Consider the following 286,284-nt stretch of genomic DNA (forward strand, 5'->3'; position numbering starts at 1 on the left):
CGGTATTCACGGAATTACACTGCTACATTTTTGAAATACGTGAGGCTCCTATGTCGTCAAGACTGTTCAGTGTAATTTTATGATTTTTCAGAGTACTGGTTTCTCTGCTCAAAGACCACAATAAATTCCAGAAATCTATACATGGAGCTCTCGATTTATGTACTACACGATGTGAAATGATAAAAATCGTATGGAATGACCCTTTAAAATTGATACGGCTCGAAGCTTCCTTCTTTTCCTAAACAATGCGCCTTGATTACTATAAACCGAGTTGCCAATTCACGGCTTCTGTCTTCCATTTTTCTGTAGTCATCATAAATCAAGCATTCAGTCGGCTCAAAAGAAACAAAAAAAAAATGTTTGCACAGAGAAAATTCGCAAGAGCTATTCGCCTAAATCTGCATTATAATTATTACAGAAGTTATATCATCATCATCGTCATCAATTTTGTTATTATCATTATTGTTATTATTATTACTACTACTGTTATTATTACTGTTTGATTTGATTTGATTTGATTTGATTTGATTTGATTTGATTGGTTATCATTATCATTATTCATTGTTATCATTATTATCATTAGTATTTATAATTATAATAATGATTATTATTACCATTATTATTATTATTATTATTATTATTATTATTATTATTATTATTATTATTATTATTATTATTATAGTTATTTTTATTATCGTTATTACTTAGCCTCAAGTTCACATGTCAGGACAAACTTTGACGTGGTCAGAGTTCAGAGGAGACCAAAAGGATACTGTTAATTCTCATTATGTACTCCGTCACCACTGAATTTAAGCCTTCCAATCCACTAGAATGATAAATTGCAATGCAATGCTATATTGTACATTTCAGTACGCGCTCACAAAGTTTTGTGAAAATTCTGTTAACTATCATGTCAACGTGTAAGGATGGATATTACGGTGTATGATAGGCAATCTGTCAGATCATGGAGCTAGGTTGTAGCTCCATGGTCTGATAGAGGAAAAGTCAGTTATTCCGTATAAAAACAACGGCGGAAGGTAATCCCCATTTTGAATGTGTATACCATCTGCAATTTTCTTGATGTCCTGTAGATATTACTCAGTTTTGATATTTTTTTTTTAGCTCGAAGTTTTAGCGTGCGTCCGAGTGAGTAGCTCACAAAGGCCGAAAGACTTAAAAAAAAGAAAAAAATGCTGGGACACGTCACCAGTGTCTTGTTTCCCAGGGTATAGCGGCCAATGACCAACGTGAGCATTGGTGACTGCGTTGACACGCAATGAACTTCCATTCGAACCAAGACTGAAAGTCTTCCTTTAAAGGGACTGTAACTTCACATAGATTTGATTCACACAACACACACACACGCAATCACAATCACACACACACACACACACACACACACACACACACACACACACACACACAATCACACACACAAAAATCTGATTTTATTGTAGATATTCCTTAGTAGTAGGTTGTCTGAAACTGATAATTTCTGTGCAATGTCGTGAATGACTGTGTACGTATCACTACAGGAATGTCAATAAAGAGGTTCCTATACATGCGGATGATGGAAAAAAAAAAGTATTTCGTTTTTTGGGTGTACTTTGTTCTGTTTCTGACGTAAAGGTGGAGTAATACTTTTTTCCAGATAAAGAAACTTTAGCTATACGTTTCCATTTTATTATGTGCAAATGAAAATGGAAATATGTATAGGAATGTGCATGTATATATATATATATATATATATATATATATATATATATATATATATATATATATGTATATATGTGTCTGTGTGTGTGTGTGTGTGTGTGTGTGTGTGTGTCTAATGCAATAAGAGTGCATTGATGTTTATGTAAGTATTTAATAATGTAATTGATAATAGAATATATATCCCGGAATGATACTAATTGTGTAGAGAATACACATTCATAAATTTTAAACTAAAGTTTCAGGAACACCCAGACAGCCGTCTTTAGGCATGTACGCACACAGGCACACATAATCACATTTAAACATACATATTTATATTTAGTGTTTAATGTTTATATTGTGTGTGTATATATATATATATATATATATATATATATATATATATATATTTAAACAAAGGGAAAACTGACCAGAAACGAATGATAAATAGTGAATACTTCGAGAAAAAAAAATGGTTTCCATCGGGATTTAATTATGTTACGTAATGTGTGTGTGGTGCACACATATAAGCTTGTGACACTAAGCTTCTGACCACACGAGCATTAAGCATGTTGAGAATAAAGGGTTATGGGACAAACACTGTACTTGGGCTTTCTATAGCTCAGTCGGTAGAGCACCGGGCTAGCAATCTGGAGGTCTTGGGTTCGTATCCCAATGGAATCCCATTTTCTTTGCTCAAACTTTGCACTATATATACAACAATTTGTACAATATATATATATATATATATATATATATATATATATATATAATTTTTGAAGGGATGGTACAGTATTGGTGGATATAAGAATTGGGCTTTCAACTTTTTGCGAGATACCAAGAAAACACTTATGAAATAGTACAGAGCATACCATTTTAAGAGGAATTCAAAGTTTATTTGATAAAAATCGGGTTTGGAATGACTGAAACATCCAAAAACAAAGTAAAACCAAGCGATCGTAATAAAATGTGGGTCCCACACTTTCTCAGAATATCTCAGCCATATTAAAACCAATTTTCATCAAATAAACGTTGAATTCCTCATGAAAATACATGCTCTTTCATATTTCATAAGAGGTCTCTCATTATCTCACCAAACCTGAAATTAGGTCTCAACCAGAACTACTCTAGTATACCATCCCTTTAAACTACTGTTATATTAAAGAGAGAGATAGTACAGCTGAACTGCATGACGAAGAACCCTCTTCCACATACCATGGTTGGGAAATACAATATCTCACATAATGTAGGAGCTGTTAGATGAAAAGCGATACAATACATTGTACGTGTATAATGCAGACGATGAGTGCACGAGTATAGCAGCAGGCATGAAAAAATAAAACATTAAAAAAAGAAACAGAAATCGCCTTGCAGTCCTGTTTCCATCAGCATGAAATTTTTACCAGTAGGAGACATGTGTACCGTAGAAAGTCACAATTGCCAAGAAGAATAATTCATATCTAACTGGAGGAGTTTTTGATGACATCCTTTTTTTTTTTTTTTACGTGACGATCGAGTACATTAGCGGTTGGTGATGCGAGGATTGAGGCAACTTCAAATCATGAATAATTTCAGAAGAGGATAACGAAAGAACTGTGCGGATTTATACAATACCTCGCCTGTTTCACTTCCTTCCTCTTGCTCATTTACAATGTACACGCACATACATACACACACACGCACACTTTTTTGTTTTGTTTTATGATATTCTCTATTTGAGTTTCATTCAATATCAGGTCCATGTTGACAATGAAATTACTAAGAACAACAACAAAAAAGCAGCTGTATTCTTCTTTCTTGTGCTGCTAAATAATTTTTTTTTTCAACATAAGAGTACAATATATTTTGGGGTTGTTGTTTTTTTTTTCGTCAACACACACGCACACACACACACACACACACACACACACACACACAGGGGCGGATCCAGGGATTACGCAAAGGGGGCGCAAAGCAATTTGTATTTCTGGTGCCACTTCTGGGTTTTAATCAGGTGACAAGCAAAAAGCAAAATTTTCTCGTTTTCTAGTGCCACTTCCGGGTTTAATCAGCTGATAAGCAAAGAAATAAAAATAAAAATAAAAAAGGCTTAAGCGCAATTTTCTGGTGCCACTACAATTGTTTGTTTGTTTGTTCATTTTCCATCTGAGAAGATGGCTGGATAGCCAGTATTCAGATATTTGGCTGATTTGGCTGGTCATCGTGCGATTTCATGCATTTATTCAAAAATATATATATTCAAAAAAGTAAATTTAAGGGGCGCGTGCTTTATTTATACACTTTATTACGATCGCTTTGTTTTACATTGTTTTTGGATGTTTCAGTCATTCCAAAACCGATTTTCATCCAATAAACTTTGAATTCGTCTCAAAATGGTATGCTCTCAATATCATAAGTGTTTTCTTGGCATCTCGCAAAAAGTTAAAAGTACAATTCTCATTTCCACCAATACTGTACCATCCCTTTAACATTCCGCTTTGCAAATCCACAATGAAGATAAATCAAACTGGCCTGAAGTTATGCTAATCTACCAAATATTACGACAATTGTGAAGCCACAGATAAAAAAGGAAAGAAATATTTATAAAATGTAAATATCGGGAATTGATATAACCAACAGCCTCAATTACAGCAATGAATGTTAGATTTCTACATGGAAAAATCGAGGGGATTTATTTCGTAGATTTCTAGGCTTACAACATAAAAATCAGTCAATTGAAATACTAATGAGGGTCTGTACAAATTTATTCAAACATATCCCAATCCTCGGCTTACTTTACTGTTTGAAATAAAAATCTTTTCCAAGCCAATCTCATGTCAGAAACTTGCGTGACTTTGTGTGAAGTAGCCAGAAATTCAGTCAATAAAGTTTTAGGGAACTTTTCTGAAAATCGGCTACTCTGAATTTGTCTGCACATCTTATATCGTAATACGAAACTGGTTAAAAGTAGTTAAATCTGCTCGAATCATATTATGAAGAAAAAATACAAATATCGTCAATTTGAGAGAAACAGAAGCTTTCATCTTATAAAAAAAGATACAAAGTTAAGAATTGGTCGTAAATCTAACCAAAAAAAAAAAAGAAGAAGAATATTTCATAAAGTTCTGCAACCGAAACAAGCAATCAACATCATAGACCATTTTCTCTTCCTCATGAAATTAAAAAAAAAATGAATAATAAAAGATATAATTAACAGATTAAGCACCGAAATGAAAGAAATGTATAATCGTATATTTGATGGGGTGAAACCACTATACCATATGCATGGAGCAGCATACAACATAAATGCTACAGCGGCTTTAAATGCTATATTCATCAGAATATTTAAATCTGTTCTTCCTTCTGTTCTCCCTTCTGTTGACCTGATCTCAAATCAATCTCTTCGTGTTTGCGAGATCCTTGAAAACACACCAACTAGATTACTATCATATACATAAATCAAACAGCAATTCAAACGTAAAAACGGTGAATGACACTCCCAGAACATCCCATTATCAGCTGATTACATATTTTCGTCGCCGTGCAGTCGACGGAGGGATTTCAATCCTACACCACGTCACATACACTCCTGATATTCTCTTCATTGTTCAATCTACTCCTCCCTAGGGCCCCGTTCACATTATTCAATAAGGATTGCCATTACCCACTTTCACACCTTTTCCAATAGCATCTATTGAGTTAGAGGACCTATGCAGAGCAAGTACATGTTGCTTGTGTTGATTCATGATACCTTCAACATCACTTATATTGTAAAACGAATAATTATCTTAATATTATGTGCCGTAAATTTTCATCAGATTACTTGGGTGTACTACCACCACCACCACCACAACAACAACAACAACAACAAAAGTCCAAGCCAAGATTCTGCAACACAAGTCAACATACATTTGCATTACATAGTTCCTTGGAAGGGATTGTGTAGTTTTAGTTGAGATGGGGGATTCAGAAAAAAGAAACCTCATCAAATACCAAAGAGCACGCAGTTCTAGGAGGAATTCAAAGTTTATTTGATGAAAATCGGTTTTGAAATGAAAATAATATTTTAGAAAAACAAAATAAAACAAAGTGGTCCTGACCAAAAGTGGGTTCCACCTTTTATCATGACATCATTGCTTCTGAATATCTCAGCCATTTCACAGCCAATTTTCATAACACACACTTTTAATCCGTTGAATTCTTCTAACAAGAGATTTTTCTTTGTCTCACAAAAAGTTGGAAATCCGAAGCCCCATCTAAACCAAAACTATATCATCCCTTTAAATCACGTCATTCAAGAACGTTCTCACCAGTCAGGACTCAGGAATCTAACATCTACTCATAAGGTATCTTGCTTGATATTGAGAGTACTCTCCACTGTACAAAACTCGATGTTCTCTTACCGCCGTTCTATATTTACATTAAGCTCAAGCTGTAAGGTATCTTCCTGACAAATGAGCAAAATAGGCTAGCCATCTGTAGGATTTACAATATAATGTGAATATTCAAGAAAAGGCAAAATACACGTCGACGATATCGCTACATCACAGTATCCATCTGTATAGTGCACTCCCGCTATAACCAAGTACTCGGGACTGGCTGTTATTTTGTGTGTTTGTTTGTTTGTTTGTTATTCGTTACATCGAAATTTCGTTGAAGCCAAATTTTATGGTGTATAATGATATAGATGATGATTTTGGGATCTGAATTTCGATGTCGTTGTACAGAAAACTTCATTTTAACCATGTTCGTTTACAAGGAGTGCACTGTACGATACAGGCATGTATAATTTATGATATAAAGGCACAATAAATACAAATGTAACATTCTCCAATTCATTTAAGGAACGTACAAAGAAAGAAATGAAAACAAAGTAAATGAAAAATGTCAAAATAGTGTGCTTTCTCTAACTACAATGTACGTGTGACACCAGTTAGAAAATGATTTGATTAAATCTCCCACAATTCAAGCAGGTGATTTGCTAATCGTAATACATTATGACCCACGCGTGACATTTACAAAGCATTCGACATCGCCATAAACCACTTGATATCTATTTAGGACACCGGATGAAGGTATGGACAATGAAGCATTCATCTGAATAAATCTAACTTTCTTGTGCCTCGCTTTATCTACGCTATCTAGCTCTTTCTTTCTATTTTTTTTTTCATCTGTTTCCTTTTTATCTCGCTGTAAATCTCTCACACCATGAACACTAAAAGGATCTTTGCTCACATTCAATATTCACACGTACCGTCTCACATCCTGTCTCTTTATTCATCCGTCACCATCTTCATTCTAGAAGACTTGCACGTGTTCATTAAATCGAGCGCTGATTATCATCTCTCGTTTGAATGGGGCACTTTGACTCTTTCCACGCGTTTGACAACCTAACGAATTTGTATGGGTCCACTTAAAGGCACTGCGAATCGGGACAAGGCAATGTAATAATCCTTCATCGTTCTCGCTTACCAAACTCGAGTCAATCTTCTCTTCAGCATGATTACATGCGATACAAAAGTGTGCCATATATACAAAAAGAGGTTGAAAGGTGTACAAGCACTTCATAACACCTCCCCTTCGTCAAACGTAAATACAGGTTTTAGCATGGTGACATCCAGATCTCCGAGAGCACCTTTTGCTTGATATCATAATAAGTAAACCGAAGAATGCATGCCATTCGTTTGGTTTTTCTTTTTTCAGGCACGGTGTATAATTTACTTGACATAATTATTATACAACACACCGCTTTATTCTTCAATCAAAGACCAGAAGGTGGTATATCAAGGCATGTATTGATAACTCCCTAGGCCTACAGTAAAACCGATTTTCGGTTGTAACTTGATCAACTTCAGGCGAGATCTACTGGAGATTGTGAAGACTTGCGACAGGGTCCTTTACAGTTTTCATGTATTAGGATTAGGAAAATGACCAAGGCCAATTTAGAACATATATATATATATATATATATGTATATATATATATATATATATATATATATATATATATATATATATATATATATATATGTATATAAAACATATATATATACAGGTATCTTGTCTGAGGAGCATCAGTTTCTCTCACTGAAGGCCCAGTAGCGTGGGGATTCATTGGCAAACCACGAATAGCACCAGTCGGCGAATGTGTGCATCAAATCGTAGGCCGAAGCTCATCGGTAACCATCGACTCCTGTCGAGATTCTTCGGCTGTGTGTGTAGGCCTACTTTAATACACAGAGATCAGTGATAAAACTGTACACACTTCGTTCCGAGAATTCTCGAATACATCCGAGCCGAGCCATGCCTTCCCACACCATGGTATCCCCACCCTAAATCGGGTTCTTATAAGTCTTCGCTTGTTTATCCGACGTGACATCATTAATTATTCTGATTATCGCCTGGTGATGTTGACAGATGGACGGCATGTTCCATTGCGATACAATGTAATGCAAATACCATACCCAAATCCTAAAAGCACTTGTAACCATATTCTTATCAATTATTCCCTTCTGTAATGCACTTATATCGTTTACAGTGAGGCACGTTCGCGACCATGGCTTACTTCCTCTCTTTGTCATTGGGTTGGTCAAATTGATAAGTTGTGCATGCCGTGACATCATCGCATCTTTAAAGACCAAGAGAGCTGCACGTGTCGCACAAGGGAAGAAAACAAAATATCCCGGCAACCATGATTATGATACAAACACTAAGCATCATAAAAACATTACTGAGTACAACTGGGTGCAAAAGTAGTAATGTGAGTGCCTCCTAAAGCATTCTATTCATTTTTACAATACACAAGAGAAAAATTCAGAACAATCGACGTAAGAAATCGTTTTTGCCACAAAACGTTACTTAAGAAAATGTGTAATAATTAGAAAATGTGACTTTAGAAAATTTGATCTTGGTATATAGGAAAGACAAGAAAGAGCATACACTGCAAGGCAATGAGAGAATATTGTTCTAGATTCTACATAGAATTCACAAGTGGTATTACATTCAACCCGTCAGCTTCTGTCGGATCCAGATATGGTATGTACCGATCTCTGTGGCAACCGTTCGTGGGTATTGCTCCCTACGACGCCCCGTCGACAGCACGGGGAAGATCGGTTGCAGAACAGACGACGGCAGCCCTCCTTGAATATCTTGTACTTGAGGGCATAGATGAAAGGGTTGATGCTCATGTTGAGGTAGGAGAGGATGAGGGTAAAGTAGTACCAGCCACCAGTTAGGTCCAGCGGTCCTCCGAGTCCAAATTGGAGGAACGTGACATGGTTGGGCATCCAGCAGATGCCGTACATGATGAACACTGCCAGGAGCGTAATGGTGACGTTGCGTCGCACTGTCTCACTGGGCGCGCGCGGTCGCCGCTGAGCTACGTTTCCTCGGGGATTCCCCTGACCACACCCCGCTGTGGGCCTGCTGGTAGAAAGGACATCATTCATGACGCTGGTGCTCGCTGCATCCTCCGTCTGCTCGAAGTGGATGCGAGACGGTGCGCTCGGATGCACTGCGGCGTCCGTGCCTGCATTCACGTGCGCAACTCGGACACGTCTCTGCTGTAGCCTTAGCAGATATACGATCCTGGTGTAGAGGACGGCCATGATGGTAAAAGGGATAAAGAACTCCCAGATGAAGAGCATGACCCCTACAGCGGCAACTACTACCGTTTTACCATGATTGGCGCACGTGCCCGCGTTGTTATAATCGAAGCCGATTGGATAATAGTAATGGAGGAGCGGCGCTACGATCCAGCTGAAGAGAATCATCACCATAGCCATGCGCTTGTTGAACCTGGTAGAATATAGCACGGGGTAGGCCACCGCGCAGTACCGCTCAAGGGACATAGTACAAAGGTTAAAGGTCGACACCACGAAGAGCATCCAGAGGAGGGTTTTAGGAACCCACATTCGGCAGATGAACTCGGCCCAGCTGCCACTGGCGGGCACATCCGGGTAAGGCAGGGTGTAGGTGAGAATGAGGATGAGCGAGGTGAGGGTGTCAACAGCGGCCTGGTTCAGGATGAGCAGATTGGTGGTGCCGCCTTTTGACCAGGCCAGCGTACTTGCGATGACCACGCACACCAGCGCATTCCCCACAGTACCGACCACTCCGATCACGAGGAAGATGACCGTCACGACGACAGGCTGCTCGTCGAAGTTCTGTCCTTCCACAAGTGCCCCGGACACATTCTCTGTAGTGGTCATTATTACCGACCTCTCACATTTGACACACAAAACAGTTGCTTACTCTTCCCTTGCCAACGTAGCCATTTTGTACCGTAATGTACACAAATCCCACAGAGTAGCAATTCGTCTGACATGTAAAGAGTTTATGTACGAAGTATCAAAATGTGACGACCCAGTTGAGCGTTGATGTGAGAATCAATGTCAGCTCACCGACCATCAGTCATATTTTGTAGGTAGGATGCTCCAGATCACCGATCGGAAAGCGCACACATCATTCTCGGTTTTGACGATGCCGTGGAGTACTTCGGTCAATTGGCGCTATCAGATAAAGGAGATAGCGATCAATAAGTAAATGGTACCAAGATTGTCATCTGAGCCTATTCAGGAAACTGGTGGCAACTTGACTCTCGACTGTAATTGCGAGCGTCCAATGAATGAGAAATGACTGGCGCTTCCTCATAATGGTCGTAAAGATGAGTGGGAAAAAAAGATAGGGAGAACACGGTCGAAGCGAGCTCAGAAACTCAGCGGCCAGTAATATTTACAGCGTCGTGTGCCAACCTCCCGCAGACTTCCAGTGCGGTGTACGCTTGTTTGAACAATACTATCTCGACAGAATTCCCGAACAAGCTTCCAAGAAGACTCACTTTTGATGCTATTAGGGATGGAATGACTGACTGACTGAAAATCGATGTGAAGTCACCGAGTCTGAATCTCAATAAGCCGATAGCTGAGATTCTTTCCTTACATAAGACTCTGAAGTTCTTACAATGCCTGAGAAGGCTTTTGTAATTTGTGCTTGCTTGAGTGTCATTCATTGCTTTTTCGTTGCAGTCTCGTAATTTGAAATTGTGCGCGTTTGAGGTATCGATCATAATTCCAGTGACGTTGACGGCCGCGGGCGGTGAAATAAAACAACATTTTCGGTACAGTCATGTCGAGAATCAAGAATCGATATAGCTAATCAGACGAGAAAACACACACACACACACACAGAAATAGCGCCGTTATTGTTCCGTCAATCACGTGACACGTGCTGTAGTGAGCGAGAGGGGGGTGGGGGGAGGGAGGGAGAAATGGAGGTAGAGTGAGGGAAGGATAGATGTGAGAGATGATTTAATCTTCTTCACAGTCACTCGTAATCAAGCAGCGTTGTGTCACACACATACCCACAGCCTGCAGCTTCATATCTTCATACGACATCAGCGTCCGGGTCAGCTCACCTCGCGCCACGATAATATTCAAATCTTTTGATTCGACCTCCGCAGAGGATCTGTCCGGTCAGGTGACGCACAATCCTCATTAACCCACCTAGACCTTCAGAATGGGAGATATCCCCCCATTTGTGCTGTGTGAGGGGGGATTCGCTGGGATACCTCACTTGTTATTCGCTCAGAATCGTAGATAATTAGATATAGCCAACTGGAGCAGGGATGCACGGCTGTCGCCGATGGCAGCTCGCGTTGTAAGTCGCTATCGCTGGCGTTGCGGTTGCAATAAAATTCATCAGCCAATTAAACACTCCGAGGTAAGAAAACCAGCCATTTTCCCCAGATCATCTGACGTCATTATGACGTATTTAGAGACCTTGCGTCAATCAGAATGATGATCTTTCTGTGTGCATAAAATAATCAGAAGAAAAAATAATGAAATCAAAATACTCAGCCATAAACAAATGCACTCAGAAAACCACACCCGCGACCACGCACAAAATTCCTTAATTAGCATAGGAAAGCAAAAACACGCACACGTGTAACACATTAATCCCCCAATATTCAATATTTTTGTAGTATATACTCTGTCATATATCAGATTGCAAAGAATGAACTGTTAGTGCGTGCTGAAGATAAATATATATCTAACTGCATAACTCTTTACTGCATAGAGTTATAACCGTAGCAAAAACAAAAAAACAAAAAAAAATCTTGGATATTTCACGTCTATCAAAACTTTTTAAAAATCACAGCACCTAGTTAGGACCAAAGATAGTAGAGAGTTAAGCGTCTTTGGTTAGGACACTATTAAAGGCGTGACGGATTTTTCTAGAATTTACTCTTTTTTTCATATTTCAAGTCTTGAAAACTGAATATGGTAAAGCCCATTATGAAGCATTCTTTCACACACTGATATGCAATGCTATATCAAAATAGAATGTGGTACATTGTATAAGCAAAGTACAGGGTATAGACATCTACAGGCATCATTATATATCGAATAAAAGCAATCCAATATGCAAATAAATACTTTCACAATAACATCTTTCATCATTCAAATTTACATGATAAAACTACTGGATAATGCCAGATTTTCAATGTTTACTCATTTATTGTATGCACACTTCTTCCTAGCATTAGGCTCTCTAATTCCTCTTTTTCCTCGTTGTCCTTTTACCCCTCCCCCTCCCCCCCCCCCCCCAAAAAAAGTAGGAAAACCAGGAATTTGAGTTTTTTCTCCATCCATCAAAATACTCCAAAACACAAGTTCAATACAGTACATTATACAAAAAAAAGAATAAAACAGCTTGAACAAGACTATCAAAAAGGAAAAAAAAATCAGAGAGTGTGTCGTATTAATAATGTAAAAGTTTACTAAAAAAAGATAACACCGAAGAGGGGATTTGTTTTGTTTTGTTTTTGTTTTTTGGTTTTTTTTTTTTTTGTTTTTTGGTGAGGTATTTTTTTTTTATTTTTAATTTTTTTTTTTTTTATAGAGAGAGAGAGCAGTCTTCACTTCACCTCCTCCCAGAATAAATGATTAGTCTAATGTCTAATCGACATGAGTAGTCTCTCTCTCTCTCTCTCTCTCTCTCTCTCTTTCTGGCGGTTGTGTGCCGTTACTAAGTACCCTGACAGTAACCCATGTAGGGCGGGAAAAAATTGCCGCAATCATTATTAATTTTACAAGCATGCGTTAGAGATACTTGAAGATTTGTTTGATTGTGAATTGTATAACATGTCTGTATTTCCGTGTGTGTGTGTGTGTCTTTGCGTGTGTGTTTCTATACAGTCACAAATGGATGAAATATCATTCATTCATGATTATCAGACAATCAAGGTAAACATGTTCTTGCCTGTGTGATGATACATGGATAATCTGAATGATGATGATAAACAACATAATATTAATTGCAATCTATTCACAGCTTTGATAACGATAATACGTTAAGAGAGGCTATCCTCAATACTAGTTGTTAATTAAGGCAAAACGAAACACCTATTACGTTGATGACAAACTTGATAGACGAATTTCCGTGTAATCTTGAAGGAAATTTTCCGATTTCATTAGAATGCCCTCCGATTAGACACTAAAATTCGGATTCAGCAGTGCTATATAATCAGGCTGTTAGTAAAATTGTACATAATCGTCACCCTAATTGTGATTGTATACAAATCTGTGACAGAACATCATCCTATCATCCTATATATATATACATATATATATATATATATATATATATATATATATATATATATCTTTCAAAACTGAATTTGCCATTATGATTTCTTTCCTTCTTTCAATCTCCACCGATTCTTCATATTCATTCACTCCCACTTACCTTTCGTCTTCTTCTTCTTCGTCTTCAGTTCTTCTCTTCTTTTTTCTCCTACTCATCTTTTTCTTATCTCACATTATTTTTTTTTCCTTTTAACTGATTCTATTCTCGATAATCTTGATTTTCTTTCATTCTGTTGTTTGTTTGTTTATTTTTTAATCCAGACTTCTTATCCACATGCCCATATTCTGGACTGTCCTTGGTTACTTTTTTTAAATTTTCATTTCATTTCAGTTTAGTTTGTTAATTTCATTTTCAACAAAGAGTGACAATGTAAAAACATGGAACGAAAAAAGAACAAACAATATCCTTTTTCTATGGATAACAATGATCCGTTGATGTGACGATTTGATTTGAATGTGTGTGTTATACGTGTTTGTGGTCGTGCATGTGTTTAGTGTTTATTAGGGGGGTTGTTTGTCGGTTATCTTGTTTTTCGTATGATTGCATGCATGGCATAATATTCAGTACAATCGAAGGCGTGTGTTATGGCCGGGGGAGGAATGTTATGTGATTGTGTTGGAGGTGGGAGTGTATTTTGCGACTATATAGACAGTGGAATGCACCCTTGGGCTGAAATGACTTGAACGAGGAAAAACAACAGAAAAATACGTAAGCACTAAATTCAAACAAATACTGAGTAGTTTGACTGCTATGTTGATTGATATGTCGATAAGTTGTAGAAATCGTGTGCAACTATTACAACACTTACTCCTTTCTCTCACGCGACTATATTGGTTATGCCTACGTTTTGCTTCCATGTCTTCGTGCATGAAGTTTAGTTTGATACCTTAGATGCTTAGGCTGTTTGGATTGTAAAATGCCACTCCCATTATCACAATCATCAGGAGGAGGTCGGGAAACAAATATATATTTTTCATGATAAGTTCGATATATCAATATAAGCCCTATCAATGTATTTTGTATTGTATACATAAGAGAGTTGAGTTCTTGACGCGTCTAAACGAAACACAAAATCACAAGGGACAAAAGCAACAAAAATCTCTTCTTTTCTTTTCTTTTTTTTTTTTTGGAGCTGACCAATTATGAATTCTGTATACATGTATTCAACGTCAGTGTTTGTGATTATGATCAAAACGGTTATTTTTTTTCTATGATTTTACTGATCCCTATCATTATTGATTCTTGTTTGTCATTTCACAATATTTCATTTTCGTTTTTCATAATTGTCTACTCACTGAGCTAGTAACCTTCAGTCATCTAGTCCCTAATATGTACATTTAAACCTACAGAAATGTAAAGACAAATCAGGGAAAACCCCCAACAAATAAAGAAATATACACTATGGATTATACACAACGTGTCCCGAAGATATCAAAAACTTACAGATTGTGCACTTGTATCAATATTCTGTTAACAAAATGAAAATACAGATTGAACTGAACTCTTTTATTTTTTACTGAGTTTAGGTCAGTATAATCTTTCGGTGAGAGCAAAGATAAATTTCTTATCGTCAGTACGGTGACTTTTTAGCAGTCAAGTAGATTTTCATCAAATCGTGTTTTAACAAAGTTTTCACTGTCTCTGACATTGTGTAAATAAAGAGAGATACGTTTGAAAATTAACTCTAAACGCTTCAAAAAATGTAATATTCGAGACATGACGTGATTAACCGTTTTTGATATTTCTCACAGTTGCTGTGTTAGAATAAAAACCTATAATAAACTGTTTATCAAGCGTTGTAATGTGCACATAGATTTTCTGATAGTGACAGCGTAAACCTCGGACCTTTTTATGGGGGAATGTTTTGATTTTTTTTTCGTATGTATTTTAACATCGTCGTGCTAGTGCTACTTAGACGATAGTGTTCGAGAAAATCTGAATTTGAGTCAGCATATTGGCAAGTGTCCTTCACATGCAACCATGACAACTGTACCGAGTAGTCCGCATTATTACTTAGACCTATCACCATGATCACTAATGCGTTAATTTCATTAATTTCACTTACTCCATTATACTTTTTTGAAGCTCTAGAGCGGTCAATATCTTTAATGAAAATCTTACAAAATAGAAGTTGTATGCATGTACGTTCAGGTCTACTATTTCCCCCTACGAAGATGTGACGGAAACGCAGAAGTCATCATTTTTCTTTTTGACTAAATTATGACGATTTTCTATCATGCCACTGGAGGGGCATTTGACACTCCGAACGAAAAGATGGACACATTTAAAGCAATCTATAAAAGCCTATCCTATAGTATAACAATTTATAGATCATGAACCCACAATTTCTTCTTTGATAGCTGTATGAAGAACGAATATTTATTGTAGACTAACAAGTTTTTCATTTTTGTCATTTATTCATGGAAGTTCATGGAAGAAAACTTCTTGGCGTGAAAGAGGACTTTAGTTAGGTACGTCAAAATCGTTAACAGACTCTGCGTAACCTATTTCGTGGCCTTTTTTTTTCATATACAAATATTAATACTAGTCTATGTCTCATCTGATGCACGTCACGAGACCGACACCCACGAGTCATACAGCCCATGACTTATACAGCCCACGAGTCATGCAGCCCATGAGTTCGACACTGAGCAAACAAGGTCCACGAGACGGACTTATCTGATCAAATCCCGTGTTGCATCTGTCGAACTCGGGGGCTGCTTTTGCCGAGTGTCGGTATCATGGGCTTTATTTGCCCAGTGTCGACTCGTGGACTGTATGACTCATGGGTGTCGGTCTTGTGGGATGACCCCGTCTTATCTAGTGTAATGCAGTCAATAACCTAGCTTGGAAAAAAATACAGAATCTGTCTAGATGCCGTAGTCACGGTACATTATGGTGGGAAAATTGACTAAAATGTCACGAAAATCTTGAGTATAGGCAACGAAATTACTTACTCAGATTGTGAACAACTCATAAAGCAGCAATAAGTCCACTTCTGTACAGCGCTCTCAGAGTACGCATCTCTGTATTTATATAATAATAAATTGTCTTTGCCATGCCAGGTGTCTCTGACACACCTATACGCCAACGTCAGACAGGGGGTCGAGGAGTAGGTTATTGGATGAATAATCGACATTTGCATTATGATATTTTCACACGAAATACGAGGAAAAACTCGCGGTCTTTGCTCTCTTATCGTGATGGTGATGAGGACAGCTGCCTTGATATAAAAAAAAGGCCTTTATGCCCCGGAATCGGTAATGCCGTGCAACACAAAAAAGGTTTTGACTCTGATGTGAAGGATTTACGCGGGAAAGCTTCCTGCTGCTATTTGACGTTACCATTAGTGGTAGGCCTACATGACCGCCCGCAATCGCCTACAATAAATGCCAATATACCCTCACAGATATAAACCTACTGGATATTGAATGGGCTACTTACGATTATTTCCCGTCGCAGCTGATTATCGAAGAGAAAAAGACGAAACATCATGATTCATTGACGAAGGCGTTGTTAACAATCCTCGTTAGTTCGCCTGGCGTAGCCTCGTTGATGGTGAGTGATCGACTTCGACAAGGCTTCCGCAGCCGCAGTGCACAGTACGGTACTAGACATCCTTTGACTGCTGTTTTTGAGCGAGGAAAGTTTCAAATTAAAAAAAAAAATGTTGTTTACCGAGACGGCTATAAGCGAGTACAATCGCTGGCTTAAGGTGGGCCGGAAACCCTATCCCCCGAATGTGTGGCAGAAAGTAATTTATATGCATGAGTTCGAAAGCCGATCCGGTTTGTAAAGTGCGGTAAATTACTGAACCTCCTCAGTCCCGTCCGTTTGAGTTCATGTCGGTCTACTCACAATGAATGCAGAGGGTTAATCTGTAGCCAAGGATCGCTCGGGTTTCGACGGTGGAAGGAAAAGGACCGAAGTACACGAAAACAATACAACACATGTTCACGAGTTGCACGTTTCAATTTCACAAACTGCCTCGTTGTCATGGCTACCCCGTTAACAGCGGCGTTCTAACTAAAACGCCCACTGCCTCGACAAGGGTTATACCGTGCGTATGAATAGAATAAGCCGTCACTTTGTGTAATGGATGTTTTATGTATACACTTAACGCGAAGGTAGATCATTAGTTTAAAGATCAATTTAGATGCAGAATAATTGTGGGATGCAAGCAAAAACAAACATTAAAATAGTACCGAGCAAGTACATTTCATACGATATATAGTGCTACTTTGTAGCTGATTATTTCCATACTGCGGCTAACAGGACTTGTAGATACGGAACAACTGTGAAGTATCAAACAGCAAAGATAAAAACGAGCACACTATAGCTTTAACAGTGATGATGTTAATGGAGAGGGTGTTAATCTGAATCTCAAATTGGCACTGAAGTTCATTTTATAGGATGTCTGTAATAGCCTAAGTGTTATGTAGCCATTCTGCTGTCCTTTGCGTGGTAGATGCCGTGTCTATACTATCCATTTATTTTCAGAGCCTTAGTTGTTTCGTCTCTTAATGGCTAAAGTTGATTGAAATTTCATACGTCAATAGGCCTACGTCGTTTTAAAACGGATATAATAGATCAGAGATTTCTCAAGATGAATTTATCAAGAATACTCACGTTTGAAAAGAAAAAACCCTCTAAATAACACGTTTTGTGACTTTTGCATGCAATTTAATCTAAACGTTGAATTAAAAACAAAATCTTGAGGCTTTTGTTTGTGAATGTATGTGTGTTTTTATATCTCCTCTTTTCTTCTCACAAAACAATCTAATTTCGAGGAATTCGTTTATTTTTAGCTAAATATTTTGAATCAGATTTTCTATTTGTCATATGATATGATAAATTTGATGTCACATATATGATGTGATATGATATGAGATGATATAATATGATATGGTATAATATAATATAATATGATACGATATGATTATTTTGAACATTAGTTTCGCATGTATACATTATTATGTATATATCTAGTATTGTTGTATATGTTGTACTTTCGCTTGAACTTGTATTAACAGGAATGTCCCAGTGGAAATAAAATTTCATATGAAACACTGAAACATATGATTTGCAATTGAATTGTAAAAAATTATTTTGTACTAAACGTATAGAAATATTGGGTGAAAGAATAACGCAGTTCGCGGTATTTCATGTAACATATAGACCTATACTATAACGCCAATTTGTGTTCCTGTGTGACAAACTTTTCTTATAGGATGTCTTGTTTACATCGATTACATTATGTGTTTTAAATAGAGTGGAATGGCAAAAGGATATCAGCAATTCCATATGATATGTCACTTTCTCGGTCGCTGTCTACACTTCTAATATGGCTAATAGTCTCTGTGGGCTTGATCTTTAATGTATCGATTGATCTAGGCTTTTTAGTTTTAGTTGTCTCGTCTCTTTACTTCTATTTCTGTTTCCTCTCTCTCTCTCTCTCTCTCTCCCTTTTTCTCCTTCTATTCTCATTTCCCGCACACTTGTAGTTAAGTTATTCACCTATTTTTTCCCCCTGTAAGGTGCCCACATAGTACAAGCACAGTCTTTTGAGTCACAGTGGGTACCTCCACTTTTTTTTCGCAGAATGTATAAATATGTTTGTATGAAAAATGACTCACTTTGTAATGACTTCTGACAAATGTTATTCTTTGCTATCTATGTATCATTCATTCAAACTCATGTCGAATTTACACTTTTTGTACATTCTGTTGAAAGAAGTGAAATTAAACCTTTGAATTAGATTAAATTGAAAAATCGTCAATCTAGTCAATATACATTTACAGCAAATGACAGTTAAATCTGAAAAATAATGTTAAAAATTTTGAATATATATGTATGAAAGTTAGCCAAAACATCTTCTGCTGCTTTATGATAGGTGTGATTTTCAATACTTTATTCATGTCATAAATTTCTCCAAATAAAACCAAACACGATTCTTCCTCATATCAAGTAATGATTTGAACACATATCCAGTAGATGAATGGATGGATGGATAGATAAATAGATACACAGATAGATAGATGAATAGATATATTTGCTTGTTAACTCCCGCACGACAGTAGAGATCAACTCGCCATTTTAAGTGTACATAAAGATACCCTGCATTACGTATTTGTCTGTTGCCATTGATGGAAGTATTTAATGTCAAAATTAATCCTAAATGTACTGAACAAAGGGCGTGCGAAACAGATTCAAGAAAATGCTTAATGTATACCTTTGCAGTATTTACATCGCATCTTCACCTGTTTCCTTACCTCGTACTACAGGAGTGACAGTATGAAGGACGTTTTATACTAGTTTTATTTTTTCGTTGTTGTTTATTTGCTTGTTTGTTTGACATTTTGCGATTGAGCATGACTATCAGTCAATAATCATACTGCCAATCATTGGAATATCAGTGTTTGTTGCACGGAAATGCAGTAAAACCACTCTGGCATTGAAATAGTGAGTAGAGGTTGTCGGAGAAGAAGTAAAAGTGAGTAACAAAAATGGTAATAAATGGTGATTAAGATAAATTGGCAACTTATTGAAGGATTATATTGATGTCTATGATTGAAATAAATTGATAATAACAACGATAACAATGAATAGGTATACACTCTTAAAACATCCGGGTCAGAACTGACCCGGAAAGGGTCCATTGGGGTCACAACCCGTTCCGGGTCAGAATTGACAAGGAATGGGGTCAGATATGACCCCATTCAGAGTCATGCATTGGGTCAGGGTGACCCCATACTTCCGGGTCTTCATGACCAAATTCCAAGTCATTTTTGACCCGGAACGGTGTATGACCCCAACGGACCCGGTTCCGGGTCAGTTCTGACCCAGATTTTTTTAGAGTGAAGGATGTAATGTTAGTAGTAGTTATGATGATGTTGATGATACCATGGAGCTACATAGCTCCATGATGATACTTAGAGGGGAGAAAAGGAGGAGGAGGAATAGGAAGGAGGGGAGCAGCAGGCCCTGGAGCAAGGTGGGTTTTTTTGTTTGTGTTTTTTTTCCATTTTCCATCTGAGAAGATGGCTAGATAGCCCATATTCAGCTACGTTAAGCTGGTCTTGGCATGGGGTCCAGTTGGATGTGAGGTGGGACCACTTCACCGGGTTAAACACCCTGCTCTTTGCGATGAATGAATGAAGCGGGATCTTTTACGTGCATGAGTTGTAACTCTCTCATACACGGGACCTCCATTTTATGTCCTATCCGAGGGACAGAGTGTTTTGCCTCTTGCTATAGAGGGGACGGTATGCTTACACACAACATTGCTCAGTCCAGACCCGGGTTCGAACCCGGGCCGTTCGAACCCAGACTGAGTCAACTCACCGCCCTTTAAAAATAATGATATAAGAATAAGAAATTGTGCTGCTTATAAATCATGATGGGTAGACTAATTAGTGACAGCACTATCATTATTATTATTATAATTATCATTATCATTATTTCATTTATCATTATCATTACTATTATCGTCATTGCTATTGTTGTTATTATCTATTTATCTATTTATGTATCTATTTATGTAGTTATTCATTTTGCCATAAATTTATTGCAATAAAGCATACATACAGGCATGACAGGAGTATACGTGCATAAATATAAGGGCGTGGTACATGGGCCACTCTTACAGAAGACCTTGCAGTTATTGTTCTTGGAGACGGGAGTATGAGAATTTATATAATGTACTTTGTTCTGGCGTCAAAGAGAGAGGAAAGGCCCGATTGTCGACCACACCCATCATATCATAATACTGTTCTCTTTTTTAATCCTTCCCAGAAACGGCGCCCTACAGAACGTTTCAACTCCTTTTGATTTACCAGACGCCTTCGCTATGGTAACCGTGACGTCAACTATCTGAATTATGAGATGGAGGTATTCTTTAGTAAGCAAGTAAGGTTGACCCCTTCTCGAAATTCATTTGCATTTTGCATTCACTCTTCGAATCCACCTTATACCTATTTAATGTCAATAGAGTGTATTAGTATTCTCGCTCTCATCGCTCCATTACCCCCTCCCCCCTCTCTCTCCATCTCTCCCTCCACCCCTCCCTCCCTATCTCTTCCTCTCTTTCACACACACACACACACACACACATCTTTTTTTTTTCTCTCTCTCTTTCTCCGTTACAGATACCCAACCACAACTGATACGCAGAAATCTGATTTTTCTATTGGCAGGCACTGAGGAAGATGGTAATGATGGTGATGATAATAAGCTTCAATTTCATTTTTTTTTTCAATTTCAATTCATTCTCATTTTCACATTGTAATAGAAGATATGCAATACAAAAACAATGAATAACAATTACCATTTTCAACTAATCAATCAATCGGTATATGCAAATAAATGATACGTATTATATCTAAAATGGCAATAACGTGATAAACAACTTAAGTCGTACACAGTGCACCTATTTGCATGCACATTAATTAAACTTATGTAATAGAAATTGAGCGTAATGGATAACAAGCATATATATCACGTTTATTCTTTCTTTAGTTCATTGACGGCATACTAAACAAAGTGAAAATATGGAGGAATATAATAAAAGTAAAACTTTTAGTTTATAGGTGCCAGGATTCAGAGATAGGTATCTCACCCTATCATGGTTGTCAACCTCCCCATAACTTGCAAAACGCTATTGGTCAAATTCCACCTGATTCGTATTCAGTGATCAGAACAGCATATGTGTCAAAATATCAGCCCTAAATTTCGACATAATTAGCACTGCTAAGGAAAGAATCTAGCAAAGATTGCTTTCAGGCTTGTTAGAACGCTTCAGTAGTCCTCCGGTCACCTAACCTATTGGCTTTGGGAATCGGTTGTGTCACATGGCGTCAATACAAGGAGGAAATTACCATGATTTCGGACGATCAGGCTTAAAATAAATGAAATTGAATCGAAGAAAGAAAATTGGAAACGTTGAAGGCATGAATATCTTGTTAACCGTGAAACAGACTTGGGAAGTGTCTATTCCGCTGACAGCTGCAAATTATCACTGAACCATGCTGAAGAGCGGTGTCAAATATTCTCACCATCGCCCAGTACGGTTCGTTGATGGTAACGATACTATTTTGGTTGGTCTCTCGATGTTGTAGCTGTTTTATTTTATTGTGTTTTTTCTTTGTTTTGCTAAATGTTTTAGGTCTTATCATGTCTCAAAGTTGGGAGCACAGATGTTAAGACAGCTACAGACTCAGATGATAAAATCAGAGAAGAGAAGAAAGAGGGAGACGGAGAGAGGTGAACGAATCAGAGTATTGATAGAAAGAGACACTTTTGAACAACAACAGAGAAACAGTCAGGAATATATCACCTGAATTATCTGAATTACCTACATTCTATGATGACGCCCAGTAACTCAAAGACTTATAGAGGGCCATTCAATGGATTCAATCCTGAGCCAGATGATTTCAATGTGATATATCCACTGGGTGGTAAATTAATTCAATGTGAATACAATTTATTAGGCTTCTGTTTCCAGTGACCTAAGAGCTTAGACTTTAAAGCGTTAACTGATGTTGCCTGGACAGTATCAGCACTAAGGCTTTTCCAAGAATTTACTCTCTGGCTGAAAGAGTTTAACCTCTTACTAGTTCGACAACTTCCTTTATGCAACTTAAACTTATGACCGCGTGTAACTTGATCAACGATAACAAAGAAAGCTGGATCAAAGTCTTCCATATCATGCAAAAATATTGAGGACTTGAATCATATCTCCGACGTCCATGTCTGTACTAGAGACACTTAGGAGATAAAGACTTTATAATAGAGATTGAGAGAGAAAAACAATAGAGAAAGAAAATCGGGAGCACAGAAGTATGGAAATAGAGACAGTGAACAGAGTGTGCGAGGTAAAAGAAAGCAGCTCAGGATGAAAAAATCGAGGGAAAAAAAGAGACACAGACATTAAAATATTTTATCACATGCTGTCTCTCTATATTACGTTTATGTCTATAACTGGGTAAACCCAAATCAATCAAACAACTGTATAAACTGAAGATTGAAAGCTGTGTAATCAATGACGCCAATCTGATGCTTGTGGGACTATATAATTCCATATTGTGGTTTTGCTGTGTTGTTGGGTTTTCTCAATATGCGGCAGACAAAGTTTTGACACGTTATTATAGTGATCACAACTGTAGTCGTATAGTGCACTTACTGCGTCATAAGGCTCGCACAAACCAATATTTGTATTCCCCGACACAGGAAACAGATTTAGTAACGTAATAGATAAAAAACGTGAAAAAAAAAAGCTTCAACAGATCGATAATGAGTAGAAAAATGCCGCCAGGCTTTTCGTGGTTGTGAGACATTGATGGAACTCGCATGCAAGTTACGAATCTGATGAATTTTCGAGGAGGCATCAGGGCGACATGTCTTTTTTCTTCCATTATTTTCAAAGCCAAGTCACATTCAACCAAAGTCCATCTCTAAAGATATGACTATGTATCAGAACAAAAAGTGCTCAGTGGGGGTAATACAACCCGTTGGTTTAAAGGCATAATTTACCATTTGCAGAAGAAATAAGAACTCATACAGCATTCCTGTTTTGAAATAGTTCTAAAATGTGAGTTACGGATAGAAACAACCAATGTAAAAAAAAAAAATGAATCCGTATAATCAAGTTAAGTATTGTTAAATATACAAAATGTGAACAATAGTTATAATAAAGATGTTTCCAGAATAAACCGTCTACAGTTACGGTTTAATGAGAAAATGGTGATATCTTTTTTTAAGGCTTTTTAGGCTTTACTGCAAAACTTTTATATGGTAGGATGTTTTGTGATACAACAGACTGAACTACACATGTGCATCAAAACATTTTTTTAAATCACTGCTCCCAAAGGTAAGCAGGACCTTTAATGGAGAGGAATGAAAGACGTAACGATCGATAACAAGGCGCCGAAATATAGCATCCCCCTATTTTATTGTTCCCTTTCTTTCCCCTCTCCCTTAATTTTCCCTCGCCCGTTTCCCTCTCTCCTTCCTCCCCATCATCCCCCCCCCTCCATCCCTCTCCCTCTCACTCAGTACTCTCTCTGATGATTCAGAATAAGAGACACAGTACAAACCTTGAAGACATAACGTCATTTCGACAGCCTACTACAAATACCTTTCAATTCAAATTCCTGAAATTACGTCGATGTAGGGCAATTTGTTCATCAGTTGCAATATAAACCTAAATTTCATTGCCTTACAAATTGGAAACTGTCTATTCGATTTGCATCATTATTACACAGAATCTTACTCCCTGAAATTATAACAAGCTCATTGCATTATCAGATATAAACACGTTCGCAGTTCTCGAGAAAAAACCCCCCACAAAAACAGGTCAGAAATTATCATTTGGGGGTCATTATATCAGTATACACTCTTTTTCCTCCTTTGGATTGTTGGACGTGATGGATACACAATGGTTATAATCGCCTGTCAGCCTGTAATGTAGATAGGCATAATAGATATTGCTTTATTATCGCTTTCATGAAAACAAGAACGGCACAAACCAGTCAAGAGGCTGAATTGTGTGCCATTGATGTAACATTGGTACAAACAAAACAATGGGATAATTCTTCACATGTAACATGGGGAAAAAAATACGAGCCTTATTACATTTACCAGAAATACAACTTTCTTCAAAAATACAATTTAACATTAAACATAAATATTCACAAGTGAAAATGAAATTAACTGATTTGGAATACGAAAACTACTATACATCAATTATCCAGCAGTAGCATGTGCCTTTTTCTTTTCAAATAAAATACTCAAAAACTGTGACAGGAGTTATCTTAATCAACAATATGTTTATTTACATTTCATTCAAAAAGATGGTGAACAAGACAACACATTGTTCAAACAATAAAAAACGATGTGCCTTTGTTACAGGTATGATGTTTGTTAGATGCCGGAAACAAAAGTAACAATCTGGAACTGGTGAATGAAATTTCGCATTAAAAAAAAAAAAAAAAAAATCGCCATCCAATTAAGTCATAACCACACTCATTTCGAAGTTTTGCGAATGAAGAATGCCTATCCGTATATGTGTCAAAACAATATATATATATATATATATATATATATATATATATATATATTATATATGTAGTGCATTATGATGTCATAGGCATTAACTTGTTTCATATATATATATATATATATATATATATATATATTATATATGTAGTGCATTATGATGTCATAGGCATTAACTTGTTTCATATATATATATATATATATATATATAATTTCATAACTTATCTTAATTGTCCTCTGTCATTCTTTCTCCTCACATTTTTCCTTTGATAAAGGAAGTCATCATTGGTGGGTGTAGTAGATGCATCATCTCGCCAACGAAATTTAAATCGAATATTAAGATGAAGGTCAAATCATGCTAGGTTGTATAGTGCAAATTGTAATGTCGGAATTTTCTATTCCTGTATTCCCGCGCCCGTGGTTGTGCAATTTATTACTTAATCAAACTTCAACTCATACATTTTTACCATGAACCACACCATTATCATGAAATACGCAAGGCGTACTGAATAATATCTTTTGTGTGGTCAATCCCGCAGCGTTATCATAACGACGGTATACCCGCAGACGGTGTTTCGATCATCGATTGTAAAGTGCTGATCACGATCGCCGATCGTCCTATAAAACGCGTTCCGAGAATTTCACCGTTGTGAAGTCAAGATATAGAGCGGTATGCAGTAATTAAAAGACAACGCTTACGATATTAGATTACAACTGAGTGGCAGTCACAAGTACAGCATGAAGCAGTCACCTCGATCCTGACAGCAATTAGTATATGAGTGACGAGTATGTATGAAATGACGAAACAAAGCAATATACAAGGCTTTGATTTTTCAGTTGACTGACTCTGGTGATCAAATTTTAACAGTAACGAGCGACTTCAAATTCGAACGTGCAGTAATGCCTTCTTTATCTGTGACAGACGGTCACATAAAATTTATATATTTACCCACTATGTGTGTGTAGCGTGTGTGTGGGTGTGTGTGCATGCTTTTTTCTTAATCATTATTCATCTGTAAAGCTGTAACCAAACGTTTATATTACTGCTGAACATTTGGAAACAGAAACATATTAAACTACATGCATGTCTTCTGGAGAGTCAGTGTGCGCCTTTAGCTTTTGGTTTTTCTTTTTGTTAATTTGTTTGTTTGTTTTCTGAAATGAACTTCGTTGGGGTATGGAAAGCTGTCTTTCAGAAGAAAAATATCGATCTATCTAGCTATCTATTTATCTATTTATCTATCTATCTATCTATCTATCTATCTACCTATCTATCTATTCATCTATTTATCTATTCATCTGTCTATCTATCTATCTGTTCATCTATTTTATATCTATTTATCTATCTGTCTATCTATCCGTGGACAAGTATTCACCTGCTGATGACTCTCTGCGGACAAGAATATGCGGACAAGAATTCGTATATAGCTCTGCATATCAATTATGAAACAATATTGAAGTTTCACAGTATCCTTTAATTGATCTGTCTCGAAGTTACGAGTTTAGCATGGGGTACATGTACTATAACGTGATGCAGGAACATTGATTTGTTTTGATGTCGACAAAAAGTCTTCAATCACCCTTTTTTTCCCCGAGGATTTAGCAAGAAGGATCCAACACGACCTGTCGCTCAACATTATATATACAAAGAAATGCGATGACGTGTATAATTCAAGTAAACTCTACCTGTAAGCCACTTAGATCACGAATGCGGGCTGGATGCATCCATTCAATAGGAGAGATCTGCTCAAATTATGATGTGACCACATATCTGCAAGGTGGCGAGTAACACGTTACATGGTAACGTCAAACCCTTCGAATAGGCTATTATGTATTGTATATCAGTTATAACTGCCCTTGAATAATGAATGCTCAATAAGGCTAGATGTTGTTGTTGCTGCAGCTGTTGTTGTTGTTGTTGTTGCTGTTGCTGCTGTTGTTGTTGTTGCTGTTGTTGTTGTTGTTATTGTTGTTGTTGTTGTTGTTGTTGTTGTTGCAGCTGTTGTTGTTTGTGCTGTCGTCGTCATCGTCGTCGTCGTTGTTGTTGTTGTTGTCGTTGTTGATGTTGTGGGGGTTGCTGTAGTAAGCCATAATGGCTGAGGATCTGATTTATTCAACCCTGTGCCATGCGTACTAAATTTTCCGTTGATAACGGGTCCACCGGACAAGTATCCCAGACTCTTCTCCTGATCACCCTAACTCTAGTCCTAATTCTGAACCTAATCCTAACCTTAACCCAATTAAACTCAAACCCTAAACCTAACCTTAACCCTAATTTTTACTCTAACCTCATCATTAACCAGTATTTAGCCGGGGATAATACTCGGTGGGTAACTGCCCTGATACGAGCGACATTATAAACATAACATAACATAACATAACAGTAACACACGTTAGTGTGCGCACATCAAAACAATGTACACAATAATACACACGAATAAAGGGCAACTGGTGGTGTCGGTGGAATTACTGCATTACATGCAATTATTATGTCAGTTCCACAGGAGACTGTGCGCGCGTTCCTTCTGAAGAATCAACGCTGTTGGTTTGCGTTGATCACCCGTCATATAATATGTACAATATAGCATTTAGGTGGCTGGTGAATTTATAGAACGCATAATCTGCGAATTCAAATGTAAACGTCAAAATCTATCACAACAAGCAGTCGGCGTTTGTTCCTTAAGTAATAATGATAATAATTGTCAGCGGGGCCGCGAAACATCAGTGGACCGCTTATTTGATCATCTCATTTCACCTGTCACTGTACGTTTCAAACACAGCTTGCGGCTGCATGATAAAGAAAAATCCCTGAAGTGGTCGTTCACCCGCACATAATGACTCTTACTTTATATTTCGCATCAAACAAAACGCCTAGCTTGAGACTTATAAATATGGAAACGAGTGATAACCAGCAAAAGGGAGGATCGATCGGAGATGGAGAAGGAATTATCTGGGGGAGGAATCCTAAGAAAAATGCACGAACACGTAGACGAATGATATGCAAACATTATTTGTTAAAGGGAGTGAGAGAAATACGGGAAGGAGAAGGAGAGAGAGAGACGAAAGCAGTATATAGAAACATATAATATTGAGCGAAGTATAGACAGGCACGATAGATGGACAGACAGAAATGGTAGGTAGATAAATATTAGTAGGACAGACAGATAGATGGATAGATAGAAAGATCGATTTATTGATAGATAAATCGATAGATAAATGGATAGATAAATCGATAGATAGATGGCTAGATATACATAGTTAAAGAGACAGATTGATTGACGGATTAATGGATATGAAAAGATAGAAAGATAGATAGATGGTTACATACTTATAGACGGAATATAGATAAACACATGGATACAGTGTATATTCATATGTATGTGTGATTATATATATATACATAACTATAGATTAATAAATAAATTAAGATTAGACAGAGAAAGAGAGATGGATGAAAAAATAGATAGATGGATAGATAGATATAGATAGATAAATAAATGAATAGATAGATAGATAGATAAAGATAGATGGATAGCTAGATGGATAGATAGATAGAGAGAGATAAAGATAGATAGAGATAGAGGGCTAGATAGATAGATAGATTGATAGATAGAAAATGGTATCGAGATTGATTGATTTATCCTTTTGTTGATTGGTTGATTGCACTGATTGACTGATTTACCTACAGAATGAAAGATGTGTCGGAGTGTTGCTATATAGATAACATGGGCATGCAGAGTGCATAGACAGACAGACAGACAGACACATTTGTACCAACTATTATTATACATTTACATAAGTAAACAGACATATAACCGGACATACTAACCACACACATAAATGGATCATTGCATTGATAGTAAAACTTAAATGATGAAATCATCATCAGCAGCAGTATTTTAACAGCATTGTTATTTAAATCATTATCATTGCTTGACCATGATACAGCACATTCTTAAAAGAAAAATACAGCATTATTGATAGCATTGTCATTACTACTTTTATTAATATCATTATAATCATGATTGTCGTTATCATCATCATCATTATTATTATTATTATCATTATTATTATTATTATTATTATTATTATTATTATTATTATTATTATTTTTTTTTTTTTATTATTATTATTATTATTATTATTATTATTATTATTATTATTATTATTATTATTATTATTATTATTATTATTATTATTATTATTGTTGTTATTATTATCATTATCCCTATCTTCACAAGATATCTCTTGGAGAAAGTATTATTATTAAAGCGTTTCATTAAATTAGTTTAGAAGAAAAACAAATCTTTTTACATTGGCGATGAATTTGAGAAGATTTAAGTGCCTGTCATGTAGATTAAGTAAATTTTAAGAATACCAGCAAATCTTTTTCCGCTATCAAACATAAAATACAGCGAAATCAGACGTACATGTACATATCATTTTAATGCTGCCAAATCCCCTGGGCTAGATGGGTGATAGAGATCAGCGACATGTAACACTTGTTGCATATCTTTGGGCCGCGGCAAAATTATGCACGCAGTTGTCTTGGCAGCTGAACTAGCATAAAGAGTTGGAGTAAAGAAAGCCAAGGCGAAAGGTCACTCTTTCACTGGGGTTCTGGGTAGGAACCTGGATTCAGCTCGTGTGCAATATTAAAACGTCGTCTGGATTGAATGCCACCTATCGATTAGGCCGACGGCGGGCTTGATTCCTGAAACCGCGGTTTATCGAAGACGTGTATACGATCATGTAGCATTATACTAAGGGTAATATGTACAGTGTAATCCCCTTATAACAAACACGGTTATAATGAAATTCTCGTGACCAAGTAAAAATTCAGGCGCTAGAATAATTGTCAATATACCTTTATATACTTTATTCAGTGGCGGATCCAAGGGGGATCCGGGCGCACCCCCCCCCCTTTTTTTTTTTTTTGCCAAAACAGAAGAAATAAAAAGGAAAAAAATGGGGGCGTGGGCCCCCTTAATTTTGCAAAGGCGCCCCCTCTTTATGGAATTCCTGGATCCGCCCCTGTTATTGTTTGACTACAACAAAGTATCAATATGACAAGAGAAAACTGCAGGTTCCCAGGACTCCAGAACGGGAGTCGCTCGTATATAAAAGCCCTTTCGATGCGTGTCTTGGGTATTGAGGGTCATTCATTCCAGGAAAACGTCCATACACTCGTACTTTGTCCACGGCTCTATAATTTTCACAAACGTGCACGCGCTCTAACACACACATATTCACACACTGGCGGTTACAGTTCATTATTCCGAAGGTTCGTTAATCCGAAAATGTGATAAGGTTTGTTATTCCCAAGGTTCATTAATCCGAACATGAAATAAGGTTCGTTATTCCGAATGTTCGTCAATCCGAAAATGAAACAAAGCTCGTTATTCCGAAGGTTCTTTACGAACCCTATTTCATTGTCGGATTAACGAACATTCGGAATAACAAGCCCTATTTCATTTTTGGATAAACGAGCCTTCGGAATAGGAACGCTTTTTCATTTTCGGATTAACGAACCTTCGGAATAGAACCTTCGGAATAACGCCACAAATCTTTGGATTAACGAACCCTTCTTCATTTTCGGATTAACGAACCTCTAGGTATAGGGAATTTGTGTGTTTCAGATTAACGAACCTTCGGAATAACGAACAGCATCCCGCACTGGCATACCATCACACTGTACACACATAATTATGCACACAAGTGCAACGGCATGCACGGATTTTATACAAATACCCCACAGGCCTACAAAGCTTTATCATAATAATGGAATGCACGTTGGAAGGTCGGCAAAGCTGCAGGCATTACAGTTGTTGGAATACAAATACTGTAGTATCATGGCCTGTGAAATACAGTACAAACGTGAATCTTTGCAGTTTTCCTATCATAAAGATCAAGTGCATGACTGATTTACGTATTATAGGTCCATACTTGTTTAATCATGGATTGTTAATGTAGGCCCTAAAGTTGATAACATATTGCTCACCTGCTGGGGACTTTTGTTTACATTGCTCTCAAGCACAAGTGGATTTTTTTTATTCAATAGAAACTAGCAATGAATGAACTTTTGTGACTTTTGTGAAGCACAGATTTTGTATCCCATTTGCTCTCATTCAGCCATGAAGTCAAGGAAATCTTTATTTTTCCCACTGCTATAGGACTGACTATAAATAGTTTTATTGGTAAAAAATATTTTGCCTAATAATGTTATGACAAACTGTTGGGAGTTGGACTTCTTTTTTTTAGCTGTGTTTAGTAATCCTATCAACCTCACACACACACACCCACAAGTCAAAAGGCGACCACACGGCTACATCAGACTGACTAGCTTTCTGTCAGTCTTGGACTTATGATATACATTGTATTGTACTTGTAATGCACACCTTTGGGATCTTTAAAGGACGAGTTCACCATCATATAAATGTGGATTTAAGAGAATGCAGCAATATTAATAGAACACATCAGTGGAAGTCTGTGGAAAATCAGACAATCCCTTAAAAACTTACGAATATTTGAAGTTTTGATGCCATCATCGTTGGATGAGAAGACTACCACAGCTTGTCATGTCGCATGCATGGAACGATATTAAGAAAATATGAAGAAAATAGAACACATTTTCACTTTTCTCGCTTCAATAGAAGAGCACTTGGCGTGCCTCTTCAGAAGGCAGGGGGAATGATACAACGTATTACCCTAACATATGTCACTAACAAGCCATGGGAATTTGTGCTTTTTTCAAAAAAATATGAAATTTTGTGTATTTTCCTATATCATTCTATGCATGAGGCATGACAAACTCTAGTAGTTTTATCTTCCAGCAGTGACTGCATAGAAACATTACAAATTTAAAAACGGATCATCTTGATTTTTTTTTTCTCACTTTCACTGATGTGTTTTACTAGTATTGCTGCATGTGAATGTCTATTATGGTGACCTTGACAAATGTCCTTTAAAAACTTTGATACCAATACTGTACAGTATAACTAAAAAATGAAATTTAAAAAATAAACAAGAGACCCGCGGGTCTAGCGCTCACCTGAGTATCGCAAGTTCACCTTTCACGCAGTCACTAATCTAAATTATTCACAGCTCTACCAAAATTTGACCAGGCATTCTCAAGTAGAAGATGAAACTGTACAATAAGGGCCCAAATTTTTCAAGATTCCTTAATTTGGGGGAATTGAGGCCCCCTGGGGCCCTCTGGGTGGGGCATGGTGCCCATTTTTATAAATTGAGATCCTGACCCCCTAGGGATGCTACCTGCCAAGTTTGACGAAAATACATCATGAGGTTTTCAGGAAGAAGATGAAAATGTACAATTCAGGTCCCCATTTGGACCTTCCCAACCAACCCCCCCCCCCCCCCCCCCCCCCCCCCCCCCCGCCCCCAAGAGGGGCACCCCTTGATCTCCTATGAACAAACTTGAAAATACACTTCTGGTTCTAGAGAAGAAGATTTTTACAGATTCCTTAATTTTGGGGGGTTGGGCCCCCCTGGGGGCCCCCTGGGTGGGGCATGGTGCCCATTTTAACAAATTGAGTTCCTAACCCCCTAGGGATGCTACCTGCCAAGTTTGATGAAAATCGGTCTTGGGGTTTTCAAGAAGAAGATGAAAATGTAAAAAGTTTACACACGACGCACGACGCACGACGCATGACGCACGACGGACGCCGGGACGAAGGGCGATCGCAATAGCTCACTTGAGCCTTTGGCTCAGGTGAGCTAAAAAGGTCAACTTGCTGATGTCCAAAGTCTAGAAAAAGGTATCTCCAGTGAAGATTCTGCAAACCGAACATTAACACATGATACAGTGTAGTTCATATCAGACATACATGTTTCTGCACCTGCGAACCACACAAAATCAAATACCACGACAACATTCTGTATGTGTTTGTCAACACAGCTCATTTCATTTATTACATGAAAATGTTCACATGTCCATGCACTGTGCGAAAGCCAAATTTTTGTACATCTTGCATGGTAGAACACAAAAATAACAAAGAAATATAAGTAGACTCACATAACAATTAACAGCAGAACATATTATGCTGAGATTAAATTTGCCTCTTTTTTTCAAACAAAGAGCTCATTCCCTCAACTGTGTGCATAACAATGACATCATAAACCTATGTTCAGAAGCCCTTTCTTACGTAAAGCAAAAACTAAATCATAAAAACAAAGTACAGTCAATCAAACTAGCAGTGTTCAACACTATCTTGCACAGAGTACTCATGTGCTGCTTGCATATTGCCAGACATGAAGTGTTAGTCTCTATATGACTCAGCTTCACTAGTTCTTGTCAAAAGAATATGTTTACCATAATAATAATTCTGAAAAATTGACCACTGTGTTATTGAAGTCTTTGCTTGCTCTTTAAGCCATTGCTATACCACAAAACTTGGCCGGGTACTCTTTCTCTATACCTACTTGTGCACACATAAAGCTAAGTACCTTGTCTTTGAACCACAACAGGGTGAGCATACCAGCTATTTTGAGGTGGATCTGGGGACACAGTTTGCTGAAAAGATTTCTTTTATACGAAGTGTAGAGAATTGAGCATTCACACGCTGCATTTCAAGCAGTTAACTGAAGGTGCCACGGTATCAGCCTCACCTGGACTGGCAGAAGGGATACTTGCTGCATTGAACGCACAGATGAAACCCACACACACAAAAAAAAAAAAGCACCAAAACAATCATCAACTGTACGAGCTGAAATTTTCCAGGTTGGTTTATATTTGCAAATTTTGCAAATTACCTTTCAAAAGCAAAATATCATGGTATGAATATAAAAACAACAACGCTTAAAAAAATCAAGGCATGCCGGCGCTGGATCGCATGCAACTAGGTTCTAATAGACTGAAGGTCTAGCACACTAGTACAGTACTCCCAATGCAGAATTACAACTCAGGAAACACCGAGTAGAAACATTCAGAATGCGTACTGTCACTTGTTACTCATTTTAATTTATTTCATGATAGGTAGAGTATAAATTATTAGACCCTTACAACTGCAAAATTAACAACATGTGAAAATGTTGGACAAGTACCTTGTAGCATATTCAAGAAATATAATGTGAAAATTTCAGCTCGTGCAGTACATGAACAACGGCATTTTTATTTCGCAAAGTCAGTGCACCAGCGTGAGAATTTGGAGTGGTCAGTCAAGTGCGACCGAAAGAATCCAGAGCATCGATGCGCCTGCAGGAAGAGTAGCCGTCTCATGCGAAGGCACGACCTCGAGTGAGACGAAAACCGTATGCAATTTTGGAAAGCAAGGCTCTCTGAACACAGAATCCAGTGTTATGGAAGGTGATAATGATGCCCCTTTTGGGGGTTGTTAAAGGGAAATTCCAGACGATTTTCATAATTTCACATCATATAGTCCGTAAATCAATAGTGCCATGTATAGATTTGTGGAATTTATTGTGTTCCTCGAGCAAACAAGCCAATACATGTACTCTGAAAACCTAAAGCAAATTACACTGAACAAGGATGACATAGGAGATTTGCATATTCAAGTAATGTAGGAATGTTATTCTATTACAATACCATTTGCTTCACAACTTCACCTGTGTAGAATTCATGCATGCTTTCTTCTTCCTTTGTTCTGCTTCCATGAAGATCCAATTCAGCATGCCTATGGTAAAGCTGCTATGTCATCATCCTTGTTCACAGTGATTTGTTATGAAATTTGAAATTATTCTTATTACTTATTCCAATCACTTCAAATTCTGAAACTCTGTACCCAGTATAACCAATGTATAGATGTTCAAAGGCAAAAGTCTGGAAGTCATCTGGAGTTCCCCTTTAATATCCTTTGAGGGTGGAGACTGGTGGAGGGAGGGGCGATGTGAAGCATCATCAGTCACAGAGTCCCTGGAATCCTAGGAGACAGGGATGGGAGAACACTGGCTCCGATGGATCTTGGAAGACAGAGTATGACAGAGGATTACAAACTTTCCTTACCCTATTTTTTCCTCCTTATTCTGCTTTGTTTTGTTTTATTTTTTTTTTATTTTTTTTATTTATTTTTTTTTTTTTTGGGGGGGGGGGGTGTGTGTTACAATACTCTCCTATTACCGAGGCTTTTCTTTCAATTAGAACAGGATCATTTTGGCACAATCAATCCATGAATATTTGGACACACTCTTACATCACAAATACTCACACACACATCATCACACTCACAGACACTAAAAAACTGGCATACGCCTTTCCCCGATTGTAAAAAGTTCTCAATTTCAGGAAGAAACTGTGCGTGAGGCTTTCTAGTCCTTACTAATGTCTTTCAGTCTTACATTCCAAAAATGGCAGAACACAAGAACAGCTTGACAGAAAGGACATACATCTATTCTGTTTGAATTCTGTCTGAATTAATGTCAAGGTAAAAAGCTTTAGCAAAATTACAAATTTGAGTGAATGAGAAATGTGTGAGACTATGATCTTCTTCTGCGTTCATCTATTATGCACAGTGAAAGAGGTTTAGATACTACTCTGCCTATAGAAGGCAGATGATGTAAAATTTTTGTGATCCCAAGGAAACGTAGACGAGCCCCCTTGATAGTGGAAGTCTTTGCTTTACCATGTGCTCAGCTCACTCACAGAACTCAAGTAGTACATTGTACTACATAATCTGTTTGAAAAGTGCACTGCCTGCCACGATCACAGAGCAAGACTGACACAATACAAAGTATGAGTAACCTGTTTGACACACTAAGGCCCGAATTCGCAAAGGTGGTACAAATGAAACCATGGTTTAAACCATGGACAAAAACCATGGAGCACCAAGTGTCGCACGGAATATTTCGTTAAGAAATCAGTCATTTCGTCAATGAAATGATTGTTTTGTAACGAAATGACAATATTTTGTAACTAAATGAACATTTCGTCCACGAAATGATAATTTCGTTAACGAAACTGCCATTTTGTCGACGAAATGACCAATTTCGTAAAGAAATATTCTGTGCGACACTTGGCGCTCCATGGTTTTTGTCCATGGTTTAAACCATGGTTTCTTTTGTACCATCTTCGTGAATTCGGGCCCTAGAGTTTGCCAGATGCAGGGACGCACACGTGCAGAATAGAATGAATACTGCGGTGAAATCGAGTCAAAACAATCTGCCCTCTAGTGATAATATGATGACATAAATGGTATCGCGGGGTACCAAATGAAAATCAGCCATTTTGTTGAATTCTTTATTTCTTGAAAAATGTAGTACCCTGGGTTGCCAAAAAGTGGAAATTATTTTGGTGCTGGAGCTAGCGGCGCTAGCCACTTCACTGCAGTGCACTGAAGCACACGCTATTGCTAGCACAGCATGCCATGCATGTATCGTATAACATGCAGTGGCATGAGAGCGACTATGTACACGCACACACAGTGCATGCATTTCTCTGTGGCTGTCCTCGAGTGGACGTGAGGTGGCACTACACAACGCGGTAACGCGTGATGCATCATATATATGTGACCGTGCATCGCAAAACGAACAAAAAGTCGCGTGCACTGAACTTGTGTGAAGACGGAAAATAGGTGAAATGGGTCAACCCAATCTTGACTTTTTCATATTTTCTGAAAGAGCAAGCCCTCTTCTCAAGCATACTATTATTTGGGATCATAAAACAAAAAGGAAAGTGTATTTTTAGCAGTTTTTTTCGAACACCTTTTGGTAGAATAGTGTGATTAGGTGTGTCTTAGAGTCCCCTCTTCATTTCTTAAAAACACTGTCCATACTCTTCACTTTCAACTCTAAGAACTTTAGGATGATGCTACTGCTTTGAAAGTTAGCCTTACTCATCTACAGAATGTGTTAATAAAGCAAGCTCAGTTTCAGCTTAATTTGATAATCCCTTCATTGTTGTTGCTCCAGTGGTTTACATCCTGTTTTTTTTTTGTTCCATTCATCATGCAGCTAGCATGGCTTGGTACAGATTAAGCGCCTGAATAGACCCTGTACTTCGGAGCCTCTTTTCTCAGTTCACACTTTCCAGAGTATGTGCTTTCTTCCCAATATTTAGATAGGTTAGGAGAGTCCATTTGAAAGGAGTTATATATCATTTTAACCCTAACTTACCTGGGCTATTTAGCGAGCTTGAATTCCTGCCCCCCCCCCCCTTCAGATCCAAAAATTTGCATTTTCTATTTTAAATTAATTAATTATGCAAATATATGCCAAAAAACCTCATTTTCATCTGTAATTGGCTTATAAAAGCTTATGGAATGCTGATTTTTGGTGTAAATACTCCTAGTGACATTCCATACATTTGTGCGTAAAAAAAAATTCAGTATCAAAACTAATTTCTTATGTTTTTATTGTTTTATCATTTTTTTATGTATTTCATTGTTTTTTCGAACTTTTGTTTTTGTTCTTTTTTTCAGCAGAATTTGTCATACACATTTTTTGAAGCATAATTATACTAAAATAAATTGATTTCAGCCATTAAGATTGAAAATATTAATCTTTATATGAATTAATTGAAAAAACACAATTTGTATTGACTTTGTACACAAAATCACGTTTTTGAGCAATTTTGGGGTTGACGAAAATTTTTTGAAGGGGCGTGGCTTCAGAACGGTATGCCCGGGCGTGACAAATTTGGTCTCAAAAGTTGCGCAAGACTTGAAAGTAAAAAGTCAGCGAGCGGCGCGGTCAAAAAATTTTGCGCGCCGGAATGGTCGCGGAATTCGTCAAGGGGGGCCATTATCCCCCCCCCCCCAGGTAAGTTGGGGTTAAAACTTGGAGTCTGCTCTTTCAGAATCTACCATTAGTTAAAAATCCATGCCTGGCGACTATTTGTTGCTTTTGTCATGAAGGATCACACAGGTCACCGCTTTGTGCCCCTCTTAGTAATGGCGGACATCGCTTTGCAGGCTCACAGAGCTATTGCACAGGGCGTATTGCGAGTGAGCACTTTAGCACCTACTAGTATGTTATCCCTTTGCATACATTATACCAATATCGGTCTCTGGGCAAAAAAAAAAAAATAATAATTATATATATATATATATATATATATATATAGTTATACACAGCTTTAAATTCTAGCAGTTGGTTTTCTTTTTTTCATTCTTCTGTCCAATTGGACTTCTGACAGACTCTCCATGTTCTGTTAACTTCAGAAAAGTTGACAAGAACACAAAGTCACTTTCTACTCTAGGCATACCTTCTCTGCTTTCCTGAGCTGTTTTCTGATGGCCATGTCCCTCCTGGCACAGAGGGCCTGCCGGCACGGTCCGATGTCTTGCAGCAACGTCTGGCGCTGCTTCCACTTTCTCCGTGCTAAGGCATTGAGGGCCCCAGTCTGATGCGGGAACAGTGGTGGTCCATCTAGGTGAATGGGAAGAGAAATCACAGTTACACATGGTAGAACCATGGGAGGAAAAGAAGCAATTCTTGGAAGTGATCCCTGCATGGATAGAGAATTCACTCACCCAACTTTAACTGTAACATAACAAAGTTAATGCTAAACTATAAATCAAGGAGGAAGATGAAGTAATTGGTCATGTAAGAGACACAAAGGCAATGGCTGAGAAAAGGTAAGAACAAAATGATGTTCACATAATTATGAATCTATGATAGTTTGATTTCACTCAAAGGGGTGGGGGTGGAGGCTTGAAGTAGCCATTTCTGTGGCAAGTCTATGAACGGTTACACGAGGTACAGATTGCTCAAACGCTCCAAATATGGCACGGTAAGATACTGAATGGTTTGGTTTGCTTTGCTTTGCTTTGCTTTGCTTTTGAGCACTTAAACATGGCCAGAAAGACACACTTGATCTGCCAATCTCACCTTCTTTAAGCTCCTCTTTGCACTTTTGTTCAATCTCTGACATCAGGGCGGGGCCGGCTAGAGCCCGGGACACGCCAATGCGCGCCAGGACCTGGCCTGGCGAGAACCGCTTGAGTACCGACATCTCTGCTGGGACCTCTGCCTTAGGTGGGGGCTGCCAGTATCTCGCGATGACCATCCAATCAACGTCCAGCACGTCGGGAGCTTGAAATGGATCGAAGAAAAAAGAGATTTTCTTTCCTTAGACAATCATCAAGAGCTTGAGAGGGACCAAAGAAAAAAAAGAAATTTTCCCTCCTTAGATAATCATATTCATCTGTCAAGACTTGCAACAAAAAGTGGTCACAAATAACAAGGCAAGTTCTTAGTAAAAACTGAACTCAATGAAGTTAGTACTGCCATATTTGAATGTCAAAGCGGGAAAGGTATTTTGAAGGGTGTCACAATCGGCCTAACATGATGCATTTTTCCAGAGGGGCTTTGTACCATAAAGGAATGAAATCTTAGTATCAACATTCTATGGATGGTAAGATCTTACATATAACTCATACAGGGACTATCAATACATGTGTCTGTGTGTGTGTGTGTATGGTACATAGAAGTAGAAGAAGCTGAAAAGGCGAGGTTAGAAAGAATTCTGACAAGCTACCTTTGGATTCATACTGGTCGCCATTCTTTCCTCTCTCCGAGCCTCTCCTCGATCGGTCAGATGGGTCATCAAACTCCTCATCGCTGATGTCCTCATACTCGTCATACAGACTGGGGAGGTTCTGGGACTCTTCTGGAGGGATCGTCTCTTGGGGCGTTTTCTCCATGTCTGCGTCCTGCTGTGTCGCAATGGGTTCTTCTTCTGCAGTGGGCTGTTCTGGAGGTTTGGACTCTAATGGGGGCTGCATGTCCATCTTCTCCTGGTTCTCCTCCTTCTTGTCACCATCATCCTGGACTGTAGCACTTTCTTTCGGAACATCCGCCATCTGATCACCCTTTGTCTTTGATGCGCTTTCCCTGGAAGACCCTTGGTTCCTCTGCTCCTGGCCACGGATGGACTCTGGAAGGCTCTCCTCCTGCTTTTCTCTGCCACTGACGATGGAGCTGCTACGGCTCCCGGTGCTTCCACGACTCACGCTGCGCCGCGACCTGTGACCCGAGCCACGGTCGGTCCTATCCATGCTGTTCCCTCTGCTGCTGAGGCTATCCTTCTGGGAAGCCTCCGGTTCTTTGCTCCTAGTCCGTTCTTGACGTGGCTCAGGATGCTCCTTGGAGCGTTCCTCCTGATTTTTCCCGTCCCTGCTGGACTCCCTTGAGGAATCCCGTTGCATGCGAGCCTTCGGCTCAGAAGGCTCCCTTCTGGATCCCTGACGATCTCGATCACGCACCGCAGGAGAACCTTTGTGGATGTCATCACTCCCACCCTCAGACAAATCGCTGTAGTTTTCTCCGTAACGTTCTGATCGTTTCCGGTGGTCACTCTCCTCTGTTCTGGGCTTTGAAGAAGCTCTGTTCTCTTCCGCCACTCTCTTTGCTCCACTTTTTTCTGGGGTTCTTGGGGGATCGCTATCCCTCCCTCGTTTTCTACCATACTTATACTGACTGCTCCCTCTTCCTCCTCCTCCCCCTCCTCCTCCTCCTCCTCCCCCTGTGGCAGGGTCTCTTCCACCTCCTCTTTCATCGGGGTACTTTCTCTCACCTCTGTCATCAAAACTTCTTCTACTAGGTTCTGGTTCATCCCTTCTACCACCTCTCCCATCACTAAACCTCTGGTCAGGAGCCCCTCTAAAGTCAAGACCTCTGGGATCGCCTCCTCGCCCACCACCATCCCTTCTACGGTCTCCGTAGCTTGCATCATCACGGTGTCTATGTGGGTCCCCGAGTCCTCGACTATCAGTCGATCCCTCCCTTGGTCTTCGCTCTTCTTCTCTAAGCATCTCCCGTCTGTCATCCCTGGGAAAATCCCTCCTTTCGTCTCTTGGGAAGTCCCTTCTGTCATCTCGAGGAAAGTCACGTCGGTCGTCACGGGGAGGAAAGTCTCTACGGTCGTCGCGGGGAGGAAAGTCCCTCCTGTCCTCTCGAGGGAGTTCCCTGCGTTCATCCCGAGGGAAGTTACCCCTATCGTCTCGAGGAAAATCCCTCCGGTCTTCTCGGGGAAAGTCACGTCGATCGTCGCGTGGGAAATCCCTCCTGTCATCTCGCGGGAAGTCCCTCCTTTCATCACGGGGAAAGTCCCTTCTTTCGTCTCGCGGAAAGTCCAGGTGGCTGTCCCTCGGGGGATAATCTCGGCGATCAAAGTCTTTCCTCTCGTCTGGTCTGCGATCCCTTTCAGGCCATTTGGCCCTATCAAAGTCTCTGCCTTCACTGCGGTCCCTCGGACTAGGACCTCGTTGGTACTCTGGCTGGTATCGAGTATCTCCTTGGGATCCTTGCCAGGTGCCTTTAGCAAGATCCTGCTGGTAAGGTGTCAGTTGGCGTCTCTTCCCTGGAGGAGACCTGGACCTGATCTCGTCAGCTGAGCGTTTCCTGTTAAATGCAAGTTGAGAAAATCACAGTTCCATTACTTACACTAATACAGTACATAGCTGCCAAAGTACATTCACAGTCAAGGAAAAATGTATTGCAAATTGTATTTCAGATGCCATTTTTCAAAATTTACAAAAGTTTCAACAACAAGTTAACAAAATAGCACATAAATTCACATTATTCCGCCAAAAGTAGTATACTATAAAGATAATGACTTGCAGAAAATTGAGCGCTCAGACTAATCTATCTTGAGGGTTTGAAATACAATTTGGGAAGTTATCCAAGCCCCAGGACAAAGTTGATGGATTTGTAGCCTGTATGGAGAGGCAAATTCAACCCTGAGATTAGGACATACTGCATGTTCTCAACATTAAAAAGTCATTATTTATTGTAATATATGATTTCACAAAGTACTATGAGAATGCATAAATTTCTGTAGTACTAAGTAGCCATTTTTGCACCATCGTCACACCACAGTATGCACTGCTTAGCTTTGCAGCAGATGCTCTCGGTTCAAGTCCAATTCTATTATGCTCTTCAACTTAGCGCTGCATCTGTAAATTACATTTCAATTCACCTAATATATCATCAGCTGCTACATTTTATCACTACATAGTAATAGCATACCTGGTACAGTAATCTATTGTATCAACTACAATAAAACTGTTGTTCTGATGTTCAGTATCGTTCGCCAATTGTTCTGCCCATGGGCTTTCATAACAAATGCTCCGCTATCACATGATCATGTTCATCACGTCATTACCTGGTATATGATGAACCCCAATCATACAACTTCATTCTGTATTTGCACACTTCTTCAACAGCTGCAGCTCTTTAATACTGTGTTAAAACATTGATATAAGACTGAAGTCCCCTCAATTTCTATACAGTTTCAGCGACAGACAGACGGAAATACTCACAGATAAAAATAAAAAATAAAACTCACCCATACGGTGGATCCAAACCACGGTCCATTTGACCTCTGGCAGGAGGGGGTTGCTCATAGCGCCCCCGGGATGGTCCCACCGAGCCCCGCTGCCGCTCCCACTCGTCGCGTCGGGATTCCCGCTCCAGTTTCTCAGGAGGCCTGGGTTCCCCTCCTCGACCACCCCGAGGTTCCCCACGGGAATCCCACTGCTGACCCCCTATAAGGTGAGGTAAGGAAAAGGGAAATTGATAACAAAAAAAAAAAAATTGTAAATTCACATTATTATTATTACTACATGTATTTCTTAATATCACTATCATACATTTGACAGCAACTTGATCCCTAAGAGCAGGGTTTCATTAGTTTCATCTTCTTTCACCTAAATCGATTTTGTTTCCAAGGCAAAAGATCTTTTCTTTGTCAGGTGACCAGATACATTCCTAGGACAGTCTAGAAACATTTAAGAACTGCTGAAGAGTCTGAGCCAGGTCTTACCCTGGGGAGGATATGCTCCATATCGCGGATCGCGGTCACTTGGGTAGTCATTTCTCCCACGGTCCAAGCTGCTGCCTCCTCTGGAATTTCCTCTGTCATCCCTAACTCTATCTCTCCCTCCATCCCTTCCTCCGTCCCTCCCTCCATCCCTCCTCGCATCTCTTCCTCCATCTCTTCCTCCGTCGCGTCCTCCGTCTCTTCCGATCTCTCGCCCACCGTCGCGTCCACCATCCCGACCACCATCACCCCGCCCTGCCGCAGGCCATCCCGGTCGATCTCCACCCCTTCCTCCGGAATAGGATTCCCCCCTTGGCTCTCGCCGGTCGTACTCGTATCCAGCCTGTGGGGCCCGTCCGGACTGACGGGGGGTGGACGTGTCCCGACTGCCGCTTCCCTGGCTCGGCCCACCTCCAAGAGATTTGCCTGTCAACAGAAGGATGCACATCACAATGATTAAATGAATATACTATAACAAAATGCTTGTCGCTCAAAATCTGCTATGTAGCGCATCAGGACAATGCCTACTTCACAGCACTGTCAAAAAGGTCTGAGTAATTGTGTCTCGTGTAAAGGTCTGAGTAATTGTGTCTCGTATAATCTATTGTCCGCTTTGGAGTTGCTTAATATGAATGTCTACATACAATAAGTAGGCCATCATCATTGTTCGAAATATTTCTTCAAGGTGCCACTACAGTGCATTTTCAAATCTTTATGTAAAATAATAAGCATATGACTTTCTCAGTACAAGGTATTTCAATTCATAATATACGTCATTATCACGACATGTTAAGTTCATCATTAATTTGTACACTCCCTACATTAATGGTTGCAGCAAACTGTACGAGTTAACAGCTTTAAAAGTTTAGGGTTGTTTCTTCTGGATGCAGTACTGGTTTGGCAAACATCCTGCACCCATTAAGCACCCTGAAGGTATTGGTACATACCTCCATATTTATCACCTCTGTCTCGGTCTCTCTCCCTATCCCGGTAGTCACCACTGGAGGACCTGGGTGGAGGGGGTGGCTCCTTACCCCTCAAGGGTTCCCCTCTCCTGGGGGACAGGGAATCCCTCTTACGCCTCCCCGGAGAAAAGGACTTCCGGGAACCGGTGGCTGACGGGGACCGTCCCTGCTTGGGGTAATACTGGGCATCCTTGGGAGGGTGGGGCTGCTGGCGAGAGGAGTAACTGCCACGATCCGGAGTAGGGTCTCGGCGGGGAGGGAGCTTCTCCTTTCTCCCACTCGGAGATGGAGAAGGGGGGTAGTGAGACGGCTGCTTGCTCTTTGATCGCATTCGCTTCTGCGGTGTCGGGGACCTGCGCCGGGGCGGCGCCTCCTGCCGGGTTTGGCGCATTCGTGGCGAGAGGGCTCGTTTTGGGGTGGGGGATCGATCCGAGGAGTCGGAGCGAGTGGGCGTGGACGGGGAGTAGCGCCTAAGTGTTTTGGGAGACAAGGGCTTTTGCTTAGATTTAACCGGAGGGGAACGGATTCGACTGTCCTTAGTAGGGGGGTGGGATTGTCGGTGGTGGCCGGAAGGCATTGGTTTCTTCTTGGACACACTCGCGGGTGACTTCTTCTTCTTGATGGTCTCCTCTTCAGACTCGCTGGAACTGCTGCTCCCGCTGGAACCGCTGCTGCTGTCGCTGTCGCTGTTGCTGCTACTGCTACTGCTCTCGCTCGAGGAAACCCTGATGTGGTGAAATAAGACACAGAAAACTGTTCATCCCTAACTCTTCCTTCTGTTTTCAATTCAATTTCAATTTCAATCCAAAGCAACAAAACATATAACGTTTGATGCTTGATACTCCTGACTTACTGATGAACATCTATTAAAGATAATATAAAGTTTTGGTACCTCAAAAGTTTCCCTGAATTTCCTTGTCTTAGTTTGTGTTTTAGGTTAAAATACCTTTCATATAACTAACACTGTGAGACTTATTCGCCCCAAAGTGCTCTCATGTCGTTGGAATCATGCAATTAACTGCGACCAGGAGCCCCATACGCATAGCGTAATGGGGCTTCGCATTGTAGTATTCAGGATCATGAAAGATATAGTATCGCAGGTAAATATCAACTTAAAATCCAAAAATTTCTTCAATTTGAAGACTTACCAATTAAGTTGAAGTATTGAAAACAGGCTTCGGGCAACGTTTGGTTCTGCCAATAGTCCCTTTCTGTTCGAATTGATGACTGAATTGACTCGGTCGAGAGGACCTTGGGAGAGCTACATACACTGAATACTATGGCCACACATCACATGCGCACAAATTTCAAATCCATGAACGGATAAGATGTTTGTGTGCGCATGCGCTGGCCGTCAATTCAGTGTAGCTCTCCCAAGGTCCTCTCGACCGAGTCACATTCAGTCATCAATTCGAACAGAAAGGGACTATTGGCAAAACCAAACGTTGCCCGAAGCCTGTTTTCAATACTTCAACTTAACTGATGAGTCTTCAAATTGAAGAAATTTTCGGATTTTAAGTTGATATTTACCTGCGATACTAAATCTGTCATGATGCTGGATGCTACAATGCGAAGCCCCATTTAGCTATGCGTATGGGGCTGCTGGTCACAGTTAGCTATGCGTATGGGGCTGCACGCTGCTGGTCGCAGTTGTCATGCGATACTGTACGAGTTGAAATTTTCGCGTACAGATATTTTCGCGAATTGCTACTTGGAGGACATTTTCGCGTGTTGTTAATTTCGCGGTTGCGAGGGTCTAACTGAACTTAGTTATTTGCGCATTGTTATTTTCACGTGTTGTTATTTTCACAGTTCAAAGGCGATTCACGAAATTCGCGAAAATAAAACCACCGCAAAAATTTCAGCTCGTACAGTAATGGATTCGTACAATACGTGTACTACCTCACCGCCGTACAGGGGCGGCTCTGGTACGAAACCATTATTGCATGATTACTAAGACATGAGAGCACTTTGGGGCGAGTAAGTCTCACAGTGTTAGTTATATGAAAGGTACTTTAACCTGAAACACAAACTAGGACAAGGAAATTCAGGGAAACTTTTGAGGTCCCAAAACTTTATATTATCTTTAAATGTCTCATTTACGTGTCACAAACTACAAGGAAAAGTAGAAATTATGCGGTGCGTAAAATATGTCCCCGCCGGAAGTAGCATTTAGTAGCAAAATGTACAATATCGGTAAAAAATCAAGGTCAAAGGTCAAAGAAGTCAAAGGTCAAAATTCTGTGAAGAAGTTTTGAAGCCCTCACCTAGTGCCATCACAAAAAGCAAACGGAATCGAAATCAGGTTAGAAATGGCGAAGGAGTAGCATTTTGTGGCCAATGTACAATGCAGGTCAAAAAATCAAGGTCAAAGGTCAAAGAAGTCAAAGGTCAAAATTCTGCGTAGAAGTGTTGAAGCCCTCACCTAGTGCCATCACATAAAGCAAACGGAATCGAAATCGGGTTAGAAATGGCAAAGGAGTAGCATTTTGTAGCAAACTGTACAATATAGGTCAAAAAATCAAGGTCAAAGGTCAAAGAAGTCAAAGGTCAAAATTCTGTGCACAAGTTTTGAAGCCCTCACCTAGTGCCATCACATAAAGCAAACGGAATCTAAATCGGGTTAGAAATGGCGAAGGAGTAGCATTTTGTAGCAAAATGTACAATACAGGTCAAAAATCAAGGTCAAAGGTCAAAGAAGTCAAAGGTCAAAATTCTGTGTAGAAGTTTTGAAGCCCTCACCTAGTGCCATCATGTAAAGCAAACGGAATCAAAATCGGGTTAGAAATGGCAAAGGAGTAGCATTTTGTAGCAAAATGTACAATATAGGTCAAGATCAAAGGTCACGACTGAAATTCTGTGTAGAAGTTTCAAAGCTCCCATGTAGTGCTATCATATAAAGCAAACAGAATCAAAATTGGCTCATAAATGACATAGAAGTAGCAAATTGAAGATTTTGATCACACACGGACGCACACACGGACGGACGGACGGACGGACACACGGACGGACACACACACGTACGGAGCCCGTTTCATAGTCCCCTGCTCGAACTCGTTCGGCGGGGACAAAAATACACCACGTTCAGACTGATCTGAGAGGTCTTGTGTTCATGCTGTTTTATCTGAGGAATGCCATTTTGAAAACAAATACTGCTTAATAGGATACTTTTGCAAGGGTTGGATTTTACTGGGACACTCTCAGTGAACTGTGCTTGTTTATATCTTCGCAGATGCAAGTTTTCTCTGTACATAACTCCAAAACTATTTGCAGATTATGATTTTTGCAACAATATTGTGGAGAGCAAAATTTGAAAAATACATACCATGAAATATTCTATGATTGCAGCATATTCAGCTATTTTAGAGCATCTAGACGTAATTTTTCTTATATTTTTCCACTTACTCATGGGTGTTTATTAATAACATTTCATGGCAATAATCCTCAGACAAAATTCACAAGATTTAATAAATAAAAGTTGTGTCGCAACAGTAACAACAAAAAGGCTAAATGATTCATCACAAATGATAAAGTGATCAGAGGAAAATTCAACAATCTGTCAGTCAGCATTTATTTACTCTACCTTTTCTTCTGTGGCTTGACGGGGATAACACCCTTCTTCTTCCGCAGATCTTTTGCCTTCAGCTTTCTCGTTGGCGGTGATGGGCTAGGGGTGCAAGGGCTTGGTCTAGCAGGAGAGGGACTGGCCTTTCTTTTGCGCTTTGGGGGTGGATGACTCTCCTTTTTCCTGCACAAGAGGAGAAGGGAATGGGGATGGCACTACCTATCACAAGAAAGACTTAAAGGACAAGTTCACCTTCATAAACATAAGGATTGAGAGAATGCAGAAATATTAGTAGAACACATTAGTGAAAGTTTGAGGAAAATTGGACAATCGATGCAAAAGTTATGAATTTTTAAAATTTTTGTGTTGGAACCGCTGGATGAGGAGACTACTAAGGCTCGTGATATGAGTACAACAGTATAAAGAAAATGTAAAGAAAATTCAACATATTTTCACTTTTTTCGCATAATAAAAGAGCACTTGACTTGCCTCTTTCTAAAGGCAATGGGAATAATATTACCCATAACAAATGTCAGTAACAAGTCAAGGGAATGTGTACTTTTTTCAAAATATGAAATTTTGTGAAATTCTTTTTATATTTTCCTTATATTGTTGTACGCATTTGTGACATCATACACCGCAGTAGTTTTCTCATCCAGCGGTGACTGCACAAAAACTTCAAATATTCATAACTTTTGAACGGATTGTCCGATTTTCCTCAAACTTCCAATGATGTGTTCTACAAATATTGCTACATTCTCTCAATCCTTATGTTAATGAAGGTGAACTTGTCCTTTAATTGAGTGCCTACACCATTAGAGTTGTTAAGATTGATGTAATGAGGAAATGCACTTGGTAATACATTTCTTAGCACACAGTTTCACCCACTGAGGACAGGCTGATTTAGCTACAACAAGCATTTCCTATAGACACCTGCCCGAGTGTACTCGGGACTCGCCGTCAACGGGTTAATGATGATCCTGACATTTGAGGCTGGAGATGGGTTTCATTTTCACATTTTGGACTGCGCCCTATCACTATCTATTTCCCCCCCCCCCCCCCCATGAAATGAGTCTTTGAGTTATTTTGGCATCTAAAATTTGTTGAAAGACTCGCCCCATAGCTTGTGACAATAAAAGTCTTTAACCTGAAAAACAAAACCCGATGAACTCGGGAAGCAATGCCCTAGTATTCCTAAAGCATGATTCAGAATCTGCAGTAAGTAGGATGCCTTTGTGTATCCTGCTCATGGTTCTACTTGAGTAAATGCCTTAACTTAGCATAACTATCTTAAAGGCATTATCTACCATTTGCATATGAAACAAACTCAGCTTTAGTGCTTCAAATATTTCTGAAATGTGAGTTAGGAATAGAAACAACCAATCCAAAAATGAAATCAGTACAGTAAATGTTCAGTAATGTTAATACAAATTGTGAACAATAGTTATAATAGAAATGTTTCTAGACTAAATCATCTAGTCCTGGTTTATTGAGAAAAATAGTGATATCTCCTTATATTTTAGGGTTTATTGCAAAATTTTTACATTGTAGGCAGTTTTGTGATACAACTGACCTGCACATATGCATCAAATGTGATATCCCTAACATTCTTTAAGTCACTGGTCCCAATGGTAAACAGTACCATTAAATATCTTAAATTATCATCTATATAGGACGTTTTAGCGGCACATTAAAAATGCGTATTGTAGTCCGCTCAATTTTTAATATTAATTCCCCATAGGCTAACATTGTTACTTGCCGTTCAAGAATACACCATATTTTGTCTCGTCTGTTGTGCGAGCGCTTGGCGAGTGCGCAGAATTTTGTTACAATGCACAAGCGCGCAAATACGCTGGGATGGGACTGCGGAGTCAACTTCAAAGACAAGCAGTGTGCAGTTTATGCTTTCTCTACATGATTGCAAATGATAATACTTATATTGGATGGCATTAATTCATGGAATACAAGGGAATATTGCACTTGTTAGGGTCAATATTGCACTCATCTTTGATTCATGCAATATTGGCCCTAACTCGTGCAATATTCCCTGGTATCTCATTCATAGTTAATCCAATATAATCATTAAAGTGGAATGTGGTATATAAAACAAATATCAACTGCTGTTTTTCAACTCACAGTTAAAGGGATCGTATAGTTTTGGTCGAGACCTAATTTCAGGTTTCTAACATTTTTCGGTGAGATAATGAGAAATCTCTTATGAAATATGAAAGAGCATGTAATTCTATGAGGAATTCAATGTTTATTTGATGAAAATTGGTTTTGAAATGGCTGAGATATCCAAAAACAAGCAATTCTAATAAAGTGTGGGACCCACACTTCATTACGATTGCTTTGTTTCACTTTGTTTTTGGATGTTTCAGTCATTCCAAACCCGATTTTCATCAAATAAACTTTGAATTCCGCTTAAAATGGTATGCTCTATACTATATCATAAGTGTTTTCTTGGTATCTCGCAAAAAGTTAAAAGCCCAATTCTCATCTCCACCAACACTGTACCATCCCTTTAAAACTATCTGCCCCTTTGATTTCTTTACAGTGCAACCATTCCCCTTGACTTCTCTTGGGGCATAGGCACAGTTGAGAAAATCACATCTGGCCAAATAGTTTTAGCAATGTCCCTTGAAGAAATTAATATTTGTATAATAGCCGACACTCACGCTGGGGAGATTTCAGCTGCCTTCTTCTTCTTGCCTCGCTTTTCCGGGACGGGGGACACTAGGTGCAAGGGGGGCGATCGGGATCTCGTCTTGCTCATCGACTGGTCGCGCTTCTTGGTCTTCTTGCCTGCGTGCTGCGGCTTTTTCTTGACGGGTGATGGGGAACGGGAGGAGAGCTGCCTGGGGTAGTCTGTGCCACTGTCTTCGCCAGTCTTCAGAAATGAAAAGGGAATGTAATATATCACTGTCTTGCTATTTCCTTTATGTGACCACAGAAATTAACATACTTTGTGGGAAATCCAAATCATTATTATTCAAGTATTATCATCTTGCTGTAATTTACCAATGCTGCACACTGGCACTGATATGATGGTATTTGACCAGTAAAAATCACTGTCAGACCAGTAACTTTTTCATGAATTTACCAGTAAAAAATGGAAAAACTTGGTGCTTACTTGTCCGACAGACAGGTTGTGAACTAGTAGAAAAAATGCATTAGTGTGCACTTGAATCAATGAGAAATATGAATTCCTTCTACAGAGATAATCATGCTGTGGTATATATGTGGTAACGGTTCCATAAAACTTTGTGGGAAAAAATGTGTGGGTCGGAATCCACACTGGTAGTTTACATGTACAATGGTCCATGGATAATGCAAATTTCCTTCCCGTTCATGCATTTAAAATGTACACAAAAAGAGGTCTACTAACAAATCAAAGCATGTGCATGGGCAAGATATGCCTACTTTGCATCTGTTTCAGTACAAAGGACTAAATTTCACCACGAATAAAAACTATCTTTTGTGAAATTGGGCCCAGATGTTTAGAAGCTGCTTTGTGTGCAGAAGAAGAGATAAGGGTGCCAGAGACTGAGCTCCCTACCTGCCCCTGGTCGATCTGGTCCATGCGAGCCAGCTCTCGCTGAAGTTCTCTGCGTTTTAGTTCAAGGCCGTACTCATCACTCAGCTGATCATCATCTGAAAACAGAAATGAAACAGCATTTCAGACAATCATGGTATGCACTGTGCATGCCTCGTTGTAGTGGCCAACTGTCCACAGTGGTCACTTACTCCAGAAGGCCATTTGCTACTTATGCTTTATACTGTGTATTGTCCCAATATCCTTGTCAAAACTCAACATTTGGCCAAGTGTCGCGTGGTCTCTTTTGTCAGGAAATGAAATTTTGTGACAAAACAGACCATGCGACACTCGGCAGTCCATACTTATCTATGAGCTTATCCTCGAAGTTAAAGGGGAAGGCTAGTAACCGATCAGTGGGAATCAGTGGAAATGCTGGGAGATGATTGTTCCAATCCTTATGGGATTCATTCAAGAGTTCATTGTATATCTATTGTTGTGTGAAAATGATTTGCTTCAGAATGGTCTCATATTCAAGTAATGTGCAGTTTAATGCTTCCAGATTAGCGTCCCTGGTCAGTGACGGAGCATTAATCTGCACATTACTTGAATATGAGACCGTTCTGAAGCAAATCATTTTCACACAACAATAGATATACAATGAACTCTTGAATGAATCCCATAAGGATTAGAACAATCATCTCCCAGCATTTCCACTGATTCCCACTGATCAGTTACTAGCCTTCCCCTTTAAGGATCCCCGTCTCAACATAACTACTGTCATGGACTGGTTTGAGATCAGTTCACAGAGGCCCTGTCTGGTAAGCAGGAAGTGACAGGTTCAAGTCCCAGCCTTGTTCCTTCTCTTTCACTTGCTCCATCATGTTAAAGAAAACACATGCAATCTCATGTACGGCAAGCAGCAACAAAAAATCAAACTATAGGTGCACATCCTCTGCATTATTTGTTGCTGCTGTTGTTTAATCTGCCTTGGTTCAAGTCCCAGTGACTGGTTCAAGTCCCAGCCTGGTTCCTTCTCTTTCACTTGCTCAATCATGTTAAAGAAAACACATGCAATCTCATGTATGGCAAGCAGCAACAAAAAATCAAACTATAGGTGCACATCCTCTGCATTATTTGTTGCTGCTGTTGTTTAATCTGCCTTATTTATCTGGCTTTGGTTGACTTTCCTGCACATTCATCACTTGAGGAATATTTGGACAAACACAACTGATAACTAAGTAAAACACATCAGGGTTCTACAAGGGAAGTAGACATTAGTTGATTGGTGGAAGAGAGAAGACTGTGTTAACTTTTTTTTTTTTTTTTGCTCACCATGGTTACTGTCTGGTGTTCGTCCGCCTCCTTTCACAACCATGGAGCTGGGCTCTCGGCTCTTCTTCCTGCGGTCCGAGCCCTCCCAGTCCTTGTGACTGGACCGGTGCTTGGACCTATCTCTCTATCAACCAGAAAAAACAAAACAAAACAACAAAGTTGCATTAAGATGCATTCACAATGAGTCTACAGTAGGCCTACTGGCATTTGTTGCTGGGGGGTTTCAGCTACTATCCGACTGATATCAGAACACATTGCATGAATCCGCTCAATGCTTTAACAATATTCACTACGCTAACTGTATCTGCATGCCTTCTCTGATCTTTCAATTACACTAGCTTACAAATTCTGAAATGATCCCAAGTGTCTTAAAGAGAACGAAACAATGGAAAAGCACTAAACAGAAAGGTATACGGAAGAAAGAGATTCTGCTAGTAAGAAACAACTCTACGAATTGATGGTTTTAAAGGGTATGGGATCAGATTGGTTAGTAAAACAGGCTTGAAGGACTTGAAAGGTTAGAGAAGTTTTGAAAGCAGAAGGTCCATACATTGGATTTGAAAGAATCCGCAGATTTAAAGCCATATAATAATTATGTACACTCCAACAACACCAGAAACAATAAAGCAAGTTGTTTAGGTCTTTTTCACTGTTTGGTTCATTTGAGGTCACTCTTCTTTTTTCTGTCTCTCTGTTTGTCTGTCCATATGGGTGTCTCTGTGTCTCCTACTGTATCTCAGCAGGTGAATAAAAAAAAAAATGTATCTCTGTTCTCTATGAGAATGAGCGATGAAAGAAGCCAACAACGTTTTTCCCTAACCTTGCCGCTGGAAGACGGGGATTGGGATCGGTCTCCTCGGCCACGATCACGGCTCACATCACGATCGCGCTCCTTCTCGGCGCGCTTGCTCTCCACGCGGTGCCTCAGATCCACAGCATCCGACCTTATAGAAACGAAACAAAGCAAACAAAGCAAGTGCATTCAATAAAACAAGCTAGGAGAATCTCCCCCCCCCCCCTTATTCCCTCTCCATGAAACATTCTGCTACAACATGCCTACAAGTGATTTGATGTGAAGTACACGCAAGTCTCTCAATTGATGAAATGAATGTACATATACCACACTGTTACATGAGCATACACAGACACATACATAGGTTTTTCATATTTCTATGGTTAGTTGTTTACCTCCCTCAAAGATACCTTTTGCAAACTTTGTTTGTCTGTTAGCATTAGCAATACTACTGCTGTACTCAAAATCTTATGTACGAGTCATGCAGATTTTGATGATAGGTTCATTGCGGTAAAAGGCATGGGCGGTAAGTTTTTGGTGGTGATCTGGATCACCAACAAATGATCACCATTGTTTCATCTAATGACCAGATGGTCTAATGGTGACCTGGATGTAGATCCAGGTTCTGGAAGGATGTGTGCACCATTCCGTGACATTAGTGACCCTACAGCCTTGGCAGAGAGGTTTGCGCTCTCTTAACGCTTTCCATTTCATTTGCTAGAGGTTTATTGCCACTTGGTCTTCTATCAGATGGTCTACTTCCCAGTTCATCCAACACCACTACGGCTAAACTCATTTGGTCTACTATCAATTTTGTCTAATGGCCGTTTGGTATAATCCTTACTTGGTCTAATGCCCAGTTTGGCTAATTATCATTTCGTCTAATGACCAGATGGTCTAATTGCAATTTTGTCTCCTTGGATTTTTCCCCCTTTGTCTAATAGCATGTGGGTATTAGACGAAATTGGCATAGCCCATCTGGAAGTAGACCAACTGGTAATAAGGCTAAGTGGCAATTGGACTAAACGGTCAATAGACGAACTGTTTGTAGACCAAACGGGATTAGGCCATGTGGGTTGAGAATAAATGGCTATTAGACGAAGAGGGAGTAGACCAAGTGATAGATCACCGGCTCTTCTTACCCTTCTCCCTGGCTGTAGTGGTCTCTGTAGGATCTGCTGCCCTCGCCTTCCCAGTTTCGGTAACGATCCTGCTTGGATCCCTGCAACAGAAGAATACAGACAATTTCTTTAATAGGGAACTGTAATTCTTGAAGACACCAGAACAGTACAAAGTGGTCTGGCAAGATTCAGCTGACCCCTCAAATACAATGGTACAATATTTACAAATATGAAAATGAAATGCACTGTTAATCACTACATTACATGTACACCTCAGCTGAGTTTTCTAGGACAATGCTATAATATCCTCATATACGAAAATGTTATGTTTCGTGAGTTCATCAATCACTACATAATATGTGACATCTTCAGTCTTTGGTCAATGGTGAAAATGATCATGTGACATTATGTATCATTAGTTCGGTTGAGGCCAACTGAGAGCATTTATTCCACAGAATAAAAGACAAAAATGCATCACACTGCAAAACAACATTTGACAAGTAAATTAAGCTTGCTTTTTCATTCTGTGCATACATGCCTGTATTTGTGCTTGGCACTCAAGAAGTACACCAGCCTATGGCATGCTGTATCTTGTCCTATTCAGCTATCAGTATTATAGATTCACTGTAAATTTAAATAAAGCTCTTCAATGAAAACTCATTTTAAATTCAATTGCTACAGCAAATAATCATTAGATATGCAAAGGGAAATGTGTCACAATTAGAAGAGTTCTCTTTCATTGAATTGATCAGAGTGTAAAGATTATATCAAACAAGACTATTACAGTGAGTCAAACAAAAGAAAAAAGTTCAAGCATACCAGCTACATTGTACATGTGCTGATTTATCACTGAAACTAGAATTACAAACGAATAACCTGAATGAACTATCACATGACAGAAAACAAAACTTGTTCAAAACACATGTGTTTTTGTTTGTTTGTTGTTGTATTTCCAGACTAATTAACATCCTGGCTGGGGACCAAAAAAGTGCAGTAGAGTGCTTACGTGCACACTGGACCCTCCTGGCCCAAGGCGCTCAAAGACGCTGGGGCGTCGGCTCTCAGACGATGAGTCTCGCACAGACTTGGAGCTGTCCACGGTCACTCTCCTCGGCATTCTGGTGAGCGTAGCCACCCAAAGCTCGTCCAGTTGACCACCACTGGGGACTGAACGAACAGGCAGACCAGTATTAAAGGGGAAAAGAAGAATTCCCTGTGAAACCCTCAATGAGGAAGAAATAATGTTAAACAAGGAATGTTTGCGTGCATTTTCATTTTGCGAATTTTGCGAGAGCCAAGTTTTGTGGAACTAAAAATGCAAAGATCTTGTCTATGCTATATGCATTGAATGTTAAAGGCAACTCACGAAAACTTATGCTGTGAATAAGGCCGTCGGCTCCCATTCGCGAAAAATTTCATTCTGGGAAATTATTGTGTTTTACAGTATTGTCTTCTACTTGTTGAAGATCTGATGAGACTTGAAGTGGTTCATTACTACTGTAAAACACAATATTTTCGTGGCATGAAATTTTCACAAATTGGAGCCGACAGCCTTTTATGCAGCATAAAATTTTCGTGAGTTGCCTCTAACATGCAATGCATATCGTATAGACAAGGACTTTTGCGTGCATTTTAATTTTGCAAATCTTGCCTCTCACGAAATTCGCAAATTTAAAATGCACACAAACACTTGTCGTTTTACAGTACACTACCTTGTATATGTCATCAATATTCATACTTACAGTCACTCACAGGTATTGTAAACCCATGTAACACTGGCTAGAATCAGGGCTTATTAGACCTCAGACAATTCCAGGGATCGTACAGTTTTGGGTGAGACCTAATTTCAGGTTTCTAACATTTTTTGGTGAGATAACGAGAAACATCTTATTGTATATGAAAGAGCATGCAATTCTATGAGGAATTCAACGTTTATTTGATGAAAATTGGTTTTGAAATGGCCGAGATATCCAAAAAAGAGCGATTCTTATAAAGTGTGGGACCCACACTTGATTACTATCGCTTTGTTTTACTTTGTTTTTGGATGTTTCAGTCATTCCAAACCCGATTTTCATCAAATAAATTTTGAATTCCTCTTAAAATGGTATGCTCTGTACTATATCATAAGTGTTTTTTTGGTATCGCGCAAGAAGTTAAAAGCCAAATTCTCATCTCCACCAATACTACTTTAAAGGAATGGTATAGGCTAGTATTGATGGAGATGAGGATTGGGCTTTTCTCGCAGAAAGTTGAACTTTCTGCGAGATACCAAGAAACCACTTATGAAATAGTACTGAGCATAAAAGTACCATTCTAAGAGGAATTCAAAGTTTATATGATTGAAATCAGTTTTGGAATATCTGAGGCATCAAAAAGTGAAGTTAATATTGATAAAATATGAAACATTGCTCTGTTTTGGATTATTGTCACTGAGGCATCCAAAAACAAAGTAAAACATTGCTCTGTTTTGGATATCTCAGCCATTTCAAAACCAATTTTCATCAAATAATCCCTCTTGGAATTGCATGCCATTTCATATTTCATAAGACTAGAGGTTTCGCATTATCTCACCAATACTAGAGTAAAACCACCAGTTTTGAGACACTCATGCTTCTGCAATATTTGTTCAACTCAAATAATATGATAAACTAGAAATGTCGCTACGGCGACTGGTGTATGCCTCCGCCATAATGCATGGTTCTCCTAATAGGTCTATAGTACAATGTCTTGACAATGTGTGATGACAGTTTCACACAATTGGCAAACTATTAAAATAACAGGTTTGCCACAAATGTGCTGAATGTTCACTTTCCTAGAACTAGGTTCAATTGGATGAATGATTTAAACGTCAGAGTGCAGGTATTTGGGGGAAATGATGATTTTTACTTGACTTTTGACCCTTTTATAAGTTTATGCATTGAGTACTTTTCAAGGTATTGAGAAAAAGTATAATTTCAGTATCAAAATTTGGTAAAATAGTGTTATCTAAACCTGGCCTTTGACCTTTGACCTCACAGTTCCAAAGAGAATCACTGTTAGGTAGAACATGCATAAATATGTAAGTTTCATGATAATACCTTGAGTTACTTTTGAGATATGGAGGAAGAAGTGCAATTTAGCACTTTCACTTGACCTTTGACCTTTTGACCTGTGACCTTTTGGCAAGAAACTTCCAACAGAATATATATTGGGTTATAAATACATACATCAAGTTAAAAAAAAATCCTTCAGGCATTGCATAAATATAAGGAAAGTAGTGATATTTTGAGGAGTTGACCTTGACCTTTGACCCCCCCTGACCTTTGACCCATGACCCCCAACTTCCCTAGATAATCACTGCCCATCGGTACATGCATATATACTAAGTTCCATGAAGATACCTTGAACCATTTGCGAGATATGGAGAAAAACATGAAATTTCAACCTTTTTTTCACAAAATAACCTGTGACCTTTGACCTTTGACCCCATGACCCTAAAATCCAAACAAAGTATCATCCCCCCAGGATATACCCTCATACCAAGTTTGATGCAAAACCACCTAACTGTTCTTGAGATATCGACAAAAACAAAACGGGACGGACGTACGGACGTACGGACTACCCGAAAACATAATGCCTCCGGCCACTTCGTTGGCGGAGGCATAAAAATGATATCCATAACAATGTATATTAAATATCACATTATTTTTTCTCAATATTGATTTTGTTAAATACATCATAGAATTTCACAAAATCCCCAAATATTATCATCACCTTGATAATCCCCCAGAATTTGGACAGTCTCTCCATAATTCGGACATGCGCTATGCGCGTTCAATGTCAATATGCATAAAAGGCCACTGAAAAATGAGGGCGCGCGTGTACCTTGTTGGCGCAAGGTTGCATTGGGGACGATGCAGCGCCCGTTCATGTCCAAATTCTGGTGACTCGGCACTTGCATTCAGCCCCTGTAGCTGTACATTTATTCACTGTATTGGCACGTACAGAGATTTTGTTTTTCTTTTGTGTTTTTGAGGATACCATCACACTCTGAGCTTGCAAAAAGCAAGTAGGCCCTACGCTACACGTGTAAACAGACCCACTTGTTACCTGGTTACTACACGCAACATAGTTCGCTTACTTGCAAGTTGCATATTTATATAGACCTATCCAGTTTTTGTGCAATGATTGTAACTCAATTGAACTAGTCTCTACGTCTGGAAAGAAGTGAATGTGAAATAAAAAACTTTATTGTATTGGCAAAAACAGCCACTAGTGCTAGCACTCGCACTCGTGCCTGTGCAACATGTGCAAACTGATGAGTGATAGAGGTACTTTGTAGGCCTATACATATTAGAGTCTATGCCAGTACCGCAGGAGACTGGCCCTAGAATGTGTCATAACAGTACAAACTAAACAGGGCAGAGGGCTACTTCAAGATTCTTCATAATCATAGATAGAGTCTAAGCGTGCGTGCGTTAGATGATGGACACAACCTCTCAGAGCTCCTGTAAAATCCGGAATAATCAGCAAACATCATCTTTTTTTTCTATCTCATATCGCAAAATCTGACTAATCATAGTCTCTTTTCATCATATTGAGCGAATTTGGATATTTTGTCATATGGAAGTGTATTTTATGACATAAAATTGTCACTTTTCTATCGCGTCGTCTGTACATTGGTCTACGTACGTTGGATTGGTACTTCGCGGGTGGATGCCCGATCAAGATCGCGTGACTGTCTCGCGCGAAATCATCATTGCTTTAGTCTCGTCATTGAGAATCTTTATACCATGATGGATGCTGACATCTCAAACGATCAGGATATTTCTACCCTGGAAAAAATATAAAAGACTCTTACTAAAATTTCCCCTTTTGGGAAGAAAGAAGAAAAAGGTGAAGGAATATCCTCGATCTCGGATAAAACAGATTCTTCATCGAGAGGGTCAAGCACCTGCACCCGAGCCTCAAGTTCATCAATAAGATCAGTTAAACGATCGCTTGACAAGTCAGAGGAAAACACCAGAAAAGGAAGAAGGAAGACAAGTGATCTCATCATATCGTCTGCTGAGAATGAGAAGGGCGTTAAGTTGTCTCGAACACTATGGGTTTTGTGACAACTTAACGCCTTTATCATTCTCAACCGACGATATATAACCTATCAGAACCTGTGTCAGTTACCTCTCCTGACCGTGAAAAGGAGGATTTCAATGCTGTAAAAGGAATTTTCAATTTCTTGAACATCTCTGGTATCAAAGTGGAAAGGGTGACAAGACTTGGTGGTCGTCGTCAGGATAGTAATATAAGCCAAGAGTTTTACCCGTAAAACTTCAGGATGATCTGCGCAAGGGTGAAATTTTTTCATCTGCTAGGAAACTACTGACTCAGATAAGTGGCGCAACACTTACATCTCACCGGACTTGACCAAGATTCAATGAAGAGAACGCAATGATCTGTAGAAAGAACTAAAAAGGCGCCGAGATGATCTTGGAGAAACTGATCTTTTCATCAAAAATGGAAAGATTGTGTCAAAGAAACGCACAAAAACAGAACTCAAGCTTGGAGACTTCATTCCACAGTCGCTGGATGCCCCCCCCCCCCCCCCCATTGAGAGAAGACAGTCTCGTGACGTATGTGATGACGATGTGGTGTCAAGTGATGGCGAAAGCAGTCAAAAGGATGTCACCCCACCCTCAAATGCTAATGGTGGAGGTGCTCCGTCAGGTCTTTTGACTACAAAATCTTGGAACTGTGAACAATACAAATTGCCATAGGAAGAAAGGTAATCGTTCTCGTGGTCTTAATGTACTGTATACAAACTGATTCATTGATTAACAAGTTTTCAGAATTTGAATTGCATGTTTCTTTACAACGGCCTGACTGTGTTGCAATACAAGTGTAACTGAAGCCTGTGCTAAAAACTCACTTTTTCCACTTCTTTCTCAATCAGTCAATATTAATGGATATGACATTATTTGCAATCTTGAAAAACCTGGAGTACGTGGAATTTTACATCAAGCAGTCACTTTCAGCGTCGATATCGGAAGTCCTGTTTGCTACAGACTTTACTGAATCTGTGTGGTGCTCTGTAACCTTTTCCAAAGATGTATCAATCCTGATCGGATGCATTTATCGAAGCCCCTCCTCTTCTGACTCAAACAATGAACATCTGTGTAAATTGATAAGAGACATCTCTTCAAGGAAGGAACATCATGTACTCTTAATTGGAGATTTTAATTACCCAGATATTGACTGGTCTAACTGTTATACAAAATTTGATGATGATCATCCGGCACAACAGTTCTTGACGGCAATGCAGGATGCTTTCCTCATCCAGCATATCCTTCAGCCAACAAGACATAGAGAAGGCCAGCAAGCAAATGTTCTTGATCTTGTATTTACAATCTGACGACATTGATATAATCAATAACATTGAATACCTTCCACCACTTGGCAAAAGTGATCACATCTGTCTTAGAATCGACTTAACTCTTGTGTATGAACATGAAGTGGAGGAAAGACAGTCTACCTTTGATTTCAACAAGGGAAATTATGATAATATGAGACATGACTTTGAAAATCAAAATTGGTCGAAACTATTTGCCAACGAGACATGTGAGCATGCATGGGAAATAATGGCAGAAAAATCAAAGAAATCAATGGATGACAATATCTCTAGGAAGATGTCAAAAAAAGACAGGAGAAAGAAAATCTATGTAACACATAGAGTTGACACACTTTCCAAGAAGAAACAAAGACTGTGGAAGAGATATTTGAGCACAAACAGCATCTGGGACTATGTTACCTATGCTCATGAAAGGGATAAATTGCGACAAATGACAAGAGATCTGTGCAGTGATTTTGAGACTCATAGTGCTTCAGAGGTTAAAACAAACCCCAAGGCTTTCTGGAGATATGTGAATAGCAAGACTAAAAGCAGATCAAAGATCGCAAACCTTTCAAAGCCTGATGGAACTTTAGCCACTTCTGCTCAGGAAAAAGCCAATCTCTTAAACTGCAAGTTCAGTGAAGTCTTCACAGATGAAAATGTATTTGATATGATACATCGTGTAGTCCTGAAGCACCTAAATCTTATGATGGCCAGAATATAGATTTTGTACTTTTTACACCGGATGTTGTCACAAAGAAACTTATAGCTTTGAAGAATTCTAAATCTGCAGGACCGGATTTTTTTCACCCTCGTGTTCTCAAAGAACTTGCGGACCACATTTGTACTCCGTTATCAATCATCTTTTCCTTATCACTGGACAAAGGTTTCTTGCCAAATGACTGGAGATGTGCTAATGTTACTGTTATATATAAAAAGGGCAGCAGGAAAGATCCCAGTAATTACCGACCGATCAGTCTCACTTCAGTGGTGGTGAAAATTATGGAGTCCATTATTCGAGATGCTGTCGTAAATCACACGAGTCAGAACCACCTTTTTTGTGAGGCTCAACATGGCTTCGTCCCTGGCAGATCATGCACGACTCAGCTTTTATGTCAACTGGAGGACTGGACCAGTTATATTGATCAAGGAGATTCCATTGATGTAATTTATTTGGATTTTAAAAGAGCCTTTGACTCTGTACCTCACATCTGATTATTAAAGAAAGTAGCATCATACGGAATTAGTGGTCATCTTCTTTCTTGGATACAAGCCTTCCTGTCACAAAGAGTGCAGCGAGTCGTGGTGGACGGATGCAACTCTGAGTAGACTAATGTGAAAAGCAGCACTCCCCAAGGAAGTGTGCTTGGCCCTACTCTCTTCGTTATGTTTATCAATGACATGCCGGATGTAACCTCAACTTGCCATGCTCAGTTATACAAATGTATGCTGATGATGCCAAACTTTATGCACCAATAACGAGCCAAATTTCCTGCCACCAACTCCAAGATGATTTAGATTGCATCTCAAATTGGTCAAGTACTTGGCAGTTACCATTGAACACACAAAAGTGCAAAACTCTCCATCTTGGAAACAATAACCCAAATTGGACATTATATGCTATGGATGACGGACTGCTGGAAAATGTCACGAATGAGAAAGATTTAGGAGTTATCATTGATGGTGAACTTTCCTTCCGGAAACACATTGCAGCCGCAATACACAAAGCAAACCAGATGCTTGGGCTTATCAAGCGCATTCATTAATGTCAACTCATACATTTATACCATTGTACAAAACTTTGGTGCGCCCCCATCTTGAATATTGTAACGTGTCATGGAGTCCCAGATGACCGTAAGATTGAGGCTGCACAGCGAAGAGCGACAAAGCTGATCCCTGGTATGAATGAGTTTCTTGCCATAGATCTATTCAGAACGACTACGACATCTTTATTCTGAATTTGTTTTCCCTCCACTTTCATCGAGAGAGGGGCGACTTGATCCAAGTTTATAAGATTCTCCATGGCATGGATAGATTAAATCCTGAACATTTTTTCAAGAAAGCAGAGTATCAGCATAGACAACTACCCGTGGACACTCTATGAAACTCTTCAGTAGGGCCTACTCGTCGCAGACTTAATCTTAGATTAGAAGCAGTTTTTTCAGCAAACGTACTATCATAATCTAGTATCAATGCTTGGAATAGTTTGCCAGAACAATTGGTTACTGCTTCAAGTTTGAATATCTTCAAAAATGGTCTTGACAAATTTTGGGCAGATAAGCAATTCAATTAGGCCAAAAAAAAAATTGTTGCATTGGCGTAACCCGCCCGACCCTAAAAATTCCGCCGACCCCATGTTTTTTTATTATTTTTTTTGCTATCGATATCAAATATCTTGTTGATTGCGATCGCAATCGCACAAACCCGGAAGTGGAAACGGCTCTGGGGATATCGGCTGTACGAGGGAGAGATCTAGCGCCTCGCATAAGCCTTCCTTGATCAGTACGTCATCTGTTTCCAACACGGACACATACTCTAACAAGATTTATTCAGTGTATACGAAGCATTCAGACTGCGATGTATTGTGCACAGTTTTGCCATAGGTTTCTTGTGTGGAGAACTTACACGAATCTGTATATATGGGACTGAGATAGAGATCGCAGTGTGCGATGAAAAGATCGTACATATGGGTCAATTTGCATCTATCTTATCTAAGTCAAAATAGTAAAATATGAAGTGAAAACATTCAGGATAGGGATTTCAACATCTTTAAATTCTGTGAAGGGGTATAATTCCAGTAATATCGGCCTCATAAATGATTTGTAGAATAGATGAACACAGCACATTCGGTGCAGCAGTTGTAACTGTTTACTGAGCTGAGCACGAGTTTTACACGTACAAGGAAAAGTAGAAATTACGCGGTGCGTAACATATGTCCCCGCCGGAAGTAGCATTTTGTAACAAAATGTGCAATATAGGTCAAAAAATCAAGGTCAAAGGTCAAAGAAGTCAAAGGTCAAAATTCTGTGTAGAAGTTTTGAAGCCCTCACCTAGTGCCATCACATAAAGCAAAAGGAATCGAAATCGGGTTAGAAATGGCGAAGGAGTAGCATTTTGTAGCCAATGTACAATATAGGTCAAAAATCAAGGTCAAAGGTCAAAGAAGACAAAGGTCAAAATTCTGTGTAGAAGTTTTGAAGCCCTCACCTAGTGCTATCACATAAAGCAAACGGAATCGAAATCGGGTTAGAAATGGCGAAGGAGTAGCATTCTGTAGCAAAATGCACAATATAGGTCAAAAATCAAGGTCAAAGGTCATAGAAGTCAAAGGTCAAAATTCTGTGTAGAAGTTTTGAAGCCCTCAACTAGTGCCATCATATAAAGCAAACGGAATTGAAATCGGGTTAAAAATGGCGAAGGAGTAGCATTTCGTAAGCAAAATGTACAATAATCAGGGATCTCGCCAGCGTATATCACCCTTGTCGGCCCCGACAAGCGTGCGGTTTGAAGAAGCAATTGCCGACAAGGGTAAAACTTGCCGACAAGGGTAACACCACGCGTGAACTTGCCGACAAGGGTAACTTGCTTGACGAGCTAAGTTCGGACCAATTTCTCGCCTTTGTCAGTCTTTATTATCTGGCTAGAAAAGAAGCTAGATGTTGAAAGCAGCAGCAGTTTACATACTTATACAAGCGCAAAAAATTTATCTACGCAGTCACCGCACCGATCACAACAACGCGGCTCAACAGAGCGACGTACTAGCTGATACACACCACATCACACACTTGCTCACTCGCACGCGCTCTGATTTGGGATCCACACACACATGCACAAGCACCCAGCGGGCCACTTACAGCTGCCTGCGTGTACAACGGTACAGTGTATTGTGAGAGGGAGAGAGAGGACGGAAAGAGAGGGTCGGAGGCCGAAGGAGGCTGAGGAAGGCTGACACGTGCTCGCTTGTTGTCACGCTTGTTGTCGGGTTACGCAAAAACAAACGATATGAAATGCATGCCCCCCTCCGCCAAAGGTTGTATTTTTTTTTTTTTTTGGCTGCTTTGGTTTGTTTGTTATTTTGTCTGCCTGTCTGTCTCTCTATTCGCAAAATAGGTCAAAATTTGGGAACAGATTAGGATGAAATTTTCAGGAACAGTTACAGTTGGTTGGTAAAATGGCGCAAGGAACAGATGATTAAATTTTGATAGTGAGCAGGATTTATAATACCATCGAAATTCACCGCCAGGATCCAGGATTTTTAGACTTTGTTTCGTATATTTGAAAGGATCCGTATCAATACTTTAGGAAGCTGGCCATCGGCAATGATGCAAAATTAGATGCGTTCAAAGCATTGCCGCAGAGAGAAAATTAACTCCATTTTTCGTTTAAAAAAAAAGAAAAGACAAAAGAACGTGCGATGGAGTAAGCAAATGCAAATTTTTATTTAGGTTTTGGTAGTTTCAGTGGGTTATTTTTTTTTTTAATCTAAAAAGCCATGCGTTCCATTTTAGCCTTTTCAATTTCCATGGATTTGTAAACGTCATTCGTGAATATTCCATTTTCCTTCTCCGGGCCGAAATTTATAGTAATTCTGTTATGATGGTCTTTCAAGTTCAACGTACGTAATGCTCCACGTGCTTCTGGGTTGGTTTGTAAAGGTGGGTTAGGGGGCCTTCATGGGCAGAAAATAAATGGCTGATCATTCATCAATATTCCCAGTTGGTTTACATGCTATGTACACGCTGTTTACGACTACTGAAGCAAGGTGGCAGTACGCGCGACATTCTTTACCTGACACCTGGCTTTCGTGGAAATTTCCACAAGCCATGATATCAAGTTTCCCCACTGCTTGAGGTCGTGCTTTTTTTTTATTCATCATTACGAACGTCAATTTTTTCAACTTGAAAAGTGTAGATAATTTGCTTCGAGGACGTGTTTCTTTCTTTTTTTTTCTTTTTTTTTCATTGCAGCGTCGGTAACATTTTGTTTTGTTCATCGTCCGTGCATGGCAGGGGTTCATGGGAGGAGAACGATAAGAATGACTGGGGAGAAAATAAACTGAAAGAAGGAAGCATCTTTTGAGCGAGCTGTCTTTGTTTTTCTCTACACCAGCATATCAGTTATCGCCACCAAGGTTCATTTTTTTTTTCGTTACTCCGACAGATTAATGATAAAATGATGCTAGATTCTTTATTCTGAAGGTTCGTTAATCCAAAAATGATTAAGAAAAAATGTCCGTTCATTTCACGACGAAATCAGTTTTGTTATTTCGAACGTTCTGCCAGTGAAATTTCGGAATAAAACGACGGCACAAAACAGCGTGTTTTCGTACTCTAAGAGTCTGTTATTCCGACAGAAGTAGTTATGATGAAATAATAAATTGTAGATTCTTTATTCTGAAGGTTCGTTAACCGAAAATTGAATAAAGAAAAATGTCCGTAAATTTCAAAACGAAATCAGTGCGTCATTTCAAACGTTTTGCCAGTGAAATTTGGAATAAAACGACTGCCCCCAAACAGTTGCAGTTTTCTTACTCTGAGGGTTCGTTACTCCGACAGATTAATGAAAAAATAATGCTAGATTCCTTCTTCTGAAGGTTCGTTAATCAAAAAAAAAAAAAAAAAATGATTAAGAAAAAATGTCCGTTCATTTCAAAACGAAATCAGTTTTGTTATTTCGAACGTTTTTGTCAGTGAAATTTCGGAATAAAACGACGGCACAAAACAGCGTGTTTTCGTACTCTATAAGGGTCTGTTATTCCGACAGAAGTAGTAATGATGAAATAATAAATTGTAGATTCTTTATTCTGAAGGTTCGTTAACCGAAAATTGAATAAAGAAAAATGTCCGTAAATTTCAAAACGAAATCAGTGCGTCATTTCGAACGTTTTGCCAGTGAAATTTGGAATAAAACAACTGCCCAAAAAAACAATTGCACTTTTCTTGCTCTTAGGGTTCGTTACTCCGACAGATTAATGATAAAACAATGCTATATTCCTTATTCTGAAGGTTCGTTAATCCAAAAATGATTTTAAAAAATGTCCGTTCATTTCACAACGAAATCACTTGAGTTTTGTTATTTAGAACGTTTCCGTCAGTGAAATTTCAGAATAAAACGACGGCCCCAAAACTGTTAGTTTTCTTTTACTCTGAAGGTTCGTTACTGCGAAAGAATAACGATAATACTTTAGATTCTTAATTCTGAACGATCGTTAATCGGAAAACGATAAAGAAGAAATTAAAACGGTTATAGTTTTCTTACCCTCAGGGTTCGTTACTCCGACAGAATAATGGCAAAATAATACTCTACATTCTTAATTCTGAATGATCGTTAATAGAAAAATTATAAAGGAGAAAATATTCGTTTATATCCAAACGAAATCAGTTTTGTTATTTCGAATGTTCTGCCAGTTTAATTTCGGAATACAACAACGGTGTTTTCTTATTCTGAAGGTTTTTTTTATTCTGAAACAATAACGATGATAGATGATAGATTCCTTTCTGAAGGTTCGTTGATCGGAAAATAATAAAGAAAAAATGCTTGTTAATCTTCGAACGAAATCAGTTTTATTTTGAACATTCATCTGTAGTACCGACCTTTGGTGTTGTTGTTGTTTTCGATCACAAACCTTCGAAGTACTCAGTAATGAATCGTTTCATTTTATGATTAAACAAACCTTCGGAATAATGACCACCATTACATTTAAAATTGTAGGATATCTCTTTGATGTCACGGCCAAACTACCGCAGTTTTCCCAGAAAGGAAAGTGCAACGATGTCCCGAAAGTTCTCGATCGCTTCTCGCGCATCTGCATGCAATAGGCCTACCACGTGGTCGAGCAGACGGCGAGAAAGCAACACGGCGCGCGTTGTTGCGATGCAGAGGCGGCTAATTATTGCAACAGTGAAACAGGAAAGGCCTAAAAGAAATCGGAACCTCCACCATCAGCACCTAAACTTCTCTTTCATTTACCGGTATTATTTAGGAACTGCCGCTAACATAAGGTATGGAGTTTCTGCATTGTTTCTGTGAGAATATGCCCCTCACAACGTTCATTACATCTCCGTGAGAATGTCGCATTTAGTGGCATTTTAGCGGCGATTTATCTGTGTTGTATTGAGCATTAGCGAAGGCTTCCGCGTACCCACCCCCAGAACAGCGCGCATAAATGCCGACAAGCGTGAAGAAAATCCTGGCGAGAACCCTGAATATAGGTCAAAAATCAAGGTCAAAGGTCAAAGAAGTCAAAGGTCAAAATTCTGTGTAGAAGTTTTGAAGCCCTCACCTAGTGCCATCACATAAAGCAAACGGAATCGAAATCGGGTTAGAAATGGCGAAGGAGTAGCATTTTGTAGCAAAATGTACAATATAGGTCAAAAAATCAAGGTCAAAGGTCAAAGAAGTCAAAGGTCAAAATTCTGTGTAGAAGTTTTGAAGCCCTCACCTAGTGCCATCACATAAAGCAAACGGAATCGAAATCGGGTTAGAAATGGCGAAGGAGTAGCATTTTGTAGCAAAATGTACAATATAGGTCAAAGGTCAAGGTCAAAGGTCACGACTGAAATTCTGTGTACAAGTTTCAAAGCTCCCATGTAGTGCTATCATATAAAGCAAACAGAATCAAAATTGGCTCATAAATGACAGAGAAGTAGCAAATTGAAGATTTTGATCACACACGGACGCACACACGGACACACGGACGGACGGACGGACGGACACACGGACGGACGGACGGACGGACGGACACACGGACACACACACGTACGGAGCCCGTTTCATAGTCCCCTGCTCGAACTCGTTTGGCGGGGACAAAAATGCAGGTAGCAAAAAAAAAAAAAAAAAAAAAAAAAATCCGCCCGACCGACCCTATTTGAAAATCTCATGTTACGCCAATGCAACAATTTTTTTTTTTTTTAGGCCTTTCCTTTAACGTCTGACATCCACGCACGCTGCATACAATCCACAATGTTTAAGTTCAGTTTTTTCGAGACATCTGCATCGAAGGTGTTTTCGACCGGGAGACCAGGACATCCTCGACTCCCGTACATCAACATCATTGTCAAAGGTGAAAGGTGAGAGTCTACAGTTCCTGTATACTGTAGAACAACTAGGTTCTATAGGACTAACTGTTAGGAGCTAGGAGTGAGTGTATTCAAGGACTCTTAACGTTACTCCGTTAATTCAAGTTTACACAGTAGCTGCAGTGATCTGTTTACGGAGGCCTGCGTGTATACCCAGTCATTGGGTGTCTGGACAGGTTGTGGGACCGGACGCGTACTGTAAAGTGCGTCTGGTTTGACAATGGCGCGCCTACCTAAACAGTTGTTTGTCAGTGAGGAGCTGTGCGTAAATGCGTATTCAAAGTAAAATAAGCAAGTCAGTACGCGAGAGTCTTAGGTGTCCGGACACCCAACCCCCCATCCTACGTGCGAGAATCGCACCTTACAACTATCCTACTACATAACCAATAACATACAACTGAACTAACGCGTTATACGTTAGGTCTACTATTAACTATTCACAGCCCAGTCGCTGTACATGGTACGTCGCGACAGGGCTGTACGCGCGCGACCACCAACCACTAGGAGAGCGACGTAATCGTATTACGATAGCTTTGAATTTTGATACTTAACATCATTTTTGTCACCTCAAACTCAACGAGTATACTTTTCAATATTTACTCTACATCTGATGCTTTCAGTATTCAAATGTACGCAATGAAACTTACCGAAATTGATCATCATATCCAGCATGTCCACACGGTACACAATCTTTCACGCCAGGCCTAACTATACACAGCCCAGTCGCTGTACATCAGTTCGGGAAACCCACTCACAAGGGGGGCCCCTCCTTATAAGTAACCCGTCCCCCTTATAAGTAACCCCGTCCCCCTTATAAGTAACCCCCGGGGCACCCCTTATAAGGAGTCTCCACGCTTTTTTGCAATGCAACGCGAAAATGAAAGGACTGCGGCAATTCGCTTGATTATGTCCATAAAGCTTCACAAGTTTCCTAGTTACTCACGAAATTTGAGCAAAATCGGTTTGAGGCATCATACCTAAAATCATGGATTTAAATGCGATGTCAAACGACCCATGCGAATGCTGAAATGCGAGCGATTACTGGCGTTCGTGTCGCCAGGCGCGGCGGCGCGGCAATGCTTGAGTGCAGACGTGGCGACTGAGTACGTCACTCAGTCGCCACGTCCGCACTCGAGCATTGCCGCGCCGCCGCGCCTGGCAATGCTTGAGTGCAGACGTGGCGACTGAGTACGTCACTCAGTCGCCACGTCCGCACTCGAGCATTGCCGCGCCGCCGCGCCTGGCGACACTCACGCCAGTAATCGCTCGCATTTCAGCATTCGCATGGGTCGTTTGACATCACATTTAAATCCATGATTTTTAGATATGATGCCTCAAACCGATTTTGCTCAAATTTCGTAACTAGGAAACTTGTGAAGCTTTATGGACATAATCAAGCGAATTGCCGCAGTCCTTTCATTTTCGCGTTGCATTGCAAAAAAGCGTGGAGACTCCTTGTAAGGGGTGCCCTGGGGGTTACTTATAAGGGGGACGGGGTTACTTATAAGGGGGATGGGTTACTTATAAGGAGGGGCCCCCCTTGTGAGTGGGTTTCCCGAACTGACATGGTACGTCGCGACGTACCGACGGTCAGGAATTGCGCCAGAAAGTGTCATTTATTTGTTCCACGGACTTATCGCAAGTGGTCTCCATGGACCCAGTGTGGCGAACTATTCTTCTGTAATAGACACATGCATTTAACGTGAGTAAAGTATTCTGTTTAAAGGAGAAAAGTATACATTTTCCTAAGTTTTGTAGTTGTGTTGAGGTTCCTCACTTTGAGGCTGCATGCCGCGCTCGTCAGACGCTGTTTTCGCATAGCGTAACAGCGTCTCGTCGGGCTAGTCTACTATAAACTAGATACAACGGCACGCCGAGGTACATGTAGCAGCTACTATATTGATGTTGAGAGAAAATTAAAATAGCAGATGAAGTGTATAAAAGCCGGTTCTACTCACTCTACGAAACACAATGCTATCTGAGCGAAGCATGTATCCTGATCCGGTATGGTTTCACATTTTTAGACAGGATCTCACTCTATCTTGGACGCAGCTAGCTAGCATCGGGATTAACATGCCTCTCTCTCACACACTAAACGGCGTGTACTGATACACGTAGAGGAGATAGCACTACTCCATAGCGCGAGCGTACAACACCAAATTGTTCATGAACAATAGGTATGGTAGCCTGCAAAACGAAAAGTCTGAGGAAAACATACCGCGGTGTTCGACTGAATATTGGCTGAGATGAGGATTCAGCTTTTACCTTTTTGCGAAATACTTTGAAACTACTTTATGAAATTATAAAGAACATATAAATTCTAAGAGGAATTCAAAGTTTATTAAATTAAAATGGGTTTTGGAATGACTGAGATATCAAAACACACACACACACACAACAAAGTAAAACAAAGCGATCCTAATGAGTGTAAAAGGTGGATCCTGTCTTTGACCAGGAATGATTTGTTTTGGGTATCTCAGCCATAAGGCAAATTTTCTTCAAATAAACATTGAATTCCTCGTAGAATTATTTGCTCTTTCATATTTCATAGAAGGTTTTTCATTATCTCAAAAATCATAAAAAACGTTGGAAACCTGAAGCTCCGTCTCAACCAAAACTGTAATCAGGGCCTTTAACGTTGCTTTATTGTTTGAAATGTTATGTATACGCATCTGTTTTGCATGTATAAATATGTTGGTTCTTTTTGCTCAGTTTTGCGCTAATTATATGTCACTCACGTCAGTATTAGTCATATTCTGTATGCGATTATTAGAGGTAGACTTTTGCCCATCGATCATCGACACTGCCGACTAATTTTTGATGAGTTTTTTTTTTCTTACTTTCACAATCTGTGGTAAGGAATCTCAAGTCACACAACCTCCAAATTGAATTGCAGCCTCATCTTTATATGAGATCATTGAACGGACATTCTTTCAAGTTTGTAAATGGTTTTACATAGTATGCTAATTCGTATTAACCCATCGGTCCCCAAACCTCATTTATTCATGAGTGGTTTCAGCGCTATTGATATCATGAAGGTGTGTTTATCAATAATTCAGTAAGGTAGGGCCAAGTAAAATATTCTCTCTTATTTGAACCCTTTCGTGTTTCTCTCTTATAATTTATTAGTTTCAGGATTTTCAGAAGCCTATTGAATGCTAAATTTACGAATGAATGTTAACTTGCCAGTTCGTACAGGGTCCTAATAGAAGTTTGAATTCCCCTCCCCATCCCCCTCTCTATCTCGGTTACAGCTCGTTATTCCGCGAAGGTTCGTTATTCCGAAGGCTCTTCAGTCCGAAGATTCCTTATTCCGAAGGTTCGTTTTCTCGAATTTCATTTTCGGATGAACAAATCTTCGGAATAACGAACCTTCGGAATAACGCCACAAAATGTTCGGATTAACGAACCCTTGTTCATTTTCGGATTAACGAACCTCTATGTACATAGGGAATTTGCGTGTTTCGGATTAACGAACCTTCGGAATAACGAACAGCACCCTCTATCTCTCTCCCTCTGTTACCTCTCCCTCTCTCACTCAAAATGGCAATTCTAACGGACCATTGTAGATTAGATTTCTTTCTAACTTGGTGCAGATTTAATATTTAACTCATGTAATCTGGTGTACTCTGATTTACCATCATCTGTCAACTGATAAAACATAGATACATATTGAGTGGCAATTGTGACACGTAGTACAAAATAGTTTGAAGAAGATTGCACAATTAATGAATTTCACCCAAAAAAGGGGCCAAGAAACGATTCTCAATATTGTCAATATTCTTCCCTTCTCCTTTTTCTTTCTTTTTTTCTGCCACTATGGGCAGTTTTCCCATATGTCTTTTTATGCCGATCAGCAGTGAAAAATAAAGTATTAAAATTATTATATAGATACATGAATACAAGAATGTAAAAACGGCATCGCTTTCCTAGGGTATATTATGACCTTCACAGGAAGGAATAGGCATGTTTTTACATACAGGCCAAATTAGGCCAAAAGACCTTTAAAAACTTGAAGGCGGTCAGATTGTGAGGTGATTACATCATCGACTTGAAAGTTGAAAGTTGCAAGTTTATTTTACTCAACAACCCATACTCTGGGTATCGGAGTCCAATGTAAAGACACAATATCACATTATTAATTCAATAATATATATTACAGAATTGCAAATAACTTTAAAAATAGTACAAAGCAACTAAAACAAAGTAAATAAGAATGAAATACGATTGATGAAAAGAAGAAAAAGAAAAATGTACAGAAATATACAATATATACGATCGACACTGACGATATATGGTGTGAAAAACCCAAATATACATACAAATACATGGAGCCTGCGTCTTGAACAGCACGAGTAACTTTTCATAGCGTGTTGAGTACAATATTGTTTCCTCTTTTTTTTTGTAGTTACCATCTAATTTCCATATGATGTCCTACTTATGTATTGGTAGAAGTTTCCTATATGAATTCGTAACAAATCTGAAAGCAAAATCTGTAGCTGTCAAGGGCCACGGAACATTTTTTTTCTTTCTTTATAAAGGTTGCTCAGGTGCACGGGGCTGCAGTCCAATGGAGTACTAGCATATACATCAAGGATCACTTCCCCTCCCCTATATAGCTCTTCGACGGAAAAAAATATCTTTCCAAGGCCTCACACTGCCCCCAAAAGAATTCGTTCATTCATTACTTTCTTTTTTTTTTAATTTATGACATTAACCTTGTAGTTTCTCTCACATAGTCCTCTGTAGGCCCTACACTGGAATAATATTCGGGAAGATTTGGTATCTTGTATTATTTTCAGTTTTCCGTTTTGTTTTGTTTTCTGTTTTTTTCCTTTTTATAGAGAGAAAAAGTGGGGACTGCAGTTCCACCCCAACCCTGCATGGTTCCTCATGATGCATCCCCTGTGAAACATAACGGTATAGGCCTATACCTATTAATGTTTTAACAAGCATAAATGGCATGGATTCTTCCTTTTTTTCTACGTTCTTTGTTTGTTTGTTTTTTGTTTGTTTGTTTGTTTGTTTGTTTGTTTGTTTGTTTGTTTGTTTGATTGATTGGTTGGTTGTTGTGGTTGTTGTTGTTTTGCCTTTATAATCACAGGTTAGCCCTATATGCTTTATGTGTTCATTATAGGTTTTCTCTTCGATTAAATTCACCAATCGAACAGACAGTAGATAGGAGTCGGGCCACAACGGAACTCGTGGAACTTTTGCTCTTGATAAAGATAAAAAGATAGAAACAAGAAAACTAATCTTAACCCGAGGGTGCCGGGTGTCGCCGCCCGAATTCTTACATCGGAAAAAAAAAAGGGGGGGGAGGGGTATACACCAAGGGCTAGGGAGTGTTGCTCCAGAGCCTCCGGCCCATTATCATAACGGCACCCCCAACCTATAGCAAACAGCCAACCCCAACCCCCCCCCCCCCACACACACACACACACACACACACGAATTCGCTCAGTTAACCCATACGAACAGGATGAACAAAGTATCCCAGCTTTTTCTTATCTCCTCATCTTTCTCCTTTTTTTCCTACGTAACCAGTGCATTCCATTAAGTTTATATTCTTGTTATTCTCATGTTAACTTATACATGTAATCAATCAAATATATTTTGTTGTACAGATGGAAGAAAGATGAATAAACCTGAACTTGAAACTTGTATCTTGAAGATGAAAGCAAATCAGCGTCTCGTCAATAGACTATGAAACCGCGCCGAGCAAGGCTCTGTCACGTGATCAGTTTCGCGCCAGCTTTGTATTGTACGTAATGTACGGATACGTGCCGTACGTACAATTTTGTACGTTCACTGTGTCATGTTATTCCTGTGATCACTGATCAAATGAATGCCTGTACCAATCGTAGATAATTCGTTCGACTGCACTCCTTTTCGCAATATTTTGGTGTCCTTTTACTCATAAATACGTTCTAACACTTCTTTATCGAATCAGGAATCAGTCAGGATGTCAGCCAGAGATTACATTGCTGAAAAAGGTAAGACTATATGACTGAATTTGAAGAGTTGATCGTGTTGATGAGTGCGTGTGTCAGTGCAGTGCAATGCAATGAGCGCGAGCGGGCACGGGAGCCGATGTTGTGCTGACATGCATGGCCATTTAAAATTTAAATGCCCCTTGTCATTTGCAGTGTCATCTCACGAAACTCAGACACTTTTACTCACAAGTTTGCTCATTTACTACCGTGGCCATATCCCTGCCCCCTTCCCCTTGTGTGTTATGATGTGGGTTGGATTTTCTTCATTTTCGTCGTTATTATTAAGATTAAAAAAGGCAAAGATTTAAGGCTAACTAACATTCAAGGTCAGGGTATTGCCATCGCACAGTCATTTCAGCATTTATGTTGTTGAGCTGTCAGTGTCACCCTTTCTTTATTATTTTCTCTCATTTTTCAAAGCACACCCAATTAGTCTAGAGTTTAAATGGCTCGACCCAAATGCTTAAAATCATTAAAATGCCAAAGTTCAAAATGATTGATATGTGCATGATTTAACTAACTTCTTGCAAAAAATCAAATATCGCCGTCCCCCTAACGTTAACTGTTAGGTTATGGTTATGGAAAAGTTGATGTGCCCGGCCCGGCCTGTCATGTTAACACACTCTAACGTTAGAAACTAAACACCCTTACAGTTAGATTCTAACTGTTACACATTATTGTTGTATCTTAATTGTGTGTGTGTCAAACACATCTGTACCTGTCCATAAAGTCCCTCACGTACGATCTCACGGCCATGGCCACACACAGATTTTTCACTGTGATGGAAGGACATATTTTTTTACCTGAAAAAAAAAAAGAGTCGTAGATGAGAGTCAACACGTGAAATAATAAAGCGCAAGAGGGACAAACATTGAGAAGTGTGCATAAACGAATGGCAACTTAATTAATGGTAGGTGATGTTTGAATACTCTTAACCATTATTAACGTTAGTCTTAATAACTTATCTGATTTTTTCTTTCCCCTTGGTCTCTTTTATGCAGAGAAGTGCAAGGGTTTTCTGACAGACTTCTATGTCAGTGGCGGACGGAAAGGAAAGAAGGAGTTTAGATATGCCCAACAGCTGGTAAGCATTCAGAGATCCAGCCATCTATACATACCCATGTAGAAAAATCTAGTCTTCTTACATTGCTAGTTCGGTACATCAGTCTATGTAGTATGTTACACTACTGTATGTGCATTTGCAATTCCTTTCATAAGAGCATTTTTTGTAGAGAGTCTGTATGTGCTCTTCACCCCACCAGATATTACACAGGAATGATTTAGATTGCAATGATAGGTTTTTACCCTGCTTTTTTTTTTTAAGAGTGTGGCAAAAAAAAAAAAAAAAGAAGTGCTATGTTAGAAACCGCCAGTTGTCAGCAAAAAACTTTTCACTGTATTTTAAAACACATGTCAGAAATAGATTACCCTCTTGAAAATCACACAAAGTTAAGTGGAGCATGGATTCTTTAATGTGATTGATCCCTACAAAAGAAACAAAGCTGACCACCTTCAGAATGCTTTAATAGCTGAGGTGCCCACCTCAACATTATATCTTTCCTAGAAAGCTCCCCCAAATGAGAGTTCTTATCATTAATCTTACAATCTCTCCACTCTTTGCAACAGGTCAAGATTGCCCACAGGGAACAGGTGGCTCTCACCATAGATCTAGACGATGTCGCTGAACACGATCCGGAGCTGGCGGAGGCCATCGTTGAAAATTGCCGCCGCTACGTGCAGCTGTTTGCTGATGCTGTCCAAGATATGCTCCCTGACTATCGCCAAAAGGATGTAAGTTCATATTTTTTGACACATTGATTATCTTGGGGAGTAAGTCTGTGATTTGTACTGATACAAAGTGCTGTTGATCAGATGCATTTTTTTGAACAGAAAAATGGTAACTTTAATGTGAGAACTTTTCAAATCACATTTGATCATCAACAGACCAAGAAGATTAGAAAATTCACATTATTTAGAAAGATCTTTTACAATTTGAATTTTTATTGGTCAGATGATAGCATTGCTTTCAATGTTTCACTTTCTCACAAAGTCTTTGACAGTAGAAAACTTTAAAAATCATTTTGCATTTCATTGATGATGTTGTAATCAAGATTAAAATATGATGTCATCACTTTATTTATACGAAGGTCATCCACAAAGATGCGCTGGATGTGTACATTGAACATCGTCTCCTCATGGAGCAGAGGCTACGAGGACCGAATGCTGAACAACCCCGTGATGCCAGGAACCAGTTTCCAGCTGAGCTGATGAGGAGATTGTAAGTGGATTTCCCATGTAAAAAATGGTTTACAGATTTGTTGTGATGGTTTGATAGCACATGTAGTTATTCTATCCAAGCTTACTCTTTAAAGATTGAAATCAAGTTCTGTAGATAATTCCTATATCTCTTCCATTCAGTCAGAAATGTGGTATTCAATGTCATACCGATTCGGGAATATAAGTGTTAAAGGAAAGAGCTGAAATTTGCACCAACATTTTATGCATTAATTTTTCGACAGTTCAGATTTGATGAGAGAAATCTTGCCATGTATCTGCTTCATTCACGAGCAAATGATCTAAAAACCGTCTTCAGAATGTTTTACAGGGTTTTTTTTTTGTGTGTGTGTGTGATTATATTTATATCCAAAACATTTATGTAGATCAAGATTTATCATTTGTACATGGAGAGGATGAGTCCTCATGTGAATTTTGTGTATTTTTCTAAGAAAATGCCTCTTCAGAAACATCAAATTTACATCACATCTTAATGGTATTCCTAAAATTTTTGCCCACTACAGCGAAGTATACTTCAAGACACCCTCGCAGCAGAAGGCAATGTCAGTGCGCGACATCAAGGCGGATCGCATCGGCAAATTGGTGCAGTGTCGTGGCATCGTCACTCGATCCACAGAGGTCAAACCTATGATGACTGTCGCTACCTACACCTGCGACCAGTGTGGTGCGGAAACCTACCAACCGGTGAGTGGAGGTGTCCTCTTTGGGAAGTGTAGAGGATTTGAACTCACTATGCTTTGCTTGCAAAATAAAGCCTATATCCAGATTCTTCAAGCTGATCAATCTGTCTCAAGCAAACATAATCTCAGACAAAGACTTTTCAAGGAAAACTTGTCTAGTTAGTACTTCAGTTGTTAGCTTCACAAAAACATTTTGAATAGAAAGGTTTTGACTTCATTTTATATTCCTTAATTTACTGCAAGTATCAACTAAGTGCACAAAATACAACTCACTGAAGGTGTTATTTAAAGAGTCACACAAAAAAATGCAAACTAGCAAATTGTGTACAGTCACTGTGTTAAATCTTATACAAGGTAAGTTAATTCATTTAGTTTTACTACAGCAGTGTATACTGCATGGCACTTGTTCTGTTGCTTTGCAGAGACTACTGTAAAACATGATGTATTCGCGGCATGAATTTTTCATGAATTGGAGCCGACGGCCTTTTTTGCGTCATGAAATTTTCGCGAACTGCCACTGGCATTCAATGCATACTGTAGAAAAGAACTTTCGTGTGCATTTTAATTTCGTGAAATTAAAATGCACGCGAACATTCCTCGTTTTACAGTATATGTTACTGATGATTTTTTTTTTTTTTTTCATGACTGCATTCAATCAGAAATATAGCTCAGGACATACTACTCTTGCTGGAGTTTGTGATATTTATCTATGATGATGTCTTTGATGTGTATGTCGATTGGGTCAATACTTTATGTCCTAATTTCACATTTCAGATAAATTCTCCAGCCTTCATGCCGCTTCTCATGTGCCCCAGCCAAGAGTGCACAACAAACAAGTAAGTCAACCTCATCCCCAGTGGATTTTTTCTGTGTGTTTCACAGCTGTATGGGATCTTCACTCAAAGCTCCCATGTAGATGTGGCCTCAGATGTCATGTTGGCAAAAATGTGACCCTGCATCACAAAACAAACAGAAAGTCGCCAGACATGAAATTTTAGTTAAGAGCATATTCTGAAAAAGCAGACTTTAAGCTTTAAAACGATGTATAACTCGAATCAAATGCACTCTCCTAACCTATATAAATATTGGAAAGAAAGCACACACTCGGGGAAAAGTGTGAACCGAGAAAAGAGGCTCTGAAGTACAGTGTCTATTCAAGCGCTTAATCTTGATCAAGCTGTGCTGGCTGTGCGATGAATGGGACAAAAATCAGGATATGAACCGCCGTGGTAGCAACAATGAAGGGATTATCAGATTAAACTGAAATTAAGCATGCCTTATCAACATATTCTGTCCTTAATTAATGCCAACTTTCAAAGCAGTAGCTTCATCCTTTGAAAAGTTATAGGAGTTGAAAGTGAAGAGTGTGTACAAGATTTTTTTAGAAATGGAAAGGGGACACACTTAATCACACTATTCTGCCAAAAAATGTTCGATATAAACTGCTAAAAAACACACTTTCCTGCCTGTTTTATGATTCCAAGTTTCAGCATATTGTAGAAGAAGATTTGCTCTTTCAAAAAGTATGAAAAAGTCAAGATCGGCTTGGTTGACCCATTTCACCTATTTTCAGTCCTCACACAAAATCAGTGTGTGCGACTTTTTGTTTGTTTCGTGATGCACGGTCACAAATAGTTATAGAACACGTATCTGCAGAAGTCCATACAAGCTTGCCTCTTATCATCCAGAAGGGACACAGACGCCCAGTGAGCAATGGCTGAGATGTAAAGACCTGTGTCATTCTTCTGAGGAGAATTTTGAATTTGATTTGACTTTGTCTCTTAGTCTATCTATTTGTCTATCTGTGCATAATTTTTCATGCCAAACTTTGAATACTGCTTTTTTGTACCTCAGAACTGTCATTTTAATTTGATTGAATTGACATGAACACGTGGGAGTATATAATGTGATAGAGTAATTTGTTCAGATGATGTTGACCTATTCTTGCACCAGTGACGAGTGACCAGGATCAAATTGTAAGAGAATTAGAACATTCAAATAGTTTGTAGAACACAGTGGTGCATTTTCAGAAAATGACAAGGTCATTGGCACCCCACTGTCATCTTAGGTGATTGTTGAGCTCCATTCATGTTTCACATTTCTTATCTATCGTTGAGCTCTGAGACGAGTGATGATTATGCAGCAATAGATTGAATGGTTGATCATAATGTTGGATGATTGGGAATATATAAGTAATTTACAAAGTATAATGGATGAATTGTAAAAGTTTCTCCAATCTGTGCAATGTACACTCCACCATTACTTTGGCTTTACACTTGTGCTGGAACGTTGATGGTTCTTACAGTTCACTTTGTACTTAAAATCTTTGCTACGGGTACTTGCTATAGCAGTGCAGATTTTAATAAGTGAATGCAATCAATTATTCACTTCTTCCATCTGCTCCTTCTACCTGTTACCAGGTCTGGTGGCCGACTCTACCTGCAGACCCGCGGCTCCAAGTTTGTCAAATTCCAGGAGGTGAAGATCCAGGAGCACAGTGATCAGGTCCCCGTCGGCAACATCCCGCGCAGCATGACGGTCTACGCCCGCGGCGAGACCACGCGGCAGTGCCAGCCCGGCGACCACGTCAGCGTCACCGGCGTGTTCCTTCCCATGCTGCGCACTGGATTCCGGCAGATGACGCAGGGTCTGCTCTCCGAGACATTCATGGATGCACATGTGAGTCATCTTGCGTAATCATCCTCAAGAGTTGCCTGTCAACCATAGCTTTCAAAATTTGCTATGATATATACTCATTTGACATATTAACTCTTACCCTAAATACCCCAAATTTGCGTATACATTTACTGTTACATTTTTACATGACTTGGTGTTTGACTTGCATTTTTTTCATCCTAACTTGTGTGAAGGTTAGTTCAGTAGGTGAAAATGGTCTCAGACAATGCCTAATATAATCAACCAGACTGAGCATGAACACACGCAGTCATTATGAGAACAGAAGAATAAAACATCTAAGCAAAATTCAATGAGATTAAACAGAAATGATTTTGTTCTTCAAACATGTAGGTTAGAGACATCTGTTTGATATTGTATTCATTTAGGATTGCTTGATTGATATTATGGGAGACAAGAACTGCCAGTTTGAACTGCAATTTGTGATATTCCTGGTTTAATACATTATAAGTTGATGTAATTTCCTCCTTCTTCTTTTTTTTTTTCAGAGCATAGTGAAGATGAACAAGGCAGCAGATGAAGAGATGTCCACAGAGGAGCTGTCTGAAGAAGAAGTCCAACAGATCGCAGGTCAGTGAACCTCATTGTAGGTCACTTGCTGATGTCACACTGGGACATTACTGTGAACATTAATGTAGAAAAACAAAACATAACATACAAGTGTATGCCCTCACTGCAACCCTACAATCTACTTGTCTCATATTGTTTAGTTAAACTTATCAAACACTTGTCCATGCTACTACTGTACACTATGAAGATTTTAACTACAGTTTGGCCTCGATTATCCGGCCTCCTTTTATCCGGAAATCTCAATTATCCGGACGCGTTCACGCAGCGAAGGACTTTTTTTTTCATCCTAAAATTGAGAAAAAACAGTGACTTTAACATCTTTTCATGAATCTATTTCACTAATTTCATAAGATGTGCATGATAGGTTTCTCAATATTTAATGAGGTAAAACATGTATGATTTTCACATAAAGATATAGGCCCCCTACTTTATTTTTGTGAAGAAGGGACTACAATTTTGTGCAGGCTAGCATAGATTGCATCACCGTTGCGGGGTACGCTACCTGCCTAGCTGCCAGACAGAGTGCACTGGGATGGCAGCTATATACATTAACATTGTGTCTCCCATATCCGGCCAATTCGCTTATCTGGATGAGCGCCGGTCCCGACATGGCCGGATAATCGAGGTCGAACTGTACTGATATTACGCTGTTGGGATGACACACCCTCGTATCTCAAAAATGTCAAATGTTCAAGAGAGGGAAAAACCATGGCAGCCACAGTACTATGACCAATGGGATTGCCTTTCCTTTGACATGCCGTGGTGGCTTCATTTTGGGGGATAAGATGGCTAGGATTTGAACAGGACATCACTTAACTGATTATCTGACAATTAATCCAACAAGGTGATTTTCATCAAATTTTGATAAATGAGATCTAGTCACCCCAGCAACGATTTGATATCTTGTTAGCACCTCTTTCCCATGAAATGCGTAAATTCCTCACTGTTTTCCGTACTTGTTAAGAAGAGGAGATGAAAAAAGTCACAAAGTGATGTTCAGTGTAGGAATGAGGGAAATGATAATGCTTTGCATATGTTTGCATATTCCTCGGCACTTTTATGTGGCAAGAGTGCAACTTACTTAGTGCAGGTTCTGATGTGATTCATCCTGACCATTTACGGTAATTCATGTTGGCATATAAATAGCAGATTAATGAAAATGTTCAGATGCATTTGAACTAGTGCTCTATTAGTAGCTTCTTCAACATCACCATTTAACCTCTGAGCCTCCTGTCCTTATTTATTGATCAATTGATTGATTTATTTATTATGTATTTATTCATCTGTTGATGTTTGTTATTTATCTCATCTATTTATTCATTCATTTATTTTATTTATTTAATATAAATGCATTTTTTCGTTTGTCTATTATCATTCACATTTATCATTTATTTATTTGTCTATTTATTCATTATGTGTTTATTTTCATATTCATTTTGTATAACTATTTGGCATTAATTAATGTATTTATTGTTTGTAGAGGAGGACTTCTATGAGAAGCTTGCGGGATCCATCGCCCCAGAGATCTACGGCCACGAAGACGTCAAGAAGGCCCTTCTGCTTCTCCTGGTCGGTGGGGTGGACAGGTCACCAAAGGGGATGAAAATCAGAGGTGAGAATAGCCGGAGAAAGTGCAGCCAATGGCTAGAGAATCGACTGAATACCAGCCATGAATTATTTAATAAGTTTTCAAGAAACATTGAATTGTCATGACATTGGATCAGCAAATCATACATGGAGGAGTGTTCAACTTGCACACAGTTTTTGAAGATGTACAAGTATTGATCAGTACTAGTAAGAGGCATGCAACTGATACACAGATTGCCCCACATTAACATACAACAAGCACTAATTAATAAACACTGATGAAATGCTGTGTATTTACATCGATGCAGGGTGTAACTTGTAAATCAGTTGCAATAAAAACAGTGTGATGCAAAAATTCATTAATTGAATAAGATGCATACAGTCATCAATTCTAATGATAATAGAAATCCATACCCAGTGCGTACTTGAGATGTAAATATTTTGCAATTTCTGTGTGGACGATCGATCCCTCAAAAGCTATCGTGTACACATTCAAATCATGAAATCATGTCATTAGATTTCTGTTTTTGTTCAAGCAACTGATTTCTCTGTTCGGGTGTCGGAGATCAATTTTGTTTGTAATCATTGTCCTGACTGTGGGATTAGGAGTGGTATTGATAAAGCATTGTGTGCCAATAAAAAAAAAAATGGTTTGTTTGTCACTGAATGTCTTAACATTGTGATGTATTTCTAACCCTCCAGGCAACATCAACATCTGTCTGATGGGAGACCCTGGTGTGGCCAAGTCCCAGCTTCTCGGTTACATCGATCGTCTGGCACCGAGGAGTGAGTACCTGGGATGGAGGTGTCACGTGACAAATGCTAGCATTTCTTGTTAGAAGAGATCATTTACATTAACTCTTTATGCACCACACTGCATATCCCCTTTTGTGCCACATTATTCTGACACTGCAATGCAGGCATGCTCTTGAAAACCATTCTGTTTTTCAAATCCATGTAGCTTTTGTAAATCTTTGTTATGCTGGATATGCAATGAGCAAAGTTGTAGGGAAAATCCTAAGCTTTGCTATGCTCTAAATCTTGTGATATATTTATGATTATTACCTATGATTATTACCTATACGAGATAGTTTTGCGAGGCAATTGCAGTTGATATTTTACAGGGTTAAAGGTCAGCAGTTGTTATTTTGCAGGGTTAAAGGTCAGCAGGCAATATTCGTTCGCCTCTGCCGGTTTTCGCCACATCGCTGCGTGTCGGTTACACACACCGTACCGTACACAAAACATTCATGTGTGCAAGCAGTGCAGTCTTCCGGTTTTTGCCATTCACTTAACACAGGGGGGTGGGATAAGAGAAAGAGTGGGATCTCTCTCCCCAACTCCCTGCTTTAAAGGGAAGATAAACCCCAAGAACAATGTGGATTGAGTGAAAGCAGCAACATTAGTAGAACACATCAGTGAAAGTTTGAAGAAAATCGGACAATCGATGCAAAAGTTATGAATTTTTAAAGTTTTGGTGTTGGAACCGCTGGACGAGGAGACTACTAGAGGTTATGACGTACGAGTGGACAACAATACCAAGAAAATATAAAGAAAATTCTACAAAAATCCATTTTTCATGAAAATTACAAATTCCATCAACTTGATATTGACATATGTTAGGGGTAGCAATTATTCCCCCTGCTTTCTGAAAGAGGTTGGTCCATTGCTCTTTCATAATTCTAGAAAAGTGAATTTTTGTTGAATTTCCTTTATATTTTCTTTGTATTGTTGTCCACTCATACGTCATATCCTCTAGAAGTCTCCTCATCCAGCGGTTTCAACACCAAAATTTTAAAAATTCATAACTTTTGCATCGATTGTCCGATTTTCCTCAAACTTTCACTGATGTGTTCTACTAATGTTGCTACTTTCACTCAATCCACATTGCTTTTTGGGTTTACCTTCCCTTTAAATGTAAACACTCCGATTGACCACGAAAAGAAATCATTCCAGGACGTCGCTGGGTGTCGGTTACACACACCGCAGAAGAACGCTGATAAATCAACTCATACAAGGTCGACCACTTACAGCAGCACTACGCGTCAAACAATGACTAGTCCATTTGCGCTCAATAATTGCAGAGTGACCATCAGTTTTACAACTCTCCAAATTTAAACAGAAGTAAAAGTGTAAAAGTGTAAAAGCGTTCAGATGTTTGAAGTTCGCCTGTTACAACTATCTTTGAAGTTGCAGTTGAATGATATACATTGATGAACAATTTTTCAATTATTCGACATGTTGATGATCTACAGGTAGTCAAATGTGGCTTGATCTATTATATATCATAGTAGTGGGGGGCGCAAGGGATTTTTGGTTCAAATTTTTCCAAAAGCACCAAAATTTGGCACACATGTAGCCCAAACCATACTATTTCGATTTTTGATGGGCGCCAAGAAGGGCGCCCTCTGGGGCGGCCATATTGGCAAAATCCAATATGGCCGCCATATAGGTTTAAAGGTCACCTGCATTTGAAAACATAAAAGGGTTACAATCATTTAAAAAGTCAAGTTAAGAGGTTTTCTGGGTCAAGGAATTCGAATCTGAAGTTGTTTTTGTGGTTTGAAGTCAATTTTTCCTTATAAGGTCACCTTAAGGTCATAAAGGGGTCAAGCCATTGTATTCATAACAGTTTATTTTTAAAAATGGCTTGTCGATGGTCAATATTCCAGGAATGCCAGCCTTAGTAATAGAATTGCAGTTGTCGACGGCTGAAAAAAGGCGTATTTCTTGTGAAGGGCGCCCTCCAGGGCCGCATATTTGCAAAATCCAATATGGCTGCCACCTACGTTTAAAAGCCAGTATAACAATCAAAAACCTTTAAAGTGTTACAATAATTCGAAAAGTCAGCTCTAGCGGTTTTATGGGTCAAGGAATTCGATTCTGAAATTATTTTTATGGTCTGATGTCAACTTTTTCTTGTAGGGTCTCCCTAAAGGTCATTTGGAGTCAAACCATTATAATTATTTACAATAGGTGATTTAGAAAATGGCTTGCCTATAGTCAATATAGGAGGAATGCCAGCCCTGCTAATAGAATTGCAGTTGTTGAGGGCTGTGAGAGAGGGAGAGGTGGGCTTTCTCACGAGTAACATCAATATGAATTATCTGCTTTCGTATTAAGATTTCAAACACTAGGTATACACCCATGAATTATAATAAGAACCCCTTTCTGAGAGTAATTAGGTTTAAGGGATCTTACTTAGATCCTTATTTCACAATTAAATTTGAAGACTTGGTAACCCTTCAATTTCATTTTTAATGATTACTTACGGTAATTTTTTTTTTCTGCATCATTTCAATTATGGCCTGTTATAATATGGCTACACAAGCTTTGAAGTAAGGTTCTGTCCAAAGCTATGGAATATCATAGTTCATGCCACAATCATTCCAATAACTATTTTTACATTACAGGCGCTAAGAAGAAATGTCCTCACCGACTGGTCATATTTGAGGAATTCAATATATTTGCATCTCCTTTAATGACAGCCAACAGAGCTAATTAGAATTATGGGTAATGCCCTTTCAAAGAGTTGTCAAGATTTGATTATTGGATTATTATTTTCATCTTCATCTGCAAGGAATGCAATAAAAACATACATATATGAGAAATAGATTCCTGTTGCTACCTAATATATTAATAGTTTAGCAATAAGGGGAGGGGGCTACTCTATATATAACAGCGTTCTTGACGTTGCCACTAAAAAGAGAAGTGTTTTTATTTCTCTGTTGCAGTTCAGGGATCCTCAATCAGAATAGATATTCATAATTCAGATTAAAATTCATTGGAATAATAATTATGAAGATCACTCCTAATCTGGATGAAAAAAGGGAAAAAATCTGTCGTGTTTAAGGGAGTTTTTAGTACATCAGGTAGGCATCAATTTGCCATTTTCGAACTTGTGTAAGAAAGTTCGACTCTAAAGTCCTTACAGGAAATTTTATGTGCCTCCACAGCTAAATATGCCGTTCAGAGAACATGAAGGTCCTGGTGACGCCATGTAGGGAACAAGCATATTTCACAGGTGCCACAGTGACACCATTAATAGGGTACAGATTAGATATGCTACAGTACAACTTCATGGCACCTTCTAAGGTCTACTGAGATTCTATCCAAAGTGCTTGGACGCAAATTGGTATGAAAGCACAAGACTTTATAAGTTGGTATCTCGTTGGTCTAAAGACTATAGGTTGCAAGTCTACTCTCCGCAACATCTCTGCGACGCATCTGGAGACGAGCCCAATCTCCAGGATTTGCCGGAGAATCGAACATTTCCGATTTTTTACAGAGACTATTTTCGTCTTCCAGCTTGTCTCCGAGACGTCTACGAGACGTCTCTGAGAAGTCTCCATCACTGTGTCCTGTCGTGGGGACTAAATTTGTCTGCAACATCTTCGAGATGTCCCCGCATATTGTGGAGGCCGTAATAACGTAATGGCGACGAGATGGAGAAGTCGCTGAGAAAAGACGTATCTAATAAGTCCCTGCGACTACAAAAGTCGTGCCAACATCCCCGTGACTTCCAAGCAAATAAGTTGTCCCTTTGTTTGAAGACATCTTGGACGTCGCCCTGGAAAACGGTTTAGTTGTGATAGCGAAAATAATTTCTTCGAGACGCTGGCATTGCGACAATGTATCCTCCCGTCAGATAGGCCCTCAATTCCCTCCCCCACCCCCACTTTAAATTTGCAGCAATATCAAACTACTGACCATGGCTCATCTGACAACTGCTCTACATTGTGCATTTTCACATTCATTCATTCATTCATTCATTTCATTTTTTTTCCATTTCCATGTTTTCCACCTCCCAATGCATGACTTGAAACAGCTGTGGTGCAGAAGAATGAAATTTGGTACTGAAGCATTGCGGAGAGTGGCTGATAGTACTAGTAATTGCCATGTACCTGTGCCATCTTTCCTCCGACTCCACTCCCTGAAGTCAGGGATCACATCATGACCCATGCTGTCATGATTCCAGTAGAAACTCACTTGCAGCAGCACTCATTTTCGAAATGTTGATACAGCGCCTCTTGAGCAGATAGGGTGGTTTCTGATGATCTGCTCTCACGTTATGACGAGATGATGCCTACCCTTGTTGACACTGGCTGCCCCATAAACCTTGTTGCTCATCAGTCCTTGCTGGACATGAGCACGATTATTAAAGTAGTTAATGTGTCAGTGAGCTCTGGTTTGATGACCCATACTACTTAGGCATTTTGCATGCCACATCAAAGCAAGTCTGAAGTAATGTCACACCCTGTCAGTGCATGATGTTGTGCTCTGGAAGAGAGGTATGCTGTACAGGAAAGACCACGACCCACTCGTAACTCCCTCAGATCAAAGGGATTAAAAAAAGCACACTACCGAAAATGTGATGGTATGCTCATCCATGCGATTGTATACTGTTTTCAGAAAATGCTTTCAGAAAACATTATGTCATCCTTTGTAAGGATATCTTTGCGTAGATCGCATCTAAGATGTTGGAAAGCTGAAGGGTTGTGAGATCACAATTCCTGTTGGATATTTCCGTCTCGAATCAGGTGCTCAGGATGAGTTGTCCGTCCAATTTATTCTTGGATATCTGTGCGCTGATAAATGAGGGCAGTTCTCTATTTTTCAATCGTAATTTTCAGGAAGACGCTACGCTCTTCCAATCATAACTTGAGATTTGAGTGGTGCCATCACCATCTCTTGTCAGAGGACCGCACAGTGTTGCTGCACAAAAATGTTAAGATTATTTTCTTCAGGATGAGTATCCCATACAACATCAATAGGTGTTCAGTCTCCCTAGTCATTTGCGCTTTCAGTTTAAGAAACGGTTCCATTTGATAAAAAGAGAATTAAAAAAGATAAGAAAAAACCTTCAGCTGAATTGTCTTCACCTACTCTGATAAGATACTGCCATTAAAGGACTTTAATGATCGAATTTAGTTAACTGCCCCTAGAATACTGGTCTGACCTGGATTGAGGGGCTCCATTCCCTGGGAGCTTCGGCCATTGCTTCCTTCACTGAAGAAGCAGACGCTGTCTTGTCAAGGGAGAGCAGGCATACACCAATTTCAGCAGGAGGAGAATCATATCGCTTGCCTGCTGGAATGTTATGTAATTGACCATGAAAGGTGACGAGGTGGCTCAGTCGGTAGCGTATGGCTTGCAGTCTAAAGACTTGTGTTCCGGCGCGGGTTAGAATCCCACTTATCTCAAGTCTAGCTGAGCAATGGTGTGTGTAGTAGAGGCACAACACTTTGCACCTCATCACTTGGGTATAAAAAGTGGAAGTCCCTTGTGTGTAAGAATCACAAACCCAGACAGATGAAAAGATCCCGAATCGGCATTCCTTTATCGGAAAACTCAAGGTGCATAAATCGGTAAAGTGGTCCACCCCAAGTACATACGACTGACCAGCTAGCTGTATACGGGCTATCCAGCTATCTCGTCAGAAGGAAAAAAGAAGACAAAATAAGATTAGGCGTGTTATTACCCTCTTTGCCATTGCACCCTGATTCGGCACCTTGGAATAGGATGGCGGCCGTATCTAAGCATGTATATATATATATATATATATATATATATATATATATATGTATATATTATATTGAAACAAAGAAAGGAAAAACTGATCAGAAAACAATTTATAAATAGTGAAAACTTTGAGCAAAGAAAATGAGAAAAGAAAACGAAACCAATGGAAGCCCGTTTTCTGTGCTCAAAGATTTCAATATATATATATATATATATATATATATCTTAAATATATTTTTTCATTTATTTGTCATAATCATTATTGATATGTAGGGGGATGGGACCGCTCTTGGCCCTAATTGACCATTGAAGGAGTATGGAAGAGGTGACAAATGGGACAAAATAGGGGTACCAGTGAATTGCAGTTGAATGCTCACAGACACCATTTCGAAAAATGCACAAAATGCCTGATTTGACCCTTATTTGACCTCGAAAGTGACCTTGAGAGGTGAGAGTGACCTTGAATTGCAGAAATGATATTTAGAATCTCATTCTCTAACCCCGTAAAATCTTCCACATGGGATTCATAACATTACTCAACCTTTTCAATTTGTAACTGCAGTTGACCTTTAACCCGGATGCGGCCATATTGGATTTCACCAATATGGCGGCCCCAAGGGTTTTTAGTCTTGGCGCCCATCAAAAATCGAAAGAGTATGGTACAAGGGACCTATGAGCCAAATTTGGTGCTTTTGGAAGAATCTGAACCAAACCGCCCATTTTGAGCCCTTAGGCCCCCAACTATAGTGTATAGCCGTATTCACATATTTTATTAATTTACCTAGGGGATAGGTAATAATTATGATATTGACTGGCCTTGAGGGAGATACCAGATAAATATTGCCCGCACTGAAAGAATATTTTCTGGTATCTCCCTCAAGGCCAGTCAATATTATATAAATATTTTTCTTTCAAATAACCGGTGGCTATATTATTGTAGAGGTATGATTTTTGCACACGAAACAATGACATACACTTGGAATTTACACAAAAATCCAATAGAAAACACTGCGTCATATTCAATCACCACACAATGCAAGGTGCATGTGCATGTGTTTTTGTATGGATAAGGTACACATGAATGGTGTCATTGACCAACTAATTCATTCCCTCTTGTGAAACACGAGGGCGTAGTTTTCGTTATTACTGCTTTGGTAAGCTGTATGTCTGAAAACAAAGCCCTGAAAAAGTGAAATAAACAGAATACAGAACTGTAATAGAAGTAGAAGTGTGAACGTCTTTTTATTTATGCCATTAACTTGCATAAGTTACTTTACAAGTTATACGTAGTATACGTTTAGATGGTCCAGTTTTGAGGGCCTTAACCCTAACTAGGCCGGGCTATTTAGGTAGATCATAGAGCCGGGGCGGGGGCCTCCCAGGCCCCCCCCCCCCCCCCCCCCCCTCCTCCAGATCTCGGCCGTCGACCGCGCAATCGCGATGAAAATTGGCACACACATTGCCTGTGACGTAATCTAAGTACCATGAAGTTAAGTTATTAAAAAATTATCATTTATGCTAAATTATGCTAATTTATGCATAATGATGCATGAAATCAGACAATTTGGTATAAATCACTAAATACAGCTCAAAATGGGCACATTTTTTGTGTAAATATTCTTTTTAGTGTCCTGAGCAAATATAAGAGAAAAAAATTGCGCCATTAGAAAAAATTTCTGAAGTATTTTATTGTTTTTTGAATTTCTTATGTATTTCTTTGTTTTTTCGACTTTATGTTTTTCATTGTTTTTTCGATGAAACATTGTTCCGAACAAAAAAATATGTTATTAAATGATTTTAATCAATAAAACCCCCAAATAATCATGCTTTTATGAAATTTGCCTGTAAGCACAGTTTGCATTGAACTGTACACGAATTCACGTTTTTGAGCAATTTTTGGTCTGACATGCACGTACATATTTATGCGCAACTTCGGAACCGTGCGCCCGGGCATTGCAAATTTGGTGTCAAAAGATGCGGAGAATCGAAGTCATGAAACGTCGCGGCGATAGCTTTTCGTGTTAGTGATACATCGCGCGGAACGTCCCCCCCCCCCCCCGGCCTAGTTAGGGTTAACATACTAACAACTAGAATCCAACAAACTTGTCATAGTTCATCCATTAACTTTTTGGTGGCAATACTAGATGATTTGATAGTGATATCTTTTTGTCCACAACAGAGTTAATGATTTCAGTCTTCCATTTCTCACCCAGGCCAGTACACCACAGGACGTGGGTCGTCGGGCGTGGGTCTCACAGCAGCGGTGATGAAGGACCCCATCACGGGGGAGATGATCCTGGAGGGCGGGGCACTGGTCCTGGCAGATGAGGGCGTGTGCTGCATTGACGAGTTCGACAAGATGAATGAGACTGACCGCACAGCCATCCACGAGGTCATGGAGCAGCAGACGATCTCCATCGCCAAGGTGAGGGGGTTTCACCTGTCAAGAGAGGGCGCTTCATTGGTCACACATCGGTCAAAACAGGATGCCGATTGTGTCGTAGTTTGCCATTAAAGAAATGTTTGGTAGTTCACCCTTTCGGAGGTGGTTCGAATTTGATCAGACGTGACAGCAGGTGTAAGCTGCTTGCCATTTTGTAGCAATGGGCATATTTTGGGGTTTTGCATATCACCTTGGGAGCATTAGAATTTGTGTGAAGTCCTATAGTGGTACAAGAGGCACATTTCTTTTGGCAGCTCGTATGTCTATGCACACTGGGCTTGGTAGACATCATTTCAATGCTAGAGATCTGAGGCAAAATAAACAATCAAATATTAAAGTTTGTGTGTCCCTTTTTTTTCCCTGTAAATTGAACTTAAAAAAATAAATAAAAAGGCCCTGATTTTTTTCAAAAGTTGTTAATGTTGTAAAGATAAGTAATTCAGACTTTTTCTCGGAATAATAAAACTGGAAACTTCTTTATGATGGAGGGGAAAACAGTAGTATAGATTTCCAGTAATTTTTCTTCGGACCCCCCAAAAATTCCAACTGTTATTCTCAGTACAAAAGGTGGAGCATGTCCTCAAGTTACATGGGGTTAGATTTGCATTTCTTTGCTTTTAAACTAGAGGTGTATTACTGTAATATAAGATGTTGGTAGATATTATTCTTCAACCATGCAAAATTTTGTGACATTTGCAAAAGGGATATTCAACCTTTAAAATCCATTCCTGACTGACGATGTAAAAGTCTTTGTGATAAAGGTGGGTCATATATGGTTTAATAAAATCCTTGTGTCAATCTTCCAGGCCGGTATTATGACCTCTCTGAACGCCCGCGTCTCCATCCTGGCCGCTGCCAACCCCGCCTACGGCCGCTACAACCCCAAGAAGTCCATCGAGCACAACATCCAGCTGCCGGCAGCTCTCCTCTCCCGCTTCGACGTCCTCTGGCTCATCCAGGACAAACCAGACAGAGAGAACGACTTGAGGTAGGGGAGAGAAGACCAAACATAACTTTTTAGATCATGAACAGGCGACTCCTTCTATATTGAAGTCCTTGTTATTGGTAGTTTTCTTTCATTATATCTAAACTTTGTTATAGTCGTACTGTAAAGTACTGAAAAAAATATGATAGTAATGTAGATGATAATTTTGGTTTCTGGATTTTTGCTTCATCGTAACAAGAATTTCTTTATAGCCGTATTCTTACAATGGTATTGCTTTGTACTGTAAGAATGGAAATTTTCAGTGTGAACATTTTTGTGCGTCTCATGGGACATGAGCACAAAAAATTACTTTGCGCGAAAACTACCACTTTTATGGTACAGTGGACTCCCGTTGTAACAAAGTCCTCAGGTCCGGCAATTTTCTTTTGTCACGTCAAAATTTCATTAGAAGTGAACAAATAAACAATGAAAGACAAGAGTGGATAATGTTGCGGCCTAAAGTTTTATTTCCGTGTAACTGGAATTTTGTTATAACCATGTTTGTTATAGCAGGAGTGCACTGTACCAATCATTCCTTTATATGCAAATTAGTTCCCCTTTGCAAGCTTTCTCAATATTCATCCCAATTTTTTTTTTTTTTTTTTTTTTTTTTTTTTTTGCTGATGATGGACTGTCAGGATTGGAATCAGTCATACTGGTGTTGAAATCATAGAAGCCTGAGTGGGCTCAGACATTTCTATTACCTTGAATTTCCTGTTTATTTTCATCAATGGCACAAGGTATCTACTAGTTGCCCTTTCAGTAAAAGAGTGGGTTCATGTGTGTTAGATATGCAGTTGAATCACAGTCAAGTTTTTTGATTTATCATCTTTGCAAGTGAAGTACTGGGGTGTAGTTTCCCTAGCATTTTGGTGGGGGTATTGATAGACATATTTGCTGTTTCCGTTGTCCACCAAGTATCCTAATTGCTTGTGTTAATACTTGCAGGACCGGGGGGGGGGGGGGGGGGGGGGGGGGGGGGGATGTGACATTTTTCCGCTAAAGAATCAGCAAGTCAAACTGAGTATAATAACATGTTCTGCTCCATTTTGACCTGTGCTCTAGTTGGCCCAACACATCACATATGTCCACCAGCACTGCAGCCAGCCCCCAACACAGACACAGCCACTCAACATGAACTTGATGAGGTGAGACTGGCTTCAATTCTGTATCCATCTTTCTATCTTTTCCTTCTTCATTTTTTATTTGTTCTCCTTTCCATAGAAGTGGACCAGTTGACATAAACTGCTCTTTTGTCATTTTGAATTTATGTCTGTTTTCTTATCTTTGCTTCCAGAGGCTTATTATTATGTCTTATTTTCTGTGAACATGGATATGGTTTTGGTCAAGTTTTGGCAATGAGTATGATAAACTGCATTTGAGTGGTACACCATACTGATTTAACTGACTTGTAGACTTTTATGTACCTACAGAATTGTGCTGATTGTACTTCAAGTTCACAAAATGTAAGGTAGCACTCAGATAACAGTTGTGAATGAGACTTTTTTTATCTTTATGATTGTAGTCACAAACTAAAACTGTTCAGCCAAATTTAAGCATTGTGAGACAGATTTTAACCCTATTCTAACTGGGCTATTTGAGACCAAGTTTTGGAGACTTCAATGAAAAAAGTCATGAAACGACGCGGCAAAATCTTTGCGCGTTGCAGAATCATGGCGCGAAATGTCGAGGGGGGGGGGTGGATCAATTTGACCCCCCCCCCCAGTTAGAATAGGGTTAAAGGTTATTGCTATATCAGTTTACAATGCTATTTTTATAGAAATGTGCTCTTACTCATTAATGTCAAGCTTTTATCCAGTGCCTATTGCCTAATTTTAGGTTGTTTCTTTGAACAAACCTAAAGAAGCCATACAAGTGTGAATTTCCTAGGTGGCTTGTTGCTGTCAGCAAACCAGAAATATTACAGTCTGGCAAAAATAGTGCAAGGTCATAAATTTATCAACAAGCAAATTGTGACGAGTTATTGATTTCTGTCCATTTATTCCTTTAAGGCGTTACATCGCCCTCTGCAAGACCAAACAGCCCGTTATCCCTGAGTCTCTGACGGACTACATCACGGGGGCGTATGTGGAGATGCGTAAGGAGGCCCGGGGTAGCAAGGATACCACCTTCACCTCGGCAAGGACTCTCCTCAGTATCCTCCGCCTAGCAACGGCCCTGGTGAGTAGTTGGCATCCCAGGTGATGAATCTTTGATAAATGAGGAATTTATGTTGAGTATCCTATTGTCTTGGTTATAATCATCCTGGGGTCCGTTCACAAAAGTTTTATGAGAGACTTTGGCTCATAAGACACACTTATGACGGACTTAATGAAATGGATTTGAAAGTCTCTCATAAATACATATGAGCCACGACTTTGGCCATTCTGAGATTTATGTAAAGACTTTTATGTGATGACGTCATCAAGCAACCTGTCTAATTGGAGATTTTTTTGTCTGACAGTTTGCCACAAGATGCAACCATGTGGTGTCTAGGCAGCAGTGTAAGGATTGTTGACTAATCATGCATTATCAAGAACAAATATTTCCTATAAGCTATTGTGTTACATCCTTTAGAGATTTTTTTTATTTGTCATTTCACATACACATTGTTGAGAAACTTCCTCATGCGTTGAGATTCTTTTTTTTTTTGTTGCTGTTTTATACCAAGCACAGAAAAGTGCAAAATCTTGGGGTATGGAGACAGCATAGAAATGATGACACCAGTATGTTTAGCAGGACAAATGATGCACATAACATTGCTTCATATAATGTAGGCTCTTAAGCTGAATGCTTTGGTAACCCTTTATGTGCTCCGACACATACTGTAAAAGTGGATATGATCATGCGACTAATTTTTCGTGCTAAGCCGGGTAGGAATAGTTTCGCATGTTTTTAATTCAGCAGAATCAAGACATCAACTACAGGAACGTATGGCATGCAAGAATATTTGTGTACTTTTATTTTCGTGCTAGCTTCTGGATGCGTGAAATACGCAAAAAATTTCAACACTGCAAAAAATCCCACTTTTACAGTTGCTCACCTTACCATCGTTTTTAGTCAGCATTCAATAATCCTCCTAACCTTAACCCAGTTGTAAAGTTTAGCAAACTCACTCAGCTTTCGCAACATGCCTCAGTCCAACAGGAAGGCTAGGGTGATGCAATAAGGATTAGGGGCATTGAGTAATCTCTATTCATTAGACAATGGTTCCCAGACCTCAGTGCCACTAGGCAAAATAAGCACACTAACAGGGTTCCCACAGTCATGGAAAATCCTGTAAAATCCTGGAAAAATTTGTGGTCATGGAAAGTCAGGGAAAAGTCAGGGAATTTGGAAAATTTGTGAAAAGTCATGGAATTGCATTTACCTCTTTGCTATGGCAGCTTTCCAGTTTGTCGCAACTCTCATACTCTGTGATCATACTCTGGTACTATAATTGGTGTTCATGATTTCCATTTTTCCCAGTTTTGTGACATCCCAAATTCTACATAACTCCTGGGACATATACTAATGATAATAGATCTACATGTCATGAGTAAGATAGTGGGTGGAACGGATGGCTGTGAGGGGAGGTGGAGGCCATCATAACGTGTCTGATTTTGGAAACCGTGAGAAACCGTGAGAAAGGAAGTCCTGGAAAGCAGCAATTTAGTCATGGAAAAGTCATGGAAAAGTCATGGAATTCTGTTTTCAAATTTCTGTGGGAACCCTGACTAAGGATTAGTTGTTACAAGTGCACTTGACTTTAACATTCCCCCTTTTTTCTCTCTTTCTCAATCTGTCCCCCCTCCCCCACCTCTTCCAGGCTCGCCTACGTCTCATTGACGTCGTGGAGAAGGAGGATGTGAACGAAGCCATGCGTCTCATGGAGATGTCCAAGGAGTCGCTGATTGGCCAGCCCGACACCGCGGCTAGGTAGGTAGAGGCTTGGGAAATCAGACTGTGAGCTCCATCACAGAAGTCAAATCAATTTACTCAGTTTACCATGGTTGATCCATGACGGTTTTTGTGCTTCGGTATTAGGATTGTCAGAGTTGTTGTTTTTTGGGGGTTTTTTTTATGTATTTGTTGTGGGTTTTTTTTTTTCAAGAGTCAGACCCCCAAATAAAACTTTACCGGAAGCAAATACTGATGAAAATTGTGTTACAGTTAACTTTGCCTTGAATGCATGAACAAAGTGCATCTCTGGGTTGTTTTTTTTTTGCTAAGTTTGCAAGTCAACTGCTATTTAAGAATTTTAAAACCCGTGAATATTAATTCTGACCTCAACATGAATGCAACGTGCACATATGCATTTCTTCATTCATTTTTATAATAATAATAATAATACAATACATTTATAAGGCGCTTAATACCGATGTTTCTAAGCGCACAGTTTACCGGAAAAATTAATATCTATACCAGAATAATACCAAAATACCAAAATACAAGTACAAACATACCAAAAAAAAAAAAAAAAAAAAATAGATACAGTGTATAATTACGATAAATAATGAAAATCAAAATCAGTGTGCACCTCCATCGACCGACCCACAACTGGACTATTCCAAAGAACTATCTACTAAAAAGATAAGATAAGATAAGATTTTTGCCCTCTACGATTGCCAATTTAACCACTCGTAAACTTATCAGGAAGTCCTGATTCGCGGAACATAAGACTCGCTAAATATATGGCGTCTACAGTAATTCAGATATGCAGATCATTTTACTATTGGTCATGCTGTCATAATTTCTCCCCCTCTCTAAATTTTTGCTGCCATAGGCCCCAGAGGGCTGAGGATGTCATCTACCGAATCGTCTGCGACGTCATCAGCGAGCACGGCAGCCGGAGCGTCAAGTACACCGAGGCGCGCCAGGCGTGTCTTGCCAAGGGCTACACCAACGACCAGTTCGAGGAGGCGGTGGAGGCCTACGAGGAGCTTAACGTCTGGCAAGTCAACACGGCTAAGACGAAGATCACCCTGGTGTAATTCGGACTTGGGGGGTGCTATACTATACAGGATGCTAACTTTTATTCAGATGTTTAATTCTCTTGAGTAACCGTGCATGTCCATACTTGTTATCCTGCCAGATTTGGCTGCAAGTAGCCTTACGTCAGAGGACCAAATGCAGGAATGAGATTCTACGATCTGTTCACAGGACTGCGATTGATAGGATTGTAATGAGAAAGGCAGTACCCTACCGTTAGACTGATTATTATCCCCTCTTTGTCAAAGATGACTTCCAGACAGAAATAATATGAATAATGATTAGGACACATGAGTTGATTTTTTAATCATTGAGAGATCCTACCAATAATCATAATGACCTGTAAATTTGCATAATGCTACTACCACTGTGACCATTCTACCCGTTTAGAAAAAAGAAAAAAAAAAGTTAATAATGTGTAAATACAGTGTTGATGTAAAATTTTAGAGGATGATAGAGAAAAGCTACAGATCATATCTCATTAGAGATGGATGTACATTGTGTGATTCAAAGTTGAATGTGTGTATGTCACGAGCAATGTAAATTACGTAAGGTGAGACGATACACCGAGGTGAAGCTGACAGTTTACTGCAACATCACAAAATCTCTTATCCCAAAGTACTATTTTCAGATTGGAATGTAGACAACCAACACAGGCACCACACACTCTACACATTCTCAAAAGAGCTGTATCCGTACTGGAAGCTTGGTATTGCCAGTAATGAATGCTGCTTATATATTTTTTTTTTTCATCCTTCAAGGAGACAGAAGCCTCATTTATGTGGTATCCAGTCATAACATGTGATGTAGATTCATGAAAATTATTTGCTACACAGCAGTGGAAGAGCAATGATTTCTTTTCATGAGATGATCTTGTTTTCAAGTCTCTGACAATTTGAAATATCTAAAGTAATTTATCATGTAAGTTTGGCATTGATTGATTATGCATCCGAATTTTGGCAGCACTTTGAAATCTTTACAATGTGTGCTTGCTTGTTGAATTGTCTTTTCCATTCTCGTTTCTGTAAACACAACTTCTTGGTATGCCTTCGTGTGCAAAACAAAACTAAAGAAAAAGAAGCCACAGTTTGACTTTTTCAGCACATTGGTGCTATTTCTAAAATTTCAAAAAATATTGTCTCTCCTCTCTCTCGTGACAGAATCTCAGTCATGGATGGGCTGGAAGCCATAAAAACCTATTTGTATGAGAGCAATGTTTTTAAAGACAATTGTGCCCTTTGCTTGCAAATTGGGTCGTACTTTGTGTCGCATTATGGATGGTAGCTGTTGATCTGAAGATTTCGGAAACAGGGAGATTTTCCCTTCACAGCCACAAGCAAAAACCACTCAACAAAACGAGCCAGTCTTGTTATCTTCGATACCTTGTCTCTGTAATACATGGACAGAGTTTGACATTAGCACCTGCCTGCTCGCTCGAGGCAAGTAGAATTGTATGTCAGGCAAAAGTAAAATGTTGACATTCAGTATGAAAATCAAAAACCTCAAGTTAATACATTGGGACTACTTGGGGGCAAGTACTGTTTTCTTTCGAGCAAGTAGAAGATTGATAATTGATGATTTCACTTGCCCAATGGGCAAGCGAAAGAGATAAATAATGTAGGGGCCCTGGTATTCTATATGTAAACACATCTGAATGCTAATTATCACTTCTTCATGGGGCCCTCTTGGTAAGTTCAAAACACCAAGTTCAGTCATCCCTACAAGCCAGAAAGGGTTCAAACACCATCAGTATGCTTTGACAAAGTTCTTGCTGGCAAAATTTAACTTTCTCTGATATCGATGCATTTTACCCCGACGCACACGTTCTGATAAACACAAGTTGTCATTTCACCTATTTTACCCTCATCCTTCACACTTGGGTTTATACAGTGTTGTAAATAGAATTGAAGGAGTTAATGTATACAGGGAAGATGTTTGTATTACTTACTATTCACCCACTTTTGCCATGACCGGTATTTGTGATCAAACGTGTGTATGATGGTATATAATAAAATATTCTGTGTGTAGATACAATATTGCTGTCTTGCACTGCCTCCGTTTGTGGTTAAGATAGTGTTATGTGACTTGACAGCAGAATTGCCAGAGAGTTGCCATTGTGAATGCAAATCAAATTTAAGGTTGGTTGCTGAAACTGCTAGTGAATGAATCTGAGTTTCCGGTAACTATGGAGGGCTGTGTAATTAATGATATTCCTGAACACTTCTGTTGTACCTGTGGTGTGTATCAAAAAAAGATAATCCAACTTTAGAGGACTACTGTTTCATAAATGCCAACTATGAAGAGTGCAATGTTGGCTGTGAAGAAAGGGGAACTCTTCCTCTTTCCACTGATATTTTGACAATTGTCATGCATTACTGAGCACATTAACTGTAAATGCAACAATGACAAGTTGCACTTTTCCAGTTTAGTCGTATGCAAAACCGATTGGTTGAAGTTGTGGACAATTAATATGAGTGCAGCAAAGTTTTGTTTATTGTGACATCACATGCAATGGAAAACAAAAAAACAAAAAGCTATGATCATGAGTTGATCACAAGTTTAACATAGGAGTCAGTGGAAAATGGTGACATTAGCCGTACGCTATCCATTTTCGCTCAAACAAAATTGTACAGCTCAACAGAGAGCGTGCAATGTCACGTGATGAGCAATAAATTGACCAGTCAGATAGCTAGATTCCATAAGGTGTATAACATTGCCTGGATGGCAGGGGGTAAGTGTCAGCACAAAATGCATTGTGCATTAGCATCTTTGGACAAAGCTCTGCTGATAGGATGTGATTTTTGCATCTAAACACTAGGGCCCGAATTCACGAAGGTGGTACAAATGAAACCATGGTTTAAACCATGGACAAAAACCATGGAATGCCAAGTGTTGCATAGGATATTTCACTACGAAATCAGTCATTTCGTCGATGAAATGATTATTTTGTAAAGAAATGACAACATTTTGTAACTAAATGAACATTTAGTTAACATTTCATTAACGAAACAGTCATTTTGTCGACGAAATGACCAATTTCGTAACGAAATATTCCGTTTGACACTTGGCGCTCCATGGTTTTTGTCCATGGTTTAGACCATGGTTTCGTTTGTACCACCTTCGTGAATTCAGGCCTAGAGGTACGGAAAATCAGTACTGGTAATTCAAAGGTGTAGGTTTAGAAATTGGAACGGGTCTGAATTTTCGCAAGAAAAAATTTTACATGGAAATATAACCAGTAGAGAAATGGCTGCATTAAAGAAACACCCACGCAAACTACACACACACACACACACACACACAATATGTAGGAGCCTACCGAACATGTACAACACACATACAATATAACTTCTGTGTGAATCCATATAATTTTCCTATGCCTCCTCTTCCTCTCACTCTCATCCAAGATCCAAAAAACTAAAATAGTCAAGGCTCTTACACATCATATCAGTTGAATATCATCAAAACCAGTTTAATCTTCCTGGATATAGACATGAGGCAGTAAAAATGAGTGCAAGTTGCTTCTGCATAATGACATGCATCTGTATGATGGTACGATAGCAAACCTGTGTAAGAAAATGTACTGGGTATGTACAGCACATTGCAGCATATTCAGTCAGTCAATGCTGTCGTGGTCTTGGGGCATAAGAAAATCGAAATGTATAATTTATCATCCAGCTTGATTTTTTTTTAGACTGTGTTCAAAGATAGAAGACCAACTGCAATTGGAGGGCACAATGGAATGGTTTGTGTAGAAAATCTGGAACCTGACAAAGGTGAAGGTGCACATTTGAAGTTGAGAGGTAGAGACTATTCTCATGAGCTCTGCACCACACACTGAAAGAAGCAGCATTGTAGTCTTGTTTACTCAGAGCCTAGAATGACCATCCCTTATTCTAGATACTTTTTTTTTATACAAGTTGTATTACAAATGTAGTATGTTGCATACAAATAACATTTTATACATCAGTACTATGTACAATTCAGCTCTTTACAAGGAAAAGTCCACTACAGATCAACACACGTTATTCATTTATTTTAGATTCATAATGATATCTAGGTATTGATGCAATTTTAAGGGAAATGCAACATTATTCATGAGGTGGAAATTCTAACTGCTCCAACTTCAGCCTAGGCCAACCAAAGGGACAAGCTAGAATCACAAGGCCGTCAGATGGTAAAACGGTCTATCTCGAAAATTGCTGTTCTGAGAAAAATGACTTTAAAGTTTAGAGGTTTGAGCTTTTTTAGGAGATGGGTATAATGCATTTTTAGCAATGGGACAAGACGAAGCATATTAAACACTGATAACTGAAGAATTTTGTGCTTATTTGGGGTTTTAATAATTATAAAATAAATGAGATTTTTGTGCAGATAGACTGTTTAACCAGCGCACATAAACACTCCCGCCACACATCATAAGATGGTAAAATGGTCGATCTTCTAGATAGACAACAAACACTATGTAAACTGGTCTAACTCGAAGATAGACCATTTTACCATCTGACAGCGATGATTTAAAAAATCTCAGTTAAGAAGGTTATATGGTTTATGTAAAAGATAGCTCGTTTTACCTCCAAACGATATTACCGGCAATGGGCTAACTCAAAGATAGACTGTTTTACCATCAAATCTGAAGGAAAAATACAAAAAAGTACCAAGATAGCGGAAATTATCTCTAAAACAAGACATGATGGGATTTTCTCGATAGCACCACTGGAAAGAGCACCCTCACATGTCCCGGAAAGTGAATTTACTTCAAAAAGTCAAATTTTCGAGTTAGACCGTTTTACCATCTGACGGCCGCACAGTTCTACGTAAGAAATAAGTAAGAAGCAATACGGTGAACTATGACAGCTACATTTACACCCTGGAGAACCGTGATAGCTGATTGGCTGTTGCCATGACAGCCATTATTGTCCCATGTGCATGTTGATATTATGCTATCTGTGTTAATTCCACATGGCCCATGTGCAAATCCACTCAAATTAAGCATTGATATTCGTGGGGCAAATTGCACCATGAAGTAATATTTATCTTTATATTCAGACACAGAAGTTTGAAGAATGCCATCAAAACTCCTCGTACAGTTGTAGGTCATCTACACTTTATCTCTGAAATATACACTGTTAATAATGGCCAGACACAGGGTGAACAATTTTACATGTCAACAGGCAACTAAATAGATAAAGTGTTGACATTTGTGTTAAAATCCTGTACTGGAAATGAATTAGAGAGAGTACATACCCCCAATCATATGTAAAACACATCTCTTAGATGCCTCCTAAATTTCAACAAGAATTTATGTGTAGGCTCCAATTTACCAATTTTACATCCAACTTCCAAACTGGCAGGAAAAAAAAAGCAATGAAAGCTACATACATGTATCCCATCTTTTTCAATTAATGCTGACTTTGTGAGAAGATTTAGCTCTCCTCATACTTACATTACGTAAAGATATCTATGTGAAGGTCACAAACTTCATTTTAAACAAAATGCGATAACATCTCGTGGGTCATAAAATGGGCACACTACATCAACAAGCTGTTCACATTCGGTTACATCTAACATGGGAAATATAAACCAAGAAAGTGAGGTAAGATGGGCATTCCAGCAAAGTCCCTTGCACAGACATATTGAGAATCTGTTAATTAATATTTACATACAAACATACAAACACACATACACACACACACACACACACACACACACACACACACACACACACAAACACACACTAAAAAAAAAAGTAAAACAAAAACACACAGAACATGAATCAAACAGAACACTCCAGCACTCCACAAACACACAAATACAAAATTAATCAAGTTGAACACTCAAATGCACAATCACACATACATTGTACACACGAAAGAATAAATCACACCCGTCTAAAACTCTAGCCTTCAATCCTCTCCACAATGAAGGGAAACACATTGTACCTGTCTTTACCATACAAGCAGAGACTCCAGCCCAAAGCACCTTCTGATCTGGAGATTCTCCCGCCTGAAACCCCTAGCAAACGGGAGACTCCAACTTGATGTGTGCGAAGCGCGAAGTTCCTAGGGTTCTAGATGCTCTCTTGTGCTATCCAAGGCTTATTTTTTCAACATACGATAGAAATAAGTAAGAAATCCCTTCCAACGGGAGACAAAGAGCCAGGGCGGGAGAAATTAGATCTCAAACGGGAGAACGGGAGATTTTGCAAAAATGAGTTTTCGGCGGGAGATCTCCCGTCGAAAACGGGAGAGTTGGAGTCTCTGTACAAGATCACTCTGCTTACACTGAAGTTTGGACAAGAAATGTCTGGACACATTTAATACCACACAAGTTCTACTGCCATTCCAGTGACGCATTAGATGATCTGTGGTCAGACTTTGTTTGGTCATACTGGTTCCATAACATTTGCTCCTGCGACAATTGCTCCCATGAAATATCTGCACGCTAGGACAAACATAGGTTCTACCCACAAATATAACCCTAATCCTTGTGTGGAGTACCACAGAACTGCTTCCCCCCCCCCCCTATATTTTTTTTTTTTTTTGTTACTATATTGCGCTTCTCTGTTCTAATGGCAATTAACTACAGAGGTAATTTTGTCCCTCACAGTGAGATGCTGCCCCTCCCCATTTGGAGAGTGGCCCAGCCCCCTTCCTGGAAGAGAGATAGGAAAAGCCTAACAAGCTTGGATGTTGGCTTGGTTCCTCACTCTGTTGTACCATGCATCCAAGCTTGACATGGGTGTCTTACAAAATTGTATCTCCTCTTGTCTATTCAAACATGCCCCCCCCCCCCCCCCCCCTCCCGGGACCCTGCCAGGATGGCAAACTCAGAGAAGGAGATTGTGATGCTTGTTTGTCGTACTTAACATACATGAATCTGGCTCCAGGAAGGATGAACTCTCGATGGAAATCTTTGCCACTCTACCTACACTGTCAGAAGAGCAGCAGAAGGAAGTTGCAATCGTGTGCGGCACCCGAGAAGAGAAGGTAACGGTAGTTGCTAAAAAGGGGAAGTTGAGTGTGTTGCGTGTGGTTACTTCTTTTCTGTGCAGTGATGAGGTGGAAGGGAGGACGGATGGTGGGATGGAGTTGCTCCAGAGCATCAAGATGAGCATTAAGAGGATGACTGGAGGGAAAACTGGAACCCTGCCTGAAGTGGAGAAGGTCAAGAACCTGCCCAAAGTGGAGCTTAGCACCCCAACCACAAAAGAAGCAGTGGCCAATGACCAGTTCCGAAGAGAGTTCAATATCAAAGGGCAGATCAGTGAGGCTGGACAAAATGACAGGCTGTCTTTTTCCAGCCTTGTCCACCAAATACTGTACAAGCTGAAATTTTCGCGTACAGATATTTTCGCGAATTGCTACTTGGAGGACATTTTCACGTGTTGTTAATTTCGCGGTTGCGAGGGTCTAACTGAACTTAGCTATTAGCGCATTGTTATTTTCGCGTGTTGTTATTTTCGCGGTTCAAAGGCGATTCGCAAAATTCGCGAAAATAAAACCACCGCCAAAATTTCAGCTCGTACAGTAGATCATGGGTTGGATTGAGGATATGGAGAAGACGAAATTGTGGATGCTATCATAGGATCTATGGTTCCTAGGCTACCTCTTCGCTCCTACTCAGAATCAAAGCTGGATCTCGACTTGCCAGTCCTGAGGTGACTGCTTTGCAGTCATTACAGGGAAAAAGAGGCAACAGAGTTATATCATGACGTAATAAGGGCGGTCCAGAGGCAGAAGGAGAAACCCCATGAATTCCTTCTGAGGATGTTAGCGTTGCGACAGAAGATCCTGTTCGCATCAAAAGAAACAGATGCACCCTTTCAATATGATGCAATCCTGGTGCAAGGTATGTTTTTGCATTCTCTTCTGATAGGTATCACTCGGGATGCCATCAAGAGTGACCTGAAGCCTCTACTTTAAAATGTGGACACCAGCGATGAGGTCCTTTTGGAACGTCTGAACGTTGCTGCAAACAACCGAGACAACCTGAAAAAGACCCTGCAGCAACTCGTCCGAACAGAGATTGCAACAATTACAGCAGGAAGCCTGTCACAGCAGATCCAGACCCCACCACCTCAGATGCAGAAGAGATACCAGCACAGGGCATGGAGATGTCAGAACTGCAGAGCTCCGGGCTGTGGTGATAAGTGCCAACACTGCTTTCGATGTGGGAGTAGCGAGCACTTCCACCAAAATGTCCAGAAATATGTCCTTCAAATGTTAAATGAAGAAAGAGGTGCCTTTGCAGAGAACGACAAAGATGCAGGACATGTTGAGGACCTCCAAATGAAGATCCCATTGAGGGATGACACCCCGGTGAATAGGACGTACGCATCCATCCCACGACCACTCTATGCTGAGGTGAAAGAGTACCTTCGGGATTTGATTGAGAGAGAGTGGATTACCAGGTCATCATCTTTATATCATCTTTATATTTTCTTCATATCATTATTCTCCAAAATGGTTTGAAGTAATTCACACTTTGTGAGGGATACAGTGTTAGATTCTGCTGTTATTTCAATTGGAAATTTTGATAAGGTGTAAACCAGTACAGGAAACTGGAGATTGAAGTTAAAGTGCAGTTACTATAATTGTTAGTGTCTAATTGAGCTGCACTCTGTTTGGATTTCATTTTGGTGGGCAATTGAGTTGGGACTGTAGAAGGATTAACTGTGGTAGATAACAGCTAGGGAAGGGGGTATAGCTCTTTGTGCATTGCGCCTTTTCTGTATACACAGCCAAGGAACTTTAATAGCAGTGTAAAATGTTTTGTTAGGGAATAAAGTTGGCCACCTTGAATGAACTTTTAATTGGGTCTGTGTTGAACTTGGGAAATTTGTGGGAGACAACAGATTTGGGGTCCCTTTGTCCTTAAATGTGGAGGTTAGCTTTTTGGGTGTGGGAGGAGAAGTTGAATTTTAGATCTCGCCGAGTACAGACCTACAGTATGTAGGGGAAGACAATTTTCTGAAAATGATGATGGGCTGTGGCTCATCATCAGTCATTCCGAGAATGGAGTGACAGAGTTTGTATCGTCTCAGAAGTTTGAAATATCTTGCGATACTTTGATAGATCTGGGGGGTGTTTCATCAACGTTTGTCGGCGCTGACAACTTGAATCACCATAGTAACAGTCAGTGACCAGAGCATCTCAGCCAATCAAAACCAAGGATTTTGCTGAAATTGGTCAGCGCCGACAGTTGTCGGCGCTGACAAACGTTGATGAAACACCCCCCTGGGGGGCATTTCATGAAGGAACTTGTCGGATAAAATGTGACCCGCTACAACAAAATGGTCCTAAAGTCGCGCACGGTTGAAGCCGTGACAATCGAGTTTAAAGTTAGAGCATCAAAATTGGTCAAAACTTACGATTTTCTGAATTTGACATATTATTAAAGTCTGACATGTCTTCTATCATCTGTCGAAATTTTGAAGCAAAATGATGAAAGGAAAGACCAAAAAATAACGTTTTTCTGGGCCATGTTTTTTTGGCGTTTCAACGAAGCAGAAACTGGTTCGCACATTTGGATTGAGCGCCACACATAGGTTCCGCCCCTAACAACGACCAGAGTAATCTCATTGGTCAGTTTGCTGCTTGCCGCTAACCGAAGCGTGAAGCTCGCACACTGCCCAGTCGACTGGTGCGTGCGGGCGGGTTGCGCTATGCCCAGCCGCTTCTCCTGACATCCTGGTCACTGATTGGTCGGTGAGGAGACCGCCGACGCTGTGTTTCCTCTCACCTTCCTGGTTTGAATGAGCATTTCGGGGGTTGCTAGGGCTTAACTTCTACTGTCCGGAGGTGAATACTGACTTGCATGTCTCTTGATTGTGATTGCGTTGCAAGGAGAACTTTTAGGGCGCTTTTCTCGAAACAGTGATTTCCCAGACGTCTTGACATGCTCTCATTTAAACATCGATATCTCCGCAGCTGATTATTTTTATAAGACGTGTTATATATCAATTTAAAGCAGAAAGATTAGGGAATTGTGTCATGCAATTTTCAAATAATCGACCTCGCCCGACTTTAGGATCATTTTGTTGTAGCGGGTCACAAATATCTGACAAGTCAGTTATATCCGACAAGTTCAGAGAAATCAGCCAATCAGACTAAAGAATTTCTCTGAACTTGTTGGATATAACTGACTTGTCAGATATTTTATCCGACAAGTTCCTTCATGAAATGCCCCCCTGATGAATATGTAACTTTTGTTACAGAAATAAAGCCGCCGAGGTCAGAACGGAACTATACACCAATAGTTGAAATCTCCCTATGTTTGAGTATAATGTGTGGCAATGATGGTGATGGCAGTCACAACAATGGGACTGTGAGAAGAAAAAGCCCACAGGAGTGCAATTGGGTGATGCCCTCCCCGCGTATCTCTACAGCTTCAAAGTATTTCATAATGTAATGTTTCAGCATTGTGATGTTGTTTTTATGTGAGATCAAATTTTGTTGCAATGTGCAATAATAACAACAAGGAAGTGTTGGTTAGACAATTTTGTTATTTGTTGTACGAGAAAGTGTGTGTATAAGTGGAATGGGAGTTAGACGAGAGAGAGAGAGAGATGTGTAAATATTAAACGCTATTTTTGCATATATTATAATAATTTGAATATAGCATTTATACATTTAGAGATTTGATGTAATGTGCTGTGTGTAGATTGAATGTATTTTGGTATGAGAGTTAATGTCTAGGAAGAGACGATTGTGAGAAAATATTTTTTTTAAATCAAACTGGTTATTTTTGCCGTGTTACATCTGCATCAATACTGCCTTACACAATTAACATAAACTCAATCTATTTAGAATTACTGAGAATATGATATCAGATATTGTAATATTTGTTTTTGTTTTGTATTATAGGTTGGACCTCATTGTGCAATGGTTAGGATGAATAAGATTGTTTTTTTTTTTTGTTGATCTATGCATTCTTTTTTCATTACTGCACTGTATCTTGTGTGTATTTTTAATGTATTCATGGTCCTTTAATAACAATGTCTGTAATTCAGCCTCCAGCTGAGATGGATATTGATCAATAAGACATCTTTTCAATTCAAAGCAATTCAATTAAATTTATATTAATTTTTAAATTATCTCCCACTGTCACTGCAGCAGTATGCAGTGAAGATACCTAAGAGTTCTCCCTCTATTTTATCGCTATTTCTTGTATTATATTGCTCAGATGTATCCTGAATGTAACTTGTGTACTGTGATATAACTCATGGTAATAGTCTTGTACATAGCTGGTATACTGTTACATACACATGTATACCTGCAACTCAACGTTTATAATATGCAGCTTGCAGCACTGCCCCTAGAGCCCCTATTGTTAATTTCTATGTCTCTCCAGCCTCTTTTATGTATAGTAGTTGGACGGAGGGAGTTGTTATATTCGTATCTTCGTTCTCAAACTTATCGCATGCTTTATCTGTTTGTTTCCTTCCAGTAGTTTATCTACTGTCCTACTGTCCTATTGTCATGATGTTCATCTGTTGTTCTTCGACTGTTATACAGCTTTTGTTGAACCTCTTTGGGAGTAAATGCAATAAATAATTTGTTTTGCTAACTTTGGACAGTTGGACAGTTGAATGAATTTCTTTTGGAGTGTTTCATCTTATTTGAACTCAACCGAAACTCTTCACTTAGCGAATCGCGGTGAGGCAGCCACAATAAAATACACCTGAGGAAATAAAATACAATTGACAAAATTAAGAATGAAAAATTGCCGCCGAATTGATCACTTTGACTGCTGTGTAAACTGGACATTCATTATGGATCCCGTGAAAGATGAAACGAATGTTAGCGTTGCCAGCCACAAGACCAGTGGGGGCAGAGTCGGCCGATCTTCGAAAGCGAGTTCTATGGATCTGCGCAGACGTCAGGCTGCTCTCAGGGCTTCCTTATCATTCGACGAGGAGGAAGCTAGGCTGGAGTCCGAAGCCAGGTTGGCGGAAGCTAGGACTGGAGTCTGAAGCTAGGCTGGCTGAGGCAAGGCTAAGAAATCTTCGTATGAAACGAGAACTCGCAAAAATTGAGGCAGAACAAGCTGTGTTGGAAGACTGTGAAAGTGAAGCAGCACACAATGACAATCCAGTTTTGAAAGAGCTTGATAAGGAGGACAAACGCGAGTGTATGGAATGCTTTCTCAATTCGCAAAGAGTCGAAGTAACACCTCCACCAAAATTAGAAGCTGGTAAACCTCCCGTCACATCGACTCGAAAGTCTCGGCAACTCACCCACTGTAGATTGGAAGGAGACGATCTCATCGATGGAGAGGTGTATATTGCAGCTAGCGCAAACTTCCATGCAGCAAGGCATCGTGAACCAACAGATGTTAGCATCTGCAGAGCTACCAAAAGCTGATGTTCCTATATTTGCCGGGGACCCACTCAGCTTTTCACTGTGGAAAAACTCGTTCGACTTGCTGGTACATGCTAAACCCAAGAGGAAGATGAGGTAATATCCCCGATACGAAGGAAGAAAGAAATGGGCATCCTTCCCTCCCGAACAGAATGGACGATCTTTGGTCAGGCTACCACGTCGCTACTTCATGAATGGAACCAACTTCAGATTGGGGAAGATGGCGTGATGTACAGAAAGACCAAGACCTACACCCAATTGGTGCTGCCAGCCAAGTTTTATCAGTTTGTACTGGAGCCACTACATGATGAAATGGGTCATCAGGGTCATAAGCCTCGCTAGGGAGCGTATCTGCTGGCCATATATGCAGAGGGACAGAGAGCACTACACAACCTCTGTATGCAACTGTTTGAAACAGCGAAAACAAGTCCACAAGACAACAACACCTCTAAGCCCAATCATAACAGCCCAACCTTTTGAGCTGGTCTCATTAGACTTGCTCCATTTGGAGCACAGCGTAGGCGGACACAAATACATTCTTATCATCACGGATCACTATACAAGAATCACTTGAGTCTACGTTACCAAGAATAAATCCGCAAAGACAGCAGCAGACTGCCAGCTCAGTGATTTCATGCTTAAGTTTGGATACCCACAGAGAATGCATCACGACCAGGGGCGAGAATTTGAGAACAGGTTGTTTGAGAGGCTCTGTCAACACAGCAGCATAACCAGGTCCCATACTTCCCCCTACCTTCCTGAAGGAAACGGATAGGTGGAACGTTTCAACCGGATGCTGTTAGGAATGCTGAGGACCCTCACTACCACACAGCGTTCTCCTTGGAAAGACCACCTGCCGAAGGTTGTGCATGCATATAGCTGCACTAAGCACGTCACTACAGGATACTTGCCATTCTTTCTGCTCTTTGGAAGATCGCCCTGACTGCCTGTTGATGTTGCCTTTGGCTTAGAAAAAGCTGAAGATGGTACGCCTGCTGTCAGCCACCAAAAGTATGCTGAGAAATGGCACCAAGAGATGGAGCAAGCATAGTGATTGGCATCCTTAGGTTGCAACCTCCAGACTACAGTAATGCATTACATGAGCATGACGTCACGGAATTGCAAAGTAAAGGAGTCGTTCTAAGAAGGAGATCAAGAAGTAGGAGAATACCAACCATCTTTACTTACAATACTCTGGGTCAGCCTGCCATGCGTCCTGATGCGAGAAATCAGAATGTCGCCACAGTAGCTGGTCACCAGGAGAAGAATAAGACATTAAACGCTCCATATCCAGCACGCACAGACCTTTTCCCACTACTCCTGCCGCCAGTTCAACACTACCTCTCAGTGCCTTCACCGTTTCCACCTCCATGATTACCCATCCACCAATCACCACAACCACCAACGCAACCACCGCTTCAACCACCACTGCAATTCCGGCCACAGCCACCTGTACCACATCAGCATCGGCTTACATCATTCTGAATTTTTGCAGTTATGTCTTGTACTTTTGTTATGTTTGATTTGGTTTGAATAAACTGAACTGAACTGAACTGAACTGAACATCACCTGAACTCTAGCCATGGATGCAAGGCTTACCGGTAAACTACAGACCTCCCTACCACTGGCCATCACCGAGACCAGGAAATCTGCAAACCTTTCAGCTACATCAATATCTATTGGAGATGTCAGAATCTGCCATGCCCATACATATATGCACGATTAGATTATGCTTCATGTTAAAGAATAGATATGATTTGTGTGCCAGTTTGATGTGAAAGGAATGATCATGACAAACTGAATTTGACAAAATGTGGTGAAATGCACCAAGGAGCAATTTAATGGTACAGTGTGTATATACATTGTGCCACACTGTGAGGAAGAGTATTAAATGCTATTCACTGAAAGTAGCCTTTGAAGAGCACCACCAAGGGACAGTTTTCTTGTTAACTGCACTTTGGTCTGGAAACAAAGACATCGAACAGTGGAACATTTATTGCATCAGGAATTCATGAGTAATGTTTTGTTTAGACAGTGTAGAGTATGATGACGTTATATTTTGAAGATACGTAATAATAGTGCTGTTCAGATGAAGGCAGTTTTGGTCGGAGTAACTTCAGAGGAAGGGTCAGAGGAAGCTTGGTCGGAGGAAGGTTGGAGGAAAGGTCAGAGTAGTGCTCGTCTGAACAAGGTTGTGGTAACTTCCTCGGGTCGGGGGAACTTACCACGACTTCTTACTCTGACCAAGAAACTGAATTTTTTCAGGAGCATCTCACTACCACAACAAGATTGGAGAAGACAAATGCCACTGGTAAATAATGTGGGGCAAACTAGGGGGAAAACGAGACAAAGGCTTTGCTAGCTGTGTGGTGAGAGCCTGAAATACAGGCCAAAATAGAGGAAAAATCAACAATATGGAAGGAAGTATAGGAAGATATGGCAGTGAGGCTGCACAACTTGGGATTTCCGGCAAGGACGGCCAATCAGATATACGTAAAAAGTGAAAGAGCTGAAAAAAATTATAAGGCGGCGCATGATGGTATGGGGAGAACAGGGGCTACCATGTCCAGAAGTTACACCAACCCTCCACGGTGATCCCCGTGAAGACAGTAGTAAATTGGTCGGAGTTTCTTCCCACGACCATTGTGTGGACATAAGGTTGTAGTAAGATAAGTGTCAATTGGAATTTTAATTGCTGCGCCATAAAATCTTACTCCGATTAGAAATACATCTGAACATGGCTGTAGATATGTTGATCAATGCAGGGATGTTCACACAGGCATCTCTCCTTTACTGTCCAATTTGTTTAGACATTTTTAGGAAAAGTTTTAAAACGGTCCAGCGGACATTTTGTTTTTGGAGGGGAAGGGATGGAGTACCACAGAATTGCCCCCCCCCCCCCACCTATTTTCTTTTTTTTTTTCTTCTTTTTTTTTGGGGGGGGGGAGGGGTTACTATATTGTCCTTCTCTGTTCAAATGGCAATCGACAATGGAGGTAAATAGTTATTCATACCTCAAAGAGAGATGCTGCCCCTCCCCATTTGGAGAGTGGCCCAGCCCTCTTCCTGGAAGAGAGATAAGAAAAGCCCAACCAACTTATTAGATGTTGGCTTGGTTCTTCACTCTGTTGTACCATGCACACAAGCTTGACATGGTGTCTCATCTTTTCTTGTCTATTCAGACATGCCCCCCCCCCCCCCCCCCCCCTCCGGGCAGGTGCTACACTTGCATCAAACTAAGCCTAAAACCCTATCACAACCCTAATTCTCAGTCCTTGGATAAAATAGGGCCGGAGCAATTGTCATAGGAGCAAATGTTGTCACAATGGTGTTCATACTACCATTCTCTCCAGACAAGTAATCCATATTCTGGATTAAAAGTGGGGTATGAAAGGGGTACTAGGGGGCCAAACGTGAACCCATCCTCATCTCTTACTGCTACGACAGTTCCTTCCTGAGTTCCCTGAGCTCCTTTCCCTTGTACCATCGTTTGGTGCCACGAGGAAGTGATCGGCAAGACGTCAACTTCAAGCACGTCAGCTTTGAACAGCCTTCAAGGAGTAACCTGTATTTTGAAGAAAAATAAATGCCTAAATGATTTGTTGATATACGAAAATGAATTGTTTATTGAATATTGAATAAATAACACCAAGACTTATAATTTCAAGGCACTGTCAACTTTGGATTATTATGATCTAGTCAAACAGTCTTGGGTTTTCTGTAAAACACAAACAACATTGAATGTGCTGTCTCAAGTTAGTTTCCTCATTTTCCAGATTATACACTTATAAAAGGCATGCACAACATCTCCAAACAAAGTATAAAGTTGGCTGTCTTCCATTTCAATGGCATCTGAACTGATCAGCACCCTGATCAGCACTAGGGTCAAACACACAATCAAGACTTGACCCATGTCAATCAAGTGCCATACCATGAATACAATGAATAGCCTTTGTGGCGTAGTGGATAACACCACAAAACCTTAATCCTGAGGTCCCTGGTTACCACCCCTCCATCCCGCAGCTCACCTGACCGAATCCGGCGATGCATTGGTGCCACTCAGGTCCAGCGTCCTGAGTGCATCGCTGGTGGACAGACTCTGGATGGCAACGTCCAGCGATGCCCCCTGATACGTGTTCCAGGACAAGTCCACCTCCACCAGACTGTGGCTCCACTGCACACAGGAGAATCATCATTATTTCCACCATCATCACTCAACATCGTTATCATCATCGATATCATCAACTTCATCATCATCTTTATCATCAACAACATACAGCACTACTACTACTACTACTACTACAAATAAAGATGATAATAACACGACTAAACAATGACAAATATCCTGCTTGCTAATATAAGTGTAAAAGACAGCAATGAAACATTATGTTTTAATATCATCTTTCAACCAAAGCACTGTCACATTCAGAACCAATTCAAAGCAGAAACATTTTCAGTTGATGGAACAGGCATGTACGTAATTTTTCACGCACCTTAGCAATGATATTCTCCACGCCAGTCTTCAGCAGCGTGCACCTGGCCATGTACAGCTGCTCCAGATTCTCGATGGGCAAGTTCTGCGCAGGAAAACGAAGCCAAATACATGAAATTGGTAAACAGCTTCACACACTTCAGCAAACAACAAAATCTCTAACAAGCCTGATGGTTGCCAGGATACAGGAGCTAGCATTAGTTCTGATTGACATTGCCGCAAGAAAGTGACAGATACTCGCTCAATCAAAAACTAACAATGGGAAAATATCACACAAGTAAATTCATGGAGGCAGGAAGTTGTGGAATGATTAGAACTTTTATGTCAGTGAAACACCTTGTGCTGTAACATTCAAACATTGCTTGCATTTAAAAACCTCGTTATATTGAATTTATAGCTTTGATGAATACATGCAGGCACAGATAATATTATTTAATTGTTCCAAACCTATGTTTCCTTTCTGTCCTACTGTTTTCTTCTTGTTTTCTGATCAGTCTTATTTTTCTTTCTCAGATATTACAATTCTTTCCCATCTACAAGTCTCTTGTGCTTATTTCTTGTTTGTAGTATAATTTGTGTATAGGGAAGGGGTCTTGCTCATGATAAAATTTGTACTTCTTTGTTGCTGACACAGAGTAAGTTGAAGTATCCTTGAAGTATCCTTTGTTTTTGCCTCGACTCCTTGTTAAAAAAAGATAGCACCCCGGTGAATTATATTGCCATCCCTTGTTAACTGATGTAGGTTGTTGGTAAATGAATCAAAAAAACAAGCACACAGGTCAACAACAACAAAAAAAGAACAAGGCTTCTAGCTGAGATAATATTGCACATCAGGTAGAAATATCAATGCTCGCAGACAGTGCAACAAGAGAATTTAACGTAGGTATAAGAATAGCTTGTTCTCTCCTGAACATGGGGGGGGGGGGGGGAATTAATTAGAAAGAGAAGAAAGTACACTTCTTTATTCAAAGTAACATAGATATTCATAATTAAGTTGTGTAAAGATCATATTATATGAGCGCCTTCTGTCGAGTACATCATGTGAGGCAAGGTTCCTGGCCAGACCCGGATGAAATCCCACCCACCTCTACAGCACCGGCTGTGATCAAGGCACATCCCCGAAGGTCCAGAAGCTGGACCTTGGCCGACTTGCGGAGCACGCGAACGAGGAAGTCGTCATTGGTGCCGAGGTTTGTCGGGAGTACCACTTGGCATGCGACGTCGTCGGCCACAGCTAGACTCAGCTCCTTTAAGTGAAGAAAACCTGGCGCTGCTTCCTAAGAAGAAATAGATATTTTAAAAAAAATACACAGATGTAAACAAAGTGGCAAATTAATTTCAAGTTTTAATTGGGTATATGGGTATACGGCCACACAAAAACCACACCCAAAGAAATAGAATATGTAAGCAAACACCTACATAACCTTCATATGAAAAATGATGACTTTCAATTCTCTATATGTCAAGATGGCATACATTTCTCAGTGTCTTACTGTCTTCAGGTCCAATTTGGGTAATGTGGTAACACTGGAAATTCTTCCCACAGCAGCTGTGCAAGTGTCATATTCTTGAAAGTGACTACGCAAAAAAGAAAATTCAAACCAGAAAATTGAATTCATTTTATGGTTTAAACAATAAAAAACTGATGCAACATTTTTTTGGAACTTGTGTCAGGGAATCAAATTTCCATAGAAAATATGTGGTAATGTACTGCCATTAATATATCTGGAGAAGAATCATAGATATGTTAGAACTAGAACTTAAAATATATACTGAGAAATTTAAACAGAGTATCTCTTTTAAGAAACTGTAATGACAAAGAGGCTTCCATTACAGTCATGTGATCTTATGGGGCGCCTATCTAATAAGTTATTATGTAACTACCTGACCTTTCAAAGGTTATGACTTTGCTTAATAAGAGAATGCTTCTTATCAACAAGCCTGAATTCATGGAATCTTCGACTTGTTGATGAGGTGCACTCTCCCGCGAGATCTCTGCAGGCATATCACTACCTTTGTTTTGGCCGATGCATTGGATGCCTGCACCCTCGTTCCAGCCAGTCGCAGAATCTCCAGGAGTGGGCAGCTGGTTTGCATGTGCTCCACGGGAATGGAAAGACACTCCACGGTCACTCTACAGTTGGACATGTCAAGAAGTCGCAGGTTTCCACAGTAAGACTGCAAAGAGAGATCAATAAATCAAGCATAATATTTGAAGCACGATCTTGAATGTGATAGATTATACGTACAACATTTACATGAGGTGTGAGTTTTCTTCAATTCATCGTGTGAAAATGAGAAGGGTGGTAAGTTACCACTAAACCCATAGTGTTTGAGACAACTTACCTAGTAACTCCCTTCTCATTCTCAACCGCTGAATTTGTCAGCCCTCAGCAGAAACTGACTTTGTAAGATCACAACTGCTGATCTACATTTTCAACAAACAAGTCAGAAAAGGGGATCAAGCGGGAATTAAACCTGTCATCTACTGCTTGATGTACTGTTAGATGTACTGCTAGATGTAGATCCGCAGTTGCTATCTTACAAATTTCATTTGTATAGAAAGAAAACAAATTGAAAAAAACTCATTCCTCATATTTTCAGCCCTCTGCTTAATAATCTCTTGCTAACATTATTAGTCTAAGCGTCACAAGCAGAGTAAGTCAAAGATGAGCACATTTTGCTTGAGGGTCTTTTAAGATCTGTGTGTGTGATTATTCCTTGTGAGCCCAGAGAAAGCCATCTAATGATTTATTACATAACCACCTGACCTTCCAAAGATTACGACCTTGCTCAAATATTTGTTGGTTGGCAAAATGTGTTTCATGAAATACCACTTCTACTGAACAAGTTGTTTACATCAACCAGCAAATTGCTAGGTTCACCCACCGGCGGTCAGTGTCAAACGTATAATGAATAAACCTCTTCACATAGAACTCCTGTCATTGACTGATTTTTTTACATCAAATGCTGGCATCAGATTTCAGCAATTCAAAAGCACAGGTTACAAAGATCAGACATGAGTCTCAAGACCCTTGCATTGGGGCTTGCTTTTTGCTTCAGGCTTGACTTCATCCTACGTGACAATGTTCTGAAGAAGAAAGAGGAGGAGGAGGAGGAGGAGGAGGAGAATAGCCTGGACTTAACCATGGCAACCACTTTCAACTACGCATCTCCGCTCCTCGCGTCAAACTGCGCAATGGATCTGTGCAGTGGCAAGGCCTCCAAATCAATTCATGACAGAGTTGATGAGTGCAACAACTCGAGAAACGCGATCCAAAAGGCGTTTGCAAACATGTTTCGACAGTGGGTACTGAAATGCGTTTCAAACATGGGAAAACTGATAAACGCAGCCTTACTTTGATGGAGTTCAGGAGGCTAACTGAGCTGCTGATCGTACATCCCGCCAACTGGAGCTCCTCTATCTTTCCACCTGCCTCCTTCAGGAGATCTCGGATGTTGGGAGAAGACACTAGAGAATTCTGCCATGAGGCAAAAAGAGACCCAAACACAAGTACACTAAAGCTCTGTGTATGTCTGTCATTTTCCATCATGAACAAGCACACATGCACAATTTTACTTTCCATGATATTTACTCAATTTCATTGAAATGATACATGAGACAGTAATTAAAACTATTATTGCTGTCCAGAGTAACAGAATTGCATAACTTGGTCACAATGAACACAAACATTCCCTTTCCTGCATACTTTTTTCACACAGTGGAAGTAGAAATTTAAAATTAAGCATTGAAACACATTTCATTCAGTCAGTCATTCAATCATTTATCAATTTATTCATTCATCTATTTATTCATGCACTGAACAAATCAATTATTTAACTGATTGACAGAAAAATATACATACGTATATCAACACAAGCACATACATCCTATATACATACACACAGACCATACATTAATGTGCCAAGCCCTGTAAGAGGTAATCCACACAATCGAAGGATAAGATTAACACTACTGAAAGGAATGAGTACCCTACGAAGAGAGCAATGAACAAAAGAACCAGGAAACACTGACACACTACAAACATACATGCATACAAAGCTATAAGTGCTCCTGTAAAGTGTGAATTAAAAATGGCCTCAAAGTGGGAGATTTCGAGCCAAAAGTGGAAGAGTTGTAGTCTCTGATTACAGATATGGCAGGGGGATTTGACTGTCATTGTATGACACAGCTAAACTCACCCCTGTGAAGCCCAGATCCAGCTGCCGTAGATCATGGCAGCTATCTTTGATGGCGGCGAGAGATCGGCAGGTCAGCTTGCCACATCCTTGGAGACAGAGGTTGCGAATGTTGGGACACTCCTCAACCAGATTCTGTGCCACACATGGCAAGTCAAGAAAATACAAACAAAAAACTCATGTTTTATATTTTTACAAAACCCTCAAAGGGGTAACATATTGATGAACTTGAGAAATGACTCTTTTACCCTCTTTGCTGAAATTTAATAAAAGCTAAACTAATGCAAATTAAAAAAAGAATAACAAATCACTCAGACAAATCATCTCATTACCTGAACACTGCAAAACTTGCTACATGTTTAGATTCTTAAATTCTTACATTTTATGGTTACTATTTTCTTCAAGTTAAAGGGAAGGGAATGAAATTAGTTTTGGGGAGAGGGGGAGGGTCTTGCAAAAGAAGGCACAAGCTGTTGAGACAATCAACTTTATTGTTATTTCATCTTTTCCACTGTAGATCAACTGTAGAATCAACTTAGACTTGATAATGTTATTACACCAGAGTAATTTTGCAAACTTTCATTATGGAGACTTTTCAGAAAAACTCAATTAATCCGCTCTACAAATAATGGCCAACTGCACCGGAGGTTTGAAGGGCTCTTTCCTGTTTTCAAGTGACTACATGACAATGGCTCACCATTAGGCCACTGTCAGTCAGTTTGGTCCACTGGCCAAGGTTGATAGTGATGAGCTGAGATGAGAAGCGGTTAGCGGTCAGCCACGCCAGCGTGGCATCTGTTGCCTTGATTCGACCATTGTCCAGATTGACATCGCGCCACAGGACAGGCGACCTGGCAGCTTCTCTCCACAGCCGACACACCCTGGAAGCCCTGGGGGAAAATAACAAAGGTAAAAACCAATCAAAGGTAAGCCAGAGGTGAACAGTCAAACAAGAAAAGGAACCTGCTGTTTTGTGTGGGTTTTTTTTTTTTTTTTTTGTATCCAACATGAGATAGAGCTTGAAATATAGATCATGACATTTAAATCATCTATAATAATTATAGAGTCCCATGAACACAGACCATATCATTATCATTATATTATCAGTATCATTATAAGTAGTAGTATCATTACCTTGACACCATCCTCATCCATTAACCTTAGTAACATTGGTATCATACCATGAATATCATTATTATTATTCTCAACAGAACTCATCAAATGTAAGCAAGACACCACTTACAATGCTTTTCCAAAAGACACATACAGCCACCACACTGCCCCTCCCCTCATGCATCACACACACATCCATATATCATCATAAATGAGGATGGCATCCTGCTCAACTCTCTTCCACAGCGACGACACCCACCTGCACAGAAGAGGGACCACTCCCACCTTCCTGACGGCGAACATCAGGATTCTCTGGAGAGCCACGAGTGGCATCCTCTGACCCCAAGGGTCATCCCCGTCAGCCATGCCCGAGGAGGTTCCTGCCTCACCATTGATGCCTCCCCTCTGGAATGACCTTTGTGCTGTCTGTTCCTTTTTTGTCTTACTTCTATTTGACAGTTTAGTCTTTGTCCGAGAAGTTTTCTTGGTCCGTTCACGCTTTGTTGTATCCTTCTTCTTCTTTTTCTTCACAGCAAATTTTGATGGTGACTCTTTGCTCTTCTTGGTTCTTTTATTACTTTTTAGCTTTGTTTTCCTCTTGCGCTTGGTGGAATGTGATGATTTGTGGAAATCCTCACTGTATTCGCTTTGGAATGAAATCAAAACAAGAACAATCATGCTTATTAAATACCAGATAACAATATCATTTGTCTTGAACACTTGAGCAGTGCTGTATTAATTATTCCCATCTCTGCTCTGATGTCACGTTTCCTTCACACTTAATCACTTGTGTGAATGCAAGCCAAAACGAGGCTATCAAGCAAAAATTTTCTAAACAGCATTCTATTTCATTTACTGACCAGCACTATTATGCACAGCTTGCAATATTGAAACAATACCTGGTGCAAAAAGGTAGTCATGTAACTTGTAACCACTGGATGGAAACAGATGTTTCACGCTGGAGTGACTCAGCTAAAATAAAACTCACCTGTCAGAACTTCTGGGCATATCTTCCACCATAGTCTTGAGGGACTTGCCCGGTTCGTAGTCTGAATCGTCGTCGTCATCAGCTTCATCTGGCCATTCATCACCAGCTCGGGGAGTGAAAGAAAAGAGCATGTTTCTGCTCGGGAGGCCAAATATTCCCTTGGGCACGGACCGTGGCATGTTGGCAGTCAGTCAGCAGACCCTGTTGTCTGTCCTAGGTAGAAACACTCTCACTGGCCAACATCAACGATACCGACCGATGCTGCACTGAATATGAAGAAGCAAGTTCATAACAATTAACATATTCCATTAAAATAATGTAGATTTTTATGTAAAAATAAATATGCTTGCATTTTTTCATTATAACTTCATTACCTTCCCCGGATAAAAGTTCCACTACAAACTGTAAAATGTTGAATTCTGCCACATGGGAGTTTCTCGGCAGCTAGCAATAAGTGAGAGTTTCAACAAACACATAAATACGCATGTGGGACTACGACAAAATTTTACGGCAACTATCAACTTATCGAAAAATATGAACGTCTATCATATTACATAAATGTGCCATCAATTATGATATGAAAATTAAGTATATACTCACGATGTGGCTTTTTCTTCATGCAGACTTACTAGATCCGGGCATAAACAAGCACAGGTTCAGAGTTTGCGTGGAAGATGATCTTCGCTCGTGATCTTGAGAAAGCGCAGCGACGAGTGAATATTGCGCAACGCTTGGCAATACGAAGGATCAACATAGGAGGATCCCTGCTGGGATGCGGCGGGCGAGGGGCCTGGGTGGGGGTGGAGGGGAGTGGCGGGATGAGGGGTGAGCTCGAAGCAAAGGCTTTCAAAGATTTATTTATTTATTTATTTATTTATGATCCGAGTATTTTGTTTGTTTGGAGTTTATTATGGAAATGGTAACGGGAAATCTTATAACCCTCCCCCCCCCCCCCTCCCCCCACTTTGGGGATTGTGGATGCCTGGACAGGAAATGTAGGCGCCTGCAAAATGCTTACCCAATCCGGGTGGGAAATGTTCAATCCATGTAAAACAGGTCTACTTCAACGGTGTTACGTAATCTACCAAAGGTCGATGAACTCGATGTCTGAGTATCAATAGGCCTACTGCGCATGAACCTTCACCGTTTTCATTTCCTTGAAACCCCACCACGAACAGATTTTCACCAAACTTGGGGGATAGAATCTGTAAGGTAATAAGATCATTGTTGAAATGACCCCCACTCAGTACAGCCTTCTTGGACTGGGAGGGGGTTGAAGCCTCGGAGTCATGTCCATATCCGGGTTAATACAAAGGTCATCCAAGAGGTTCCATCATTGTTTTGTTTATCAATAGGCCTATGGAATATGGAAACATATAGTCTGTAGCGAAAGTTGTTTAACTGAAAGAAATCAAATACGAGCAAGGACTGCATGAAAATTGTACGTTATCCCTCATTATCCACCACTACCATAGTATATGGTGACGAATAACCGAATACTCTTTTTTTTTCACGTTTTTCTTATAAACCACGCAATAAGACACACAAATACCCTCCGATGTTCTTAAATCATTGAACATAATCATTCTTGTTACCGTATGTTTTCTCGAGATACGTGACATTAGCTCAAACCAGTCGCATAAGTGAACAAAAAAAAATACTAATTCCAAACTTTTCATCTGATGAAACTCGTGGCAGAATATAATTTTGAAATGCATGTATACATCTCACTTTTCGAAGTATATCCTATCCATTTTATGGTTCCGACCTCCAGTTGTTTTTGGACTTGACCAAGCTCTACCCAACACCGTAAACTGTATCGTGTACTCTGAATCACAGGGACTGATTCAAATCGATAGAAGCAGAAACGTCATCTACAATTTCAAGGGCCGAAGAAAGAGAGGAGAGGACTATTACATCGATTCACCTCATCATTCTGTCATGGATACCCATCAGATTACCGTCGTTTTGAATCGTCACCAAGCTACCAAGGCCAATTCAGAGGAGTTTACGTCCAATAGATGAAATTCCCCGTTAATTAAAGCGGGAAAAAAATTGTAAGTTGCATTGTGAATTCAGACACGAGTGAGAAAAGCGGTTCCCACTGGGTAGCGGTGTATTTTGATGGAAATAAAGGACAGTTTTTTCTGTTCATATTGGAATCCGCCCTCATTTTACCATGTTCGCCTGGACAGATTTATGGAGACATTTTCAGAAAAATGGAACTTTAATACAAAGAGGCTTCAGGGAATCTTTTCTACTCTCTGTGGACAATATTGCATATATTGTTTAATCAAAGAATGTGAAGGGGAAACCCTGCGAGATATTGTTAATATATTCGGTAATGTTTTACATTTAAATGATGAAAAAGTTAATTCGTGGTTAAATCGAAAATACAGTTTAGCCTTATGACGCATGATATTGGGTTCACATGCACTCAATAATTGTTTTTCCGTAGTTTTGAAGATCGAGAAGTCAATATTTCACACACTCATACAGTAGACACAGACACAGCACTTATAGCTCTAACTCACATGAGAATGGCTATGGAAACACGTTATGACTCTCATTCATGATTGATTGCATACATCTATTCCTTAGTAAGAGGTTGAATCCATTGCAAAAACTTGTCTCATTCATAAATATGAAGAATACGAAAATATTTTGTGTGTAAAGTGTGCTTGTACTGCGTTTTTAATGAAAGGAGATTGTTGAGCAAAGTGATGTAAATGTAAGTTTATATCGTTGAGTATACTATATACGTAAAACCGTAATAGAATGTGCACATAATCCTTTCACCTCCCTAGTTCATCCATCATTCACTTCAAACCTAATGAAAGAGCTAGTCATTAATCAATGACCATGTCGATATTCTAAGATCGTAATCAGAATATCCACATCGGCTTACTCTCTTTTCACCTCGCTATTTCATGCAACACCCATTCCACTCGTTATGTAAGAACCAACTAATGATGATAACGGGCTCTGTAAATCAATTGTATTGAATGTGATTTTACTCCGTAGGCCTAACCAATAGATATACCAATTGATGTCGTTATCTGTTGTCGTATATTTATAAACACAACAAATTAAAGAATAAAGGTAAAGAGCAGACACGCAGTCATTTATTTCGAATTAAGTACAACCTATACACGAAAAAAAATGTATCTAGCCACTGACCACATTCTAATAATCAATACAGATTACATTAAGCATTGGGGTTTTTTTTTTTCTTTCAAGAGAGTCTTGTGTTTAGCCCATTGCTAATTAATAATGTACAAATGATTCGCATGAACACACACACAATTAGGCCTACATTCTCTAAATATCAGTCATAATTCCAAATCAAAATAAGGCCACACAGCAACAATTTGTAAATACAGATAACGAAAGGAAATGAAATAAAAAAAGCAAATCAATCAATCAATAATTAATAAGATGCTTTCCATTCATTTCATATTTTCGATGCTTTAAATTAATTATGCGGATGCTTCATAATTATATAGAAGACAAAATTTGAAATTATTGTATGTGTTCGTCATAATATTCAGCATAATATGAAGATACTTTATCAGTTTACCCGATGTATTGTCTGACCATTTTAACACTCTTCCGGTCATTATTTTGGTTATTTGTCCTTTCGGTCATTTGATCATTTGCTCGTTTTTGTTACCGTTGTTAGTTATATCCAGCCATAAACATATATAAAATATATAAATCGGGAAACTTTAAGAGGTAACATATGTACATTAATCAGTCTAAATAATAGATTGTCAAAACTATATTTATTTTACAATCAAAATAGCATCAAATATGTTAATCCGTTGAAGATCACACACATTCTCAATTAATAGAACCCCAGTGTAACGGGGTCTAATCCTCAAGGGATTAGAGATATCCCCCAGTATGAGAGGGGTGACTGAAACTATTATCTTCGAGGGAGGGAGGGAGGGGATGGGATTAGAAACTAATCCATTTTTTTACTCTGAGAAAAAAACTTTAAGTTTGTTTTGTTTTTTTAGTTGTTGTTGTTGTTTTTTTTTTTTTTTTTTTTTTTTTTTTTTTGCAGCACCACGTACTCGCGGGGACGCCCAGGCCTTTCCTCTCGATCTGCCCGACTGCTTCCTTCGTCCGCGATGTCCATACGCTTCCACCGTTGTGGGACCTGCGAGTATCCTCTCAGGATTAGTGAGAAATGTGTCATCTCTGCCAGTATGCGCATGAATCGTTCGCTATTATACCTGTGGGAGAACATCCTCGTCGTTCACGGAAAATAATATATTATCGTACATCGAATCGCAAACATTACTCCCATGAATTTATTGAGCGTCCATCTATGACAAGCTGACCCGAAGAAGTCCAACCAATGCTAGGATTGGTTTTCAGTTTCTGTAAAAGATGAGAGGCTCGGTTGACCTTAAGACTTTGGAATGCGTCGAATAATCTACGTTCAAGCGGATCATGCAGGTTCCGTGTGTTCGTGTTCAGTTTCTGTCACAGTCGGTGGTGGGTCGGGGGGAATCGATTTCATTTGTTAGATCACCTAAGTAATCTCCAGTCTCCGGGTCGAAGGGTTCGAGGGAGGGGTTAGTCTTAAAAACAACACTATCGGTATCATAATAGAGCGCCCCTCAACTATAGAATTCCAAGTATTGAATACAGCTTCACTCCAGCCAATGCCGTTGTAAAGCTCGCGATCACTATATTAGTCTTAACATTTTGCTCTATACAAAACCGAAGGCATTATTGTATTGCACTTCCATTTCTTCATATTAAGAACCTTCATGTCATGAACAGTTACAGAATCATCTCCAAAATATCTTAATAGTTCCGCTGATGTTTTGACATAATTATTTCGTTTGTTTGTCATTACCCTTTTCAGCCAGATTGCCCCATGGTGTATTGAGGAGCAGTTTTGAAATTGTACGCATGCCCGGGTTCTTCTCGAGTTTGTTCGGATCAATCTAACGATACTCCTTCATGATCGTGATATTTTTTTAATGTAACTTTTCCTATCGGATTCTGTCTCGACACTGGCTGGATAGCCCGACGACTCTTGCTTTATCTTCATGAAAGTGTCGATGTATTCTGCAAAAAGTTCCCCTTTGCATTCTTGTTTATCGTACTAATTTGTGTATCGATCGAAGTGCCATACTACAGATATTTTGATGTCGTAAAACCCTTTTCTACTATACTTTTCCCCTCTTCTGACACCCATACCCCCCCCCCCCCCCCCACTGACCAATGAGATCACTCACTCGTTGCTAGGGGCGGAGTCTATCTGCGGCGCTAAACAATGCTAAACCCAAATCTTCGGACATCTCGCGATCCTCGTGCGTGCATCGATAAATTCATGAACCCCGTGCATGCAGCACATAGTGGGAAGGTGAGTTTGCCTGAGGACCTCTAGGGGAGGACTGGGTGGTACAAATCACTGGGAGGAGTTATTTCACACTGGATCAGACCGAATATTTTCTCGAGGGGAGGACAATTTGAGCGGATGATTTTCATAGTCATAATTCATATTCTATTGTCCTACTCAATACCCACATGTTATGACTCCCGAGACGTACAATGTACCTATACTACTCGTGCTCTGGTACACCTCTTAACACTATGTTAAGTAGAGCGTGTATCGCGCTCATTATTATGACAGACGAAATAACGAAAAAAGCCCAGAATCTAAATCGGCACCGCTAAGGACCACGCCCTAAAACCATTATTTATGGGTACTATTACATCCAGAATACCAGTAACAAAAAAAAAGTCACAGTATTCAACAGCGCGATGGTTCCACTTGAATACTGGTTCCATTCGCCTCTCTGCAATTCAAGGTGAGTACGAGCTCTACGATGACAGAACGAGGAGAGTATTGATTACGAACATGACGAATATATTCGAGGCTCGTTCACGGATTCGTAGACGATGAACGTGAGGATGATGCCGTTGATGGCATAGACAAGGCACACCAAAACAGCCTTGCTTATCGCGGTAAGGGATGAATCCACCACGTCGGAACCTGTTTATGCATTCAAAAATACAACGTAAGAAGGCAATAATAGCGCCTTCTAAATAGGCCTACATTCAATTGACGATAGTACAAAGCAGTGTTTAGGTATTATTTTTGAAAATATTCCTTGATGGAAGTATAGTATTCAATTACACACCATGACAAGATGATCGTAAAATCTAGATAATTTTAACGAATAAAATCAAACGGAACGAAAAAAGAAATCAGGTTCAATCAAAATCGGATAAGATGCCACAAAGCAAGTGGAATTGTATAGTTCTTCAAACGTTTTTATTTTGACGCAACCACTAATGTTATGAACACACAACCCTCCTATTGGCTTATATACCTATACACAGAATAATCTTGAAATTAACTCGTTTATTCACTATTGATATTGTCGCAATGCCCTCAAAGAATCACCATCGATTAGTGCGAAAGACGCACTTTTTAAATTTCTGTAGTCAAAAAGCGAATAAAATTATAGAATATTTAGTGATGATTAACTGTGCTTTGTCATTGGTATCCATGATCTGCTATGGTCACAAGTCAGAGCGGCGAACAGCCGATTTGTAGCCTGCTCGGTCGCCGTTGAAATTGAGGCACCGCCTAATACCCCCATCTCACTAGACGGCGATTCCGCTACGATCATCGAAAATCGACAAAGCGCGGCGGATCGTGGCTTGATCGCTTTAAATCTTCTCCATCGTATCTTGAGCGGTTCAGAAGCTCGGAGGATCGCCACCATCGCCATGGTCGGCGACCTCGCTACGGAAGTTTTGAACATGTCCAAAACTTCCGTAGCGAGGTCGCGACCGATAGCCGTGGTTTTAGAGCGTATCGCCATCGCCTCACGAGCGCATTAAAAGCGCCACATTCGTAACTTTGAAGGGGTAGCATCGCGCAAAGCGTAACTCAAGCGCATCAAAAGCGGCTCCCATCGCCCATGAAAATTATCACTTGTACAGTATTTCGTAACAGGAACCAACCATGAACGATAGAAAGTGATGCACAGACCAAGAAGGTGGACATGGAGAAAAAACGTATAAAATTCATTTTTCCACGTACACTCGGTACGAATCTGTTCTGTTTATTAAATTGTTTGTTTGTCATATACCATTGCAAGACAATGAAAGTAATTAAGCTGTAATCTTTTCAAATATAAGTTTATAAAACTGTCTCATCGTAGGATACGATTAATTTGTAGTTTGCTCGTAAGCCGGTTCTTTAATATTATACACGTTTTACCATTTTAATTGAATGGATGACTTAACTAATAGTGCAATTTCACATCAGGGTCTAACTGGTGTGTTCTAGAATGCTAAGATGTAAGGGTAGAACCATATTCTGCATATCCATGTTAATTTGACACTGACATCTGCCTGAAGAAATTAAATTATGAAACACATTTTATACCCCGATGGCTTGAGATTGTAGCATGAGCCCGGCGTAAACGTATCACTGTCGCTCCCGTCGTATCACTGTTGTAGCGAGGTCTTGATAAGAAGCAGCCCGTCTCGTCGGCCTGGAAACGCGGCAACAACGTGGCAGAGTCGTATTATCATCGTGGCGCTATCGCCTACAGCGCAGGTTGAGAGTCGAGAAACGTAGTGTAATCGTCTCGGAGGCCAAAAATGGAGACCGACTGCAATCTCGCCAAGATTTGTTAAATCGTCACAGATCACCATGGTCGCCATAGTCGCCTTCCCAGTGGGATGGGGGCCTAACTATTCTCTGAGAAGCCGAGCGGGCTGTAAAACCAGGGAGGCGGAACCCCTGATCAAAGGTGCCCGGTCAGTCACCGGTCGGTGTTCGGCTGAAATTGGCGAAAAACTTGCCGTCCGGTCGCCGAGCAGGCTAATTTTAGGGGTTTGTGACCGTAGCTTTAGGCAGCACCATCATGACAATCAATTTACATAAGAATATCGTTGCGACATACATTTCAATAAACTACTGTTTATAAAATAATTTACATAAGAATATCGTTGCGACATTACATTTCAATAAACTACTGTTTATAAAACAATTTGTGATCACTACTATTCGCATATCGGCCATGGACATCAGTTCTTTTAACATTTATAATATTATTGGAATGAAAGTTTATGGCCACTGAAAACTTTTGATATTCAGTGCAGTTGCAACAGAATTATAAGTCCGACAATAATAACACTGTGTATCCAAGTTACAACTGTTTGATTATTCTCGCATCTCAGGCGCTAAAAGAATGCGAAACACGTAGAAAAAATCAAAATAACCTAAAAACGCAAACAAAATGAAACACCTACACACACTCACACATACATATGGAAACACACAAAAAAAAATCGTGTTCCATCCTTTCATTTCTACCTGCTGTGGGTTCTATGAAAATGAAATTTAAAAAACAAAAAACAAAAACAAAACAAAAAACTTGACCCAACTATAAACACTGGCAGACGAGTTCGTGTTGGACAATGCTGACACCAAAACGCCATGACATATTGAATTTTCGTGGGAAAAAAAAACAAACAAACTAAACTTACTAAATTAAAAGAGACGAGAAGGTTACCTGCTAAATGTTGAGTTTCTCCACTAAAATGACAGCATATCATCTCGGAGAAACAGAAACACGTCCGTCCACTTCACAGGGCGTGCCAGGGAGAGAGACTGTAACTATGAGTATAACATACTCTCCTGCTCCCACTGTCTCATAATTCTTTTCTTCCGTAAAGTGCCCAAGCTTTCATGTCCACCCCTTCTCGAAGAAACTTTATTCAAAATCTGAACACAAAAAGTGACCATGAATGGTAAAAATTAAGAGGAGAGAGAGGGGTGGGATAAGGGAGGGAGAGACAAAAGGCGCGGACCAGAGAGGGTGGGGGAAGGGGGAGGGAGGGAGAGAAACTTTACAAAACATTTTGATTGGATGTCGTATTCTGGATCTTTGTACGGCATCACAAAGGTGGTAAACTTCAGGATAATGTAAACTTTATACCATCTTTTAAACACGTATTAGCATTTAGCCAGAGCTAATTCCACTATTCAAGCAAGGTGGCAGTACCTCCTTTGTTTCATTAACTCATTATACCTCCTAGTCCTGGATGGTCACGCTATGCTAACCACCTTTGTTTCTGAGATTCATTCATCCCCATGGATGGTCAAAAGCTATACAGGCCTGCATTGCGTACCCACAGCTAATTGTGCCTTAATTGACGGTAAATACATTCAAGCTATTTGCCTTCACAATCTCTACAGTTTACAATGTGATAGTTGCTACACCTACTTTACACCAGCATACAAGTGTGACGTATATATTGTTTGTGGATTCTAAGTTCTTGCAACGAGGATGAATGAGCATGGTCACGTGATTTACGATAGACCATTACAGCACCAACATCTTACCTTCGCGTATGGTGTTAAAGGGACTGTACATTACTGGTTGAGGTGGGGATTCACGTTTATAACATTCCTAAGTGAGATAATGAGAACCTCTTATGAAATATGAAAGAGCATGTAATTTTAAGAAGGATTCAACGTTTATTTGATGAAAATTGGTTTTCAAATGGCTGAGATATCAAAAAAAGTGATAATAATAAAAGGCGACAGGCCACGCCATTTATTAGGATCTCTTTGTTTCACCTTGTTTTTGGATATCTCAGCCATTTCAAAACCGATTTTCATCAAATAAACTTTTGATACCCCTTAGAATTGCTTGCTCTTTGACATTACATAGAGTGGTTTCTGAATATCTCGCAAAACGTTAAAAGCTAAATCCTCACCTCAACCAGAACTGTACAGTCCCTTTATTATACAGTACCTGTTCAAAGGGAATAAGTTACAAAAGCATGCATACCATAGCTCATTATCCCAGACTTTGAATTTTGGATGAAATATTTATGCAGTACATTCTGTCAATAAAGCAAGACAATTTCCACAATCTCGGGAATCATTTTTTTATGGAGGGGGAAGGAGGCGGAATTTCACATATTCAGCATCGTTTTGAAAAATAATATATCTAGACAGATTTTCATCGAACGTGACAGGTAGCATCCCTAGCCTAATAGATTCCCACTTTGTTCGAAGGGGCAACAAGTCATGGGACGGGGGTGGGGGAGGGTTTCAAGGGTGCAAAAACCCCAAATTTAAGAGATTGAATAACGGTAAAGCTCCATTCACAGTTTTGATAGACATTAGATTTCATCAAACATCGGTAAAACCGTTGAATTATTGTACATTTCCCGACGAGACGTTTGTACATTTCCCGTTGATGCAATTTTCGATATTATGTACATTATTTCCCGGCGAGACGTTTGTACTTCCCGGCGTTTGTGATGGTACCAGTAATACCATGCAGGGGCCGCGGAACAGGGACCCCCCCCCCCCCCCTCCAAACAGACTTTTTTGGGGGATAAACACAGTGACACACACATTCACACACACACACACACACACACACACACACACTTTTTTTTTGCTCATTAAAAAAATGAAAACAAAAATCTTCCCTTAGATTCTTCACGTCTAAGCGGCATGGGGAGGAAGAGGGTACACTTTTGAACTTGACCCCACCCCGGTCCCACAGCGCGCACCCTCAGTAATTCTCACCTCATGTTCATAGACCCACTATTCACTGCAAGATCACGTTGATATTATAGCGATGTATACATAGAATGGATTGTGTGTACCTTCTATGACGCTATAGGTGTATACTAGTATACACAACGGAACATTCCTACCGGAGTGCTTGTCATTGCCTAGGAAACTCGTACTATACAGCCGTAGCAGTGTTTGTTGAACCTAGTCAGAGACTATTGTTAGTCGTGCAAACTAGGAAACACAGATGCAGAGTTATGGAAAAACAGCGCGACCATAAACTATACCTGCGAGATTGGACTGTGCTAAAATTTGACGCGATATACCACAGCACGAAACATAACACGGCAATATCTATTGTCCTCTTAAATTGATCTCAAGGAAAGTGAACAAAATAGATCACGCGTATACATATTATTCCACCCGTGTGAAGAAGACTATGCGTTTCCCTCGTTTGGAATACCTATTGGATGCAACTTTCTACTAATTCACATGACACTAATCGGAAGAAGCCATAGATATCTAAGTGAACGGGAGAGTACTGGAACAAGCTATATAAGAGCGTCGAAGTAGAATTGAAAATTCCTTGTGTAACTGCTTGTGGATGCGCCTCAAGTTCGTCACATTGCTAGAAAGAGGTAAATGTTTATCGGCCGTTTTAAGAATTATTTCTGACTTGATAAGATGCCAAAAAGAGCAAGAATAGATTAACAATTTGGAAGTCATCGTTACTCGCTGGCAACTTTCGTCGGAGGGAGAAAGAAAACGAAAGCAAATGTCCCAATGGGTGACCGTCTTGAGATTGTTACATCGCAACCGCGGCGTGATGTGGAATCGGTGGAGTTACGTAACTGGGCTAGCCGCTCCCACGAAGACTCCGCGTCCTTCTACAATAGGAAGCTGCAGCGAGCTCTCCGGGATCTCGCGGGAGTGGATGAGATAAACGTGAAGCAGAAGGCAGAGACAGTCGGTAAGATATTTGCAACTACATCGTACGTTGTGTTCATAACGTGTTCAAACACCCTTCAAATTGCTTGTATCTATAGTTAACCCTCTGCATGTATGCTAGTACATTAATATCCTGTCCAAAGGTATATGTGTGTGGAATTTGTTCACATTGACTAATTGGCACAGAAAGGGTTAAAGGGATGGTATCGTATTGGTTGAGGTGAGGATTCAGCTTATAACTTTTTGCGAGATACTTTAGAGACCACGTTATTAAACTTTTAAAAGCATACAATTCTAAATAAGAGGAACTCATAGTTTATTTGATGAAAATTGGTTTTGAAATGGCTGAAATATTGAGAAAAAAAAAGGCAAAACAAAGGGATCCTAATGGTCACTGGCATGACTGGTATGAGTCTCTGATGGCAGCGGCTGTGTCCCTCTAGACAAAACACTTTACACTTTGCCTAGTCTTTCGGAGGGAACTGAAACAGTCGGTTTTCAGTCTTGTTACAGGAATGAATGTTAACAAACGTTGCTTCCTTAGCTAAACGCACGACAGTAGACACTAATCGTAATGCAATATTTCATTTTCAAATACGTGCATATCTATCGTTATTGGCAACGTGTTTTGTTTTGTTTTGTTTTGTTTTTCATTCATATGAAATAAATCTTAATTCTTTCCACTAGGATCTAGCTGCACGGGTGTCAACGAGTACTACATCGTAACCCCAGACGGAAACGTGTTGTACAATGCTGTCGAAGGTTTGTTTACATAATAATTATTCTTTCCCTTTCTATATAAATTATCATTAAAAACTAAATTAATGTTTCAGTCCGTCCATACAATCTGCTGCAATCATTCCACGAGTAATATTCCCTTAGACTAGAGCTATGTATCAATTTTGCAAGATCCATGAAACTCTTTGAAAACAAAGAAACAAACGAATTTAGTACTGACACGTGGTCGCACATAATGAATGCACATAATATTTTCTTCGCAAATGCTGTGAACGGCAAAGTTTAGGCGGAGAGTTTCCTATTGCCTATTAGTATTATCATCATTAACAATGATGAGGTACATCGTTGAAAGTGGCGATCGAACATCAAAATGAGACAAAAACGCCAAAACTCTACTCTAAAGACGAATATCTTGTAAAATGAAAACACACAAAAACACATACGCGCGCGCGCCCGCACACCAACACACACATACACACACACGCACGCACGTATGAAATTTATGTGATTGCCAGTACATATTCCAATATTTAGAATCAAGAAAATACTTCAACAAAGACTTTGTTTGTTTGTTTGTTTTCGTTGTGTGTGTGTGTGTGTGTGTGTGAGTGCGTGGTTTTTTTTTTTTTTTTTTTTTTTTTTTTTTTAGACACCTTTTGTATACAATATTATCGTACTTTTTAATTCTCTCGGCTCTCGACAAACAGAGACAACGTGTTGCAGTCGTTGTTGGTGCGGCCCAGCTCGCTCCTTCCGCATGTCCGTCAGAAATGCTGCGAACGAGGAAGTGTTGTTGATAGTGCGCCCTCACCGGTGTGATGCCTGCTGCTGCCCGTGTTGTCTCATGTCAGCCATGGTTCAGTCACCAGGGGGCTATGTTCTGGGTTATACCAGGCAAAAGTAAGTCCGTTGATGCGTTTAAGCTACCCTCTCATTTTCCCCTCTTTTCCCCTCCCTCTTCTATCTCTTCTTCTTGTTTTTGCAGTATCATAAAAGTTGTTTATTTATAAAATTGCTTGATATAGATTCTTACGAGGTGTGCTTGGTTCAAAATATGCTAAACAAAGTTCTCACTTTATTTTTCAGTTTGTGTGTGTGTGTGTGTGTGTGTGTTTTTTTCTGTGAAATTATGCATGTAATCAAGCGATGGACTTAGCTAATAGACTACCATCATATTCCACAGAACTAAAAAGTTACATCAGTGCTTGGGAAATACCATTTTGTTTGCTGTTTCAGAAAATGGTGTCTCTTCAGACACTTGTTTTCTTGATAATTATATATGATAATTATGATGGTCTGAGTCACGAAATTTCATTGCTTTTTTTTAATTACTTTGTTTGAAATGTTATGATGTATTATATGTTTTGGTGAATGTATGTTTGATGTAGAATAATAAATATCCCGGTGGGAAAAAAAATATTTGCTGGAATGTGCAATAAACGTTTGTTTTTTTTCTTTGTATTTTTAAAATTTTTTTTTTTGGTAGGTTAATTGCATTTGTGTATCGCTTTTCTACACCAGGCGAGGTATTGAAATTTGGCAAGAGATAAGGTAGACATAATCCCTCTGTGAAGAGTTTGCAGTGATAATCACTACAATGAAGCATTACATCTCTTTTCGAGTATTATGGAGCTGCCTTATCAAAGTAAATTAAAAAAATTACAGCCATATACAGGGGATATTTGCAAGAAATGTTATACTGTCAACATAAAGTGAGCTATACTTACCACGGGTACACCAATGTAAATTATTGTTTAAAAAAAAAAAAAAAAACATGTTTGTTTTATTTTGTACGACTCGTTCTGCGTGTGTCTCCCAAGGTGGTCCTTCTGTGGCGCCACATTTAGTATATCTGGGCGAGAAGATCGCCAACTTGCCACCATGGAGTCTGAATGCTGCCCATGCCGCTGCTGCACATCTATGGACATTACGGTGGGGAACCCGATTTCAATTTCTTCAAAAAGACTTTATAGGAATGTTAGGTGCCAAGATATTGCTTTGTTTTGTTTTTAACATTGGACACGTATTGTTTGTTTGTTTGTTGTTGTTTTGCTTTTTTGTTCCATATTCCACATTTTAAAAGTAATCATTACCAAAAACAAGACCAAAAAATCCTGTGTACATACATGGTCGATTACAAGAAATAAGATAATGTGACCCTGGAGTTACGTGACTTGCAGAGTATGAGGAATAATATACATAGACCTTAAAGCAAATAGCCAACCGCAAGGGACGATGGGAACGGTAAGGGAGCAACAGCACCGCCTTGTCCGAGTGCGACAATGCGAAATATTAAATGGGTTAGTCAAATACCGGTTAGTGATTGGCTAAACACAGTCACGTGATGGAGGCACATTCGTTATGTTCGCCCATGGGCGAACATTTTTTTTTTTTTTTTTTTGGTAATGTTCTCCCATGGGAAAACATTTTCACGTAACACGGACAGAAGGCCTAGGACCGCGAGCACACAGTGAATTTGGCTCTGCGCGAGCGAGCGAGTGCGGGGCATGCGTTGTGCTGGTGGTTGACGTTGACGTATTTGACGTATTTGACTAACCCATATAATATAACAGGTGATGATTTTTGTTGTCGGGAACATGTGCCAAACGTTCCACCCTCAGGGTTCGAAATGCTATTTCGAGAGGCTATAAGTACCTCGACTTCGTCTCGGGACTTATAGCCTCCCTCAATAGCATTTCAAACCCTTCGGGTGGAACATTCGGTATGTTCCCTCCCCCGCCAGTCATCATCTATATGATAGCAGCCGACGCACGCGGGGGGACGAACGTATTGAATATAATTGCGCCGATTGTATTCAGCTTTCTGCATTCTCCAAACAAATATCTCATCACATTTGCCTTGCGAAATCGCTGAAGAGTTGCTTGCGGGGTGTAAATTCTTAGTTAAGCTATATTCAACGTAAATTCCTACGTAAAATTACATACGTTCATAAATATTTCAAACAGCTATTGTATAATGTTTGTGAGAGATCACTCGTGGTCGGTAAGATATACGGTAGATGAGAATACATTAACGGCTTTCTGAATGGACACAGGGAGCAAGAGAACCTATCGCCTTCTGCAACTTTGAAGGACTAACGAAGCAAAGCAAATCAATACAAGCCAAGAATGACGATTTAATGAAGGATGCATTGAAGGGGACTGAAACCTGAAACCCATACGTGGACTTAGTTCATGCAGAAATAATTATTCGCAAAAACATCTGTGAAAGTTAGGGGCTAATCGGACAATCGGTTCAAAAGTTATGCATTTTTGAAGTTTCGATATCACAGTCGATGGATATTACAAAAAGATATCAACATGACCGTCGTGATTTCACAGTACCTAGTGACATAAAGAAAGTAAAAGAATACTAATTCACAAAATTCCATTGCTTATGAAAATTACACAATCATTTCTCTGGTTCCTGACATGTTAAGGGTAATGATTATTCCCCTCACGTTTAAAAGAGGTGAGCCAAAAGCTCTTTCGTTGTACTGGAAAAACAAAAACTTGTTTAATTCCGTTCATATCTTTTTGTACCGTTTTTCACGCCCGAAATCGTTATTTGTTGTACATGTATACTATAGTCTTCTTTTAATGTCTTTTAATGAAATTTTGATGTCTTAAAGGGACTGTACAGTACTGGGTGAGGTGGGGATTCATGTTTTGAACATTCCTAATTGAGATAATGAGAAACCTCCTCTAAAATATGAAAGAGCATGTTATTTTAAGAAGGATTCAACGTTTATTTGATGAAAATCGGTTTTGAAATGGCTGAGATATCCAAAAAAAGTGATATTAATAAAGGTGACAGGCCAGGCCTTTTATTAGGATCTCTTTGTTTCACCTTGTTTTTTGATATCTCAGCCATTTCAAAACCAATTTTCATCAAATAAACTTTTGATACCCTCTAGAAATGCATGCTCTTTGATATCCCATAGAGTGGTTTCTGAATTTCTCACAAAACGTTAAATGCTAAATCCTCACCTCGACCAGAACTGTACACACCCTTTAACCTTTTAAGATCGTCCAATTTTAACTTTATTGATACACGTGTTCTACGAATATACATGTAATAGCATGCATTCAATTAATACTAATATTTGGATTCCATTCCTCTTTAAGGAAAACTGTGATTTTGTCCATATACCACTTGTCACTAACCACTGTCACACAACGGTTACCAATCCCCTGTATCAGATTCTGTCACGAGTCGGCCAAGAGGGCGCCATAACCAAACGGTGGGGCGGAAGGAAACACTACGTTAACATGGACCATGAGTTCTTCACTCTTCAGTGTGAGTTTTTAAGTCGTTTCCACGGTAACTGTCATATGAATGTTACAAATGTATTTTCACCATCCACTCATTCACTTCTATTAATACAGGGTAGTTCATTCATCAAAATGTTGATATCTCATGGGGTTCTGGATACATAAAGATCTGTAATTAAAAGATATGGTATTACAGATAACAAATACACACAAATGAGGTTAGAAAAACAAGAAAACATGCTCAGTTATATGAATATGACACATGTACAACGGAATTATGTCTAAAGCTAATATGTCACATACAAGACTGGTGATGAAACATTTACAGTGAAGAGAGGATCTCAAGGTAATCGTTTTGTAGTTGTACCGTTTTCATTTTTTCTTCTTCCTTTTTTTTCAACCCCAGTTCCAGCAGGTTCCGATTTGCGAACGAAGGCTGTTCTGATGGGAGCTGCCTTCCTAGCTGTAAGTCCTTTTTTCTTCTTCTTCTTTTTTTAAAACTCTATTATTGCCGTCGGTAACCTCACTGTTTGAGCACTTTGTCCAGAAGAGTTCAGATGTATAGGTTCAAACAAGTTAATCAAACTTTGCAATTATAGTTTGCTTAAAACTCAGGGCACTGTTCAAGCTGATTTTAGTTTACCTTAAACCAACCAAACAAAACCAGTTTAGCACATGAAATAAGAAAGTTATAAAATTTAAAGTTTTTCATGCATTGAGAGACCTTTATTTGCAAATTTTATGATGGTAATCGCCTTACAGTTTGTTCATAAAGGTGTAATGAAGATATCTTTTTTTTTTTCTCCTTGTTGATTACTCAGCAGACTTGCCCCCTTCACGCTACAAACACATCACTACTGAGTCATTGAAACTGTCAAACTATTGAAAGTACTACTAGTATATCGTTTTCATCAAATATAACCTTTGTGAGGTTATTGCATCGTCACCAAGTTGCATAAGTGCCTTTTTTAATTCAGTTACTTCCTTATGTTTGGCCTGATTTAGACGAAACTCTCACTATTGTTTATTTCACTCTATTCATCAAAATCAACTTGGAACAGAGATTCACGTTTAGCTTTATTTTCAACCATTTATTTTTGACAAAATACAAGACCGCAATGAAATAAAATTGTGAAGAAATTTGATTCGTCATTTCACTCAATAAAGCGGGAAAAGATAAAACTGCACCCGTTACAATTCAGGATTTCATATTTCATGTTCATATGTGGAAGACTGTTTGATACTTTGCAACTGATTGATTAACAAGTTCACATTTTGTCGTGGTTATTGTAATCAGTCATTTGTAGCAGGAGAATAATCCATGGCACTTATAAACTTGGTAACACTCGGTGCCCAATCCTTTTTAATTACCTTTTGTTTGGAGGATGTCGAGCCTTGAATATTTAGCTTATCTTTAAAGAGTATAAAGCTATTGGTGATCAACTATACAAGTTAGTTGTTGTTGTTGTTTTTTTTTTGTCTGTTCTGAAGGTTAGACAAAAAGTTATGGATAAAAAAAAAGTTTTCCCTTCCATCTCTCTTTAAAAATATATTATCATTTCTGCTTTTCATTTCTCAATGTATCTTCCTTTTTCTCATATCTCTATCTCTCTCTCTTTCTCATATTTAAAAAAAATCTGTACATACTGTCTTCCCTTTCTTCCCATTCTCCTCCCTCCTCCAAACAAAACTTTTGATTACACCATCTTCTTCTCTTTCTCATCCTCACAGGACTACATGTTTTTTGAGATGACTTAAAATTCCATCGCATCAAATCAAAAGGTAAAGAACAACAAACGGGACTCAACTGTTGTATGAAATGTTTTTGACTTTATTTTTTTTTAACAATGACGCACATTTTCCTTTGTGACAGATAATGCACTCACTGAAAGCATCTATGTACAATATAATTCAAGGAGACTCCAATGCCCTGTTGTTGTTTTTTCTATCTTGAGCTTTGCATGAAGTTTTTAATGCACATGTGTACTTGTAAAGTGTTTTTCTTCAAGTAAACATAAAGGAAGATGGTGTTCTGGCTGCACAAACTGTCACGTTGGCAGTCAGTGCTTTATGAAGTCAACAAGTTGCCCTTGTGGAATCAGAAAAAAAAAGATAAAGAATGCACTACAGATGTAGGTTTAGCTGACACATAGATATCTATATGCAGTCGTTAAAGCATTGATCAACAACAACAACTAAGCTCAATTCAATCCTGGTATGTGAGAAAAGTGAGCAGAATAATGCTTGGTACCATACATACAATATTTATGAAAAGATATAATAATCAATGTTAATAATCTTTGACTGCTTTAACTGAAAAATGAGAAAGAAATAACGAAATAGCACTACTAGTCAAGGCGTCTTAATAAAGCAAGAACAAATTTATTTTAAAAATGGATATGTGTGATACCTGTTCACACTTGACAATTAATTCAGAGAGTAGAGGGTTGAGTTGGTATCTGCTTCATAGCACAATGGATGTAAACACTGAAAGCCACTCTAATTCAAACTATGTAGCCAATATATGCTCAGTTTATCTCAAGGTCTAGAAACTGTTAATATAAGGGACTTGGTTTGATGAAAGTAAAACATATTACTTCCCTTTCAGAGTCACATTCTATAGCTGACAGAAATCATTTCCAGTAGTGACCCTGTAAATACTGATGTTTTATCAGTGTAGAAGTAGAATAGAAGTAGTGAGCACAGAAGTACAGTCTAGAGTAAAGAATGTGGTGAGGGATGTACTGTTTATCCCTTTCTATTTTTTTCATTCAAACAATCTGTGTCTTTTCTTCATCTTCCTTCAACAGCCATACGTGTATATTCAAGAGAAACTAAAGATTCTGATGTCTGTGACCCACACTCTACTGGGAAAATTCACAACATGATCTCAAATGGTAGCAGAAATATCAATGGACTCAAGTAATAGTAGCAACTTGACTCGTATAATTTCATCGTGTTATCAGCACTACAGTTCTTTTCAGTGTGAAATGGTCACAAACTGCTCATGTTGCGTACGAAAGGGACATTTTGGCCCGAATTCACGAAGGTGGTACACATGAAACCATGGTTTAAACCGTGGACAAAAACCACGGAGCGCCATGTGTCGCACAGAATATTTTGTTATGAAATTGGTCATTTCGTCGACAAAATTACCGTTTCGTTAACGAAATTATCATTTCGTGGATGAAATGTTCATTTTGTTGCAAAATGTTGTAATTTCATTACAAAATAATCATTTCATCAACGAAATGACTGAATTCGTAACGAAATATTCCATGCGACACTTGGCGCTCCATGGTTTTTGTCCATGGTTTAAACCATGGTTTCATTTGTACCACCTTCGTGAATTTGGGCCTTTGTATTTATTCCAGACATTCAAATTCATCCTAATTCATTTCCTGAAGAAACAACACTCTATTGATGACATTTTCGCAGTGTGGAAATTTTGGGGCATTTTGGGCGACATGAAAGTAGCGCAAAATTCTTGGTATCGCCAATACCTAGGCATCATGCGTAGAGCAGCATTTTAGATGCATTATGGGATAGCTCAGCGGACAAATTTGCCCCGGTTTTGGCTGCATATGCACCCAGGTCACATTCTGTCTTTATCCAGGGATATTTTTTTTTTAAGGTTTCTTTGCTTTCCATCATGTGACCAGCACATTGAAGCCTTGCAGTTGTGAACCATGACTCTAGTGACCGCAAATCAGTAAAATTTAGAAACTTTCAACTCATTTAAAGCCGAATTATAGCCAAGAAAAAAGGGGGTAACAATGTAAAAGCAGACAAATAACTCCATTGAATCGTATGGGAACTGCGACTCGCGTGAGACAACCGGAAGCGACAAATGGCACCGAGGAATCCCACAGTGCATCTGTGACAGGGCTCTTCAGCATGTGCACAAATTTTCTGCGCATTGACGATACCGAGAATTAAAAGCACATCTTTTTTTTTTTTTTTTTTTTTTTGCCTTGTTACATGTAATACCACGTCATATTTTGATTTCACAGAATCAAAAACACAGAAAATTCATGCTACCCGGCAGAGTGTAAAAAAAAAAAAAAAAAAAAAAAGACCTATATGCATTTAGATCATATATGAATACCTAAATCATACATTTCATGAAGACCTATCCAGGTTCTCATATACCTTAGTTAAAAGTCAATTTCAAGAGAATGTCTGTCATGACCTTTATCTGCACATGCTCAGACTGTACATTATATCAGTGAACTGGTTTATTTTACTGCATTAAAGCTGAAATAGGTTTTCTCCACATTGTTGCCTGTAACATCGGAATGAAAAAAAAAAGTAATTTATTTCTTTGTTTTATCAGAACTAGTATACTACCTAATGGCATTCTGATACTTTATGGAAAATACACAAAGTTGGTTGATTATGAATTCATGTTCTTTAGTTGCATATACCAGGCTATTGTTGTTCCCCTTGAAGATATCGTCGGTTGAGAATGATAAGGGCGTTAAGTTGCAACTAAACCCATAGTGTTCAAGACAAATTAACGCCCTTTTCATTCTCAACAGACGATATGTACTTGTGTTTTTGTTTCACACGATTGATAAGCAGGATTCTGGTCATTCAATAATAAAGGCTGTGCGACTGTATACGCCATATATTCAGTGAGTCTCATTTTTCGCAAATCAGTCCTTCTCAACAATTTTTGCGAAAGGTTAAATTTGTGATTGTGAAGCACAGTACTGAATGGAGAAATGTATGCATGCACGTCACATTCATGTCAGGATAAGAGTCGATATTTTAGATTTTTAGATTTTAGATTTGTGAATACCACCTGACTCACGAACTTTGCAAAAATAAAAACCTCACAAAATATTCAGCATATACAGTATATGCCCCTTCACGTGTAGTAAATACCCTGTGAAAATCACATACATTAAAGCCAAGATAAATGCCAGGTGAGGTAAATTGTTTGGCAGATGAGAAATGCCATAATTGTCAAAAATGAAATGGCTGAAGTCTTTCTACCCTCTATCCAAATTTTGAAGTCTACGAATACTTTGAGGTTTGGTACTTTTCGCTTTTTTTTTTTTTTATATGGATATGCCTCAATCAACCTCAAAAACTGCTCTGTTCTGCAAAAGCTTTTTTTTTTCTCTTGGATGCAAGACAAACTGGTATTACACAGGAGTTGAATGTCTTATCAGCTAATAACATTTGCTTGACTCTCATGGCTCATTCTGAACTCTGTGGGAGACGGACTCTAAAATTGATATTGACATTTCATTCAAGATATTGGCAAGGGTCAAAACATTATGTAGCAGGGTATCCGTGAAGGTGACTGCAATCATACCCTGTGATATTCATGGCCGTAGATTGTAAAGAACTCAGCGTGAGATGTGTGGTCATGTCAAAGCAGTTAGAACCTAGTTTGCAGGCACATACCCTTGTTGGTTGTAAAGGAGTCTGAACCAAGACTACTACATACACCATCCTGGCACTGTAGCCTCTCCCTTGTTGGGAGAAGCTACAACACAGGGCCTATGGGACAGTGCAGTGGTGCATGTAGTAGTCTTGGTGCAGACTCCTTTACGACCAACAAGGGTTTGTGCCTGCAAACTAGTTACAACCACTGCATAGTTCATATTCACATAAGCAAAAAATTACCATGGCAACAAGCAAGTGAGATTTTGCATATATTCATTCAAAATATGATAGTATGATCTTTGCAATAATCATAAACAATTGGCAAACTTTATAATTGCTGGTTGAATCCTCATGCTGAGAATCTTGCACAAGTCAGCCACACATAGGTCAAGTACTCTGCACTGTCAATGTTGTACTTTACATTTTATGTGGAGTTTGAAAGTGGGGGATGTCAAGCCTTCCCCTACATTTCAATGGATTGTACTCTTTAGTAGGTCTTCCATGGCACTGTAAAGTCTATTTTTCACAAATATCCAGGATTTTAATGTCAGGGAAAAGGGTTATGGTCCATACTCCTCCCAGTCTTTACAGAATCACAAAAGCCTTTGTGTGGGACTATGGGATTCTTTATCACTAGAACCATAAGTTATCACATGTAAAATGATGAAGTATGGAGAAAAAGTAATGTCCACTGAAATTAGCAACTTTTCCACATCATCAATATTCATACCCCCAGCAGTAATGCTACAATAAGCCAGTTCACAGTTAGCACTAGTCTGCAATGACCTCTCCAACCACACACTTTGCAAAAACATGGAATAGTCTTCAAGAAGAGCAGTTGAAAGCAGCCATGCAGCAAGTGGTAATTTTACATGTCAGTGCTGCATGAATGGCTTTTGTTAATGCTGCTGAAAAGAGTGCATATTCACCTGTAAATACCAATCTGCACCTGGTTCATTTGTAACACAGGAGTCTTAAAGCCCTATGTCGGTTTTGAATACCTCAGTTGCAAGTCCATTTCAGGAGAAGGTCTGCAATGACCTTTATCTGCACATGCTCAGATTGGAACTGTGAACTGGCTTATTGTACTGCACCATGAGGCATAGGTATGTGTCACAACAGACATAATGACCTAATTTGAAATTCAGGGCATCAGCCCATCAGAAAAAAAAGGAGTCCAGGAATGCCCTCATGGCTGAAAATGTATGTATTTTTCCCAATCCCCCTGAATTGAGATCTTTCAGCTCGAGCTAATATCATTACAGGAGACAAAGAGACACTTGTGCATCAGTGATGTGACATCTAACACCTACCTCACATCTGATCACTTCAGCAATCAAGATTGCTTGCAGTTCTTCCTGCATGAGGTTAAAAAGGAAGTATGTGTCCACATTCCAATGCAATGCCAGCTATGCACAAATTACCTCGCACCCTCAGGAGCTTGATGAGATATGATAGCGCGACAGACCAAGGGGGGCCCATTGGCAAAGTATGGGTTCGAACTGGCCTTCTTCTACACTAGTCTCTGCTGTAGACTTGTTTCTCAAGGTTCCGCTGCGTGTCCATGGTAGTTTGATCAGCTCCACCATATGTTTTCACCCTTGGCATCAGTATTTTGCCTAAGCTAACTAACTTTTAAAGAAGAAAAAAAAAATATCAAGAAACCAGGATGCCTCTATTAACCTCTGCAAGTTAGCTGGGTCCCTCAAAATTGTCCAGGTTCATTCCAGCATGGAAGGCATTTTGCTAGGCAAGCATACAGTTTGAGTCCATTGCATCCCAATAGGACTGCAGAGCTCTGGTTCCATGAGATAAAAAAAAAGAAAAAGAAAAATGATAAAAACAAGGAGACTGGTGTGATGTGAGATGCGACAGGTGCTTTGGTGTACCCCTCACTGCCACCAATGGGTGGCTTCTCGGTCCCCTTGTCACCCCGCCTTGCTCCTACCTCATGAAGATGTCAGTATTCCTGAAGCTAGACCTATCCCTGCACATCACAGGGTAAGAAGGAGACGAATGGGAGGAAATAAGAGAGAAAGTAGCATGAGAATCCCACAAGTATATGCAAAGGTGGGTTGTTGTATTTCACATAGTACAACTTTACTGCAAAAGGGCATATATTCCTTATAAGTGTGATAAAACTGATTCTCTCTGTTCTCTGCAAAATAACCGTATTGTTTCTTTCTTCAATCAATATCTTTCATTAACCCGTTGAGGATGAGTCCAGATTATACTCGGGCATGTGTCTATGGGAAATGCGTGTGGTAGCAATATCAACCTGTCCTCAACGGATTAAAGAAGCAATAGCGTGGGGATCCATGGAGTGGGAAGGCTGGCCTGGCTCGGATATATTTGGGAATCCCTGTCACAAACTGTGTACAGCTTTATCACTGATCTCTATGTAAGTACAAACACTTGAATGGAGTCAACCATTACTGATGAGCCCACGCATCGATGCACATATTTGCTGACCGGTGCTATTCTTGGTTTTCGTATGTACCCCAGTGGGCAGCGAATGAATTGTACCACCCATGGATCCCATGCTACCAAGCCCTAACAGAACAAAACCAAGCAGCAATGTCAAATCCTTGACTCCTTATTCACAAACAGTGAGCAAAATTTTCACATGGCTTGAGCTACATGTACACTACTGAGGGAACAACTTACTTCAAACTATCTGTGTGTGTCTTGTACTCCATAATGGTATTTGGAGGTAGGTTCAGAACCCTTTGTAATGTGTCCCGGACTCTGATATTAATCGCGTTGTCACTGGCTGTCCTATTCCAGATTGATATGATGTCCTCCTGCGAGATGAAAACAAGAGAAATATGAGGGGGAAAAAAATGACAGTAGATATGAAATAACCAGCACATGAAACTTATAAGCAGACTAGTATAATTTCAAGTTTAAGTGAAACTGCTTTTCACCTCCATAGCACGTTTCTAGAATCAAGTGTATAGTTTCATGTTTTAAGTTGCATTTTTCTGAGAATGAACCTGAAACCTACAAAATTGGAGAGGATAAACATGACTATGTATGTTCCCAATTGTACAGGAAAATCATATACAAAAAGAAGCAAAGATGAAACATAGAAAAACACACACATTGCTCATAAGTTTGGGTCATGATGGTTCTTTAACCCGTTGAAGACTAGTCCCAAATGTACTCGGGCAAGAGTGTATGGGAAATGTGTGTTGTAACAAAATCAGCACGTCCTCATCAGGTTAATATCTGCTGTCTAAACTTCCTACATGATGTTCATGACATCACTGCAGCGGGGGGCCTGAATGACCACCTGACCACAATGACCACTCACCGCAAAGCGGACAGACACCACGGCCCCACAAATCTCTTCTCCCACCATGAACTGTTCCCCAAGCATGGCCAGGATCAGGTTCTCCCACAGGCGGGAGGCCAGCCCCTTCCGTAGTCGCACAATCCACTTGCCCCCCTTCTTGTTGGCCTCATCCTAAGACACACAGACAGGAGAGATGACCGATACATAAACAGTACAACATTACCTAACATGTGTTATAGCACTCAGAAATCTAAGCAGAACAGTCATTCCATTGATTTGTTAATGTCTGATTGATTAATGGATTGGTTGATCTATCAATTGATAAATCAAGTGACTGATTGATTGGTTGATTGATTGATTGATTGACTGACTGACTGACTGATTGATTGATTGATTGATTGATTGATTGATTGATTGATTGATTGATTGACTGATTGATTGATTGATTGATTGGTGGGTGGATGGATGGATGGATGGATGGATGGAAAGATGGACTGACTGATAATTTGCTTGATTTTGTAATTGATTGATTCACTGTCATTCTTCAACATATGAAAAAAAAAATACAAAAACAAATCATATACAGAATGGCACGTAAACTTGTACAAAGAATATGGAAATGCATTACAAAATCAAATCTAAATTAAGCCATGGAAATTTTCAAAATTCACTGGGATATGTTTTTCAGCATGTCTCCTCCATTTCCAACAATTTCAATTTTGATCCAGTGTAATCAGAAAGGCCAGAGAAAGAGAAAGAGAATCAGAAGGGAATACTTGGTCCCACTTACTGCACAGAGGGGCATTGGGGATTAGCTCTCTCTTAAAAAAAGTCATTACATTTGGCACTGTGGCCAGGGGGTTTGAACCTGTAACCTTACAAGGGGGATTCCTCACAATCTGTGCTCTGAATTGAGACAATCTGTACCAATTCTGAATTGGTTCTCACCTCCCACATTGGTTTGATTCCATGCTTGAAGAGATGATAGTCACTGCTACTCGTCAGATCACACGGTCGGGCTATGTGACTGTATAATGTCCAGAACTGTTCAACCTGCATAGAAATAGTGCGTGAATAAGATGATTATATCAGCAGATCATCATATCAAGGTACCCATTTCATGAAGAGATTTACATCCTCGGCAATTAATTGCAGCTGCCATGGCAACAATATTCTTGCAGGTGATTTGATGTTGCCTTCATTTTCCTATTGCAGGTATGTTTATAGCAAATTAAAAGTTTTGAAGCAACAGGGCTGACCAGAAAATACCAACACATCAAAAAAACGCAAACTCACACACAAACACACACACACACAGCGAATGACATATGACCAAATCAGAAATCAGCATTATGCACTCATATGTTTATGCTATCACCAGTGCTCTTATATAAGCCTTATTAATATTTCTAATAAATTTCATCCAAAGATGCATTACGATTAATGCCATAGGGTTACTATCGTGGTGTCCTGGCCGTGGAAGTTGCGAATGCTGGGAGACTATTACTAAAATGCCTACATTCTTATCTAACCTGTAACCATTAGGTGTATACATAGACCATGGACACTTAGAGATGCTCCATAGCATGACAAAGATCTGTTTAGGAGCAAGAACTTAGGAGGAGAGAGAACCTGCATGCTTCCTAAAAGCACTAATACTGGATCGAATAACAGATGCTAAATCTGAACATCATTTTAGCATTGAGAAGGTACTCTTCTTATACAGCTGGCATACTCACCGATGCAAAAGCACCAATGATCTTAATGTTCTGCTCGTAGTTGGCTGAGGATGCCTTGTTCCCTGGTGTCCTCCGAGAGAACCACAGGCAGTAGGAGTATTGCAGCTGGTGCTCCCCTTGCTTACACTTCACTTTGGGCTGTAGGAGAGAGAAGCGACAAAATTACAGTGGTCGTAACTCTGCAAATCTCATAATTTCTTTCTTATTTCTTATCTGATTAAGGATACAAATTTCCATGCACAAATACAGAACATGAGCATGAGCCAATAAAATACCAAAAGAGTTCACAAGAGTGTAGGGTTCTGCGGCGTGACACAATGATGTGATGTCATATATCCTACACTCAAACAAGACTCATCTTTCAATCAGGCAAAGTCTTGTTTTAGAAAATTTGTACAATACACATTGAATTCAGAAGAGGCCAGGAAAGAGAAGAATGGCGAGGCAGCTATCACAACATAAAGCTACTTTGTACGTGAAAGAGCCTGCACTTTGATAATATCACAAGATACAAAATTTGTATTACTCATCAGGGGTGGATCCAGAAATTCCGTAAAGGGGAGGCACCTTTACAAAATTAAAGGGAGGCGCGTGTGCCCCTCCCCCATTTTTTTTTTCTTTTGTTTTAGCAAAAAATAAAGAGGATGCATGCGCCCCCCTCTGGATCCGCCACTGCTCATTCATTACGACTTAAATAAAATTGACTTGCGAATATCACAATCACTGTTACATGGTTCCACCTAGTCCTGAGTATACAATAAGGTCTAAGACAATGATCTTGCCACCGAGTACCTTCCCTTTTTTTCTCTTCCATCCCCTCTCCCTCCCCAATTCAATCCCCACCTCACAATAAGCCTGAAATGTGGGTCATGCTACACCTACCCAAACTATTTTCTGTGTATCGTCAGCTGGTTCCTTGTCTGCAATCTGTTCCGTCTCCTCACGGTCCTCTCCGCTGTCATCGTCCTTCAGCCTAGAAGAGAATGCAACAATTTAGATATCATCGTACAAATTAATTTATGGGTATTCATCAGATCGACATACAGTAGACTGATTGATTTATTGATTAATTACTTCATTGCCCACGATGGAAATTCTTCATACACTGATTATTTCAAGTCAAAAATAAACATCAAACAATCAAACAATGCCAAAGACATATCACAGGGTACAACTGAAACTGAAACATATTGGCGACAATACAATATCAGATCACATACACCAGGGCTGCACACACTAGTTCATTTTTTCAACTGGTCCGACCTGTCCCTGTCGGACCATAATGAGGTAGATCTAGATCTAAATCAGGGTTCTACGACTAGGTGGTCTAGACTAGTTTTTCCATTTTTTTATTATTTTTATTTTTTTTTTTACTGCAATAAGGTCCTTTTCTGAAAAAGTTGCTGGTCCGACAGTGATTTTTACTGGTCTGGACCATCATACCAGTGCAATTGTGCAGCCTTGCATACACCATAATAACATGATATACCTTCTGCAGGTTTATAATACCCATGCCCCGCGCCCCGGGCAGCGTGTTTTTTTTAGACGGCACAGATTGGGGAAACTAAAGATCTATCGGGGACCCTATTCCTAAACTTAACCCTAATCCTAATCCTAACCCTAACCATCAAACCCTAACCCTAACCCCAACCCTAACCCTAACCCTAACCCTAACCATAACCATAACCAAAAACCCTAACCCAACGTTTTTCCCATAGATTTAACACGCGCCATGCCCCAATCTGTGCCGTCTTAAAAAAAAACGCCCCCGGGCATAAGGCCATGGATGGAAACGATGTTTCATTCCATTCCAACGAACGTGGTACTAACACTGGCCCAACATACATTTATATAAATGGGACTATTGCGAAAATATCCTGGTCGTTGCCATCTCTAGCTCAATGAGAAGTTTAGATAAGATGGAGAGTCCACGGAAGATCAAACTGCAGCCAAGAATGGCAGAGCAAATTACGACAACAAATCACACTTACATGTCAAATTGATTATTCATGACCAAAAACGGCAGAGAATTGTCAGTTTTTAGAGAAGTTGAAGTCTCGATCGCGATCTGCACCAAGTTAGGGTCAACAGCTCCCTCACAGTTCTCGATCTGCACAATCCGCCTTTCATCAGCGCAGCTAGCTTGCTAATTGCGCGGTGGTAGCTGCTGACTGATTGAGCATTAATTTATGAATAATTTTGCCAAATTCTTTTTTTTTTTTCCTCCATTGATAGTCATCAGTGTCCCCCTACTTCTTACTTCTTACTTTCTTCTTACTGTCGTTATCAGATTCTTTTCCTTCTTCTTTTCCCCCTATTTCTTGTTCTTGTTCTTCTTGTTAATACTTCTTCTCCTTCTTCTTAATTCTTCTTCTATTCTTCTCGATTCCTCTTCTCCCTTCTTTATCCTCCTCCTTCTTCATCTTCTTCTCCTTTGATCTTCTTCTCACCTCCTCTTCTTCCTCCTCCTTCAATCTGTCTCCCCGAGTCTCCTTACTGCTCTTTGAATACGTTTTTTTTTTCTCTCTTGCTCTATTCCTTTCTCTCTCACTATCTCTCTCTATACAGTTTATATAATACGCACATACACATACACACACACACACACTCACTCACATTCACACACACATAAATACACGTAGACATATATTATTAATATGAATTTATATATAGACCTACGTATTATTTAGATACAGTGTATGATTTCCTATTTACTATTTATTTCTTTGCGATACTGTGACACGAGTCTGGTATGTATTTTGTTTGTGCCTTGTGTCTCCTGCCTATTCTTGGGGGCAGCCCAAGCATTTCAGGTAGGATTGTTTATTGACATAATAATGAATATTGAACATAAATTTATATATTGATGATATCTCTATTTATCATCTATATTATGTTTCAGGATATAATGGTCATACAATGTACGCACGAACTGAATTTAGATGAAATTAACATATGCATGATAATGCATCTGATCAATCATTATTTTTTTTTTAAATAATATACATACCGGTATATATAATTCTTTCTCAATGTCGCACACCATCTGCATATTTTTTTTTTTTACGTTTACATAGATGTACTAGATGCATGAGATAACATATCATGTGTATATTAGGATAATGTGTGTGTGCGTGTATGTGTGGACAATAGGCCTAAAATGTGGTATCTTTAGGAAATATATTTAGTCTGCTTAATAAGGACTAACTTCACGAGTGCCACTCTCGTATGTTTCTGTCATCATTTGTTTCTTATTAACCAGGGATTGTGACAGAGGGTCGAGCCACCCTGCCATGCCTGCATCAACGCATTGTAATTGAGTATGGATGCGATTCTGTAACCCTATACAGCTCCCGTTACAACAAACACGGTTATAAAGAAATTCCGGTTACAACGAATTAAAAATCCATGTTGCAAAATTGTCGGCTCTATGTATTTTTGTTGTTTATTTGTTCGGTCATAACGAAATTTGGATATAACAAAAGAAATCTGCCTGTCCCGAAGACTTTGCTATATGGAGGAGTCCACTGTATATTCTCTTGAAGAGGCAATGAATATCAAATCACACTAAATGTGTTATCTTATGACTTGCAACTGCAACAAACTTTCAGTCCCGTCATTTGCTCTTATATACTCAGTAGTCGTTTCAGCAGCTCAAAACACATCGATGAGAAAAGTTTTACTACATCAAGGCCCCGTTGCTAGAAACTTTGCATTTAAATGCAACTTGCAACTGATTGTCACTGGCCAATCAAAATCATTGTTGCGTGCATGTCTTCTTAATAGGGCAGACCCTGAGCCAATCAGAATGGTTGTTTCAAAATACTGTAAGCAATGATTTGCAATTGATTGCAACTTTCTTGCAACGGGGCCTTGAAAGTCGGACATGCATCCTCACAAATAATTCAGTATGAAACATAGCATGATAAATGTAAACTCTATCTTTGAATATTTCTTACACAACTTAAATGCATGTATATGAAGAGTTTGTTCGCAAAAACCGGTAAGTCCATATTTACCAAATGGAGATACATTATTTGCGATGAAAGGTCAAGAAAAATAGAGAATAATAAGAAAATTTTTGCTTCTTTTGACCATAACTTCAAAAATGTACCTTTATATGTCGTGACCAATATATCATTTTAAAGGTATTATTTTGTACTTTATGACAGAGACCGTACTTCAAAATCTTCAAAAATGGACTTACCGGTTTTTGCGAACAAACTCTTCATATACACGTGTATATGCATTTAAGTTTTTTGGTTTGCTTTGTTTTGATACCGTGATTGTCAACACTCCTGAAGATGCCGAAAATTTGATTCAAATAAACTCATAACTTATCGGCCAAAAAATGCATTACCAGTTTGTTTCTCTATTTCTTCGTGGAGCCAATAGGTTAGTGAAATCTCACACACACACACACATACATATATATAATCACAGAGGATAAGTTGCTACTCAATATCACACAGCCACATCTCTCGTGCCAGTTTTGTTGGCAATATTATTTTACCCATATCACACACACACACATACACACACACACAATGCAGCATAATGCCAATGCCATATGTTTGAATCATACATAGACTTTTATTACACAAATGACACATTATATACACAATCTTTTCCCCAACAAATGGACACTTAAATAGGTCTCTGCAACTCTCCAAATGTCACAATATCAAAGTTGTTAATACTCCTTTTTATCTACAATACGCACGTGCTGACACAAAACACACAGCTTGTAACATGATATGCTAAACATATTATATATTATATTTACATTTGTTAATACATAGGTATCAATGATAAAATTCACAGATGCATATCTTGATAGTTTGCTTAGGAATGCATCAGGACAAGCTATAGTAATATGTGGAACTTACCAATAAATTATACTCTATTGTGTGTCTCTCTCTCTCCCTCTCTCCCTCTCTCTCTCTCTCTCTTAACACCAACAAGAAACACATTTTTAAAATCATTACAGTGCACTCCACTTATAATAAAGTCTTTGGGACTAACAGGTTTCTTTTGTTATATTGAAATTTCATTATAGCCGAACAGCATAGTCAGTAAAGATTATATACATGTAGATAATAATTTTGGGACCTTAAGTTTGATTTCATTGTAACAAAAATTTCGTTATAACCAGGTTCGTTAAAGTGGGAGTGCACTGTATCAGAATTTCTCTCTCTGCAGTAACAGCTGGAGTCGTGTCACAGTGATAAATTACATCATCTCTATCTCCAGAATGTGAAGTCATTCCTAACTCTCACTTGCCCCTTCTACACAGAGTTTCTGTTCATTTAAACAGGATGGGGGCATGATGGAATGGCCTACTCATTCATTCATAAAAGTCTTTTGTCCAAGCTGTGATTTACAGCAATAACTGAATCTGATAAGATGCTGAAAAGCATCAGCACCTTCACTGTGCACTGCCTCTTTCAAATTTCTGTCTGAGCTACCAGTTGCACAACATCAATCCAACTCATTACATAATGCACATCATTACACCGATCTTGGAATCGGAGAATGACCTTGATCTTACACTGAACTTGGTTGCCAGGGAGAGATAGCCTCCTTGACTATCAAAAGACTGCATCTTACTTGCTACATTGTGAACATTTTGTCTACTGTCACCCTACTAGACAACAGAGATATGTAACTGAGTACAAAACTATTCCTGAACATCACTATGAAAAATTTACATTGCACATGATATGAGAAGTTATCTACTTTTTTTTTTTCATTTGACTGTACATCTACAATAATTGAGGTTATAAAAAAGTTTGGAATAGCCACTTATTCATAAAACATGGTAAAAACACCACTCTACAGCTCAGACACTAGACAATGTTACTTGAGAATACACTAAATGAAAAAAAAAGGAAAAAAAAAACATTTAAATTGACAAATGATATTAACAATCCCCCAAATAGGCAACCCACATTTTGTGTACCTGAGCTGGAACTCTTACGCATTATACACTGAACAATGTGAACAGTTAATTGAGGCAAAGTATCATTTCATTTGTTTTGTGCTATGCCAAATAAATTACTAAAATAACTGTAAATAACAAACAAGATTTCATGCATACTGCTAAACCTTTCTTCTCATTACTGTCATCTAACAGCCAGACTATGGCCTCTTGCATTATCTCATCAGTAAAAACTGGACTTTCAGACGAGGACCTAACAGCAATAAATGTGGCCTTTCTAAAATCAGTAATTACAGCAAACATCTCCTTTACAAAGAGTTGGGTTAGACTTAAATATCAATGACAATACTTTTCAAATGTGCATTGTGTCACAGAGAAATAACTACAAGCACTGAACATTACTCTTTAAACCCAAGCATTGTGAAAAAGAAAAGCCTGAAATGGTGTAAATTTAGAGAAGCACTGGCAATGATTATCAAGGCAAATAAAAAATGGCATACACAAATCAACCAAATATGCAAGTTTAAAATTGTCAATGAAGGAAGGTCCAACTTGCAAAATTTCTGACAACACATGAGCCTAACATTTGTTTGAGAGGCATCTGCATATTCTAAAGGTAGATGTTGGGGATCAAGACTTGCTTGAAATAAGTTTTTGACAGAATTATGATGTCATTCAGGACAATGTAAAGCATTTGAAGAACTCCACCATCACATCCACTTATTTTGATTGTAATTATTTCCTCTCCAATCTAGCATTCCCTTTTCTCTCCTTGGCTCGTATAATTACTTATGAAATACGAAAACAAATGTGCACAGCTACAAATGAGCTCTTCCCTCATTTATACCCGGAAGACAAATATACAACAAGGTTTTGAGCTCTTATTCACTAGCAAAACATAGCCATAAGTGCATGTAACCCAATTAAACTTCACTGACTAACAGCCATAAGTGCATGTAACCCAATTAAACTTCACTGACTAACAAAAGAATCCTTGCAAATCTTCTTAAAAAAATAAATATCATAATAGAGGAGTCACTGGAAGATGACTTTGTTATGTTAAATACAAAAGACAACTTTAAAAAAAAAGCTATCGCTAGCACACAAACGACAGGAGAAAGTGTGTCCGGGGCAAGCTGAAGCACTGAGCTTGCACGACTTGTGCAGATTTTGAAACCACAAGAAAGACGGGGTGAGAATGCCAAACAGGAACTTTGCTAGCAAACACATTCACCTCTCCTTCATGTGAACAAGTTTGTTTGCATATTACGGGATGTGGGAGAAAGGCCTGTGGCTACGTTGGCTGTCCTTTAGGTGAGGCACCCCAATCTGGTGTAGACAATATACTCTGCACTCTACTCTATTGTTCACATTACTTGTTCTCACACTCTCGAACAAATATGGAATTTAAGTTATTTTATAAATGACACTAGTAAATACTACTACTAAGATCAATAATATTAATAACCATACAATAATAATAGTAACAATAACAATCTCCATATTAAGTACCGGTATCATTCACAATAAGTATTTATAACAATGATAATATCTGGAACAATTTGACTCCCCAAAACAATGCACCTGCTTCTACTTCAATCAATATCTCTGTCATAAATAATTACATCACTGTTCATGTACATTTTGATGAAAATCATGAATCTTCATTATTGACCACAGACTTACTTCTACCCTCCTCTTCAGAAAAAGGTGATATATGCAATCTATTTTGCACCATTACGCCAATATCATCTGACTTACATAGTGGAATTTGTAGCCTGATAATGACATTTCAGTCGAACTTTGGTGACATCTGATCTCTGATTTACCCTCTGTCACTTCAGGCAACTGATTATTTATTCATTTCTGTCCTTCCTACCCGATGATATTACCATCAAACATTCCCACCTAAATTTGTGGCTGAAACTGACATCCAGTACCAAAGTTCAGTAACCTGTGACTTGACTTTTAATTTTTCCACATTTTTAAACCATGCGAGTGCATATGATTGGTTTTGTTTGGTCAAAATGTCCATGACCAATGCCACAAGAGAGAGAATAGATAGATTCCTTCAAGCCCTTATAAGATGAAACATTTTGGTACTTTCAGTGTGTGAGGCTGTAAAAAATTTCTTCCAGCAAATTTTCCAAAAAACAGTTATTCAAACCCATGTTCCTCCTCCTTTCTTTCAAAGGCATCAAGGCTTAACGCATACAGGAGAGATGCCACCATAAGATACCACAAGAAGATGATACCCACGGCAATGGTAAGCAACATAGATTGACTCTCATTTAAAAAGTGCGTCATGACACAAAGTGCAGAGAAGTGAAGACTTGTGCCAGACTGGCCAACATGCAGTCTAGGATAAATAAGAATGCTACACTGCCAGTGTGATAAAACAAAACGCTAAACACAGTCAGAAAAGTGGTCAAATGAATACATGATAAAGATGAACAAATTCCACAAAATGATACAAAAATAAATATTTTTTTTCCCAGTCATGAATCCTCTACTGCTGTGGAAAAATATAAATTACTTTGAAAACATAGGTAATCTTGGACTAAGCATCACCCAAAGCATCTCTTCATCAATGCTGCATGATATCTCATACATCTCTCTTTGTAGATGCAAAATAACGTATGAGTACACTTGCTAAGTTTTGTTATCTTGTAACACAATTCAACAGCATGGCACAAGACAGAGAACAATACATTGAATCAAATATATTTGCTGTACACTGGCACAAAGTTCGTAGGTTGGATTTGATGGTGGCAAGTGGAAGTCGTGCACCTCCATGTGTCACTGCAGACACACTGGCTATGACCAACGTGAATTCATCAACCCAGCTTGTTCCTCCACTGTCCCACTTGGCAGCGAATCCAGGGTACAGTACAGTGGCACCACCCACGTGATAATAAATATTCCAAGATGGCTGCTAGCGATGTGTTCTCTTGCAAGACATCTCGGCGAACTATAGCGGCCAAAACTGACGCGGCATTGCTCAGCGAGGCGTCTCTTCCCACTTCCATCTGGCACATGACTCACTGGTCAGTTTCATCCTTGAACAGGTGCGAGTTGGCGACAGGAATTCCAAGTTCTGGTGGTATGGCACAGGAACAGACCAGACTTCTCCCTGCAGTTGTTGTTTTGTTTTGTTTTTCTTGCAGGGACACTCACTCAACCTTTCCCATGTTGGCACGCTTAATCACATTGCACCACATTCTCTTCGGTACCTCAAAGTACACCGAGTTGCTGCCACTACACGGGAGAATGAACAAAGGGAGGAGGAAAAAAGAGAGAAAAAAACTAACAGTTAATGATCTGGAAAAATATGAATATAGCAAACAGGGATAGAGTTGTACAGGTGTTTGATAATATGTCAGTGATCATACTCAATGCTGTCTTGTTTTTCTGATCTTTTGTATAATCATACTTGGTCTTCACAAGGTCTATCATAACACAGACTAAACAAGTACCAGGTACTGTAAAACAATTTTTGCAGACACGAAACTTTTGCAAATTTTGTGAGCCAAGAATCCTGTAAGTAAAATGCTCTCCAAAGTTTTTGTCTTCACAATGCATTGACTGCCAGTCACCCATTTGTGAAAAGTTTCAAGTTGTGAGTGTTCCTGGTTTTATGGAAATCTTACTTTGGAGAGTTACAGCAGACAAATCTGTTAGGGTTTGTATAGTATTGGTTAAGGTGAGGACTCAGCTTTCAACTTTTTGCACGATACTTAGAAACCACTTCATGAAATGTTAAGAGCATACAATTCTAGAGGAATTCAAAGTTTATTTGATGAAACTCGGTTTTGAAAAGGCTGAGAAATCCAAAGAAAGAGTAAAACAAAGCAATCCTAATAAAAGATGGGTCACACCTTATATTAGGTTAGCTTTATATTGGATATCTCAGCCGCGATTTCAAAACCAATTTTCATCAAATAAACTTCGAATTCCTCTAGAAATGTATGCTCTTACATGCTTCATAAGAGGTATCTCCTTGTCTCAAAAAATTATCATCAAAAAATGTTGAAAACCTGAAGCCCTATCTCAACCGAAACTATACCATCCCTTTAAAAGTTACTGAAACAGACCAACATGCATCATAACACTAAGTACAAATCCCACTCACCTCTTGGGAGCTGAGATGTCCAGGAAGTCCTTGCCCAGGTCCAAGTCCTCAAGGCCCAGCATGACGCCCTCCTGGGTGAGACCAGTCGTCTCCTTGAATTCATCCGGAATCTTGTCAGCCTGGTCCATCTCAAATTTGAGATTTGCTGTGATTTAAAGAAACAGGAGAATTAGTCAGACATGAGGCGGGTATGAAACAATTACCTGCATATCTGCCAATGTGAAAGCTCAATATACACGACAAATGGGAGAAGAATTTGCAAACCTGAGAATTTTCATCAAAACACTCCAAACAGATGTTTACAAAAGTACAAGCACAATGGCTACATACAGCTTCTTCTTTCCATGAAAAATAACACTCCTAATAAAATATAAACATTTGGGAGGGATGCATTTCTTGTCATACAAGCACACATGAGCACCTATGTCAGATGCCATTTGCACTCACATACATTACTGAAGATGAGGGAGAGATTGGAGATTTCAAAGTAGACCGAGGAAAACGTGACAAATGTTAACTTGACTGATGGGGGTGTAAATGAGTATTTGAAGGGAGACAATTTCAAAACAGGCAAGGAAACGGTGTAAAGTAAAATTTAAACAGAATGTAAGTCTCACTGAACATCCTGAACATCACGAGCAGTGTCAGCAAATTTGCTTCTCACAAATATCTTCATAAATTGGTAAATTTGTAGATACTTGCCACAAGGTGACTGAAAGTGTTTACAGAGCAAAGGAGTGATCCTGTATTACTTTATGCATCTAGGGAAATTGGGTGCACTGTGCCCAAGTGAGCATTATGAAAGAAGAACAAAGACGAGAGATGGGGGAAGAGTTTAATACAGTGGAGTACTAGTAGCTGCCGATCAACCCTACCTTTGTTGATTGGTCCCAGATCACAGGCGGTCTTGTAACACATGTCACTGGTCCAGAAGGTAGGAACTGACGGGTGGAGGCGGCCGGTATCCTGAGAGGTGTGCAGCCCCAGCTTATGGAGCAGGGACCTGAAATGGGGCTCACTCTGGACGGCCTCTTCCTTCTCTGTAAAGGGGATGATGGGCACAGACTTTCCGTCCGCTGGGGTTGGGGTAATCAGAGGAGGGGCAACAAAAGGAAGAAGGAGATTAGGTTCAAATCTTTCTATGACTTCTTCCAAGTCAAACGATAATGTAAAACTACAGAATTATCTGCTTAGGACTGATTTCTCCAAGATCGACCTAAATATATGTGGTCAGTAAATATGAATATAAAGAAAATAAATTGATATTGATAAATTGCTTGAGGGTATAAGAACATATTATTTAAGATAAAGGGAAGCTTCATCTGCATATTTGTACACTCTCTCTTGATTCAGGAAAATTTGGTCAAATGGTGATGGTTGGGATCATCTCTGACCTCCCAAAATAATAATAATAATAATTCTGCAGTAAATACAGGTGACATACACAAGTTATATGCAAAGCAGTCTGACAAATATGCAAAATCTGATGTTTAACATCATAATGGGATAAACCTTGTCAATTTACAAACATCAATAAAGATGATTGCTAAAATGAGTGCGGAAGATATGTATTTTGCCGTAAAAGTGCACTGATGGCTATTCCCTGTGGATTTGTAAAACTAGAAATTAAAAAGTGATCATTACTTCATTAATAACATATTTCAATCTTTATACATCTTGATTTGTATCTTGCTTCATATAATTGTAACATATGAGTATTTGTGTTTCTTTAAAGTACACCTAAACTCAGTTGGTGTGATGTGGAGATTATAGTTTTAAATACTTACAACAGCAATGCCAGATGTGAGGTTCACCAACATGGACCTTGGGGCAGTCTATGGACACAAAACCACATACAACCATTTAGCATTAGCTAGGTTAAAAGTGGCATATCACCATGTTAATACCTCTTGAGCTATGATTTGTGGTACACTTCAATGTGAATGCAGGAATGCTCTATATATGGCAACATTTTATTTGGTGTTTCTTGAAATTAAGAAGTCATTCATTCATGCTGTCCCTCGATATAATCTCTTGCAATACCACCTCTACTAGTACATACTAGTGTCACATATCGCACAAAAAAGGAGAAAAAATGTGGAACAAGTTATACACTGCATTACATCCCCTTTCTACAAGAACAAGACCCAAAATGCGTAATAATGTTAGAGTATCAAACACAGAAACCTAGAGTGATAATAATGTGCAGACTGTGAGTATGTTCCACACAAATTTATTCATATGACATTTACAATTGCAGCTGATTGACTACATTTTTATATTTGCAAGTGATCATAGAAAATCAAAGCATTACAAATTTGCACTACTTGAATAAAAATAGAATCATAACTGTACCACTTTGTACATCAAACTTGATTCTTAGTCTCAGAGATGTTCTAATGGGTGAAAGGTTTTCTTCTCCATACATGTGAAATCCAATTTTCAAGCAATTTCGATCATCAATCCATTACACATCAATTTTTCAAGTGTCAGAGACAAAATTATGGGCATTTTTTTCCCACTTACTCAGTTTGAAGTAGCAAATCTCCAGTAAGATACCTTGCAGCTCACGGATCTCATCTTCAAAGCCTGTCGAAAGGAAGGGCAGCAAAAAAGAAAAAAAAAATGGTGGTGAAAATAAAATATTGCATCGCATTGTAGAGGATGCACTAATGGAGGAGATTACTCCGCGCGAATACGGTGAGATAAAGCTAACTGATCAATCAGAGCTTGAGCAAAATCTGATGGATCATATGCCCCATTCCAGTAAGCCAGTCTTCAAATACGTCTAGGGGTGCACAGAAACGAGGCTGGCTAGAGATTAACTTGAAAGTTTATATTCACTGGGGGGGGGGGGGGGGGAACGGTGTTAATAGGTCTCTTGACGTCGGGATGAAATTTATGGTGCATCACAAGATCCAGAATATTGCAGAACAAAATCCAACGCTATGTCAATGTCTTCAGCCATTTGTAAAAGAAAAGTACGCAAAAATAAAAAAAAAAATAAAAAAATTTGTTGAATATGCTAATCTGTCTTGGACTTGGACAGGGAAAAGACAAATTGTAGATCTCATTTCAATTCTGAAATTGGACACGATCACGCATACAGGAATAGACAGACATTAGAAAACGCTGGAGTTCATCGCAGTTTACCTTTCTCTTTCAGAGCGGCAATGCAGTCTGCTACCGTTGTCTTCTCCACTGGCTTCGCCATCATCGACGGCCCTTCGTCCTCCGGCCCGTCGCATTCACTGTCGCTCTCGTCACGGGGCACATAGAGGCCCTTGACATTGCCAGTGACTTTGAAGTTGAATTTCTGCAAAGATTAACAGGGTAATTTACACAATGACATAAAAAGTTAGATGCAGGTGACACAGGGAAATTTTACACGAACTGCACGTTAGTCATTGTGATCAGCTGAGCCATTCGTTAATCTAGCTTTTCGGTCTTTTGTTTTCCAACCAAATTTTGATGCACATAATCTTATGGCATTAACACTCCTTGCAATTTCCTTGGAATTTCCCTGTAAATCTTTTTTTTTAAAATCTCTTTAATGCATATTACTTGGGTGGGCAATTTCTGACATATTTCTCAAGTAACATGGGAAACTTTTAATCATAACTTCAAGAATATTCCTTGTTATGTAACAAGTGAGGCATCACTGGGAAGATTTTACTTTGCTCTGTCTGATGAAAGACTTATTCAAATGTTCACAAATGGTGCTTAGCCCATTTTGCGATCAGACTCTTCACATGTACAGCAATTTTCAGCTGTGAATATGTGAACATACCTTGCTTTTGCCATTTTCTGATTCTGACGTCTCATGTTTCCTACAAAGAAGAACAAAAGAAAACATGGCAGAGTTTAATCACCAACATGGTCAGAATAAGCTCATTCTGCTCCTGATTGAAGATTAACTGATCTGGGGCAGAAAGGGTACAGTAGTAATATAAGTTGCAATTATTACATAAACGTGTGCTTGTGAAATCTTATTTCTCTATTTAAAGATCCAACAGAATGAGAAAATACAGTTTCAATACACAGCCAAAAGTCTAGGTCACGTTTTCCATTCTTAATAACTATAACACACATACACATACACACACACAAACACACACACACACATACACACACACACAAACACACACACACACACATTAAGAAAACAACATTCAAACTGTTACCAAGGGATGGAAAAGCAAGATTCAGAAAACTCACCTTTTGCGAGGAGCAATGTCGTCAATCAATGTCACCATTTGTAGACACTTCTCCTTGTGCATACAGCCCAGAACACAGAACTCGTGGACGATGTAGTCAATCAATTTCTGTGATTGCTGCAAATGAGAGTGGTGATAATACATAAGCATTAATAAAAAGAAATAATAATACTATGAACTACCTGCCTTTACATCAGCATGCAGTGGATGAATGAACAAAAGAGGGTGCCTTCTCCCAAAATAGTGATGAAATTGTAACATACATCATATCACAATTATCAGTTAATTTGCAATGCAGCCATATCTGATTGCGACATTAATCCCTCTTGAAAGATATCTTCTTCTTTTTTTTTTTTTTTAGTACAGCAAGTTTCTAACGATTGATATTGGTAGTTACCTTGGAGATGTGGCCACTGCCTGACTCCCAAAGGCAAGCAAAGGTGGTGAGGATGGGAATCTGGAAGAGGACCTCCGGGTTTTGGATGTCCACAGCGATGTGATGCATCATGGTCATGACGACCTCGTTCTCCTGCAGCGAGTTCTGCGAGAACTTGGAGAGCATGTAGTTGTAGACTCGCATGATGGGCCTCGAGGCAAATCTGGACAGGGAGGGGAAGGACAAAGAGAAACATGGAATCACAACTGGGCAAAGAGGGGAGGAGTATTCCAGGAAAGAGATGTCGACTTGCAAAGAATGATGATACAAAGGACACAAAGCATGTTGTCTGCTTCTATGCAATATCTCTTCATTACTGCAAAGGCAGCGTGACAATAAGAGAAAGTATGTAAGAGAAAAGTCTCCATCAAAACAAAAAATAAAAATGTATTCACTGTTGCTGTAACGATAATCATGCGGTTGGATTTCTATATTATGCCGCCTGACTATCACTTCATATTGCTAACTAGAAATGTCGCTTTGGCGACTGGTATGCCTCCGCCATAATGCATGATTTTCCCAATAGGTCTAGATAGTACATGTGGACAATGTGTGATTACATTTTCACAAAATTGGCAAAATATTGAAATGGCAAGTTTGTCACAAATGTGTTGAATGTTCACCTTCCTTGACCTAGGTTTAATTGGATGAATAGGAGAGCATGTATCTAGGGATTTAAGGACTTTAACTTGACTTTGACCCATTCATACATTTAGGCACTGAGTAATTTTCAAGGTACAGGTGTGGAGAAAAAGTGCAATTTCTGAATTGAATAGTAAATTGTTACCATTTCAATCTGGTCCTTGACCCTAAAATTTGTAAGATAATCACTTTCAGGTAGAACATGCATAATATGTACTAAGTTTCAAGATAACTTGAGCCACTTCGAGATATGGAGGAAAAAGTTAGTTCAGCACTTTCACTTGATCTTTGACCTTTTGACCTTTGAGGCAAAAAAAGAAGAAAAAAAAACTTTCCAGAGAATTTCTATTAGGTTACACAGGGCTGCACACTGGCGCCGGTCCGACGGTCAAAGACCGGTAAAAGTCACTGTCGGACCGGTAACTTTTCAGGAAATCCACAAGTTACCGGTCCGACATGACCAGTAAAAAAAAGCATTGGTGGGGTCAGTAGAAAGAAAAAGAGCAGCCCCGATCAGGAAGAAACAGAATGCAAGATATCGCACTGTTCAACAAGTTTTACGCAAGTTTTCGTTTATGTCTACCGGTGCAATTTGTACAGTAAACATACATTAGTTTTAAGCACTAGCAGTCGACCAGTTACAGTTTTCGCGCTCGCTTGCGCATTTGGCGCTGCTCACGCACTGCCATGAAATGCAATACATGCAAAGCATGTACAGTGTAACTGCTTTTCGTTTGCTTGCAATCGGCGGTCATGCCAGACAAGAAGCATTGATAGAAGCGCACGTATTTCCGGGTCATTTTACTCATGATTTTTTAACGCAAGATCAATCCGATCCCGGCTTCGCAGCAGCGTGGCAGTTATGTTAGAACTAATTTACTTGTGTTGATTTTTAGAAAAAGTAAAAAGACATTCAATATTCAGCGATACCGTAAATGGATCTGATTGCGTTTATTTTCGTTTTACACAGTCATTTCACAGATGAATATTTTCATTCGTTCAGAATGGTCTCATTTTAATGAAGATAGGCGCAAAAAGGATCACGAAATCGGCCCTTCCGTGTACTTTTTAAGAACGCATGCACAAAATGTGAAGAGATAATACTAGAGAGAGAAAAAAAATCATGAAATCATCGCAGTCCCGCTTACATATTTGAGGTAGAAATCGTCCCCCCAAAAAAGATCATGAATTCGACCGGCCGCGTTGTATCTTTCAAAAGCTTATGTACGAAATGCGAAGAGATTATAGAGGAGAAAAAAAAATAAATAAAGGACACATTTGGTGAGTGCCTCATTAAAGATTACAGACGAATAACAATTCATGAAATCAACGCAATATCGTTGAAATTTGAGGAAATAATAGGCGCAAAAAGGATCTTGAATTCAGTCCTGCATGCCGTGTTGGTTATCAAAACACATGCACAAATGCGACAAGATTATCGGGAGAAAAATAGAAAACACATTTTTACCCTTCTGGTGCGTGCATTACAAAAGATTACATTTGAAGTAATTCATGAAATCGCCACAATCCCGCTGATATTTGAGGTAGAAATAGGCGCAAAAAGGATCGTGAGTTCAGCCGTGTCGTATACCTTTTAAGAACGCATGTACGAAATGGGAAAAGATTAGCGGGAGAAAAATAAAGGACACATTTTCACCCCTTTTGGCGCTTGCATCATGTAGGTTACAGCCGAATAGTAATTCATGAAAATTTCGCAATCCCGTTGGAATTTGAGTGAACAATAATAGGCGCAAAAAGAATCTCAAATTCCGCCCTGCATGCAGTGTATAATTTTGCAAACGCATCCACAAATGCGAAGAAATTATCGGGAAAAAAATAAAGAACGCATTTTCAACCCTTCTGGTGCCTGTATCACAAAAGATTACAGCCGAAATAATTAATGACATATCGCAATCCCGCTGATATTTGATGTAGAAATGGGCGCTAAAAGGACCGTGAATTCGGCCGTGACGTGTATAGGCATGTACGCAATGCGAAGTGATTATTGAGTGAAAAATACAGGACACATTTTCAACCCCTTTTGGCCCGTGCATCATAAAGATTACAGCCGAATAATCATTCATAAAATCATCGCAATCCCGCTGATATTTGAGGTAGAAATAGGCGCAAAAAGGATCGTGAATTCGGCCGTGTCGTATACCTTTAAAGAACGCATGTACGGAATGCGAAGAGATTAAGAGATGAAGTTTGAGGAAACGATATAGGCGCAAAAGAATCATGATTTTTGGCCGTGTCGTGTATCTTTTAACAACGCATCTACGAAATGCGAAGAGTTTATCGGGGAAAAATAAAGGACACATTTTCAACCCCTTTTGGCGCGTGTATCATAAAAGATTTCATCCGAAGTCATACATGAAATCATCGCAATCCCGCTGATATTTGAGGTAGAAATAGGCGCAAAAAGGATCGTGAATTCGGCCGTGTCGTATACCTTTAAAGAACGCATGTACGAAATGCGAAGAGATTATGGGGAGAAAAATAAAGAACGCATTTTCAACCAGTATAGCTGGTGCGTGCATCACAAAAGATTACATCCGAAGTAATTCATGAAATCGCCACAATTCGGCTGATATTTGATGTAGAAATAGGCGCTAAAAGGATCGTGAATTCGGCCGTGTCGTATTCGCATGTGCCAAATGCGAAGAGATTATTGGGAGAAAAATACAGGACACATTTTCAACCCCTTTTGGCCCGTGCATCATAAAGATTACAGCCAAATAATAATTCATAAAATCATCGCAATCCCGTTGAAGTTTGAGGAAACAATAGGCGCAAAAAGAATTATGATTTTTGTCCGTGTCGTATATCTTTTAAGAACGCATTTACGAAATGCGAAGAGTTTATCGGGGAAAAATAAAGGACACATTTTCAACCCCTTTTGGCGCGTGTATCACAAAAGATTACAGCCGAAGTAATTCATAAAATCATCGCAATCCCGCAGATATTTGAGGAAGAAATAGGCGCAAAAAGGATTGTGAATTCGGCCGTGTCGTATACCTTTAAAGAACGCATGTACGGAATGCGAAGAGATTATGGGGAGAAAAATAAAGAACGCATTTTCAACCATTCTATAGCCGGTGCGTGCATCACAAAAAGTTACATCCGAAGTAATTCATGAAATCGCCACAATTCCGCTGATATTTGAGGTAGAAATAGGCGTAAAAAGTACCATGAATTCGGCCGTGTGAAACATCTTTTAAGAACGCACCTATGAAATTCGAAGAGTTTATCGGGAAAAAATAAAGGACACATTTTCAACCCCTTTTGGCGCTTGCATCACAAAAGATTACAGCCGAAAAGTAATTATGAAATCGTCACAATCCCGCTGATATTTGAGGTAGAAATAGGCGCAAAAAGTATCATGAATTCGGCCATGTGGTGCATCTTTTAAGAACGCACTTACGAAATTCGAAGAGTTTATCGGGAAAAAATAAAGGACACATTTTCAACCCCTTTTGGCGCGTGCATCAGAAAATATTACAGCCGAAGTAATTTATGAAATCGTCACAATCTCGCTAATATTTGAGGTGGAAATGGGCGCAAAAAGGATTGCGAATTCGGCCCTGCATGTCGTGTACCTTTCAAGAACGCATGCACAAATGTGAATAGATTATCGGGAGAAAAATAAAGAATCCCTTGTAGCGCGTGCATCAGAAAATATCACAGCTAAAATAATTCATTAAATCGTCGCAATCCAACTGACCACCAAGAGCAGGTTACGCAGCAAGTTCGTGCGCCGATGTTTAGAAAAAGTCACAAACGCATTTGATACAATCTGATTTTGTTCATTATCATTTTACACTGTAATTCACAAACAAACATTCTATTTTTTCCTTTCTTTTTTTTTTATTTCTTGTGCAATAAATATTGCAAGTTTTCAAAAAAAAAAAAAATCTTTAAAATGTACATTGGTGGGGGAGGGGGTGCGTCCATAAAAAACAAGAAAATAAGTTTGCAAGTCATTTAATGTTTTTTTTTTAGGTTGTCGTTGTTGACCGGTAAATTTTCTGTTCGGACCGGTAAAAAATGGTAAAACGGGGCATTTACCGGTCCGACAGAGACAGGTTGGACCGGCAGAAAAAATGGGTTAGTGTGCAGCCCTGGGTTACACATGCATACACCAAGTGTAAAAAAATAATAACCCTGCTGGCATTGCATAAATATGAGGGAAATAGTAAAATTTTGAAGTGTTGCACTTGACCTTTGACCCTTGACCTTTGACCCCATGAACCCTACATTCTCTAGATAATCACTTCCAGTCAGTACATGTATATACTATGTTCCATGAAGATACCTTGAACAATTTTCCAAGGCACGGAGAAAAAAAAGAAGTTTTGATATTTTTACTTGACCTTTTGACCTTTGACCTTTGACCTCATGACCCAAACTTTCACCAGAGAATCTTAATTGGGTAATACATGTATACACTAAGTTTCAGGAAAATATCTTCAGGCATTCAATACATATGGCGAAAATAGTGAAATTGCATGTATTTGACCCTGACCTTTTGACCTTTGACCTTTGACCTCATGACGCAAACTTTCACCAGAGAATCTTAATTGGGTAATACATGTATACACTAAGTTTCAAGAAAATATCTTCAGGCATTCAATAGATATGATGGAAAAAGTGAAATTTTATGTATTTGACCTTGACCTTTTGACCTTTGACCTTGAGCATGTGCACCCAAAAGTTGATAGGCACAACTTCACCCCCTAATACACATACATGCCAAGTTTCATTAGGATACCTCAACAGGTTTTGATAGTTACCTTGTCCACAAAATTCATTACGGACGGACGGACGGACGGACGGACGGACAACCCGAAAACATAATGCCTCCGGCACCACTACGTGGCGGAGGCATAAAAACACCCTTCACCCTACTACTACCTAGTAACATAAGTCATAAGAATCAATCCCTACCCCCATCCCCCTCCCCCCCCCCCCCCCCCCCCACTTAAGACATTCACACTCAAATACTTGGCAAGCTTTTTAATGCAGGCGACACTTCCTAGTGAGAACTAGTATGCCCCAAATCAAACCTTAAGAGTCACCTTCCTATAAAGTTCTTAGACTGAAAATGCTACCCTGGGTGAAATACAACACCTTGCAAAGGCCCTGTCATCTTATTGTTATTATTATCATCATCGCCATCATTACCATCATAACCATCATCACCATCGTCATCATTGTCGTCATCATCGTCATGATCATCATCATAACCAAAGTAATCATCATAATCATCATTGTCATCATCATCATCATCGTGACCATCATCACCATTATCATCACAATCAATTTCATCAGAAGAGTGAGTCAAAGACCATCATAATAAACTGGATATCTTTTGTCCAAAGAAAGGAAAAGGAGGGTGGGGGAGAGAGTGGATGTTGCATCAGCGAGGGTCGGTTGCTTACTTGCGCACGTGACTGGCCATGTCCAGCTTCCCCCACTCGGGCCTGTGAATGTGCTGAACCTGGTTGATGATGCGCAGGGTCAGGTCGTTGCCCATGATGATCTCGCGCAGGAAAGCCAGCGTCTGCTGCTGGGGCTCAAACTTGCGGATGAGGAGCAGGTAGAAGCTGCGCACTGCCTTCGTCAGCGCTATGGTGGCTGCAAACAGAAGAAAACAAAACAGAGTTGATATGGCTCATTCATAGGTCAAAGATAGAGCTGATACAGGCAATAATACTCATCCTTTGCTAGAATATTTTAAAGTCAACTTACTGTTCCTTTAAAAACTGTCAAGATAAATTTTTCAATCTGGGCCAATTCCAGTGAGATTCATTTGAGTATAATGTCACAGGTGAAAGAAGTATTGCAGAATCTCTCTAAAAAGAAAATTCATGTTCTGAATTTCATCCTCGTTAAGACAATGCTAGATTCATAAAGATTTTACACCACAACTTATCCATACTTACAGAGTGGTTTTCGACAAAAGAAGAAATCAGATATGACAGCAAAGATAATGAGAGAAAGGACAGACTGATAAAAACTTTGGTGGCATGGTAGAAAGGAATGAAGAGTGAGTATATTACACATGCATCACAAGGGATAGATGTACATACCCAGCACAGTCTTCATGTGGATGGCATCAGTGCTCTGTGGATTTGTGGTAAACTGCTGAATGGCATTCAACATCTGTCTCAGCGTGGACATCTGGAGGCTTAGACTGCAATTCCAAATATATGTATAAACACTATTATAAGAAAAACTATAATATATCCATACATTTCCACTACAAACAAACTCTATAAGTTGGAAATCATTTTAGAAGGATAGCTGCTCTTTTAGTCTTACGGTGCTTCTACTTTAATTAACTCAAATATCAATACTGCTTGGTTGTTTCTTTTCTATACTTCGCAAGTATCATCTGTAAAATCATGCATAGCGATTCATATGATTGACCATTTGATGCAACGCCTAAAAAGTTACACTATTTCCTAATAAAAACTCTTCAAATCCTTTATCAGTCTATAAAATTTCTTATAATCTCTCCACTAAGCTTGCATTCCACATTACTATCAGCATTGTATGAAACTTCATTGTCTCCATGCTTGGAATATGCAGTGCCAAATAAGCACTATTTAAATCAAGAACCGATTCATCTGACAAATATAATGACCTGTAAATATGTATAAGATATATATACAACAAATAATGAACATCTACCGTAACAATGAACCAAGGCACAGCACAACACTCTCAATTCACACTCTGTCTTATGAATACGACAAATAATGAACATGTACCATAACAATGAACCAAGGTATAGTGGGATTCTCTAAACTTACACTTTGAAGACAGAGTTGGACTTGCTGTCATTCCGCTGAGTATTTGCTCTGACGTATTCTTCCCATGTCCTCATGGCCGTGTAGAGAAGCTGATTGAATACTGGTGCTGAAAGAGTTAATCTGTATGTTGGAGAGATACAAAGCGATCCAAGAGAAATACATAGTCATAGAATACAAGAGGTGAAAGGTCTTCTAAACTGGTTAAGTAGCAAGGGGTGAAAGGTCATTCCAAAGTGTTTAGGCCTCACAAAGTAGAAAAAAAAAGTAATGATATGTTCAATAAAACTTACTTGACATCTACGTAGTCTACCGTTGGTAGGGTACTGAAGGGCAAGAAGAATGTGAGTTGCCAGAGGAAGTAGTGGTTGCACACCATGTTCTTCAGATCATCCTGAAATCAATCATAAAACAGAGAAAGATACCGTGTCATTACTCTACATTGATGAGGTCTTCCGCCTTGATCTTCCTTCTTGTTCTTTTTCTTTTTCTTTTTTTTTTTTGGGGGGGGGAATATTCCGCTTCCTTCCATCCTGAAGATTCTTGCAGATATTAGTCAGCTGTTTTTGTATGTGTGTGTGTATGTATGTATGTCTGTTTGTTGTTTGTTTTGTTGGACCACTTTGCCTAGATTTCATCCGGCTCTTCACAAGAGAAGTGCATGGATGCTCATCCTGCATATAGCATGGATTTGAGCACAGGAAAACAATTAACATTTTTACTATTTCTTTGATAGAAATGTGTCGCAATATACAGGGAAAACAGTAATCTTCATGAAACCTGCATTAACACTAAAAACAGTACGAAATATTGCAAAGAAGTAACAGTTGGAATCTCGGCATATATTTCACATTACTTTGTGGCATGATGACGAATTAACGGTGACAGTGACATTTTGATTTGTGATAGGTCAGGACTAAGAAATGCCCACCTTGCACTGTACCAGGATGTTGTCCATTCCACATGTGACATACTCCACTCCAAATTCTGCCAGGTTTTTCCTACAATAGGGAAAACAAGATGACATAATATGCATTACAAACTTCACCAACACTTAAAAACCTTCCAAAGTGAGGCTGAGTCTATCTTAAAATCACCAACAGAGGGAGCTCCATAAGCATTGTATATTATCAAAGCATTCCTGCTACAATGATCTGTAAAATTCAGCAGCAAAATGGCACAATCCAGGGTGAAATTAGACAAAGTTCCAAAGTATTCTAAAGAGCCCCCAAAAATCTAAAACAGAGAAACAAAACAATCTTATATGCAGATCAAAGTATGTCAAAACGTGATGGAATTATTCCATCACTGGTGCCAAGATGCCCCTAAAATTGCTTTTTAAGGATTACATTTCACAACTGATTGTCTCGGATTTCCAATAATCTTGCATTTCCGTAACTCAGTAAGCTTGTAATACTACATCAGCACTGCACATGTATGCAACAAATACAAAATCCAACCAAGAAACACCGGTATAATACACTCGAGTGTCATACTCACAGATTTCTCTTCTTCAAGTTCTTCCGGCCTTCTTTCTCTGAATCTGTTTCCGATGACCCAGATGACCCTGTACCTGACCCTGTGCCCGACATCGTACCTGACCCCTGACCGGACCCTGAGTTCGGTGAGCTTGGACCCACGCTTCCCTGTTGGGGTGAAGGTCAAAGGGAAAGACTTGTTAAAAAACCAGTAAGACATGAAATTTATGTGTCCATTCATATAATATTTCACACAGTATCAATCTGTAACCGTGTTTTATCCAAGGACATACACAAGTCATTTTGTCCCCAACGAACATTCAATGTAAACCACTGTGTTTTGTCCATACTCTTCAAATCTCACAATAATATCCATGTCAGTATATGGATTTTGAAGTGTCTCTAACACTGAGAATCCAAAAAGTTCTTCTGATAAGGGAATGTATATTTGTTATGAGTGATAACTGCATTTTCATTAACGATTCGTAATACAATGTACTGTAATTTTCTTTGAGCATTTGATGTTATAAGAATTCTGTACCTCTGGAATCATTCCGTCATCGCTTTCGTTGACTGGCGTGTTGCTCCGTGAGGAGAAGGAGCCATCGTGATTACTGCCTCCATCCTTCAGGGTTGATTCAGAGCAACTGGAAGACTGGCTGTCTTCATGCACAGACGCGAGAGGTGAGAGCTGGTCATCGTCGTTAGGTGGAGACGCTGGTGGTACAAGCTCCATAACCATCTTGCTCCCCTGGAAGTGCGAGAGAACCCGGCGGAGGGGCAGTGTAAAGAGTCACGTCACCAAAAGCTGGGTGCCATCTGAACTACATTTACTGAACTCAGTTTTTTCACAGAACTTCATTTTTTTTTTGGAGGGGGGGGGGGGGAGGGGAGGGGAAGAGGAGGATAAATTCAATCTAAAATCTAGTTTCTGCTGCAGTTTGGAAATACTCTGCGAGAGTACATAGGAAGTCAAAGAGATCTAGGAAATAAAACACAAAATACATCAGAAAGTTAGAGGTAAATCCTTAAATCTTCCTGGTTGATTTACAAAAAGCAAATGAAAAGCATCCAATTCAAGATGGATTACCTAAATTAGCTCTGCAAACACTACCGTCAGCCAGATGAAGTGAATATTAATGACCTTCAGTAGTATCTCTACACCTTTAATTCTGAATATGTGTTAGGATCACAAGTGGTACTGTTGAGGGTTTACATGCATGTTTCTACGGGCCCCCTGTCATACCTCATCACTTGTTGACCCCGAACCACAATGCAAATCCTTGTGGGAGGGTTCGCCGATGCACGTCTTGTCAGCCTCGTGGGATGTAGGGGGCGTGATTGGGTCCACCTTCTCCTTAATAACCTTCATTTTCGTCTCTTCCTGCTTCCTTCTCAGGTACATCACCATCTTGGAGGAGCTCTGTGGGTAGGGGCAAAATCAAAAGTCTATCAACCTCCATACTGCATTTATCGTATATCCAGATGACTTGAATATCTGTTTGAAGGACGAGTTCACTGTGATAAACATGCGGATCACTGGATTGAGAGATTCCAGCAATATCAGAAGAGCACATCAGTGAAACTTCAAGGAAACAAAAGTTATACATTTTTTAAGTTTCTGTGCAGTCACTGTTGGATGAGAAGACTACTACAGCTTGTGATGCCACATGCGTAGAAACTTTGCAAATTCATAACTTTGGAATGGAATGTCCAATTTTCCTTCAACTTTTGCTGATGTGTTCTATTGATAATGATGCATTCATGTAATCCACACCTTGTCCTTTAATCTTTTTCCTACATAAAGTCAAATTTTTGGCAGAGACACCAAAATGCAAACAGTTCCTAAATTATGCTGGTCCTACTGATTTTTAATGGTACCATCCCTATGTTGGAAGCCGTCCCAATTCTTTTAAAATATATGTACAAAAACCCTTAGTATTAGAGTCAGAAGTTTCCTATTTTTGCATCAGACTGCACACATCTTTGGAGGTAAAAAAGAATGACAGCATACACTTTCAATATCCAATTGCCTAGGTTTCCAGTGGTTCAATTGACACATAAAATAAATTCACTTTTTTGACAGATTTAATGAAAAATTGTTTTCAGATTTGAGCTCCACAGATACATTATATCCACTCTTATGTTGAAAAATAAACATGATCTGTCAGGCAAGATAACTGGAAATTTGAACTCGAGCGCTTTAAGACTTAAATTGTTAATTCATCTGTCGATCCAAACACGAGTCATTAGGTTTTTGTTTGCTATGGAAAGAATAGTGTGACTTAGATCGCCAATATCTACTGCCACTCACCGTGTCTTTGTACATTAGGTGCAACACTTGCAGAAAGGATGACAGCCATTTTCCCTGCAAAAGAAATTAGTAGAGCATCCTTCATTACAATTCCATACATATAGCTCCAGGAATACACAATAAAAAACTCTGCAAAGGTATTCTCAAAGGATTTGTGAATTTAATGCAGCATTAAAACAAAAATGACAAAAGCTCTACTAAACTGTATTAATTTTCTGCTGGTACATGAGACAGCATAAAAATGAAAAGTGAATTTCTTTCAATGCACGTTCCATAAACAAATGCAAATGTATAGCACAAACCATCATAAAGAACAATCCTTTCAAAATTGATTTCTTCACATGGGCCACTCTTTATTTACCACATAATCTGTAAAACAATTTATTTACCACATAATCAGTCAAACAATTTATATTTCACATGTTGATATCAATATCACAGAAATAGAGTAACATAGTTTTCTGAAGTGAAGATTGATTACTGAGCAGTCTTACCCCTTCACTTCTCCTACAAAGGTCCTTCAGCACACCATGGAATCCGCATGCAAAGAGATTTCTGCGAGGAGAAATTCAACACATTCCAGATGACTCCGGTGAGTGGCACTCATCAACAGTGAAGCAGCAGTAGAGAGCTCGAACGGAATCTTTTTCTTCTATAAACACACTCTGTTATTCACTCTTCTCTCTCATGTACTTATGTAACACTGTTGCTGACACTTCTTAACGTTATCATCATCATCTACTGTCATATACTGTTATTCAATATGATAATCAGGTATCCTTCTAAGTGGAGTGTATTGCATTTTTAGTATCAAAATTAAAGAGCTGTAGCATTACTTGATTCATTATTATCATACCGCTATAATTATTGTCATTATCTTTGATATGCACGAATATGAATTCTACACATCGCAAGAGTAAAAAGTACACACATCCAAACACATAAGAATGCTCATAAAATAAGGAAAAGTAATATTTTCCCCTACAGCTCATAAGGGTGATCCTATGTCTAACATTTTTTCATAATTATCCTAACGAACATCAGCAACTCAAAGCATAATCCACTGGTTATTATTGGCAAATGAGCCCCTAGCTGTTTCTTACATAATTGATTGGGACATGATTAGACATGTCGCACCTGACCTGCATGCATTCTAAACACAGGAAGAACAGAAAAACAGTATAAAACGATGACTGAAGTTTGTACATTCTTGGCGCTGACACGTAAAACATCATCCCACTCTCAATCACTCACGAGAAATAACACTTCTCAAACTCACCTGATGATCATGTCATTGTTTAGGCTTCCCACCATGTAGCGCTCGTAACTCACATACAGCACATTCCTCAGGAGGGTGAGGCAGTTGCTGAGCGTTTCCGCATTCGTTTTATTGATCGGATAACTTCCCGCCTACGATGATGTGAAAGGACAAAGGAAGGAACACAGACAGTCATGATAAACGTGGAACACAATGAAGTTGACCTCTACCACAAGGACGGCAGAACTACATCATCTGAGTGAATAACTCATGAACTTTGCTTCCAGCCATTTTCTTCAACAACTCTACATAACTTGAATAAGAAAATCTGACACTTTTTGTACATCAAGCATGTTACGAGACTGAAAACTGAAACTGAAAATACTTTCATTTGAACACAGTGTCAAAACAAATTAAAAAAATTGAAATATATGGCCTCCAGCAACACTTTGTGGCAGAGGCATAAAGACCAAACTACAAATGTATGTATCAAAGCAGCATAATCCATTTATAAATCATGAAGCAAAAACGTACTTCAAGTAGTCAAGGAGTCAGGTAAGCACTCCAACAATTTCCTTTTTTTTTTCTTTTTACATCCATGGAAACAACAGGATCACAAGGCATTTGCCTAGAGAAAAGAAAAGTGGTTGACAAACTAATCCCTTCAAATGAAAAGCAATAGAGATCACACGTGCTACTGAGAAGTATCCAAGGGCTCCTTCCCAACCCCAGGGCTGTTTTTAGCCAGGAAACGCAAACGCAACTTAACAAGGCCACCGATAGCCATGGCAACTGGCTGACTCACCTCTTCGATGATGAGCGCCATCTGGCTGACGAAGGCAGCAATGACGTTGGCCTGCGTGAACTCCTTCTTGATAGTCTCCAGCATCTTCTGGAGCTCATGCCGCTGCTGGTAGTCCTGCTTCGTCAGCTTCTTCACTATGGGCATAATCACCTCCAGTGGCATAGACAGGTGCATTAGCAGCCTAAGAGAGGGGGAGAAGGTGTAAGGCGTGGCTGTCTGGGTGTGGTCGCACAGGTGAAGATTGAGCTTTGAGGCAGCTTTTAAGACTGAATCTTTCATTAGCATGCAGGAATTCATTTAAACTGAGGGTTTCTGAATACTTGAACATCAACCTGACTGTATACTTCAGAATAAATTCAATATAAAACACAGAATGGAAAAATCATAAGGGAAGTAAGTGGATATAATCTTTTCTTGGTATCTATATAATGTCAAAGGAGAAAAAGGAGAAAAGGACTTGGGATAGCATGAATTAGAGAAAAATAACAGAACAGCATAAATGAAATGATGGGGTGGAAGAATTTCTTACCTCACAATGGCATCAAACACATCTGGATAGTCTTGGGAATGGCACAAGATTGGGATCAGATCCTATGGGATGAAAGAGAGGGGAACAGTCACAATCTAGTAAGTAACATTGTTTTATTGTCATCAGTCACTGATGTCAGTGTGCCACTACGTACAGATATTCCTATTTATACAGTAGTTTATATACCCAAGTAAGCATATGACTCAAATAGCACACCATTTTCACCTCTATAATAGCTGCCATGCACAGTCAAAATGTATGAACCACAGACATTCTTGAAGAGTAATAAGCAAAGTCGAGATGGTCATCAGACATGCATGAAAAGAGAGCAAGCAGAATGTGATATTTCTCCACTGAACAGGTAAAAGGTTTATTTTTCATCAAAGCAGACACTACCACATTATGATTATCAAAATATTGGATTTATCGATAGTGTTGGTCCATGAGTTGAGAAAATGAGGTAGTCTTTTCCTTTCTTTATTTCAGTGTTATCCCTGCCAGCCCCCACATACAAGAGACTTAAGTACCCCACCATTATTGACGTGATTCTCACTAGATATGGCGATACTGTCAAAGATGTATTTTCAAGAGGAGGTGGGTTGGGGAGTTGCATCATTCTGTTCCTATAGATTCAAGCAGTTTGTGACCCTCTTTCCAACAGGATGTTCCCCCAAAGCATGTGGTCAAAACCTATATCCACATTTAAAGGTAGGGAATCCCATTTGCATGCCTTAAATGAAGAGTTGTATAAATACAGTGGTATGTTGAAGAGAGTATCATTCTAGAAACTCCCATAAAGTTTTGAAAGTGGAAGGTAACATTTAGTACATTTTTATTGACCGTTAGATTTTGAATTGAATTTTTTTCGGGGCTCACCGTAAATTCCAGTACATTACTAGGCTACCTTTGCAGACCCATGCACTGCATGTGTGTCCATCATGTATATTTTGTGAAGAAAGTTCATCAAAACTTACAAGCATTTCTATATACATTCTTGCCACACACTCTATATATGTTATTACATCAGCTCTTATACTTTTAGATTTGTGTTTATAGATAAAAAAAAAAAATACAGAAGACTGCAATGAAAAGGCTTAAGTGTGGCTGACACACAGAACTACTGAGCAGTTGAGTTTTGTGCATTATTCAAATTGTAGATAACTGTTGACTTCCAAATTTCTCAGCAGTGGCCTAAACAAGTCCCCTGAGGTTCATATTTAATGTTTTGCTGCATTTTGGGAGGTCTGTAAAAGGTATCCCCTACCTTTAAAGGACTGGGCTCAAACTTACCATCTGGATGAGCCTGCTGTTTCCGATATTCCGTCTTGCTTGGCATGTCACTTTGCTTTCCTGCATAATGCTACTGAGAATTTGCTCCAGGCTATCTGCAATGTACAAATGGACAAAAAGTCCCAAGAGCATGGGTGAATTCATCATATTACTTTCGAAATTACGAATTACAGAGATTTATTAATTTATATCCAGTCATATTCAGTTACAAAATTTAATTTGCAAGACTTCATTCAGACTATAATGAGGTCAAGTTGAACTGGAATATTGTTTAAATTGTAAGTCATTATTGTGCACCTTAGAACATCTTTCTCTCTAAGGAATAAACAGGAAGAATATGTGAATTTCCTGAAGTCAACAACAACAACAAAAAATAAGAACTTATCTAAATTGTTGTCCTCCTTTTACTGTCTTACCGTAGCACTCCTCTGCAATGACATACTTGGAGTCCTCCTGGTAACCAAGATTTGTTGCCGTGGCCGAAAGACCACTCACCATGATAAGCCACTCCATCTTCCTGAATTTCTGGTCTTCTCAAACGTCTGAAATTACTAACAAATTCAAAACAAACAACTATATTAAAAGAAGGTACAAAGCAAAGCAAAACTTCTACTGTAGAACAGAATATATTTAATGCCTAACCATGTCTCTACAGCGAACATAGCCCATTCAAAATAAACAAATGAATAATGATATAAAAGAAAAATATAAAACAAATCCAAACAATTGTATGTAAAATGCAGTTCCGTTTGACAGCACAGTATAGGGGCTCTCTTTGTCATACAATGTACATTCAAAAGTGCAATGCCCTGCTTAAGTATTTATTTACATTTGATTAAATAAAACATCAAAATCTAAGCTCAGTTGGCCACTAAGGCATACTTGCACATACATGTAGCTGCAATGTTATTCCAAATTATTTGTTGGCGGGGTACAAAATGTATGCACTGTGTACACCACAAATGAAGAGTTTGTTCGCAAAAACCGATAAGTCCATTTTTGAAGATTTTGAAGTATGGTCTCTGTCATAAAGTACAAAATAATACCTTCTAAATGATATATTGGCCACTACATATACACTGTAAAGGTACATTTTTGAAGTTATGGTCAAAAGAAGCAAAAACTTCTTATTATTCTCTTTATTTTTCTTGACCTTTAATCGCAAATATCTCCATTTGTATATATGGACTTATCGGTTTTTGCAAACAAACTCTTCAAATTATTCTATTCACCAAACTGTCACCATTAAATGTCCTTTGACTTCCCAGAGCCTCTTTCACAAGATGAAACCCCAAATAAGCATGATTTAAAGCAGCTTTTTCAAAAGGAGTGTCCCAAAATTGCACCATTTGAAAACAAAAGAAAAAAAAAGAATTACGTCAACGAAAAAAAAAATGTTGAGATGAGCTGCAATAATTTTGCTATATAAGTACATAAAATGTGGATGACAATAAATTTTCCCTGCTTTCAGAGTTTGCAGGTGCATCCACCTGCAGTAGGATTTACAAACTTGTAAGTAATCCCTAGCATGATCCTGCCCCAGGCCCACAAAGCTGCTAAGTTCATCTCCTCAGATACTTTGTAGGCAGCAACATGGCTTGCTCAGGGCAGAATGACATCACTAATCACATTTTATACCACATATGCATTACACAATGCCACTGACTATTAAAATATTTTCTCCCTCCCACAGCTTTTTTTTTTTTTTCTCTCTGTCTTTTCTTTTTTTTTTCTCCCTCTCTTGCACTATCACTTTCACTCTCTTTTTCTGGCAGCTCCTCTAAGTACAATTGTACATGCACAGGAAATATTATTTCAATGAGCAGGGAGATTGACGTAATAGAATATTTAACACCACAGCTTTGTGTACAGTGTGTTGTATTATCCATATTACACTACGGAAAGGCACCCCAAGCAATTACACAGTTAATCGCCTACACAGTATAATATTGCAAAGACGAATACATGATGACACAATAATTTTAGCACTATTCCTTGTCCTTGTTATTGTATGGCTCTGAATATGTTGAACTGCACTACCAGCATTGTGTAACAAGTTTTCTGCAGGTATGCTGAACGGAAAAGTCATCCAACACTACAAACACAACAATGCCTCATGAAATCCTTGAATAAGGTTTCAGGGCATGATATTGGTGCCAGAATATACTTCAGCATAGAGAATGGGTATATTTGGAATATTCTTTTTTCCTCAATACAACATCAGGATCTCATTTCATACAGAGGATTGCAACTAGTTTCATTTTAGATTGCAACAGGCAGTAAACAACCGACAAAAACTTTTTAAGTCATCTCCATAATAATCTTGTTACAAATAATGTCTTCTTGAAACAGGTCCACAAACGACATTAAACTAATATTTGGTTGCAATTACAATAGCACATTCTGGTCTCTGTACAGCAGTTTATCAAACAAATGTGAGACACAGCCTTTCAAATGTGCAGCACATCACTTGCACCAGAAGACTGGGGCATATTTGTTCTAAACTGGTTTAATAGCTCTATGTACCGGGTAAACCTTTGCTAAAAATGTTCTACAAATAAAAATCTGAAGATTCAACTAAAAATTATAATTCTGTGACATAGAATCATATCTTCACAAGAACAATTCATCTCAATCAATGTTGTATCTCTTCTCTCTCCCCATCCATCACATGGTGTTAGCCACTATTCCTCCCGTGAAACTCATTTCAACATCTTGTGTTTTGGACTGTGACACAACATTCCTCCTGCCTTATTTTCCCAAAGGACTTAGGGGTGGGTTAGGTTTAGTTTGACATGAGGATTAGGACTAGGATTAGGATTAGGGTTAAGGAAAGGTAAGGATAATGTTTGTGGGTAGACTTTATATTTGGCATAGCGTGCGAGTGAACACAACATGGATACGCTGCCTGCATAATCTGACAGTGAAGATAGCCATCTGATCACAAAAATGGAGTAGCTCCATGGTCTAATATCATGTGAAAAGTCTTTCATGAGCAATAAATCACTTACAGTATGTAGGCCTACTGGGGAAAATGATTAATGTCATCTTGAGAAATGTAGTTCCTCTATAACATTCCAAGACCAAGCATTACATGCAGACAAACAGAGTAGACAGACAGACAGACACACACACACACACACACACACACAGATGCACACATTGGTAATCTACAATTAATATAGAATTCTATGCACAACATTTCTCATTGACTAGATAGGTCTATATAGAACTCTACAGCCACGACTTCAACTTGCCACAATCAATGCACAGTGATTTTTAGCTCCAACGTTGAGTCCGTTCACACAGATAACTATAGATGTCTGATCTAGATTCATCTATAACTTCAGTTTCAGATCAGTGTGCACAGGCAGCATACGCCACGATCCCTTGCAAAGAGTGGTTTTATTTTGAAATTTTAAGTGACGACATGAAATGTTTGACCCATTCACCACAGGCAATTCATGACCAAAATTTCGACAAAAGAAATATCTAGACTCTATTTGTCTATACCTCTAACGTGTACTGGTAGGGCCCTATAGATGGATCTCGAAAAATACAAAATGATGACATAAGATCAACCCTCACAATCGCAGGACCACCTAACGTCAATTACCACTTAGTCAATTACCATTTAGTCGCCACTTGCGTGTATTTTTATGCACTCCCAGGTTGGTGTTTTGACTCTATTAACGATAGGCACTGTATTAGTTCGCCGCCCATAGACAGCACATATTTCGCCATATAATTATCAATATCAGCGCATGTGCTATATACACACACTTCAACGTGGGATTCATGTGCATCATCGCGTTTCAAATCCAATCGAAATAAAAAACATTCTCACATTAAAAATGGTTTTGTCACCTTATGGTAAAATACATTTGGATTAGACCCAATTAGATTTGTGTTTTTATGGAGGAAAAAGGTGAATATTTTCAATAGCAATGTCTTTTGAGAGCGATGAAAATCAGTCGCCCCAGCTGATCTCCGATTGCGGCGTGCATAATACATCATGACATGCGCTGTGAATGTCTGGCAACTTTATAGGTACATGTAGGAGAGGCCACATACGTGACCTAATGCCACGGTAATCGACGACAATAGCAATTACTAGTAATAGCATCTTCCATTCCAGTTCCATATCGTATTCATACCATATGAAACAGATGAGAATTTCTATAGACCCCCCTAGACATCTAGATCTATATAAACATTATATTGATAAATAAAATATTAATCGTCATGATTGTATATCACACCGGTACCCAGAAGTATGCATCAACTTGTATATAATTTTGAATCACAAAATGAAAAGCTCCATATGCCTATTTCATGTAATGCCTTATTACTACGACCCTCTCCGATCCCCCCCCCCCCCCCACCTTCTAGTTCATTTTTGGGCCTCACTCTCAGGATGTGTCACGCATTCCCCAGCCAGTTAAGAAACATAGATTCTAGTATCTCTGTGACTCTGCATGCATCATAGTTAGATTGTAACATAAAATTATTAAAATGTTGATAATAACTGACTTACAGTGTATGTTTAGAAGTAAAACATGGATCCGGGGTCTACACAAGTAGACAATCACGTCGTAGCTGCGCTGGCTGACGAGTCTTTCCTTCACCTGCCTGCAGCAGTGACAGTGTTGATACCAATGCAGTCAGCGTTAGTGGCAATTGAATGATATGGTTTCTGCAGTACGACACAGTAATGATATGTTGTATAGGCCTAGGAGCCTACTCCTGCAATACACCGTCGAGTGTCACGAAGAAGCTTGTCGAAAGATGCTGTTCATGGCAGTATCCAAGTGACTGGAAGAACTTAAGGCAGCTCGGAATCGACTCTAACGCCTCACTAAACTAAGCATCATTTTCGGCCAAGTCTGTCTATAATGCCAGAAAAAGAAAAAGTATCTAAGTTCATATGTATGCGCATACAGTACACATACGTATCTACTTCCGATATGTCCGGCTAATATAATACGACGCAGGTGCCTTGCTATATTGCATTGCACAGTACGTTTACCCACTGCGTATATCGTTCACCTTGGCAGTATTGCTCTCAGCCAATCAGCGTGCAGGATTCCAGCGATTTTCCGCTACACGTGTGTCGTCTGCACGTGTAGTAGTGTTCATCTGAATTTCTTTTTCCTGTGTGGCCTACGTGACGACGATCGTTTCAGCTTTTCGCTGCTCCGATTGAGTGCGTTCGTCTCATTGATTAGGATGTGTGGATCAGCGGTTTTCGACAGCGCGCGAGACAGGTACTGTACTGTACTCTACTCTACTTAGTACTCTTGTATTTTGTTCTTATTGTTTTCAGTCACACGGTACGCCGCGGGCAGTCGTCTAAATGCATGAACTCCGTAGGGTATATATGCGATCTCTTTGGAGGGAGTAATATAAAAGTTAACTACAGAAAAGAAAGATTCATCAAATTTGTAACTATCTTGTAACTGTCTTCTTGATACATACGTCGAACGACAAACGGGGCATGCTGCTCTTCATCATGAATTTATCTTGAATTTACCTTGAAGAGCCACACCTCCATCTTCACGTAGATATATTGTCGCAGGGTTAATTGTAACCTGGTAGAAACCAAAACCCAGCTTTAGTGCTTCAAAATAAAGTGTGGGCAAGGAATAGAAACAACCAATGTAAAAATTCCAATCAAGATGGTTAGTATTGTTAAATATACAAAATACAAATGGTTATAATAAAATTGTTTTTATAATGAACCGTCTACAGTTAACGGTTTAATAAGAAAAATAGTGATATCTCCTTACAGTTTTAGGTTTAGTTGTAAAATTTCAATATGGTAGGATGTTTTGTGATACAACTGACCTAGACACTGCATATGGATCTAATGTGATAACTCTAGCATTTTTTTTTTAAATCACTGCTCCCAATGGTAAACTACTTTTCAGTTTAAATCACTAGATCACTCCACAAGCAACGAATGGCAGACATGTATCTATAATCATTATGATAGTACTTTGTCCAGGGTAGTAGGCCTACTGAGTAGAGAGGTAAGTCGTCCAGGGAGGTGGGAAGAGGTGGGAAGAGAACCGTACGTAGCTCCGGATCACCTTGGTCTATTATTATCACCGTTTAGACAATGAGTCGCATCACTTCAAGGGATCACTATAGTTTTGGGTGAGACCTAACTTCTTCAGGTTTTTTTCTGGTGCGATAGAACCTCCTCTGAAATATGAAAGGGCATGTAATTCCTAGAGGGATTCAACGTTTACATGATGAAAATTGGTTTTGAAATGGAGGAGTCCATATTCAAAATGGAGCAATCCTAACTAAAAAGGTGAAGCTCACCTTTTATTACAATCGCTTTGTTTTACTTTGTTTTTAGATGTCTCAGCCATTCTAAAACCGATTTTCATCCCATGACTTCGAATTCCTCCATGGCATTATGCTATGTATTATTTCATGAGTGGTTTCTTGGTATCTCGTTAAAAGTTTAAAGCCCAATCTTAATTCATATCCACCAATGGGCCCTACCTTCCCTTTCAGCGTTACCAGGTTCCAGCAGAACAAAATCACGAAAAGGCATGTTAAAAATCATACAAAAATCACCAGAAATAGCAAAAGTTTGGTAACGACAGGGTTACAACCACAAACTCTTGAGGAGTTTTCCTCTGTACTGGTTGCACGGCAGCACGAGTGCGCTGTGCGAGTTACGTCTCGGTGCAATAAGGGTCTATATATATAAGGCTGTGCAGGGAGTATTTTGTAGGACCCACTCGAAAAAAAAAAAAGTCCTTGAATATCTTGTTCACTTTACGAAATCATGAAGATGAACAAGAAAATTTATAACGCATATAAACATCATATAAACGAGCAATAACATGGAGCATATTCATTCACATTTCAATCTGATTTTTATTCTATTCGCATGTACATATTTCAAAATAGGAAAAGAATAGACTGCAGCATAATTATACTGAACGTATAAACATACAAACAAAGTTTCCCATTAGGTGTTGAGGTAGGCCTAATCAAAAGAGAATTACCTCGATCCAGGTGTCAAAGTCTGATCAAGAATGCAAAGAGTATAAAATCAACTTCTTAAATGAACTGCTGGCAAAGAGATGATCATATTCCCTGACACAAAGATAGATAAGAGGGTGCAAAGTTTGACAGCTGAGGTATACAACACGAATGAATGCACCAACATTTTAGAGGTTGAACAAAGTTTCCATATTACATGGCTGCGGAAACTGTCGACTTTACATCATGCATTTGTTTGAAATTACGCTTGAGAAAACACGATTTCAGTTGGGTAACCATTGAACGAAATCGTGAAATATTACCTAATATAAGGTTAAAAGAATAGATTCTAAAAATATTCAGTTAATATAAGGGAAACGGACTTTCAAATTCAAAATCGAATTTATTTCACATGCTAAAAAGAAAGCATTTCGTGAATTCAGCCATACAGTTTTGTAGTTTAATTAATCCTCTATATACCCTCATGCAAACTTTTTTCAGGTAATCGGGTGATCCACGGCCGAGATCTTGGGGGGATTATAATGATTAATGAACCAGAGGATGGAGATAGGGGACTCACTGGAAAAAAAAAAAAAAAAAATATATATATATATATATTTGTGTGTGTGTGTGTGTGTGTGTGTGTGTGTGTGTGTGTGTGTGTGTGTGTGTGTGTGTGTGTGTGTGTGTGTGTGTGTGTATTTCCAAACAACTCACATACTGGCAAATGCACAAGTTTCTTGGTATGAGCCTTTGGATATATTGCAAGCTAATTTTCAATGGTGAATGATGAATTTTGGACCCTTCTGAGAAATAGGCCCGATTATAATAATGTTATATAGCTCGAACACTTTTATATCAAAAGATAAAAAGAATAATGGATTATTTGATAGTAATAACATCAGATATTAAAGTATACTGAAAATATCAAGGCTTTCTATATTAATTAAAAATCTGGTGCACATTATAAACGTACACACACACACACACACATACGCATAAACACACGCATGATGCATTTCATATAAGAGGAAGAACTAAGATGTCTTTTGCACAGTGACCATGGTGAGGGTTTGCGATATCATGTGCATTGCGAAACAGTCACCATGATATATGACCGTTTACATGCAGGTGTTCAGCCACGTTAGGCTGCATTGTACTTGTCCGCAACAGTTATGAATGTTGTATTAATGGAGGTAGCTATAATATTATGTCTCGACAAATGTTTGATAATAACCGTTCTCTATACATTAGTAAAAGCGTGAAAGAAGAATAAATCAAGAACAAAAGTCAACAATATTAATAATAAAAATAACAAAGCCCGTGATCGACCGGGATCACTTGAATGTGACAAGTGAATGAATGATTACAAATTAACTTCGGGTGATGTTCGTTATTCCGAATGTTTGTTACGAAAAGATTTTTTTTTCTTTTGTTCCATAGTTTCTTTATTCCGAAATGCACAAATTCCATATACTTATACATATTCGTCAGTCCGAAAAATGAAAGAGGGTTTTCGGATATCCGAATGGCGTTATTCTGAAGGCACGTTCCATAAATATTCCGAAGGTTCGTGACTCCGAAATGTATATAAAGGTTCGTTATTCCGAAAGTCATTCCAAAAGCTAGTTAATCCGAAAATAAAAAGAGAATTTCACAAAACTTTACTTTTTTAATAAAGTGCACATTTCTTTGACTTGCTACTGACGTATGTTAAGGGTAATATTATTCCCCTTACCTTCTGAAAGAGAGAAGTTGAGTGTTCTTTTGTTACGCGAGAAAAGTAAAAATATGTTGAATTTTCTTTATACTTTCTTTATGTCGTTGTACTCATGTGACATCATAAGCTACAGTAGTCTTCTCATCCAGTCGTGACTGAGTAAAAACTTCAAAAATTCATAACTTTTGAATGGATTGTCAGATTTTCCTCAAACTCTCACTGATGTGTTCTACTAATATTGCTGTATTCACAAAACCCACATGTTTATGAAGGTGAACTTGTCCTTTAACCAAAGATGTTAGCCACTTTGCGCATAATCATTTTTTTCCGCCAATTATGAATGTTAATATCATAATTTTGTCCTTATTTTCTGGCAGAGGACATGCAAGTATGGATATTTCTTTTTCTTTTCCCTTGTGTTCGTATTGAATTTGTTTATTGTTTGTTTGTTTGTTTTCTGGGTTTTTTGGCAAATGCGGGCAATTTATGGATATACAGTAAAACAAACGACTGATATATATTTGGTGGATAAACAATGTCTTATGATACATTAAGGTGTCTTTGATTGTTATAATATGTACCATTAATAGTTTCTTGCAAGTATTGTTATGCATACAAAAAAATATGAGAGCATGTAAGTCATATCATGCATTTTGGTATATCTCTTTATCTTCAACCAAAGCAGCAAATACTATACTAGCGATTTTAATGTGAGGAGAGTTGGAACAATCTATGTTTTAACGATTTTCAAATTCTCTGCCAATTTCGAGTCTAACGAATTATGTGTATCATCGTTCTGTCCCCACCCCGCCTTTTATCATGCATTGTGTATGACCTGCGAGTCAGCACATGATAATCTTTATCATAACTCGATGGAGCTAAATGGCCGGTGCCATTGCTCACATTGCATTTTTCGTTGCATTCCTCTCACTTCGATAAATTGGCGTTCATGTCGCTTTTTTGTCATTATTATTAGATATTCTCTCCATCTAGACTTGCAATGATCCCCCCCCCCCCCCCCCCCCCCGTCGAAGGAGTTGCTACCTCAATTTACCCTATAGTTGCTGTAGACACGTGCTCCGGAGGCACATGTCTCTAGCTGGGACTAGCAAACGTGTCGTGTGCATACGAGCGAGTACGGGTCCGTCCAATCAATCTAGCGCCAAGAAGGCTGTGAATGGCTTCGCGGCTCACAAAGGCCCTTCCTGACACACATCATGCGCACATGCAAGCACAAAGGAATCTGAAATATTGATAAAAATCAGCCGTGTCTTGCAGCAGAAATTGCTAATTGAAAAGCGATATGCATGCGCCAAAGAGATAGTGGTTTTTTACGAGAGAAGTGATGAAAAAAAGATCAGACAAAAGTGAGGAAAGTAGACATTAACAAAGTGATTGAAAGATATACATTTATGATGGATTGTTACTCTCGGACGCTTCGACAGGAGAATGAAAAGGAAAGACAACAAAGAGAACAATCTCATGATTACGCCATTTCGTTCTTATACAAAAGGTTACAAGAGCGTGTTTAAATCTTCAATTCGTACCGAAGAACATCGATTCCTATAGATTAGAGCGAGAAAAGAGATTTACCGTCGATAGATCTCTGTGCTTCTTCTCACAACCAGGTGACATGTACGTCAAATTGATATTTGAGATATCTCATTTTTTTTTCTATATAATTTAAAGTGCATTAGGATCCATTCGCCCGGACTGTCAGTGATCCCATTACATTTTCCGTCGTCATAGAAACGAGATGATAGTTTGGTTGCTCTCAAAAGAGATTAGCCAAGAGATCGCAGGAGCGTGTCAATCCAGTTCAATTCGTACATCGATTAGAACATCGATTCCTATAGATTAAAGCAAGCAAAGAGATTTACAGCTTCTATGGATCCTCACAATCAGGTGACATGCACGTCAATTTGAAATTTGAAATTGTTCGTATCTCATTGTTTATAAAGTGCATACGGATCCATTTGCCCGGACTGTAACTGATCCCATTACATTTTCCAACGTCATAGAAAGGAGATAATAGTATGCTTGCTCTAAAAAGAGATTAGTCAAGGTCACATGAAAAGCGTGTAAATCTTCAATTCGTACCGAAACACATCGATTCCTATAGATTAGAGCAAGCAAAGAGATCTACAGCTTCGATAGATCTATGTGCTTCTTCTCACAACTAGGCGACATGTATACGTCAAATTGATATTTGAGATTGTGCGTATCTCATTTCTTTTTTTTTTTAATTCAAAGTGCATTTGGATCCATGCCCGGTCTGTCACTGATCCCATTACGTTTTCCGACGTCATAGAAACGAGATAATAGTTTGGTTGCTATAAAAAAAAAAATAAAAAAAAAAATAACCCCGTTGCTCTCGATGAGATAAAATATACATAATATAGGGTCCTGTATACTGATAAATTATCCGGTATACGTGCATACGGTTAAAAAGGGGGAGCTTCGAAAGCGTATACACTGGTTCGGAGGCAGAATGTGGAAAGATGAATCATTTGCAGATTTGCGGAAATTTGGAATTTGCCACATACTTATATGATTTGGCTAATTTAACGTGTTCCCCTCTGTAGGTGTGAACATTATAGTATAACTTGTTAGTGAAAAGAAAGAAGGATCCTTTTTTTGTGGGGGGGGGGGATTTAACTGCAGCCAACCTCGCCAAAGTCAAAGGGGAGAAGGGGGGGGATGCTTCGATTGGGATGAATTTCTACTTACACAACGGAATTAACGCACGGTTATATAAAACATTTTCTTTGACTTTGCCCATTTTTCGACTTGTTCGAGTTCGACTTAATAGAGGTTGGCTGCATTCTTTTTTTTTCCTGAAAAAGCAAAAGGACGATTATTTCACATGACCTGGTACGTGAGCGAGCTCTGACAAAAGCGAGACTGTTAAATATGTGATAGAGCGGTGACGTAGTCCATGCACATTTAATAAGCAGGAATAATTTAGCCATGTATTCTGTTGCAGCCGGCTTCGCAGGATACTGTACTCAAGGCAAATCGCGCAAGCTGCTACTCAAACGAGAACATGCATAATGTATGTACTTCCCCTCCTCTCACGCTATCTCCCCCCCCCCCCCTCCTCCTCCTCAAATCCATTCCTTTTATACTCACATTATATCTCCCCAGTGGCGTATCTAGGGAAAACGGCGCCCGGGGCAAGCACGAAAATTGCGCCCCTAATTTCTGAAAAAGTATCGAACCCCAACCCCATCCCGGTAGGGACTTTAAACAAAGTCCACATGATGCTTTTTCAAGCACTTAAAAGGGATCTTTTGAGGGAGATTTAAATGCAATGAATTGTGATAGATTTTGGCGAGCGAGAGCAGCGAGCGAGCCGAAAATTCTTGTATTTCAGCTTACAAAACATGGAATCCTTGTCATTTTTTGCTTACCAAATCTTACAATTCTAATCAAGATATAGTGACAGCCTTATAGATATCGATTTATACCAAAAAACTGAGGACTTTAAAAAATACTCTAAATTAGTACGCGCGAGTGAGCTGAAATTTGTAAATGTCCTCGTCATCATCACGTATTGTTCTTATCTTTTTTTATATAAATTTTGGCGAGCGAGCGCAGCTAGCGAGCCGAAAATTGTTGTATTTCAGCTCACAGAACATGGAATTTTTGTGTGAACACAATAAACACTGTGCGCGTCATCATCATGTTTTGTTTTTATCTTGTTTGATTTGGTTTTCTGCCTCCCCCCCCCCCCCCACCATTCTCCCTCCCCCTTCCGGGCGAGTTTTTTTTTTTCTTCTTTTTTTTTTTCTTCTTCTTCTTTTTCTTCTTCTTTTCTTTTTTTTTTTCTTCTTCTTCTTCGTTTTTTTTCCTGTTTTTTTTTCTTCTTCTTCGTTTTTTTTTTCTCGTTTTTTTTTTTTTGCGCCCCAAAGGAGTGGAGCCCGGGGCACGTGCCCCCCTTGCCAACCCCCCCCCCCAGATACGCCACTGTCTCCCCCTCCCTCCCCTCTCTGTCCTTCCTTAATTCTCTCCCATCCCCCCCCCCTCTCCCCCTCTCTGCTCTCTATCTTTCACGACTTTCTTTCACTGCACACAATCGATATCTTGTGCCTGCTGACACAGATCAAACTGTTTTTATGTATTTCCTTTTTTTATTGAGAGCTCTTTCCGATTTACGATCTCGAGCTATCAGTGTATTATGCTGGTAAAGTAGAATACGACCTCAATAATGGTGAAGTGAAATAATGCAGCAATATCATAGTGGATATCCAAGGAAGTAAACTACCTCCTTCAATAATTGTTAGAAAGCATCAGTAAATTTTGAGTAAAATTGCACGACTGAATTGGATTAAAATGAACTGAACTGAATTGAATTAAATTAAATCAAATTGAATTAGATTAAATCAAATTAAATTAAATCAAATCAAATTGAATTAAATTAAGCTAACCTGAGTTGAATTGAATTGAACTGAAATGAAATGAATTGAAATGAACTGAAATGAAATGAATTGAATTGAACAAAAAAAAAGGTATTTTATTTATTAATATCCATTGCAGCTCACAGGCTGAATTGCGGGCATTTTACACGAATGAACACGATTACTTAGAAAATATTTACAAGGTAGTAAAAATATTTACAATAAAAGATAATACCAAACATATTCATCTTAACTATTGCACAATATTGACTTTTACAGCAAAACAAACACTTAATTATGCTTTTACAATTTCTAACACCACTATTCCCGTTATCATACTAATCAATAATTCAGCACAATGGCCCGAATTCACGAAGGTGGTACAAAATAATGAAACCATGGTTTAAACCATGGACAAAAACCATGGAGCGCCAAGTGTCGCATGGAATATTTCGTTACGAAATCAGTCATTTCGTCGATAAAATGATTATTTTGTAAAGAAATGACAACATTTTGTAACTAAATGAACATTTCGTCCACAAAATGATAATTTCGTTAACGAAACGGTCATTTTGTCGACGAAATGACCAATTTCGTAACGAAATATTCCGTGCGACACTTGGCGCTCCATGGTTTTTGTCCATGGTTTAAACCATGGTTTCATTTGTACCACCTTCGTGAATTCGGGCCAATAAGTTCGGTCATTAGTTTGTAAATCAGATCTCTGAATGATAATATAGGATCCTAAGAAATAATAATGTATATATACAAAAATGGCATTGTATATTCGCATACGTATAATATATGTGCTTGTGTGTCTGTGTGCGCGAGCGCGCGCGTGTATATATATATATATATATATATATATATATATATATATATATATATATAAACATATCGTCAACTATATACCATTACACTACCCAGACGCACACACACACACTCTATCGTATCTAGTACACTTGCACGTACTAAAAGAATCCTTCTTTGCAATGCGCAATGTGATGTGAAAAGAGACACTATCAGTATTTGGTTTAAATTAAAAAGGAAAAAAAAGAAGCTGTTCCTCTAATGAGTAAATGAAGAGCAGAGCCACCCCCTTCCCAACGTGTATCAACCTGCAAATCAACATGTGTACCAATGTATGCTTCTGGTCTGATTAGAGATATAGCTGTCATTCAAGTCGCCCAAATGCCTTCATACATAACATCGTATCAATCAGAATAAAAAAAAAAATGTTTATATCCTCTGCAGATACTCCGGGTGCTATGATTTCGCCCACCTTCCTTACCAATGTAATACATATCGTAACTGCTAACGAGCTTCCTTTCCTGAGACAGTTTGTTTCAAATCTCATTACCACACTGATTGTAACACATTTCTCTCTTGACCTATACATACAGACACACAAGGAATACCTAATTGGCTCATGCCACAACACACACACAAAAAAAAAAAATCGAGTATTGCAATCAGACTAAATCAGAAACGTTTGCTTGAGAGTAACATGTTCTGGCAGATAAAAAAGAAGATGGAATATTTGAGATAAATTCAGTAATGGGCATTTAAAAAACAAACAAACAAATTAAACATATTTTGTATACATCAGTTGTATTTCCCGGGGGTGTTTCACAAAGGTGTTTCTTAAAGTTACGAACGGCTTAAGAACGACTGGTGATCAGTTCTGATGTGCTGTTATACTATCAGGAATTCAATAATTCAGCACAAGAACTGATCACCAGTTGTTCGGAAGTCGTTCATAACTTTAAGAACAGCTTTATGAAACACCCCCAGGTAACCTGCACTTATTGATACAGATTGTGTACAACAATCAATATTACATTCATTACGTTCACCACAAAACTGTCATTATTACTCAGAACATTTGGTTAATGCCATTAGATTTGTTTAGACATAAAAAAAGGAAAAATACAGAACTTCAACTTTCACAATACAATGACTCACAACACACACACACAAAGAACAAACAAACAAACAACAAAAAACCGAACGAACATTTCGATCAGACTAAAATCACAAAAGCTTTTATATGACTCAAATATTCCGGCAGATGAGAGAGAGAAAAAAAAAACCACCAAATGAATATCAGAGATAAAGGATCAGAAATGGACATAAAAAAAAACATAATTCTCAATATCTTGAGTTGTGTATCTCATTCACTAGCACTTATTGGTGCAGATGGTGTTACAAACACTTCTCAATCTATATAGCACAATGAGCTCGGTCATTAATTTGTAAATCAGATCTCTTATTACTATATGATAAGAAATAAAGATATAATATACAATATACAATAGTAATACAATTATACAATATATTATATAAGAGTAGCATTAGATATTCGCAATTTTATATATATTTATATATATATATATATTTATATTTATATATACTTATATATTTATATATTTATATATATATATATATATATATATATATATATATATATATATATATATATAAAGTATCCTAACTCAACACAAAAACGCACACTATCGTATATCTACACATGCATTAACCTGTTAAAAGGATCCTAATTTGCAATGTATTGTTGAAAGAGACACCAAGTTATCAGTTTTTGGTTTAAATTAAAAAGGAAAGAAAAGCTGTTCCTCTGATGAGCAAATGAAGAGCAGAACCATCCTCCTCCCCAACATGCATAACCAGCCCAACAACTATTGCCGATGTCTATATATTCTTGTACAATCATCTTGTATTATCTTTCGGTCTGACTAGTGATAATATATAGCTGTCATTCAAGTCGCTGAAATGCCTTTGTACATAAAATCGTATCAATGAGAATAAAAAATGTATAGATTTCCTCTGGAGATACTCCGGGCGCTAGATCATTTCGCTAACCTTCCTTGCCAATGTAGTACATCGTAACTGCTAACGAGCTTCCTTTGCTAAGACAGTGTGTTTTCACTAAACCATATCATCACACTCACACATTTTTCTCTTGACCTATACTACATAGACACACAAGGAATACCTAATTGGCTTATGCCAGCACGCATGGCAACCTTTACTGTAGAAAAATTGAAACAACCCCAAGTGAGGGAATGTTTTGTAGATTTAAAGTGCTATTTAAAGCTCTTTACTTTACACAAAACTCTTTACGTGCTTTACACAAAACTTCGTATTTCATATGTCACCAGAATATAAAAACGAGCATTGCAATCAGACTAAATCAGAAATGTTTGCTTGAGACTAAAATATTCTGGCAATTGAAAAAGATTATCGAATATTTGAGATAAAATCAGTAATGGACATTTAAAAAAAAAAAAAAGGATGTATACATGTCATTGAGTTGTACATGTATATCCCGGCCACGTTCACTTTTGCAGATTGTGTTATAAACGCTTCTCAACTACTCCAGCAACGATCAGTACATTCATTACATTCACCAAAAATATATCGTCATTACTCAAACATTATAGGTGAATGTCAATAGACTCGCTTAAAACTTCACATTTCACATGACTCACAGCGTAAAAAACAAAACAAAACAAAACAAAACAAACGAATGAACATTGCAATTAGACTAAAGGAAAGCTTGTTTGAGACTCAATCAATATTCCGGTAGATGAGAAAAAAAGAAGACAACAAACCAAATATTATATATGTATATATATATATATATATATATATATATATATATATATATATTATAACATATATTCTCTATAATTTGAGTTGTATTTCTCGCTCACTTGCTTCGCGTGACTTGTTGGTGCAGATAGTGTTGTAAACTCTTCTCACTTTAGCCCAATAAGCTCGGTCATTAGTTTTTATTTATATCTCTGAATGATATTATATACTGTATTATAAGAAAAAATATATATGTATATATATATATATATATATATATATATATATATATATATATGGCATGTGATATTCACAAATATACAAATATATATAATATCTTCTAACTTCCATACACTAACACACACACACAATTCATGTATATGTGTATACGTGTATTAAAAGAATCCTAATTTGTAATGTGTTGTTAAAAGAAACACCATCAGTTTTGGGTTAAAGTTAAAAAGGAAATAAAAGCTGTTCCTATGGTGAGTAAAGGAAGGGCAGAGCCATCCCCTTCCCCAACATGTATAACCTGCCTATCAACACGTATTGCACCAACGTATGTTTTTGGTGTGACTAGTGATAGCTGTCATTCAAGTCGCCTAAATGCTTTTATACATAATATTTTATCAAAGAAAAGAAAAAAAAATGTTGAGTTCTTGTGCAGATACCCCGGACACTCTATAATTTCGCTATCCTTCCTTACCAATTAGTACATTGTAACTGCTTACGTGCTTTGTTTGCTAAGACAGTCTGCTTTAAAGACATTATTTACCATTTGCAGATGAAAAGAAAACCCAACTTTAGTGCTTCAAAATAGTTCTAAAATGTGAGTTAGATGTAGGAACAATCTATGTAAAAATGTTAATCAGGATAATCAATGTTAAGTATCGTTGAATATACAAAAAGTGAACAAGATTTATAATAAAATAATTTGTTTCTATATTAAACAGTAATGGTTTAGTGAGAAAAATAGTGATATATATCTTTATATTTTAGGTTTTATTGCAAAGTACGCATTAAATATGATAAACTGAACATTTCAAAAATCACCTCTCCCAAAAGTAGGCCTAAACTGTATCTTTAAGCCTCATTATATCACACTGATTGTAACACATTTCTCTCTTGACCTATACATACAGACACACAAGGAATACCTAATAGGCTCGTGTCAGCACGCATGGCCACCGTCTGCGTTAGGAAGTAAAAAAAAAAAATAGAAGGGAAAAACCACAATGACTATTTTTCCATTTAAAATGCCAGAGTTTTTTACTTTAATACTTATACGAAAAAAAAAAAAAGATTAAAGAAATAGTAGATCGTATAGTTGTGATAATGTCCTATTTTCAGGTTTCTATCATTTTTCTTTTTTGGTGAGATAATGAGAAACCGTTTATGAAATTTGGCAGAGCATGGGGTGATTCCAAGGGGAATTCAAATGTTTATTTGATGAAAACTGGTTTTGAAATGGCTGAGATATCCAAAGAAGAGCGGTCCTAATAAAAGGTGGGACTCCCCTTTACGATCGCTCTGTTAAGTCACTTTGTTTTTGGATGTCTCAGCCATTTTAAAACCGATCCTCATCAGATAAACTTTGAACTCCTCTTAGAATGGTATGCTCTGTACTATTTCATAAGTGGTTTCTTGGTATCTCGCAACAAGTAAAAAAGCTCAATCCTCATCTCCACCAATACTATGCTATCCCTTTAATATTGTCCTATAATTATACGTATACAGGCTTCCCTGATATTACTGCTACTTTGTAATACTGATGTTACATAATTATCATACCAGATAATCACATTGCAGTCAAGAATTAGGACATTAGTGATACGTGTAGTGAATAGCCATCATGTCCGTTATAACGAGAGCAGGATATACGCACGGGTCTATATACAAGAGAGTCTTATCCGCTGTACATGCACAATGATGAATACCCATACAGTACAAAGACAAAATGTAGGGATCTTGGACGCTGGCGAGTAGTTGCTATGGCAACTCTCAGTTCAGGAAGCCTTAGATGCGATGGGGCCGAGAATATGGATCGATGAATTTCGCGCTCGAAGAAAAACACTGAATAATTCCCCACAGAAATGAGTGGGTGAATAATCATTATCGTATTGCAAAATGTAATAAAGACTTCAGTGTTTCTTGTTTTACGTTTTAATGTAAAACAACTTGTGTTCCTTGACTGTAGTTTGTTGTTGTTGTGTGGTTTTTTTTTCTATCCAAACCTCTCAGGGGGTCTGGCGCACACAGCTTTATGTAAATGCTTGATGCAAACTGCAGTTGTGTCTCTCGATACTCACGAGTGTATTTTGCGTATTTTCTACGCGGTAGCAAATAGTATATCAAACCCCTTTAAAATTGCACATTAAAGAGTGTTCGTCTCTTGAATGGTACACATTGTTAGGCCTACACATCTAAACGCATCCTTACCAACAACCCGCTGGACATTTCTTACCAAGCTGGCACTATTCCAGCATGTGATGCTGTTCCCATATTTTAATCACTTTTGTTTCTTTTATATATGAATGAAAACTTTCCTTGCTCATACCTTCATACAAAAGGGAAAAAAAAAACATGTTGTTCCTTTGCTTTCAGTTTACTGTACTTCTCGAGTAAATGTTAAAAAAAAAGCGTCATTACGTCGTTGTAACTGATATCTTATATATTTTGCAGTATTACTTACTACAATTTTCATTCTTGTTACTGTTGATATCATGATATCATGATTGTGCTAACTGTAATAATAATGATTTTCATAATGATTTTTTAATATAGATATATGATGATTTGTAAAAATGAATGGTGATTATGCATGGTCACCATTGTTACAGTCATCATCATTATTACAGTTAGCACAATTCAATTCTAATTTAAAGACTGTTTTAATACCTGCGCCTTACAAAAAGCTTGCGAAATTTCTATGATTGCTGCAGCTCGTGCTCGTTGAATATACCTGTGTGCAGTGGCGTATCTAGGGGGGGGGGGGGGCAAGGGGGGCACGTGCTCCGGGCGCCACTCCTTGGGGGCGCAAAAAAAAACGAAAAAAAAAACGAAGAAGAAGAAGAAAAAAAGAAGAAGAAGAAGAAGAAGAAAAAGAAAAGAAGAAGAAGAAGGAAAAAAAAAAAAAAAAAAACTCGCCCGGAAGGGGGGAGGGAGAATGGTGTGGGGGGGGGGGGCAGAAAACCAAATCAAACAAGATAAAAACTAAACGTGATGATGACGCGGACAAAATGACAATGTTTATTGTGTTCACACAAAAATTCCATGTTCTGTGAGCTGAAATACAAAAATTTTCGGCAAAATGTTTCACGGAGCAGCGGCTGCAATTTCTTTCGTTCTGAAGCGATCGCCAATTGGATCAAAAGAAGGCGCCAACGGTTTCGAACATACGGGGGGGGGGGGCGCAAAAAACCCCGAATCAAACAAGATAATAACAAAACGTAATGATGACGCTGAAATATACAAATTTCGGCTCACTCGCTCGTACTAATTTAGATTATTTTTTCAAGTCCTCGGTTTGTTGGTATTTATAAATCGTTATCTATAAGGCCGTCGCTATTATCTTGATTAGAATTGTAAGATTTAATAAGCAAAAAATGACAAGAGTTTCATGATTTGTAAGCTGAAATACAAAAATTTTCGGCTCGCTCGCCAAAATTTGTATAAAAAAAGAGAAGAAGATAAGAACAAAACGTGACGATGACGCGGACAAAATGACAATGTCTATTGTGTTCACTCATGTCATTTTATATTTAGCAGGAAAAATGTTACACGGAGCAGCGTCTGCAATTTCATTCGTTCTGAAGCGATCGCCGATTTTATCAAAAGAGGACGCCAACGGTTTCGAACATATATATATACGGGGGAGGGGGGCGCAAAAAAAATCAAAAAAGATAAGAAAAAAAAAACGTAATGATGACGCAGAAATATAAAAATTTCGGCTCACTCGCTCGTACTAATTTAGAATATTTTTTCAAGTCCTCACTTTGTTGATATAAATCGTTATCTATAAGGTCGTCACTATAATTGTGAGATTTAATAAGCAAAAAATGACAAGAATTCCATGTTTTGTAAGCTGAAATACAAAAATTTTCGGCTCGCTCGCTGCGCTCGCTCGCCAAAATTTATACTAAAAAAGATAAGAACAATACGTGATGATGACGAGGATATTATACAAATTTCAGCTCACTCGCGCGTGTACTAATGTAGAGTATGGTCCTCAGTTTTTTGGTATAAATCGTTATCTATAAGGCCGTCACTATATCTTGTTTAGAATTGTAAGATTTGGTAAGCAAAAAATGACAAGAATTCCATGTTTTGTAAGCTGAAATACAATAATTTTCGAATCGCTCGCTGCGCTCGCTCGCCAAAATTTATACTAAGAAAGATAAGAACAATACGTGATGATGACGAGGATATTATACAAATTTCAGCTCACTCGCGCGTGTACTAATGTAGAGTATGGTCCTCAGTTTTTTGGTATAAATCGTTATCTATAAGGCCGTCACTATATCTTGTTTAGAATTGTAAGATTTGGTAAGCAAAAAATGACAAGAATTCCATGTTTTGTAAGCTGAAATACAATAATTTTCGAATCGCTCGCTGCGCTCGCTCGCCAAAATTTATACTAAGAAAGAATACGTGATGATGACGAGGATATTGTACAAATTTCAGCTCACTCGCGCGTGTACTAATGTAGAGTATGGTCCTCAGTTTTTTGGTATAAATCGTTATCTATAAGGCCGTCACTATATCTTGTTTAGAATTGTAAGATTTAATAAGCAAAATATGACAAGAATTCCATGTTTTGTAAGCTGAAATACAAAAATTTTCGGCTCGCTCGCTGCGCTCGCTCGCCAAAATCTATCAAAATTCATTAAATCACCCTCAAAAGATCCCTTTTAAGTGCTTGAAAAAGCATCATGTGGACCTTGTTTTGACCGGGATGGGGTTGGGGTTGAACACTTATTCAGAAATTAGGGGCGCAATTTTCGTGCTTGCCCCGGGCGCCGTTTTCCCTAGATACGCCACTGCCTGTGTGAAACCCAAAGTAAATTCATTTCTTAATAACGAAGAGAAAACGCGCACGTGCAAATCGACACATCACGGCTCGACATTATGTGCCGTGATCTCAGTGCATTGTTAGCTGAGTAAACAACATTACTTGCATGAATGTGTTTCCCCGGCAACTGCGTGTCGTCTGCAGCTTGCGGAGACACTGTCAGGACACGTGCCTAGTACCATGGGCTGAACAGTTTCGAAAGGATAAGAGTGGTTTATAAGTTTAGCATCTTTAATTTGCAGGTAGGGGCTGAGCAGGGAAAGCTTATTGCCCAAGAAAGCAATACATTGCATGCATGCCACTTTTAGCGTGTAAGCACACATGACGTAAATGGGATCGGCGACTCCGCCCTTCGTCCACCCTGGCCAGAGACGAGCTCCGACAGCTCCTTTGTGAATACTAGTATTATAAACGTATACTACGTAATCTGACACCATATCCCGCGCTTTTCTTACCTTTTTTACCCGAGTCCCACTTTGCCTCCTATACAAACCTAAGTTTAATGATAAAAGTAATACTATAACTACTACTACTACTACTACTGTTACTACTACTACTAATAATAATAATGATAATGATAATGATGATGATGATGATAATAATAATAATAATAATAATAATAATAATAACAATTATTATTATTATTATTATTATTATTGTTATTATTATTATCATTATTATTATTATTATTATTATTATTATTATTATTATTATTATCATCATCATCATTATTATTACTATTATTACTATTTTCAACCCACTGGTTGAAAAGAACTGCCATATTACAGTTATAGCATCTTTTTTTTTATTTGAAGAATCGCGGGCCATGGAGTCAAAGGGCAAGGGTAAAGAATTAGAAAATTTGTTATACTTGCTTCATTTCATCCTGTAAGAATTCACTTTTCAAAACGCCAAAAGCTGTATTCGTTTTGTGAGGCTTGGGGAAGGCTCGACAATTAAAGGGATCGTATAGTTTTGGTTCAGACCTAACTTCAAGTTTCTGTCCTTTTTTTTTTTGGTGAGATGATGAGAAACCTCTTGTAAAAGATGAAAAAGTATGTAATTTCAAGAGGAATTCAATGTTTATGTGATGAAAATCGGTTTTGAAATGGCTGAGATATCCTAAGAGGGTGATCCTATTTATAGATAACTTTATAAAATAAACTTTGAAGTCCTCTTAGAATGGTATGTTCTGTACTATTTCATTAGTGGTTTCTTGGTATCTCACAAAAAGTTTAAAACCCAATCCTCATCTCTACCAATTATACTATACTATCCCTTTAAGCCGTGAGATTGTCCTATATAGGGTGTGACTTTGGACTCTGGAAATACATGTGCAAACATTTGACATACATGAACGTGACAATGGGAGGCATGCGGCGGCTGTCACGAAATCGCGATAAGGATAAATGGTACGCACACGAGATTGGGAAATGCTCGGAGCGTGATTTTCTTTCTCACTTATCCTGTCCATGTCATTGCATTACTATAGTGACATAGTTCTAGAGATCTCCGATTTATTTCTGCACGTGGACGCCGTTTCAGCTTATATACCAATAGCAGAGGCGGCTATACCAAGGAGCTATTACATACAGACCTCACCGTGTCCAATGAATGTCCAATGTAGGTCAACTTCTTTTTAAACGATCTTTGTCGTTATATCGGTGCGGATTTTGATTCATCCAGGTCAGGGGCGGATCCAGGAATTCCATAAAGAGGGGGCGCCTTTGCAAAATTAAAGGGGGGAGCGCACGCACCCCTCCCCCATTTTTTCTTTTTATTTCTTCTGTTTTAACAAAAAATAATGGGGGGGGGGGGGCGCGCCCGGTGCGCTCCCCCCTGGATCCGCCACTGCAGGTAGTATGCTAAAAGCGTGTAAATTAAATCTGATCTCTGTCGTTACATTATGTGTGTGTATGTGTGTGTGTGTGTGTGTATTTACATATATTTTTTTTTTTCCTCGAGAAACAATGGAATGTGCCCAATTGCCTTGAGCAATCTATCGTGTCCCCGTTTTGCGGGCATTTTGCGAGAATATTATGTGCGTTAAAAAAAAACCGGATTTCGTTTCTTGGGTAAAAAAGAAAAGTCATAATGTCAGATTGACATTATCCTGTACAATGTTTGTGTATAATGCATTTTGTCTTTGTATAATGTTCTGTTTTAGTTTTTGTGAATGTGAATTTTTTTGGTATTGAACGAAATTCGAATAAGGAATTAAAAAAAGTCTGTGTGTGTGTGTGTGTGTATGTGTGTGTGTATGTGTGTGTGTGTGTGTGTGTGTATGTGTGTGTATGTGTGTTCAATTAGCTCCATGCTTTCAAAGGCGCAAACCTATTGCAACACACGATTGGTATCAACAATAGAGGGCTCACACCTGAATATCCCTGACCCCATCACAAAATCGTACCAAAGATACTAAAATAAATGAAGGAAAAAAATATCACAAAGGGCAATTTGGAAGAAACTGAGTAGCTGCAGATATTGAGTATGTTCCTCTACAAACTGCATTTTGATTGGCAGATGGAAGCTTTTCTCATGGAATTTGAAGGGACTACATTTGGTTGGGTGCATGTACAGAAAATATGTGATTTTGTGAGTGACAAGAACTCGTAGTCTGGCTTTGCGAACCCTTGGACAGAGTTTGAGCAGAAGATGAAACACCGAAGATGAAACACCTCATTTCTCCCAGCTATTTTACAGATTTTTTTTTTTAAATGTTGAATTTTAACACGTCTCTTTAGGGAAATATTTACCTGTGTGAACCTAGAACTGAGCACAACTTCCGCGACTGTAACCCTTGCCAAGAGATGGCGCTATTCTTCTTCTTCTTCTGGTGAAATCTAGCCACTTTGATCAACCGTTCAGAATGCTCCCTCAGGTGGCACTGGAGCAATTATATATATATATATATATATATATATATATATATATATATATATATATATATATATATATATATATATATATATATATATATATATATGTGATATATATATATATATTAAAATCATTGTCATAATTTACCATAATGAAAGATCATTTAATTCGCTATTCGCTATTTTTGTCATTCAAGACACTGAAGTATAAATTGCAAAAATTGACATTTTATCGTTCATTCAGAAATGCCCTTCAAGATAGCAATGGTAACAAAACACCAATCTGACACACTGAGAGACATGAATTTAATAGTAAAAATAAGTTTTGTCCCCTTGAATCTCTTTATATCCTCAAACACAAGCAAAGTGGGAAACTATAGGGGAAGAAATAAGAGTTTGATGTCAAATCTAACTTTAAAATGACACAGGAAGTATAAGCCACAAAGATGATAAAATGGACATACATGTACTTTCTTTATTTCACTCTTTTTGATTTAGGAATTTAAGAATTTATGAGACAAATTCAAGAACCAAATATCATTTTCAAGAGAAAAGAGGTTCTGAAGTACAGGGTCAATTCAAGCATTTAATCTTTACAAAGCTGTCCTGCCTGTGCCATGAATGGGACAAAAAAAACACAACACCATGATGTAAACCACTGTAGCAACAACAATGAAGGGAATATCAGATTGAGATAAAATTGAGTATGCTCTATTAACACATTCTGTCCATGATCAATGCCAACTTTCAACGTAGTAGCATTTTCCTTTCAAAATTTCTTAGAGTTGAAAGTGAAGAGTGCGCAAAGGATGTTCAAGAAATGGAAAGAGGCCTTTAAGAAAAACCTGATCACCCTACTCTACCAAAAAAAAAAAAAAAAACTCACTTTCCCATTCAATTTATGATCCCAAACTCAATAATGATTTAGAAGAATAGCTCTTTTAGAAAATGTTGAAAACTCAAATTTGACTTGAATAACCAGTTTCACCTTTCTTGAGTCCTCTCGTAAAATAAAGGGGTGCCAGTTTGTTTTGTGATGCATGGTAACATATGATTCGGCACGCCGTACACCGGGGTACCGTTGTAACCCGGGGTACCGCGTTGTACAGCGCCATCTCATGCCCATTATTTTATAATGCATATCCGAATTCAGATACGCCAATTCCGAATTCGGATACGGCAAAGTCGTAGCAATGAACTAGCACCATAGGCGTTTTTCAAAGTACACTTGCATGCATTAATTGTTGCATAATCACAAATAAGAAAACATTTTTGTGCATAATAATACTAAAAAATATTTTGACACATTTTTTGGTAAGCCAGGGTACAGCGCTGAAAAAAAAATAATTAATTCAACAAAATGGCGAATTTTCATTTGGTACCCCAGGGTACCAAATATTGCATATATATATATATATATATATATAGTGATATTTCTTGATAAAGGCAGCATACGCATATTACAAAAATAATGTCTTAAAGTAATAGGTGGCAGGAATAAGTTCAGATCAGTCACAGATAATCATGTCACTAGTCACACGGAATGATAGCTTTATTTCCAATACAAAAGCTGGAAGTCGACGCTCACAAAGTTATGGCACATTTGACACATATGAAACTTGATAATCTCAAAGACACAAATATTTCTCAAAGTGTATACATGTACAACCAAAAAGAAATCATGAATAATTAACAAAGAAAAAATTATATACTTTGACATACCAAGTAGAAACAAAGTAAACACACAAAAAGACAAATATTTGCAACTCTGGTGAGATTTTCTTCACGAGGCAATATCTAGTATGGTAAAACACAAGAACTTGAGGCCTGTCAGAGAATTTGGAACAATGTTTGATTGTATCCATTAGTTCTTAGCAAACATAATAGTACATGTTGTACTCCATGCATTCGGCCACTTAACCCGTTGAGGACGGACTGATTTTGCTACAACACACATTTCCCATAGACACCTGCCCGAGTATAAGTTGGACTCGTCCTCAACGGGTTAAACACTGTATTTTGTCTTTAATATTCTAAATAATTATTGTAAATGAGAAAGCAGTGAAGTCTAATGTGAATCCCTCTTTAAAGGGGAGTGGAATCCATTCTATGTGAACTCAGTGATTGCAGTGATATTAATAGAACACATCAGGGAAGTGAGGAAAACATTGGACAATCCAATACAAAAGTTGAGATTCCAAGGTTTGGTACGCTGTACTGCCATACAGCTGGACAAGACTAAGACATTCAGACAAGGATATAGGCCTAAATAAAGTATGAAGAGAATTTAGCATACATGTATTTCCATTTACTACCACAATCAAAAAGCACTTGACTCACCTCTTTCAGAAAAAAGAGGAATTACGTAATTATAAAATATTATGTCAGTATCAACAAAAGGGATTGCATACTTTTCACATTAAATAACATTTTGTGATATTCTCTTATTATTTCCTTTATATCACTTTTCATGTATGATGTCATGAGCTAAAGTAGTCTTCTCATTCAGCAATGGAAGCCTTCTCATTCAGTGATAGTAGTATCAAGACATAAAATTCATTTGAACTTTAACTTTAAAGGGACAGTACGGTATTGGTTGAGGTGATGATTCAGCTTTTAACTTTTTGTGAGATACTTAGAAACCACTTCATGAAATGTTAAAAAGCATACAATTCCGAGAGGAATTCAAGGTCTCTTTGATGAAAATCGGTTTTGAAATGGCAGAGATATCCAAAAACAAAAAGCAAAGTGATCCTAATAAAAGGTGGGTCCCATCTTTTCTAACAATAACTTTGTTTTGGCTATCTCAGCCATTTTTGAAATAAATTTTCATGGAATGAACTTTGTCATTATAGAATTATATGCTTTTTACGTAATGGAGGCGCACTTTACACCAAAGAGCGATGGTCCTCTTTGCACATCTATGCATGACTTGGGCTTCCTCTATCAATGACTACAATGAGAATATACACAAAACTGCAGGTGGCATAATCCTTGAACATGAATATACACTTGAACAAACATTAGACTATGTATAACTTATTGCAGAAGTTGATATTTTATGCAATTAAATTTTCACACAAAGTCCAACATGATATATTTCCTATATTCTCCATTTTGCTGACTGTCTACATAATGTTAATACTACATTGTAGTATAACCTGACATGGCCACAACAGAGTAAATAAAATGTTTGTATGGTTTTACTTTCTACACAGTAAATAAAGCACTTGTATGTTTTGTTTTGGGGTTGGTATCACGTTGCACAAAAAAAGTCCATACTGTGCCATATTCTGTACTTAAAGTAGTCTAATCCAATAAAATACAATTGACGTTTGATAGATAAATCACTTGAATGTTCAAAACTGATTCATAGGATTTGCTGCACAAGTACCAGTATGTTAATCAGGGGCAGATCCAGGAATTCCGTGAAGGAGAGGCGCTTTTACGAAATCAAGGGGGGTGCATCCCCCCCCCCCCCATTTTTCCTTTTTATTTTTTTGTTATAACAAAAAATAAAGAGGGGGCGTAAACCCCGTGCGCCTCCCTCTGGATACGCCACTGTTAATGACAACTAAATACTCTCATGCAATGAAAAATGAGCATTCTCACACATCAAATACCCTCTTTCTACCATATACCATAATTGACATAAGAACAAAACTCTGAAATGATCCGAATAGATGGAATTATAGGACAACAGGCTGTAATAAACTGATGAATTCAATAAAGACAAAAAGAAAGGAAATGTCCTTCATTGGTACATGCAGATGAATTTTACAGGATTTGATGTAAATGACAGTTTAGATTTAAGTTCCTTTTATTGAGCCTGTAATCCCTTAGTGTTTCTTTACCTACACTCAGAGCAGACATCCTCGCAAAAAAAACAAACAAACTAACAAACAAACAAACAAACCAAAAACAGCAAGTAACCACAAACGTTGATCACAACTACTTATAATACACTCATTAGAAATATTTCACAAGCAGCAGACCCCTTAGAATTGGTTGCAATGGACGGCTCATCATATGAGAAGCAAAAGAACGCTAACTCCACAAATTCTCCAGTGCATCTGCACCCTTTTGCACCTCAAACCGCTGTGATATGTAAATCAAGTCTTTATGGCCACACACAGGCAGTATCATAATGTTTATTGCACTTCTTAAGCACTCTCCTTTTTAGCTAATTTTCTTCTTTTTTTTTTCATTAAGTAGATATATCCCAAATGCAATCAATCAATTGTTATATGAGAGATCTTTCCAGAAATGGCAGCACAATAAAGGCACTCTTTTGAAAAATTACTTTCCTATACAGATTTTATCTATGTTCCATTTCATCATAAACCACAGGAAGATATTCCATGCTTATAAATCAATTCGCAGCACTCTGGGAAGAGAAAGATATATAAAAATGACGATAATTTATCGATCATGCATATAAAAAATAGTACTACAATGACAAACACAGCAAAATCTCAGGCAAAATATATTCAGCATAGTTAAGCAAAACACACTTTGATGTCGGTCCCTAATTCAGACCAGATTACAAGATCTATATAAAATGAAAATATTCAAAGACAACTCTAATTGTACATTTACCAATAAACTCCAAAGGGTTTTCTCCTCACACTATTGCTATTGGTATTTCTCATTTGACATTGTGAGAAGCCGATTTAAAGACTTAAAAAAAATATATTTGCTGTAAAATTGCCTGTAACGAGTAGAGTTTCTCCTCATTTGTCCAATCAGGGCTGAGCCTTATTGACAATTTTCAATATTTTGAGGAATTAGAACATTATCATAATTGTCTTTATCAGAAATTTCCTCAACTATCAGAAACTGTCTGTAATGCTGTAATTGTCCTTACCATAGCTGCTTTTATCAGAAATTTCTACAAATTAAAGGATTAGGATGAGGGTGGGGTCACAGTTTCCTGTTGGACTGCTTTGGACTCGATGATGGACGACAGGTACTGGTCAAGCAGGTGCTTGGCCATCTGCGATACCTCGCTCTCTTGCATCATCCCACTGGCGGGATGATCCAGCCTGACCTGGTGGAGGGAATCCGCATCCATCCCCCTCAGCTCCGAGAGATGGATTGGGGCGTTGCCCATCTCCCGTCCGCTCCTGCTCTGGCCCTGATCGGACGTCTTTCCCAGGAGCACCCACTCGTTTCCTGTGTCCTGGTAGTGGCGGCTGCCTCCGTTCGTGGGCCGCCTCTCTGACCGGCTCATGGCCTCTCTCAGCCGGTTGGCCCGCTGGGCGCCTTCGCCGTCCAGACTAAGGCCAAACTTGGTGGAGACATCCCGGATGAAGCGGGTCACTTCGTCGAGGTTGCCGGCGTCTTTCGCCTGTGACTCCCGTGACGTAATACTGGAGGATCCAGCTTGGTCCGCCCCTGTTTCTTCAAGATCGGCGATAATATTCTCCTGCAAGTTCTCTTCTTTGACAGCACTTTTCGTCCCGTTTGCCAAACTTTTAGGCTTTCTCGGCCGCTTTAAATGTGAGCCTGTTTTGGTTTTTGATGCTTTCTTGCCTGTGTCTTTCTGGCCTTTGTCCAAGCCACTGGACATTCTGGGTGACTTCTGCGAGAGTCTTTTCTCAACCTGTGAATCGCTGGCACTTTCTTTGACTTTGTGGATCTTTTGTGAGCAGCTGCCAAGCTCTCCAGTGCTTCGACTGGTCACAACCCCGTCACTGGAATGACCACTCTGACCGAGCGTGGTCTTGCTACGGCTGACCGCCACTGTGGATGGCTTTTTGCCTTTTGCTCGGGCCGGTCGTGTGAGGAAACCCGCACTGCGACAGAAGGCCATGATGCAGTGAAGGTTGCCCCCCGTCTTTTTGGTCCGCCGTCGCTGGACTCCGAGGTGTCGTTTGCGGATGTTCATGTATTCAGGATTTTGGCAGTTTAGGTCTGTGCTGATGTCTTCCCATCTGTGGTAAGGATCACAGAAGAAAATGATAAGACACTTCATGAAAACAGATATTATACCCATATTCATATTTGAAGCCTTTCCATATTGTAGTTTTGTACATAAAACATCACCAGTAGTTCAATAATATTTCACTGTTGCGGCTATAAAACTTTACTCTTTCATCTCGTATTAACTTTTAAACTCGTCCAAATTGTCCTTTCATTCTTTCGTTGTCAGTAACAACAAACCTTGAATATCATTGGCATTGAAGCGACCCTGCAAAGAACAGTACTACAATATTTGTATAATGAATACAAGGTTTATCAACAACTCTTTTGCAGTGAAATTCAAAATGCACATAGATACCAGATACCCATATTTCTTTTCATAAATGAAATAGTACATTTCTGCCTATACACATCTTGGATAAGAAGATGTAAGATTGAAATTAGAAGATAAGTGATGTCATTGTTTGCTTTTCTACAGATCACACATTGCACTCGAGATAATTCTTTTCTCCGACAGTACAGGAGTCTGGCCAGAGAGCAGCTCACAGGTCTAGGACCAGCTCTCGGGACCAGGCCCAGGACCTACTTGAAGCAGTGGATGCCGGGATGTCTCCTGCTGGGATCTCCAATCAGGATCCAGGTCTCCACCTCATCTTGAGTCAAAGGATCCCTAAGGAATGTACAACAAAACAAACTGTACTAAAATTGTAACCACAAATGTGGTCAACAACCCATTCATTTCACTGGAAGGAAGTGATGAAAATGGTGTGACAATTTATTTATTCATTTTTTTTTATTATCATTAGTATTATTGTTTTATTATATATTTATTATTATTATTATTTTTTTTTTTTATTTATTCTTTTTTTTTTTTTTTTTTTGGGGGGGGGGGGGGGGGGTTTCTTTCTCATATGGCACCATATACCTGGTTGATACAGTTCACTCAGTGCAGCTAGTCTACCTGGGGTGTACCATGAAGAGTTGGTATCCCTTTTGCCCATTTTTTTGTGGGTACGTGGGATGGTCCATTTCACCGGGTTTGCACCCTGCTCTTTGCAAGGAATGAAGTAAGCTATTTTACGAGCATGGGTTGTGACTCTCGCACACACAAGGGACCTCCATTTTACGGCCTATCCTATCCCAGGGACATAGTGTTTTGCCTCCTCTAAGAGGGACAGCATGTTTACACACAACACTGCTCAGCTAGGGTTGATTGCAAGGCAGACATGCTGCTGACTGAGCCCCCCTGCTGCCCAATAAATGCATCAACTAACAGCTATAACATGAATGCATGTGCAAGTAGTTCTGCTCGACAACTGGGGGTTTTCCTTTAAAAACTATTTATCGTTGCTGGAGCGACAAGACCTCGTATCTGAAATTTTGGTGAAAATGACATTTTTGGATAAATGGTCAGATAATCAGGTATAAAAGTGATGTCTGTCCAAATCCTAGCTGTCTTACCCAAATAATGAAGCCACCACAGCATGTCAAAGGAAAGGCTATCCCATTTGATATAGTGCTTTGGCTGCCATGTTTTGTTTTGTTTTTTTTCTCCTGAACATTTGACATTTTGTAGATAAGAGGTCTTGTCACCCCAGCGATGTTATATAATGTATTTCTGCTTTGTGTTTTATGGTAAAAAACAGCATTTCTTGCTCCATGCTGTGAGCATAAATTGCCAGGAATTCATACATGTTCAGTCAATCCCGTTATCCTATCATAAGTTTCTAATTAAGTGGAGGATATATAATATATCCCTTGCTTTTATCTCCCGAAAATAGTTTAGATCACTATGGACAACTGAATTGACAAGAAAAAAAGGAATTCAGCCTCATGTCAATCATCCCAAATCATTTGGCAGTACTTTAATTCTACCAACTCACCACAATAAATGTATACTTGGCCTGCTTGTGATATTCTGAAATGTGATTAGTTACTAACTTTCTTCACACTACAAAAGGAGAAATCACAAGTTCTGGTTTTAAAATCAATTGGTAGTAGTGTTAGAGCTTGTCAGAAATCATATGATTAACTTTAGCATATACTCTAAGAGTAGAACATGCAAATTCATCTGATGCTAAAAATATTCCCTAACCACACAATTCAGAGTTGATATGTCATTGCTAAGGTAACTCTCATATGGAACAAGATGACAAATAAGTTATAACTCACTGCAATCCAACTTACAGTTTACAACTACTGTTACAAACAAACCTGGTAACCTTTATCATACATACTCTTGGGGAAAACAAACATAATACACACACACACACAAAAAAATAAAAATCATCTACCTGTAGGCATCAATAGCCTTCAGTGGTACATCTTCGAATCCAATCGGGCAGAAGTAGTGGTTGTAGCAGTGGTAGATGAATGCCATATTTGGATCCTGTTGATTAAAAAAAAATAATAATAATAATTACATGAGGCAGTCACTTAATTAAAAGGAGTTACTCGTGGACTGTTACACTGAATCACACTAATGTTTCATATATTCATATTTTGATACAGCAATCGTCTTTACACTTTTTGCTTCTTTTTTTGCTGCTGTTATCTCATCTTATGCCAAATGTTTGACTTTGCCAATTTTAGTTTGGCTTAGTCTACATCAACTTACAATATGAAATTCTCAAACTATCTGTCTCCTCCAATGTCCAAGAATGCGGAGACCTGTTTAGGAAGCTTGGTTTGAAGAGGTAGTACACTATCTATAAAAATCATTTAGAAACAACAGCAACAGCAACAAACAAAACAACAGCAAAAACAGCAATAATAATGATAATAATAATAATAATAACAATAATTATAACAATAGCAGCAATAATAACAACAACAACAAAATCACAAATTCCTTCTTTCTCTTTGTGTAGATTCTCCCGTTCCTGGAAAAGCTTACTTACCTGAAGACCTTGTTTGAGGAGGTGCAGCCCTTCAGCCGAGGTCCGGCCCACCGTCCGGCCCCTCCCGTGGGGTTTGTACTGGTAGTAAGCCCTGCCCCGCACTCCGTAGTGGTCATTCAGCTGTTTGAACCACCTACAGGTCAAGAACATGGTGCAGCTTTCATGAGCACTGTATCACAGCACCTTTGTGTCAGTATATCTGACATGTGTTTCAATTGCATGGTTCCTTTGGTAATACTGCATCGAACAATGAAATGAATATTACTCAGTCAAACAGTTCTTTTAGTTAACAAAATGCATGTTTGCAGCCAGCAGGGCCATTTGATATTTTCTAAAAATGTTTTAAGATCTTCCCAGGAGATAAGATCAGTAGGTATTGATAATGATTTCAACTTGTTTCAAATCATACTAATGCTTTTTCATGACAGCAAAATGTCACGGCTGCTACCAAATAAAGTGGCGATTCAGGAATGACAAGTGTGGAATCCTGTTCCAAATTGAAGAAACGAAATGACAGAATTGTTGAACCATCTCTAGGAATAATTTTTGCTTGCTATGACAAAGGGTAATTTAAGACAGTCTAAACATACCACAGCCACCAAAATAAACATGTCAGCCAACTATAACTTGCACTATATTCTCCCTCAAATGATTACCTCCAGACAAATTTACTTCTAGTTACATTATCCTTGATCGTTCACCATCCACAAAGTATGAATAGGAGTATTCTCCTTGGAGGGGAATAGTGGCGGCAGTTAGGGTTTGGCAGGGTGTAAGAGTGATGTATACCAGATGTGATGGGTTCTGCCAATTGTTTTTCAGGATAGAAAAGTTGTCTCTTGCCCCAATACATTAAAATATAACATAAGCTTGATATTGAAGGTAAAACTTAAGAAATGCTTGAATGTCAACCAACTAAAAATCCAGTAGTTAGGACTACACTTTTTAAACCATGGCCCAGGCAGAAGGACCGTTCCTTCAGCTGCCTTACAGGGAGGGAGTATGATTGTGGATACCTCATGAGGGTGGCGTTTCCGGTGAAGGGACCAAAGCGGATCTCTCCAAAGGGGGGCTTGAATCCCAGGACGGTGAGTGCCTGCTCCTGGGTTATGGGGGCCATGGTGCCCCCTCCCAGGGTGCTGTAGAGGTAATTCCAGCAGGAGACAAGGGAAGATAGGCCACAGGATTTGCTGTACTGTGGACGACTGATGCAGAACCTTGGAGATTGATGATTATAATAACAATCGTAGTAATGATCACCACCACCGTGGTGACAATAACAACAACAACAACAACAACAACAACAACAACAACAACAACAACAACAACAACAACAATAATAATGATAATTATAACAATAAAAACAACAACAAAAATAGTAAGACAGAGTGAATGATAACAAGCTCATTGATCCAGTTAGGGCTTTGCACAAAAAACGTGCTAACAAACTATCCTCTTGCAAATCAAACCAGCAGACGAAAAAAACAATGATAATAAAAGAGATGATGATGGTAACAATGATAATGATAATAATACACAAAATCCTATTATTTGTGAGGCACAACCTGTATCACTAAAGTGCTACCTTTCTTTCTATATACAAGCAAAAAAAAAACAACCAACAACAACAAAAACAAAAACACATGCAGTTTATTCTGATTCCATGGTGTCTATTTCAACTTCTTTTCTTTTTGTTTTGTTTTGCTTTGTTTTTTGAAGAACCAACTAAGATTCAGAGGTTCCTGATTGGGAATAAGGAGGTCCAGATTAGAGGAGTTATTGTGATTAGAGTATTCAAGCTTTGGATTTGGATTTGTACAAGAGAGGGAGGAAAAGTGGTTTATTCATTTGAGGTGTGGTACGAAAAGACGTACTGAGGTTATTAGTGAGTACTAGACGTAGACCTTGTTGGATGGGGTAAATTGTGATTTTGAAGTGCATTAATTGTGCTGTCTAGTCAAGTGAGCTCCATTTTAACCTTTGACCTTGCTCATACTCACCATCTGCTCTGATCCAGGCACTTTCTCTGTCTGAGTAGCTCTGTTGTTGTGGAGACCACTGGAGGATCGTACGGTGGTACTTTCTTTCCCTTGGATGAGGACTTTTGAGATGCAAGCTTTGAGGAGCCTGTCGAGCAAAAGAGGTGCAGATTTATGAAATCTTCTGCAAAGTGTAAACTTTGGGAAATGTGGCTTCACCCATGAGATGGGTGGCAAAGTTTGGAAGAGGTAAAGTTATCGTGTAAAGTGTGAAACAGGAGTAATCTAAAACTTCAAGCAAAATTGACATTCACTGAGAGTAGATTCCAGGTAAGCATAATCAACACAGATGATACCCACTGAGGGGTAACTATGATTTCTAAAATTTACATTTTCTCATCGTCTCATATCATGGGGATACTGCTTCACATGTGAAATTCAAGTTAGACAAATAACAAAATTATTCTCCCAAGATGGCATACTGAAAGCTATCTGTCTGGTTTTTATGTATGAATTTCTTGGAAGTGATGAGAATAGGAGGGGATCTGTTTTGATAACAAACTACTACAGAAGTAGAGGCACATCTCCAATGACCTTGTTTATTCTTGCTGATTCTTACGTTTTGCGCCTCGCTTCTTGCTGGTTTTTGAGCTCGTCAAGTCACCGACATCAATCTCCCAGGCCAGCACTGGGGGCGCCACATTCTCTGCTCCGTCTAACTCGGCGGGAATCTCCTCGTGAGGAACACTGCTATATCCATCTGGAACTGTGGATGAGATAAACAGGAAGATAACATAATATCCACGGATAGCATAAGAAGTTTATTTGATGTTGCTCATCAGGCGTAGGCCCCAACTCCGTACTATATCTGCAGCTGTGGATTCCAGTGACTTTGGTACTGATATGTAGTAATAACACACTTTAATCACTATGACAGGGTGCAAGAACATTACACAAAATAAGTTTACCAACGATATTTCTTGAAGATTTGCGCCTATTTACCAACAATTGTACATAGGTGAAATTCTCATAGGTCATTTGATTAGTTATCAGGTGGATAATATGGCTGAGTTTTGCTCGCTTTCATTTTGAAGTGGACTGTTCATTATTTACACACTTTCATTTGAAGGTCACACATCCAAAGCAGAGGGTATTTTGAGCAATTCAACAACTAAAGGACTTGAGGGAGAAATAGACTGGTCTGACAAAGAGGTTAGAAAGGTTATGTTCAAGAAGTATGATGATGATGACAATGACAGATATTTTGATATTAATAAATGAGAAAAAATAATCATTATGAAAATGCTTAAGTCAGAACAGGGCACAATATGAAATTGATGGTGTTGATGAAAATGATGATGACGGTGATGAAGATAATAACAGTGGCAATGATGGTATGTACATATATTTAGCCACAATGAGAACAGTATCCTTACTATTTTGGTATTCCTGAAACTGCATCGGCTCACTCAACTCATTTTCTGGAGGCCTTGATGATCTGAAATGTAAATTCACATTAGATGAAAATTGAGAATACAAGATGATCATTATCCTGTATGCTATATGAAAGCTAATTTGAGTGTCAGTTTCAGAAAAAAAAAAAATATCAATAATTTCACAAATTACCAGCAGTCACTGATATAATATCCATTGCTGAAATAGCTTTTTGAGAATATTGACAAGGTATATTGTAGATCCACTATTTACAAATATCCGCTTCGAAAGTTGAACAGTACCTATCTAACAAAGCTACCTCATGATGTTTATAAAGTTATCTGCTCATTTCTATGAGAGGGCAATGGCTCACATATCTGTGTCATCCCAAGTTAGCTGAAAACTTCTGCTGCCAAGTGACAGAAGCATCCACTGGCAAGTGTAGCAGAGGGCAATTAAGTCAGAGCAGATTCTTACCCCGGCATATTCTCCATGAGAGACTCCACAAGAGACGACGAGTGTGGGGAGGGTGGCGGCGGAACAGGCAGAGAGGAGAACGAGTCCTGCTGTTCCGTCTTCGACAAGACCTCGTCGAATCCGTTGGTCTCACAGACATTCTCTTCGTCGTCTTCCTCCATCTCTTTCTCCTCCTCATCTTCATCATCATCATCACTGTGGTCATCAGCCTCATCATCACTGTCATCTCGAAGATGCTGGTAGTCTATGCTCAGACCGAAGCCAGAGCCTGTGGCGACATTTCAAAAATGTTTGTTTTTTATCATCACTGAAGCCAGGGTTGTAAAGACATACATAGACATATTACTATCAAAGAGACCTGCTGATGTGCACATGCAAGTCTTTTGCAGGGCTCTTTTAATAGTTGATATCACTTGTACAAACTAAAATTTTATTTTGCTAAAAAATGAGGTTGACAGTTAGCATTAATTTTCAACATGCAGCAGAAACAAATTGTAAATTTGTGAGTTTGCATTCTAACTTTTGATTTAAAGGACAATAGGGGACATCACTCCTGAATGAATGGCCATATGATTGTACAAAATATGAAGACATAGTTTGACTCTGTCAAACTATCTAATAATGAATAGATTAGATTATCTCATACAATACATGACTGATAACACAAACTGAGCATGAACATAAAAAGGTTCTCATAAAATTTATCAATTCAAAGCAAACAGGATTTTGTGTGCTCCCTGAGTGACCAAGTCTGATACAATCAATCCTATGGAAAAAACAAAAACAAAATAAGAATCCAGGAAGATTTGATAAACCAATCACATTCACTTATTCCGCTTACTGAAAATTTGTAGAGCACAAAGGCCTAACCGACCAGTGACAAATCGCAACAAGAGGGCTGTGAGTTACTACAGTGAACATTGTAGGCTAGAACTACAATGTATGCAAATCTTGGATGGTGTCAAACTGGTTCTTCAAAAGGAGACACACCTTGCCGTGCGCATTCGTACAGATCATCCTCATCGCTCGTGTCATCTTGCGACGACTCCAGTCTCCGGTCCTTGTCTGAGTCCTCCCTCGGCAGAATCTCCTCCTCGGAGAAGAAGCTCTTCTCCGACGCACCACAGTCCACCATCTCCTCCCCCTCATTGTCTTCATCGGTGTCCTCCTCCAGACATCCCTCCTCCTCCTGAGCCTCTTCCACGTTGCTCAGGCTGCTAGCCGTGCTGGATTCCGAGTTTACAGAGGGCCAGTTTCCCATAGTGACTCTAGATTGCTAATTGTTTATCACTGGTGACAAACATAAAGACAGAGGAAAAAAATAAGCAAAAATTAGGATGGTAAACAACAGATTAGGATGGGGGGGGGGGGGTAAAGAAGGGGGAAAGGTGACCTGGTGACATACATATTCTCGCAGCCCTTTAATAAAGTGAAAACATAGCTGGTAAGGGTTTTGAGAACCCGTCTGGCACCATTTCATACCAAAGTACTTGCAATATATCGAAAGAGTCTAACAGTTAACTTTCCTGGCTTACACGATTCGGCAGGGTTAATGAGTTGTTTTGGAGTATTTTGAGATCAAAAGTGTGGTCGGTATACCCACTTTAATATTCCAGAAGGATCCAGACTAACTTGGTCTTAGGGAAAACTCGGCCCTATTTCAGACAATTTACATGCAGTTCATGATCACCATATTCTATACATAGGTGCTTGATAAGCGCGCATTTATTTTGCATGCGCGCCAAAGAGGTTCTTTGATGCGCATGTTGTAGAAACTCGGCCCATAGTCTAAACTGCGACCAGCCAGAACGTGAAGCGCTCTCATAAACACTGTATAATCCAGAGGGACAAATCGGCCCTACCGTCAAAGTGAGGCCGAGTTGTCCCCGAGTCCAAGTTAGCCTGATCCCGATATCCCAAAGTTCTGAGATTGCGACTCCGGCGAACCTTTTTGGCAAATATTTTGCATTTTCGTTGTTAGACGGTTACCCAACGAATGTCTTGTTATTAGAATATCACATAACTCAAATCTAACTGCGACCAGCCCGAATGCCGAACTCGAAACCCACAGTATAATTATCTGTGTACAAGGAGCGCCCCGGGGTTAGTTATTACAGCATTATTCCACACAGGCATAAATTTACATGTACATTTGGGAGCAAAATTTGACAAATTTTGCAGGCGTACCAGAACTATGTTTTGGCTTTAAATTGAAAGACCTTTTCTGCATAAAAACAGACACCACGCAGACGCACATGCATACACAGCACTGACAGATACACACAAAATATATGTGTAAGAATAAGAATTAACATCAATTACGGTATGGTCGCCACTGCGGTAAGGTCGCCAGACATTCACATCGCATGTAACGCGCGCCGCGATCGGAGATCAGGTTGGGCGACAGATTTTCATCACTCTGAAAATACATTCGTAATTCACCTTTTTCCTCCGTAAAAACACAAATAATTTTAATCAAAATATATTTCACCATATGTAACAGGTGATAAAACCATTTTTAATGCGAGGATGTTTTTGATTTAGAATGGATTTCAGGTGGCAGATTAAGGGAGATTTTCAAACGCGGTGATCGACAATGCCTCCTTCATTGAAGCGCATGTATAACACACACGCTAATAATATGTGGCTGGCTAGGGGCGGTGAACTAATAGGCCCCACCACTGCGTGTCCGTACAAATACTACGGCGGCTCGCCTGTTTATACTCGTGAATTCAGCCCCACCGTGTGGCGTTCATCTGTAGATAAGCACGGCGGTGGGGCTTTCTTCCACAGTATAATACTCGTGAATGCGGCCCCACCAAACGGCGTTTACGCGAGATGCATACGGCGGTGGGGCCGATTTCCACAGCATAGCATCTTTCGTCCTCCCTTTCTCCCGTTTTTTTCTTTGGTCTTCTACGGAAGGACTCCCTAATGTCCCTTGACTAATTTAATGGCCAATTTAACCATAAATACAACCCTACCTACTGTAACCCTAAACCCTAACCCTAACCTAACCTTGCTTGCTAACGCACGGGTGCACGCGCACTGCGGTGGGGCCTATTTCACGATTTTGCCCCGATATTAGTTCGCCAGCCCGACGTGCACAAGAATTACACACAAGTGGCGACCATACGGTAATTGACGTTAGATGTCAGTCATCACGCCGGTTCACGGTCGACCGGTCATGCTGTTCTCTCTTCTTAATTTAGTTTATGCATGAAGCAAGAAATGATATTTGCAAATGTTAGATCATCTTTTACAATTGTGTCTCACTTATTTGTGGGCTATGCTAGGATAAAGGGAATGGCAAATACTTTCAAGTCTCACCATCAGCAGGCAGCGGGACTTTTTGCAAAGGCCTAACTAAGGCAAGCGCAAATGCATGTAATTTTCAGTGTATCATTCAAAACAAACGGCATAGTGAATGCATGGGACTACGCCATTTGCGTAAGAATGAATGCGCTCTCTCGTTGATAAACTTCACTTTCGGGAGCGGAGCAAACCCGCCCCGAATAAATTCGTGGTTCGAGATTATCATTACGATAACAACACTTACACACTGCACTAGGCTATAAATGAGGAGAAATTACTGCCTGGTCCTTCCGTGATATTTAGTGTGCTGTTCTGACCAAAACGTAAACTCTGCAGGACAGACATCAAAACACAGCTGAACGCACAATAACGATCGATAAACCGTTATTGGCGTTAAACGTACTCGTACTTGTGTCTGGGTGGGTACTAGTATTATGTGTATGCGCTGACATGATCGTAGTCGATACACACGTTCACACACACGTACGCATGTACTGTGTGTGTATGAGAAAACGGACAGCAACAAATCAAACGGTTTCCCACGAAGTTATGTAACAACGCATGCGTTTCCCTCTACCGGATAAATGAATACAAAGGAAGCCGCGTACCCCACCCCTATTAAAGAGTTTTGGTTGAGACCTAACTTCAGGGGCCCGTTGCATAAAAGTTACAATTATGGTAACTTTGCCATTCAATGGTAACTACCATGGCAACAGTACTCAACAGCCAATCAAAATCAAGAATTCCATGGAAGTTACCATTGGATGGCAAAGTTACCATAATTGTAACTTTTATGCAACGGGCCCCAGGTTTCTAATATTTTTTTTTTTTTTTTTTAGATAATGAGAAGCCTCTCATGAAATATGAAAGAGCATGTAATTCCAAGAGGGATTCAACGTTTATTTGATGAAAATCGATTTTAAAATGGCCGAGTTATATCCAAAAATGAGCATTCTTGAAAGCGGGACCCACCTTTTATTAGGATCGCTCTGTTTTACTTTGTGTTTGGATGTCTCAGCAATTCCAAAACCGATTTTCATCTAAAAAACTTTGAATTCCTCTTAAAATGGTATGCTCTGTACTATTTCATAAAAGATTTCTCGGTATCTCACAAAAAGTTAAAAGTCGAATTCTCATCTCCACTAATACTATAACAATCCCTTTTAGTCTGTTGATTCTCGCATGCATTAGATGAAAACCCAATGAGAAATTCGGATTGAGTGAAAGAAGCAACTTTAGTAGAACACATCAGTGAAAGTTTGAGGAAAATCGGACAATCAATGCAAAAGTTATTGATTTTTAAAATGTTGGTGTTGGAACCTCTGGATGAGGAGACTACTAGTCAAGAGTTCATGACGTAGTTTGTGGACAAAAATTTAAAGAAAATCTAAAGAAAATTCAACATGCTTTCATTTTTCTAGTGTAATGAAAGAACACTTGACTAACCGCTTTCAAAAGCAGGGGGAATAATTACTACCCTTAACATATGTCAGTAATGGAATGTGTAATTTTCATGAAAAATTAATTTTTGTGGAATTCCCTTTATCTATATTTTCTTTATATTCATTTTTTTTTTGCACCATATATATGAATACATAGGGCATCACCATTTATACACTTTGGGCCCCACATTTTTTTTTTTTTTTATTGAATTGGAAGTGGCATGAGAAGAATGAAACCTTGAAGTGTGAGCATGGAAAGCCTGTTTTGTTTTGTTTTGTTTTGTTTTGTTTTGTTTTGTTTTGTTTTGTTTTGTTTTGTTTTGTTTTGTTTTGTTTTGTTTTGTTCTCTAAAGAAACCCGGAAGTTTCACCAATAAAAGTTGGTCTGAAGGCCTTTTTATTTTTTTTCTTCACTTGTTAGCTCATGAAACCCAGAAGTGGGCCCACATCTAACCCCACCCCTCACTTTTGAAAATGTGGCGCCAGTCATGCTTATTATTTTTCGTGTGTTTCTGACTACTGAAAAGTGATAATTATACAAATTACTCTAGTACTGGCAGGTCCTACTCCCTTTGACTCTTGAATATCCTAGAAAAGATTTATAGTTGATCCATATGTTTGTATTATACACAGGTGTTAACTGTTATCTCTTAATTTAGCTAAGAAGATTCATAAAATGTGTATGTTTAATTTCAAAATCTTGTGTTTTTACACGTACTGTAAATATTTGGAAGAAATTTTTCTGAAACGCAGGAACCTTTACATATTCCATTTGGGCCTATTTTTTGGTCTTACAAATGTATTTCATGAATGATAGTAGTGAAACTTCAGGTGTATGTTATTGGTTGGGGTGAAGAACACTTTCAGTTATTTACTTTAATAGTTTGAAAACACACTGTTGGTCAAATCACCTTCACTGCACTGTTGATGTTGACAGATGAACAACACAACTGAATTTCTGCTTCAGTTCAGTCTACATTAAGGTCATTATATGCTATACTGAGTCATTGAGGCTCAGTAAGATTTCATTTGGCATAAGAATAGCATGTAAACAGTTCTGAATTTGAGTTACAATCAACTTTTGCACCAAGCATAAGGAATATGTTTCTGGGTATTTTGTTTGTTTCTGACATTTGATTGTTCAGATTTTGTTTGTTTTCTTGTTTTTGTTGTTTGTTTGTTTTTCACCATTGATGACACCCCAACAGTGAGCATGCAGGTAGTGTAACACAAGTATGTTGTGATTTAATATCAGAGCAACTTCATCGCATGAGAAAGTTTGCAGGGGAAGTCTTGTTGACTTGTGATATGCACAATATATGACGCTGAGATCAACAAAAATTGGAGACATATTATTTTGCAGATATATAACTTAATATCTTTTATTTACCTCAAAGCCTCTTACGGGGCAAGATGGGTGGGATATATACACTCCATACGTACAACAGCAACTGCCATGAAACGTATACAGGACACAGGTTAAGTCGAATGATGCATTCGTGACACACAATAGGTGAAAGACTTCTTGTAATTGTAGACACACAAAACGCCACATTTGGAACAAGGTAGGTATACTCTAGGGTAGCTGTTCTTTACTTAACAGATCTGAAAGTATTTACATGTCAAGCTTTCTGTGATTCTCCCAGCTGCAAGAAACCACAGTCAACCTTGCTTAAGTCAACCTCGCCTCAACGGTCTTTTCAAGTCCTCTTCTCTTTATATTCTAGTGAGTTGAACACATCCCCCATAAGTCATTTTTTTTTCTATGTCACACTTATTTCTTCAGTCCAAATAGATTTGCTTAAGCAAAGTTGAGTGTATTATATCTTTTCTAAAATATGATTTTAATATATAGTTCTCGATACTTGAAGTAACATCAACTAAAAAGAAGAGCATAACACAGACTTCTTCCTGTCTTAAGATAATATAATCAACAAGCAATAAGGCATGTTTAGACATCTGTTCAATCAAATTGGTTTGATTTGACCTCATGCATTCTTGATACCCACAGAAAAGGAAATAGAGACTCCTCTGCTATTTACACAAATAAGGAAATTTAGGTCTTTATATGGTTTTTATGTCATTTAACAGTACAAGATCTGCTTTCATACAGGTATATGGCACATTAACAGTACTTGAAGGTTTCACCACTGGGTCTTGAAATACTTTAGCAGCTTTATATCAACTCAATGGAAAACATTTCTCAACAACAGTTACATCACGGGCACCTTTATCTGAAAAGACACTGATTGTCTGCACTATCATAATTCAAGGGACGGTTTCACTACAACTTTCAGTATAGGCCTATATAATTTGCACCGTTTGGGCCCAAATCATGCAGTACGTAAAAGTTATAAGAACAAGGTTTCTTTCCAGGCTCAATCAAGCTCATCATTATACACACCCTGCAGTGCAAGATTTTTTACGTATACCATAGGCCTACATATCATCTTGCCGCATAATTTAGTTTAGATCACAATGACACATCTAAGCAAGTGGGCGACATCACTTCACAACACTACAAATGGTAGTATATTCTGCTATGGGATTAGCTTGAATGTGGCATGAAAGAAGAAGAAGAAGAAGAAGAAAAAAAAAAACCCACCAACTTTGATTTGCTAACATTGCTACATGAGTAATCTCTACACAAAATATATTATACTCTTTGCTACATACACATTAGATTTTATTAACAGATTAAAATGGAATGCATGAACTGCAAAATAGTAATACTGGCCTGACTATTGATGCATCATAAAGATCTAACACGCACACTCACACACACACACATTTACTTACGGTGCTTCAACAGGGGATACGATAGTGTGCTCAAGGTAACCGGACATATTGCATTATTTGTGACCGTGCACCTCAAAACGAACATAAAGTCGCACACACTGATTTTGCGTGAGGACTGAAAATAAGTGAAATGGGTCAACTTAGCCGAACTTGACTTTTTCATATTTTTTGGAAGAGCGGGTCTTCTTTTACATTATGCTAAAATTTGGTATCATAAAACGGGCAGGAAAGTGTGTTTTTTAGCAGTTTATCTTGAACATTTTTGGTAGAATAGTGCGATTAGGTGTGTCTTTAGAATCCCTTTTTCATTTCTGAAAAACCTTTTCCACACTTTTCACTTTCAACTCTTAATAACTTTTGAAAGGATAGTGCTACTGCTTTGAAAGTTGGCATTAATTATGGACAGAATGTGTTAATGAGGCATGCTTAATTTCAGTTTAATCTGATAATCCCTTCATTGTTGTTACTCTGGTGGTTTGCTTCCTGTTTTTGTCCCATTCATCGCACAGCCAGCATGGTTTGGTAAAGATTACGCTTGAATAGACACTGTACTTCAGAGACTCTTTTCTCAGTTCACACTTTTCCTGAGTTTGTGCTTTCTTTCCAATATTTAGATAGGTTAGGAGAGTCCATTTGATTTGAATTATACATCATTTTAAAGCTTAAAGTATGCTCTTTCAGAATATGGTCTTTACTAAAAATTCATGTCTGGCGACTTTTTGTTTGTTTTGAGGTGCAGGGCCAAATTTTTTCCTCAACAAATTAGCTTTTTTATTTACTGTGATAAATTGACTAATCAAAATTGAAAAGCATAAAAAATATCATATAAATTCAGTTCAGTAAGTAAAAAATTAGGCCTCATGTAGTGTGTAGGTACATACACAACAATCGATGATACATGTAAAAATGCTGAATTTCCCCATTGAATAAAGTAATATTCGCCTACATGCAGGTCATAGACATGCAAAACGGGCAAGTGATGAACACTAAGGTACCCTTAACCCTAACTAGGCCGGGGGGGGGCCTCCGAGGCCCCCCCCTCGACGTTTCGCGCGATGTATCGCTATCGCGAGAAGCTATCGCCGCGACGTTTCATGACTTTTTTCTTTCGAGTCTCCCGCATCTTTTGACACCAAATTTGCGATGCCCGGGTGCGCGGTTCCGAAGTTGCGCATAAATATGCACGTGCATGTCAGACCAAAAATTGCTCAAAAACGTGAATTTGTGTACAATTTCAATGCAAACTGTGTTTACAGACAAATTTCATAAAAGCATGATTATCTTGGGGTTTTATTGATTAAAATCAATTAATAAAGCATTTTCTTGTTCAGAACAATGTCACGGACAAATTTCATCGAAAAAACAATGAAAAACATAAAGTCGAAAAAACAAAGAAATACATAAGAAATTCAAAAAAACAATAAAATACTTAGGAAATTTTTTCTGATTGCGCAATTTTTTTCTCTTACATTTGCTAAGGACACTAAAAAGAATATTTACACAAAAAATGTGCCTGTTTTGAGCTTTATTTAGTGATTTATACCAAATTGTCTGATTTCATGCATCATTATGCATAAATTAGCATAATTTAGTGTAAATGATAATTTTTGGAAAAATTAACTTCATGGTACTTTAGATTACATCACAGGCAATGCGTGTGCCAATTTTCGTCGCGATCGCGCGGTCGACGGCCGAGATCCGGAGGGGGGGCCTGGGAGGCCCCCCCCGGCTCTATCATCTACCTGAATAGCCCGGCCTAGTTAGGGTTAAGGCCTTAAGAGGGGGCTTTTCATTTGTTCTATATACTCTGAACTTTGGGGTCTAGGGCAATTACTCCGGACCCTTCCCCTGGCCCTAATCCTAATCCTAACCCTAAACCTAACCCTATTAAACCCTAATCTTTACTCTAACCTTACCACTAACCAGCATTTAGCCGGGGGTAATTGCCCTCTGGGGGTAATTGCCCGGATACGACTGTGAACAAACAAGCATATACCAGGTGTGAAATGAATCCCCCCCCCCCCCCCCCCCCCATGGACTGGAGTGAAACACTATAGTATCCCCGATTAAAGCCGTTTATGAGAACAAACATACAAACACACAAACACGCACATTCTGCCGAATGCATCCACAGGTGTACCCTTCATGCAAAGCCCTTGACCCTTTATGTGCACATAAACCTGGTTTTCACTATTTATCAAGCTTTTCTACCAACACTTTTTCAATACTTTTACCAATATTGTTGCTAGTGTTAACACTAGCAACAATGAAGATCTTCACTTGGGTGAAACAAAACCAAAGTCGAACATTAAGGCCTCTGTGGCACAATAGGAACTGGGAGAATTACACTATCCTTGCTCTTGACCATTCTCATAATTTTATGACCATGTATGCGGTGACTAGTGATCAGAGCATAGTAAGGGTCAGACATCCCTCCCACCCCCCCCCTTTTTTTTTTTTTTTTTGGGGGGGGGGGGGGGGGGAGTAAGTTGCTACAACCATGGACTAAAAATCCAAATATTTCAAGAACATTGAACTCGTGCAATATCTCCAGAGTCACATGTTCACACCATGAAACCCTTTGCTCAAAGATCAAGGTGGATTTAACATACAGGCGCAAATTCCTAATATATCAATCAAAGTTTGAAAAAAAATTACAGAGAAATCCAAATATACGCACACACAGGCACGCATAAGTGAACATCTACGTTCACACAAACACAAACAGCAAAATATGTTTCTAATGATTTATACAGCATGCCCTCGCCTGTGATAGCCTTTGGTTGTGCAAAAAAAAAAAAAAAAAAAAAAAAAAAAATACTTATTGCTCATGAGATTTGCCACATTTCATGATGCTGTTGTTGTTTTTTCCTCATTACCTGTTAGATGCAAAGTATACATACCAGCTTCATGCAGAGAAGGGCAAACACATACACCTTACATTACTTTGGATACTGAGTTTTCTTTCTATCTTTCTTTTTTCAGTTACAAATCAAACACTAGTACCCTAAACATAAAGGTTATTAAAAATGACTCGACTACTGCATTTTTCAGAACTAAATAATTATCAAAATTCTTCCTTGAAGCCATATATAGCCTTGTACAACACTTCCATTTGAAAGCTGAATGAAAAAGACATGAACAATTTCCAAACTAATAATAGACAACAACACACACAACATAGAACAAATATTTCAGGATGATAAGTCTTCAAATCATCCTGCAGAACAAACAGTGCAGTCATAATTCTTCATTTTTTCAATGAGCCATTCTCAGATGTCTTTTGAACATGATCACTGCCCCACAACCAACTTTGAAATGAATGAGAGGGACTGATAGCCAAAAATAAAATTTTCGTGTCAGCTTTTCCTCCTGGCAAAAAAAAAGAAAGAAGGCACTGTTTAAACTGTCTGCTACACAAAGTTTTTTAATTGCACTGTTTGCGTCTCATAAAAGTGTGCCATAGCAGTATTTAGTGAGCAAGAAATGTGGATAACCAGCATAAAATCTCCACTGCTTTTAAAAGAAACGTTTCACAGCTGTTTTGCTGTTTTGCTGCAAATGTTACAAATTAGATCAAATAAAACGCATCGATTGTCATGCAACAAAGCTGCATTTGCAGCTAGTTTTATCACTGTATACAAACATATTTTCAGCTACAAGCACCAAGATTTCCCAAAGATCAGACATTGCAATTATACAGATACGTTTTCTTTTTCCCCTCCCAAAATGTAATCACATAGGTCACCTCCTGTCTCACAGAACAAAGCAAACTAAAAATTACCCATTCAAGTAGCCACCAATGATATGGCCCCCACTAAAATGCATAAATGATCATAAATAAATAAAACACAATATTTTTTTTCAGTTGTTCAGGCACGGCATGGCATAAACAGTGGCGTTTACAGCAATAAAACTTCGAGGAGTAACCCAGGACAGCAATCATCATTGTCTTTGACATGAGTGTATCTTAAGATGCAAGGACATTTCCAGCAGCTGCGTACATATTTGAAAAATATATGAACAAAACACTTTTCATAGTTACAAAATGTGTTTCAATAACACACACTACTTAAATTATAACACAACACAACTGTGATCTAAAACAAGCTCTTGACTCTCTGAACTAGATGGCATTCGCCCATCCTTACTAGCAAATTTTCGGAGAGAGTTGACAAAAACTAAGTCTACAATAAATAACATTCTTGTGCATGTTTTTTGAGTATTTTTTCAATGAGATGTTCATCTCTCTTTGGCGATACTTTGGACCAGAACCGCTTTGTGTATTAGCAGTGTTAACATCCTCCATGTTGACGAATGATAACTGAGCTTGAAAAATCATCAAGGTGGTTGGCCAATAGTCTACCAGGGATGCAGTCCAGTCTGACCAGTTACCATGGCAATGAATGGGTGTGTCCTCATGACAGACACCACACCACTCAAGGGGTGCCTGAGGCAACTATTGTTGCACTGGCTTCCACCCGACTTTGTGGAGAGAGGAGAAACCGCTTCATCTGATCCATAAACCACTTCATCTTTCACATCCTGCACTCTCTACAGTGACAGCTTGAAGAGTTGGATATCATTCACGTCAACAAAATGACATTACTTCTATCGCACTTAAGGCAATGTGTCTGAGCAGTGAACACATTGCACACTTACTGCCCTTGTCATTAGTCACAACTTCTGAGAGGCTTCTTCCATGCTCTGTGGAGTGCTCCCTGCCTAGTTGTTCATCATGATGCTGTGGCATTTACTTTCACTGACATTTCCTTACATCCCGTCATGTGGCTGTGTATATTCCAAATGCAGACAGACTGCCCTGGCTGCTGAAGGGCGAGTGCTGCAGGTGTACATGGCTTTGAATCCATGATTTCCTCTCTACATCGACTCAAGTACCCTAACCAATAAACCACGGCACCTCCGCAAGTGACTTTTCAACCAGCCATTGCCCCTTCCATCATGAGCAGTGGTGCAGCTAATGCATGCTTCTCAACCGATCTCAAGACACCACTGTTCTGTTCATATCGACTTCCCCCCGTCTCCTTCCATGCCCTCAATCACCTCATCCTCCTGCTCCATCCCTTCCATTACTCCCTCCTCTGCCCCCTCCACTACCCCCTCCTCTGCCCCCTCCACTACCCCCTCCTCTGGACCATCCTCAATGTCCCCCTTTGCACCGTCCTCCCGAGGCAGGACGGCATCGAGCCCAATCCCCGCCCGGACGCGGTCGCCGAAGAAGTCGTAGGGATCCTCTGGGTTGGTCTCCCGGTATTTCTGCTTGGCGATCTGCAGGAGTTTGGTCTCCTCCGACTTCCCGGTCTCCTCAACCATCAGGCTGAAGAGACTCTTCTCCCTCCGTAGCAGGATGTAGGGCTCGTCAAACTCAACGATGCGGCCTTGGTCCAGAACCTGCAAAGGAATGAAACACATTCTTAACATGAGAGAAATCCAGTCAAACTGCGACATTAATTTTTGTGGACTCAAGCAACTGCTAACAAGATTAAACTTGCGTCAGAAGAATCCCCACATTATAGGCTGTTACTGCCTACATCTTTGTTACAAGGCGAGCTGACCGGGTGAGCAGTTTCTCAGTGCCGAAGGGATGAGGACAAACATGGTGTAACTTGGTGTAATATCTACACATGATGCAGAGTTCCATCTGTCAAACTATTCAAGTCTAGCCCCTTTAAGAAGTGGGCAAACTTTCCCTTGCTGCACCTAATTAATGTGTCACTATACATGTTAATATCACCTCATCAGAAGTATTAAAACAAAAAAATATTGTTTTAATTCATTCCATTGAAATGCGAAGGACCAAAACAGCTACATTTTTGGTCCTTCGCATACAGGATTATACAGGATATTACCAATGAAATATTATTGTTTTCAGCTGGTAGCCTCCAGGTAGTTCCTGCAAGCTTGTATTGAATTTCATCAATTAGAAGTGTAAAAGTTTAAATCAATATCCTTCAAAAGTTTGTTTGTTTTTTCTGTATACACAGAATTCTTTTGAGGTGATCCATGCCTTGCAGAGAGATGGTTTGTATTGTCTATCAATCTCAAGCAAAAGACGTTTTTTACCAAATTGTGTAATTTGTGTGGTACTTCCTTCCTCTGATGATCTTAAATTCAATACTGCCAACTACAATAGAGGCAATAGTTTCTTTGCTGAATCTTAGAATAATCATTACTACTGACCAACACCCTGTCCGAGTCCATGATGGTGTTGAGTCTGTGGGCGATGGTCATCACTGTGCACTGCTTGAATTTCTTCCTGATGGTAATTTGAATAAGACGGTCAGTTCTGCAAACAAGAATTAACAAATTCACAAATATGGTAATACTCATCATTGTTATCATTGTCATTGTGTGATCATTATCACATAATCATTGTCATCATCATTACCACCACCACCTCCACCACCACCACAATTTGCATCATCACCAGAACTATTGTCAGCAATGTTGTTATCATCATTATCACCATCACCATCATCATCATCATCACCATCATCACCATTATCATCATCATGACATCTACATCTTTGCTGTTGTCATTGCTATGACCATTGTATTCATCATCATCATCATCCTCATCACAGATCACAGCAGAGCTCACAGGAGCTTTAAAGGAGATAGATACCAAAATATATATCAGAATTGTGGGAATGCGGCAATTACTAGTCTAGAATACATTGCTATTGCTGAAGAAGGCTGCAAAACTTGAGAAGTCATGTACAGACTGCAATATAAAGGTAGTATATTAAAAAGAAATGCAACATATTTTCACTTTCCCAGTACAATGAAAAAGCACATATATGTTTCAGAAAGCAAGAGGAATAATATAACCCATAACATATGTAAGTAACAAGTCATGGGAATGTGTAGTTCTCATTAAAAACAAAAACAAAAATGAAATTTTGTGGAATTTTTGTCATAAATGTATTTTCTTCATATCATTATACACACATGATGTCACATACTGCAAAAGTTTTCTCATTCATTGATGGCAACACCAAAACTTTAATGATTCATAACTCATCAAACTGATTGTCCGATTTTTATCAAACTTTGCTGAGGTGTTCTACTAATATTGCCACATTGACTCAATCCACACGTATATTGGGTTTTATTTCCCTTTCATTTAGGATGCTTATAAATCAGAGTGGAGTCATATTGCTATGTCTCTGAATGGTATTGTCATATTTTGATTGCCCTAAACCATCATTTCCCCCAGTCAAATATGAGTCGTATCAGGGTAATAACCCCCCCCCCCCCCCCCCCCCCCCCCGCTAAATACTATTTAGTGATAAGGTTAGAGTATAGATTAGGTTTAGGATTAGGTTTAGGGTTAGATTTTGGGTTAGGGTTAGAGTCAAGAAGAGTCTAGGGTAATTGCCCAGGGGGTAAGTGCGCTCGAACCCAGAATGGAGTCACATTGCTTTGTCGCTGAATGGTACTATCATATTTTAATTGCCCCAAACCATCACCACCATCCATAAAAATACAGAAACAAAAGTTGGCAATGACTTGGTCACCTTGGATCCACGTTGGCCGTAGCCTCGTCCACGATGAGGATCTTGTTGCGATGGAGCACCGCCCTCGCGAGGCAGACCAGCTGCCTCTGGCCGACGCTGAAGTTCGACCCGCCCTCCAGCATCGTCATCTCCAGCTTCTCGGGGCTCTCCTCCACAACGGACTTGAGCTGGACCTTGAGGGCGGGGGAAGAATTTGAGACGATATCATCTTTACTCATCTCTTCATGTTTTATTTATTTTTTTTTTTTGTACATTCTTATTTGTATGTGTATAAATGTATTTTTTTTTTCAATTTGTTTGTGATTATGTAACTGTACTTGTTGAGTGTGATTTTTTTACTATGTACGATGTATTTCAATGTTTTTCTGTATTGTCCTTTGTCTTTGCCTTGAACCTCCTGTTTATTCCAGGAGACAACCTAGGCTTTTCATGTTACATTGTTTATTGATATAATAAAGAATGTTGAACAACAACAACTTAAAGGAATAGTATAGTTTTGGTTGAGATGGGAATTAGCTTTTAACTTTCTGGGAGATGATTACAAAACAACTTATGAAATATCAAAGAGCCCTCAATTCTACGAGGAATTAACCGTTTATTTGATGAAAATTGGTTTTGATATGGCCGAGATATCTAGAATCAAAATAAAACAAAGCGATTGTAATAATACTAGGGTCCCATCTTTTATTAGGATTGCTTTGTTTCGAATATCTTAGCCCCTTCAAAACCAATTTTCATCAAATAAACTTTTAATTCCTTTTTGAATTGTTTACTCTATCATTTTTCATAGGAGGTTTCTCATTATCTCACAAAAAAGGAAACCTGAACCTCAACTCAACCAAAAGTATATCATCCCTTTTAGCCGAATCATAATTCTCATTTGCCTGCAGAACTGTGCTCTTTGCTCTAAAATATACACAAATGCATACGAAATGTGTGAAATAATGCTGTAATTACATAATTTTGGTTGGGTAATGACCAAAATGTGAAATATTAGTCAAAAAGCTTAGCCAGAAGTACTACAATCTCAGAGCTTACCCAGTCATGGTTGCAACATGATGCTTTATATTTGATTGCATTGATTACAATACTGAGCCATAGTGGTATCTATCGCATGTGAATTGGATGCAACTTGTTCTGCACACGATTAAATACTCCTGCTTGGACATGATTCCATCATCACATACGAGCAGCGTTCTACACACCCACTACTGAGGGGGAAGACACTTCAGGAACAAAAGTCTGTTTATAGCTAGTCCTGTCTTCTTCTGTCTTACCTTGATATTGTTCATACAATCTAAACTTTGTTTTGTAAATCATGTTTATCTTTTCAAGTTGTCTCATAGATAGTTACCTCTTCTAAAGCATTCCACATTTCCTCATCAGTGTGGTGGTTGAAAGGATCCAGATTTTTCCTCATTGTACCACTGAATAGAACTGGGTCCTTGCAAATAAATAATCAAAATAATAATAATGGTTACATATACTGTGAAACTGGAAACATTTGCGGCATGAAACTTCCGCAAATTGGAGCCGATGGTCTTTTACGCTGCATGAAACCTTTACAAATTGCCGACCATGATGGTGTTCAGCATTGTCCTGGCATTCACTGCATTATATAGACAAAACTTTACTTTTATGAATCTCGGCTCTTCTTGGAATTCGTAAAAGTTTCATGCACGCAAAATTTATGGTTTTATCCAAAACCGTTATAACCCCAGAAGTGCTCAAAGTGCTTGACTGAAGAGAAATTGGAAAATTATACAAATAGGAATCAATGCATACGAAATAATAAAGAACAAAACACATTTATTGCATGGGGAAAAAAAACCAAATATCATTGAATGGTAGAATTAGAGTAAATACAAAGATTGGAAGAAGAATTGAAACTTGCAAGCAAGAGTCAGATTGGTCTGATACGTCAACGTTCATATCACTGACAAATTATTCATTTCTTCTTTCAGGACAGCTCAATGGATATTCCTGTGTTAAGAAATCACTCTACAAAAGTAGTTGCTCTAGGTCCTAAGACAAATAAATGCAGATCATTTTCCCAAATGGTTATCATGACATTACGGGAATTCATATCCTGTTATGATGCAACTTTTGAAATTATGATAGTCACTCAAGAATGATGGTCTCAACACCTACTTGTGGTATGAATGAGATGCGTTTCCTGAGGGCATGTAGTCCAATGCGGCCGATGTCCACGCCGTCGATCTTGAGCACGCCGGTGGGTTCCGTAAGCCTCATCAGGGCCGACATCAGCGAACTCTTACCGGCCCCCGTTCTGCCAACCACACCCACCTGTAGAGAAAGAAATGAGGCACCACTGTCATGATGATGTCAATAGTATCATCAGTAGCAGTAATACTTTATCAATAAAATCAACAGTTGCAGTACAACAGTAGTAATTAAGCAAAATAGTAGCAGACGTAGTCGTAGAAGTCATAGTAGTAGTAAGAAATTCTTCAGTCAAGGTGTTTTTATTGCACCTGACTGACAAATTGTCCTACATTGCATGAATAAGCACTAAATTGATCAGTGTTTCAGAAGTAGCCATCGAATGACAAAAGAAAAAAAAAATCATGGGCATTCATACTCGAGCAGGATTTGAACCAACGACCTCCTGATCACTGGACAGTCATCTTATCAATGGACCACCAAGCTACCACCCAAAGCCAATCCTGGTTCGAATCCTTACAGCATGCAGCGGGAAATGCATAATTATTCAAGTGATGAAGTAAAGGTAGTAGGAGAGATAGTAGATTTTATAGTACTATAAACAAGAACCACATCGTCGTCGTCATCATCATCCTCATCATCCTCATCATCCTCATCATCATCATCATCCTCATCATCATCATCATCATCATCATCCTCCTCATCCTCCTCATCATCCTCCTCCTCCTCATCATCATCATCATTTACGTGATAATGTTCCTCACCTTTTCCTGTGGCCTGATGCAGCAGGTGAGTTTCTTGAGGACCTCTGGCCCGTCCTCGCTGTACTTGAGGCAGACCCCCTCAAAGGTGATGAGGCCGTGGGTGGGCCACTCCGGTGGAGGCGGGTCATCCGTTTCCAGGGCAGCCTCGGATTTCAGCCTTGTGTACTCCAGCACTCTCTCTGTCGATGTCATCTATTGAAACATGGGGTAAGAATGTAAAGAGAATAGAGTAAGAACAAAACCACAATATACAATGCTATACACGCTGAATATTTCATGCAACTTTTATTTTGGCTGATTTCGCAAGTCGGGTGCCATTCGCCAAATTAAAAACACACGAAAATATCAACTCTCATCCCGACATGAATGCGACATGTACCCATATATTTTTCTGTTCATTGTAGCTCTCCACAATTGCAAATTTAACCACTTTCAAAAATGTAGAAAAGTCCCAATTCGCGAAAAATTAGACTCGCTAAAAATATGGCATACAGTTAACAATACTGTACAGTACATCAGTTACATTGAATCCAATTAGTCAGTTTCTTAAAGACCTGGAAGCATTGGGTACCATGGCATGGGAAGGCTAGCATGGCTTGTATGTCTTCCAAAATCCCTGTAGAGAATTGCGTACAGCTTTAACACTAATCTCTATGCAAGTACACACACACACAAAGAGTCTAAACTGGAGTTGACCATTAGTGATCAGCGTACTCTTCCGTGCACATATTCTGACTGGTGGCTGACGGGCGCTATTCATGGTTTTGGAACGTAACCCTCTGGGAAGCAAATGAAGATCAATTCAGCTGGACCACCAATGTTTCCCCACACTACCAGGTCTTTAACCCTAACTAGGCCGGCCGGGCCATTTAGGTAGATCATAGAGCCGGGGGGGGGGGGGGGGGGGGGGCCTCCCAGGCCCCCCCTCCAGATCTCGGCCGTCGACCACGCGATCGCGACGAAAATTGGCACACACATTGCCTATGATGTAATCTAAAGTACTACGAAGTTAGATTTTAAAAAAATTGTCATTTATGCTAAATTATGCTAATTTATGCATAATGATGCATGAAATCGGACAATTTGGTATAAATCACTAAATAAAGCTCGAAATGGGCACATTTTTTTGTGTAAATATTCTTTTTAGTGTCCTAAGCAATTATAAGAGAAAAAAATTGAGCTATCCGAAAAATTTCTTAAGTATTTTATTGTTTTTTGAATTTCTTATGTATTTCTTTGTTTTTTCGACTTTATGTTTTTCATTGTTTTTCGATGAAACTTGTCCGCGACATTGTTCCGAACAAGAAAATATGTTATTAATTGATTTCAATCAATAAAACCCCAAAATAATCAAGCTTTTATGAAATTCGACTGTAAGCACAGTTTCCATTGAAATTGTACACGAATTCACGTTTTTGAGCAATTTTTGGTCTGACATGCATGTACATATTTATGCGAAACTTCAGAACCGCACGCCCGGGCATTGCAAACTTGGTGTCAAAGATGCGGGAGACTCAACAGAAAAAAGTCATGAAACGTCGCGGCGATAGCTTTTCACGTTAGCGATACATCGCGCGGAACGTCGAGGGGGGGCCTCGGAGGCCCCCCCCCCCGGCCTAGTTAGGATTAAGCCTTCCGATGTAAACCACTTTTCATGGTAATTTTAAACCATTCGTAAAGTATTTGTACTATTCAAGTAACAGAATAAAAGCTTCCCTTTCAATTGAGTCCCATTATGGTAGCACATAACAATGTTTATTTTGATAGCAGGACTATCAAGAGTCTTTAAAATGTTATGGATAAAGCTAACCTAAAATTGGTAACACAATTTAGAAGATCACAGTTGATATTTCTGTCTTGAACTGACGAATCTGCATACACTATTTCCTGATTTTGTGCAGATTTATTGAATTGAAGCAGATCCACCTATTTTTCCAGCATACCATGTAAGTAGTAAAAATTCAGAGTTGCCAATTTGAGGAAGACACAATAATTTCTACAGCAAGAATTACCCCAGGACTTGATAGGTCAAAGGTCAAAGGTGACTAGAGGGATAAAAGGGGACTCACCAGGTTCTCCACCTCGGCACTCTGTCTGATCCCCCACTGGAAGGCCCCCATCAAGGTGAGGCAGTAAGTCAGGGAGAGGCCAACCAGGGATGAATTCAGGTCAAATACTGCAAGGAAAATAAATCAAAATTAGATGCTACATTTCGCCACAGGAATCTAAACTGATTGACACATTTATGTTACAGTTTGAGTAGAGCATTGGTGAAAGGAATAAACTCAAGGAGAAAGTTTTTGAGTCAATGTTTTTGCACTCAACAAATATCAAGAGGTTCTACGACCTGTAAGACTTGTTATATGTACATAAAGCTGCAAAGATATGCCATGAAACACCTAAGGCAAGTGAAAGGGTAGATTTTATCTTTCTAACCATGGTGCAAATTCAAAGGTGAAAACCTCTATTGCATTCATAGGGAATGATTAATCCAATCCTACCCAGCTAACAAGAGTGCCCAATCTATGGGTACTCATTTGTACAGAAATCACTGTATCAGGGAAATGTAACAGCACACCATTATCATTATTCATTTATTTATTTATTTATTTATTTTTTTTTTTTTGTCGGGGGGGGGGGGTCCATTATATCTACTTGGGATTTACTTTATCACTCACAAGAATATACCAGTGTAATTAATTAATTGTATTCATGCAATAATGTATATATTATCCTTCACAGAAGTGCTGTAGATCATATTCACCAACTGCTGGTGGGAACAAGGCAATCGCCAAATTGTGTCTCGCCCATTCGCGTACAAGGAATTAATATTTTTTATAACTCCCAGAAGTAAATTGACCTGCTTATGACCTTTGACCTTGTGGTGACCTTCAACACCCTAAGGGACATTTACCATCCAAGTTTGGTCACAAACGGACAAAGGGATCAAAAGTAATGAGCCATAATCGAAACGCGCCCTAAAAACATAACATTGGGCCCTAAAAGTTTGTTGACCCCTGTCTGTGACCTTTGACCTTGTGACGACCTTCACCTCCCCAAGGGACATCTTCCATCCGAGATTGGTCACAAACGGACAAAGGGATCAAAAGTTATGAGCCATAAACGAAATGCACCCTAAAAACTTAACATTGGGCCCTAAAAGTTCGTTGACCCTTGTCTGTAACCTTTGACCTTGTGGTTACCTTCAACTTCCCAAGAGACATCTACCATCACCCAAGTTTGATTGCCATTGTAGTAACATGTGCTGAGTTACATGTGATAAGAGAGTCTTGCAAGTAAACTTTAACGTATGACCTCAAATGACCTTTGACCTTATCATGTGACCTCTTACGGCACCATAATATGAAGGTACCCCCAGTGCATCCATCACCCAAGTTTGATTGCCATTGTAGCAACATGTGTCGAGTTACATGTGATAAGAGAGTCTTGCAAGTAAACTTTAACGTATGACCTCAAATGACCTTTGACCTTATGCTGTGACCTCCAACGGCACCATAACATGAAGGTACCCCCAGTGCATCTATGACCCAAGTTAGGTTGTAATCCAAGCAACTTATGTGAAGTTATTTGTCAAAAGAGAGTCTTGCAGGTAAACTTTAACATAGAAAAGAGAGTCTTGCACATACTCTTTGATATATATGACCTCAAATGACCTTTGACATCATCACATGACCTCTGACAACACCATAACATGAAGATACCCCTAGTGTTTCTATCACCCAAGTGTGGCTGCCATTGCTGTAAGAGTCGCCAAGTTATGCATCATAAGAGAGTCTTGCAGGTAAACTTTAACATTTGTGACGGACGACGGACGGAGGACGGAGGACGGACGACGGACAGACGCCATTTGGATCCCTTAGTCTCGCCTTCACCTCCGGTGGGCGAGACAATAAAATGAAAGGATGTTGCAGAGTCTATTTAGCAGCTCCGGCCTATAAGGTTGAGTATATTGGGAAAACAGCTCAGTGGAGATGCTTTATATTAATTTCATTGTGCTGCAATTAGCTGGTATGTCCATTTGTTCTCTTTTTCCTCTCTTTCTCTCCCTAAAGAGATGAAACTTACAATCTGATGAGATGATGCAGCAGAGCGCCACCACAGTCAGGAACGTGACCGACATCCAGTCCAGCATGATGCCAAACCAACGGGTGGTGGCCAGGAAGAGGAACCACGCCCGGGTGTGGCGGTTCTGGTGGGTGCTGAAGAGGGAGAGGAAGTTCTCCTGCACCCCAAAGGCCCGGATGGTGACCAAACCCTGGAGGGTAGCAGACAGGTGGCTGAACACGGGGCTTCGAGCTGGTGGGGGAAGGAGAGGGGGAGGGGAGGAGGTTGGAGCAGTAAAATTAGATGATCATCAAACCATTTCCAAATATTAAATATCATTATTCCATCATTCTTTGAACTCTTTTCCATGAAAGCTGGTTTATTCTGTAAATCTTACTGTCTTAATTCAAGCAGCAAATGAGAAGACAGTGTTAGGCATTGACTTTTCTTTTGAACACATTCGACATTTGAAAATCCATTCATACATGTCTATGGTTATCTTTTTGGAAGAGGGAGGGGAGTGAAGGGGGTCAATTTTGAAAGAGAAGGAGGTAATTAGGAAGGAAGAAATTGGAAATGGGGTACAGGGATTGGGAAATCGGGGGGTGGAGAGAGAGGTAAAGCGGAATGGGGAAGGGGTAAATGAGTTGGGAGGGTAAAATGGGGTGACTGGGGGAGGAAAAATTGGGGAGTGTTGATGGGGGAGGGGATGGAGAAGATAATTGGTAGGGTGAATGATGGATGTGGGAGGGGGGAAAGGGGAAAGAGGGAAGGGGCAAGGGACAAGAGGGGAAGGAGGTGAAGGAGGTGAAGGAGGAAGAGGGAAAGAGACTAGGAAAGATGAATGCAGGAAGGTTTGAATTTGTTTTATATGACCGTTCAGGAAGGAATAACCACTTGCAATTAAAGATAATAAAAAGTTTTGGTACCTCAAAAGTTTCCCTGAATTTCCGTGTTTCAGGTTAAAGTATCTATCATATAACTAACACTGTGAGACTCACTCGCCCCAAAGTGCTCTCATTTCTTAGTAATCATGCAATTAACTGCGACCAGCAGCCCCATACGCATAGCGACCAGCTGCCCCATACGCATAGCGTAATGGGGCTTCGCATTGTAGCATTCAGGATCATGACAGATTTAGTATCGCGGGTAAATATCAACTTAAAATCCACAAAATTCTTCAATTTGAAGACTTACCAATTAAGTTGAAGTCTTGAAAACAGGCTTCGGGCAACGTTTGGTTCTGCCAATAGTCCCTTTCTGTTCGAATTGATGACTGACTGTGACTCTGTCGAGAGGACCTTGGGAGAGCTACATACACTGATCACTACGACCAGCGCATAGGCACACATCACATGCGAACAAATTTCAAATCCATGAACGGATAAGATGTTTGTGTGCGCATGCGCTGACCGTCAATTCAGTGTAGCTCTCCCAAGGTCCTCTCGACCGAGTCACATTCAGTCATCAATTCGAACAGAAAGGGACTATTGGCAAAACCAAACGTTGCCCAAAGCCCGTTTTTAATACTTCAACTTAACTGGTAAGTCTTCAAATTGAAGAAATTTTGGATTTTAAGTTGATATTTACCCACGATACTAAATCTGTCATGATCCTGTAAGCTACAATGCGAAGCCCCATTTAGCTATGCGTATGGGGCTGCTGGTCGCAGTTAGCTACACAGTATGCGTATGGGGCTGCACGCTGCTGGTCGCAGTTATCTCGCACAATACGTGTACTACCTCACCGCCGTCGTACGGCGGCGGCTCTGGTACGAAACCATTATTGAATGATTACTAAGACATGAGAGCACTTTGGGGCGAGTAAGTCTCACAGTGTTAGTTATATGAAAGGTACTTCAACCTGAAACACAAACTAAGACAAGGAAATTCAGGGAAACTTTTGAGGTAATACCAAAACTTTATATTATCTTTAAGCAACAGGAGGACCAATAGCTCTAGATTCCTCTCTGTGGGGTTAGGCAGGGAGATTGAAATGTTGTCTAGGGGTACAACTGCTACTACAAAGGGACTTGAACTAAGGACCTTGTGATTGAGAGTCAGTGGTCCATGGTCTTCAGGGGAAAAGGGGATTTGATATGATATAAGGGGAAATGGGAGAGGTCATAATTATTGAAGAGGGGGGGGGGGTGGACATGGGGACAGTTTGACCCTCCCTGTCCCCTGGGCATGGTCTTGGCGCTGTGACTCACTGATTCCTTCCAATCTCTTGATGTCCCTAGAAGATGCCAGGTAGTAGCGACGCACCAGGACGAAAGCCATACCAATGGGGATGGTGAAGATGAAGACGATGGGGTTGAAGATGCCAATGGTGATAATCACAGCCAAGGTCTGGATGGATATCTGTAACGGGGAGGAGGAGGAGGAGGAGGACAAGGAGGAAGGAGCAATGAAATAACAAAATGATCTGTCAATAGTAAGCAAATAATCAACGTTGGTGAAAGTGATGGGACAAACTATCACTTCCGAGGCGATCTGGATGTAGCTACCTTTCCGAAGCGCAGCTGGGGAAAGATAGCGTACACATTCAGATCATCGAGGAAGTGATAGTTTGTCTCACTACCTGAAACTAAAAGTTGATTATTTGCTTTATATTCCATATCTAGGGTACTAGATATTCCCATTCTATTCCACATCTGAAACTGTTTTAGCTGTCTTTGGGTATCCTCAGGGCTTAGGCTACGTAGTTTACTTTAGACGTATGCACGTAGATGACAATGAATAAAAGTGCGTTGCACTGTGGTCTATTACTTGACCCAGGTCAAAATTGACCACAGTGCAACACACTTTTATTTCGAGCACACTCAAAATTGTAAGTTGTATCACGCATTAGGACTGTGTGCACTAAGAGATCAGCAAAACAAAATGACTATCATCATAGAGTGTAACAAGCTTTTCTTCTCAGGTGATGTGATGGGCAGAACTACGCTTTATCACGTGATCAGCTCTTGACCAATCCTATAGCAAGATTCTTAGTATGTGGAATTAAATTAGCTTAACCACTGATGCTGTATGAAGACATTTTGCACATTCAGAGCCAACATGTACAAGACTGTAAGAGAACAGAATTTTTACTTTCTCATACAAGAAGGACTATACTTCTCTATTTGCTTTTAAACTGTCAAGACAATACAAAGGCAAAGGAAAAAATCGATCTCTCAATATCTTTTCAAGACGAATGCCTTTTACTGGTAACTTTCATGTTCCATGAGTAAAAGGAACAAAACCATTTTTTTTCATAATAACGATACTTAACATGATGCATAATTGAATGAAGATGAGTAAAGAAAATGGGATTCTGTAAAGATTACAGCCAAAATGGAATCCCCTTTCTTCACTTACCTTCATTCATACTATATTTTTCTGCTCAGTTTCTCTACTTGTTTGAATTGACGAAGATTCGTCATTGGAAAAGATGTGAAAAGAAATCAACTGGTAAAGCGGAGTAAATAAATGTAAGAAAACATAGTCTGGCAGTTAATACTCTGACTTGGCTAACCTGTATATTTCAAAGGGTTTAAGGGCTGAAGTACACTGAATACGTCATGGTTATTATCAACTCAAAGGGATACAGGTAACAGGAGTATAATGATCTGGTAAAAGCTGACAGGCTCACATGTAAAATGATGGTTGATATATACAAGTACTAACTAACATAAAAGTGTTACAAGTGTATCCAAGTGACGGTAAAGAAAGAGGACATACTGAGTTAAAGTCGACAAATGTACTAGGCAGCAAGTCATCCATGTAGCCGATGTCCTTTGAAAAGCGATTCAAAATCCTGCCTGTTGGACAGAAAAAAAAAATGTTACAAGATTAATTCTCAAGAAATAAGGAATAAAATATTCTTGACTGCCAACATATTCTATCCGTAGTACATTGTTCTACATAAAAAAAAACCTTCGCATTGTTTTGTTAGTGTCTAAACAAACCACGCAGCAATTCGATTCAAATTCAATTCAATTCACATCTTCCAGAGATTTTCTTCTTTTATTTCTAATAAATCCTGCGCTAATTCCTTCTTTTTCACTTGATGTTCATAATAATACAGATAGAGCATATAATCATATACAAGGAGAGCAACAGCAAAAAAAAAAAAGAGAGAAAAAACTAGAAATGTCGCTACAGCGACTGGTTATACCCCCGCCAAACAACATTTCATAAGCTTTGGTCAAAACAACATTTCATAAGCTTTGGTCAAAAAACTGAGGAAGTAGTTAAATCCGCAAGATCTTTCCTTGATCTTCTGCCATTAATATGCCGTTACCATGGCAACGTACTTTCGGGTACTGTCGAAAAATGCGTCTGGCACATCTACAACCAAAGGCACACATCTGTACCAAGTTTGATGGAAATTGGGCAAAAACTGAGGAAGTAGTTTGCAACACAAAATTTTCCATCATTTTGGCTCATAATATGTGAGCGTGTTACCATGGCAACATACTTTTTGTAACTGTCAAGAAATGTGTCATGCTGACCTATATCCTAAGACAAACATTCAATATGAATTCCATGAGAATTGGAAGAACACTGATGAAGCAGTTTTGCCATGAAGCATTTTGCCCTATATTTTACCAATAACATGCCGTTACCATGGCAACGCACTTTTTGCCACTGCGGAAATATGTGTCTTGCACATTAACATATTCAGATGAACATCTGTACCTAATTCATAAAAATTGATCAAAAACTGTGGGAGGAGTTCGCGACGCAAGATTTGTACCCATTTTTGCCCATAATATGCCGTTACCATGGCAACGTACTTTTGGGTACTGTCAAAAAATACGTCTTGCACATCTACAACCCAAGGCACACATCTGTGCCAAGTTTTATGGGAATCGGTTGAAAACTGAGGAAGTAGTTCGCAACGCAAGATTTGCAACGAACCGACCGCCCGACCGACCGCCCGCCCAACCGTCCGCTGATTCCTATATACCCCCTTCAAACTTCGTTTGGCGGGGGTATAACAAAATCTCTGTAACTACACTCTCTCTGCATGACAAAAATTCCTTTAATTCTTCTAATTCACACGATCAGTCTCTTTCTATATATTCTCTCAATTCATCTACCTATCAATCTATGTGTCTATTTCTCTCTAGCTACCTATCTATTAATCTATCTATCTATCATCTATCTATCTACCTATCTGTCTATCTACCTATCTGTCTATTAATCTATCTATCTATCATCTATCTATCTGTCTATCTACCTATCTGTCTATTAATCTATCTATCTATCCATCTATCTATCTATCTACCTATCTGTCTATTCATCTATCTATCTATCTATCTATCTATCTATCTATCTATCCATCAATCTACCTGCTCTACCTATCTATCTACCTACCTATCTATCCATCTATTAATTAATTAATTTATCTAATTATTTATTTGTTTGTTTGTTTACTCATCTATTTACTTATTCATTCATTTATCTACAGAGTATCTATCTATCTATCTACCTATCTAATCTATTTGCACTTGTGTATGCATACATGTCTGATAATATCTTGCTGCAGCAACCAAATAAGCATGTCTCTGATTACTAACCGATGGGATTAGTGTCGAAAAACCTCATTGGGGCGCGGATGATGGCAGAGAACATCTTGTTGTGGAGGCGGTTGGAGGCGTTGATGATGATGAAGAAGAGGTGGTAGGTGCGGATGAAGGTGAAGACGATGAAACAGCCCAGGAAGATGGAGAGGATGTTGAGGAAGTAGTACCGGTCAACGTCCATCGCTTCCACGAAGGTGGAATTCTGGGGAGGAGGGTAGAAATTGAAGGAGACCCAGTAACATGGGGATACCATGGGGCCCCCTGGGTGGGGCATGGTGCCCATTTTAACAAACTGAGTTCCTAACCCCCTAGGGATGCTACCTGCCAAGTTTGATGAAAATCGGTCTTGGGGTTTTCAAGAAGAAGATGAAAATGTAAAAAGTCTACGCACGACCGACACCGGACGAAGGGTGATCGCAATAGCTCACTTGAGCCTTTGGCTCAGGTGAGCTAAAAACACACATACAAACACACACACAAAACCAAAGACAATATATTTGATTTGACTTCAACGATATCATGTCCTTTACACACACACACACACACACACACACACACACACACAAACAAAAGAAATCATAAATCAGACAATACGCCGACTCCTATCATAGATTACCTACTATGCAAACCCAGTGAATTTAACAATAAGCCAACATCTGTTTGATGAAAATACAAATCTACAATGCTGGTAGTACTTGATAACTACTCTGGAGCATATGGTGCTGGAACAAGCGGTGATTGAAAAAGATTGTATCACTACACACTCTCTGATACAGAATGTGCTTGAAAAAAAACAAAAATGTCAATCTCCTATTTCTTGATGCAGAAGGACCATATGTGAAAAAGATAAGTACATTCTACTATGGCACCCATTGAACTCCTATGCTATGAATAATGACTGTTCTGATGAACAATCACCTATAAATGTAAGCTGAACTTATCATCTACCACTGCGTTTCTCATTGGCTTCCACAATTTTTGTTTTCTTCCAAGGCTCAGTTAGATTGAACATTAAACTTTTTTTTAATCTTATTTTTGGTCGACGTCGCAGCCAATCTGAAAGAGTTCTGAGAAGTGAAGATCCATGGGTGTATGCAAGGGGGGGTCGGGAGGGTCGTACGACCCCCCCCCCCCCCCCAAATTTTCAGAAGGTCCACTTTCTGTAGAAGACATTTTTGTTTTTTGAGGGCTTTTTACCCTATACAACAGGAAAAAAAGTGACCAGGTGGTGTTCCAGCAAATTGTCAAAAACCTCGTAAATTTCATAACTTAGTTTTAATATGCCATACCTTCTAAGTCGCACTGCCATGCCGAAAAAGTTACTTGTGTATGCACCAAATGACCCCATTTTAAGATATAAAATTCAAAAACTCCCTACCGTGGGAGGGGGGACACCCCCCTCCCACACCCTCCCCCCGCTCGGTCGCTCCGCTCCCTCGCAAAGGTAAAGGTCCAAAAATTTTGATTACGACCCCCCCAGAAAAAATCCTGGATACACCCCTGAGATCTAAAAGATACCATACTGATACCCATTTCTACAGGTGGAAATGAGCACACTTGAATACACCAAATATTTCACAAGTATGATTTTTAACAAAGTGGGACAATTCCATGACCACGATTGTCAGCAAATTAGGACAATTCCATGAATGGTTACATTTGCACTGAGAACCACCGAACTTGAGTGCAAAAAAAAAAAAGTTATTATTTGTTTTTGACAAAGCAGAGCAAGCAAGTTTTCTCACCTTGGACCTCACACAAATAGCATTCATGGCACAGGAGGCAACATTTGGCAGCATGGGTAATTTCTCAAATGTCAGATCACTCACAAAATTCGTAGAAATGAAACTACCAAAAGAAGCATACAGTGGAACCCCGCTACAAGGTCACATATAGCAAGATATCTAATGTAATGTAATAGGGTTTATTTACAAGTCCCATTCCTTTTATTTTGTTTTGTTTTTATCCCAGATACAACAAGATATCCAATATGATGAGGAAATTACAGTGGTCCCAGGCAGGTTGTCATAACAAGGTTCCCCGGCATATGGAGTATACAGCAAATATTATTGTAGAGAAAGTGGCTGGTCATGACTTACCCCAACGACAGTGTTCACCGAGCAGGAGCTGTTCAGCAACTTGCCGCAAGCTTCCTCCTCAGCAAACGCCCACTGGGACATCCACCAGTCGGTCAGGGTGAAGAAAGCCTGGGGACAAGAGCCCAAAACAATCAGATTTGAATTTGCATCACATATGTGATTTCTTTGATGTTCCAGCTAAGAAAGCGGTGAATGCTTGTCAGCAAGGGAGTAACCATTACCATAACAAGAATAGTGAATAAATGCAGTAATAATGATTTCAGGATTCAAGATTTAAGTTTAAAGATTCTTTATTGCTGACAACAGGGGCGGATCCAGGAATTCCATAAAGGGGAGGCGTCTTTAAAGAAATTAAAGGGGGCGCACCTGCCCCCCCCCCCAATTTCTTTTTATTTCTTTGTTTTTTAAAACAAAAAATAAAGAGGGGGCGTGCGCCCGGTGCGCCCCCTCTGGATCCGCCCCTGGATAATAATACAGATAATTACTTTCCACTTCCACTGACAAAAAAAGAAAGGAAAAGTAGCACACAGACAGAAACATCGTACAAATCAGTGATACTTGGTCACATATACATGTTTCCACCTCAAGAGGTTAATATGTAATCACTCATACCTGATCATGTGGTTTCCATATAGGGTAGCATCCATCCAAATCACTTGTAAAGGCAACAATTCAACATTAATGTCGTAAACAATCTAATGAGAATCTAGAGCTTAGGGAACGAGCAATACCCTATTTACACACAGGGACTCGGACCTTGATGGTCCATTGGGAACACTGCTAACGCCCTCACCTGACTGGCAATGTTGAAGACTGTGAAGATAAGAAAGCCGAAGATTCCGGCACCAGCCCGGAAGAAGCTGAAGTAGACGTGCGAGGAGACCGACCCCTCCTCCTTGGTCTCCCTCAAACGCTGGCTCCCCTGCTCATCCGCCTGGTGGTTTAACACATGGGAGGTTGGATACAGTTACCATGGCAACATGAAACAACTTATTACCACTATCTAATTACGTAGTTCAGAAATCATATAGAGTTACTCCCTGGTTGCCTGTATGTATGCACACTGTTAGGTAAATAGAATAGCTCAGTGCCCTAATGAACAGGAGCCCTGCCTGGCAGTGCAGCATGACTGCTGTGCATAGTTCCAAATAATTATGCCCAGGCCTGAATGAACATTGGAATGCCAGTGCTATACCACAGTACCGCAGTTCAAGACAGCATGCTATATACCGCACTTCACAACCAGCAGCCAGACTACAGAGACACACCTAAAGGTAACTCCAGTCCAGCATAGCATATAACACACATGTGTTTATGTAAGTACAGTCAACTCTGCGAAAATCGATGGACCATAAAAAGAATGTCTCATAATCAGCTTTTTGATAGTTGATAAAGACAAAAAGTCACAATTTACACTCATAACCTTACTTGCGTATTCCTCTGTACACAGAGAAGTTGAACATTACCGAAGTTGATGCATTTTCATCAGTGTCATCAAGATCAACTTATGCAGAGTTCACTGTATGTAGTGTGAACATGTGTTCACACATGTACATAAATATATACGATTATACTTGCATGCAAACATACCCTTAGCATATGATAAAACATATCATATTTTGATTGTAAGATACACAAAAATATGGGCATAGATCCATCTATCCATTCTCTCATTTGCTGTCTTAATTCACACATTCTCGTGACACTTGTGTTCTTTGTCCTCTAGAATGATTTCTTTGCTGATCATTCATCTTACACAAGAATAAATTAAACAGTATCAAGGTGTGGGCTCATGGGCACTACGTACCAGCAACATTAATACACAGAATAGCATCAAAGCCACTTGCTGGAACAGTCACCTATTGCTAGCAGCCTAAATATCACTGTTTTCTGCTGAAAGGAATGTTTTCTGGCTACATTACCGTATGATTTCAGATCAAATTGAATCAGCCACCTCTAGCCCGCTTTGGGAAAACCTCTAGGAAAGTTTACATATACCAGGTACTCATAATACAATAAGCAGCAATGTAGCATCAATGATAATTTGTTCATATTTTCCAAGAGAAACAGAGAATAAAACTAGAGGATGTGTGGGGGGGGGGGGGGGAGTGGGAGAAAGAGAGAGAGTAAGAGAGAGAGCAGATGATGACTAGAGGATCATCTTCTTGCCTGCAAAGTGATGTCGTCACCAGGGAAGGCGGAGATCTCGGAGACCACCGATCCTGCGATGGAGTGGAGGGAGCTGGTCCGTGAGAGTGTCTCCTGCTCCTCTTCATTCTTGTATTCCTTGAGGAGCGCTGCAAAGTCCACGCCCGATGTCTGGAGCTCCTTGTAGCTGCCACACCCGACCATGCACCCCTGAGACGGAGACAAAAAGATACAATACTGTATACGCCAAATATTTCACGAGCTTTTTATTTTCACGAATTTCGCGAGTCAGGTGCTATTCGCAAAATTAAAGACATGCGAAAATATTGACTCTGATCCCAATGTGGATGTGACATACGCATTTACATTTCTCCATTCATTACAAGACTCCATGATCATGAATTCAACCACTCGCGAAATCGTCGGGAATTCCCAATTCGCGAAAATTTAGACTCGCAAAATATATGGCGTATACAGTATTCTCATATCGTTGGAAGTAGGATCATCTGGGGCTCCCCTCTCAAAGAGCAACATGAAATGACTGTAATCTGTGATGATTGTAATCACTGTGGTAGTAGTCAGATAACAAACAATCAGTTTTGAGATTTTGCATCATTGCCATGGTAACTGTGCTCGTTGTAACAAAAAATCATCTCAAACATGTTCATGAAACATGCCCCTACAACTGCTCCTCACTAGTTGTAATGCTGGCTTTTGCTTAATGAGCAAGAAGTTTTTACAATGTTTGTGGCACGAGACCTGTTGTAGCCCTTAGAAGGACAGAAAGATGGGGGCTTTTCAGGGCTAAAATGAAACCTGAATTTAAAACAGTTACTACATAAAACAATAATGATAGGCACAGTATCACGGAACCCAAAATCCGGTCAATTCTTCTCAATATTTACTCAGGGAAGAATACCAAATAGTTCTTAGAGACAGCTGTCTTGCACGGTGTACCATATATTGCCAATAATCATCCAACACTACCATCCTTTTTGAGTGAGATGTCTACAGACCACTGAAGCTTTCCCTCAACAACCACCGACACGCACCTCTTTGAGGACAATGATGCGGTCCGCAGCATCCAGGTACTGAAGCTGGTGGGTGACAAGGATGACCGGTTTCTTCTTCAGGTACTCTTTTATACACCTGGAGAAAACAGAGGATGGATTTATGTTGAGTTTTTACAATTCGCTTTTTTTTTTCTTTGCTCCAAAATGACAAGGTTAACAACAATTTCTGAGAATGGCAAATTAAACACAATGGCTCTATAAACTCAAAGATTAGCAAAAAAATGGACAAGGACATCAAAAGGGTTCCACGAAAAAGGACCTCAATCATGCTAGGATCAACAAAACGGCCCAGAGGACTGAGAAGGTGAGACATTGAGGTGCCTAGAATTTCAGACTATTTCAAAGATTTGAGAAATAAAGAGTCTGCAAAACAGATTGGCTGACAAATCTAAAACAGATCTATTAAGAAGTAAATATCTATGGAAAAGGATCTAAGAATGAGGTTAAAAGGAGAGCCATCTATTTGAATAAGATGTAAAAACTGACTTTTTTAGGGCATTGTATTGGGCCCTACTCCTTGACAGAAATGAAGAACACATGTACAATTTATCTATATACTTGTAAACCTCCAGGATAATCGCTCCAATGCCCCCAGTCACCCAGATCTCATTCTTTAATGATGAAAATTTCAACTTGTTAATGACTTGTCCTCTCTGTTACTATTGCCTGACTGGGCCACTACTGTCACTGTCATAAACATGATCATATTCTCTACCTCTCAGAATATCTACACAGAATACAAAATGGTTGTGTTACTTCCTGGTCTGAAGGAGATCTTTTAAGTCTCCTCACTTTGGGGCCTTTTGAGGTGTACCCAAACCATTTGGACAACTTCATATCACCTACTTGTACCAGCAATGCTGTTTCCTACAAGTTTTATAGTCAAAACCTGACTACCAGATTCCCAAGACAATGAAAATATCAAGAGCTGACAGGTATCACGAGATGCAATAGTGGCATAAAGTGACTGCATTAGTTCCATTTCAGCCAAGAGCTCAGGTGAGCTAATGAACACTATATTCTTGATCTCCTACACCTTTTGATAAATTGTTGTGTGTTAAAGGGATGACATAGTTCTGGTTGACATGGAGCTTCAGGTTTCCAACTGTTTTGTGGGATAATGGGAAACCTCTTATGAAATATGAAAGAGCATACAATTCTGCGAGGCGAGGAATTCAAAGGTAATTTGATGAAAATTGGTTTTGAAATGGCTGAGATATCCAAAACAAAGCAATCCTTGAGGTGGGACCCACCTTTTGATAGGATTGCTTTGTTTTACTTTGTTTTACTTTGTTTTGGGATATCTCAGCCATTTCAAAACTGATTTCATCAGATAAACTTTGAATTCCTCTTTGAATTTTATGTTCTTTAATATTTCATAGGTGGTTTTATGATAAAGTCACATAAAGTTAAAAGCTGAATCTCCACGTCATCCAAAACTATACCATCCCTTTAAAATGTCCTACTTGTCAAAGAGGTGTCTCCCCACTGCCGAGTCCACTGCACTCAATGGATCATCCAGGAGGTAGAGGTCTGCGTCATGGTACACCGCCCTTGCCAGGCTGACCCTTGCCCTTTGACCTCCACTCAGCGTGATGCCCCTGTCTCCCACCAGGGTCAGGTCGCTGTCAGGCAAGAGAGAAAGGTCCTACAGAAAGAAAAGCAAATGTGAAAGGTCAAAGGTCAGGAAAGAGTATACCGCTAATCAAATTATTCATTTTAAAAACTGCAGAGTACTATCTTTGTACCTCTTTTATTCTACAGCAAAAGCATAGCTTGCCAGTTTATAAATAGAATTAAAGTCAATGTGTACAACTGAAAAAAAAAATGAAACTGTGAAGTGAATTCATTACCATGTGTAGTGTATAACAATTTGTTTTATTTAATTCTTAGAGTGTGTGACCGCATACTCCCTGTATAAGGTCAATATACTAATATGAGAAACATTTTCCACTGATTCTTTGAAAGAATAAAATTTATCAAGACATTAAGAAGAATTACCAGTTTACAGTACTTTAACCTGAATTATCATACATCATAGGTCTTTTTACTGCCAATCATGCCCTGTCAGATGAGCACAAACAATCAAACTAATCATATCTATCTAAAATCAATACAGAAAATGTATTCTGACAATGTTGATGGGTAATGACAAAAAAACGCCACACTGCAGCATTACGGTTCACAACCCCCGTGCTCTGAAAAGCTAAAACTCAGACTTAAAGGGTGTGTACAGTTCTGGTCGAGGTGAGGATTTAGCTTTCAGCGTTTTGCGAGATATTCAGAAACCACTCTATGAGATGTCAAAGAGCATGCGGTTCTAAGGGGTATCAAAAGTTTATTTGATGAAAATTGGTTTTGAAATGGTTGAGATATCCGAAAACAAGGTGAATCAAAGAGATCCTAATAAAGTTGTGGCATGTCGCCTTTTATTATTAACACTTTTTTGGATATCTCAGCCATTTGAAAACCAATTTTCATCAAATAAATGTTGAATCCTTCTTAAAATTACATGTTCTTTCATATTTCATAAGAGGCTTTTCATTATCTCACTTAGGAATGTTCAAAACATGAATCCCCACCTCAACCAGTACTGTACAGTCCCTTTAATCACATGTAGCAGACCATCTGCATTCTTCCTTTTGTAGGAATAGCTATTAAAGTATGTGTTAATTTCAAACTATTTCATAGCAACTACACCTATAAAAATGTAAGATGTTAATTAATCAAAGCACCCTCAAACAGAATGGCTATGTTACATACAGTACAGGCTGACAACTCTGAAACATGTATGGAAAGACGACGTACAGTTTTCAGTGCACAGGCCGTCAGAACTCGCTTGTACTTGTCGGAGTCAAACTTCTTGCCGAAGAGAATGTTATCCCTTAGCGTGCCTGAGAAGACCCAGGGCTGCTGTGCGGTGTATCCCAACTTTCCGTGGAAAACTACCTCACCAGTCTGTTTCGGCAACTCATTCATCAACGCCATGAGCAGAGTTGACTGATGGTTGAATAAAAGAAATCAAAACCAAACATGGAATTACATTGAATGGACATATAATGGTACCATTATGTACTGACAGGTGCATTGACTTCATAGCTGAGTTGAAGAAAATACATATATCTCACTGGAATGGAAGTGCTCAAAAGAATACTAAAAACAATGGCCTGACAAAAGAAATTGAAGGAATCTTTTTTTAGGTAGGACAGATATACTACTCACAAACATAAATCACAACTATTTTTCATCTTAAAAATTCCTTTGAACTCCAAAGAAGGATTAAATTTTTGCAACATCTGCCAAGATGATGCCCTGTAATGATACATCACTCAACACACTGGAATTACCACAGTCAACGTCAATGCATGTGTGATAACACAACTAGTATATACCTAGTGTACATGTATGCATAAAACCACTGTTTTACTAATGTAAATGTGGAAATATTTGCAGTAAAAAAAGAAAAATTTGCTCATTTCGGCTGGTGCAAATTTTAAAATCTGCGAAAATATGTATTTGTAAATTCTTAACGCACTGACACTTGTACATTGATCATGCAGAATGAAAAAGAACATGTTTTGGAACCACTCTCAGCACAAAACATTGATTGCATGAAAATATCAAAGTCGTTTACAGTACTATCGATTCAGTAAACTGGATAATCTGAAGCAATAGCACTGAACATCATTAAAGGGAAGATAAACCCCAAGAAAAATGTGGATTGAGTGAAAGCAGCAACATTAGTAGAACACATCAGTGAAAGTTTGAAGAAAATCGGACAATCGATGCAAAAGTTATGAATTTTTAAAGTTTTGGTGTTGGAACCGCTGGATGAGGAGACTACTAGAGGTTATGACATATGAGTGGACTACAATATCAAGAAAATATAAAGAAAATACTACAAAAATCCATTTTTCATGAAAATTACAAATTCCATCAACTTGATATTGACATAATGTTAAGGGTAGCAATTATTCCCCCTGCTTTCTGAAAGCGGTTGGTCCACTGCTCTTTCATAATTCTAGAAAAGTGAATTTTTGTTGAATATCCTTTATATTTTCTTTGTATTGTTGTCCACTCATACGTCACATCCTCTATTAGTCTCCTCATCCAGCGGTTCCAACACCAAAACTTTAAAAATTCATAACTTTTGCATCGATTGTCCTTTTTTTCTCAAACTTTTACTGATGTGTTCTACTAATGTTGCTGCTTTCACTCAATCCACATTGCTCTTTGGGTTTCCTTTCCCTTTAAAATACCCAAAGAGATAAAAGTCGTGCAAGAAACTTACATACATTCGAGTACTTGATAAATTCTGCAAATTCATGTCAGCAATTATGTCTTTGGTTTCTCTTCCCACAAACAGCAATAAACTAATAACCAAAAGTCATTTCATTCATTTCATTTATTTTCAAATTCTCATTGAAATACATGTAACAAAGAACAAGGCGAAGATAATAACATTACATTTGGTAACAGTATACATGTACAAGAAAAACAAGCACAATGGAGAGAAAAAAAACAACAACAACAGATTTAAAAAAGGATATTCTAAGAGAGAAAATGGAGGAGCCAGCAGAGGCCATTAAGTCTTCCTTAATTACCTGGCAAATTTCAACAAATAGCTGAAGGAAGAAAACAGAATGACGGTATTACAAAGGTATATATATTTTTGGAAACATATTCTAATCTCCTGCCATATACACCTGGTGACAGATTTCAAACACAAAAATCTGATCAGGCTTGCCGAGCTCTCACCTTTCCAGCTCCCACTGGTCCAATGACAGCGACGAGTTCACCTGGCTTCACACGGAAGCTGATATGCTTCAGAGAGAAGGAGCTACCCTCTCCCTGTGACTAGAAAATGTATAAAGAAAAAATTAAACACAAATAAGGAAAGAAAAATGAATGAGAAGGGTAGAGAAAATATACCTGCAATTGCCACCTGAGGGCAATCACAACAGGCTAAATACTGGTAAGTGATAAGGTTAAAGTAAAGATTAGGGTTACGGTTAGGGCTAGGACTAGGGTTAAAAGTTTGGGTTGGGGTTAGGATTATGTTTAGGATTATGGTTAGGGTCGGGGGAAGGGTCAGGGGTAATTGTTCAGGGGGTAATTGCCCAAGAACCCTGCAACTGATGTCAAATTTTACGACACTGTCCAGTTCTCAGTACAGCAAATGAAAACAAAAATGTAATTTTGATGTAAAAATGAATCCCCACTGAATGTCAGTCTCAAGCACATGTTTTTTGTTTTTGTTTTTTAATTTTGACAGGTACTTAAAGGGATGTTGTGGTGTGGGTTGAGATGGAGTTTTAATTTAAGAGGAATTCAAGGTTTATTTGATGACAATTGGCTTTCACATGGCTGTGATATTAAAAAACAAAGCGGTCCTAATAAAAGATGGGATTTACTTTTGATTAGGACCAAATTAGGTGAATTTGTTTTAGGTGAGATATTGGATGTTTTTTTCTGGACCTTCTCTTTTTTTTTGTTGGGGGGGGGGGGGACAGGCATTGTTTCACTGTGAAATAGAACATATTTTCATTGACACTGGTGCAGAAGAGGCCTGCGTGACTCTATCTTTAAATCCTCTGTTCTCCTCTCTTTTCTATGAAACCACACCTATTAACCCTCTCTTGTTTGAATCATTTTTCTCATGTCTTACGACGGTCCTATTCATTCTATGAATCATTCTAAAGCTTAGAGTTTATCCCATTAATCTATGTAGGAAAGTGGAAATTCATTTTGGCCAACTCGTTTGTGGGTTTGGAGCAGGGCTGTCACATACATTATTTGTGCCTACAGAAGCCCCAGGGTGGCTGACTTTTGAGTGAGAGTAAGCACTGGGCCCTCCCCCCCCCCCCACCCCAGCCTTACAAGAGAATGACCCTCACCTCCATCTCCCACGACCCTTGCAGATTCCTTACGAAGACCTCCCTCTCCTCATCCTCCTGGTGGAGGGGAGACGGGACGTGGAGAGCGACGCCCTCTTCCGCCACCTCCATCTTCAGTCCACCATCAAGATCCTCTGGGTCCACTGCATCTTCTTCCTCCTCCTCCCGGTTCCCTTCCCCCTCTTCCTTCCTCCCGACTTGGCCATCCATAAGATGGTTCAATTGCTTGCGGTCTTCCTCTGCGCCGGTACGGAATCCGACCTCGACGTCGACATGGTTGTGGTTCTCCATCTTGGTCTCCTCCACTCCCTTCTCTCGTTGGTTCTTCTTCCTCTCCTCCGTCTCGTCCTCCTCCAAGGGTTCGCCGATCTGCTCAGCGACGGGAAGGTTGGCGTCCGACGAAATGGAGGAAACCGACGGTGAGCGTTTGAGCGTCTTCAGTTCGTCCATCACGAGGAAGCCCTGTGTGGATTCAAAAAAATGTGGTCACTACTCAATTGAATATTCCAAGCACTGCCATGCAAAGTTACACTGGCATCAACTGCAAACATTCATGTCTTGTCAATGAGAAGTACTGTCCATGTATCAACGGTACAGTACAGTGTATGAGTCATATTATGAACTAAGATTTGCTTACAGTATTACATTCACTGTACACAGCAACCAGAAAGCAATATATAAATGCATACTATGGAAGTGTAGCTCTTTCATTTCTTTATCAGCTTTTTTCCAGTCAGATGGTACTTGCTACATAAACAGTCGTATCTAAATTTTCTTCCAATAATTCATATCATCAGAATATCACAACAGATATTTGTTTCATGAATACGATAGATACTGTGCTCATGCTTCCATGTGTATAGATATCACATAAAGAACATAAAAACTCATCAGGCTTGTTTGTTTTGTCATGTTTAGATAACAGGAAAAAAACACATGCTGATATCTCTGGATAAAATATAACCAATCACAGACCATTAAGGAGAACACTACTTAGTTTTTGGTTTCCATGGTTACCCGCCCCACGCCTCACCTGGATGCGTTTGATGGAGATGAGTCCCTCGCTACAGTACATGATGCAGTACGGGATGAAGAGCACGACTGTTAGGCGAACGGCGTTGAAGAGCGGGATCGCCAGGAACACGATGCTAGGCTGCAGCACGTGGCCCGTGAAGGCGTACACGGTGAACGTCGCGAACGAGATGATCACCGCCGCCATGGAGAAGAACGCGAGGTTGAAGGCACGCAGACAGGTGGAGGACAGAATCTTGATTATTTCTTTCCTACGAATGCAGCAAAGTGAAATGAATGCTTTTGTATGTGTGTGATCTAGGCAGGATGGCAAGACTCAATGAGTACAAGCAACATTTAAAGGGATAGTCTAGTATTGATAGAGATAAGGACTAATAGCTTTTAACTTTTTGTGAAATACCAAGTAATCACTTATGAAAAAAATACAGAGCACACCATTCTATGGGGAATTCAATGTTTATGAGATGAAACTTGGTTTTGGAATGACTGAGACATACAAAAACAAAGTAAAACAAAGCAATCCTAATAAAGTGGGTCCCACCTTTTATTAGGGTTGCTCTGTTTTGGATATCTCAGCCATTTCAAAACCAATTTTCACCAAGTAATCATTGAATCCCTTTTGGAATTAAATGCTCTTTCATATTACATGAGAGGTTTCTCATTACCTCACCAAAAAATTGTTAGAAACCTGAAATCAGGTCTCAACCAATGCTATACAATCCTTTTTCTTGACCAGAAATAATGTGATTTTAAAACAAACAAATAAATTACAAGCACAACAATGAAAATTTTATCAAAATCCAATTAAAAAAGCAAAGTTATGAAGTTGACAAGATTTGCAAATTTTTGCACAACAGTTCTCAAACAGTTGATATAAATTGTTTGAACAAAAAAAAAATGGAAAATAGAAACTTTCAGATTTTATATACAAACTGATGACATCGCTAACTTACTCATTTGCATGTTCATATTGACTGTTCAAAAATTGCTTGGTGAAAATTAGCAAAATCTCACAATTACATACTTCCCTAATTTTCATCCAGTTCTGATCAAATTTTCACAATTGTGCTTAGAAAAAAGTGAGACATTTAAAATGGAGCTACTATTATCTTTCCTGTACTAATAGAGAAAGACGTATAGATTACAAACTAGACTAAATACTTGCACAGTGAAGCCAGATAGTGAATTTATTGGCCCTTGAATAGGATTACAAATTTCCTACACTCATAGAATCTCATCTGTAAAACTTGAAGACCACTGATAAAGATATATGATAATCTGCACATTGCTTCTTTTGTTTAAAGGACAAGTTCGCCTTCATAAACATAAGGATTGAGAGAATGCAGCAATATCATTAGAACACATCAGTGAAAGTTTGAGGAAAATTGGACAATTGATGCAAAAGTTACGAATTTTTAAAATTTTTGTGTTGGAACCGCTGGATGAGGAGACTACTAAGGCTCGTGATGTCATATGAGTACAACAGTATAAAGAAAATGTAAAGAAAATTCAACGTATTTTCACTTTTTTCGCATAATAAAAGAGCACTTGACTTGCCTCTTTCCAAAGGCAATGGGAATAATATTACCCATAACATATGTCAGTAATGAGTCAAAGGAATGTGTACTTTTTTCAAAAGATGAAATTTTGTGAAATTCTCTTTATATTTTCCCTATATTGTTGTACGCATGTGACATCATACACTGCAGTAGTCTTCTTATCCAGCAGTGACTGCACAAAAACTTCAAAAAGTCATAACTTTTGAACGGATTGTCCGATTTTCCTCAAACTTTCAATGATGTGTTCTACTAACATATTGCTGCATTCTCTCAATCCTTATGTTAATGAAGGTGAACTTGTCCTTTAAAACAATGCTTTCCTCCCCCCACCACCCCACAAAAAACAACATCAACAACAACAACCCACCACCACCAACAACAACAACAGCTTTTTCCTCTGACTCTGGTCATAATTAACCACTACCTGCTCCAAACCATGGTTTCAGTGGGCAGAGCAAACCTTCTTACCTCCGGGATTTCTTTACCAGCTCTGAGAAGGGGTTTTCCCACGCATGGATCTTGATAATTCGCATCCCAGAGATGATTTCGTTCATGATTCGCACTCGCTCATCCGTCAGCAGAGCTGTCTTCCCCCTAAACCAGAACAACGCGATAATCAAAACGATGACGATGAATTACTAGTAACATCCTAGAACTGCAACTATGACTACTTCTCCTGTGTTGCTGATTTCATCACTGAAAACTATAAAATGCAGTGCAAAGAGATGATGTGGGTACATCCGTTTCCATGACATTTGCATGACATCACCACCACCACCAACACCACCACCACCACCATCACCCTCACCCTCACCCTCACCATCACCCTCATCATCACCATCACCATCACCATCACCATCACCATGACTATCACCATCACCATCACTCAGCAGAGCCATGAGGAAGCAGAAATTATGCAGAATTAATCTAAGCTAGGAGAAGAACTTCCCCATCCAAGAATGAAGTGGGGCCAAGGCAACGATGGTGAAGCCATCATCTTCATCATCATTATCACCATCACCCTTTCTACCACCATCCTCTTTTCTATCCTTGTCACTGTCACCGTGTCCACCACTGGCATCACTATCACATCAACCTTACTCTGCTCCATGGAGCCTTCAGGAAGGTATAAAACTCATAAACTGATGACTACTTTATACCTGAGTTTGGAGAAGATTTTTCCCATCCAGCCCTGGAGGGGGGCCAGGGCGATGAGGATGGTGAAACCAACCAGACAGGACGGACCCATGCTGCGGTAGAGGATGATGAGCAAGACCACTAGCTGCATGGGGCCAATCCACAGGTAGTGGATAAAGAGCATCACCTGGGCATGGAGACATAAGTGATGAATAATGACGAGAATACTCCTCCTCCAAATGTGAACTTATCCTTTAAAGAAAAGGCTCTGTAAAATACACCCCATGGCTTGGGTGAGCTCATAAAGTTCTTATAATAGCTTCCTTACAACGTCATGGCTTGTTTGCATGAACCAAGACCTAATTTCTTTACGAGACACGCAATGTCTTTGTTTGTACAGAATGATTATTTGAACAGTGCATTCACACCAGTGAAGTACAACAAAACAAATACAGACCTTTGCCACTGTTTGTTGAGGGTTTGTTTGCCTTTTTTTTTTAAATACATAATTTGCTACTATAAAGGAATTTCCTTTGATTCTTTGAATGCTACGTGCCAAGATCGAACCATGGGGGGGGGGGGGATTGGAAATCACTTATGTAAACATAAGAATGACATGGGGAATATTGAAACATTAACCTTGTTTTGCCGTGCGTTGACTTTCCACTTGTCATTTTCACAGAAGGTCTCCGGGGTTCAACCAAAGATCGTATTAAAGGTAAAACATACTTCTCAGAAGGGCTAAATATTCAAGTTCCCCTAGCTGGAATTTGTTTGCAATACATTGGAAGGATGTACCAAGAAACTTGTCATGCTGACACAATTTGCCAGGATAGCGAGTTGTTATGGAGTATTTTGAGATCAAAAGTGTAAACTGATTTTGATCATATGCAAACAACTTTCATTCCCGAAGCACCTTCCCCATTCAGTCATAGACAGGTAGAATGTTATGTTATGATCCCTCGTGCCATAGCTATTGCATTTTCCAACAAGTTGCATGCGATTCACCCTAGTGCGAAAGATTGGTGGATACTGCTGTGGCCAACTTGGTTGATTACAGGTATAAACCGATTATAAGAAAAAAAAAAAATATCGTAACAACTAAAATCCGGAAAGTTCTAGAGACTGCAGTATTTCCAGAGAACCTGTTATTGATATTTTGTATTTCTGTCATCACTCCAACTGATATTGTGTTATTATAGCATTACTCTACTCATAAGACTTACTCTCCTGGAGAGAAACATTTTCCTGTGAAATAAAACATCTCAGAGATCTTGAAATCACTGAAACAAACATGCCTCGTTTTGTCAAATCAACCAGCAGACACATTGGGTGATTTCAAGTTTGATGCTAGTGCATGCTAGTGCTATCTCAGCACAAGCACTGGCGAGACCCACATTCACATCCATAATAGATGCACGTAAAACGTGCAAAGTCTTTCCTAATGCAATGGTCACTCACATATACACGTATACGAACGCTCCAAACATGGCTACATAAATTTGAGCCTGGGAGCAAAATTAAGATAGTTATGTTTCAAAGAAGGGATGAAATTTGTGGCATTTCAATCTATTTTCCTCATTAAGAGTCTAAAACTAAGCACTCACGGCTACATCTTTTAAAGGGACTGTACAGAACTGGTTGATGTGGGGATTCATGTTTTGAACATTCCTATTAAGTGAGATAATGAGAAACCTCTTATGAAATATGAAAGAGCATGTAACTTTAAGAAGGATTCAATGTTTATTTGATGAAAATTGGTTTTCAAATGGCTGAGATATCAAAAAAAGTGATAATAAAAGGCAACAGGCCACGCCTTTTATTAGGATCTCTTTGTTTCACCTTGTTTTTGGATATCTCGGCCATTTCCAAACTGATTTTCATCAAATAAACTTTTGATACCCTTTAGAATTGCATGCTCTTTGACATCTCATAGAGTGGTTTCTGAATATCTCGCAAAACGTTAAAAGCTAAATACTCTCCTCAACCAGAACTGTACACACCCTTTAATATTTGACTGTAATAATGTGCGATCACTATTTTTTTCGGTGTGGACTTCACGGTGGCGTGATGCCGACACCTAGTGTTGGAGATCGATAATGTTGATCGGAATCGTTGCATTAATCAGACCATAGGTGTCGGAGCTTGAATGAAGGCAGTTGTGTGGGAGATAGCACGAGCACTAGCACCAAACTTGAAATCGCCCAGTGTTGACTGATGCAGAGAGGGGAGGAGGGAGGGAGAGAGGGAGAGCCCCCTGTCATGGCATGGAATTCTCCGTTCTTACCAGGTCGAATCGGTTGACGTCATTGGACAGGATGTTGACGAGTTTCCCCGTTGTGGTCTGTCCCAGAGCGGCGTTGCTCAAACGAAGGGACTGTCCCAAGAGAAAGTAAAAGGGAAGTGAATACAAGGATATTGGGCCATCATTGTAGAAACAGTGCATGATCTCAAACACTTTAAAATTAGATATTTATGCAGTATGAAAACTTTTGCGAAATTGTCACTGGCATTCAACGCATACTGTATAGACAAGAACGGGCATTTTAATTTCGAAAATCTTTGCTGTTGAGACATTCGTGAAATTAAAATGCACTTTAACAAGCCTTGTTTTACAGTACACTGTGCTTCTCGAGGCAAATTACTTAATGGATCTGCCACCTTGTATCATTTACACTATTACAGCACATTATAATCATTTGTGTTTCAGAAGGTGATATTTTTGCAATTTTTAAATTTGGCGAATATTGATTGACTCACGATTTGCAAACTCAAAAGTACACAGCAAAATATACTATGTATACAGTTTATATGCATGACAAATGCTTATTAGCCAGGTACACTTTTAAGTCGAACTACATTTACATGTACATGTGGGTTACTCTGTAGCACTGGACTTGAGTATAAGCACTGTTTGATATCATAAGTGAAAACATATCCAATACACTGATTCTGGCGCAAGTGTTTATGGATATAGCGGGAAATGGCACCACCATAATAAACATAAGTGTTGAGAATAAAGGTAATGCCAACTCAGCTATCACATATCCTGTTCTGGATGTGCTATCTTAAAGTCGATGATGGCCATTCTACAGAAGCCTGACATCTGTGACGCGTGTCACATGTGACGATTCCACAATAGTGTTTAAAAAAAAAAGGGAAAAAGAAAAATGCAATCCTAATCTCAGTATGCAGAAAAAGGGAAACTGATTTCAGTGTTCTAAACGAAAGACAACTCAAGCTACCAATGATCATGGGGTAAAAAATGGATATCATGCAAACATTCAATAATTAAGTTTGAAAGCAATCAATCATGTACTGGACGTCTTCAGACTGCAATATCAAAAGTGAACGTAAGACTCCGTTTACAGTGCGGGGCTGGGCTGAGCCGCGGCCGAGAACAGCCTCTATTACGGGGCCGAGCCCCGCAATTTTGTCCGTTTACACTGCCGGGCTCGGCCGCGCTTTTAATTCAAACCTTTCAATATTTTGTCGTAGTAGCGCTCTGCTTGTAAACAAATGCAATTTGGTATAGCCTGGTTTTCAGACCCTTTGCCAACTGGATTCCGTGGCGATGAAGTCGCCGTTCGGGCAAATGCCTTTCCCGAAGGAAAAATCCTTTGCAGGACAAAACCACCTCAAACTATACTAGTTTTCGACGTTGAGGGGGTTAATATCGTGAATAGCGAAATAGTACGGGCAGAGGGTCTGGAAGCCAGACTAAAATTGGCCGCGCTTTTGGCCCAGTTTGCGTTTACACCAAGTAGACGCGGCTCGGCCGTGGCCGAGACCACCTCCAGAGCATGGCCAAATGCGTGGCCAATTTTGGCCTCGCATTTGGCCTTTTGCGCATTTACACTGAAATGAAGGAGGGCTTGGCCGCGGCCGAGCTGCGGCCGAGCTCGCACTGTAAATGGGGTCTGTGCCATATGGCATCATTTCTGAGGAGATTTGTTTTGTCTCAATAAACAATTATCAACCAACAGTTAGCCTCACTGACCTTATGGTCTGATCAGGGCTCGATTATACGAGACCAAATGGAAACAAAAAGGAAAACAAAGGTAGGCATGCAGAATGACGACACGCCCATGTACGTATGAAACACTGAAACAGTTTCTCAAGGGTAATCCCCAACTGTCATACTTGAAGTTTTTTATGATGTGAACAAGACACTCTCTATTATATACACCATTTGTTTTAGGGTGAGTATTTTTCTGCTATGCAGGAACACACAACAGCCCTAATTAGTAAATACGTCCGGCAGAGAGTGTAGTGAAAGGGGCCTGTGTCTTAGAACATGAGGTCATTATAAATCTGTAATAATCTTGCTGTAACTGTAATGAGGCCTAGACTAATATATCATATATGAATAGAAATTTAAAGACACTATCAAGGGTTAAAATTGCGTGCAATATTGTGTGTAGGGTTAGGTGCAAGTGAATGTATTATTCTGATACTAGATGCACCTATACAATGATTTTTTTTAATGACACCAGGGGCTCGTTTCATAAAACTTGTCATCAGTGACAACTGCCACATTTCTATGACAAATTTGCTCTCAGCCAATCAGATGCAAGGATTTCAGCAGCTTGTCACATCTATGACAACTTGCCACTGATGACAAGTTTTATGAAACGGGTCCCAGGAGAGCTTGCAAATGGGTAAAATGTCTCTGTACCATAGAGATACCTTCACACTAGGAAAGTCTTCATTCGTCTGTCTCTACATTCAATGACTGAAACGTTACAGACTATTATTTGCTTGTCCTATAGAGTCCATATTTTAAAGCCAAAACAAGGCTTACTCTTCACAATCAATACTAGTAACAAAATTTCCTGACTGAATAAAGAGACTTTCTGGCCAGTATTCACAAAGGTAAAATAAATCAAGACAATAGATTATATCTCACTTGTGGTCACATATTCTCAACAGACATCGCGTACTGGGTTCTAGGACAATTATTCCTGGAAAATTACCTCAGATCAATCCCCTAACTCTATGAAAACCCTAGTCCTACATGTAGAACCGAATCCTAACCCTAATCCAAATTCTCACCCTAAACCTAACCCTCACCCAAATCTTTACGCGAACCCTATCATTACACCAGTATTAACCCGTTGCGTACGGGAACCTGGTGGCCTGCGTATTAAGTCTATGGGCATTTCAGAATTCAGAACGGGTTTAATAAGCTATGGGGGGGGGGGGGAGATTGTTCTGAGGGGTTATTGTCCTAATACGCCCATACTGAATGCATACTGACAGGCACATGTGCTAGGTATCGGTACTTCATTTTTGCTATGCATTTCTTCTTGTTTAAGATTCAACCCACAGATTCAATGTATACAACCTTAATGAATTTTTCAGCCATTGGCTTTAGTTAGTAAAGAATGTGATTACATGGCGGTGTGGCGTATGTCTTCGAGTCGTTTGCTTACTTTTCGAAATATGAGCGTGCTCGTCGCTATCCGGATCTGCATGCCGAGTCTCTGCATATTGAAAAAGTATGGGTGATGCATAATGGTGGCGAACGCACCGCAGACGGCCATGCCGAATGCGCACAGGTACGCCTGAAGCGTGGTGATGCCGGGATCTGGCGAGAAGTATGTCACGAGGATGCTGAGAAGAATGGGCTGGAGTAGCTTGAAGATGCATTCCTGAAAGAGAGTGAGATATTAAAGGCATAATTTACCATTTGCAGAAGAAACAAAAACCCAGCATTAATGCTTTAAAATAGTTCTAAAATGTGATTTAGGGATAGAAACAACCACTGTAAAAATTTGAATCTGGATAATCGATGTTAAGAATAAGATGTTTGTCTGTTTTCACTGAACATTGGGTCTGCTGTCATACCACAACACAACAAAACGGCTTTAATAGATACAGTACAGTAGATACACGAGTTGTGGTGTACAGCAGTGTATTTGTAGTAGCATTCATTTGCAGGTCCCAGGTTGAGAGAATACTACAAACCACCAAAAACTTGATCAACAGCAAATGAACTCATGTATGACGTGATAAAAAGAAACTAAAAGCCAAACTTAAGTGTTTCATATAACATGTAGACTACAAATCTACAGTAGGACAAATGTAATTCTAGCAATAAAAGACGAGAGATATAGTAAATATGTCATGTACTGTAAAGCTAAAAACCCAATCACACCAAGGACATTTTTCAACCTCATACTGCAATTACATAATGTAATAATTTCCTTGTTATATTTTCACTGAAAAGTTGGATTTTTCCTTGTATTTGTGATATCACATTTATTTATGAAATTATGCATGATTGAGCTGCATTTCAAACTTCCTGCCTTTAATTCCAAAATCTAAAATGTCAATGCCTACAAATACTTTAACCCACTGAAGACTAATCCCGAATATACTCCGACAGGTGTCTATAAGAAATGTGTGCTATAGCAAACTCAGCTCGTCCTCAACAGGTTAATAGGAATTCACTACAAATGTAGCTATTACCAAGACAGTCATACAACATGAAGTTGAAACAGACTCCAGGCTTTGTTTACCAAGTTGATCTCACTGAATCACAACACACAGAAATACAATTGTATTTCTCTTGCAAGTTTCAATAAAATAAAAAAAAAATAAAAAAATATGTATATTTATATATATATATATATATATATATATATATACATATATATAGAATATCCATGTTGATTAGGTAGTCCACGTGTTGGCAAGATAAAAAGATAAGTGATGGTGTCTATAAGAAATGTGTGCTATAGCAAACTCAGCTCGTCCTCAACTGGTTAATAGGAATTCACTACAAATGTAGCTATTACCAAGACAGTCATACAACATGAAGTCGAAACAGACTCCAGGCTTTGTTTATCAAGTTGATCTCACTGAATCACAACACACAGAAATACAATTGTATTTCTCTTGCAAGTTTCCATAAAAACCCCCCATATATATACATATATGTTGTATATATATTAAAATGACTGGTATTCCATACCAAAACAGCAATGAAAAGGTGACGTACAAATAAGTACGTCAACCTTCACTCTTTTTGCATGAGCATTGTTCGTCAGGGATGCCTGTTAGAAATAAAAGAACTTGAACTTTGATACTAGTTACCAGGGCCTGAATTCAGGCTTTTGCTGTTGAGCCGCTGAAAACTGGCAATCCCAATCATTTTATATGGAGTTCTTTATTGATGTGTAAACATTATCATGCTTAATACTGCATGACTTGCCCTACAAAGTAACAGACCAAGAGGCAAGGCTCTGCTTGCTGTACAATGGACATTCAGGTTAGCACATAGTGCTTGTTGCTCAATAAGCCAGTTCACCATTAGCAATGGCCTGCAATGACCTCTGAATAGATTTTTCAAAACATGAATCCTTTATTATACCCCATTTACACAATCTTTTAATACACTCTTTCTGTTATGTGTTCAAATTCTGTGCATGCTTTATTCACAAGTCAGTTTACAAGTCAGTTTCAAGAGAAGGTCTGCGACGACCTTTATGTGGCCATACTCAGACTGGAACTGTACCTGGCTTACACGTATATTCCACTGCACAACACCTACAAATCTACATGTAGTAATGCTAAGATGGCCAGTGATGCATACCTGTAGTAGAATTTGAAAGGAACTTTTGCCAAAGTCACGAACCACTCCAGTGGCTATCTAATGTATTATCTCTATAATTTCCATAACATTCTGTAAAGAAATATGACAAATTACAAACAAGGGTTTGACACATGCCATGATTTTGACAGTTTTGACTGTACAAAAATGAGAAATCAGTTGCAGCGCCTTTCAGTGAATACATGAATCACACAGACATACACACTGCGTGTTATATTATTAGCTGCATCATGTTTGCACAAGCCTTTTGTATCATTTGTTTGGGGCAGGCAGGCACTTTTTTTTTTCTGTGCAGAGTCATTGTCACTAAAAAAGGGTGATGGGGGGGGGGGGGGTGTCTTGAGGTCTCCTCTATTGAGCCAGAGGTCTCAGAATACATAAAATATGCTAGTCCTGAAATGGTTATGAATGTCTCCTCTGATGTTGAAAAACAACTTCCTCAAACTGCGCCCATCCTGTTTATCCCGTTTTCCTGGAAGTTGAAAGCAATTTGCCATTGCTGTGGCCTCCGGCGAGTGTTTATTCTTTGGCATTGATAAATGAAACAGACTGTAGAAATATCTGTTTCATTTTGCTCTCTGTACTAGAGCACTCTCCAGGTACACAGAGAGTAAAATATGGTTTCATATCTTTATATGAATATATCAATCAATCTATCAGGTCTTGGAATTATTTCGCTTTATAACATAATTCTCATCAAATTGGCAACACAGAAGTTCACTGCCTTATATCCTATAGGGCCTATCGGAAGAAACGGGTTAAGTTGCTGTACATCTGCTCAGAGTCTAATACAAATAGGGTTTATAATATATCTAAAAAAAAACACCATAACCCCTAACGCTCAAAACTGTCTTGCTAATTTAGGAAACAGTTAATGATTTCACCTGGCTTTTGATAGTGAGCCCCGCTTTAACAAAGCCTTGTTTCCGCAACAATGTCCGGGTGGCTTCTGGATAACTTTTTTTTTTACCATGCCTGTTAAAATGGGCCCCACAAATTGCTGCTCGGAAGTCGTCGTGGCAACTTTTGCCAAATTCTGCCTTGGTCAGCTATTAAAGATAATTATCACAACATTACCCTGATATTACCCAGGTAGCCCAACTGTTATCTAGAACGCAACTGCAGTAACATTCTTTTGATACACTATACATGCATATATAATGCAACATCGCAGACAGAGAATGTTTGACATACCACGCACTGCTGCAGTTTTATTGCCTGAGGCGAGGAATTTTGTTCACCCGACATTGTACCAATAAGGTCTCTTTAAATGGGGCTTCAGTAATGTACTAGCTAACATCTGAATGCTGACGTTGTGCACAGCAATAAGGTCTCTTTAAATGGGGCTGTCAGTAATGTAGCTAACATCTGAATCCCTTTATATACCAGTACCTACCTTGGCCACATATCAGAGCGCAATGTACTGCATAATACCTTTGCAACATCGTAACATACCTCAGCAAACACAATCATTCCCGAGAAAGCCAGGGGGCGCCAGAATGTCTTGGCGAGAGCTCTCAGAAGACTTGGCTTTTTATGACGACATTCGGCCGACTGCAACTCCGTACGCCAATTCCTGCATGTATACATAAGAAGTGAATTTCAAGAGAAAAATGGGGATGGGGGAAGAAGTTGGGTAAGAAATACCAAATCTGCTGCAGGTCATACATTGTAAGACATTCAAGGGGCTGCAAAAACAAAGACTATCTTTCACTGTGCATGGAACATACAGAATCAAACTTCATATTGCATTACATTAGCTGTCAAATACTGACCGCTTCTCATTCTTCCTGGCGTGATAGGGTAGCTCTTTCAATTATTACCGGTGTTCTATCATAAGGCCCTTCGTATTCTGCTCAATTGTTCACTGTTTTTACTCTTTCTTATCAGACTAACTTAAACTGGCACCCTGGAATTCCACTTTCATTCCTTTTCTTTCACCCACTTGAGAGGCACATCCAACATTAATGTCATTGTCATAGAAACCAAACGCCTCCTCCCAGTGCATGAATCAGATTACAAAAGTTATCCATACAACGTACAGCTTGGCATACAATACCATTATGTACAATTGTAGAGCTCGAGCACAAGCTATGTATGTAAGACTTTTTATCGAGATGCTCAAAACAAGAATTCAGTGATTTGTTACTTGCAAGCCTGAGTAATCATTCAACTGTTCTATCTCCCTACTTGTTTTGTGCCAGTCATGCTCAGTGGACATGTTTGTGTATGCACCCATTATTGTCTTCAGAAAGCCTTGTATTACAATCACACACTATAATTCTCTCTCATTCTTTCTCAGAGTTTAGCCTTGGGATAAAACTGGCATCGGCACAATACCAATACTACCCATGTTGTATTATCTCCCTCATCAAGTATGGTATAAATTGCATTGGTCCAGTGGTTAATCTGCAGCCATGTTCACACAGCTGCACTGTCATCCAAGATTTGCAAAATTGCTCTTTACCATACATGATGTACCGTACGTACACAACTTGTACATTTTGCAAGGGGTTATATTCACACAGTGCATGTCATGGTCCAATACGTGTAGTTCCGTAGCTCTATACTCTACATGTACTCAGGAAGAGCAATGGGGCACATGCAACAACCCCGGCCCATATCAGGCATATCTGGGTAGGTGTCCATTCATCAGAAATAAAATCAGGCCTAACCATGGCCCCACTGTCAACTTCTGTTTAAATGCTGTTAAATTGTACACTTTCTTATTGATCAGCACTTGTGTTAATCACATTTCATGTGGTTAGAAACACTGCGCTAACTAACTTTATGTTTTTATAGCTAACCAAGTGAGTTCCGTTCATACTGTTGCTGAACTTTTGGCCCTTGGGGAGCCGCTATCATCAAACTCATCAAACTAAAAGTTCCCTGTTAGGGTAGGACAGTGTGAACGTAATTTTTGTCATTCTTGTAATCCTTCATTCATCTTCATCTCACAACCATTGCAACAAACCAGCTCCCATTTCTGCTCAACATAACCTGTTGAGGACGGACTGATTTTGCTAACAGTAACAAGCATTTCTCATAGACACCTGCCCGAGTATACTCGGGACTCGTCCTCAACGAGTTAAGAACCTCAGTAAAGACAACCTTTTGTAGTACATTGTAGTACATCCATCATGTGATATCCAGTTATTGATCATATAGGACAGGTGTACATAACAGGTCTATGTATGTGGAACAAATTACAAACCAGATAAGAAAGCCCTTGACCCTGTTTACAGTGAGTGAAAAGGCCGGGCTCGGCCAGGGCCAAGACCGGCCTCCCTTTCACTGTAAACGCGCAAAAGGCCAAATGTGGTACCAGAGACGGCTGCGCATTTGGCCAAGCTCTGGAGGTACTTGTAGTATTGGTCTGGCCTTTTCTTGCTGTAAACGCACACGGGGCAAAATGTGGTACAGCTGTACCAAATTGTGACCGGCACGCTCCCAGTAATAATAGTTTGCTTACAAGCAGAGTGCAACTATGACAAAATATTGAAAGGTTTGAATTAAAAGCCCGGGCTGAGCCCTCCACTGTAAACGGACAGAATTGCGGGGCCCGAGTACCGAAACTGAGGCTGGGCTCAGCCTGGGCTCAGCCCGGGCTCGGCCCAGCCCTGGACTGTAAACGGGGTCAGAGTCATGGCTCCCAGTAATAATAGTTGCTTACAAGCAGAGTGCAACTATGACAAAATATTGAAAGGTTTGAATTAAAAGCCCGGGCTGAGCCCTCCACTGTAAACGGACAGAATTGCGGGGCCCGAGTACCGAAACTGAGGCTGGGCTCAGCCTGGGCTCGGCCCAGCCCTGGACTGTAAACGGGGTCAGAGTCATGGCTCAAATTTGTCTGAACACATATTAGTAATTGAGAGGTCCCTTCTAGTTCAAGTCCCCTGACAGCAAGCATACAGTGTAGTGCTCCACAGCAGGGAATTTCATCCTCACTGTCTAGTCCTTTGGAGGGGTACAGGACAAGTTCACATTTTTCGTAAATTTAATACACACATGGATTTCTTAAATACATCAATATTTATAGTAGAACATATCAGAGAAGGTTTGAAGAAAATCAGAAATCAAATCAAAAGTTATGAATTTTTAAAGTTTCATGTGCCTGCAGACCACTCTTCAAGATTATCTGACATTACAAGTTCACTCTTCATTCTTCAGCCATCATGATAACAATCTCTGTTTGCAGACTCACACCTTCCGGACTACAGCTGAGTCATTTCTCTTCCTGTCTTCATAAAATAAAACAGTACATGTATGTGAAGCTGTAGATCAGTTTCTTTGGAAGCATTTCCACTCTTAGTTTTCACTTTCATTTAGGGTGCATTATGCTCAACATTTCTGGGCCATATGCAGGTTTTCACAAGTCAGTGAGAGTGCAAAACACAGCTGCATCCCAACTCACTTTGGTATTATCAATATAAACAGTGTTTCAAAATGCTGTAAATGCACAAGAAGTTCTGTTTACAATTGACGATTTTCTCTAATCAAATTCATGGGGAGCACAAATGCAAAACATGTGCACAGACGCTTATAAAGTACTGACGCTTATAAAATACTGATTGTCAAATACTGATTGTCATCTCAACACCTTTCCCGTTCACAAGAAAATGTGCATGCCCGGCCAGCCGCCCTTTCAAACATTGTGCGATGTTTTGCTTTCCGTAGCTCGAGCTCCCTGTTGGCAATGCATGCATACTGATTATGCATGAACAGCTCACAACAATAGTGGTATGTAAATGTCAACTGTCATCAACTACTAGTACCTCCCAAAGTTCCCATAATTGGTGCACTAGTAAATTAAAGAAAAAATATTAAACTACAATCATAAACATGCTAAATGTGTAGCTAGTCAAAATGTCATCATGCACATACTCAACACTTCTGAGAAAGCGAGTACCCCAATTTGAGCAGCCTGCTTTAGGTTAATGTACAATTGTAGCAAGTGCAAACGCAGTTCACGTTCCCAAAATCAGCTCTTTCTTGACGCTGACAAAATTGAGAGTAAACAGTAACCTCATGAACAGTGTTTAGGATCAGCATTTTGAATCAGCATTTCAAAAAGCAGACTCTGCCTTTGGAAATTGAGTATCGGTGTAAAGTATACCTGTAGACTTCTCATCATGGTCCTACAAGCACGCAGTGACTTGTGAGTACACTGTACACACATACATGTACCTTGTTTTTATCTTCAACAGTATACATCACGGTGGTCTAAAACTTGAAATGTGAGCATGTTGCAAGCTCAGAATCTGAGAATATAGCAGAAATTGTATGTGCACAGTGTGCACATCACAGGCACGTAGTACGCAATATTTTGCAGCTTTACCTCTCTTTTTGCTGCTTATGGTTTGTACATTCAATGTTCTCTCTCATGTTTTGCACACAAATATCGAAGTACCAGGTAGTTTGATGTTTCTTGTGTCTTGCACAGTGTTTTTCACATGTTTGAATACATTTTATTTTGAGCTTGTTGCAAATTCTTGAGGATGTTGCACAAGAGCTAAAGGATGTTGCACAAGAATTTGAGCATGTTCAAGCGACATGGTGAACCCCTCGTGGACCACACTGATACATGATCGTGCCATGGTTTCAATTGTCTTCCTCCACACGTGTACTTCCTTTTTTCTTGTCATATAATCAGCTCTCTATTGAGCACATCATAATGGCCTTGTTGTTTTATTTTGTTTTCCTTATCACATATCTCATGGCGAGGACTATGCCCAATGGTAACAGGACATACAATGTACTGTGCTTGAAATCACATTTCTCAGCTCTGCTTCATGGCAGACAGAACGACACATTTATACTGTTTCGGGAGGGATTCTTTTTCCCTTTGTTGCTTGAGATGCAGACAACATATTATCAGCAGTCGTCCGAACCATCACATCCAATTTTCGCGTGAGAATGATATTTCAAGATTATCACGTTTGAAGTTTACCCATTTTTCAATCATGATTGCTACACTTTTATGTCCAGCATTTCCAATTATTTTTGTAGTTATCATACATTAGACTGTAATTCTTGCTCTAATGTGTAATGTTTTCATAGAATTGCATTTATTATGCGAGAAATCACAAGAGAGCTACACACGTTTTTTCAGTTTGCAAAAAGACCATTGCATTTACCATGCATACGACAGTTTTGTTGACCGCACGCACAGTACTTGCAGACACCAAACCATCGTACAGGTGCATATTGTATATCACAACATTATACAATGTATATTAGCAGGGATGCCCGAGCCACGAAAATGTCCACTTTTAAAGTAATATGTTATCAAACGCTTGTTGAATAATCAATAGATTTAAAAAATATGACTTAACCCTAAAAAGACTGGGGGGGGGGGGCCTAAAAGGCCCCCCCCCTCGACATTTCGCGCGATTACTCAGCAACACGCAATGCTCTCGCCGCGATGCTCTGTGACTTTTTTCTTTCGAGTTTCCCGCACATTTTGACACCAAATTTGTGTCGCCCGGGGGTACGGTTCTGAAGTTACATAACTTTTTGTACATGCACGTGAGACCGAAAATGGCTCAAAAATGCGATTTTGTGTACAAAGTCAATACAAACTGAGTTTTATCACATGGTTCATATAAATATGCTTATTTTTACTCTCAATGGCTAAAATCAATTTGTTTTAGTAGTATTATGCTTCAAAAAGGGTCTGCCACAAATTCTGCTGAAAAAAACAACAAAAACAAAAGGTCAAAAAAACAAAGAAATACATAAGAAATTCATAAAACAATAAAATAAATCAGAAATTGATTTTGATACCGAATTTTTTTTCAAGTTCATTTGCTAAGAGTGCTACAAAGAATATCTAGACCAAAAATGAGCACTTTTGGAGCTTTATTTACTGATTTAGATAAAAAAGGTCTGATTTCTCGCATAAATTAGCATAATTAATCAAAATAAAATAAAAGAAGACTATTTTGGAAAATTTAGATATACGATCTTTTAGATTACATCGCACACTACCATTGTGCAAATTTCCGCGGCGATCGCGCGATCCACGGCCGAGATCTTAAGGGGGGGCCCTTTAGGCCCCCCCCCCAGTCTTTCGAGCTACCAAAATAGCCCAGTCTTTTTAGGGTTAAAAGACTAATATATCACCAAACCACAAGATATTTAGTTTCTGCAACTTCCAGGACAAAGATACCAGGAGGGAGGAAGCTCACCTCTCCAAGCTGTCGGCAAGGGCCTCTGCAGAGTCGGAGGGACACACCCTGTGAAGCTGTGGCATCTCCAAGGTATTTTTGTAGCCATATTTGAAGAGAGGTAAGAGCCAGCTGCAATTCACAATGTAAATGAAATATTAAAAAGGGTGAGATTTTTAATAATCACTTGAGGAATTCACTTGCTAATCTGTGTTGACGTTTTATGATTACATAATATGTGCGAAGAAATGAACAAGGACTGGATTTCTGTACGCTTTTCCCTGTCACAGAAAGACAGACAGACGCACAGGCACAGACACACAGACACACAGACACACACACACACAATGCTTCACTCTCAAAACGCAAACTATTAATGCAAAGAGAGCCCCTCCTTCATCCCCTTCAAAACAAAACAAAACAAAACAAAACCACCAACCTGACCATTAAAGGGAAGATAAACCCCAAGAGCAACGTGGATTGAGTGAAAGCAGCAACATTAGTAGAACACATCAGTGAAAGTTTGAGGAAAATCGGACAATCGATGCAAAAGTTATGAATTTTTAAAGTTTTGGTGTTGGAACCGCTGGATGAGGAGACTACGAGAGGATATGACGTATGAGTGGACAACAATACAAAGAAAATATAAAGGAAATTCAACAAAAATTCACTTTTCTAGAATCATGAAAGAGCAATGGACCAACCTCTTTCAGAAAGCAGGGGGAATAATTGCTACCCTTAAAGGGAAGATAAACCCCAAGAGCAATGTGGATTGAGTGAAAGCAGCAACATTAGTAGAACACATCAGTGAAAGTTTGAGGGAAATCGCACAATCGATGCAAAAGTTATGAATCTTTAAAGTTTTGGTGTTGGAACCGCTGGATGAGGAGACTACTAGAGGATATGACGTATGAGTGGACAACAATACAAAGAAAATATAAAGGAAATTCAACAAAAATTCACTTTTCTAGAATCATGAAAGAGCAATGGACCAACCTCTTTCAGAAAGCAGGGGGAATAATTGCTACTCTTAACATACAGTATGTCAATATCAAGTTGATGGAATTTGTAATTTTCATGAAAAATGGATTTTTGTAGAATTTTCTTTATATTTTCTTGGTATTGTTGTCCACTCATACGTCATAACCTCTAGTAGTCTCCTCATCCGGCGGTTCCAACACAAAAACTTTAAAAATTCATAACTTTTGCATCGATTGTCCGATTTTCTTCAAACTGTCACTGATGTGTTCTACTAATGTTGCTGCTTTCACTCAATCCACATTGCTCTTGGGGTTTATCTTCCCTTTAACATACAATGTATGTCAATATCAAGTTGATGGAATTTGTTATTTTCATGAAAATGGATTTTTGTAGAATTTTCTTTATATTTTCTTGGTATTGTTGTCCACTCATACGTCATAACCTCTGGTAGTCTCCTCATCCAGCGGTTCCAACACCAAAACTTTAAAAATTCATAACTTTTGCATCGATTGTCCGATTTTCTTCAAACTTTCACTGATGTGTGTACAATTGTACTAATGTTGCTGCTTTCACTCAATCCACATTGCTCTTGGGGTTTATCTTCCCTTTAAAGAAATTTACAATGTCATGCAAATAGTAGAGTGTGAGTAAATACCCCTTGTGAACAAACACAAGTTGCAAACTTACACAAAAAAGTAGGTGACATAAAAACAAAAATCAAACTAGAAAAGCCCGGATCATGACAAAAATTTAATCATCTGTCCCTTGTGTGCCATTATCAATGTTTCCCACAAGTTTTGTTCAAATCAGTTCATAACTTTTTGAGTTACTACATTGTATACACACAGACAAACAAACTTTAAACAAACCAATGCCGATGTAAATGTTTTCATTATAATCTGTTTACATAAAATAGAAACAAAAATATTGTACATAAGTAAGTACAAAAAGATCACATAAAAATATATCAATTGGATTTGACAAAAGTAACATTTTATGCAATATTCTGTTGGCTCCATTGCTACAAAATATTGCAATATCTCTTCAGTACCTACGTATGATCTGAGAGCTTATATTTGTTGATACAGAAAAGATCACACCTACAAATGTATTATCACTGCCATGCCAATAAATTTCCACTCAGCAAATATTTACTGGCCATGATACAGGTGTATCTCAGATCTGAGACAGACAAGAGATTGTAAACCCAGGTCTCATGTTTGATCTACCAAGTGGTTTGACATGTATTGTGATAAAATGTCACTTGACAATCTTTTCATGTCGCAAGTAAAAACAGACAAACAAAAACAAAACAGAACAAACTCTTGCAATTCTGCCTATACATGTACTGTAAATCAAATTTTCTGTTTACAGAGGATGTACTGTAAACCGAGGAATGTTGGCGAGCATTTTAATTTTGCACATTTCACGAGCCAAGATTCGCAAAATTAAAATTCACATGAAAGTTTTTGTCTACACTACGCATTGAATGTTAGAGCCAACTTGCGAAAATTTCATGCTGCGAAAAAGGCTGTCGGCTCCAATACGCGAAAATATCGTTTTACAGTACATGCCATTCAAAAAGTAGTTCCTATTATTTTCAAACAGCGCAGCTAGCAGACATAAGCTACCGGTACATACCTGTACACACTTTAATTTCTTGATGCGTCTCAACAACAAGACCCATTACTTGCATACAGGTGTAGGAAGCTTTGATCTCATACATAATGTGGTCATTACAGGTACAGTGTGTAAATGTAGCTTTCATGTGCAAGACATGCCATAAAACACTATTCACAGTCCCGAATTCACATTGGACCCCCGAGAATAATAGTCAAACACTTAAATAGAATAGATTGCCATTTGATCAGAACACAAATGGAAAGAATTCCTCGGCAGCAATAACAAAAATGACCTAAAAATGCATGAATTCTCTCACGTGTGCTGCAAATGCACTGAATAACAGTGCAGTATTCAAAGCTGCAGTTTGACAACACTGTCTGAATTTCAGTCCACAAATAATATCATGTAAAGGACAAATTATAAGGTACCGATAAAACTTGGTATGCTTACAAAAGAGTTCTGGTGATTTTATGAGCGATCAATAAACAGAGCCAAAAGTCCAAAAGGCCTAAAGGTGGGGGAGTTCAATCATGATAAGACTTTATAGCCTGCAAAGAAATGTAATGCCATGTAAAACTGCCACTAGTCATGTACAGCTTTAAAATTGTTATGTGTACATGCACCACACTGACCACAAAGTCCCTATCTGATGCAGTTTTCCTTTGAAGTGCCAAGATTTCATGGGCTGCATTTATCATCTTTCCCCTTTTGAAACGGCTTTCAAAAGCCGTTTCCAAAGCCCTTTAGAAACAGCTTCCAAAATAGTAGCGTTTATCAACTCATTGTGATTCTGTTGATTTTGTCTAGTTACATGAAGGGCCGTCCCGAGGTGCATACCCGGCATGGGCAAGCTCCGAGGCCAATCTCGCGAACACTGGATAGTTTCTCATTTTCGACTTCAGTTCATGTTGAACTTCGGGCTCTGCCCACAAAAGCAGTAGACATCACACATCTTCTGGTGCCCAACTGGCACCTTTGTAGCAGCTATATCTGCAATCAAAACGATCCCTGATCAGAAGAGAGCGATAAATTAATACAGAAAGAAAACTTAAAAACAGACAAATGAACAAATTTGCAGTTTTCAAAAAGGCTTTCCAAACCCCATAACCAAAACAGCTTTGCATTTTAATCATCTTGTAAAAATTCCCTGAAAGCCAATTTGGAAAGCCTGTTTCTGCTGAGAAAAAGAGTTGATAAACGCACCCATGGACAATAGCCAAAATTTGTACATGTAGCTTTCCTATCAAGTGGGAGATAAATTACCCACTACATAATGTCAAGTGTACCGTATGTACTACCTGGTGTCTGCTCCTTGTCACATGCATATCTCTATTTTTTTTTAAAAAAGGCATGTTCACACTTTTTCAGAATTTCATGTACATTTGAATACACTGCCTGCTTTCACTTTTCTTCTTTCTCTTTTTTTTTTTTTTTCCTCCTTAAGGAGGTACAATGTACTTGGTCTCTGGAGCTCCTAATTATTATGCAGGTGAAAAATGAAGAAGAAGAAAGAGTCAATACGATCTTGTCTTTTCATACAGACCTGATTTTTGTTAGTGCTCAGCGTCGCTGCTAATCTTGTCATCAACATGATTTACACTGTATGAGTTTCACATACATAAACTACTGATCACAGCTCTACATTGTAGTTAAAAATGATCGACACTATCTGCATATTTCTAGCATTCTTTGTTCCCCACTTTCTCTGATTTTGTACTTCATTTCTTGACATGATCTTGTACTTTGTCTTTTGACAGATAACGGAAGATGACACAGAGATCAAATGATAATTGCTACTTCTGCAAACCAGCTTTAATAAAGATTGCTTGCATATTGAGTCTTGTTATTCTGTACTGTGTGGGGGTAATACTATAGTAGCTGATTTCTATCATTTAAGGTTTTCAAAGTCTTTATTCCTCTCTACTTTTTAAAGGACAGATCCCCAGCCTGAATGCTCAGAGCATATAAAAAATCCACTCTTGTCAGACAAATAAAATGAATGGGTGCTTTCCTGTAAAAAGCCCAAGAAGTCGTGAAAACAACATTTCTGTAGTTTGGTGAGCACTATCAAATCTTTTTAAAGGTTTTCAAATTATTTACTCCTCTCTACTCTTTTAATTTTCTTTGAAAACCAAATCACACACGCCCTTTCCTGTTCATCCTGATTTTTATTCCTATTGCAGTGACTGTGTACGTGAATACCTTGGTTGATTCCACGGTTACAAATGACATTCACCCATTGAGGACGAGTCCCAAGTATACTCAGGCAGGTGTTTAAGGGAAATGAGTGTTGTAGCTAAATCAGTCCATCCTCAATGGGTTAACAGTTCTGGTATATACACATACAATACACTGCAATAAAAAAAAAAAAAGAAGAAGAAGAAGAAAGAAAGAAAGTACAGCAGCAGATGATGTACAGAAGAGTCTACCTGCATTGGAAACATATCAAGACACAAACCTCCTATTGGCTTGATTCCCAAGGATGTATTGTCTCATAAACAATACCTTCATACGTGATGAACAATACCTACAATGTAGCTGATGCTGGGATGTGTCACCCACCATCAACGAAAAGCATGCACACTGTCATGAAGGACAACTGCCACAAAGTCAAATGCGACTGAAATCAACACCAATATTGCAGTCAATCATCATGACATGTCGGACATTTGGCAGCTCCTACTTTTATTTACATGCTTTAGAAGGAACATCTTCCCACATTGCAGCACGTTCACCTCTCTGCCATTTAAGTACATATGTACAAATGTACCCAGCAGGCAGTGAATGAATCAGGCACCCATGAATCCTAAAAATTTATGAATCTATCAGGCCTTTAACACGTTGAGGACGGACTGATTTTGCTACAGTGTACAACACGCAATTCCCGTCGAGACACTTGCCCAGGTGTACTCGGGACTCGTCCTCAAGGGGTTAAACAGTTAACAATTACTCTACAAACCATCTTCCTGACAGGCTGCATAGCACTGAAGTTGTTTTACAATTTTTTAGGGCCTATATTAAGTACCAAGTTTAACATTCAGATTTAAACAAGATTGCAATTACGCTCCATATCATCGTTCATTCACACTGCAGGAATTACTTCATGGATTCTATTATTTTGAATTTCAGAGCGACGAGGGGAGGTTTGGATTCTTTCCAGTTCCGTCAATCACTCTTGATCCTTCTTTCTGCAGGAATAATTGGAAGGTCAACGTAATCATAATCTCCACACCACAAAATACAATTGGAGTTTAGTTTTTGTTCGCATGGTTGTTACATTGCTTAGAATCTTAATTCTGGGGAAATGTGACTGAAAAATACCTCTGGACCATCATCTGAAACACGATTGGAATTAAGTTTCAAATCACCTTCCTCAATTCCAGTTTGCATTCACATGGCAAGCTTAATTAATTTGAAATGTACAACTCTAGTTTGCTCACCATATAACAGCACAATTAGCTATTAAAAAAGCCAAACATGGCATTCAGCGCATACGACAGCAAGCAAGCCATGCAACAAAACGCTTATGTACAGCTTTTTAAATACAGACATTTCCTGCCATGTGTGTGCTAGCTTGCTCTGGGAACCCTATAGCTTGCATGGATTGTACGCTGCCTGCGCTGGATGCAGTGGGATGCTTGCACAAAAGGTGCCCAAAGGCTAGGGGATGGCGGAACACCGAAGAAAGTTAAACTGTATAAAATAATTACACAGTAGTTTGCTGACAAATTGGAGTACCCACCTCCTCTATGAGAATAGTGTGGAAAAGAAAACTTGGATGAATTGGAATAGACCATGATCAATCCGATATGACAAAATCAGCTTAGTTCTGATTTTATTTTTCTCTTTATATTTGTAAAATGATGACATAGACTTCACTTTCATGGGGCTGATTCATGCATGGAGAGGCGAGAGCCGCAGATAGAACTTAGAAGCAACAAAAATTCTGAGTCGGATCAGACCTAAATTACAGGTGTGGCAGCCCTGCAATATGCATTGAGCGAACCCATTGGCACCTTTGTTTTTGTGGGTCGCTGCGCTGCACATGGGTTGATTAAAACTAAATTTTTGTCAAACAGCGTAGACAATTTTTTTTTTCTTTTCACTCAGCATGGCCATGGAGAGTGGACATGTGTGTGTATATTACCAAAGATGGGTTGCGAACTTGCGACATCGACAAGTCATTGATGTGAGATGGATGAGAAGTGAACAGGGGACTTCAGGAGCATCATTGCCATAGGTCTACATAAATGCCTAAAACGCTTAGCATTAGCTTGCTGAATTTCAGCAGGGAGCATATCTAAAGGACAAGGTTTATCGGCATTTTCCGGTTTATCATCATCACTCAGCTCAGCTCAGCTCAGAGACATTATGCGAGGATATGCGACACTACCCCCGAGAAAAATACACAAGGCCCTAGCTAGACTCTCGATGTTACTACGTACGAGACACATCATCTTGCATCAACGACTGTGGTTACGGTAGAACAAGAGCAGAAATTACCGACTCACCAGAAAAACATCTGTGCTAAACAAGATCTATCTGCAGCGACTGGGTTAGGTGGACCGTCCTCCATTATTCAGTTGCCACGATTTCCAGAGCGTAGACTATATCACTGTATCGACTTCAATTGAGCTGGACGCCAAATTTACCGGCAACATAACGCATCTCGCTCACGGCTTTCTGTAGAGAGCAGGGCATCATATCATACGCAGTCCCGATACCTAGTGTAAGGTCTCTCGTTGTGTACCTGCAACGAACGTTGAGCTGTCGTGGTTTCGCAATCGGTATCGCGCGCTACGATACGATACAAGGCATGCAAGGTTCGAAAGGGGAGTTCTTACGTACGCGTCACGTAAGCTGCCTGCCTGCATGCTCACTTGCAACAAAAAAGAAAAAAAAAAAAGAAAAAAAAAAGTGTAGCTTTCATCTGCGATATTGCGTAATGATTTCACTCGCTAGTCTCATCTCAAGTGCATTGTAAGTCAACACCAGTACCTACATGTATACTACTACTAATAAAACTACTAAGTGATCATATTCAATTTTAAACCTACTATTCAACCGACACTCAACAGTGGGCTTGACAAAAAAAAAAATGCTTGAATGATAGTAGACTTACAAAATACTGATGACAATTTGGCTCGAGTTTATACAATAACAATGACAATTGAATGACTTTATGCACTGTTGGTAACAACTTATGAAACAAAGCACCCAGTGACAATAAGCCAGTTCGGGGTTCCACTTTGAGCATGAGCAGAAAAAGGTCATCAGTACCGGCAGGGCATGTTGGTTTTTTTATTCACTAAGATAACCATCTGTAATGTAATGATTATTCAAGTGATCATTATGAGTGGTGCTTGCCAGCACATCCACCTGACAGCAAAAGCGGTATTTGACAATATCAATAGAAAAAGATTGTTAATACATTCAATGCGAAATAATGAAATGGATGCTTTCCAAAGTGCTAATTGATGGATCATTCTGGTCATCTGGTCTACGCATGTTCATTCTTTGTTTGAACATGACTGATGAATTCCATAAATTGTTACGTTGGGTAAGCTGAAATACCTTCTCTCGCTTGAAAACTCGTGGAGTGCCTAATCAACAGAGAAAGAAGAAAGGTCATTTGTACCGATGTGCCCATGAGTTAACCCCGAACTGGCTTATTCACCGGTCATTCCGGGCACCATCAGAACATTACACAGGCAAGCATCAAAATTGATATTGTTTCACTTAGGGTAATGTGTCATTCGAAGCTAACAATAAGATGGCATTATCACCTTTCATATTATGTGGGAAGGAGTCTGCAACCTTGCCCCCCCCCCCTCCGTTCAGCGGCCCCTGCCATAAAGTTAAAGATTTTTTTTTTTCAATGCAAGAACTTCACCTTAGTACTGCTGAACAATTTCAAAGTAGCTTGCGTCATTTTATAATTGAGTATGATTTTGTTTTGTCCTCAGGTTTTCATCAGTTTGCACCTACATTGTATTTCTAAAGGCACTATTCTCAGGGACTATACTCCCAGATTTATATAAAGTCACAAAAAATGTGCATCAAAGTAAGTTAAATACCCTGTGTAAGGGCGAATGTTGCTCGATCTGTGATGAGTTTGTTTGTTTGTTTGTTTTTTTCCCGAAATACGTGTATTGTATCATAGAGTGGAACCCGGTGCTATACCCACAGCTAGCCCATAAGATAGGCCAAGCCACTCACTTACTTGCGCTTTGAAAGTTGTGTGTGTGTGTGTGTGTGTCTAAATCATATTGGTATAAATAGATTTAAATATTTAAGTGAGAATTTTCCATTAAGCATCAGTATGTGTGTGTGTGTGTGTGTGTGTGTGTGTGTGTGTGTGTGTGTGTGTGTGTGTGTGTGTGTGTGTGAGTGCGTATATGTTTTCGGTGCCTTTACCCGTGATATGTTTGTGATATTACATAACCTTGTCATATTCTTGATTTTTCTACATGTGTGTGAATGTAAACAATCTGCCTTAAGCAGTTTTTGTGTTCGTTCAGGTTATATTACTCAGTTGTAGATTGTTTATCACCAGCCCTATTAATGCTTTTCAGCAGCCCCTTCATCATTTCCAACAACTTACTTTTGTTTAGTTGACCTTCCAAGTAAAATATGATTTCGGTAAAACAGTTGAATACACACAATGACACAACTGAAATACAATCACACGTTGTGACTTGCCAGCTCAAACATTGAACCTAAGTTGTTGGATAGTGAGGGGACTGCTAAAAAGCAGGCTTGCATAATTATAGTTTGCAGTCTCTCATTAAAAGAATATATAACATATAAATATATATTATAAAAAGATGAAAAGATGAGATAAAGATGAAATTCTACTGTAAGATTAAAAAAAAATGTAATAAGCCAGCAAAACTATAATAGGTAAAATGCCTGAGGACAAAAAAAAAAAAGACAAGGAGGACAAAAAGAGAGAGAGAGAGAGATTACATACACACACACAAACACAACACAAGGCAGCTCTTGTAAAAAAAAAAAAAAAAAAAATGAAAGAGAGAGAAACAAAACGATAAGCTTGGAATAACAGGAAGACACTTGCTTCCGGAAGTATTTTCAGTCAGTATTTTCGTTTGCGAGACTGTACTTTCTGTTTGTATCAGTGTGTACTCGGATTGCTTGTGTGTGTGTCTGTATCTGTGGTTCTGTGTGTGTGTGTGGGGGGGGGGGGGGGGGACACTTGTGTGTATGTTAACTCCTGAATGTAAAATGTGAACGGTTACAGAAAAAAAAAAGCATGAATGACTGGAAAATCACACCAGATAGAGATATGAGACGAATATGAATGAAAATTTAACGAAAATGATTGACAAAAGACGAAATCGATCCTGCTGTTTTCAGTGCTGCGAGTGAGACTGACGAATTTGAACTGTAAGAATGACGAAAATAAATGCCAAATGACTAAACTGAATGGACTTTATTTGAAAATGAACGACGAAAGACGAATTTGAAAGTAAGATTGGCCTATTGCCGACATCCTGTGACGAAATTGAAGTAAAAATTTGTGAAATTGAATGAAAAAAGTTTGAAAATGAATGGGAAAACCTATATAATCCTTTAGCTTTACCGTACTTTATTATTTTTGTGAAATGTCGAGAGCCTTAAAAGCTTATACGAAACTCTGAAATATCCGTGTATACATGTATATCATTCTGTTGTCTCTATCGATATATCCCTTTCTCTTTTTTTTTTTTCTCGGAGCATTACCTGTATTATTTTTGTGAAATTAGTACTGGGCTCACACCTGTAAATAAAATGGAATGTCCCAGACCCCTTCACAAATTCGTACCAAAGATACCAAAATAAATGAAGAAAAAAAATAACTAAAAATCATTAATGCAGTTTTGCATAAAACTGAATAGCTGCACATATTGAGTATGAATTCCTCTACAAACTGCATTTTGGTTTGAAGATGAAAGCTTTTCTCATGGAATTTGAAGGGACTATATTTCATTGGGTACGTGTACAGAAAATAGGTGATTTTTTTGAGTGACAAGAACTCGTAGTCTGGCTTTGCGGACCCTTGGACAGAGTTTGAGCCGAAGAACCTGCCTTGTAAATTTGATGGATGACAGGGTGCAGCTGCTCACTTATTCAGGTTAGTGAAGATGAAACATCTCATTTCTTCCAGGTATTTTACAGAATTTTTTGAAATTTGAATTTTAACACACGTCTCCATATGGGGAATTATTTACCCGTGTGAGCCCTTGTGGAGCCGGGAAAATAATGTGCAAAAGCCGCCGGGGAATAATGTGCAAATGCCGGGAAATGTGCAAACATCTTGCCGGGAAATGTTCAAACGCCGGGAAATGTGCAAACGTCTTGCCGGGAAATGTGCAAATCCCTAAATTTCATCAACAGGAAATGTGCAAACATGACGCCGGGAAATGTGCAAAATGTTCAATTTTGCCGGGAAATGCGCAAAAGCCGCGGGGAAATGTGGAAAAGCCGCCGGGAAATGTATGCAAGCCGTTCATTTCACCTGTATGGAAGAGAAACTCTCACTCAAACCTGCGGATGAACCATTTCTACCTTTCCCACATTTCCTAGCCATCACCTCTCTATGTATATATAGCGACCACCTGTCATTTTAACATTTTTAACATTTTCTTGTATTAAACCCCACCACGGATTTTCACCAGATTTGGCAGATAGCATGATGAATTGGTCGTAAATTTGTTAAAATGACCCCCCCCCCCCACACACACACACACACCACCGAAGGAAGGGGGAGGGGTTGAAGCCTGAGAGTCCCTGAACTGTGGATTTTTTTCTTCTTCTTCTGCCGAACCGAAAAAGATAGAGCTAAAATAGTGCTTTGAAGACATTAATGACTGAAATTTAATTTTTTATTATGGCCGATCCAGGGGTGCCCTGATTGGAGAGGGTGTGGTGATGCAGAGGACGGGGGATATCCACATTTTCAGCATCTTCTCGATAAATCTCACGACAGATTGTCACCAAACTTGGCAAATAGCATCTTTTCGGTGATATGATCTTTATTTTATTAAGATGAGCCTTACCCCCCCCCCCCCCTTTCCACCGCCAAGGAGAGGGGGAGATGGAGATGAAGCTTCAGATTCCTAATCTCTGGAACCTTTTAATCTTCTTTTGTCAAACCGGAAAAGATAGAGGTAAGTTAGTGATAATGGGATGAAGACATTAATGACTGAAATTTCATGTTTGATTATACCAAATCCATGCAGATGTGCCATATGGGGGGGGGGGGGAGGTGTGATGGGGAGGATGGAGATTTTCCACATTTTCAGCATCTTCTTATAAAATATACAACGGAGTTTCACAAAACTTGGCAGATTGCATTTTATAAAGATAATATGATATCAATTTGATAAAATGAGCCCCCCCCCCGACCGCTAAAAAAGGGGGAGTGAAGCCTTAAGGTCCCTAAACTCTGGAATGTTTTATTCTTCTTCTGTCAAACCGGAAAAGATAGAGAAAAATTACTGTTATGAAAACATTAATGACTGCGAATTTCTTGTTTGGTTATGGCGAATCCATGGGTGCCCAGATTGTGATTGGGTGCTGTTCGTTATTCCGAAGGTTCGTTATTCCGCCCGATGGTTCGTTAATCCGAAACACACAAATTCTCTATACCTAGAGGTTCGTTAATACGAAAATGAAAAAGGGTTCGTTAATCCGAACATTACATTTTGTGGCGTTATTCCGAAGATTCGTTATTCCGAAGGTTCGTTAATCCGAAAATGAAATAGAGTTCGCTATTCCCAAGGCTCGTTTATCCGAAAATGAAATAGGGTTCGTTATTTCGAAGGTTCGTTATTCCGAAAATGAAATAGGGTTTGTTATTCCGAAGGTTCGCTGATCCGAAATGATATAGGGTCCCTAATGAACCTTCGGAATAACGAATTTTGTTTCATTTTCGGATTAACGAACCTTCGGAATAACGAACCTTATTTCATTTTCGGATTAATGAACCTTCGGAATAACAAACCTCATCACATTTTCGGATTAAAGAACCTTCGGAATAACGAATCTTCGGAATAACGAACCTTCGGAGTAACGAACCTTCGGACCAAAGAACCTTCGGAATAACGAACCTTCGGAATAACGAGCTGTAACCCCCAGATTAGGGGGTGGGGGAGGAGGGAAATTTTCCACATTTTCAGCATCTTCTTGAAAAACCTACCACAGATTTTCACAAAACTTGGCAGATTGCATTTTATTGTGATAATAATATGGTCTTCATGTGATAAAAATAATGAGCCCCATCCCCACCCCCACCCCCACACACACACACCACTGAAAGGGGGGGGGGAGAGAAGCCTCAGAGTCCCTATACTGTGGAATTTTATCTTCTTCTGTTGAACAAAAAAAGATAGGGCTAAGTTAGTGCTGTGAAGACATTAATGACTGAAATTTTTGACTGTGGCGGATCGAGGGGTAAGAGGACGGTAAGACCCCATGTTATAAACAGATATGAAATTTCATCAAAGTGGGCCTACCTCCCAAGAATGTGATAAAATATGTTCTATACTCTTAGTTGTACAGAAAATTTCTTCAATTATGTATTCCTTTTGTCATGGGTGGGGTTTTCAAGATATTTATTGAAATTCTGAATTCCACCCGAATGACCCCACCCCCTCGTCTCGGCCCCTTTCGAGGGGCTGACATGAAGGGGGTGGGGCGACTCCATCTCCTCCCAAGTTTGCGGTTTGGGCGGTGCTCATTAAACAGATTGAGGTCATATCAGCCAATAAATGCTATATATACGTGCCAAGCTTGGAGAATATACTGTAAACGGGTTCCAAGAAGAAGCTAAATATGTGAAAATTCCGACTCCTCGCCCTTAACATTCATGAATTTATAGCACTCTATTAAGTAGCTCCATCGCCGTTGTATAAATTTTTATGTATTTTTTTTTAAAGCTGAAGTTGGATTTTATTACCCTAGGGATGCTTCTTGAGTTTTCAAGAAAAAGATAATGTTAAAATTAAGCCTCCTTCCTATCCCCCCCCCCCCTTTGGGCATCCCTTCATCTTCCATAGCCATGCTTGAACCTATACATTATGCATGAACTGTACTTACTAATAAAGCACGGTACTATCTATATCTTTGTCACACTAATATGGTTAAAGCAAATGAAGTGTTTGTTCGCAAAAACCGATAAGTCCATTTTTGAAGATTTTGAAGTACGGCCTCTGTCATAAAGTACAAAATAATACCTTTTCAATGATA

At 39.1% G+C, this 286,284-nt stretch overlaps 9 protein-coding genes across 10 annotated transcripts; 2 read left to right on the top strand and 7 right to left on the bottom strand.

Annotated features, from left to right (window-relative positions):
* Nucleotides 1-8,683: 8,683 nt before the first annotated feature.
* Nucleotides 8,684-9,883, bottom strand: LOC140244422 (histamine H2 receptor-like). Its single transcript, XM_072324060.1, has one exon. The coding sequence runs from the start codon at nucleotides 9,881-9,883 to the stop codon at nucleotides 8,684-8,686; it is 1,200 nt and encodes a 399-aa protein (XP_072180161.1).
* Nucleotides 9,884-33,266: 23,383 nt separating this feature from the next.
* Nucleotides 33,267-70,956, bottom strand: LOC140244285 (uncharacterized). Its single transcript, XM_072323930.1, has 15 exons — nucleotides 70,831-70,956; nucleotides 55,434-55,594; nucleotides 54,449-54,528; nucleotides 53,334-53,457; nucleotides 52,514-52,637; nucleotides 51,203-51,297; nucleotides 50,322-50,533; nucleotides 47,662-47,826; nucleotides 44,061-44,803; nucleotides 43,117-43,539; nucleotides 42,640-42,838; nucleotides 39,829-41,693; nucleotides 39,180-39,383; nucleotides 38,554-38,717; nucleotides 33,267-35,315 (listed from the first exon to the last, which is right to left on the bottom strand). Exons 2-15 carry the CDS (start codon nucleotides 55,542-55,544, stop codon nucleotides 35,277-35,279), a joined length of 4,548 nt encoding a protein of 1,515 aa, XP_072180031.1. The 5' UTR covers nucleotides 55,545-55,594; nucleotides 70,831-70,956; the 3' UTR covers nucleotides 33,267-35,276.
* Nucleotides 67,722-99,649, top strand: LOC140244286 (DNA replication licensing factor mcm7-A-like). Of its 2 annotated transcripts, XM_072323933.1 has the most exons (17): nucleotides 67,722-67,795; nucleotides 74,826-74,868; nucleotides 75,870-75,952; nucleotides 76,495-76,659; nucleotides 77,016-77,146; nucleotides 77,667-77,847; nucleotides 78,618-78,679; nucleotides 80,264-80,522; nucleotides 81,026-81,107; nucleotides 82,588-82,719; nucleotides 83,397-83,480; nucleotides 91,430-91,641; nucleotides 92,466-92,647; nucleotides 93,709-93,792; nucleotides 94,657-94,825; nucleotides 96,453-96,562; nucleotides 97,410-99,649. In XM_072323933.1, the coding sequence occupies exons 2-17, from the start codon at nucleotides 74,838-74,840 to the stop codon at nucleotides 97,615-97,617; spliced, it is 2,175 nt and encodes a 724-aa protein (XP_072180034.1). In that variant the 5' UTR covers nucleotides 67,722-67,795; nucleotides 74,826-74,837; the 3' UTR covers nucleotides 97,618-99,649. The 2 variants fall into 2 exon arrangements, with proteins under 2 accessions (XP_072180034.1, XP_072180033.1); XM_072323932.1 differs by lacking the exon at nucleotides 67,722-67,795 and having other exon boundaries at nucleotides 74,717-74,868.
* Nucleotides 99,650-113,302: 13,653 nt separating this feature from the next.
* On the bottom strand, nucleotides 113,303-121,015 carry LOC140244726 (F-box/LRR-repeat protein 6-like). The gene is made up of 10 exons (XM_072324340.1): nucleotides 120,774-121,015; nucleotides 120,045-120,431; nucleotides 119,370-119,562; nucleotides 118,676-118,807; nucleotides 117,832-117,954; nucleotides 116,486-116,650; nucleotides 115,558-115,749; nucleotides 114,474-114,557; nucleotides 114,009-114,154; nucleotides 113,303-113,545 (listed from the first exon to the last, which is right to left on the bottom strand). Exons 1-10 carry the CDS (start codon nucleotides 120,950-120,952, stop codon nucleotides 113,419-113,421), a joined length of 1,728 nt encoding a protein of 575 aa, XP_072180441.1. The 5' UTR covers nucleotides 120,953-121,015; the 3' UTR covers nucleotides 113,303-113,418.
* Nucleotides 121,016-132,141: 11,126 nt separating this feature from the next.
* Nucleotides 132,142-139,076, top strand: LOC140244423 (phospholipid scramblase 1-like). The gene is made up of 7 exons (XM_072324061.1): nucleotides 132,142-132,328; nucleotides 132,994-133,068; nucleotides 133,752-133,944; nucleotides 134,865-134,976; nucleotides 137,247-137,343; nucleotides 137,725-137,783; nucleotides 139,050-139,076. The coding sequence occupies exons 1-7, from the start codon at nucleotides 132,142-132,144 to the stop codon at nucleotides 139,074-139,076; spliced, it is 750 nt and encodes a 249-aa protein (XP_072180162.1).
* Nucleotides 139,077-145,381: 6,305 nt separating this feature from the next.
* On the bottom strand, nucleotides 145,382-149,822 carry LOC140244193 (eukaryotic translation initiation factor 4E type 2-like). The gene is made up of 6 exons (XM_072323826.1): nucleotides 149,747-149,822; nucleotides 148,638-148,728; nucleotides 147,756-147,893; nucleotides 146,965-147,069; nucleotides 146,035-146,187; nucleotides 145,382-145,522 (listed from the first exon to the last, which is right to left on the bottom strand). The coding sequence occupies exons 1-6, from the start codon at nucleotides 149,764-149,766 to the stop codon at nucleotides 145,382-145,384; spliced, it is 648 nt and encodes a 215-aa protein (XP_072179927.1). The 5' UTR covers nucleotides 149,767-149,822.
* A 2,527-nt stretch (nucleotides 149,823-152,349) lies between these two features.
* LOC140244192 (protein timeless-like) lies at nucleotides 152,350-182,229 on the bottom strand. The gene is made up of 25 exons (XM_072323825.1): nucleotides 182,150-182,229; nucleotides 178,029-178,163; nucleotides 177,613-177,707; nucleotides 176,323-176,384; nucleotides 175,794-175,974; nucleotides 175,010-175,140; nucleotides 174,225-174,285; nucleotides 173,731-173,784; nucleotides 172,663-172,839; nucleotides 171,958-172,167; nucleotides 171,439-171,584; nucleotides 170,870-170,939; nucleotides 170,232-170,332; nucleotides 169,942-170,061; nucleotides 169,216-169,319; nucleotides 168,565-168,760; nucleotides 162,443-162,644; nucleotides 162,047-162,162; nucleotides 161,619-161,658; nucleotides 160,982-161,144; nucleotides 160,355-160,417; nucleotides 159,616-159,663; nucleotides 158,704-158,904; nucleotides 157,829-157,973; nucleotides 152,350-156,954 (listed from the first exon to the last, which is right to left on the bottom strand). The coding sequence occupies exons 2-25, from the start codon at nucleotides 178,123-178,125 to the stop codon at nucleotides 156,870-156,872; spliced, it is 2,868 nt and encodes a 955-aa protein (XP_072179926.1). The 5' UTR covers nucleotides 178,126-178,163; nucleotides 182,150-182,229; the 3' UTR covers nucleotides 152,350-156,869.
* A 24,786-nt stretch (nucleotides 182,230-207,015) lies between these two features.
* Nucleotides 207,016-216,300, bottom strand: LOC140244424 (uncharacterized). Its single transcript, XM_072324063.1, has 10 exons — nucleotides 216,005-216,300; nucleotides 215,015-215,282; nucleotides 214,540-214,601; nucleotides 213,723-213,869; nucleotides 213,125-213,251; nucleotides 212,141-212,341; nucleotides 211,125-211,257; nucleotides 210,519-210,613; nucleotides 208,811-208,894; nucleotides 207,016-208,235 (listed from the first exon to the last, which is right to left on the bottom strand). Exons 1-10 carry the CDS (start codon nucleotides 216,273-216,275, stop codon nucleotides 207,206-207,208), a joined length of 2,418 nt encoding a protein of 805 aa, XP_072180164.1. The 5' UTR covers nucleotides 216,276-216,300; the 3' UTR covers nucleotides 207,016-207,205.
* An 11,291-nt stretch (nucleotides 216,301-227,591) lies between these two features.
* Nucleotides 227,592-279,660, bottom strand: LOC140244425 (ATP-binding cassette sub-family C member 4-like). Its single transcript, XM_072324064.1, has 27 exons — nucleotides 279,546-279,660; nucleotides 272,452-272,562; nucleotides 266,717-266,837; nucleotides 263,079-263,297; nucleotides 259,931-260,020; nucleotides 257,667-257,830; nucleotides 256,975-257,100; nucleotides 254,949-255,198; nucleotides 253,916-254,377; nucleotides 252,777-252,875; nucleotides 250,827-251,018; nucleotides 249,485-249,666; nucleotides 247,998-248,094; nucleotides 246,967-247,155; nucleotides 245,591-245,731; nucleotides 244,798-244,905; nucleotides 242,693-242,900; nucleotides 240,849-240,928; nucleotides 239,336-239,486; nucleotides 237,145-237,375; nucleotides 235,128-235,234; nucleotides 233,059-233,250; nucleotides 232,262-232,417; nucleotides 231,465-231,554; nucleotides 230,111-230,283; nucleotides 228,771-228,876; nucleotides 227,592-227,981 (listed from the first exon to the last, which is right to left on the bottom strand). The coding sequence occupies exons 1-27, from the start codon at nucleotides 279,608-279,610 to the stop codon at nucleotides 227,592-227,594; spliced, it is 4,500 nt and encodes a 1,499-aa protein (XP_072180165.1). The 5' UTR covers nucleotides 279,611-279,660.
* Nucleotides 279,661-286,284: the final 6,624 nt, after the last annotated feature.

The sequence above is a fragment of the Diadema setosum genome, chromosome 21 (assembly GCF_964275005.1).
Source record: "Diadema setosum chromosome 21, eeDiaSeto1, whole genome shotgun sequence".
In the NCBI taxonomy this organism is placed as follows: domain Eukaryota; kingdom Metazoa; phylum Echinodermata; class Echinoidea; order Diadematoida; family Diadematidae; genus Diadema; species Diadema setosum.

Bases quoted from the DNA above. Each gene is read 5' to 3' on its own strand.
- LOC140244193 (XM_072323826.1), bottom strand. From the start codon at position 149,766: ATGAATAATCAATTTGACAT. The intron at 147,894-148,637 runs GTAGGTGTAGCA...TCTCTCCTACAG, and splicing joins ATACACAGAAAATAGTTTGG to CCCAAAGTGAAGTGTAAGCA. The intron at 147,070-147,755 runs GTGAGTATGCCA...ATTTCTATGCAG, and splicing joins TCATTGGTGCTTTTGCATCG to GTTGAACAGTTCTGGACATT.
- LOC140244726 (XM_072324340.1), bottom strand. From the start codon at position 120,952: ATGCCACGGTCCGTGCCCAAGGGAATATTTGGCCTCCCGAGCAGAAAC. The intron at 117,955-118,675 runs GTGAGTTTAGCT...GCCTCATGGCAG, and splicing joins TGGATCTGGGCTTCACAGGG to AATTCTCTAGTGTCTTCTCC. The intron at 116,651-117,831 runs GTAAGGCTGCGT...CTCTCTTTGCAG, and splicing joins GCCTCCTGAACTCCATCAAA to TCTTACTGTGGAAACCTGCG.
- LOC140244422 (XM_072324060.1), bottom strand. From the start codon at position 9,883: ATGACCACTACAGAGAATGTGTCCGGGGCACTTGTGGAAGGACAGAAC.
- LOC140244285 (XM_072323930.1), bottom strand. From the start codon at position 55,544: ATGCCGAGGAGAGTGACCGTGGACAGCTCCAAGTCTGTGCGAGACTCA. The intron at 47,827-50,321 runs GTGAGTGTCGGC...CCTCTTGTGCAG, and splicing joins GCAGCTGAAATCTCCCCAGC to GAAAAAGGAGAGTCATCCAC. The intron at 42,839-43,116 runs GTAAGACCTGGC...CTCACCTTATAG, and splicing joins TGGAGCATATCCTCCCCAGG to GGGGTCAGCAGTGGGATTCC.
- LOC140244425 (XM_072324064.1), bottom strand. From the start codon at position 279,610: ATGGAGGACGGTCCACCTAACCCAGTCGCTGCAGATAGATCTTGTTTA. The intron at 242,901-244,797 runs GTAAGTCATGAC...CCTCCTCCCCAG, and splicing joins CGGTGAACACTGTCGTTGGG to AATTCCACCTTCGTGGAAGC. The intron at 227,982-228,770 runs GTCAGTAGTAAT...ATTCCTTTGCAG, and splicing joins TGGACTCGGACAGGGTGTTG to GTTCTGGACCAAGGCCGCAT.
- LOC140244192 (XM_072323825.1), bottom strand. From the start codon at position 178,125: ATGGAGTGGCTTATCATGGTGAGTGGTCTTTCGGCCACGGCAACAAAT. The intron at 175,975-176,322 runs GTAAGAAATTCT...CCCCTCTCTTAG, and splicing joins GTGTTTGATGCCATTGTGAG to GCTGCTAATGCACCTGTCTA. The intron at 162,163-162,442 runs GTAACTACCAAT...TCTCATTTGCAG, and splicing joins GCAGTGGCCACATCTCCAAG to CAATCACAGAAATTGATTGA.
- LOC140244286 (XM_072323933.1), top strand. From the start codon at position 74,838: ATGTCAGCCAGAGATTACATTGCTGAAAAAG. The intron at 77,147-77,666 runs GTAAGTGGATTT...TGCCCACTACAG, and splicing joins GCTGAGCTGATGAGGAGATT to CGAAGTATACTTCAAGACAC. The intron at 93,793-94,656 runs GTGAGACTGGCT...TATTCCTTTAAG, and splicing joins CTCAACATGAACTTGATGAG to GCGTTACATCGCCCTCTGCA.
- LOC140244423 (XM_072324061.1), top strand. From the start codon at position 132,142: ATGGGTGACCGTCTTGAGATTGTTACATCGCAACCGCGGCGTGATGTG. The intron at 134,977-137,246 runs GTGGGGAACCCG...CCCCTGTATCAG, and splicing joins GCACATCTATGGACATTACG to ATTCTGTCACGAGTCGGCCA. The intron at 137,784-139,049 runs GTAAGTCCTTTT...TCATCCTCACAG, and splicing joins TGGGAGCTGCCTTCCTAGCT to GACTACATGTTTTTTGAGAT.
- LOC140244424 (XM_072324063.1), bottom strand. From the start codon at position 216,275: ATGGGAAACTGGCCCTCTGTAAACTCGGAATCCAGCACGGCTAGCAGC. The intron at 213,252-213,722 runs GTAAGAATCAGC...TTTGCTCGACAG, and splicing joins CAAGAAGCGAGGCGCAAAAC to GCTCCTCAAAGCTTGCATCT. The intron at 212,342-213,124 runs GTGAGTATGAGC...TCAATCTCCAAG, and splicing joins TGCCTGGATCAGAGCAGATG to GTTCTGCATCAGTCGTCCAC.